At 48.6% G+C, this 277503-nt stretch overlaps 4 protein-coding genes and 3 long non-coding RNA genes across 15 annotated transcripts; 3 read left to right on the top strand and 4 right to left on the bottom strand.

Annotated features, from left to right (window-relative positions):
- Nucleotides 1–29307: 29307 nt before the first annotated feature.
- RAMP1 (receptor activity modifying protein 1) lies at nucleotides 29308–70894 on the bottom strand. Of its 2 annotated transcripts, XM_081262354.1 has the most exons (4): nucleotides 70737–70894; nucleotides 62394–62444; nucleotides 57918–58056; nucleotides 29308–29977 (listed from the first exon to the last, which is right to left on the bottom strand). In XM_081262354.1, the coding sequence occupies exons 1-4, from the start codon at nucleotides 70786–70788 to the stop codon at nucleotides 29722–29724; spliced, it is 498 nt and encodes a 165-aa protein (XP_081118480.1). In that variant the 5' UTR covers nucleotides 70789–70894; the 3' UTR covers nucleotides 29308–29721. The 2 variants fall into 2 exon arrangements, with proteins under 2 accessions (XP_081118480.1, XP_081118481.1); XM_081262355.1 differs by lacking the exon at nucleotides 62394–62444 and having other exon boundaries at nucleotides 70737–70877.
- LOC308631285 lies at nucleotides 31253–34102 on the top strand. Its single transcript, XR_014018160.1, has 3 exons — nucleotides 31253–31707; nucleotides 32781–32935; nucleotides 33945–34102. It is a non-coding gene; the product is annotated as an uncharacterized lncRNA (long non-coding RNA).
- Nucleotides 70895–78071: 7177 nt separating the features above from the next.
- Nucleotides 78072–123157, bottom strand: RBM44 (RNA binding motif protein 44). Its single transcript, XM_081261896.1, has 15 exons — nucleotides 123141–123157; nucleotides 111093–111183; nucleotides 99229–100820; nucleotides 98886–98944; nucleotides 96713–96896; nucleotides 96596–96618; nucleotides 96381–96465; nucleotides 95040–95154; nucleotides 93868–93996; nucleotides 91067–91146; nucleotides 90885–90958; nucleotides 89692–89977; nucleotides 87973–88118; nucleotides 87702–87847; nucleotides 78072–79611 (listed from the first exon to the last, which is right to left on the bottom strand). Exons 2-14 carry the CDS (start codon nucleotides 111166–111168, stop codon nucleotides 87724–87726), a joined length of 2973 nt encoding a protein of 990 aa, XP_081118022.1. The 5' UTR covers nucleotides 111169–111183; nucleotides 123141–123157; the 3' UTR covers nucleotides 78072–79611; nucleotides 87702–87723.
- Nucleotides 123158–125354: 2197 nt separating this feature from the next.
- LRRFIP1 (LRR binding FLII interacting protein 1) lies at nucleotides 125355–258129 on the bottom strand. 7 transcript variants are annotated; one of them, XM_081260828.1, is made up of 26 exons: nucleotides 257963–258128; nucleotides 182218–182304; nucleotides 177598–177615; nucleotides 174383–174430; nucleotides 172930–172974; nucleotides 172348–172398; nucleotides 169843–169881; nucleotides 167005–167064; nucleotides 164709–164771; nucleotides 163029–163106; nucleotides 161440–161484; nucleotides 160290–160355; nucleotides 156816–156893; nucleotides 149527–149562; nucleotides 149004–149129; nucleotides 147337–147408; nucleotides 145587–145757; nucleotides 143829–143921; nucleotides 142476–142568; nucleotides 141350–141442; nucleotides 140007–140148; nucleotides 131141–131190; nucleotides 129406–129523; nucleotides 128708–128787; nucleotides 127644–127748; nucleotides 125355–126180 (listed from the first exon to the last, which is right to left on the bottom strand). In XM_081260828.1, the coding sequence occupies exons 1-26, from the start codon at nucleotides 258056–258058 to the stop codon at nucleotides 126070–126072; spliced, it is 2064 nt and encodes a 687-aa protein (XP_081116954.1). In that variant the 5' UTR covers nucleotides 258059–258128; the 3' UTR covers nucleotides 125355–126069. The 7 variants fall into 7 exon arrangements, with proteins under 7 accessions (XP_081116954.1, XP_081116953.1, XP_081116955.1 ...); XM_081260827.1 differs by lacking the exon at nucleotides 161440–161484 and having other exon boundaries at nucleotides 160290–160371; nucleotides 164662–164771; XM_081260829.1 differs by lacking the exon at nucleotides 161440–161484 and having other exon boundaries at nucleotides 257963–258127.
- On the top strand, nucleotides 198985–199883 carry LOC308630901 (dual specificity protein phosphatase 22-like). Its single transcript, XM_081261696.1, has one exon. The coding sequence runs from the start codon at nucleotides 199139–199141 to the stop codon at nucleotides 199691–199693; it is 555 nt and encodes a 184-aa protein (XP_081117822.1). The 5' UTR covers nucleotides 198985–199138; the 3' UTR covers nucleotides 199694–199883.
- Nucleotides 236873–248319, bottom strand: LOC308630605. Its single transcript, XR_014017969.1, has 2 exons — nucleotides 244166–248319; nucleotides 236873–237277 (listed from the first exon to the last, which is right to left on the bottom strand). It is a non-coding gene; the product is annotated as an uncharacterized lncRNA (long non-coding RNA).
- Nucleotides 258130–258143: 14 nt separating the features above from the next.
- On the top strand, nucleotides 258144–271197 carry LOC308630604. 2 transcript variants are annotated; one of them, XR_014017967.1, is made up of 3 exons: nucleotides 258144–258331; nucleotides 269005–269068; nucleotides 269909–271197. It is a non-coding gene; the product is annotated as an uncharacterized lncRNA (long non-coding RNA). The 2 variants fall into 2 exon arrangements; XR_014017968.1 differs by lacking the exons at nucleotides 269005–269068; nucleotides 269909–271197 and adding exons at nucleotides 259405–259569; nucleotides 262009–262809 and having other exon boundaries at nucleotides 258174–258331.
- The last annotated feature ends 6306 nt before the right edge of the window (nucleotides 271198–277503 follow it).

Below are 277503 nucleotides of genomic sequence, written 5' to 3'. Positions count from 1 at the left end.
CTCCTCTGCGGTGTGGATTAGTGCTGCTGCTGCAGAAGGCCTGCAGGGGAGGTTCTTCTGCTCTTCTGCCCCAAGGGGACACCAAGAAGGCTCTCACCAAGTGCTGGCACCTTGACCTTGGGCTTATTATCAGCCTTCAGAACTGTGAGAAATCTATGTGAAGAATCGTATATAATAAATTTCTCATTTCTTACAGTTCCAGAGGCTGGGCAGTACTAGGCTTGCTTGTTTTTTTTTTTGTTTTTGTTTTTGTTTTTTTCCCAGTGCCGGGGAATAAACTCGGGGCCCTTGTTTGTATGTCCAGGCAGGCACTCTACCACAGAGCTGCAGCCTAAGTTTCTGCTCTTCGTAAATTTCCCAGTCTGTGGTATTCTGTTATAGTAACACAAAATGGGCTGAAACAGTCCCTTGTTTTCAGCCAGGCCAGCCTCTGAGCATAGCCGCAGGGGCTGTCTAAAGTCACTGAGTGCTGCAGCAGCCATGAGAAGCAAATGCACCTTCTCCCCCTCGGCTGTGCACAGTGGTGGCCGGAGGCTGCAGGAGCACCTAGGATCTGTGAGGCTGGCTGGAGGGAGAGGCCAGGCCACTGGCCCAGGCACACTGTGGCACATTTTACAGGGAATTGGGATGCTGAAGCCACTCCTGCAGAGAAAGCCGCTTTGTTTTAGATTTTAGTGTAGTTCCTATAGTTTGCATTGTTCCATCTGAAGTTGTCCACTTCAGCCGGTGCTGAGTGTGAAAAGTCAAAAAACACTTCTTCTCTTAAAGGAACCCTGGCTGAAAATGTGTGTCTGTCAGAGTTGATGGAAACACTTGATAAACAAGACGGGCGCCAGATAGGAGCAATCATCCTGCGTTCTGGGCATTTGTAAAGGTCCAAGATGGTGTCCACAGGAAAGCACCTCAGGCTACAGCCCTGACGTTCTTCCAGGGTCCCTTAAGACAGTTTCACCTCAGGTAGAGCCCCTCCACCTGTAGCCACAGCTCTTGCTGGAGACTGGGGTGAAGAACCAACCCTCTGTGACTACCTCCCAAACTTTCACAGCTGGTGTCCAGCAGGGCTCAGGTGATGGCAGTGCTGCAGGTCCTCTATAATAAAGAGGAGGAGCCACCATTCAGAGTGGACCTGGGCTTCTGCTTGCTGTGTTGGCAGCTAGGTGACCCAGCACAACACCTTAGGAGGTCAATTAAAGTAAAAATAAATAAATAAATAACACCCCTTCTGATCTTTTGACACAGTAACTCCACCCTTGCCTGAGGAAGTAATCCAAAAGCAGAAAAAGCCCTGGCACAAAGATGTCCATTGTATTATGTACAATAGTGAAAACCTGGAATCCCCTCATGTGCAGTGCAAGGGATGGTCAGCTATGTTGCCATCCGATTACTACGGGAAAGTGCAGCTGATCTCATCCCCAGATTATATGGAGCCATGAATACTTATTACGTCCAACAAGCAGCATTCAAACTGTGCACGTACAGTCGTGTGGTGACTGCCACAGGAAGAGACAACTACGTGGGCAGAGCCTAGATGTCAGTAGACAAAGTGAATCTGATTTCTGTGTCAGGGCAGGAAGATTGGCAGTGACTTTTCCTCCCCCCCCCCCCAACTTTGGCTCTTGTTACCTTGATAACAATACAAAGGTTTCTTATGCAAATCACTTGAAGCACGGTCTGGTCCAGGAAGTTCTCCATGCAGCCCTTAGTTTAAAGGAGTGAGTTATGGGGAAACAAGTTAGGGATTCTCTGTACAAAGTTTAAAAACAGGCAACCTGGATCATGCTTCAAAAAGCCTTTCTAAATTCCAAGAACACAGATGAAATCATTTTGAAAATAAATGCCCAGTTTGGATCAAATCCGTGTAGCAATGGAACTGTTTTCATGTGTATATTAAGTCCATTCATGTGTATATTAAGTCCATTCAACGAAATTGTGAAGAGACATTTTCTAAAGGAAATAAGTCTGGCACATGGCAATTTGTGGGCACACACACCGTCTGCATTTCAGAGACCAGGGGATGGCCCTCCAGAGCAGGGGTGAGTATCAAGAACAGAAGATGGAAAAGCCGCGCAGGCGTGCAGCAGTGAGTAGCAGCAGGAGGAAGAAGGATTCAAACATATTGTCTCACCGATGGCACCGGGTACTCAGGAAGTTCAAGTAGAAGACAATGATTAGAAAGGTGAGGCAGGATGAGTGTATAAAGAGATGATGTGATTAGCTATCTAGAAGAGTATTCCAAGAAGCAGTGAAAACTGAAAAAGGGATGAGAGATGAATACACTGGTTTGATTTTTTAAAAATCAGTAGGTATATTTCATCCTCCAATTAGGAGATATTAAGAAACCCTTTCACCTAGGAGAAAAAGAAAGAAATGTAAACTATTCAAATAACCTAATGGCAAACAAGCATGATCTGGACACAGAGTTACAAACCTTTGGGTCTCTCCAGCGTGTGCATCTGTTCACACCTCTCCAGTTGCACACCTGCCATCAGTTCAGGCCTCTCCATTGTACACATCTGGGTCAGGGTAGCATTGAAGGATGGGGGAAATCTGTTCCACATGAAGGATCAGCCAATGACCAGGGAGCAGGAAGATGAAACCTAAGACCCAGGAATGGCCAGTACCTTGGAAGGGCCTGAGCCAGTCTAGGGAGGCTGCCCAGTGGGAAAACAGGTTAGAATTTGTGGTTTTATTTGTTTGTTTTGTTCTGGGATGGAATACAAGACTTTGTACATACTAGCCACTGAACTACATCCCTATTCCCCAAAGGGGCACAGGCTGAAATGTCACCCCATCACTAGATTGTTGTCAGTGGCAACAACCTGGAAGCAACCTAAATAAGCCCTTTTGGGTCCATGTAGCTGCCTCAAAGAGTAAGTAAGGTAAGCATATGCTCCTGCATAGAAGTGTCCATCATACATTGTTAAATGAGTGGACAAATGATGGAATCTATTTATACAAAAGTAGCTTGTTAAGATAGGGATGAGTTTATGAGCTACCAGAAAATCTTCCAAAGCACTTTGCATTAGTATGCTACGGCCACTGGGACCAAGCAGCATGCGCTGAGTGGCTTAAACAAAAGAAGTGCATTGAATGCATTGTCTCCTAGCCAGAAGCCAGAGGCTGAACTCAGGTGCCTGCAGGCTTCTCTGGGGCCAGGGGATGGATCAGTCCAGGCCTCTTTCCTTGGCTTGCAGATGTCCACCTTCTCCCTGCACGAATGTCTGCCTCTAGCTGTCCCCTTTATGTACGTATACCAGTCAGCCTAGCTTAAGGACACTCTAATGACCTAGCTTTAAACTGAGTACCTCTTTTAAGACCCTATTCTTAAATAAGCTTACATTCTGAGATGTGGAATTAGGAGTTCAACCCATAACACATATACACCATTTTTTGTTTGTTTTTTATTTTTTTTGATACTGGGGACTGAACCTAGGGCCTTTCATATGATGGGCAAGCACTCTACCACTAAGCAGCAAACCCAGAATCTCCCTTTTTGTACTAGAGATTGAACCTAGGGGTGCTTAACCACTGATGGGTTATGACAGTGACCATATACACCATTTGTAACAGTTGCTCTGGGCAACAGTGTGGGGTAGAGGTAGGAAGAGTTTTTTTACTTCATAGAAGGCTGACAGTTTTGATTTGCTTGGGAGGATGGCCAAGGGATTATATGTCAAGGACCTTGTTCTAAACACTATCTAGTGCTGACCAAGGTGGGGAGTGGGCTGCACTCAGCAAAAGGACCTCTGAGGCTGCTCCTCACCTCTCCCAGGTAGAGAAGACATTTGGGAGCCCTGGCTTTTAATGGCAGGAGCTGTGGCACCCCCAGCCAGGTGCCCCTGGCCTCAAGAAGGTTGGGAAGCTGCCTGCAGACCGCCCCAGGCTCTTTTGGGCACCTCACAGGAGCCTCTGGAGCGGTCTTGGATGGTAGGGCAGTCCACCCCCAATGTCCTGCGAGTTGTTACCTATCCATCCACAAGGCCACTAGTCATGGCCACCAGGATGCGGGACAGCTGAAAGCACACCAGTTCGGCCCCTCCACTCCAGATCAGTCTGCTGGAGGGGTGGGGTTCTTCCTTGCTGCTTCTGGGGGTGGAAACTGGGATCCCAGCGGGCTCACACACGGAGAGGGAGCATATCACCCCGAGCTCTATCAGACATGGACCATCCCTCTGAGGGTCACCTAGAGGTGCCTGCCCAGCCAGGAGGGAGAGCCTTCCACAAGGGGAGCAGTGGAGGTGAGGTGCCTGCTCACCAAAGCTTCTGGGGGACACAGAGGCACTTTGAGACCCAGGTAGCCTTGAGTACAGGCTGGGCATTGTGGAAGGTGGGTGTAGGGGGCCTCCCTCTTGGCTCTGCCTCTCCACGTTCAGATCAGGCCTTAGATAGGGTGGAACTGAGCCCCCTGCGGGGCCTGCAGGCTCTGCACTGTCCAGAGGGCTGGGTGTCCATGCTGCAGTCTCCCCTTGGAGTGTTACACGGGTAGGGCAGGGGGCAGTGTGACCGGTGTACAGACGCTGAAGGGTTGCCCTCTTGGGCTCCTTCTGGTCTGTAAGCACTGGTGACCTCGCCAAGGACCCACCCATGGCTGCCCCAGGTCGGGCGCCTGGGGCAGGGGAAGTGAGGACCCACTAGGGCAGTTCCCCGCAATTGAGGCTCCAAGAGTGAGCCTGCACGGTCTGGGCAGGGCAGTGTGCCCAGCGCATGTTTCTGTCCCCAGAGCCCTCGAGTCCTAGGAGGGCTATGGCAGTGCTCTCTGCGCCTGGCAGCCGGCAGCCCCGGGCCTCAGAGGAAGCTGAGGGAGCTGGGCAGGGCAGGGCCAGCCTCCAGGGGGCAACTCCAGGACCCAGGGAAGAGCAAAGCAAAGTAAGCAACCCACAGGTGGGCAGAGCTGTCATTACACCCTCTCAAAATGGGCCCAAGGACTCCAGGCCTCACTCCCACTCCGTGGCTCACCATTTCAAAGGAGAGATTACAAAAGGGTTTAAAGGTGAAAGTTAAAGCAGCGAGCTTTCAGAAGAACTCACAGGAGAACAGTGTCATCCAACAAGGCCGGTTCCTCAGACACAAAAATATAAAGGACAAAAAGGCACAGTGAACTACATGAACGTTTAGAGTTTTCTCTCTTTTTTTTTTTTAAAGAGAGAGAGAGAATTTTGAGTATTTATTTTTCAGTTTTTGGCGGACACAACATCTTCGTTTGTATGTGGTGCTGAGGACCAAACCCAGCGCCCCACGCATGCCAGGCGAGCGCGCTACCGCTTGAGCCACCTCCCCAGCCCCTAGAGTTTCTCTTGATCCAACCGAACCGGAACCCTTACGACAATGAAAAGCGGAGCGGAGTGGCAGGAGGTCTTGCAATGGCTACGACAAAAGGATTCAAATCCAGGACTGTGAAGAGTCTAGAACTGGAGAAGAAAAGGCAGAGACCCCCAAAGAAACATCAGCAAAAGTCGTGAACAGGCCCTTCACAGAAGAGGCCCTCCAGCTGTCCCGCAGCGCGAAAGAGGCCCCTCGCTGGTCATCAGCGGAGGAACAGAAGTCAGCAGGGGACGTCGCTTCACACCCCTCCGGATGAAGCTGGGTAACCCAGAGGGGGGCCAGCAGTGGCGAGGACCTGAAGCGACAGCCGCCCCCAGCACAGCAGGCGGGGCAGAGCTTCCCGCTTCCAGGAGCCCTGACCCCTCCAGCAGGGCGGTGCCTGCGCCCCAGTCCCCTGCACCGGGTGCCGTCAGGAGGGCCAGCTCTACCGCAGGAGTCCGGGCCATACGCTGAGGTCTGGGGAGACACCCGAGGGGCGGAGGAGAGGGGCCCGCTCCGCCAAGGGCCTCCACCAGCGCCCACCCTTGCCTTCCGCCGCAGTAGCAAAGCCTTGGTGTCCAGCTGGGCATCCGACTCCACGCTATGTGGCTGGCGCCTCAGCTCGGGCGGGCCTCGGGCAGGGAGGACTCTTGTCCGGCTTGCTGGGCTCTCGGAGGTGGTCTGATCAGTCATGCTCTTCCCCCAGGCCTGCCTGACGGGCGGGGGGCTCGGGGGCTGCGCTGGCGGCGGGGGCACCGGCGCGCTCCCTGCCCGTGTGGCCGCCAGGTCCTGCTGAGCGCGTGGGGGTCACCCCGGCTTGGGCGGGCCTTGGGCATGCACTGAGGGACCCACGCCGCAGCAGACATCTGCGCTGGCGCTGGACCTGCGGGCCACTCCCAGCCGCCCCCACGTCCCGGCCTGAGCTCCTGCCTTCCGCCACCCGGTTCAGCCAAGATCCCAGACTCGGGATCCAAATATCATATATGAGCGCTCCTCATATATGATATATGGACATACGCACATACAGACATACAACACAAAACACAAGTGTGCACACATAACATAAGCACATAAGGCAATAGTAAAGGCCTTGTAGCTTTTCACAGGTGAAATCTCCATTGCAATGTTTAAAAACTCCACAGTCAAAAAATAGAAATGATCAGAAAAACATTAACCTAGGTCTGTATGAGCTCAAAAAACAAAATAGAACTTCATGATGTGGGAAAAGGCAATAATAAAATAGATTGAAAAAGGCATCCTGGTTAGCACCTGGGTTTGACTCTTCTTTGGATATCCCATCCTTCTTCCTGTAACTTGCATAATGGGTCTGAAGGTATTCCCACAAGCAAGCCCCAAGGTTTTTTACATTTGAAATAGGCTTTAATGGTGTTCATTATTCATTAGCTTCCAGGTGTGGGAGAACCACTGTTGCAGATATAAGGATATCAGCTGTTATGGATTTGAGCCAAGTCATCTTCTTTTTGGTCTGTAGAAATCGCTTTGGTTAGTCTCTCTGGAATCCAAATCAGCTGCTGTTCTCCCTGTGGAAATATACAAACACACCCCCGACTCCAGACAATCACTGGGTCAGAACCTTTCCATTGTCCTGTTAGAATATCCTTCCAAAGTACCTTGGGCTTATGACAGTTTTTGGACACATATGCCTTTCCGCAGCACTAAGTCCTGATGAATCCAAATTTAAAAAGTTTAGAGTAAAAAGGGTTATTTTAAGTTTATCTTTGGGGGATATATACCCCTTCCCAATTCCCTCTTTTTGCTTTAATAAGTACATTTTAATATTTTGATGAGCTCTTTCAACTATGCCTTTTCCCCGTGGATTGTATGGGATTCTGTTATATGAGTAATGCCAAATGATGAGCAAAATTGCTTAAAACGGGTAGAAGTATAACCAGGTTCATTATCTGTTTTTAACTGTTTTGGAACGCCCACAGTGGCAAAATTTTGTAAGCAATGAGCTATAATATCTTTAGTTTTTTCTCCGGCATGAAGGGAGCCCATCAAAAATCCGGAAGAAGTATCAACTGTAACATGCAAATATTTTAATTTTCCAAATTATGGCAAGTGTGTGACGTCCATCTGCCAAATATGGTTAGGTATCAGTCCTCTAGGATTGACTCCAAGATTAACTTGTGGTAAAAAGGTCACACAATTTTGACATTGTTTTATTATTTTTCTAGCTTGTTCCTTAGTTATTTTAAAATGCTTTTTTAAAGTATTTGCATTGACATGGAAGGATTTATGAAAATTTGTAGCTTCTTCTAGCATAGAAAAAATATGTATGTCATGTGTAGTTTTATCTGCTAAATCATTGTCCAAACTAAGGGCTCTAGGCAATCCTGTATGTGCCCTGATATGTCCTATAAAGAATGGATCTTTTCTGTCCCAGATTAGACTTAGTATAGTGGAAAACAAAGAGAAAACAGTAAAGGAAGGAGAAATCCTACCAGCATCTTCAAGGGATACTATAGCATTAACTATATACTGATAACTATCAGAAAATAAATTAAATATAGAATCTTTAAACATCACAAAAGCTTGTAATACTGCATTAAGCTCTACCTTTTGAGCTGATTGTTTGGGTACTAAAAATGTAAAAGTTTGATCAGGGGTAACTACTGCTGCTGTACCATTGTTTGACCCATCAGTGAATATATTTGGAGCATTCATGATAGGGGTTTTTCTTGTCATTTTTGGAAAAACTACAGGATGAGAAGACCAAAAAGATAACAAAGGATTAGATGGTAAATGGTTATCAAATGAAACATTAGATTTGCACATGATTATTGCCCAAGTATTTAACTCATTAGCTAACTCATCAATTTGATCCATTGAATATGGAGTAATAATTTTATTGGGAGAAATTCCAAACACTCCCTTTGCTGCTTTTATTCCTTTGAGTATTAATTGCCCTACAGCCTCAGGATACCTAGTAAGAATAGTGTTAGGAGAATAAGATAAATGTATCCACAATAATGGACCTTCTTGCCAAAATACTCCTGTAGGAATATTTTTTGTTGGTAGTACAATAAATAATAAAGGCAAACTTATATCAATTCTATCCAAATGCATATTTTCCATATAAGTTTCAATGACTTTTAATGCCTTTCTTGCTTCAGGCATTAACATGTGGGGTGAATTTGGATCTGATGGACCTTTTAGGATATCAAATAAAGGTCCCAACTCTCCTGTTGGTATGCCTAGATAAGGCCTTATCCAATTTATGTCTCCTAATAACTTTTGAAAGTCATTAAGTGATTTGAGTTGGTCTACTTGTATTTGAATTTTTGGTGGATGGACCATGGTTGAGGATAATAGAACTCCTAAATAATTAATTGGAAGATTTAATTGTACTTTATCTATTGCTATCTCTAGATTATAATTTTTTAATAAGTTTGTAAGTGTGGCATAACATTCTAGCAATGTGTTTTTATCTTTGTGTGCTAATAATACATCGTCCATATAGTGAAATATTTGTAGTTCAGGATTTTGATTTCTAAGTGGCTGGATTGCTTTGTTAACATAGATTTGACACATAGTTGGGCTGTTAGCCATCCCTTGAGGGAGTACTTTCCATTCATATCTCTGATCAGGACCTTCATGATTCAGTGCAGGGATAGTAAATGCAAAACGTGGATTATCCTCAGGATGAATTGGAATTGAAAAAAAAAACAATCTTTAATATCTATAGCTAAAACATACCAGGTTTTTGGCAAAGCAGACAATTGGGGAATCCTTGATTGAGTAGGTCCCATAATAACCATCTCATTATTAATGGCTCTTAAATCTTGCAATAATCTCCATTTACCAGATTTCTTTCTGATGACAAAAATGGGAGTATTATGGGGAGATACAGAAGGTTGTATATGTCCTTCCACTAATTGTTGTTTGACCAGGTCATGGGCTGCTTGTATCTTTTCTTTAGTCAGGGGCCACTGAGGAACCCATACTGGTCTTTCTGATTTCCAAGTAATTTTTATTGTTTCAGTGACCCCTTCTGAAAACCCAATCCATGTCTGTCTGTTCCTTGATCTATTTGAATTGGTGCTGCTATACCTTGTTCTTGTTCTCCTAATCTTTTCCCTTTCCTAAAACCTCGTCTAGCCATAATAGTGGGCACATTTGGATTGATGTTATTTGTTAATGTCAAACCTAATTGATCTAGGACATCTCGTCCCCATAAATTTATAGAAAGATGATCCAATACATATGGCTGTATAGTTCCTTCACATCCTTCAGGATCCTTCCAATCTAATACCATTGCGCTTCTATGGGGATTAGTCGCCACTCCTAGGCCTCAAAGCGTTTGAGTGGCTTGTTGTAATGGCCAATGTTTCGGACATTCTTGACGAGATATGATGCTAAGGTCTGCACCTGTGTCCAGTAGACCATTAAATTCATGTCCTTGAATATTTAGTTTTAGCATTGGGCGAGAATCTAAATTTAAAGACAGCATAGCCCAATCTACACCTGTGGAGCCTAATCCCTTGGAACCTCTTTCTATAGTATGGCTGGAAAATTTATCATGCAGGCTGGGTATTATTAATAACTGTGCTATTCTATCTCCTGGTGAAATTACTGATATACCTCTTGGAGAGCTAGCTATCATTTTTATTTCACCTTCATAATCGGGAAGGGCCACCAAATGCCTCAGTCTGGCTGGGCACAAATAACCGAGCCGGCACGAAGCACTTGTAGGTTCAACAGCAACTCTTTATTTCTGAACTCCACCAGCACACTCCACACACGCTCCCCGGGAATACCTCTCTCCCTCCGCCAGGCTCCGCTCCCGGGAACACCTCTCTCCCTCCGACGGGCTCCGCACACACTCTCTGGGAACCCAGCAAGATCTCAATGGGAACTCCAAAAGTAGCGGTGCCTGAGGCAGCAAGAGCCGCCCTATTGCTGGACAGCAAAGGTCTATATACAACTGAATACACAGCTTAACATAACCATCATCATCTCAATGGCTTGCTGGCTTCACCTCTCAACCACTCCCTTCTGGCAAAATGCCATGCTTCATCCCGACTTGGCTGTGGCCCTCAACAATGCTCTTCACCAGGAACCTGTGTGAACCTTTAACAGGACTCCCCAGAAAGTCTCAGGGTCAGAAAGCTGCAAATAGAAAGCAAAAAGGAACAAACCCACAAAAACACAAATGTAGGGAGTGTTCTGACCCCTGCCCCCGCTCCACCCCAGTCAGCCTTCAACAGGGGAAATGAGTTGTAAGGGAATCACAGTTGTTCAAAATAGAAAATCAGTTTCTTTCTCCATCCCTTAAATGCTTACAAACATAGCGAGTCGTAATTTGAAGAGTGACAGATCCCCCTGAGCCTGGGGAGGAGGAGGGAGAGAGGAAGAGGAAGGAACATGTGGCTTTTCAAAGCGAGTCACGGTGGCAGAGCAGCCTAAAGTGGACCACTGGTGGCCCTGCCTCTCATGTCACCTGTGATCGTGATTCAAGATGTCACCTCATCCTGAGTGGAGGGGCCACACAGGGCTGGTCTCCTACAGAAGCAGCAGGGTTACTACTTACATGCAGGGTTTTCCCCATGATTTCTAACTCTGTTGACTCTTTGGTCCCTTTGCTAATTAAAGGGTTTTTTTTGTGTGTGCTTGTTCTTGTGAGTAAGCAACAACACACTCATGTGGATGTAAAAATACAGCTTTCTATGTCTGAAAATTCAGAATAGGAAAAACAAAAACACCAAAATGAGAAGAAAGTAAGCTCGGCTTGTAAAGGTCCGGCGGAGCGTCGGAGAAAGAGACCACACAAGAGACTGGCTCCATGCAATTGGCAAAAGGGGATTTATTAATTCAGCGCGCTGAGGTTCCAGGCTCACTCAGGAAGATAGAGCAGCCCAGAGCCCAGAGCAGAGGTCAAGCAGAGCTTAAGTACACTTTTTGGAGAGGGCGGGGGGCTTTGCATGCATCAGAACAAATCATCATGAGGCGCGGGAAAATTGAACAACAACTCTGAGACATGATTAGTCCATTCATTGGCGGGAACAGTCTGGGCAGGGGTGATTGGTCACTTCTAAGTGGGGTACACATTTAAACTGATTGGTTTTGGAGCCTAGATGCTTACATGCCATGCTACCTGGAGCCCTTAGCTATTAAACAACCAGGGAATCAATGGAGATATTTACTGGGCAGTTCAGGTATTGTCCTAACAACTACAGAGATTACAGGTTCCGGGGTAGCAGAGGAGTTGTAACAATGCCTTGTCTTTTACTTTTTAGCCCAGGCCTCGCCATTTAGAGACTTTACAATGCCCGGTCTTTTACACTTTAACTCAGACTTTTGCAGCTTAGAATCAGCGTAGAAATTTTACCTTTACAGGCTAGTAATTTGGTAAACCCCCACCCCCGCGCCCCCCCACGTGCTCTCCCTGTGTGGAGGCTGATCTCAGTGAACTTGGCAGCCGCCGCACTGGGCCCATCTTCTTCTTTCTCTCCATGCTGGGGATTGCACCCAGGGCCTTGCACGTGCTGGGAAGCCGCACCGCTGAGCTGCAGCCCAGTGCAGACATGATCTTCTGAAAGGAAGCCTATGTTTGCTAGGCTCTTGATTCACTTAAAAAAATAATTATTATGACGTTGCTTTTCTTCAAAAGAGGGAGAAAGGAAGTATTTTCTAAATAAAATTTAAAGTGTACTGTATTTATTGATTTACTCAAAATATATTTATTGAGCACATACAACACCCAGATTCTGCTCAAGGCTGTGGGGCTCATGAGTAGAAAACAAAGAGACCGAATCCCTCCCCTAGTCATGCTTAGATTCTGTGGAGAAAACCTGTCAATAAGCAAAGAATGAGCTCCTAAGAAGGTATAGGGCAGATGGGCACAGTGACCATGCCTGTCGTCCTGGCCACTCAGGAGGCTGTGATGGGAGGATGGCAAATTTGAGGACAGCCTGGGAAAATTAGTAAGACTCTTTCTCAAAACAAAATAAATAAATAAATAAATAAAAAGGACTGTGGGTGGCATTCAGCGATAGAGCACCCTGGGTTCAATCCCAGTATGGGGTGGGGGTTAGTGGAGGGAGGGAGAAAGAAAGGGCCAAGGCAGAAGGTGGCGGCTGAGGGCTGGGAGCAGGGACTGGTGTTGGAGGGTCAAGAAGGCCGCCCGTTGGCCAGATCTGAAGATGGAGGAGGGAGTGTGAGGGACAGAGGGCTCCAGTGTCCTGGGGCAGGGCGTCCCTGGAGGACCAGCAAGGTGGCAGTGACCATAGCGTGGGAGGGGCAGGTGGTGAAAGGGATGAGGTCACATGGAGGCAGAGGCTGGTCAGGTGGACCTCACAGGCTCAGAGGGGATCTGGGCTTTCCCTCTTAGGGAGGTGGAGAGACAGGGGGCACCTGGGCAGAGGGGCCATGCCTGCTCTGTCTTTGGAGGGCTCTAGTCCAGCAGACTGGAAGGCAGGCAAGCAGGGAGGTGAAGGCCAGTTCCTGGGTCACTGTGTCTCTGGGAATGGGGACTAAGTCGTGGCAGTGGCAGGAAGAGGACCGGATCTCCATGCCTCCTCTGGAGGCTGAGGACCCAGGCTCGGCTGGCGGAGTGGGGAGGGCTCTCAGGAAAGACCCGCTGCCTGTGAGCTGCTTCCCAGTCTGAGCATCTGCAAGAACAGGGATGATGCTCTGGAGCGAGGGAAGACAGGAGAGGTGGCTGGGGGGCCAAACGGCCAGCTTCTGTGACGGTCACTGCCTTAAGCCTTTCCTCCTTTCCCATGTAGGTCTTTGTTACCAATTTACAGTACACCTGTGAAGTCCCTCTGATGCCTGGGGGGCACCCGCCAGCGTCATAGGCTTTAGATACTTTAGTATCTTCTGATTTCATTTTTGATTGGCTCATGGGTTACCTAGAAGTGTGTTATTCACACTTTCCAAATATTTGGGGATCTTTGAGGCCTGTCTGCTTTTGATGTCCAGTGAGCCTGTCGTGGTGGAGAGCACAGTCCGTAAGACTTGGATTCTTTAATCCTGTTGCGCTTGTCTGAGTGGGTTCTGATGCAGTGCGGGGCTCGCTGCTCTGAGTCCATGGTTCAGTGGGATAATCTCGGGCGGTGCCAGAGACATCTGGGGATAACGGTCACTGTTCTGGGTGTGCAGTAACCTGTGATGGAGATGCCACCCTGACGTGCCTCATGGGGCGGGCTGTCCCCACCCACGGGAGACTGTGGAGGTCATTGCTCTGGAGATGGCAATGACCTGAGATTCCAGGGTACTGGGATGCTTCGTTTGTAGTGATCCCCAGCAGTGTGAGAAAATAAGCCAACTCCCAGAGCCCTGAGTGTTGAACTGCTTGGGGTAAAACAGCCCAAAGTCCCAGAGAGATTATTTCAAGCTTTATGGATATGTTCAAGAACTGAAAAGCAGAGGATTATTTGGAAAAGACGGTGTAGTGTAAACTCAGCTGCGTAGACATATGGTTTGTTGGTGGAACTGGAGGCAGACCAGATATTTATCCTCAGTGAGGTGATGCTCTGAAGAAGCCTCGAATCCAAGGTGGGATTCAGAGCTACCATGAGCAGTTGCTCAAGTGTGCAACTGCACAACAAGGGGCCTCCATTAATGCCCCAGCCCATAGTACATGGCAGAAGCCTGGGCCAGGGTGCAGCCTTTGGCCTTAGCCTGTCAGATGACTTTCACTTTCTGAGCCAGCTACTGTGAATCTGAGCGCCCCCCGGGGGGATGGACCCCACAAGATTCCCCTGCTCCTAGCAGTGTAGTTCCCCACAACTCGTGGGGCCCTGCCCATGGTGGCTCAAACATGTCCTTGTAGGAAGGTATGACAGACAGACCCTAGGACAGCCCCCAAGTTCATGCCTGAATAATCCCTTCCCCTGGAGTGGGTGGGCCTGGGACCTGCTTGTAACCAGTAGACTGCAGTTGGCCCTCCAAGCCCATGAGTTCTGCGAGTTCAAACCGACATAGATTGGAAATATCTGAGAAAGAACAACAAGAGAATCACCCAGGGCTGGGAGAGCAGCTCAGTGGTGAGGTGCCGGCCTGGCATGAACGGGGCCCTGGTGCCATCCCAGCACCTCACCCACAGCAGGAGAAGTGAGTCAGGGCTGGGGATGGACCTCGGCGGCCGAGCACTTGCCTGGCAGGTATAGGGTCCTGGGCTCTGTCCCATCGCCACAAAAAACAAAGCAAAACAAGAAATAGCACAAATAAGAATGCACTTGGCCTCACAGCTGTTGGCCCCTCGGTTCCAATGCGTTGGGTCCCGGGAACACAGGCCCTGTGAGGTGCTGGATGCCACGCTGCCTTGTGGGGGGACAGGAGCAGCTCGGGCCAGTGTCGCCTCTCCGTATTCCCCGCACATGCTGGCGTCACACAGGAGTGCTGGCAGGGGCCTCCCGATGGGACCAGCCGGCGCCGGACCTTGTAGCCTGCCAGCCCTGCTGTCCTGGTCCAGTGGCCGGGCCACGCCTAGACTTCTGATCCAACAGGACATGTGTGCTGTGTGTGGTGACGTGTCACACAGCCATGGGAGCTGACACAGAGAGTCTTGGGACACAGCCCAGTTGGAAGAATGAGAGGGAACTTGTCCTCAGGGCGAGTTCTGTGACATGTTTGGGGTGACCGAGGCACTCTGGAGAGCATGGGAACAAGTCCCCGCTGGCCACCCTGGGACTCGGCAGCAAGGACCCACAGCGTGGAGGAGGCAGGCTGGACGTGAGCCCATGAGGAAGGATACATTCTGGAACATTCCAGTATAGTTAATTGCTATGAAAAGGATTGCTGTTATTTTAACTTTTAAATTCAGTTTGGTTAGGTCAGATCTTAAAAATTATAAAGCAATACCTAGAATGTCATTCAGGAAAGTATAATACACAGTTAAAAGTTAAAAGTGCCAGTTTAAGAGGGGACATGTATTTCCTTCCCACCTCAGTTCTCCACCAACGTCCCCCTGAGGCTGCGGGGTTGAGTTTGTACTGTGATCTGCTCGAGAGTTCAGGGGGCAACTGGGACCTTATTTTTATGTTCTTTTTGTTAGGTCGGTTGAGGTGGCTAAGGGACAAGGCACTAGGCAACAACCAATCAGGTGCCAACCGACAAGCAGTGATGACCATCTGCCAATCAGTGGGGTCTCCTGACTGATCCTGGAAAGACATGGAGCTCAGCAAGGTCCCCGACCAACCCCAGGAGGACAAAGGACCCTAAAAACCTCCCTTTCATATCCCAAGCCCTCCCTTCCTGCCCTAAGCCCAATAAAATTCCAGTCCGGCTGAGCCTGGGTACGACTCCCCCGGACGCCCTCTGTTGGACAGAAGGGTCTCTTTCGGGAGTGAATCTCAATAATCTGCCTCCTTTAGGTCACCGGCGCCTGACCTTACACTTTTCACTTAACTATTTTAGTCAGCTTTTTTGCTGCTGTGACAAAAGGACCCTCCAGAACAATTACAGAGGAGGAAAAGTGTATTTGAAGCTCACGACAGTTTCAGGTTGCCCTCCCATAGACAGCAGACTGCATTCTTGGGGCTCGAGGTGAGGCAGACCATCATGGCTGAAGACTGTGGCAGAGGGAAGCGGCTGAGAGAGACAAGTAGACACCCCAAAGCTACACCCCAATTCCCACCTCCTCCAGCCACTCCCACCAGTTGTCACTCAGTTAATCCCCATCAATCAGGGGATTGACTCACTGATTGAGTTAAGACTCTCACAACCCAGTCTTCTCCTCTGAATCTTCTTGCATTTTCTCACACATGAGATTTTGGGGGACACCTCCCATGCACGCCGTAATAGCAGTGTTTGTACTGCTGCTGCCGATCTGTTTCTGTCAGTGGCTGCAGGATCACCCCTGTGCAGTGGACACATGTTCCTTGCCTCACCCTGCCCCAGAAGAACACCTCAGTGGTCCTCCCGGCTAAGGCCAAGATGTCTCCATTGTCTCCTTTGTAAATGATGACTGCGGTGTCCCCCCACACCCACCCACCCCTGGTGGGATAGGTGTAGGTGTGTGCCTGTGCCTGTGCAGCGTCCCCAGGGAGAGCTAGAGAAAGCCCCAGAGCCTTCCTGGTGAGGTCTCTGCTCCTCAAGCCAAGGCTCTGCATGGGAGCCCAGGCCATCCTTCATCTCTGGGCTTTGGAGCAGTCCTCCTGCTCCTTCCCAAGAAGAGCAGAGGGTGGCCTCTAGTGGCCAAGCTGACAAGCTGTCACATCCTGGCAGGTGTGGCCCAAGCAGCCAAGACCTGGGGCTGGTGCCACCTGCCTCTTCCACAGACCCGAGGATAGAGGATTGATGGCTCCGTGTGAGATCCCTCGTTGCAGGGTTGACTTTCCTAAGAAAGAGGATTATTTTTGCAAAACAACCTGCTGGGTTTTCTGCAGGGCCTCCCCGACACCTTTGATATTTAAATCACTCTCTTTGAAGCACCTCCACAGACCTTTGCTCTGTATTTGACATGCCAGTTGGGTACTTTCATTCTGTGACCTGCAGGGACACCGAGTCACAAAGCTGATCGGGGAGGGACAGCCCTGTTCTTACCTCTTTTAAATAATGCCTTTGCCTGAGAATAGTTTCATATTCACAGAACAGTTGCAAAGAGAGTGCAGAGGAGTCCCACATGCCCATGTGGTTAACCCTGTTGTTATATTATATAACAAACTCATGTCCACACACATTATTTTTAACTAAAGCTTATACCTATAGTTCTCCCCTAACACCCCTTTATATAGTCAGGACACTGTCTGGCATTGGGTTGTTACAGTTCCTTGCTCCTGTTGGCTGTGACAGTTTTTCAGACTTTCCCTGTTTTTGATGACCTTGACACTTTGAAGACATAAACGTGATAGAATGTTCTCCGTGTGAACTTGCCTGGCATTTTTCTCACAGTTAGACAGAGGTTATGGAATTTTGGGAGAGGACATGTGTGTTCTCAACACGTCTCAACATAGGAATACGCACCATCCACAGCTCCGATGATGATGTTAACGGAGACCGCTTGGCTGAGCAAGAATTCGCCAGGTTTCTGCACTGAAAATTTACTTTTATTCTCTCATTATCATTTTTTCCAATCTTAAAAATCGTACTGTTGGTACTGTTGCCTGCCGTCTGATTCTGTCAGTGGCTGCAGGATCACCCATGCCATCCACACAAGACAAATCCGGCATTTCAAAGTGTCCCACTTAGTTGCTTTCAGTCAATTTCCCAAGTTGTGCAGGCATGACCACTAGCTGATTCTAGGACATCGGCAGCTCCACCCCAGGAAGGCATAGCTGCCTGTCGGAAACCCACCCACGGCCACCACGGATCCTGTCCCCCACTCTGCCTTTGTCCCTGATGACTGGCCTTTCCTGGAGATCTCCTACTCATGGGGTCCCATGGAAGTGGTCTTTGTGCCTGGCTGCTTCTGTACGGGATCATCCTGCTGTGGACGTGTCAGGACCTCAATCCTCTAGGAGGAATAATGTGATATGGCTTGAATGGGCCTTTTTTTGTTTGTCCCTTCATTAGGTGAGGGGCATTTGAGTGGTTTCCACTTTGGGTTATTATAAATAGGTTGCTTTATGCACAATTTTGTTACTCTAATTAAAAATATAGAAGAATAAAATATAAAGATGAAATTTTTATTTGTAAGAAGCAAACATAAATAATGCTGCTATGATCATTCATGTAAAAACTTTTGCATGGACATGTTGCCATCAGCTCTCTCAAGCATGCCCCTAGCAGTGGAACGGCTGAGTCACCTCGCCAGGTGATTGTATGCTGAACATTTTGAGGAGTACCTGTTCCCTCCCCACAGCTGCCCCATTTTCTATGTTTACCAGCAATGCCTGTAAGTTCCAATTTCTCCACATCCCTGCCAACACTTGCCATTTTCTGTTTTTATTTTTATTATAGCCAGTTTAAGGAGTATGAAGTGGCATTTTTTTGTGATTTATATTTGCATTTCCTTAATAACCAATGATGTTGAGCATCTTTCTTCTTTTATTGGCTGTTTATATACCTTTTAAAAAAATTTTTTTTCATGGCTGGGGATGAAGTCCAGGGCTTTGCACCTGCTAGACAAGTTCTCCACCACTGAGATACAACTCCAGACCCCTAGATATCTTATTTATTTTATTTGTTATTTTCTTGTCTATTTATTTATTTACTGGTACCAGGGATTGAACCCAGGGGCACTTAACAACTGAGCCACATCCCCAGTCCTTCGTATTTTTTATTTTGAGACAGGGTCTTGCTAAGTTGCTTAGGTCCTTGCTTAGTTGCTGAGGCTGTTTGCAAATTTGTGATCCTCCTGCTTTGGCTTCCTTAGCCGCTGGATTTCAGGTGTGCCTCACGATGCCCAGCCTATGTATCTTTTTTAAAGATGTGCTTACTCAAATCCTTTGCTCATTGGAGCATTTGGGTTTTTGTTGTTGAGTTGTAAGAATTCTTTATATATTCTACATACAAATCCCTTATTAGATACATAATTTGCAAATATTTTCTCCTAAGCTATGCATTGCCTTTTGATGGCAAAGCTTTAAACCTCGATGAGGTCAAATTTATCTATTTTTTTCCCTTTCTTTTTTTGGGTGGAGGTACTGGGAATTAAACCACTGGGTTACATCCCCAGCCTTTTTATTTTGAGACATGGACTGGCTAGGTTCCCGAGCTTGGGATCCTCCTGCTTCAGATTCTGAGTTACTGGGATTATAGGTGAGTGCCACTGCACCTGGCTCCTTTTTATTTAATATTTTTCTTTTGTAGTTGGACACAATATCTGTATTTATTTTTATGTGGTGCTGAGGATGGAACCCAGGGCCTCACGCCTACGAGGCAAGTGCTCTACCACTGAGCCACAACCCCAGCTCTCCTTTTCTTGCTTGTGAATTTGGTGTCATATTAAGAAACCATGGCCCGATCCAAGGTCATGACAATGTCAACCTAGGTTTCCTTCCTGAAGTTTTTTTCAAGCCTCTGGTCCACTGTGAGTGATTTTTCCGGGTGGGGTGAGGTAGAGCTCCAGCTCCGTTCTCCGGCATGTGTAGCCAGTTGTCCAAGCAACATTGGTTGAAAGACTGTTATTTCCCCGTGGAATGGTCTGGGCGCCTCGGTTGAAATCAGCTGACTGTTGATCTTGGGGTCTATGTCTGGACTCCCTACTCTATTGATCTGTGTGTACAAGGGGCCCACGTTATGCTGTGAAGGTAGCCCTTGGGGCTCTGTCACTGAACTGATTTTTAAATGGATGTGTTTCTTCCTCCTCTCTCCCCTTTCTCCCCTAATCTCTCTCCCTCCCAGATCTCAGGGGAAGCAGGATCACCCCATCCTAGGCACAGATTTATCTTGTCCTTGAGTACACACCTCCCTCCCCTATAGGAAGGAAGCATTCCAGACTTTGGGGGATGGCACCAAAGACCTCAGGAATGACATCTCCTAAGTCAACTCGAGAATCACGATGGAGAACATCACCTCTGTCAAAGCCCCCTCTTCCTGTCGATGCCCAGAATCACGGACTCTGGGGCAGGAGGCCCGTGTTTCTCCTCTGCCAGCAAAGCAATAAACCTTCTTTTTCCTTTTCCTCAAAACCATGTCCTCGTTATTGGATTGGCACTGGGGATGAGGACCGAGCTTTCTGGCATTGGTGCCCACATACCAGTCCCACACTGCCTGGGTTACTGTAGTTCTCTAGCTACTTTTGAAATCAGGAAGTACGAGTCCTCCAAATTGGGTCTTCCTCTTTCAGGATCATTTTGGCTACTTGAGGTCCCTTCCATACACATCTTAGGGTCAATCTGTCCATTTCTTTCTTTTTTGGCAGTGTCCTGGAGAGCAAACCCAGGGCCTCACCCAGGCAAGGCCTGTTCTCCACTGAGCTCTGTTCCTAACCCTCAGCTTGTCCAGTTCTGGGGGGAAAGGGGGCATTTGGAATTCTGATACTGATTACTTTGAATCAGAGTTCAATCAGGGAAGTATGGCCATCTTGACAATATTAAGTCTTCCCATCCATGGACATGAGCCGACTTTCCATTTTTTCAGGTCTTTAATCTCTTTCAATAATTTTGTTTGTTTTTAGTGTACAAGTGTTAGAAATTTTGGTTACATTTATTCCTAAGTATTTAAAAATGTTTTTTAGTTATAGGTGAACACAGTATCTTTATTTTAATTTTATGTGGTGCTGGGGATCGAACCTAGTGCCTCACACACTCTGAGTGAGCGCTCTACCTCTGAGCCACAACCCCAGCCCCTATTCCTAAGTATTTTATTCTTTGGTAAGCTATTACAAATGGACTTTTAAAAATTTCATTTCTAAATTGTTCATAACTAATGTAGATAAAGTATAACTTTGTCCTTCAACTTTTATGACCTCATTTATCCTAATAGCTTTGTGTCTATGTTCTTTAAAAGTTCCCATGTATGCCATCATGTCATCTCCAAATAGAGATGGCTTTACTTCTGCCTTTCCAGTGTGAACCCGTTATCTAATTTTCTTGTGTAACCACCCCAGCCAGGTCTTACAGTCCAACGCGAGTGACAGTGGTGGGGAGAGATTCCACCTTCACCGCGGAGGGGGTGGAAGCCATGGGAGTTCTGCAGGTTCCCTTTATCAAGGGGAAGATGTTCCTCCCTCCCTGGCTTCCTTCCTGTAGTAGGGATGGAACCCAGGGCTTTGCACGTTGGTGAAGGCGATCCCCCACTCACTGTCTTGACAGGGTCACAGTGAGAAAAAGTGTTGGCAAAGCCGCTCTCCCACTGTCTTGACAGGGTCACAGTGAGGATGAATGCTGGCAAAGCCACACTGGTTGGTGGGTAGCCGAAACCATGAGACCCTTTTTTATGCAATTGGGACTTTGCATTTTCATGCTTATGTTTCTCACAGGAGGCATGAGTATGTTAAATGCCAAACAATTAAATTTCAGCTGGCTAGAACAGAACAGGTAGTTCATGCCTTGGAAGCTGTTCTGCTACCCACCCCTCAGCATATCAAGGACAAAATAAAAGGCTATTCTTCTATCTTAGTACATTGTGGACAAACCTAATAACAGACAACAATCATTCTCTGAAAAACAAACTCTTTGAGAACTAGTACACCTTGACTGAGAAACAAACTCTTTGAGAACTAGCGTACCTTGACTGAGAAACAAATTCTTTGAGAACTAGTGTACCTTGACTGAGAAACAAAAGAAACTCTCTGAGAAAGCAGCTCAACCAGTTTTATGAGAATAAATTTAGGAATTAATTAAAATAGCTTTATAAGACACAGTTTTAGAATAATGTTAAAAATATTATTTAGATTCTTAAGTTTAGAAATTATTAAGTCTTTAGTTATATAGGTTTCTGATATGCTTTAAGGATGATTCATAAACTTTAGGACATTTTAAATATAAGATTTAAAGGGACTTTTTTAGATGGGAATTTTAGATTAAAAATAAAGTGCAGGTGTACTTTAGGTTAATGATTAATTAGGAGACTTAGAGTCTGGTTACGTAGTTTGACATTAGTTAATAAGGAAATAACATCTTGGGAAAAATAGTAAATCTTGGGAAAATCTGAAGGATGTAAATTGGTGACATGTTTTATTGATGAATCTGTACTTTGATGATTGTATGGCTGGGGGTCATATCCTGGAAGAATGTAGATCGGTGTGCTCTCAATCATGGTTAAGGAAATGTCATGTCTTGGCAAAGTTTTAAGTTATATAATCAATGACGTATTGTGAATCTATAATGATGAGAAAAATTGTAATAAAAAGGGGACCCAGAGAAAAGCTGCTTTAGCTCTCTCTCTGAAGATTGCTCAAAGGGAACGACTCCTGTCTCATCATTTCGCCGACGCCACTCCTCCTTCGGGACTCCCTGGACCCCGCCGGGGCTGGCCCCCGGCAGCACGTGCCAGGCAAGTGCTCTCTCACCAATCTACACCCACCCCCCGACCTTTGTGATTTGTATTGACACAGGGTCTCACTAAATTGCTAGGCTGACCTCCAACGTATCATCCTCCTGACTCAGCCTTCTGAGTACTTGGGTTTACAGGTGTGGGGCAGGCATGTGCCACCACATCTGGCTTCCTTTCTATTTCTTTAGTGATAATTGGTGTATAGATTTTTCTTCTCAAGTTTATTTCAGTAAATCACAATTTACACAAAACGAAATTAAGATGGAATGATTTTCCCTAGGGAAAAAAAGGTAGAGTATCCAAATAACCGAGGAAATGTAGAGAACTGAATATATCGATAAACATGAAGAGCTCAAAGAGGAATGCCATTTAAAATAGGTATTCTCCAACATGTTCATGAGTGTGACCCCCAGGTTCCTAGAGTTACGTAATTTTATTCTATTAAATTTTTGATAGAAAGAACACATTTTCACTATGGAGCCTCCATCAGTAAGGCCCCTGGTGCCGGCTGCGGACTGGGCGCTGCCTGTTTCTGCTCTCCGGTTTGATGTTGCCGTTTCTGTGTGTTCTTCTAGGCTGCTCCCATGTGCAAGCATGTCCGCATGGACAGCCATCCCTGAGTAGCTAGGGGGACTAACTTCCACCGATGCTCAAGACCCTTATATAAAATGGTGTGTTTTGTTAAAACCTATGCCCATTCTTCTGTGTGCTTGAAATCATCTCCACATCACTTAGAACACCTAACAGTGTAAATGCTGTGTAAATGGGTGTCCGAATGAGCTTCCAGGGAATAACAACAAGAAAAATAATCTGAACATGTTCAGTACAGATGCAATTTTTCCCAGACATTTTGAATCGGAGTTGGTTGGATTCACAGGTGCAGGGCCCGCAGAAACACAGGACTGACTTCGTCCTTCTGCATGGTCCTGCGGACACTGCCACTTCACGTGGACATCCTCCTACATGAGGGCACACAGAAGGCCTCCTTATGTTTTCTTGGCAATATGCTCCCCTTGTGCAGCTGTGAAGCACTGTTCTCTGTGAAGTGGGTTATTTCCAGTTGTTCTCTATTCCGGTCCATGCTGCAATGAACATCACTCGAGTTTTTCCTCACAATGATTTATTTATGTAGGATAGATTCCCAGAAGGGACAAGGCTGGGTGACAAGGAATGTGGATTGAAAGTCTCCTGGGTTCCGCTCATTTGGCCTCCAGTAGGCTGCTATTCTTTGCGTTTCCATTAATGTCATAGTGGATTTCATCATCCCAAATTTTGCTAACATAATTTACAAGAATCAATATCTCATTATTGTTTTAATGTTCACTTTCCTGATCACCTTGAGGCACAGCATCTTTTCAGGTATTGATCAAGAATTTCTATTTTCCTTCTCTGCATTTCTTATGTGCTGTGAACCATTCCAGAGCATAAAATAAGACGGAAGCTTTTCAGTCCATTGTATCAAAGGACACAAGCTTGAGAACTCGCAAAATCCTTATAAAAAGAGAAATGTTGAAAAAACTACAGGCTCACTTATGACATCCATGGGAAAATACGAAAGAAAGCAGAAGCATTAGAGCGTGAATATGTGTGTGCAGTGGGTATGGCGTCAACTCGCAGGACAGAACATCACTGTGTCCCTGCTTCTCTGCGGACACCTTCCCAGAGCTGAGAGCCGCATTATGTGATGGGCACAGCACTGAGGACTTCTTTTCCTTATGCAAATGTTAGCATTGTTTTCTCTTTTAAAGAGAAGAAATAACACTCAGTACCGGTTCTGGCAAAGGTGTGAATAAGAAGAAACTCTCCTCCATGCTGTTGGTGGGTGGATGCAAATGTGTCATGGATCCTGGCAACTGATACAAAGCTTAAGGATCCCCTGACCCGGGTATTGTCTAAGCACTTAAGAAAAAAGGAGCTGTACACCAGAGCATTATTTATAAATAGAGATAGATAAAACAGACAACACCCTGCCATTAAAAACTTATAAAACCCGTGTAGTCATTAAAAAAAAAAAAAGACTCACTGAGTTGTCCAGGCTGGTCTTAGACTGGCGTACTCTGGCCTCAGCCTCTCCTGACACCAGGATTACAAGCATGCACTATAGCACCTGACCTTCTTCTTCTTTTTTTTTTTTTTTTTAAAGAATAATATTTTTAATGGAAAAATTCTTTAGAAGACAATATGAGCCCGTTTTTGTGTTTTAGGCCATCTCTATGTATGTATGTATCTATTGATGTATCATTTATGTAGCTAAGTATAAAGTTTGGGAGATTTAAAGATTATCTGAGTGGTAGGAAGTAAAACCTTTTGTTTCATGTACCTGTATTTTCTACAATTTATAGGACACTTCTATGATAAAAGAAATTGTTTTTATGCAGCATTTTGAAGGCAACAAGAAATTAAATGTCTGACAAGGCAGGATTCACTGACCAAGTTGTGGGTCTCTGACTTATTAATTACAGCTGATGAATCCAGTAAGTGCTTTTCTGAATCCATACTACGTGCTGAGCACCGTTTTTAAGCAAGAGAAGTTCTTTGGCCATTCTGTGTTGTATCTAAATATGCCTCAGTAAGGAAAAAGAAAAAAGATCGAAGGAAAGAGAAAGGAAAGGGAGAAAGGAAGGCGGGGGAATGCGAGCGCGGAGCGAGGGCGCCCTGGGGCAGCAGAGGGCAGGGCTGCAGCGCAGCTGACCCTCTGCTCCGCACGGTGGCGCCTCCGGCTCGCGTGCGCCCCTAGTGGAAGCCGAGTGCCCTGCGCGGCGTGTCTCCCCTGACCGCACCCACTGTCCTGCAGAGGGGGCTGCACCCCAGTTTTTGTTCTAGGCTCCTCTGAACTCCAGGCCGACGCCCCACCCAGGCCCGGGGAACTGTCTGGGCCAGCCTGGGTCTGATCTGCGTCCTGATCTGGAAAATCATGTCCAGCTGCATGTGACCGGAAAGGACTTGGGAGCTAGAAAGCAGGTCTCCCTAAAACCACGGCCCTTCCAACAGGAAGCCAAGCCTCGCGCCAGGAATTCGTGGTTTCATTTGTATCAGTTTTGAAGTGTGATTTAAATAAATAAATTGGACGGTTGGGGAGATGGAAGGGGATGGAAGGGACGACTGGGTGGGCAGCCTTGGGTCAGGAGAGGGTCTGCAGGAGTGGAAGGCCAGGGGTCTGGGGGCTACTGCAGCCAGCATGGTGTTGGCCTGAGAGGATCCTAGCTGGGGACACCCACAGACCCCGCCCTAAGCTGCCTGTGCTTGTATTCCCCAAGTTCAATCAGGAGTTGTCTTGTTGGCTGCAGGGTCATCCGCCCTCAGGGACTTCCAGCAAGGACAGGCAAGGCTTCTGCACAGGTGTGAGGCTACACAGTGCTCCCTTCTCAGTGAGCTCTGCTGAGAGTGGGGTGAGAAGCAGCAGACTGCCACATTCTTCAGCGCTTCCCCCAGGGGTGGGCACCCCTGGACAGGGTGGCCCCTGGGCAGAGTGGGCACAGCTGCTGTACAGGCCAGCCTGCTTCAACTTACAGTTCCCAGAGTTGCAGACACTGAAGGCACACACAGCAGGAGGCGGCCGGCCTCCCTGCCCTTACTCCATGGTCCTATGCCAGGGAGGCAGCCAGGCTTGGGGGGAGAACTGGGACTCAGGGCTTCAGCTCCGTACTCGGGCCCAGGGACACCTGGAATGTGCTGGTGACTCTCTGTGCCTCAGTCTCCCTGCCTGCAAAACAGACATGGCCTCTGCACCGAGGACAGCTAGGAGAGCAGCAGTGAAGAATGCCACCCTTGGTGGTGGCTCCCTGGTCCTGTGTAGCCTTCTCTTTGCCTAGCCTCTGCGTGTCTGACCAAGGACAGCTCATGCCCTGGGAACAGGCCAGCTGCCGCCTGCCCTCCCGTTCTGCTGCCTGCAGCAGGCTGACCCCACGGGCCCCTCTCACATGCCTGAACAGTCTTCCTCTCTCCCAGGGCTGCCCGGTTCACTCAAGAAAAATACTTTTCTTCCTCTTCCCTCAGCCCTCATTTCTTTGTTCCTTTCTAGGATGGAGGGGGCACTATCCTGTCTGGAGCATGGCATCGGAGAGTTCTCCATTTCCTGGGATGAGCTGAAGAGCGTCTCTGGGCCCTCACCCCCACCCTGGCCCATCAGGCCTCCCACTTCTCAGCCAGAGCGTGGCTGGTGCACTTTGGTGAGAAGCAGGTTTCTACCCCGCTGTGCGGTGTTTCTGGAGCACCTCTGGCCACAGTGCTGTTCTCCACGGCGATTTGGGACTCTCTAGTCCCACAACAGCTTCAGGTGGCTGCAGTTTTGAGCTGGACACTGCCAAAGTAGCCTTGGTGGGTGGGGGAGGCGGGCTGTGTTATGGGCCAAGTCCTCTCTGAATTCATGGGTGAAATCCGAAGCTCTGGTACCGTAGAATTCTTTTTTTTTTTTTTAAATAATTTTTTTTTTTAGTTTTACGTGGACACAATACCTTTATTTTATTTTTTTTGTGGTGCTGAGGATTGAACCCAGGGCCTCAAACGCTTGCAAGGCAAGCTGTCTACCAGTGAGCCCATGTCCCCAGCCCTTTTAAAATTTTTTTTTCTTAATTTTATTTATTTTTATATGGTGCTAAGGATCGAATGCAGGTCTTCACATGTGCTAGGCGAGCACTCTACTGCTGAATCACAACCCCAGCCCCCTTTTTAAATTTTTTGAGACAGGGTCTCACTAAGTTGCTAAGGCTGGCCCCCAACTCACAATCCTCCTGCCTCAGCCTTCCGAGTTGCTGGGATTACAGGTGTGTCCACTGTACCCAGTGGTTCATATTTCTTCTGCTCCTTTATGTTTCTGTCTGAAGCCTTACCTTTCTATCCAACTCCTTGGGCTGCTGTTGGCTGCTTGGGGTTCTTCTTGCCACCCTTGCCACCTGGTACCTGCCGCTGCTTCCTCAGACCATGTTTCTAATCCAGAAATGGAGTTCCTGGCCCTATCCCCTCCTCCTACCCCTTGAAGCGGCCCACGGATGACTCCTAGTCAGGGAGCAAATTTCCCAAGTCTCCTGCCAGTGTGTCTCTCAGGAGGGGCTCAGATGGGTGAGGGAGGGGCACCTGCCTGGCCGTTCCCAGGCCCAGCAAGAAGGGTGAGATGCAAGAAGGGTGAGAGAAGGGTGACTTGCAGGCTGAACGGCAAACAGTTCCTTAGGCTGCTCCTTCCGCATTCCTCTGCCGGGCACATGTGTAACCAGAGCAAAGACCAGCCTCGAGGTGTCCCAGGAAGAAAGACCAAAGTCAGGTCCCAGGTCACCTCCCAGACAGCCTTGGAAAATGCTGACTTGTACGTTTTCCTTACCTTTGTTCTAAGGGGAACCAAAGGGCAATTATGTCCCCCACACAGAGAACAGCACCTACAGCCTCACCTACCAGGGCCCCCGGGCTCTGCTCCCACACCCTCCCCCTACTCCCGCCCAAGCACGTGGCTCCTCTGGCGGTGGCCAGCTCTTGAAGGAGCTTAGACGCCATCCCTGGGGTAGGGTGGACGACCTGGGTGAGGCCACCTCTCCCCATGCACAGGGAGCCAGAGCGATCAAGAGGTTGCTCAAAGTCACAGAGCTGGGAAGGAGCCATCTGTCACCAGAAAGTGACGTCCAGCAATCAGGATGGGGACTAGATCCAGACTGTAGCATGCTGTTACCATTTCTCGGGTCACGTCAGGCAATTCTCCCCCAGGGTGACGTGGCATGGGACTGTGGAACACACAACTCGGAGGCCATCTCACCTCCCTGTTTGGAAATGTCTTTTCCAGTGACCTCTGGACCACAGGGAAATTCCCATGTGCTCCACTTCAGGAAACTGGTCATCTGGAGTTCATCTAAGCAGCTGTCCTCAGCAGGGGCCGAGGATGTCTCCCCACAGATCGGCCCCCCACCCCGTGTCCTTTGCACATCTCTGATCATGTCTTTGGGACGCATTTCTAGAAGGGAAGTGACTGGGCAGAAGCACCGGGAGACTTTTTGGTCCGCATTTCTCTAACTTGTCCTGCAGGACAGCGGTGCAGATTTTCTTTTTTCAAGACGAGAGGCAGGTTCCACAGCTGGGCCCAGTGCTGTTCTGAGAGGAGGGACGTGCTCTGGGTCCCAGCTCCTCTGCAGGCCCAGGCTGTTCCCGGCCCGCCTGGGGACATCTTTTCTTTGAAGATTATCTCAATCCAGGGCTGCTTCTGGCTTCCAGGAAAGCCTGAGCATTCCATCCCCGGAGCTTGTTAATGAGCAGCGCTGGGAGCCACAGCAGAGGCCAGCTTCTGGTTCCAGGCTGAGTCCCTGCTCCCGGCTGCTCTGGGATCTTTAGACTTCCAGCTAACTTTCCCCCTAGGATTTCCATAATGAAGCTGGGGAGAAGGGGCCATTTATTCAGCTTAGGACACAGATAAAGCTAGTCAATCTTATCCTTCAAATTAAAACTCTCATTGCACCGGACACAGAGGCACATGCCTGTAATCCCAGCGGCTCGGGAGACCGAGGCAGGTGGATCACGAGTTCAAAGCCAGCCTCAGCAACAGTGAGACACTAAGCAACTCAGTGAGACCCTGTCTCTAGATAAAATGCAAAATAGGGTGGTGGTCGAGTGCCTCTGAGTTCCTGGGTACCAAAACAAACAAACAAACAAAAAACCCCACAAAAACTCTCATTGCTTTCCCAGGCCTCCCAGTGTGGCCAGGTGAGTGGGGAGTTCAAGGTGAAGTCAGAAGCTGGGGGGGGGGCACCATTTCGGGGCCCATCTTGGCCTTCATCCATCCTGCATGGTGGGGTTTCTTGGGGACTTTTATTTGAGAAAAGGATCCCTTGGGTAAGTCAGGCAACAACTTCAACTCTTCCTCTTCTGTGAAATGGGACGAAGACAAGCCGTCGCCACGGCTGCTCCGAGGAGTTTGTGAACACAGCTCCCTGGCCTGCTCCTGGCTCACGCACACACTATTCTATTCTTGTTGTTGTGTTTATTATTTCCAATGCTAAAAGCAGGGGATGTGGGGTGGTGTCCACATGGCACCGTCACCGCCACTGGAGCCTCAGACACCGTCTCCATGACGAGCCCCTGAAGACCCCACCTGTCAGAGGAGACGCGTCTGCCCAGAGTGACTTCCTCATGCTCTCATCCCAGGGACAGGTCATTTCTGTCCAGAAATAAGGACACTCCTTCGGTTCAGAAGATAGTTTTAATCAGAAGCTACACATGTACACAAACACAGCTAAGGGGGGGACCTGGAATGCAGGTGGGGACATTGTGGGTTGCATGCATGCAAGAGACTCAAGCGTGGCACTTCCCAGGGACAAGTCAGCCCTGTCCCTTCTTCCCTCCCGGAGGCTCGAGGTTAATCACCAGCACGATTACTCTCAAGTCCTGTGGGCACCTCTTTTTTTTTTTTAATCTTAATTTTGTTTATTTACTTTTATGCGGTGCTGAGGGTGGAACCCAGGACCTTGCACGTGCTAGGCCAGCGCTGTACCGCTGAGCTGCCGCCCAGCCCTGTGGGCTCCTCTCGTGCGAGGAGGTCACCCCGAGCCCCCCTCCCTCCCCAGCCCCCCACGCTTGGCAGGCAGCCCAGGCCGCCTACACGATGCCCTCGGTGCGCTTGCTCCTCCAGACCACCAGCGCTGTCATAAGCAGGGTCACCAAGATGGGCAGCACGATGAAGGGACAGAGGATGCCCCTGGCTGGGTCCTGCACGGACCTGCCGGAGATGGCGCAGAGCCTGAAGTAGTGGCGGTGGATCGCCACGAAGAACCTGTCCACCTCCGTGTTGGGCCAGAAGCAGTCCAGGTTCGCGGCCACGGCCTTGGTGCACTCAGTGAGCTCCCCGTAGCTCCTGTGGAGGCAAAAGGAGGCCATCAGGGCACCCAGCTGGGCTCAGTCCCGAAGCCCAGGCTCTGAGTCAGTGGCCCTGGCTTTAGGAGGTGAGGGGGCTGCACCAGCAGGCTGCTGGGCACACCACCAGAGGACACGAGCCGCCCGCCGCACCCGGGGCTGTGGGCTCTGTGCCGTGGTAGGACTCGTTCACACCCTGACATGGCCGCCTGCCAGGTCCCTGCTGAGCCACCCCACGAGTGGCAGTGACGGTGGGTAACTGAGCCAGTTTCTTCCTGTCAGGATCTGGGGTGCCCACAAGGATTCGAGGCCCGTGGTGCAGCGAAGTTAACCCCAGCAGCAGAACCCCAAACCCAGCATGGCTCCAGAGGAGGTGGACTCCCATCCCACACCAGCCCACCAGAAGGGGTGTGCCCATCTCCAGATGCCAGTGACATCTGCCTGTCCCTTCGTTCCACAGGTGGCGCTCAGCCTTCTAGTGGAAGTTACTCAGGGTTTGGTTCAGGAACAAAGAACAACCAACGTGTTACCAAGAGAAAAAAATGATCAACAGAATCAGACTTGGAGGTGACCGGGGGCGAGTGTCAGACAATGCGGCCACTGGCCTGACCCCTAGTGCGGTGGTGTGGGAGACAGAGAGCCTGGCAGGAGGTCCTGAGGTCCTGATGGGCTGTGCTCGGGAGTGAGTGACGTGGTCCTCGCCAGGTGGTGGCCACAGAAGCCTGCTCCCTTCTGGCCAGCCTCCAGCTTCTTGCCTGGGGACGGGATCTCTGGCACCTGGACATGCCCCTGTGGTTGCCATTTGTCATGAGGACCTCGTCAGAGCCCATGCCATGCTATTGGGACTTTTAGCCTCCAAAATGTGGGCTAAATAAACCTGTTTTCTTCATGAGTAGTTTGCTTCAGGTGTTTTGTTATCGTGATGACAACAGATTAATGTAGGCAGGAAATTTAAAATTATTAGTATGATAAAGAGTCTAGCAGAAAGGTAGACAATGTGCGTGAACGGGTGGAGAATTTCAGCAGAGATGGAAACTCTAAGAAAAGTGAAAGAAAATCACTAGAAACAGAAAGCAGCATATCAGAGATGATTCCTTCTTAGGGGCTCATCAGCAGAAGGAGTCAGTGAAATTGAAGATAGATTGGTAGAAATTACCCAAGTGGAAACACAGAGAAGAAGAAGAGGTGGAAACCAAAGCAGAGCATCCAAGAACCTTGGTAACGTAATACCACCGCACATGATGCCAACTCTACGGCAGATCTGTCCCAGAGGGAGGAGCGAATGGAGTACAAGAAATATTTGCTGAGACAACAGCTGAGACTATCCCCCAAATAAGGAAAAACATCACATCATACCCCCAAGAAGTTTAGGGAAGCACAGACAGGCCCGAAAAACAGCACAGCAACACCAAACAACCATACAGACATTATCAAAGTCACATGGCCTATACCAGAGAAAGAAGTCTGGGAGTTGTTGGTGGGGGTCCTCCAAACGGGTCAGAGCCGACTTCTTATCAGAGGCTGGGCAAGCCGGGAGACTTCCTTAAACAGAATCCTATACCCAGCAAAATACCTTCCAAATAGGAGGTTGAAATAAAGACTTTTTCAGAAGAAACTGAGTTTATTGATAGGAATGTTAAAGAAAACCCAGAACTCAGTCAAAAGAATGTACCAGAAAGTTTCAGATTCATTCAAAGAAGTGAAGGGCTCTGGACGTGGCAAACATGGAAGGTAAGTCAAGTCACTTTTTCTGATTTTTAACCTAGAAAAGTTTGTGACTGGAGCAAGGCCGTGCATCAAATACGGGGAGGCCCCAGGAGAGCTTTAGGGGGCCATCTGAGGAAAGTGGGGGCCTCGCAGCATCCTAGCCCCTCTACCCCGCCCATCACGTGGCCTCTGAGCTGCGGGGCTTCTCTCTCACCCCAGTGGCCTCCTGGTGCAACTCCGGAGCACGGGCCTCCTGCAGCCCCTGAGTGGCCACGTGGAGGGAGGGACGAGGCAGACAGTGGGGATTGGTCCCCTCTGCTCGCTGGCATGGGGTGCATGGTCTTTCCCAGAGAGCAAGGACTCATGCTTCAAGTAGAAAACAGAAGTGGAAGAAGCCACAGAAGTTGTGACAGGCCGGGTCTCGTGAGGAAGCAGTGACTCAGTGCGTGCCCAGTGCCTGGACACCACAAGCTCTGGAGTGTAGGTGCTGCTGCTGGAGCCCCAGTCCACCCTGGGAGCTGGCCGTCAGACCGTCGCACACACTGATCTGAATGACTGTCCTCTGTCCCCACCTGGGATCCACAAACCCACAGGCAGTTCCTGGTGACATGACTGAGAACACTGAGCCCGTCCTCTGTGGCCTGAGGAGTGGAGCTGGGATACCTCCACAGGAGGGGGCGCCTCTGGGCTGGCCAACCTGAGCAGGAAGGAGCCCGACTCCGGAAGCCACCTCGCCATGGCTCCACAGCGAGCCACGCTGAGGCTGAGCCTGTGGCAGGCTATTCCGGGACCAGGCGCTCTCTCCTGGATGGGCTGGTGTAGAGTGAAGCCATCTACCGCTAAAAATATCTCCAGTGTGCGGGTGGCTGCCCACTTCATCCTGTTTATTTATACAAAAGTGACAGCTGAGGCTTTCAATACTGTTGTGAGTTCTGTCAGTAAAGATGAGATGAAAGAATTCCACCCCCCCAGGGCGGACATTCTGCTCTAAAGCACACAGCCTGGCTGAAGACCCAAAATAGTCCTGAAAAGTCCTCTGGCTTTGACTCTGCATCTTCAGTTCTCGTGTCACTGATTAATTACCCTTTTTTGGCTAGGATTGTTATTCTGGGCCACAAAGCAAATTCAGCTTGGAATGTTCCTGAATTCTATGTTGGGAGTTTCCCAAGCCTCCAGGTCTCAGCGCAAGGCTCCAAACCATGGTGCATGGCTGCGGACTTGTTGACAAGATGGTACCCACTCACGTCCACAGGTGCGCCACCTGCTCTGGGGAAACCCAAGGCTGCCGCTGTGCCCACAACCCCCCGCTGGCCCTCATACCGGGTGTGTGGGCCTGGGCCCTGCTGCCCACGGCCTAGGTTCAAGTCCCCGCTCCATCTCTCATCCTGAGGGACCCGGGGACCCATCTCACCTGTTCCCACCTTGGTCTGCTTACATTAAGAGACAGGCCTGGGACCCACTTCCAGGTGACCCACTTGAGGATGGCCGAGGAGCCTGTCAGAATGCCAACTAACAGGGGCATTCGGATGGGGAGGGCAAGGAGGGAATTTGGGAAACAGAGTGAGGCCTGTGAGGTGTCTGGCTGGGTCTCTCTCTGGAAATAGAAATGGCTAATAATCATCTGAGAAAATATTTAGCTCTGTTAATAAGAAAAAAATTAAAAAGCAAACATTAGTATGATGCTTCTCTCAAAAACAAGAGGTATGGCTCTTTCTGGGAATTATCCTAAGTGAAACATTTGAAATGTAGACGAAAGTAAAGAAAGAAGGTGCTCTCTGCAGGGGTATGTTATGCAAAACTGCAAACAAGGGAGTGGCCAAGCAGGCTGAGGCTCTCTTGGGTAGCTACCATAGGAGAAATTTCAGATGTGGGCAAATATTTATGTTATGATGCTGAACAAAGCAGCAACTGATTAGCCCAATTACACAAGCCCAGGTGGCCTTGTGGGAGGAGGGGACATGCCCTTCAGGATATCTTGAACCACCAGAATGACAGTGATATATAGGGCTGTGGTTCTCTTACGTACTTTTTTGGATTTTCCAAGTTCTCTACAGTAAGCGTACATGTTTACTGGTGAATCATAGTTGCACATATTGAGGGGATTTGTGTCACCTACTCATATATGCATGCAGTAAGACGGCATCATTTGGCCAATCTCACTCCCCCCACGTCCCCTCTCCTTCCCTCCTCCTGCCCTACTGATTTCCCTTTGATTCTTAGGAGATCCACCCCACTTTTCTTTCCTTTTTTTTCCTCTCTAGCTTTTGCATAAGAGAGAAAACATACGACCCTTGACCTTCTGAGTTTGACTTATTTCACTGAACATGATGGTGTCTAGTTTCATCAGTTTTCCTGCAAACGCCATGATTTCATTTTTCTTACGGCTGAATAAAACTCTACATGTATATAGACCACATTTTCTTTATCCACTTATCTGCTGATGGACACTGGGGCTGAGTCCCCAGTCTGGCTCCTGGGAATCGAGCTGCTACAGACACGGTGTGCGTGTGTCGCTGCATTGTGATCACTGTAGTTCTTCAGGGTAAACACTGAGGAGTGGTCCAGCTGGGTCCCGGGTGGTTCCTTGCCTATTTTGAGGGATCTCCTTGCTGATATCCATGGGGCTGTGGAAAGAGTATTCTTTTCCTCCACGCCCTCTCTAGCATTTAGCATGATTCATATCTTGATGGCTGCCACGCTGACTGGTGTGAGATGAAATCTCAGTGCAGTTTTGATTTGCATCTCCTTAATTGCTAATGAGCACACATTATTTTTTAATATATAATTCTATAAAAGAGCTTATTTTAGGAAGAATGACCACAGAAACTGAATGATGAGGTCACTGGTTTTGCAGCCACATGCTTCATTGCTGTGATAGCAGGAAGCAGTGGTGGCACATAGGCAGCCCCTCCCACTGGGAGGTGGCCACCTCCTTTCCAGAGGTCCTTGAGGTCTCAGTTGCCTCCTGAAAGGAATGGGGTGCCCGCCGTGCCCTGGGCAGGATGCTGTGGGTGAGCTTACCACAGCAAGCCTAGTGCCCCCGCTGTGTCAGGGCCAGGCCACTAGGTGGCGTTACCTCCCTGGGGGCCTCCTCATTCTCCTCCCTGTCCCTCCCTCCTCCTGCTGCCCCAGCTCCCCTTCTCCCTAGGCTCTTGCTCCTGCAGATTCCTTCCCTCTTTGCCCTGGGCTGTGACACCCACCACCAGGGACCCTCACCCCCAGCTGGAGCCTTGGCCCAGCCACTGCAGACCCAGGGAAGCCCCACCCTCCCGACTGTCTCGGCACCCTTTCCCCAGGGCCCCTCCCCTCCTGGGGGCCCCTCCCTGTGCCAGGTGGGCTGTGCTGTGTGGGGGGTTAGTGTAACTCAGTGCCACTTCATCTGCTCTGAGCGGGGAGCTGGCATCTCTGGGCCCCTCTCCCCACAGCAGCAGCCAGTGGCCTTGGGACATGAGGCTGTTTGTGGCCCACTCTGCTCTGCTGGGCTCAGCCCACTCACACTTTTCCACCTGCCTCTCACCCTCAGTGCTCCTGCTGCAGCCCGCCTGTGTGGGACTGAAAACCTCCGTGGCAGAGGGCCTCCCTCTCTCTGGCCACCTTCCACCACAGGGCCCTGGTCCTGTGCGGGGCCTTCGCACATGCTGTTCATCTACTTGGAAGACTCTTAACCTTGTCTCCACCAGGCAACCTCTGCTCCTGCCTCCTACGCGACACTCCTCAAAAACTCCTCAAAAAGGCTTTCCTGAAGTTCCATGGTGTTTGGCTTCCTCTGTAAGGTGGGGTTTTCCCTCCTAGCCGTGTCCTGCTCTGGGCCTGCAATTTATTCACATGCCTTCACTCACTGCTGGTCTCAGCAACCAGACAGTGTGTTCCTGGCAGCCACCTCAAAGGCATAGTGACACCAACGCCAGAGGGGCCCAGCTGGCCAGCCTGACAGAGCCAGCCGGGGCAGGGACAGCTGTCCACCTTGCTGGTAGCCGCACAAGGCAGTACAGGAAGCAGAACGGACACAGGGACACCACCTGAGAAGGTCTCATGACAGCTCTGACATGAGAGTCCCAGGATGGCGTAGAGTCCAGGCTCTGAGGGGGCTTGACACGCCCCCAACGCCAAGAGCAAGCGTCACATAAAATAAACACAGAACATAGGGTGAACAGACCTAGTTAATTCAATGGTGCAGTTCTATTCTGCCGAGAAGAAATCATCATATATGTATATAATCTTATTATCAAATATACCTTCATTAAAGCTGGGAGAAAAATAAAAAGTAAAAGCATATACGTATAGAACAACTAAATCCCTTTTACTTAGAAATAAGTGAAAAAAAAAATGGAGAATCAACAATCTTTTCAAGAAAAGTCTCCAGATCCATGTTTGGCAGCAAAGAGAAAGCCACTATTCCCAAAGCAGAAGTCACAAGGCAATATTCTTTATGATGATGTTAAAAAGTAAAAAATTAGTAAGAAAAGGATAAAAAAAATAGAGCCGGGTGTGGAGGTGCACACCTGTAATCCCAGCAGCTTGGGAGGCTGAGGCAGGAGGATCATAACCTTGTTCAGCCGAGGCTCCCTCCTCCTGGTGGTGAGACTCTCTTGCACCTGGTGCAGGCATGCAAGGTGGTTCATAAAGAACAGGCGTTTTCAGGTGGTTGGGTCTGTTCTCCCCGCTGGTTTCTGCCTTTGGTGTCAGGACTCCCACCCAGGATCCCCAAAACAGTCACAGCAGGACCATAGGGAAGTAGGGAGTCCCTGGCCGCTTGCTGTGTGACTTCTCCTGCTTACAGAACCCACAGAGTCACTGGCTGGATGCGCTGGACAGAGTGGGCCAGGGCCAGCATGTCTGCCCAGGGCCTCACCTCCACTCAGCTGATGAAGCCACATGTGCATAGGAGCCTGGGAGGGAGGAGGAAGGAGGAGCAGGCAGCTTTCCACCTGCCTGATGCTCAGGGATGAGAGAGAAAGCGTAGCTGATCATTGCCTGTGTGCTGGGCAAGCTCTCTCCTCCTGGAGGTCACCCTGAGCAGCTGGGGCTTGCAGCAGGAGTGGGGAAAGACAGACCCTGCAGAATCAGACTCTCCCTACAACCGACGCTCATACAGACATCCAGTCGCACCCGGAAAGTCCAAAGAGAGGCGTGTTAGAAGCCTTCTGCGTCTGTGCCAGCCAGGGGCACCTGGGCCTTCCCCCCACAGTGGCAGGGACAGGCTTTGAACCTGGTATCACTGCTGCACACAAATGAATACTTTAAGGTGAAGTTTTCCAAGGTTCCTAATGACAGCTTTTCTAACACTGCACAGCAAGGACTTCTGACGCCTGGGCGAGGCCGCCTTCCCAGGGAGAGGCCAGCTCCACCTGCAGTCGGGAGGAATGGCGGCAGGCACGGACACACCTCACTGTGGCTCCAGTGATTTTTGTATTAAGGATGTGGGGCGGGGGGGGGGGTGGGTGGCGATAAGGGAAAAAACCCCAAATCTTGTGAGGGTTGTAGGTGACGAGAGGAAGACCAGGGGAAGGGCCGGGTTCTCCACTGCTGGGAGGTGGCAACTCCTCTGTACCTTGCAGCCAGCTCAGGGCCACTAGTAGATGGCAGAGGCTGGTGGGAGGGAGGCTGGGTGAAATGCCCAGCGCTCTGCTCTTGGGAAGATGGACGCAGCCAGGGGACCAGAGACTCCAGGGCCTCATCCCTGCCATCCCCCTCCAGCTGGGCCTCTGGCTGTGGCCCCTCTCCTACCTTCTGCTCTTTGGCTCTCCCAACCTGGCTCTGTGATAAAGAATGGCCCCCAAAGGAAAACTTCAAGACAGGGTTCTGGGTCCAGCAAACTTAGAAAATGCCACCTAGAGGGACACTCTGCACTCACAGCATAGGAAACCAATGCTCGAGAAGGCCCCGCACCTACCCCCAGAACTGACCCCAGCCTGGCCACATGGTGAACCGCTCAGCCTTGACGTCAGTGTTCCCAGGTTGCTCTGCTCCTCACAGGCCGCCTCCTTATGTCTGCCTCCCAAGGCATGGTCGGCATGCGCTGTTCCACGTCTCCTTCCTGGGGAGCAGCCACGGTGCCCCCCCCCCCCCCCCGGGCCTCCTGATCTGACAGCAGGATGGTGGGAGGGGCTGGATGGGCCAGTCCTTGCTCCTTTTCCTCTAGACCCTCCTGCCTGCTGCCCCGCAGGCTCCAATGAGCAGAACCAGCCTGGGGCCTGGGACACACTGCCTCCTTCACCTCAGTTCTTGGGGCCTGACTCTGCTCACTTTGGGGATATATCCACCGGCTCAGTCCTCTGGTCCTCTCAGTGACCCACCCTGTCCCTCTTCACATGAGTGCAGCTGCTTTTGGCTGTCCATCTTACTCCGTGGGTGGTGCCCTTTGAGAAGTCAGGGCAGGCCAGGCTTCTGTGGTCCCTGCTAGACCACAGTCACCCCAATTCCTGCAAGCCTACAGTGAGGCTGGTGATGAGGTTCACGTGCTTGAGACTCCAAGCCTGGGGAGGGAGAGGTGGTGGTCTTGCATGAAGGAGCCCTGGGTACAGGTGGGGTTTCTGCCCGGACACAGGATCTGCAGTGAGGTAACCCAAGGCCCCCAACACATCTCTCAGAAGTACATCCCATGGCCTGTGCATTCAGGTTCCCCACCAGCCCCATACAACCCTGTTCCTAGCATCCCAGGAGGAGGCACACTTTGGGGAAGAAGGAGGGGACACCAGAGGCAGAGCCCTCAACTTGGCAATGGGACCCACCGTGGCCAGCTGCCAGCCAGGCAAACTAGCCCCGTGGAGCGGGGAAGGGTGTGTCTCCCCCAGGCAGGGTGTGTGGCCTGGCCAGCAGAGCAGAATCGGAATGCCAGCCTCCGCCTCAGCTGGGCCTGTACAGGACACTCCCTTCCTAGCCACGGTGTGTCCTGGGTCACAGCATATCCATCTGGGAAGATGGCAACGGGGCCAAGAGGAGACCAACCAGCCAACTGGCTGAGGTGATGGCTCTATCCACCCCCTTTACAGGAGGCACCCTCCCTAGGTGATTGCTACCAACTGAGGGGACACAAGTTTTTTCTTATCTTCTGGATATTGAAACATGGCTTGGTGGACAGTATAGGGCTCTGATGCCACAATGGCTGCTCCTGACCCAGCCTGGTTGCCCTAGGCTGAGCATCAGTTGGGCTCAGTGAGGGCCTGGCTCAAACACTGCTCCCCACCTGGGGGTGGTAAGTCCCTGACAGCACCCCAGACTTCCTCAGCTGGGCCAGCCAGCAGAGAAACCCCCTTGGTGTGGGAGATGTGAGAGGGGTTAAAGGAGTAGCCAGGGGCTTCTCAGGGCTTCAAGGTGGCAGAGATATGGAATGAGGTAGGACCTAGGACCCAGGAGGGAGGCTGAGGCCCAGACGGGCCAGTGAATGTATGCTGGGCTCTGGGGACAGGACAGGACTAGTCTTGGCCACCTGACAGACTGACAGACACCCGATGATAACCGAGGGCATGTAAAATGGGGAGCTCATTCCGTCTGGGGTGGACGCTCCTCCTGCCCCTTTGCTGGCTTGTCCTCCGAGGACCACATTTGCCTCCCAAAGGGCAGGAGAACCGAGACCTGCTGACACTGGTCGGCCCTGTTCCCTACAGACAAGAGAGCCTGGAGAGGTGACCTGGGAGGACCCGGGGGTTAGTGCACAGCAGGACTGGCCCAGGTTTCAGTCCCCCTCCAGCAGGCCACACTTCCCTTGTTCCAGAGAACCCCCTCCCACTGAGGCATCCTGGCACCTGTTCCCCCTTCCCCCGACTCCAGGCCCGGCTTCTGTCACTCCCTCCACCACTCCTGCTTGGACAGCTCCAAGCTGGGAAGGCATCGGGTGCCTCTGCCCAGGAGGGCGGAAGCAGGAGGTTTCTAAGTCCATCCCTGGCTCCACATGCAGCTGGCTCTGGCACAGTCAGGCTCCAGAGCTGCCAAGGCAGGCTCCCTGCGGAGAGGCCCCTGGGAGGGCGGGCACGATGCCACCTCTGAGAACAGGCCCAGGCAGAACCTGGGGCTACAAGATGAAGTGCAGTTTTAAAATTCAGGGGGCATCTGAGCAAAGTCACAGGCTGTCCTGTGCTGGCCCCGCATCCAGGCCCAGGCAGGGGGCTGCTCCATACCCAGTGATCGTGGTCTGAGAACACAGGACTTGGTGGATGATCACTGAGCTGTCTATTGAAGGCCAGGTACATGTGACCCCTGTGCCCTCTGTAACCCCCCAAGAGGTCTCCTGGGGCTCCAGTGGGGATTCCAGGTCTAGGGGTGCAGCCAACCCTGGGCCCAGCTGTAGGGCTGGGTGTGGGGCTGCGACTGTACTCAGGCCTGCCTGGGCCCTGCCTGGGCCCAGGGCTGCTACACTTCTGGGGGCTGACGTGTGCACAAGTCCCAGGATCAGGCCTGACAGCCCGGATGCTATATTTGGACACTATCACCCTGGCGACAATGTCCTTGTGAAGCAACACTGGCAGCTGGAAAGGGCTTTTCCCTCCTGTCTTCCCTCAGGCCCAGCATCCAGCTGGTCATCCCAGAGCTTGGCTCTCTGCTCCCTGCCTCTCTGAAGCTGAGGGACTCACAGCGACCCTTGGCAGGGCTTCTGGAGGCCTTGAGTGACACACCCTACTCTCTGCTAGTTGGGTCCCCTGCACTGGGTTGGCTCCACCACAGGTCTCATCAACTCGCTGTCCCATCTAGGTGGCCCCAGTGCCACCCCTGCCCCTCTGCTCCAATCCAACCTTGTTTGGAGCTGGGACAACACTGAGTACTGGGGGAAGGGAAGGCCTTAGAACATTCTACACACAGAACACCTGGTATCACGGGACTCTGAATCTCTGTGTTTTCATCTTAAATGGGCAGCTGCCTCTGGCTCACGGCCATGGTGTGACGAGAACCCCGGGGCTACCTGCCTCCCCTCCTAGCATATCTTTTTTTTTTTTTAATTTTTTTTAGTTGTAGATGAACACACAGTATCTTTATCTATTTCTATGTGGATCCAACCCAGTGCCTCACACATGCAAAGCAGGTGCTTCACCACTGAGCTACAGCCCCCGCCCCGTCTCCCAGCATATCTTGCTGTTGCTGGTCTTGCCACCGACTCTGGCGGCCTCTGCCTCTGGACGGAAGCCAACATGGCAGCCAATGCTCGGCCTCCCATTTCCCCCCCAGTGGAGAGGCAGAGGCCATTAACATGGGACTCAGCACAGGGTCTGGCCCTGAGTGAGCCGTCAAAGTGGCCCAGGATAGAAATGCTAGAAATGAGCAGGACGCCACACAGACGTGAGGGGCACACAAAGTGGCCTACCTGGCCCTGCTCCAAGGACAGAAACCCAGTCAGGGAGCTGGACTACCCCCCAGGGACAGGGTGTGGGGCAGGAGCTGCCAAAGGCCTGAGGCAGGAACCCACGGGTGCCCACTGCCCTGCTTGCTGAGGAACCCCCTCCTCTTGGCTGAGGCCAGCTGGGGGATTAAGGGCAGAGGGAGAGCTGGGAGAGGCAGGAAGTGACTCAAGGTTAAAGCCACCAGAGGTGGGGGCAGTGGCTGTGGCTTCTTGGTGCCCTGATGGCTTCCTGTCCTGTCCTCACCCCAGGCAGGAGGCCACACCAATAGGCAGGGCAGGCTGACACCAGTTACACCTGGAGAGGCCAATCTCCACCTGCTGCTGCGGTGGGCCCCGAGGAGGTGAGGGGTTCTGCTACGGCATTCGGGAGAGCAGACAGTCCTGTTCTGCTGGGTCCTGGGTGGCCAGCACCACTGGCCATGTCTGCCAAGTTCCCAGCAAGTAACTGCTGAGCTGGATCTTGGTTCTGAAGCCCCAGTGACCTCACTTAACTTGTCAAAGGAGAACCACGGTCATACAGGAGTGGGACAGGCCACCCCTGTTCCCAGGACTGGCAGCACTGTGTCTCACCTCCTGTGAACAAACGTCTATTGGTTCAGACTCTGAATGTGCTGACACAGCAAGGACCCCAACACCCTAGCAAGAGAGAAGCTTCTAGCCAACCTAGGGGCTTCTCCACCATTCCAAGGCCTCCTGGACCTAGGTCTGGGCCACGGCCGTCCCGTGGATGAGGATACGTGGTCATAAATGTGGTGGCATCTACAGGGTCAGGGTGAGGAGGGTTTAGGCACTGGCACTGCCCTCCACTATATTCCCCGGTGGCCTTGGGAGCTGCCCAAGGGCCTTGCACAGGTACTCCCCACCCCACGGGTGCTGGGCTCCATGCCCTGTCCTGCTATTGTCCCTTTTGGGTCCCTGTTTCTGGCCTGGATCTCCTGTGCCCTGGCTGAGGGCCTGTTTCTAGGCGGCAGCTCCCAGTCCTCTCTGGCGCCCTGGGTGGAGCCGGCTGCAGCGCTCCCTCCTCCCAGGCCTGCCAGCCTGGCTCCCAGGCCACTCAGCCACCACACTCATGAAGATCCCTGCCCCAGCCCCCATCCCAACGCTGCCCCTGCATCTCCCACCTTCTCCTGTGTAACCACCCTGGGTTTTAGGAGATCCAGCTTCTTGGGAAAGAGGTTAATGGGTGCATTAGGCTTGGAGTAAAGGAGATGTAATTCACATAGTATGATTAGTGCCAATGCCCGTTGCAACACCCTGACCAGGAAGTGCTTTAGAAAGAGGAGAAGGCCAGGGGCAAAAGTCCGATTATCCAGGGAGTTAAAATACAGACAATGTATCCAGGGAGAGGATGCTCCTTCCAGGTAACAGTGTGGGAAATGTAGAGTCACCTCCCAGCACCTAGGTGGGGAGGGAGGAAGGTTCTGGAGGGACCAGAAGCAGTGTCCTGGGCTGGAGGCATGACGAGAATTTGTGGTCCCACTGAGGACCAAAGCTGGGAACTCCATGCATGCTAAGTCCCCCTGGGTTTACTGGAGCCACCGTGGAATGAGTCATGTGAACATTTTAAACAGAAAACCACACTGGCAAGCATGCCAGAAAGAAAAGGAGGTCACATTTTTAAAAGATTTGTATTTCTATATGAAAACATATGCTCCTGGAATCATTGTGGCATGGTGGAGCTCACCTGTAGCCCCAGCTGTTTGGCCACCGAGGCAGGAAGATCACTTGAGCCCGAGTTTGAGATTAACCTGGGCAACAAAATGAGATATCTCCTCAAAAAGCAAAACCCAGAGACAAGGAAATGCAGGAGCTCCCTGGAGGCTCACCACCCACCCAGCTGTCCCTCGCGTACCAAGGCAGCAGAGCTCACGAGAAATCTGAGCTCCGTGGAGGCACTGATCATGCGGCTTATTTCTAGGACCTACTTCATATAATGGCCTGAATTTAAAAGATTCACGGAAAAGGGAGTGATGATGTTAAAAAGAAATGCGAAAACACGGCTGAGCTCACGACCTATTTGTGAAGACGAGTAAACAAAAGCCCTTTCAGAGCCAGGTGGTCACTGTGAAAGTGTGCAAATAGTGTGGCTTGGAGACACACACACAGCGTGAGAATGAAGCCCAGACTGAAGCGAGGGCAGAGAGAAGAGACAGGCTCTAGGACATTACCCGTAATGGTGAGGAGAGGGCCCTGGAGGGAGCCCAGACCCAGAGACTCCTTCTAGAGGGGCCAGTGCTTGTGGTTTGTCACTGGGGAAAGCCAGGCCTGAGAACACCGCTTGTTCCCACTGCAGCTGGAGGGTGGAAACGGCTCGCCAATATTTCAATCTCGCTTAAAAGAAAAACCACCTCATCGTGTTTCAACAATGGGGAGGAAAAAAATCAGCACAGAAAGAGAAAAATCAAGACAAAAAATGGAGTGGCTAAAGATAACAGAAAATGGACATGTACACTGGAATCTCACTGTTCAAAGGCTCATCGCTCTACAGACGGAAAAAAATCCAGCAAAAACTGCCCGCAAGAGAGATGATGAAAATAAATATCCAGGAACACGAAAAAGAGTCAGCCAACGCCAAGCATTGGAATGCCAGAATCTCAATGTTTGTTGACTCTAAATGCTATAAAAACAGGGCGAAATATGTATGTAAATACCTGCTAGGAAAATAAATGACAAAAAATGGTTAGAATTGAAGACTATCAAATGCAGCCAAAACCTCAGACACATAAAGGAGTTAATAATGGTTGTTTTGGAGGGAATTAAATAGAACAGAGAATGGATTTCATTTTCAAGTATTCATTGTGTTCACAAAAGATCATACTAGGTTATAAAGGATATGTCCACAAAAATACAAAAGCTGAAATTATCTGTTCTGCATTCTTTCCCTTGGTCAGGGGAATAGATTCAGACTGAACCTATGAGAATAAAATATAGCTGCAAAGGGATCAGATGATCCCCAGAAGAAAGACAAGAGCATGGAAAGAAGATTGTTCAGAGAAGTGTGAAAAAAGCTGACATATCAGAATCCACAGAAAATGACGAGATCTTTAGAGAACCCATCACGGCTTTAAATGCTTTTATTACGTGTTCTAAAAAGTGAGGAAAAGCCAGGTGCAGTGGCACAAGCCTGTAATCCCAGTGGCTCCGGAGGCTGAGGCAGGAGGATCCAGAGTTCAAAGTCAGCCTCAGCAATGGCAAGGTGCTGAGCAACTCAGTGAGACCCTGTCTCTAATTAAAATACAAAATAGGGCTGGGGATGTGCTCAGTGGCTGAGAGCCCTGGAGTTTAATCCCTGGTACCAAAAAAAAAAAAAAAAAAGTGACGAAAAATAAACAAAGCATACCATTAAATCTTAGGAAAGAAGGGATTTTTTTAAAGGGAAAAAGAGGGAAGGTCAAATGATAAAAGTAAAAATGAAACATTTTAAAAGACATGGCTATGGAAATCCTAGCCTATTCTCTAAAGACCTTAAAAATGTGCATATTAGGTTAATGAAAGAGTTGGCCTCCTCATTTCCTTTTGATGAATGAGGTCGCATGTAAACAGAGAAAAAAGGGAAAAAAGAAGAAAAACCTGGATAAAACAAAAACCGAAGCATAAACTTGCATATACAGGATATTGAATATTTAAAGGAATACAATGTACCACTGTTTTAGTAAACTAGAAATCTGAAGGCTACAGACCAAATAAACATAGATGAAATACAAACATTAAAACAAGAAACAATCAAAACAAATAGCAGAGAAACAAATGGGAGAAGGAATCTTCAAACCACCTGGATTGGAAGGTTGTAGTGATTAATTCATTCCAATGTCTAAGGAGTAAGTTCTGCCTACACCCCAAGTTGTTTCCCCTGCTGACTCTAGAGCCAAGGTCAGCTAGCATGCATGCTCCATCAGGCCAAAGTGATGCTCATCCTAGAACCTTGTTAAGGAATTTCCCAGGAAGAAAATGCCAGGTACCTTTCCCTGGGAAGGGCAGAGGCCTCTAGAGCGTAAGCAGCGACGGAGCCAGCAGGACTCACGCCCGGGGTCCCACTCGGAACTCCAGGCTTGGCCCACAGCAGTTTTCCTCTCAACTGCTAAAGGCAGTATCTTAGGATAATAATGGGTAACAGAAGAACTGTGAGATGCTTGAACTTTGATTACAAGGGTTAGAGAATGGAGGGCTGTAGAGATGGGGAGGTTCGTCAGCTCTGCCACCTATGGGCTGAGAACAGACTTCACATTCTTGGTTTTCTTTTGGTACCGGGGGGATTGAACCCAGGGGCATTTAACCACTGACCCATATCCCCAGCCTTTTAAAAATATATTTATTTAGAGACAGGGCCTTGCCTAGTTGCTTAGGGCCTCGTTAAATTGCTGAGGCTGGCTTGGAACCTGTGATCCTCCTGCCTGAGCTTCCCAAGTGGCTGGGATTACAGGTGTGTGCTACTGCACCTGGCAAGACATCACACTTTTGAACCCTAATGCAAAGCCCACTAGCATTGGCTCCTCCGGTGGAGGCCACTGCACCTTGCCTGCAAGCCCAAATCCAGAAGCAGCACTCACTCCTGAGGACCACCTTCCCATGCCCAAACTCTCTGCTCGCTCAGCGCTGGCGCTCTTCCTCAGGTTCCATGAGCAGCACTGCTTTCCCTCCCTAAAGGCTCCTTAGAACACGTGCTCGCTCTCAGCTGGTCTCCTGGGTGTCTTCAAGGCCACTCAGCCCTGCTACTGGTAGGTTCGGGAGCTCGTCCCAAGACAGTCTTTCCCTTCTGGTCAGCATCTGCACGGGCTCAATGAACTCCATCATTTAATTTTTTTTATTTTAGTTGTTGATGGATCTTTATTTTAGTTGTATGTGGTGCTGAGGATCGAACCCAGTGCCTCACACGTGGCTAGGCGAGCGCTCTACCACTGAGCCACAGCCCCAGACCAACTCTATCCTTTTAGAGATCTCAATCTCAAAAGTGTTGGGTGCACACAGCTGATCAGTCAAACTAGGCCACGGCCAACTCTCAGGATAATTGGGGGCTCCCTCTGCTTGCAGGGAAAGGATTCTCAAAAATGTGGTGCTTCCCAAATCAACTGCCTGATGACTGGCCATCTCAATGACCTTTCGCAGAATTTGACAAAGCGGAGACATTTTTTAAAAAATCCTATTGTTTAACCAGTAACTTTTTAATTGTGCTGACGGGTCAGAGAAAGAAATGTTTTTAAAAACTTCACTCCAGTCACCCACAGCCAGCTCCGAAGCCTCTGACATCCCCCTTCTCTGGCAAACTGGTTCTTAATTTCTTTGGGGAAAATAGGCAGAAACTATATCAAGGAAAGCCAAACACAATTCAAATATAATGAAAGTGGAACAGCTCAGAGAGGTCTTCTGATCTGTAGAAAATATTATAAAGTCATAGTGACTTAAGTGGTATGGTATGGCCCCAACCATAAGTAAAAATTAATTGAAACAGATTCTAATGTGCAGAGGAAGGTAAAATGCGTTCAACGGAGCACAGCAGAACAATGGACGTGGGAAACACTGTGCATCAAATTACAAGACAATCAAGGGAGGAACAAAATAATATTGACTTCCTTCTCCAGGAATATGCAACAAGAAAACCAGTCAAAGAAATAAACAGAGTCAGGATCCGCAGTGGCATCTTCGTAACAGCAGCAGGAGCAGGCTAAGACAGCCAGGGGCATGTCAACTGGTCACCCTGCTGGGCTGCTGCCCAGTTCCCCAGTGCAGGCAAACTCCTTCCGACCACCCTGAAGGAGCACATTCTTAAGGATGTGGATGCTCCATTTTTTGCCAACACAAGAAGCTGGGAGAAGAGGAGGCTCAGAGAAAAGGCTGTTCCTGAGTGAGCCCCACCAGCACCTTATGCTTCAGTACTGGAAAGACACTGGGGAGAAAGGTGCCCTCAGAATATGCACAGGAATCGGGCTGCTGTGCCGTGCTACCTGGTGACCCTCCCAGGGTGGCCCTCTCACAGTGGACTTAGAACATCTCTGGCCCTGTGTGTGCCCGGACATGTCTACCCATTGAATGATGAGGGGATGGGTCCTAGGGACTCCCATAACCTGGGCGGGGACGGCTGGGTGAAGGTCAGCACCAGGAAGGGACCCTGGCCACCCCTACCCTGCCACACGACACTCACAGCACCCAGCTGATGCACTGAACAGCCTCTTTTCCTCATCTCTCCCACCACGCACCTGCCTCGTCCCCTGCCACGTGGACAGCCCCAGGAGGCTGCTCGGGGCAGGGCTATCTGGACTGGGCTTGGTGAAGGGCAGGGCGAACAAGTTTGGCCTGTCTCCAGGGACTGTCAAGTCCTGTCTGCACAGCCTGGACGGCTCTGGAACTTTCTGGGCCAAGAGGAGGGGGAGGGTGGTTGTCACAGCAGCATATCCAAGGGGGACGGAAGAAGATCTTAAGCCCCCGTCACTGGACATGCTCCACCTGCTTGCCCTTCCGCTCCTGACTGGGATCTGCTTAGTGTCATCCCATGACTGACCTTTAATATCTGACACAGCCTAGTTTCATTCCCAACCTAAGAAAATTCCCAAACAGGGAAGTTCATCGCCTGAGAGAAAGGACGTCATGGCGTGGCGGGCTCTGTGCCCTCGCTGGGGTCTGGAGGGGAGCTGAGGACGGTGCAGGGGCCCTGGGCATGGCGTAGAGGCCAGCAGTCCTCCCCCCAGTCTCTCCCGCCAGGGCCCTTTGCTGATGGCCCCTACAGGTGCACTTCTCTGAGAGCTTTCTGAGAAAGAAGGTGGGATTCTGCTTCTTCTACCCCCAGAGCCCCCCAGTCCAGCAGTTGGGCATCCACAGAGCCTCCAGGGATCCCCATTAGAACCCATCTTGGAGCAGGCATCCAGTATTCAGTGAGGCAACTGTGACCGAAAGGCCACTGTGGCCTGTGAGGATCTCCCACAGCAAGACGTGCCGCCAGCTAGTGGCACACAGCAGGGGGAGGGGTGCCTGCTGGCAGGTGACAAGGCAGCTGGGGGGGACTATGAGCCACACCCTGTCCGCCCAGTCTCCTACAGCCCCTCTTCTCCCCCACATGCCCCTGCAGGCCACACCTGGCAAGTGGTGGGGAAGGTGGGCTCCAGGCCCTCCTCTGCCAGCCCGGACCTGGGCACGGGCAGCTCCCGCGGACCTTCCTTCCTCCTCAGCACACCCTGCCCTCCAAGCTTGGTCCTGTGGCTCCACGATCGGGATCTGGACCCTAGGTCAGCTGCAGCGGAGCTCGGAGGGGACGGTGTTTGGCAACCAGCTGTGCTGCCCTGGCTGAGGGACTGTCACTGTGGACAGGCTCAAGGCTGGTGCAGGAGAGCTGTGGCAGTACCCATGGGCACTTTAGGGACACATTTTTGAGAGGGTGGGGAAAGGATCTCCTGCCCCCCTTTCCACTGCCACAGAGAGGGATGAAGCCTGAAAGACAATGTAGCAGTGGGCAGGTGTGGTCTAGACCCAGGCGCTTGCCTTCAGATCCTTTGACACATGACCATGCTGGGCACCCTTCCATGGAATCTACACACGAGGAGAACAGCCTCCCAACCCTGGCCATGAGGCTGAGCACAAATGTGACCCAAATGTCCATGGCACCTGGAAAGTTCCAGAGCAGATGCCTCCATGGACGGTCTCACTGGGGAAGTGAAGCAGCCCTAGCCCCTGCTTTGAAGACTCCAGGCAGGTGGAAGGGATGCAGGCCAATAGGCATCCTGTGCGAGACCTCTGGCAGAGGGCTGCTTGCTGAGCACCCTGGGATAGGCACCCCGGGACACCTTGGGGAGGTAAGTGAGGCTGGGCAGGAGCACAGGGATTGTGGCATGCCCACCACCCCAGAGCTCTTGTGATCTGCAAAGAAGCCTCCTCTCAGTTCCTGTTGGATTCAAAACAAAAGCAGCTGTTGCAACTTTGCTGCGGAGTTCTGAAGAATTTCCTGACTTGAATCTTTTAACTGGGACACACAAAGGAGGCTCTGTGTTCCAACATCAGAAAGGGGGACGTGGCAAGCCCAGGAGAAGCCCACAGTGGGTTAATGCACCCTGCCCAGGTTGGCAGTCATCTGGATGCTGGGCCTCCTACCTAAACTGACATCCCGAGAAACAGTCGCAGCAGGAACCTAAACCCTTGCCCGGCATCCTCCAGGGAACCTGCTGTGCAGCCAATTGCCTGCTGGGGCCCCAACACCCTTGCCCATAACTGGGCAGCTCTGGGGTCAGGCCAGAGGGCTCTTCATCACCCAGTGTGGGGTCAGTGTAGAGGGATCCTCCGGAGGCAACCTCGGGTCCTCCACCTCTCAGACTCTGGCCAGGGCCATAGAGACCTGGGCCCCTGGATGTAATAAGACACAAACAGAGTGGTCAGTGTTCAGCCATGCAGAAGCTTTAGGGCAGAGGGAGCAGGTGCCTGGTCCTGGGAAGGTGAAGTTGGGCTCTCTGGGTCACAGCAGACAGTGGCCTGTCTCCCAGAGCTCCTGCCTTTGGCATGACACCTTGAACCCTGATGTTGTCCAGAAGGGGAGGAGCCGAGAGGCCCTTTCTGTCATGGCCAATCTAGCATTGCTTGTCTAGGTAGGAAACCTCATGTGGGGTCACTTTAAAACCAACCACTTTTCTAGACATTTGAAGACAGAAGTACCATATGGCCTAGAAACCCCATCTCTGATTTCACCAGAAATGCAACTGGTATGTCAAAGAGATGCCTGCACTCCAAGTTCACTGCAGCACAGTTCACAACAGCCAAGAACGGAAGACACCACAGCCCCCATCGACGACACCTGAATGGGCAAAGGAAATGCGGTGCAGATGCATCACGGGGAGCAGTTCAGCCCCAAAGGAGGAGGAGATGCTGTCCTCTGCCCCAGCGTGGATGGAAGAGCAGATCACATTAAGGGAGATGAGCCCAGCAGAGCCGACCACAGAAAGACAAGTAGAGTCTGCTCTCACTGACGTGTGGAATCTAAGGGTTGGTCTCCCAGAGCCTGGGAGAGCGGGAGGGGAAGATGGAGGGTGATGGGTGGGGACCAAGGTACAGAGAGTAGGAGCAAGAGGTGGGGGGTGTTGCTCTGCAGCATGGTTATAGATGAGGAGTCTGTTCTCACCGTGAATAAAACAGACGTCAGAGATGGAGGTCTGCCCTGATGGAAACACTGCATACTGTATGCACACATCTCAAAACACCACATTGGTTGTCTTCCTGTTATTTTTGTACCTTTTATTCCTTACAGGACCCTGATTGGGTTTTGAATAGAAGCCTTTATTGCAATTAAGATATTTTCTCCTGTTCACCACTCCCATGTTTTTTATTCACCCTCGATCCTTTCTTCCTACAACCCTGTATTTAGTTGCCCCTTGTGAAACCTTATGCCCAGTTTGAGGATTAGACTTTGCTAGGACCTAACTGTAGAATAGGTGTGCAGTTCCATGGATGGATGGTGCACACATGCATATACATGGAAGCAGTTGACCTGTATCTGGGATTCACCTTCATGGGAATATGTGTCCTTGTTCAAGCTTGCATATTTTAAATGAAAACTTAAGTCTCTTGTTAAAAAACAAAAAAACAAAACAAAACAAAAGCACCACATTGTACCCCACGGATATGTACGATTTTTATGTTGTTATGTACCAGTTGAAAATATCTTAAGTTAAAAAACAAAGAAGCCACCCACTTTCTAGTTGAGTCCTGGCATGTTCAAGATTCTTCTACATTGTTTTGCCTTCCCTTCCTTCCAACACCCACACCCAGGTCTCTGGAAATGACAGCTCTTGATGACACATTTTCCCATGTTCTCCCCAATTAGATCATATTCCCAGCAAATACACTAAATTACATTACATTTCTCCTCACAGACGAGGGGTGCAGTTTAATGAGATCCTCCTGCCACTCCCCCTCAAATGACAGCTGCAAGGTGCACAGAGGGGAGCTTGGCCTGTGAGCTCACCAGCTTTGCAGAGACCTGTTTGGTACTGAACCATCTGTCCACACTGGCATCAGTGGCCACAGGCCAAGCCTTAGTTGTTACATACCTGGAACAGGCAGAAGCAGAGCAGCCCACAGTTCCAGGAGGGCCGTCTGAGAAGGTCTGGTGCCGTTTGGCTGGAGGTGGCCTGAGTGTCCCTGTTAGTCCTGGGACTGCACTCAGGCGTTTCTCCCTCTGAGCAGTGGTGCACAGTGGGGCTAAGGCCTCCTAGAACCCTCCAGTGCCTGTGAGGTGGGCCGACGAGGGCCCTCCTTTCTGTCTGCTTTGACACAGGAGGCGGCTGTTAGACTGGGCCTGGGGAGCTGGCTGGGGAGCTGTCCCCACGCTCCCTGTATATTTGCATATATCCCACAGAAGGCCGGCTGCTCACACTCGGCCTCTCTGACGCACACCCAGCGTCTTCTCCCATCTCTGAGTCTGAAGTGTCCTTACATTTCCAGAGCCACCTGCAGGCGCAGCCCAGGCCCCCAGGACAACTAGGACCTCAGGCAGGTAGGGGTGCCTCTGTCCCCAGGGCTTTTGCCTTTAGAGTCCCCTGCCCTCAGTGTCAGCCCGGTCCTAGACACCAGAGCCCACAGCTGCCCTGCTCTGTTTGCCCCAGTGACAAGCCTCAGTTGCACTTGGCCCAGAAAGGGTCCTTTCCCTATGCCTAAGACCCCCACCCAATTACCTGCCTGGCTCAGCCACGGACCCTGCTCAGGACGGGAGAATCTGAGTGTCTGCTGATCGGGCCCTCATCTCAGAGCCCTACTTCCCCCGTGCCACTGCTGCCTGCCGACACCTGCTGACAGCCGGCCCTGGCTTCCTGCCTGCACGGTGTGGCGCCTCTCCTCCTCCCCTCTTCTCCTGCTGGATCCTTTAGACACGCTTGTCTACCCTGGACTCCTCTGCTGAGAAGACCCCAGAAAGGCTGCCTTTAGCCCAAGCACCATGCTTGGTCTCTCTCTCTCTCTTTAATACCTTTACTTTATTTATTTATTTTATGTGGTGCTGAGGGTCGAGCCCAGGGCCTCACACGTGCTAGGCGAGCGCTCTACTGCTGAGCCCCCAGCCCCAGCCCCCAGCTTGGTCTCTTGATGCACATGGACTCCGCCAGGCCTGTTGGACACTGGCAGGAGCTGAGATGGCTGCTAAAGCCCAGTCTTACTCCTCTGTGGTGGAAGGGTATCCCTGCACCTCCTCTGGGGACCAGGAGAGCGCCTTCTGTCACTGGCTGTGTGGCCCTGGGCATACAAAGTGGGGATACAAGGATCCTGTGTCTTGGCAGACCATTGCTTACTTGAATGAGGCAACATGTCGAGTGGCCAGCACAAAGCCTGACGCACAGAGGCGCTCACTGATGCTGGTTGCCATGGTAGGTTCCTGCTCACAACCAGCGAGCAAAGGGATAATGGGGCACACTCAGCATGAGGCAGAGACGTTGGTTCTGGAGGACAGATGGCCAGTACGGACTCAGGCAAATCCACATAAATACAGTCACTTCATACTAGACAAAGGTGCTGGAATTATACATTGGAGAAAAGACAGCCTCTTCAACAAATGGTGCTGGGAAAACTGGAAATCCATATGCAGCAAAATGAAATTAAGCCCCTATCTCTCATCATGCACAAAACTCAACTCAAAGCGGACCAAGGACCTAGGAATTAGACCAGAGACCCTGAGCCTAACAGAAGAAAAAGTAGGCCCAAATCTTCATCATGTTGCATTAGGTCTTATGTCCTTAACAAGACTCCTAAAGTGCAGGAGATAAAATTGAGAATCAATAAATGGGATGGATTCAAACTAAAAAGCTTCTTCTCAGCAAAAGGAACAATCAGTTATGTGAAGAGAGAGCCTACAGAGTGGGAGAAAGTCTTTTCCACATGCACACCAGATAGAGCACTAATCTCCAGGATATATAAAGAACTCAAAAATCTTAACACCAAGAAAACAAATAACCCAATCAATAAATGGGCTAAAGAACAGAACAGACACTTCTCAGAAGAAGATATACAATCGACCAATAAATATATGAAAAAATGTTCAACATCTTTAGTAATTAGAGAAATGCAAATCAAAACTGTTCTAAGATTTCATCTCACCCCAATCAGAATGGTAACCATCAAGAATATAAACAATAAATGTTGGTGAGGATGTGGGGGAAAAAGGCACACTCATACATTGCTGGTGGGTATGCAAATTGGTGCATCCACTCTGGAAAACAGTATGAAAATTCCTTAGAAAACTTGGAATGGAACCACCATTTCACCCAGCTATCCCACTCCTCAGTCTATACCCAAAGGACTAGAAATTTTAGCATACTACAGGGACACAGCCACCTCAATGTTTATAGGAGCTCAATTCACAATAGCTAAACTGTGGAACCAACTTAGATGCCCTTCAACAGATGAATGGATAAAGAGACTGTGGTGTATATACACAATAGAATATTACTCAGCTTTAAAAGAGAATAAAATTATGGCATTTGCAGGTAAATGGGTAGAGGTAGAGAATATCATGCAAAGCAAAGTTAGCCAATCCCAAAAAACCAAAGGCCAAGTATTTTCTCGGATAGTGGATGCTGATCCATAATGGGAAGTGAGGGTTATGGGAAGAATGGAGGAATTTTGGGTAGGGCAAAGGGGAGTATGGGGAGAGTAGGGGACAAGGGGGTAGGAAAGATGGAGGAATGAGACGCACATCATTACCCTAGGTACATGTACAATGGCACGAATGGTGTGATTCTACTTCATGTACAACCAGAGAAGCAAAAGCTATACCCATCTGTGTACAATGAATTGAAATTCATTCTACTGTCATGTATAACTAATTAGAACAAATTTAAAAAAAAGAAGAGGGAGATTTTTTAAAGGGCTCGGCAAAGTGCACTGGATACTCAAGTACATGCCCAAAGTGGCATCTCAAGTCACTGGGCAAAGATGGACATTTTTCTTTTTTTAAATGTGGTGCCAGGGACCAAACCCAGTGCCTCACACATGCTAGGCAAGTGCTCTACCACTGAGCCACACCCTGACCCGTGTTTTTTTTTTTTTTTTGTGTGTGTGTGTGTGTGTGGTGCTGGGGATTGAGCCCAGAGCCTTGTGCATGGGAGGCAAGCACTTTACCAACTGAGCTATGTCCCCAGCCCTGCAAAGATGGGCTTTTTGATGAATGGGACAACTGGGTGGCCCATCCAGAAGAAGAAATTGGTTCATACTTCACACTGCATGCAAGAGTGAACTCCAGACAGACCACGGGTTTGGAAGTAGGCAGAGGAAAGCATGGTGAGCCCGGGAAGGCTCTGCCACACCTGCAGACGTGTGAAGCAGATGCCTCTGACTATGGTGAACACCCTTCACAGCAATGAAAGCAAAGGAGAAAGGCCACAACCAGTTGGGAGACAGAGGCCTCAGGCCTCTCCTCACATACTCAGGGCTCTTTAGAAGGCCCAGAGGGCTGCGGTGAAGCTCAGTGATGGAGCTCTTGCCTAGCACATGTAAGGCCTGAGCTCCACCCCCACATGGCAGAGAAATGAAATGAAATGAAATGAAAAGGACCAGAATATGATAAAAATGGGAAAAGACATGATCAAACCCATCACAAAAGGTACAGGGATGGGCCTTAAACATACGAGTGGTGTTGGGCTCACTCGTAATTAGAGAAGTGTAAAAGAACACACCTCTGAGACATCATTTCTCCCTTATCAGCCAGTGGCAGTCCTCACATGACAACGTGGTGTTGGCAGGCTGTGGGAAGCAGGCAGACCTGGGGCTGCTGGTGGGATGCAAACTGAGGGCAAACAGTAATCCCTAACCACGCTACAAATGCCCTCCCTTTGGACTCATCAGTTCTACTTCCAGGTGTCTGCCTTGAAGGTGCAGTTCCTACGATATGAAAACACACAGGCAGGGCCATCTGTGAGCCCTGTTTGAAGTTGGAAGACACTGAAACCAATTTCATAAGAAAATGGTAGAGAGTCTGCTCTGTGGAGTACTATGCAACCGTGAAAATGAATAGTAAGCTCTCTGCCCTGATAAAGAGGAATTTCCAGGATAAAGTGAAAACAAAACAATTGCAAAGCAACCCAAGTACACCAGAGTACAAGGGGAGATGCTTAGTAGACGACCCTTGATGTAAGAAAGCAGATGTAAGAAAAAGTGTACACATTTGCTTAGATGTGCAAAAGAAATACAGGAAGGAAACACCAGGGACGAATGAGCTGCTTGCCCACAGGAAGTGGTAAGGATAGGAGAAGTGGGAGGGGTAGTAGTGGGGAGGAGGGACAGTTCTCTAAACACTCGCTTCAGTGGAGCTGACCTCAGCCACAATGTGAGGGTCAGTCTTAGAAGTCAACTTGGCCAGGCTCCAGGACCCAGGCACTCAAACACTAGCCGAGGCAGGGCAGTGGGGTCATTTTGAGATGTGGCGAACATCTGCAATCGGGGGACTCAGCCAAGGTTCATGCTCACCCGCCAGCTGAAGGGTCTAGGGCAGGTTTAGGGATTCTGCCTGGAGATGCGGTGTCGGCCTCCTCAGGAGTTCCCACCTGCGCATCTGCTCCACCTGTGGGCCTGCAGAGCCCGCGCCGGGAGGCACCTTGTTCTGCCCAGCCACCTGCCACCCCAGGTGGAAGGGGGTCGCCCCGCTGCCTTCTGCACTTGTAAGTTCCACTAGTTCCACCCAAACTGGCCCCTAAATCCCATTCTCCAATAAAATCGCAGGCTCCTGGAGGAGGGTGTGATTCCAGGGCTGAGGCAGGAAGAGGAAGAGGTCAGCTCAGGACATTTCCTGGTACCAGGAAGAGAGGAAGTGCTCCAAGGAGGCCTGGCTGAAAGGGCACAAAGTCAACGTGAAGGTCCTGAAGTGGCCCAAGCTGGGACCCCTTAAGGGGCCTTTTGATTTCCATGGACCCACCTGGGTAGTCCAGAATAATCTGCCATGTCAGGGTCACCTGACCGACCGGCATCCTTGATTACACTCTGTGGTGTGTGACACGACAGACTCACAGGTCCCAGCATCCAGAGGTGGACATCTCAGAGGGACATCATGATTTGCCACAGGCCCCGGGACTGACAGGGCAGAGCTGACTTGCTGAGGAGCAACTGTGGAGTGGATTTTTGCTGCTTGGTTCCTAAATTGTCTTTATTTTCTTTGCAAATAAAGTAAATTTTGCAATAGCTGTGCCCTCTTTTGTGCCCAGGTATGCACCGCAAGGCTCCAGTGTGGGTGCGCTCTGCTGGCCTGTGTGCGGCTTTTCCCTCTGTGTTCAAGCACCGTCCGAGACCACCTGTGGCAGCCTCTGTGTGCAATGACCTAGCACTGCCACTTCTTACAGGATGATGCTGGCGTCCCCTGCCGTCTCCACGAGGCTCCGGTTTGTAAGCCTGCACAGATCAATGACTGCTGCACACAGCAGGCAGTGTGTGTCTCTCTGGGGCTCCTAGGGGGTCACCCCGGGTAATGATAAATACCATCTTTAACTTAAATACAAAGTACTTGGCTGAGGCAGAAAGCCAACTGGCCAGGAGACAGGCTGTGCTGTTGTTTCTAACCACCTCTCTCCTCTCAGCTTCCAACTCCTAATTCATTCCTCAGCTTAGAAAATGAAACCCAAAGTCTCCAAGGGGCCTGGAGAATGCAGTTTAAGATGAGGTGAGGAGCCCGGCTGCTCTGGCCGCTCTGCGCTGGCGGCAGCACTCTCTATACCTGAGCTCCAGCAGAGGCCTGCAGCGTGCGTCTGCAGCTCTGAGGCCCACGCTGCTCTCCTGTGTCCACCTTGTGCACCCTGACTGCTTTCTTCCCTGCTTCTGAGGTCCAGACTCACTCCAACAGGTGAGAACTGAGTACAGACTCTGCGGGGCTCAGTGAACCCCAGGGGTGAAGGAGACGGCTCTGTCCTTGGACAGCTGGGGGAGGGAAAGACAGGGGCCACTCTGCCTGACTTCATAAGAGAAAGAGGCTGACGGGCTCCATGACAGGGAGAGGCCGGAATCTCAGCTCAGAGGAGCCACACAGCCCCCACCTCCTGGCCTCTGCGGACGGAAGATGCGCCCTGGGTGTTCACCCACTGCTCACTCCAGCCTGTGCCCCCACCCCAGAGGATTGTCAGCTCGGGTGAAGGACTTCCAATCTCCCTGGACTTGCCCGGTGCCCACCAGGAATCCCAGTGTGTCCTGGGTCCTTAGAAACCAACCCCATGTGCTCCTTCTGGATGACACTGGCTCCACCTCCCTTCCACAAAGACTCTCCTGGGCCTCCGCTCTGAGCTTCTGGCCTCAACGGCTGGTCCCCAGCTTCCTGGTTTCTCTCATACCTCAGGGGCTGGAGGAAAGTGTCCATCATCTGAGAGGCCTTGGGAGGCAGCGAGCGAGCGTGTGAGGGCTGGGACGAAGAAGAATCTTTTGGTAGGAGGGCCAGGCCACAAAGAGGAAGAGCTCAGTGAGAGCCGCCCTCTAGTGATGGTCTGACCCAGCCTTCAGGAAAGCTCTGAGCCTGAACAGGATGGTGTCCCAGGGGGTGGGCGGGAAGGACAGACTTGGGCTGATGACAGGGACCGAAGGAACCAGTGGAAGTCCCTGCAACACTCGCTCCTACCACAAGACTCAGTCACTCAGGGCCCAGGCACTGAACCAGGCTCAGCTGTGCCTGGACCCCTGTACTCAGATGGCCACAAGCATCCCCAGCCTGATCTGAACACTGCATCTCCTACTGCCCCAGCACCCGCAGCCTCCCTAGCACCCACAGCCTCTTCCCACCCTCACTGTTCCTGCCCACCCTCCCCCAGTGCCCTCCTTTGTCCTTAATGCCGTCATCCCATATGCTGGGGAGGAACCACTCGCGACTTCTCTCCCAGCCCCTGTGGCCTGTAGAGGAACCTCCCACCAGGTTCTGCAGCAAGAGGGTAGGTACCTGCCCCAGCCACAACTCCAGCACCCGCAGTGCAGGACTCACCGGACGGTCTTGTCCCAGTCGCACCACAGATCCTTCCCGAGGGCCTCCATTTCCTCCTGGAAGCGGGGCAGGCAGCGCTTCTGGATGAGGGCGCTAAAGTTGGCATCCTGGCAGGCGGAGACCAGGATGACCTGGTGCACTGTAACACAGGGAGCCAGGATGTCATGGCCAGCCTCCGGCCTGCCCGCAATAGCCCCTCCCACCACATGCTCACCCCAGGCCACCCGAGCCCGGCCCACCAGTGTGCCCTTGGATGTGGAGTGATCATGCAGAGTGCTCCCTGGAGGGGGTGGCTATGGCTTTCATTGGGTTCTCTCCTCAATTCCTTTGTGTCCCTGCAGAGGCCCTGCCTACTAACAGCATGGCCCCATGATGCCCTCAGTGGCACTTACTGTGCTGGTGACAACTGCCACTTGTCCCAAGAAGGCCACAGTGCTGATGCCAGGCGATGGGTACTGGTGTTTCACACTAGACCATTCCACCCTTAAACCCGTGGAAACTGAGGCAGTGAGAACTCACAGGGACTGGACCCAGGCCTGCTGGCTCATGTGCCACAGCACGGATCTGCAATGCCACCAGGTAGCTCCCCAGGCAGAAGAGGAAGGAGCCAGTCCTGCTCCCTGGAGAGGCCACAGGAGAGCCGACCCTGTCCAGACTGGTGCCTGGGGTCGTGCTGAACTACCCAGCTGAGGCCCTGGACATCCCGTGTCTGCTGTTTGCTGACCGCAGACCACGGGGGCAAACTGAGTGAACTGTGCTTTACCCGCACCTTAGAACATGGCACCCTGTCAAGAGACACTGAATAAAATCAAAACTCACCCGCCTCCCAGAGCTCACCATTGGCTCTGGTGAGCAAGGGGTTTTTCTCTGTGGCCCCCATCTGCCCATCCACCAGGCTGGACATCCATTCTCTTGGCCTCTCTAAGGGGCAGCTGGGTGGGATCCCTGCATTCCCTGTCCGGCATCTGGCTGCTGGAAGGCCGCAGCTGCGAGCTAGAAGGGAGTGCTGATGGGATGGTGAAGCCTGGGCACAGCTGGGTTTGGCGGCAGCTCCCGGGGAGCAGGGCCGAGGGTCTGGAGAGGCCATGTGCCCAGCTGCCTGACAGAAGGGAAGGAGGCCAGCTGGGGAGCTCAGGGCATCCATGTGGGCTGGAAGCCCGCTGGGCACAGTGGTCACAACAGGAAACTGGGAGTGCCATCACTGAAGCCACCCTCACATGCGCTTTGCCTGGCTCCTCGGGGTCTCAGGAGAGGGGTCTGGCAGGGACCAGTGAGCCTGGCCAGTAAAGTGTCACAGTGGCTTTCACAGCAACAAAAAGGAGACCCTGTCTCTGATTAAAAATGAAAACCAACACAAGATGCAAGCCCCACAGAACAGTGTGTGGAGGTGGCGGGAAGCCTGGGTGACCCCGGGCGTGGTCGTGCCAGTCTCTGCTTCGCTGGGACGTCCTCATGGGCATTGAGGTCCAACAGGCCTGGGTGGGGGCAGGACACCCTGGTAGCCTGGTTTCCCTTGGGGGCACTGTTTTAAGGAAGGGTAGGCTGGACAGGTGGGGAGACTGGGTGCCTCAAGAGCAGAGGGCACCCTGGTCAGAAGGAGGGTTGGAGCCGGGAGACTCCAGGGTGGAGCACGGGTGGTACAGACGTCCCAAGGAAAGGCTGGCCTGCACGGCCGAGAAGCTCCTGGAGGAGCTCAGAGGAAAGGCTCCAGTGTCCAGCCCTGGACACCAGGGAGACCTGCCCACTCTCAGCACAAGACCCCCCACCAGAAGGTGGGGTTATGGAAGAAGACTGCCAGGGGGGCCGCTAGCCCCTCACCCCAGGTGGCACCTCCCTACAAAAGCTCAGAGGGCAGAGCAGCCTCTCTCCCGGCTTCTCTGAAAGCCTCTCTACCCACCTAAGCTCAGGCCAGCAGGTATGTCCCCCAGTGTCCGCACCAACACACGGAGCACACCTGGGGACTAGCTGGGCCAGCTGTGAACACACCTCCTATCCTGGGGACTCATGATTATGCCCAGAGTCCGGGCAGACTTGGGGCAGGGGCCGCTTGCCACAGCTGTCCCATCAGGACCCCCTGTGGGCTATAGAGAGGTGAGCACAGGGACAGACAGAGGGCTCAAATAGGGCTCACTGAGGAATTCCATGTCTCCCATCCCATCTCATGCAAGGGTTGAGGCTCCTCCCCATTTGTCCCCCCCCCTGCCTGTGCTGCCACCTAGAACACCTTTCCCTGGTAAACCTTGTGCCCCCATCTGACCTGTCCTCCAGGGCTCCTCTAACTGCCCCCAGTTGCAGGAAGCCACCCTCCCCGTGCCCCAGCCACTTCCTGGGCACTCAGGTGGAGCGTGCAGAGCAGTTTTTCCCTCTGAGAGCCACTTTCACCGCCCTCGCCTCCTACTCCTTTCTGACTCACGCAGACGTCATCCTCCTGGCACCCAGCAGATTGTCAAATGAACCAACAAGTGCCCGCGACAGCCACACCCGGCTGTCAGTGGGTGCTTCGTGGGGCAAAGCCAGGGTGCCAAGTTCAAGGGACAGGCTGGGCACGGGAGGGTCCCAGGTTGCTATGGTCTCCTCTCCTGTTCTGGAAGAGTGGCTGTTGGGACCAGGGAAGGTAAACGTGCCTGGATGATGTGGCCCAGGCAGGGCTCTGGGTGACATGGCAGAAACCAGCATGGGCTGACACTCTCTGTGGAGGACCTGTTTGAGGAATCCTGGTGGTTGCACAAGTGTCCTGCAAAGCCAGTCCCCAGGGGGAGGCGGTGATGCCTCCTCTGTGGGGGAGGGGGTCCCCAGCAGGTAAAGGGAAGGCACATGCTGGGGGACAGGACTGACACTGTCCTCTCAGCCTGGTTGGGATGCATTCTCAGGGGAGTGTCCTCCTTCTGCAATTCTCCCTGTCACAGTGTCCCTCTCTGTCATTTTCAGGTCGTCTCCACTGCTGTCCTCTGGGCTGCAGAGCATGGCCATCTGGCCCCACATCACCCTCTCCTGCAGCCTCCAGGGTGGCACAGCCCGCTCCAGCTCCCACCATGTGTGCAAACCCCACCCTGGTCTGGCTGCAAGGTCAACCCTGCTTCTGCCCTGTCTCCAAGCCATTCTTTGCTTCTCAAGGGTGGGATCTGCAGGGCCCAGCTCCATCCATGCCCCTGCTCTTTGGGAATGGAGACCCCCCCACACACACTGCCCTTTCTTTCCTGTCCTGGGGGAGCCCAGAGCCTTCAACTGGAATGAGGCCTGGGCAGCTACGAAGGCAAATCTGGAAGCAGTTTCAGTTTTCAGGTACCAGGCAACAGCGCTTGGGTTTTTCTTAAAAGTTCCTTTCACTGAAGGGAGGGGCAACATTATGGTTTTAAAGGAGAACAATTTTAAATTAGCTGTTGGGGCTGAATGGGTTCTTTCCTCTTTCTGACTACAAATGTAACCATTCATGATTCACATCCAAAGTCCCTGGTGCTGAGGTTTCCCCAAAGGTGGCCTTCCTCCCCCACAGCACAAGACAGGAAAGTCCTTTAGGTTGTGCATAATTTAGGAAGTGGAGTCTGGCTCTGTCTCTCTGTAGCAGGAAAGTGCTCCTTCAATGAGCACAAATAGCAGCCACACCAACAGGCAGGGGGGATCCCCAAGCACAGCCCAGGAGTGGCAGAGCAGCTGCAATCCCCCACAACTGCCTCAGAACACACGGGAGACATGAGGTGGCAGCTTCAGCATTACAGATCCCCACAGTGGCTCTCAGTCTGTGGCGATCCACGTCTGTACAGGGCCGAGCCTGCAGGAGTTGGGTGAAGCGAGGGTCACTGAGACCCGGATACCTGGAAAGTCATCCTCAGGCTGAGTCATCCCAGGCTCAGAGCCACTGGACACCAGGGGCTGAGGGGGTGAGTAGGTAGGCCACTCCTGCCAAGGAGTCTTGCTTGAAGAACACAGGGCTGCACCCCCCTCTGGCACCAGGCCCTCCAGGGAGCACCTTCTCTCCAGGTTGGTGCAGCCCCAGGCCCACAGCTCCCACTGGAGGCCGTGGTACCCTAAGGCGTCCCTGCCCCTCTCCTAGAGGGCAGGTGTCTCTGCAGTGGGCTGGGCCGCCCGTCTTTTAGAGAAGCTTGTTTGTACACATTTTATAGGCCACAGTGCAGAGGACCAGGTGTGTAATTAATTTATAATAATCAACCTGCTGCCCCAGGAGGAGCAGGTCCAGAGATTTTGCTGGAGGATGCAGGACCCACTGAGCCTGGGGATGACTCTTCCAGGATTAAAGTGCCTAGGGCCCAAAGGGGTTGGTGGAGGGCCCTAGAGCTCCCAGCCCATCTGAGCAGGAAAGTGCCCCCTCCCCCCCCCAAGAGGCTGTTTGTGTGTGTGTATGTGTGCACATGCAATGTGGTGGGTGTGTCTATGGCGTGTGCAGAGGGTTCCTTAGGCCCACGATCTGTCCTCGGTGGCCTCAGGGTCTCTGCACCAGCCCACATCGTAATCACATACCCTGCTGTCCCTCCACCATGTGGCAGCTGGAGTACTCCGGGCCGACGAAACCTGGAATACGTGGGAAGTGCTCAGTCACCCTGGTGCTCCTTGCCAGGCTTCTGCTGTCATGCTTCTTCCACTTGGAATTTAACATCCTCTACAGCAACCCCCCCCCCCAACCTCTGAGCTTCCCTCTCACTGCCTCAGTCTGGTCAGAGCCCTCCCTCTCCAAGAGGGCAGCTGGCCCCGGCCCCCAGGTGTTCTCTTCGGGCAAGAATCTCCTGGGCTGAGACCTTCCACCCACCCTCCAACACACTCTGAGCAGCCTGGGAGGGGCAATGGAGGGAGGAGGGAACAGGCCCTCCTGGGCCCAGGTCCTTTTCTTCCTGTTCTAGTAGCTGCTAGTCCTCAGGATGCCAAGCAGATTCATCTTCTGTCACTTTTTTTAAAAAAAATATTATTTTAGTTGTAGATGGACACAATACCTTTATTTTTAAAATTTCTTATGTGGTGTTGAGGATCAAACCCAGTGCTTCACACATGCGAGGCGAGCGTCTACCACTGAGCCCCAGCCCGTGCCCCTCCTGTCACTGGTTTTGATCCTCTGGTTCCAGCCCACTGTCCCACTGCCACCCTTCCCCACTTAAGTGCCTGCTCTGTGCTGGATGTGGGGTTTCTGTGCACATTTGTTGGCTCTGTGTTATGTCCTTGACCCCCACCCACTCCCGCTGGACTGCACTGGCCCTTCTAAATCCTGTTTGGATTAGCGTGGAGGCCTCTCCTGCTGGCAACCTGGTGACAGCCGCAGCCACACACAAGCCCCGCCCCCTCCTGCTGCCAGCCTTGGTCCTGCCCACAACCACCTCTCACCACATTCTACCCACTCAATAGCTGCTGTTCATCTCTGAATTTGACAAGACAAGAAATAGTCATGTTTAGGGCATAAAACACAAGTTTAACAGACTGTCTACCACAGAGGAACAAGAAAATATAAACCTCAGAAAAAAGACAGAATCCCCCTGGAAGTATTTGAGAACAGAAAATAGAAAAGATGTCAGAATAAACTCCACCAATATTCCTCAAAGCCAGAAGGCCAGTGATCAACCACCAAGTGCCAGCTGTGTGCCAGACTCAGGAATCCCAGGGCTAGGGGATGGCGATCTCAGGCCTCTTCATCCCACAGAGGAGCAGCAGCTGGGAGACAGGGAGTGGCCTGCCCAAGATCACTGGCCCTGAGGGCAGGCACAGGGATGCAGGCAAATGACTTTAATGTGTGCTCTGAATCCTCCAGAAAACCAGAGGTCAGGCTAGGGCAAAGAACCAGGTACTCAGCACAACATACAAAAGGCAGTCAGGGAGACGTCAGACAAACAGGAGACCAAGGACCATAAGGCCCAATATCGTCCCTGACAAAGTTAAATCCCACTACAGAGCAGCTGATGGTACCTCACACTGGTCAGGATGGCTGCTGTGAAAAACAAAAACAAAAAGAAATCCAGAAAATAGCCACTGTTGGACAGGATATGGAGAAACTAGAAGCCTTGTGTGCTGCTGATGGGGATGTCAACAGCTGGCTGTGGTGGAGAACAGTATGGTGGTCCCTCAAAAAATTAAACATAGAACTACCACAAAGCCCAGCAGTCTCACTTCTGGGTAAATACCAGGAAGAACTGAAAGCAGGACACTCCAGTGTCCACTGGCAGACAAACAGTTAAACAAAATGTGGTCTTCCCATACAACAGAATACCATTTGACCTTCAAAAAAGGAAATCCTGACACATGCTACAACATGGATGAATCAAGGACATTACACTAGTGTAATAAGCTAATTGCTGAAGGTCAAATACTGTATGATTCTGCTTGATGAGGTACCAAGTAGCTGAAGGCACAGAGAAGAAAAGGAGAATGGTGGTTGCCAGGGATTGTGGGGGACAGGGAACTACTGTTTAATGGGAACAGTTCCACTTCTGCAAGATGAGAAGAGTTCTGGTGAAGGATGGGTGACTGTGTGACATCAGGAATGGATCTAATACCACTTCACTGTATACTCAAAAATGGCAAGTCTTTGGGATGTGTATACTGGTACAAGTAAATACAAAATGACATTTAAAAAACAATGAGTGGGACAGAGACAGCTACTCTGTAATAAGTCCCATGCAGTTGTGACTGGCAGTGCTTAGTGCATGGGTTCCCCACGTGTCCCCTGCACACAGGGGCACAGCCAAAGGGAAACCAGATTCCAGAGGGAGGAGTCTCAGCATGACTCACAGATCTGGATGAGGAAAGTAAATAGGGTGCAGAGGACCGGAGTCCTCCAATTTAACACAAGGACTGGAACCAACATAGACAAATGCCATCTAGGCCAAAGGAACCCTCAGTACCTGCTGAGCAGTGGTCCTAACCCATGATCTGTTCCCTGACCACAGTGCAATAAACCCAGCAATGATTGCTGGGGTGTGGGGGGATCCCAAAAGCCTGAGCCAATGGGATTTCTAAAAACCCAATACCAAAAAGTCCAGAAACCGCAAACACAGAAATTCCAGAAAATATCCACAATTAGCACAAGACAGACAGACAGACTCAGGGGTTCAGCCAAAATGCCAAGCAAAGGACTGAGCACACTCCCTCCTAGACCAGAAAGCACAGGACGAGGGGAGCAGGGTAAAGCAGAGTAAGTAAACTTAAGAACTTGTTCCTTTGAGGGGAGGAATATTAATGACATTAACCACTGTTCATTCTGATCAAGAAATAACATCAGAATACCAATTTGCAGTACTGGATTAAAAAAACGCATATAGCCACAAAGTAGAGGGAATTAGAAAATAAGGACGTCATCTTGAGAGGCTCCTCAACTTGCAATGGGGCCACATCCTGACGACCTCATCCAAGCTAAAATGACTCCAGGTGGAAAGACACACAACGCTCCTGCCCGTGGAATGGCCTGGCGAAGCCATAAGGCATACGTGATGGTGACAACTGTTCCCACTATTGATCATGAGCTGCCTGAGAGCTGTGCTTGCTGCTGCTGCCCAGCACTGAAGAAGCCGGGGCTGCTCATCTAGACTGGGAAAGGCCCAAATGCAAAATTCGAAGTGTTGTCTAGGAAATGCAGATCACTTTTGCATCATTGTAAAATGGAAAAAATTTAAACCATAAGTCAGGAACCGCCTAGACAATGATATGTTCAATAAAATGGACAAGTTCATAGGCAAGCAAAACATAAAGCAACCTCAATGCATAAGAAGATACAGATATCCTAAGCAGACCTAAGGCCATGAAAGATGGCCATATTCTTTAAATCATCTCTAGATGACTTATTACCTAATGCAGAGTAGATGCCGTGTAAATAATTGTTACACCATACTGATTAGGGAATAATGATGAGAAAAAGCCTGCAAATGTTTGGTACAGATGCAGTTAAAAACATCATGAGGTTAGCTGTGGCAGAAGCAGAGCGAGGATGCGGAGGGCTGTTTATGTGGCGCAGGTTTCACTGGGTGGGCACTGTGGACGTCTGATGCCAATCACCTTGTTGCAGAGCGCTGTCCTGTGCTCTGTAGGGCAGCCTCAAAAGGTTGCTTAGCAGCACCCAGGGCTTCCAGCCTTCCCTGCCATGACACAGTGTAACTACCTGTGCAGTGTGACAGGTGGAAGGTACCAGAAGTTTGGCTCTTTTCCTGTCACTCCCTCCTCCGGCTGCCTAGTCGGCAGCCATTTTCATTCAGCAATGACTCATCATCTGGTAGCAGTGAGACTCACGCCTCACACACCAACCTGGAGCCTTAGTCACCAAATTGCTGTTTAAGGGACTGTGTGTTCTGGGTCTCTTCCCCCACCACTGGGGGCTTTGCTCAGTGAGAACAAGAGCTGCTTTTAATCCTCACAGTACCACAGGCATGATTATGCAAATATGTATCTGGCTGGGTAAATTGCTGACCTCCCCTTTCCAGAATCTGGCTCAGGATAACCCTCCCGACAGTGTGTGTGTGTGTGTGTGTGTGTGTGTGTGTGTGTGTAGGGGACGGGGTCTAGGCCAGCACTGCCCAGGTCAGCTGTACTCCAGTCTCGGAGGGAGGCAGGCAGGCAGGCAGGCAGGCAGCCCCAGGCCATGGCTAGGCTACTCTGCCTCCCTGCCTCACTGGTTTCACAATCTCTCCACCGACTTGCTGACCTGAGAGTCCGGGTGAAGGGGGTTCAGGCTGGCATATGTTGGGGGGCAGTGCCAGTATGGCCTGATGAGGTCTTTGGCAGGTGTGCAGGGGTCAGAGAAGTGGGCTACCCTTTCTAGCTGTGGAGGGTAGGGTAGGGGGAGAGAGGTGCTGTTGGAGCAAAATGAGCAGCCCTGAGATTCCTAATGGGGACTGCACTGACATGATGCTCAGGCTCGCAGGGTCCTGTGTGGTCCTTAATGTGTCTCCCTGGCTCCTGCTCTGGCAAAGTGGCTTAGAAGCTGTGACTTACATGATGGCAAAAGTGACATCTTTTGGATGTCTAAGAAACACTGAAATAAAATCACCGTTAAGAAAAAACCCCTAACCTCTGAAAAAGAAGTTCATTGTGTTAATAAGGTCTTGTTAGGGTCAGTAACCTGAATATGGTTGCTGTGTGGACATGACCTTCACCCAGGGGCAACAGTACCAGCCCTAGTGCATCCTGTCCTGGAGTAGGGAGGGCTGTGACCAGAGCGTCCCTCCAGAGGCTCTTTCTGTGTGTATGTGTGCACATGCAATGTGGTGTGTGTGCCTATGGCGTGTACAGTGTGTGTAGGACACGGGCTGTATGTGTAGTGTGTGGTATATGAGATTGTGAGGTGTGTGATGTGTGCGGTATGTATGTGAGTGAGGTGGTGTATGTGAGATGCGTGTAGATGTGTGTATATGGTGTGGCTGTGTTGTATGGCGAGAGGCATGTGTGTTTTGGCATGTGTGTGCTATGTGTGTTTGGAGGAGGTGAAGGAGACAGTGAGCAGCCCAAGAGCTGCTCTGGATTATGTGCTGGAAACTAGGCAGAGCCCTGTCACCTTCATCCTCTTCACTTGCCACTAAGAGATTGAAGGGCAGGGCTGAGGCACAGCCGGAGTCAGTACAGTGGATGGTCTCCAACAGGTCTCCCCTCCTGCTCTTTCCCTTTGCTAGTCATCTTGGTTGGAATCTCCTTTTTCAGGAGGTCAATCAGAGTCCCTGGTGGGGTAAGAAGCTCTGACAGGGTTCTTCCAGTCCCTCAGGAGTCCCCTGAGCCCTACCATCCACAGGTGCCATTCCTACAAGGGGCAGACACCCAGCTCAAACATGATGGGTTCATGTATACCCCATGGGTTCCATTTAGGGGCTCAAAAGGTGTCAGGAGTGTGATGGAGGTGTTCTCCATGACCTCTAGGTTTGTCTCTGGAAGCCAAATATTTCCAGACAAGAGGAAAAGTTTCACTTTTCCTCATGTGCCAGCAGGAAAGTGACTGTCCATCCTGGGACAATTCTCGTGGCTAGGTCTAGGCCAGGGTTCACTGAGGGCACGGCTCAGAATGCTACATAGAGCCTCAAGAAGAATTGTGCTCTGGGCTGGGTGTGGTGGCACATACCTGTAATCCCCAGTAGCTTGGGAAGCTGAGGCAGGAGGATCTCTAGTTCAAAGCCAGCCTCAGCAACTTAGTAAGGCTTTAAGCAACTCAGTGAGGCCCTGTCTATAAATAAAATAAAAAAAGGGCTGGAGATGTGGTTTAGTGCTTAAAGCACCCCTGAGTTCAATCCCTGGCACCAAAAATAAATACTGTGCTTGGGGCCTCAGGGAGGAGGTGCTGGCAGGCAAGCTCAGGGCTTCACTCCCAGACGCAGCATTTTCATTGAAATTGACACACATGTGGCACCCATGTCACACACTGCCAGATGCCAGTTTTAACTGATCAGAAGTTATGAAATTGGTTCATTATAGGGGGAGAAGGAATCAGAAGAGATTATCCAGTGAGCTCTTTGCCTGCAGTGAGGATTCCACTTGAAACACTTCCCTGTGCCGCTGCATCTTCACCATCCTGGCCTGGACTGACACTATGCATACTGAGTGGCATGCACCCATGGAAGGAAGACAAAACCCCAGGAATTTCTTCCTGCAGCTAACCACACAGTGCTGGTAAACAAACACTGAATTGATCAGCAAGTATGAACCCCGCAGATCTGGATTCTGGGATTAGAACCTTCCAGGTTTAAAGCAGCACCATACCTATTGCTATACATTTCCATGATGTCCCTGTATTTATGTGAAGTTCTATATTTCAACAAATATTCAGCTATTCAAAAGCTCCCCTGGAGTCCTTAGCATGACAGTGCGGAAGGCATGCTTGCTTCCCAGGACTGAGAACTGAGCAGCTTCACTGCGGCAGTGGTGGGCGGCAAACCTAAGTGAATTCTGCAAAAACAGAAGCTTGCAATGCAGTCATCAAAAGAATCATTAAAAAAAAAGTCATTAAAATAATGTCCTTTTTTTTCTGATCAATAAATAGGTTTTTGGTGGTTATACAAGAAATTTAAAAAAATGCATGCAGTGACATATCAGGTTCTTGTATAAAGACAATAGTAGACAGGATTCTCAGAGGAAAAACAACCTATAATGGGACTTTAGTAACTGCAAACAGCAAGTGATCAGGTTGAGTATCTTGCCTGATTGTAGAGCTGTCACAGATAAATTCTTAAACCTGTGGACTAGCATACTTAAAAAAAATTCCATATTGCCATTCTGCATAGCAGACTCAACATCAACATGGAGATCTGGCTGGCACCGAGGCTCAGGAAGAAAACATTGTGTGCTCCGTCATTCTGCTCTTCACAGCTGGTCCCCAAGGACGTCAATTTACTGATAACCTCATGAATTTGTGTTTGTTCTTCCAAAGATATAACATTAGCGAGACCACTCAGAAAATTGTTAGGATTACAGAACTTGGACTTCCCAGCAGAACATGAATCGTTTTCTTGGTAAACAAGGAAGGTCTTTATATGTGACCATGACATGGAGCTTTATTTACACAAGCTTTAGAGGGTGCAGGCTCTGGGCACCATTAAAGAATATTTATTTATTTATTTATGTAAAAAATATTACACAACCCAGCTCTCTGCCTTGCTAACAGAAAAATGTTAGTTTCTTAGGAAACTGAAACAGTAAATTCCATGTCAAATCAAATAGATTCTTAAAACAACAGGAGAGGAGATGATTATAAGATTTTGCTTTTCACATAAATTTGGTCAAGGCACGTTAAGTGGTAAGATTTATCTTCAGATTATATTATGTTGAAGCAGACTCAGATTTCTATACAGATCTGATGCTCCTTGGTAAGATTTACAAATAGAAGCCAGGAATTACACAGCTCCTGGGAAGTCCTGGGTCCCCTCTCCCCACGGTGTCTGAGCAGTCTCCATAGACAGGCCACATTTCCATAAGATGTTTTCCTGGCTATAAAAATGATGCCAATGACCACTCCTTCACCAGTACCAGAATGGAGTGAACATCCTTGTAGCAGGCACTTCTGACCAACACCCAGTTTGAGGAAGGACCACAAGAATCAATAATAATAACTGCAGGAGGCTTCCCAGGGGCACTTGATTCCTCAACCCAAATAATTTAGTTTTCATTAAAAAAAAAAAAGGTGGGTACATCATATACATGAAACAAATCCAATAGCTATAATGGTTCATTTTATGGGAACATCACCAAGGAAGCTGAAATATATAATTTCTTACAGGATTTATTGCAAGTTGCTGTCGCCCCTGGGTTTCAATTGTAATCTGAAAGACAAAAGCCCAGCAAGTTCTGCCATCACACCAATGGTCCCTGCCTCTTTTTGAATTTCTATTCAAGAGCCAAGATAACAAATGTCTTCAAGAAGGAAGAGAGCGGTCCTCATTTCTGCAAAAAAACATCATTTAACAAAGAAGCACCAAGTGCTGTATGTGACAAGAATCAGATTTCCAGTTTCAGTTGATATCCGGGTAAATGGGCTGTCGTTCCAATTCCCGAGTTCGGAACCGCAAGGTGCTTGCTTCTGGAGATGGCCAACGTATTTTGGCCTTGGGAAGCCTGCGCTGGCGCCAACCGGAGCTTGAAGCTCCAGATTGGAGGTGGGGGGCAGTGGACCCTGCATCCTGGGCAACCACCCATCCCTAAAGGTAGGCAGACCCTTGGCATGTAGGGCAAAATTGCCGCGCCTCCGAATCCCTGGCTCCGCCACACCCAAAAGCCGCTCTTCCCCAGCGGACCTGTTTGCCGCATTGCGTCTGCAGCACTGGTACCCGGTGGGCGCGCCGCGTAGAACCCTATAGCCACGGAGCCCATGCCGGAAAGACATGGCCCAGGTTGTGGGCCTCATCGTGCCCTACTCACCAAGGAACAGCCAGAGACAGCACCACGGGAGGCCTCGCAAGCTGGGAGCCATGGTGCGCGGCAAACCAGCCGACCTGCGGATCCCGTTTGCTGCAGACTGCGCCAGCCTGAGAGGCGCGCCACCGCAGGCGGAGGCGGGGGGCGGAGGCGGGGGCGGGAGGACGTTGCGGCTGCGAAGCCCTGCCCACTGCAGCTCCTGGGCTGCTGGGCCAGCACCTGCCGCGCCGGGCCGCCAGGGGACCCTCAGGGTTAGCACGATCAGGCTCCCAGACGGACATCACTAAATGTTAGCACACAAATGCAATTCTTTCACTAGGGAGGGCCTCATAGACTCAAGCATCTTTCCCTCTTCCTTTGCCTGGCTCCTGGCCACTCCTGCTTCTGGGTCTGCGGTAAAAGGCCCGGATTTCATTTCCGCATCTACCTCTTCCCGAGATGCCCACACTGGGAAGCCCCTGGGAACAAAACCAGCCTTGCCTGCCTTTGTGAGGACACAAGGATCATATAAAAAACTGAACAAATGCGGCTGTCTGCAGGATGTAAGAATAGCCCCAGGTCCTGGGACTGGACGGAACTGGGCTCTTTAGATGGTCAGGTGGCCGCTCTGGTGGACTGGCTCCTAGGAGGCTAGGAGGGTATCCTGGCAGGAAGCTACAAGAGCCTCCAACAAAATTCTGACCCTGAACTTAGTGGGGAGGAGTTTCTAAACAGGTGATAGATCTGTATTGGGGCTGCTCACTTTGGCAACTGGAGAACTGGTTATGTTGGCACGTGTGTATATGTGGGCATAAAGGGATGAGAGAAGGGCTGCTGGAGCGACAGAGCTGCTGTGAAACCCAGGGGATGAGCAGATTTCAGAAGGCACAGGCCTGTGCTGCAGGTGGAAACTGGAGTTATCAGCTCAGGGCAGCTGAGTTAGCCTGAGCTTGCAAGGCTTTCCTGGTGTTTGGATTTTACCTTGCAGTAACAGCCTGTTCCAAGAAGTCCTGGTAGTGGAATAGATTTATGTTCATTTTGAGGAATGAACCACTGCCTTTGGAGGGGTACAAACCACTGGCCTGGTACAGTGCCATATCTGTTGTAGCAGAAGCTTCACTCAGTGCGGTGCTCAGCATGAAATATCTCTGGATGGTTAATATTCCTCATATGAAGAGGGGATATAGGGGCTGGGGTTGTGGCTCAGCAGTACAGCACTTGCCTAGCATGTGCAAGGTGCTGGGTTCAATCCTCACAGCAAAAAATAAATAAAATGAAGGTATTGTGTCCAACTACATTACATATATATGAAAATAAAAGGGAACACAGCCAGTGGCAAAGACAACTGCTGCCACCTGCTGGCTATGAGCTCAGAAGTGTCAGTTGCCAGGAAGATGTGGTCATCCATCTTTCTGAACACATGCTGGTAGGACATGGAGAGCTTGCATGCCTTCAACATGGTAGCCTCAAGTGTTCTGTGAGGTGTATGGGTTAGATGATGGGGGAGGGCATTCATTCTCTTGATCTAGCACTTCTTTTTCAACCCCAGGAGGATACACCCTCAAGGGTAGCTTGGTTCCCCATTTATTCATTGAGTCTCTAATATGTGCAAGGCAGTGTTAGGTAAACAGGTCCTGCCCTTCAGTTGGTGACTATAGTGGATGACTTTAAAAACCCTCAAAGGTAACAGGAATTCTATGATGCAGGAACTACAAAAACAAGGGACAAATGCATCAGCTGCAGACTAAGTGTAAAGGAAGATCTTAGACAGCAGTGGGGTATACACATACAGGGGTGAGAGGAAGACACAGGTCTATCAACAATACCCAAACAAAAGAATCATGAAGAAAAGCAAAGGAATATTACAAATTGCTTTTAAATCCAGTAATAAAGAGAAACCCTTAAAAGCAGCCAGAGGGGGAAACAAAACATTATATACTATATGAACACAGATCAGGGTGACAAGCGTTCTCATGAAAAATGCAAACCAGAAAACAAGGGAACATCTTTAAGCGCAGAAAGGAACAAAGCTTCAACTGTTCGACAGTTTTCCATTAGTTGCTGATGCAGAGGAGAAGGCTGACCTAGTGTCCTCACTCTCCATGGGCAACTAAGAGGCCAAACTCCAGCCACCATCAGTCTGAATCAGTGATTCTCAAGCAGTAACACCTTATAAGTTTACAATATAATATAGTTGTTAGAAAAGCATTAGCAAACCAAGCATTATCTTGGAAACACTTAGCTTCATCAAGCATCACATATTCAAATCTCCCAAGGGATTCTTCCTGTTAAAACCAGAATATTGGATACTTGAAAGTAGCTGAGAAGATGTTATATGTCTTCCTATTTCCCCAAAAGATCTCCCCAAATGAGAAACAATTTTCTAAGGAGTGAAAATAAGAAAATTGTGTGCTCACATGGAGAATTTTGGCACTGCAAAATAGCTGAGTAAAAGAGGTTTAGTCACTACCACCAGAGTATAGTTGCACATTCATGCTCTACCCTCAGCCAGCCACACCTTAGTAGAGGGCAAGGGTGGACTGAGACAAAGTTTGGGAGACAGAGAGGGACAAGGGCAGAGAGATTACATTATAACACACTAGAAATGAAAATAGTATTCTAGCACCATCAAGGTGAACAAAAGAAAGTCAACTTTATCTAAAATTACTGCTGAAAACCAGATGAAATTTTACACATATAAACCAGAAGACCCCTGCCCCCAGAGATGCTATCATAAATGTGTAACATAACCACACCAATGGGGACCAGGGATAAGAGACCCAACCTAAGTCAAGGTCAAAAATAACATTTGACTGCGTAATATAGGCTAAAACCAAAAAAGAACTGTTTACAAACACTGTACTCCAGTTAGTAAATCGGTCTCTCATAGGGTTACAATTTAAAAGTTGTAATGTCCATATGTGTATACCAGGAATGGACAAATAAGTAAGTATATTGAGAATAACAGGATCCAGTTTAGTTTTGGTACTAGGGATTCAACCCAGGTCACTTTACCACTGAGCTACATACCCAGTCCTTTTTATTGTATTTTTTTTTTTTTTTTTGAGATGGGGATCTCACTAAATTGTTGCTGAGGCTGGACTTGAATCCTTATGTCTCAGCCTCCCAAGTCACTTGAATTATAGGCATGTGCCACTGTACCTGGCAGTTTTCTCACTATCGGTGAAAGAAGGTAGAAATAAGGAAGGGAATAGAAATTTAAAGCATCAGTATGAACAAATATATATATACCCAATGGACCAAATATAGAAACAAATATAGGTGTGTCTGTGCAAGGCTTAATTTTCTCTCTCTCTCACACACACACACACACACACACACACACTTCTTACCTGTATCAATTGAGCCTGAGACCAACTCCGACAGCAATGAGCACACCTTACTGACAAGATCTTGGTTTCTAAATACCATTCTCCATAAAAGGACAGCTTGTTTAAGTCATTCATTCCCGTGCTGGAGCAGGGAATGTTCAAGATGGGACTAAAATAGTCTGCAGTGCCAGAAAATAAGTACTTGGAAAAGGACAGCATTTTCAAAAGAACACAGAACCCAACCTAAAAATAGCCCCTGTTAGAGCTGCAATGATCTGAGGAGCAAAGTAAGAAATGACAGTATTGTAATGTAACTCACAGAACAAAATAAACATCTATGAGTCCCAACTGCTATAAATAAATAAACAAACAAACAAGGAGGAGGAGGAACAGCTTTTCCTTATAGGAACATTCCACATAATACGTGTAGAATTAACAAGAAACCTGTGAAACCCCTTAACAAACATCACAAGGTAACTATTTCAGGCTAGATCTGTTGATGGATGCTGAAACCAGTGGGCAAAATTTTTTTAGGAAATATATTTGTAAACCTTCAAAGAACTCCCTTAATTACAAAGGAAAGATGATAACTTTAAACACTGGAGAAACTGGCAGAAGCCACTCTAACTTGTTGATCAAGGATAGTATATCCTGCAGAGGATATCCTTGAGTACTCCTATCAAAAATGCATAATCTCAATCTAATCAGGAGAAAACATCAGAAAGGCTCAAGCTAAAGAAGCATTCTGCAAAATAACCAATCAATACGCATCAAATGTCAAGGCCATGAAACTCAAGAAAATGCTGTGGAACTGTCATATGCTGGAGGGGATTTAAAAAAACTCACAATAATCAGATGAAATGTGGGCTACCGGATTGATCCTGGAATAGAAAGAGAAATTCAGGGAGAAAACATGAAACTCAATACTGTCTGTGTTTAATAGTATTGTGTCAATGTTAATTTCCTGGTTTTTGATTATCTTATACTATATAAAATTGTGTTAAGTAAACATTAAAGGAAGCTGGGTGAAAGGCATACATAACCTATCTGCAGCATTTTGGCAACTGTTCTGTAAGCCTAAAATTATTGTCAAATTAAAAAACAGTTGTATACTCAGCACTGAATTAACACTGCTCATGTGCCTATTTCTTAGCAGTTCTTTTAACCACTCCTAATTACTCAGGATGTTGCATGTGCATGTGTGTGAGGAAGAATCCTTTAACTCTGAAACTAATGATAGTTTGTTGAAAGCATTTTAGAGTCAAGCTAGTGACCTTACTGTGAATGTATCTCTAAGTTTTGGATATACATCATATGTTTATGAATACTAATACAGTTACAGTCTGCAAAGTCTTTGTATTATCAAATGAGGGGAAAATGACCCCTAGTTATTTGTTTTTTTCCTAGGAAAATCACCTATCCTGTTTCCTGGCATCCTTTCATTTCAGACATTCACAGAGCATGTAATCTAAGTCTGCTTCATCATGTCTTTCCTGGGGCTTAAATAGTGAGAAAAGGGCACTTTTCCCCTCAGGATTGTTATTTATTTAATTTTGGGTACTGAGGATTGTACTCAGGGGCACTTGACCACTGACCCACATCCCAGCCCTATTTTGTATTTTTTATTTAGAGACAGGGTCTCACTGAGTTGCTTAACACCTTGTTTTTGCTGAGGTTGGCTTTGAGCTTGTGATTCTTCTGCCTCAACCTCCCAAACCTCTGGGATTACAGGTGTGTGCCACTGTGCCTGGCTTCAGGATTGTTATTTTTAAGAACAGAATGATTATACAAATCTAGCTAGAACTGCTGCTGGTAATCTTTGCCCTCATGTGTAGAGAATCTGATACCAATCCAGAAAAAAATCAAAAGCCTCTAGACCCAGCTATACCTGAATTCATTTCTCAAGTTTTCAATTATATAAGTTCATTTTCATTTTTTGTGCTTTGGCTAATGAGTTATGTTTCTACCATTTGTAATCAAGTTATCTCCTGACTTACACACTGATCTATAACCTGCCTTAATACTGAAGCATGTTACAAAGATTCCATAGAAAAAAAGTAAAAATAAATTAAATAAAATGAAGTAATTTAAATCAAAGTGAAGGTATGACCCTAAAAGATGGCAGATGACAGCATTAGCAGCAACAGCACACCTTGACTGAATGCTTTTATGTTGTAACAAATACCGTGGCTAATGCATTACTCTATCTCCCTAGGAAGACAGATACTTATCTCTGTTTTATAGAGTAGGCGACTGAAGTACAGAGAGATTATGAACAAGGCAGGAGCAGAAATCTGAACTTAGAAAATGCTTCAGAGGCTGCATTCTTAAATAGTACACTATTAAAGATGAACCAGTTTGGCTCTCAGTTTTCTGGCAGTAAAAGCAAAAATAATTTATAACAGTCAATGTTCCTAATTCATATGATAAAGATATTCTCTGATCTGTCAATCCCATCTGTCATGTTATTAGGGCAGAAGTTCTATATCCATACTACTAGCTGGGAATTCATACAATATTCATAGATCAGGTATATCCCCCACCCTCAGACTAAAAATTCAGGCAAAGATACATAGAACCTGTATTATTCCTGATAGTTTTCTCGGAACAATTAAAACTATTAGCTTTATAAAGCTCATCTCACATATTACCATAAACTTGGTGGCATAGACAATGCAGATTTATTTTACTTCTGGAGGTCAGAAGTCTGACACTGGCCTCACTGGGCTAAACTCAAAGGCTACAATTCTTCTGGTGGCTGTAGGGGAACATCTGTTTCCTTGATTTTTCCTGCTCCTGGCGGCCAACCACACTCCTTGGCTCCTGGACCCTTCAGTCTTCAAAGTCAGCAGGAATGGGTGAAGTTCTTGCAAATGCCATTTTCTCCAAGTCTCTTTTCTGCCTCTTCTACCACTTTTAAGGACTCATGTAATTAGATGAAGACTACCCAGATAATCTAGGGTAAGCTCCCCAACTCGAGGTGAACTACTGATTAGCAATATTAATTTTTGTCACATAAGACACATTCACAGGTTCTGGGAATGACAACAGGACACTTCAGAAGGCCATTCTTCTGCCCATGTTAGTACTTAAAAGTCAATATAGATAGAATGCTGGCAAAAAAACTATTTCTTTAATAAGAAATTACTTGTATACTAAGCTTTTTAATCACACATTATTTCCCTTGACCAGAAATCAGACTGGCATCAGACAGAGCCATTGTAGAATTTTTAGTCCCACTTTTTTGTATGATACTTATAACATTTCAGAGTTCTAGTTATCTCAAAACATAATTATCTACCTATTCTAGTTGACACAGGTAAATGCTCTTTATTATTCTAATATTATAGTATATGTAAGAAACAATGAACAACAATATAAGTATACTAAAATTTGAAATTCTGCTTGTGAAGATACATGGAAACTTGGGACAATCTGACTGCCTTTTAAAATTCTAAATGAATTTATAAAATTATCTAATATCAAATTAGATTGTAGACCAAAAGATAAACACTGAGGCTCCAAAAGATTCATGAAGAATAATTTTGAGTTTCTGATTTAACTTGGGAAGTGTAGTAATAGTTATCAATTTACTGGTCATGCTGAAAGGCTACAGTTCTTCTGGTGGCTGTAGGGGAACATCTGTTTCCTTGATAATATAAATAACACTTAACAAAAGCTGTTTGATTCTTAACTTTGTTCTCAGAATTATTAATTTAAAAAACCTCAGTTATAATTAAAAATGACCTTTTCTATATCTTCCCCAAATCAAACATAGTAATTTTGTTTCTCTGTATTCTAAGAGAGAATTCCACTTCATCATTCCTTTCAGAAATAACTAACTAGAGGTATTTGTCTTATTCCTACTGTGTTAAAAATAATGTCTATTCCATGTTGCAGAGTGGTCCTGTGCTAACTCTGAATGTAGCATTTTAATATAAACAACTATATCATTATTTAACATTTAGGGAAAAAAATCCCTTAATTTTAGTGTTCTACTAATTTGATAAATGGAAAAAGCCTATTATCCTCAAGTTTCATTTAAGAGGGTCCTTTCAAAATCTTTTTTTAAAAAAAACATTTTGAGGGGCTGGGGATGTGGCTCAAGCGGTAGCGTGCTCGCCTGGCATGCGTGCGGCCCGGGTTCGATCCTCAGCACCACATACAAACAAAGATGTTGTGTCTGCCGAGAACTGAAAAATAAATATTAAAAAAACAAAAATTCTCTCTCTCTCTCTCTCTCTCCCCCTCTCCCCTTTCTTTAAAAAACAAAACAAAACATTTTGAAATTCAGTTCTTGGTAGACATATGGGGTAGATACAGTAATAGCTGGAGATACAATGTAATTTATGAAATAAAACCTTATTCTTAAAACTCTCATAAAGGGCTGGGATTGTGGCTCAGTGGCACAGCACTTGCCTTGCACGTGCGAGGCCCTGGGTTCGAGTCTCAGCACCACATAAAAATAAATAAATAAAATGAAGGTTTTGTGTTCAACTACAACTGAAAAATAAATATTTAAAAAAATCTCATAAAAGAGGAAAAATCCTAAATCTAGCAGTTTAATATTTGGTCTTACCACCCTATGTAGTCCACATAACACTGGGAGGTTAATTCACACTTGGACAATCCCATTGCACTTCCAGAAAGTATTAGATTTACAGTGGAATTATAGATTAGCTGCCTTTATTAAATTTAAGTACATCAAATATAAATGTTAAGTGGGAAATCTGTAATCAAGTAACACCAACTATACACTGGATGCTCTAAACATTTAAACACTTATTATTATTAAACATGTAACTTTAAGAAGTACATATTTGGTACTTTAAAAAAGCAAGCAATTAAAGAAGTTTATATCCTATATTCCTATCAGATAGGGAACCAAATTAGCCTTTGAAAAGTGTTCCACTTTATACACTAATACAAAAGAACTTATCACAGAACAGGTGCAAGCAATATGATAACCATTTAAATTTCAGTACTAGACCAAAGCACACATGGGTCACCCTTCTCTGTGAAAAGAGGAAAACTACAATTGAATGTTTCATACTGAAGTTGGAAATATGCATTAAGTGTATCCCAGCAGTGACTTACTTGTCTTTGAGCTTAAAAATAAATGTGCCAATATTTTCTATTTCTATAAATTCAAACTATCTATTATCTTATGGTCCAATTTAAGGGTCTTTTAGACATTTAAAAACTGCAGCTAATATATGAACTTAAGGTAAATTACAGTTTTTATGTATGGATATCAGTTAATGAACTATGAAACGATATCAATAAACCTTTTCTAGGTCATTTTTTTTAATTGACTTATCAAAGGTTTTTTAAAAATGGACATGACCTTTTTTTCTGATCCAAAATATTCAGTTTTAAGTCTCTAAGTAACAAGTTTGAAATAAAGTTTAAAAAGATTAAAATTATGGAGGGATATGAAGTATAATATTTTAACAGCTAAGGCTAGTTACTGAGGTTACTTAATTGTATCTTGCTATTACCATAACTTTTTTCTAAGTGCTGCAGAACATTCTCTGAAGAAGGGCACTCTGATTTCCATGGAAATCCTATAGGGTTTAGAACAGAAGGGAAAAATCAACAATGAAATATATTGATTTTGCTAAACCTAATATTCTAGGAAAGCATATATTTAGTTGTTAGTATACACTACTACTAAACTAATCAAGACTCACTTATACATGAATATCGTTATGTGTTAATTCACAATTAAATTCTATTACTTGATTTATTATATCAATAAACTCTATTATTAGATTTAAGGATGCCAGATATTATACATAGAAAACTTTTCAGACATTGTTTACAGAAAAAAAGCAATTATTAACAGTGTTTTAACAGAAAATCCAATGCGGTCAGGTGTTGTCTTCTATCATTGTAAAGCACCTAAGCTACCTTAGTAGACATACATCCTGTCCCTCATTATTTTGTAGCCCATGATTCTACTTTGTAGAATGTATCATTATTTGAAAATATATTTTTATTTCCTTTTCCTTTCTAGAATTCAGGTTCTTGGAAGGCAGGAAATTTTATTTCAGCTGACTTCTCAGCATCCAAAAGTCAAAAAAAGGTTAGTAGTGGTATACAGGGTAATAATTGAGAAGGGGCACATAGAAGCCTTCTGGGGTGCTGGAAACCTTATATATCTTGACCTGGTACATAGACTTTTTGCACACATATGTGAAAATATGTACATTTTTGATTGCTTTAAATTTTACAATGATTTTAAGAGTGGAATGGGTCATAAAGAGTAACAAATGTAACAAAATGATTATCTGGGAATTTGGAAATGATCAAGACTAGACTTAACAGATTACTGGAGATAAAAGCAAGATGATAGTTAAGATAGAAAGTAAATATAAAGCACTATTTAAATGTGTGGCTGGAAAGATCAAAGACAAAAGTAGTAGGAAATGGTATTCAGAGAAACAATCTAGATGTTAGTTGTGCTCAATGTCGCTGGGTTCTCATTGGCTTCGGAGTGTTTTCAATAGATAAAACTACAATCAGGTAATTCTGAAATACAGAATCATGACTTAATATTATTTTCAATTCAAGTTTAATAATACAGAAATTTAAATTTAGCTTTTGATTTTTATACCTTTCTTCTTGTATACCAAAGATATCAGTTTCTAACATAATTATGTTTTCTATATAAAGTTCCAATGTGTTGGGGCTGGGGTTGTGGCTCAGCGGTAGAGTACTTGCCTAGCACACGAGAGGCCCTGGGTTCGATCCTCAGCACCACATAAAGATAAATAAATAAAGGTATTGTGTCCAACTACAACTAAAAAATAAATATATTTTTAAAAAGTTCCAAAGTGTTGTTACTATTATGATTTATGATTCTTTACAGCTCTAGTTGTACTTAGAATATGTGATATATCTAGAAGAATAGTTAAAATGTAATAAACATGTAAATGCAATAATTAGGGGCTGGGATTGTGGCTCAGCAGTAGAACGCTCTCCTAGCATGGGCGGGACCCGGGTTCGATCCTCAGCACCACATAAAAATAAAGGCATTGTGTTGTGTCCATCTACACCTAAAAAAATAAATGCAATAATTATTTTCTTTTATATGGTTATACAAGTAGTTTCATTCATTTTAGTTTTGTTTTCATTTAAAATTATTTTCTCTTTCCTTTTATATTAGCAAATGGAAAACATTTAGGTTTCCAAAGCCAAGAATGAATGCATTAGAGACCTTTTGTTTCTATCACTATATCATCCTCTCCCTGCAATCATTTTATCAGGTTTTCCTTCCAGTTTCTTCTCACAAACAAAAGTAAATATGTGTACCTATACTCATACTTCTCCCTTTTAAAACGTAGATTGCATATATTTCTCTTGATTTAGTTACATAAACAAAATTGACAGAAGTTTACTCCATTAGTGTTCAGACCTTTTCTTATTTTTGTCTAACAGTCAATATGTAGATGTTTCTAATCTTCTGCCAAAGAACCTTGTGCATGAGACATTATATCTGCCAATTTATTTCTGACAGAATGGTGAAGTGAGATTTTGAGGTCAAAAAGTAAATACATGTATGACTTTTAAAGGCACTGATGATTTTCCTTTCATTTGCACTGACTGTCCCAACAGCAGAATGTCTACCAATCTGATTGGTGAAAATTTCTTGTCAGATGGAGAAAATCATTTATTAAAAAGACTGTTCTATTCCCTATTATTCTGTGATGCCACCTTCATGCTAATCAAGTGACTACATATTTATGTCATTGTTTTAAAGTTCTCTTTTCTGTTCAGTTGATCTATTTGTCTTTCCTTGCACAAAAATAATATTATCATTTCATAACATCAACATGATAAAACCAGTCCACTTTATTTTTCTCAAAAACCATTTGGCTAGATGGGAGGGGAGGGGAGGGGGGATAGTAGAGGATAGGAAAGGTAGCAGAATACAACAGTCACTAATATGGCAGTATGTAAAAATGTGATGTGTAACCGATGTGATTCTGCAATCTGTATTTGGGGTAAAAATGGGAGTTCATAACCCACTTGATTCTAATGTATGAAATATGATTTGTCAAGAGCTTTGTAATGTTGTGAACATCCAATAAATAAAAAAAAACCATTTGGCTATACTTGACCTTTTGTATTTTCATAATTTTGAGAATCTGCTTGCTACTTAGTTCCACAAAAATACATGATTAGGATTTTATCAGGATAGCACTAAATGCATTGGATAGGATGAAGAGAACAGGTATCTTTACACTATTGAGTCTTCTAATCCAGACAGAAGATACAACCCTCAATTTGTTTAGAATTTCTTTAATTTCTCTGTTTATAGTTTTCAAATAGAGGTCTTGAGTCTTTTGTTAAATACATTCCTGGTAGTTGATAGTTTTAATGGTACTATGATTATCTTTTTTAAAAATCCATTTTTCCAACATTATATGGTATGTGGAATTGCAACTGACTTTTTTGTGTACTGTCTTTGCATCCAGCAATCCTTTTTAATTCTGATAGTCTATGTGTAGAATTCATGGGATTTCCTATGTATAGAATTAGCTGTACATACAGATGATGAGTTTAATTTCTACCTTTCTTATACTTTCTCTTTTTTTCTCCAAATTTTTGAATTGTACACTTTACTCATTAATTTTCAGTTATTTCTTTTATGACATAGGCATTTAAAGCTATCCATTTCAGTTATAGCACAGCTCTGTGTCCCACAAACTTTGATATGGAGCATTTTCATCATCATTCACTAAAACATATAGTCCAGTTTTAATTATGAATTCCTTCATTTATTGGTTAGACATGTATTTCAAAACATGGGGTTTTCCTATTTTTATTCTCATTAATGACTTCTAGGTTATTTGTATTATGGTCAGAAATATACTTTTTTCATTCTTTTAGTATTTTTTGAGACTTATTTTATGGTCTAGTATATAGTCAAATTTTGTAAACATTTCAGGTGACTCGAAGAGACTTTATTTTTTCATTTTAGGGAATACTGTGTTCTAAATATGACCAGTTAAGTCCAGTTATTATTTTTTAGTAGTTCAGATGTTCTGTATCATCACTGATATATTTTTTGCTTGCTTTTTAAAAAATATTTCTTAGTTTTAGGTGGACACAATATCTTTTTTATTTTTATGTGGTGCTGAGGATTGAACCCAGTGCTTCATGCATGCTAGGCGAGCACTCCACCACTAAGCCACAATCCAGCCCATTTTGCTTGCTTCTATAAGAGAAATATGTTAAAAACTTCCTATTATTATCATAGACTTACAATCATTTTTCCTGGCAACTTTGGAAATATTTGTCTTATATATTTTGAAGGTATTTTAAATGTACACAAACTTAGAATTATTATTTATTCCTGGTAAATGGAACATCTCTCTTGATAATTTTATTGCTTTGTTTTTGTGTTAATATAGTTATTTATTTTTCCAGACTCTTACCTTTTCATATCCTAATACTTCTAGGTGGTATCTAGAAATACTATGTATTTGTAGTTGACATTTTAAAATCCAACCTGTTGATCTATCAAGTTTTTTAGTTCATCTGCAATTGTATTTACTGAAATAAATGCATTTTCATCATCTAAGTTCCTCCTATTTATCCTGACTGCTCTGTGTCCTTTTATTCTATTGTTTTTTTTTTAAAAAAAACTACTTTTGTACTATTTTTAATACTTCAAATTCCTCACCCGTATCATCATGGGAGTTATATATTTTTTCTTTTTGTAGTAAAATACACATAAAATTTACTACTTTTAAATGTACAGTTCAGCAGGTTCACACTCATGAAGTATGTTAACACTGCTGTATGGCTATTATCACCATCAATCTCCAGAGCTCTTTCCTCTTCCCGATCTGAAACTCTGTACTCATTTCTTCTATGAACAGTTTTGATCCACTCTGAGTTAATATTTGGATATGGTATAGGTAAAAGACCCAACTCTATATTTGCATGCTTTTAAGATTTGTTCTTTTAAGTGTTACTCCAAAGATTACTGTTGCAGGGCCTAACCTTGGACCTACACAGAGGAATGCTTATCTTGCTCATTATACAGCAGGGAAGTCCTAACATAGAACGCTGTGTTTTGGGGCAAAGTGCTGTCAAAACACTGGCAAGTGCCATTTCCTTGCTCCCCTGACAAGAAGTTATTCCCCTGATGTTGCAAGGCTGGCCTACATGGCCGTTTCTGGACTCTTGGTGTCTTGATTCCCTTAAGAGGTGTGTCACCTCTGGCCTATCATGACTGTTATATGTAAATTGAGACATACCCTCTGTAAAAGCTATTTCTGCTGTGCAATAAAGCAGACACTGTTCTCTGAAACTATCTCCAGAGGGGTTTCTCCACACCCTCAAGTTCCCCAGTCAATACTGGAAGGGCAGGCCCCTCAGCAGAATACAACATGCATTCGCTAGTTTATCAAAGTCTCATATCAAACAGCATGTGTAGAAAAGAGAGTTAACACAGCAAGAGAGACCCAAGAGTGCTGTCTTTAGAAAATTCTACCTACAAGGTAGGCCCTTGGCTAGTGTCTGGAAATCTGGATTTCAAGAGGTTCCTCCCCTTTCCAGAAGTTATGACTGCCTCACTGTGCTGAAACTGTTTATATAAACATCTGTTTATGCTAAACAGCTGCTTTCTTTCTGAGTGTAGACTATGGTATGTAGGCAGAGTACCTACATGACCAATCCCCAATAAAATCCTTGGGCCCTGAGTCATTAATGAGTTTCCCTAGTAGATGGAGAAATCAAACGCACCTTGTGTGGCTCCCTAGAAGTTTGCATCTGGTTTCCTCCAGACTCACACAGGTGTCTTTCCCCTTTGTTGATTTTGCTCTGTATCATGTTATAATGAGTTACAGCTGTGTGTACACCTATACACTGTTTCATGCTGAGTCCTTCTAGCCTGGGGGAATGGTTGGGGACCTAACATAGACATTTTATCCTCTCTTCCCCAACTGCAAGGTGCTTAAAACAGTAAGAACACTTATTTCCCTCTCAACTTGTATATACTAGTATTGTCATATATTTTAATCATATAGACTCTATAAAATACCACTATTCTTGTTTTATACAGTCAGTATGGACATAATTGTTCTTTTTTTTTAAAAGAGTCTCTTTTTTTTAATTTTAATATTTATTTTTTAGTTCTCGGCGGACACAACATCTTTGTATGTGGTGCTGAGGATCAAACCTGGGCCGCACACATGCCAGGCGAGCGCCCTACCACTTGAGCCACATCCCCAGCCCATAACTGTTCTTTTTTGACCTTCTTTCTCCTGCACTTCTGAACCTTCATTTAAAATCACTTTCCTTCTTTCTTGAACACTCTTTAGTATTTTTATTTTTTAAGAGTGTCTCTCCTTCTAAAGCAACAAGTTATTTCAGATTTTTTTTTTTTTTTTGCAGTACTGAGGATTAAACCCAGGATCTTGCACATGCTAGGCAAGTGCTCTGCCATTGAGCTATATCCCTATCCCTTTTTTATTTTTCTTTGAGACAGGGTCTCTATAAGTTCCCCAATCTGGCCTCCAACTTCTGCCTCAGCTTCCTGAGGAGCTGGGATTATAGGCATATGCCAACATGCCCACTATAGTTTTATTTTCATGAAAATATTTTACTGTTATTCTTGATGGTTCTTTTCCTGGATGTACAATCATATGTTTGTAAAATTTTTTGATGGTGTCTCATGAGAATGAGCTGATATTTATTTATTTATTTTGAAGCAGGATGTTGCTAAGTTGCTGAGGCTGGCCTTACTTGAATCATTGGGATAGCAAGCATGAACCATCACTCTCAGCAAGCACGTGTTTTTGTTTTTGCAGTGCTGGGGATTGATCTCAGGGCCTCATACATGCTAGGCAAGTGATCTATCACTAAGCTACATCCCTAGTCCCAGGCATTTTTTTTTTAAAGTGGTTCTGACAAATATCTAGAATCTTTCTGGTTAGTTTCTATTATCTAGTACTTAAGGTAACTTTTTAAAAAAATTTTATGTGTTCTTTTTATAGTTATAAATGACAGTAGAAGGTATTGTGACAAACTATGCATACATGGAGTACAACTTCCCATTCTTGGGATTGTGCATGATGTAGAGTGTTTCACTGGTCATGTATTCATATATGAACATAGGAAAGGTATCCATTCATTCTACTGTCTATCCTATTCCCATCCTTTCTTCCTTCCCTTCATTCCCCTTTGTCTAATCCAATGAACTTTTATTCTTCCCTTCTCCCCCACCTTTATTGGGTGTTAGCATCCGCATATCAGAGAGAACATTCGGCCTTTCGTGTTTTGGGATTGGCTTATTTTACTTAGCATGATAGTCTCCAGATCCTTTCATTTACTGCAAATGCCATAATTTCATTCTTTTTTATGGCTGAATAATATTCTACTATGTATATATACCACATTTTAAAGTTACTTTTCATTCACATGAGCTTATTTCTTTATGATTATTTTTTATCGTACACTCTTATTCACAAAATAAACTATTACATATCAAATTCTGGCATAAATAATTTGAGAACTAAAATGGTATTACTTTATTACAAAGAATTCTTATTTTAATTTCTCTTAGTTATCTGGCAAAAGCAATAACTGTAGATCATTTCAATCCTACCTAGGGAATAAATTCTAAATCTGAGTTACAGCCCCTCTGAGAAACAAATTAATTCTAGTTCACATTTACTCCTAGAGCACAGCCCTTTGGAATCCCAACCCCCTACAAAGTCTACCAAGTCTCTATTCCTCTAGCTGTAACGTTACAAAAAGGGTCCCTTTAGCTGCTCCTTAGCAAATACCAGTGAGAAACTGGTCCCAAACATTGAGCATATTTCTCTGAGAATATCTTTTCTGTACATTAGCCACGTAATTGATCATTATATTGATAGCTCTTCAATGTCTTCAAACAAAAATTTTTTTAAAAAAAAAATATATATATTGAGCTTCTAGCTGTTCTCAGTAGAAAGTTGGCTTGAATTACCTGGATACCTTATGCTGGAAACAAAAGACCTGATCCACTAGTTTGTAAAAGAAATTCTACGTTAATCTGTAGAAATTCAGAAAATATACACAAACTCTTTGTTGCCTTTGTTCAAGAGGTGGAGCTTAATTCTCCTCCCCTTGAGTGTGGATTAGATTTAGTGATCCCCATTTAATAGTGTGGCAAAATGACAGACTGCAACTCCTAAGGGCAGTCCACAAAAGACAATGCTGCTTCCATTGTGCTCTCACTTTCCCAGGGGAAGCCAGCTGCCGCATGTAAGGACATCCAACGAGTCTAATGGAAAGGCAGGTCCATGTGATGAGCAATTGAAGCCTCCCATGTGAATGGACCTCTTAGAAGCTGATCTTTCAGTCTCAGCCAGCCTCTGGATTACCATAGTCAGGTCAACATCTTGAATGCAACATGGTGAGACTCTGAGCTAAAACCACCCAGCTAAGAATCCCAATCTGCAAATTGTGAGATGATAAATGTTTAAGTTAATTAATTTTAAGGTAACTGGCTTTGCATTAATAGTTATTTAATGCAATACTGGTTTTTAAATTTAGTATTTTATGTTACTATTTTAATTTAAAATTATTCTTTTTATTTCTAAAGAATAAAAATACTTTAGTAATACTTAAATATCAAAGAAAATGGTTACTTTACCTCTTTATTGCTTTGTTTATTCCTAACTGGAAGCAGAGTTTTTCAGAACAGATGAAGTCATTTCCACAATAGTACTAATAGATAAGCCATTCAGGAAACCTTTATGATTTACTCTTACTTCTTGAAGAGCATCTATAATATGGTCTCTATGCAAAAAGAAAACATTCATGGGCATTTTTTTCCAAAGTAATGCATTCTGAATATGACTAAGTTATAGAACTTAACTATTTTTTACTTATATTGTCTGTTAAAATATAATTTTAGTTACTACCTGCTGACATCTGGATGCAGTTCAGCCAGTCTCTTCATGATCTTGGTAAAACTACGAAGGTTCAATGTATTTGGAGGTATAAATTGAATAGGTGTCTCAGGTAATAAATGAGCAGATTCAATCTGTTTACAATTCTTCTTAACATCCTAAATTAATGAATAGAATGAATAAATGTTGAAAATATGATAAAAAGCAAAAAGGGCCAAGAAAATGCTTAGAAAGATAAAGAAGAAAAAAACTTATTATAGTCTAACAAAGATGGTAAAAGGAACTTCACTATACACATACTCCTACCCACAGCCAACCCCATGGCCTAGCTCACTGGACCAAGACTGTAGTCTCTCCTGAACTAATGAACACCAAAATCACAGGCTGGGTCAGTGGAATTATCTGTCTAAAAAACATAAAACTGGAACATGAAACAAACAAATTAGTCAAATAATCACAGGTGCCTGAATGAAAATACTGCAGTTAAAATTAAGCAAAACAAAGCCAAGTGGGGAAAAAAAAAAGCAGTCATGAGCAGAGAAAACATCATGCACAGAGAAGGAGAAGGAGCCCAGATGCCCTGGAAAGATATGGACCAAAGGAGAGAGGAGGGCAAGAGCCACAGTCCCAATATAACCCAGGTTTACTTTCCTTCCTGCTATGGATTGAAACTATGTACCCCCAAATCCATCCTAACCAGGAGGTGTGAGATGAAAGGAAAGGTGTTTTATAAAGTGATGACCAGAGGCCAAGTGCTCAAGAAGGCAGATTAGGAAAGATCAGTAAAAAGGTGTTGGTGACAATGGAAAGAACAGTTCAAGTAAAATTTCTGAGATTGGATTTAGAGTATTAGGATAAAGGACATAGGCAATCAAATAAATGGAGGCAAAAAACTACTTCATTGAGAAGTCTAGCAATGAAAACTGCACAAATAAGGGTGGTAAATTCAAAGAGATGCAAAGTCAAGTGAAGATCCTATCAGGATGTGGAAAGAAAAGGTTTCAGTGAAGATGAGAATCGCTCATGGTGTAGAGAAGGGATGGGGTAGTTTTAAGAATCAGGAGAGGACGGAATAAAGGACACAGCTGAGCAAAGCAAGCAAATCAGAAAATGAGTTTGTTTGAATGATGGGAATGTTTGTTATTTTGATTATGGTGGTGGATATTTATTGATATGCATTTGTCTAAAGTCATGGACAAGAAAAAGTGAATTTTACTGTAATTAGGGCACCAGGAATTTTGCTGGGCAGTGGAGAGATGAAAGCGAACAAGCAAACTTTGTCACTTTCCATGTGGTGTTTGAGACCTTGATGAAGTAAAAATGAGGGCATATGATTATAAAATGACTACATTTTATGGTTTTAAGAATTGTAAGATAAGCCTAGCTGTGGGAAAAAAAGGATGATAAAAGTGTAATTAGTTACTTGTAAATTAGTACTATTTAGAAATAGGGAGATAAGATCTGCAAAGGACTGTCCAAGAGCCTAGTTAGAAAGAATGAGTTTTTTCTTTGGTTAGATCTATAAACCACTCCACTCCTGCTCCACCCCCACAGAGCAACTGGAGCTGTATAAAAGCAGGTTAGGTGGAGTCAAGATTTAAAACAATTTAGTTTGATGATGCTCTCCTTCCTACAATTCCAGATTGTCAATACTGTAATTGTTTATTGTACAAAGGTATTTACAGCAATAAGGCATGTATGAGACCATTTGTGGGCCAATTAATAACTAACCTTCTGGTCCGAAGTGGAAAACTCACTGTCTTGCTCAGATCCCAGCTGCCTTGGCCTAGTTCTGGGCAATTTAGAAATGCAGGAGGCATTCATTTCTTTGTTGGTGTTTTTCTCCAAATTATTCAAACCAATTTTATTCCCATTTTTGGAGGCAAGTGGTGATGTATATTCTCCAGGAGTTTTAACAAGCCTCACATTTACTGATTTTCCATTTATTTCCATTCCATTCATTTCTTTCACAGCCATCTTTGCATCACTGTTTTTTTTAAAAGCAAGAGACGCATATCTAAAATATAAAAGTAGAAGATGAAAAAGTTCTTTGTTAATGAATTTACCTCAAACTCAATTCTGTAACTACTGACTCTTAAAAGTAAAAAGGTCATATACTATACCTGGTACAAGAATATTTATTCAGAATAATTAAATATAAAACAAATTAAAAAGAAAAAATAAAAGTAAGGTTTTTATGACTTACCTATTTATTTTATATTAAAATTTAATGTTCTAAATATGCAAAGTTGACACATAAAAGAATTACAGATTCCTGGTTTAAAGGCAACTGAATAGCCACACTAAAAAAATTAAAATTAATTCTTATATATAGGCACAAACTCCAGATGGTTCAAAAGGTGCAAAGCACAATTTAAGGGGAGGCACTAGTGAATACAACAACTGATCAAATTATATTGTTGGATTTTGTGCACATACAAATAGACAACAAATCCCACTATTATGTATATTTATAATACACAACAATGCTATGAAGGTACCATTATTCTCCCTTTACAAAGAGGCTAAAGTACAGCAAAGATAAGTAACTTGCCCAAATTCAAGCATGGAATTACTGATGGAGCTGGGAGATGAATCACAGTCATCTATTTCTAGAGCTCATTCTCTTCAATAATGCACTGTTTCCCCTGGTAAATGGTATGTTCAAGATAAACTACACAAAAATCAAGAACTATTCTGTATACCACAAATGACAAGTTGAAGAGTACACAGAAAGAGCTGATAAAGAATAGCACCATTTAATGACTGCAGCTATTTGTCTATGTATCTCCTTCCACTTCTCTGGGAATCTCCTGTGGGAGTAGCCCTTGATATTCTCAACAATGTGGTTCACATCTAGTTCAGAATCTCTGGTGCATAGTAGACAAATGGTAATGAAAACTCAGTGAATTTGGGAAACACACCTGTAATTAGTAGAAGAATCATAAATTGAAATTTCAAAAACTTGGTACTTCTGGAAATGAGACCTTAAATCAGCCTAAAATAAGAAAAATAAACGTTGTTGAAAGGTAGAGAAACAAAACAATCATAATATGAGTAACTGATAAACTTAAAAATGAAGCCTCAAAGAGAAATCCTGGCATACCTCAGACACCGAAGGGCAGAGACCACCAACATGTATCAGAAAACATTTATCTCTTCGTAAGGGTTCAACATTCTTCATTTCTGCTTATATAAAGACACAATATGCAACAGAAATGACACTGACATTTTAAAATATTTCATGTTCCCCTCCCCAATCACAAAGCTTATTTTAAATTTAGGAGCAAATATCAGCACTAGCTTGAAGACAAGAGCCTTCCTTATGAAGTATAACTTTTAAGATTTCTGGGCCTTAATCACATCATCTTAGAGATTGGATTAACTGATTATGTCCTCTGGAACTCAAAAATGTATCAACTACATCACAACTAAGAAAAATGTCATTTATTTCTTTTTCTTTTTCCCAACATCATTCTGCTCTAGCTGCTTGGTTAATGGCAGTAGCTGCCTGCTAGTAATTTGTTGGTTTATAGCAATTGCAAATTTATGTCTTGATTCACAAGTTACTTCTAGAATATTCCTTTGCTGGAGGGACAGCACACCAAAAATACTTTTATATATCAGGTTAAGTATCAACAGCAGATACTTGTGATAATGGTAAGGGCCCACAAGAAAAGAAAGAAAGAAATAACTTGAGCTACATAGCATGATTGTGGAAATAACAAAACTAGGGTTAAATTTCAGATGTTTTCTTGTTTGATAAAAATACTCCAAATTCTTAGACTATGGTCTCTTGTTAAGAGAATCTGGTTTGAAATAAAAAAGGCCTCCATGAATTCAGATTCAAGTGACTATCAACTCCCAAACCTGGCACACATCATTTCACGTAATTCTCACAATTACCTTGTGAGGTAGCTATTGCTATGTTAATTTTACAGATGAGGATACTGAGGTCTCAAGAGTACTGATCAAAAATCTAATAAGTTGTGGTGTTGAATTCAGGCATAGTTCCTCATCTCTGGGTAATAACCTTTTCTTTAACTTGCTTCTTTTATTAATCTGAGTGTATAACAATGTATTCTAAAGAAAAACAGTGATAACATTTATTTTTATAATTTAGATTTTTGCAGTGGAGTGAGAAAAGTAAAAAGCTATGGCATAATAAAGAAAGTCTGAGCATGAGACTCAGCAGATGTACATTCTACCTACCACCTCACTTTCCACTAGTCCAATAAAAATATTTACTGAAGTTCCTGTGGGTTGAACACTGAATTTTACACTGGAGATAGGCAGTCAGCTAAACAAAAATTCCTGGTATTAGTGAGCTAATAATATGAATACAGAAAGGCAGTTAATATGCCAAAGAACCAAAACATGCAGTATATGATAAATGATAATAGAGAAAAATAATACAAAGACAAAAAATGGTTACAGTAAAACTGAATAATATGATGCCCTTTAAGTTGTAGGTGTGTTAAATATATGTACAATAAGCACATTAAAAAATGGTCACTAAAATATTCAGAGTGGTTATTACAGATTTGAGAAACTCAAGTGAAAGTAACTATTTTGGTACTGGGGATTGAATCCAGAGGCATTCTACCACCAAGACTCTTTTTGAGATAGGTTCTCCCTAAGTTGTCAAAGCCAGCCTTGAACTTGAGATCCTATTGCCTTAGCCTCTCAACTGCTGGAATAAGAAGTGTGTGTACCACCATACCTGGTGAATTTTCTTACACTTTCATATTTTATTAAAAATCTTAGAGCTGGACTATAGCTCAGTGGTGGAGCGCTTGCCTCCCAGGTGAGAGGCCCTGGGTTCCATACTTAGCACCACATAAAAATAAAGATTTTGTGTCCATCTACAACTAAAAAAAGAATATTAAAAAAATCTTAATAAGCATTATTTCTAAAAGTAGGGAAAAAAAACCAATAAAACCATACTGTTATGGAAAAAAAAAAAACACCACAGAAGTAGATAGGAAAAATAAAGGAAGGTAGCATAAACATCATCAGAATGACAGAAGGCAATAATCATGGATACTAAAGAAAAGCCAATTATAAGCAATTAAGGACTATATAAAGATGAAAACATCCCTTAAATAGTTATTATTAAAGTAAGGAAAAGCAATGGTGTTCATCTCTAATTTGATAGACTGGTACTGGTTGACTGATGGAAACTGGGAAGCTGGTTTGATTCACCAGGTATCCTCCCCTGGAAGATACCTGCCAAAGGTTCAGAAGAAAAGGATGCCCTGAAGGAGTACTGATGGGTGGCCTTCAGTAGGAGGGAGCGAATGGAATGGCATACTTCTACCTGCTAACTAAATTCTTGATTTAAACTTTAAGTAGTTCTCTGAAAAAGGAGTGCCCTTTTTTGTTTGGTACTGCGACTGAACCCTTGGGGGCTTCACCACTGAGCCACATTCTAAGCCCTTTCAAAAAAAAAATAGTTTTAGTTGTAGACAAACACAATACCTGTATTTTATTTATTTTTATGTGGTGCTGAGGATTAAACGCAGTGCCTCACACATGCTAGGCAAGCGCTCTACCACTGACCTACAGCCCCAGCCCTCCTAGCCCTTTTTATTTTGAGATAGAGTCTTGTGAAGTTGCTTAGGGCTTTACTAAGTTGCTGAGTCTGGCCTTGAAACAGATAACTCCTGCCTTACCTCCAGAATTGCAGGGATATAGGTGTAAACCATCATGCCTGGCAGAAAGGAACATTTAATACTGATTTAATCTTTTGAAAAAATGATCTCCAACTGGCTACTTTTCTTTTATATAAGGAAAGCCACCAAATGAAACAAAATATTATTTCAGTCTCCCAATAAAACAAAATAGGTAAGCACTATTTTCAAACAAACTAGTTTAGAATTTCTCAGTCAACTATTAAGAACAAACCTTGTGTAAACTTTGGATTCCATTTGTTGTGTTCAATTTGGTTTTCTTGTATTCCTGAGAAGTCAGCTCCTGTCAGGTTCTCTTTAGCATCAAACCAGTCTTCACTGATTTCACGGTAATTTCTGTACTCTTAAGATATTAAATATAATGAACTATGAATTATGAATAATGTTTAACCCTATGAAAAGTTATCTAAAAATATAAATCAGAATGTTGATGATTACCAGTTTTATGTATAAATCCAATGGTTAAAATTAGTAAAATAATTGGGGGCTGGGGATGTGGCTCAAGCGGTAGCACGCTCGCCTGGCATGCGTGCGACCTGGGTTCGATCCTCAGCACCACATACAAACAAAGATGTTGTATCCGCCAATAAATAAATAAATATTAAAAAATTCTCTCTCTCTCTCTCTCTCTCTCTCTCTCTCTCTTTCTCACACACACACACACACACACACACACACACTCTTTCTAAAAAAAAAAAATTAGTAAAATAAGAGAACCAAGCACAAATATTTTGAGAAAGGCTTTCAGCAGTCCTGAATAACATTCTTCTTAATCTGATTTGCTTCCTAAATTTTCTTTAACACTGATTCATAGCTTATTAAAAGCCTTACTTTTTTGAGTTGTCCTTTACTGAAGAAAAGATGATCTTATATAATAGAATGAAAGTAACATCGGGCTGGGGTTGTGGGTCAGTGGTAGAGAGCTCACCTAGCACGTGTGAGGCCCTGGGTTCGATCCTCAGCACCACATACAATAAATAAAATAAAAGTATTGTGTCCAACTACAACTAAAAAATAAATATTAAAAAAGAAACATTTCTAAAGGAAGTAAGCAATGCTGGAGCTCTTTATTTCATTAAAATTAATGATCTTTTTGGAAGATCAAAATCTTTTAGAGAGGGCTGGGGATGTGGCTCAAGCGGTAGCGCGCTCGCCTGGCATGCGTGCGGCCTGGGTTCGATCCTCAGCACCACATACCAACAAAGATGTTGTGTCCGCCAAGAACTAAAAATAAATATTAAAAAAAAAATTCTCTCTCTCTCTCTCTCTCCTCTCTCACTCTCTCTTTAAAAAAAAAAATCTTTTAGAGGAAAAAAGTAATGAATAGTAAGAATATTTTAAACATTATTGTTTTCTGGCAACAAGACAATACATTATTATACTGACCTTTATCATCAAGTTTCAGTTGACTAAAGTCTACATTTATATCACCATTTTTAAAACTGTCTTTCTCAGGTGTTGGATCTTGTGTAGGATGACTACTGTCAGATAATAAAGACATCTGAGGATTAAGATAATAAAAATAATATGGATTAACAATTATAATTCTCTTAGTATACGATAGGCACTCTGCATCAGCATTATTCATCCCTCCCAATAATGAAGGTTACAAGAGAAAAAAGTCATTATCAATCTGACTTACACAAGAGAAAACTGAATCTGAGTTGTTGGTTTATGTCAGACATTTAACAAGAATTAGTATTTGAAGCCAGTCTATGTACAGTGACTATGTGCCAATATGACTATTATTGGACAATGATGGCATACACACACAAGAAGCATTTGACATGATTTTTGAAAAAAATATATATAAATATTTATTATGTTAACTTTATATATTTAATTTAGAGTATGTGCTTATGCATACCTTCCATTTATGAGAAGTAAAATTTCTTTCCCATTATGTAATAGTGAAATTGTTTTTATACTTACTTAAAGAGAGAGTAATCAAAGTAACTAACATAGGTAAAATATGGCTATGGTAAATTGTGAAAATGGTACATTAACAGTTAAAATTTGGAAACAATACACTATACCGGCTTTCACAAATAACCAGTTAAAATGGAATTCCAACTTATAAGACATATTGCTTTAAAATCAAAACCACGATTATAAAAATAATGTTACATATTTTTTTGCATATTGTACTTTTTTTTTTTTTTTTTTTTTGTGCCGTGCTAGGGACTGCTGAATCCTAAAGGGATCATGTTTTTCCTGAGACAGTCTAGGTTTGTATCTATCATCAAACTCAGTTGTTAACATTATTTTCTTTTAACCCCAAAGGTTCCAGGTTTGAAGCCAGGTATAGTGGCAGATGCCTGAAATTCAAGCTACTCAGGACGCAGTTAGATCAAAGTTCAAGACCAGCCCAGGCAATTATACTGTCTCAAAATAAAACAGAAAGGGCTAGGGATGTAGCTCAATGGTAGAGCACTTGTCTAGCAATTGCGAGGCCCTGGGTTCAATCCCCAGTATTGCCTTAAAAAATAAAACCCCAGGTTTGGTAATCACATGGTCACTCTACTCATCATGCTGACATCTTGATCAGGACTGGACCTAAATACAACATTATTTTCCTTCCAATTGGTTATATGACTCAAATGGTAATACACAAAGTAAGCCAGTTGAATAAAAAGTAGAATGTGAGGGTTTCTGAAAGTTACAATTTACTTAGGACATAAAATTAAAATATTTATCTTGATGAACTTTAAATAAAAAAAATCTCACTTGAGAGAGTGTCTTTTTTAGGGCTGGAGAAACATCAACATCAGGTGCACTTTGATTATCTAGTTCCGAATTTGCTCCTGAAAAGCTAAACAGATAGGCATCATTAAAGGATTTATCCATGTTCCAAATGGGGACCAAAACAGAGAAGCCCAAGTTAACTGAATTAAGCAGTTGTAAGATCAAAGAAATTCTAAATTAGATGAATTATAACTTACTCATGTGATTCTTCTTTTACCAACTGGAAACAGGAAAAAGGAGAGAAAAAAATCTTTGTTTAAATGTATTCCGTCTAAATAAAGTATAATTTTTATTCTTAAAACATATATACATACCCTGGAAGCAAAAGTAGAGAAGGCAGACAATAATTTTGATTCTACTGACAGTGGGGGCAGCTCTTCCAGTAGTATGCCCTTGTGTATTTTTTCTTTCAAATTCATATATCTAACTTTTAAGTCTCCCAAAACAGATAGTAGTGCCGACCCTAATTCTTTCTTAGCAGAATTACTTGGCAAATTCCTGTTGAAAGTTAAGTTCACAAAAATAAATTGTTTAGGCCCAAATCATCCATTTAACACTAATATTATTCACTTAGTTCTAACTCTACTAGTTAAAATTTTAAAATTTTAACTGTTGAGTAAAAAAAAATGAACCACAATAGATGTGTTTTTTCTACCAGGGATTAAACCCAGGGGCACCTAACCATAGAGCCACATCCCTAACCCTTTTTATTTTTTGAAAACAGGATGTTGTTAAGTTTCTTAGAGCCTTGCTAAGTTGCAGAGGCTGGCTCTGAACTTGTGATCCTCCTGCCTCAGCCTTCTGAGCTGCTGGGATTACAGGAGTGTACTACCATGCCTGGCTAGACTAGATGTTTTTTTTTTTTTTTTCCTAGGATCAGTACAAGCAACCCTTCCCTTAATAATCTAGAGAATGTGGTAGAATGTCACACAAAACCCTCTCAATGACTGCATCCTTACTTGGAGTTCATAAAGAAAAACTGAACCTATCTTTTCCCTGGATTCCGAATTCCAACAATGTACTTGTTACCCCTCCATAAAACTCATAAGTATTTATTTTAATACCTCATACTGTTTCAATATTATTACCCCAAGACGGCTAATAAACCCAGTTACAATCTACCTCTTATTTTGCCCTTCAAAAATGAAAAATAAATTTTCTAAAATAAATTTAAAGCTAGTGATAAATTTCTAAGAAAATACAGACTTAAAATTAATAAACACCTATTTAATCCTTCTCTATTTTCCATTATAAATTTGTAAATATCACAACAATGGTGATGACACATCTGATAGTGAACATTTAAAAGGTGCATCTCTGCTTTTATGGCTCTCTGCATTATATTCTGACAGCACTTTGATGGCAAATTCTTCTCCATCTCTTTAGAAAGTTGAAATTCCCTTTAAAATAAAAGACAGAATCAGATAAGATTCCATTTCTCTACAGTAATTATATGCCTCTAAAAAAAGATTTAAAATTTCTTACATTTCATTGTCAAGTTTTAGATAATTCCTACTAAAGACAGAGAGGCTACAGGGACAAAAACAAGGACATAAAGAGTCAAAGCTAATCATATTCTAAGAGTCAAGGAAGTACACAATTTGCAAATTTTTACTTTCTTTTACTAAAAAAAGATTCCAACCTAAGACCAGGACTTCACTTATCCAGAATCAATGGACTGCCTCCCCCCTCTCCCAGCTTAAATCAAATTTTGGCCAAGATTTTTTAAAAGTTAATGAGCATTCTGGATTGAAATTGTTCTTAAATATATTACTTTAATAGAAAATAAATACAATGTATATTTTTCTTAGCAATTAAGGATCCTTAATATAAGCAAATTGTCTACTGTGATAGCAAACCAAAAAGTTCCAAGTAACTAAACTACACTTTTTTTCAGACATTTTGTTACTAGTTGCCACTTCCAGCTGTCCTCGAAGCCAATTCTTGTATTTACTTTAGTTGAGATACCAAATTCAACTCATTAGAAGAATGAAAAATTAAATGACTTCAGAGCATAGTAATTAACTTGGCCTTTCTCTCTTTCCCATCCCACTTCCTGGTTCTCCACTGTGTTAAGTAGTAAGTGCGAAGTAATTATATGATGAATTAAGATTAAAATACTTTAGTGAGTGTAGCTATTAACTCCTTTAAATTTATGACATTTGATTCAAAAGGTGCTATTTTGTTTTGGTTTTAGGGGAATAATAAGAAAAACCAGAAAATTAAATCAATGTGGATTTAGTTTGAATAAGGAAACATAAATATGAGTTTTGGAAGGAACTATCAAGACTAAATTCTCATTAAGTAAAGAGTTTTAATACCTCATACTGTTTCAATATTATTCATTAGCAGACAAATGGCTAAGGTAGGTAATTTATTAAAAGTTCCTTTTAGATATAATTCTAGATGGCTAAGTATGATACACAGAAAGCAAATACTACTTTAGACTTTTCATGTTTAAGACTACAAGTTATACATCTGACCTACCTCTCAGGATGTTTCTTTAAGTCTATGATATCCAATGTTTTTCTTACTTCCATGGAATCCTAAAAACATAATTTAAAATTAAATTATAAAGATATGACAAACAAATCATGTTATATCTGGAGTTTCAAACTGATAAAATGTAAAACTAAACTTCAAAAGGTCTTTGTGGCAACAATTACCCCCAAATAACAGGGCTGGAGGCAATTTACCTACTCATTCCCTTCACATTTTTTCACAAAGGCCTCAATATGACATAATGAACCACAAACATTTATATTGGCATGTGCTTTATAAGGTAAAATTTATAAAGTAAAATAAAATTTTATTATCATACTGATTTTACCTTATTTAGGAAATTTCCATCTGGCTTTAAACCATCAACTGAGAGAGATCTTCCTGATCCTTTTGTCAAAACCACCTGTGTGTCTACACAATCTTGACTGCATGACCAGTCTGTATTACAAGCCACACTTGTTTGTTTTCCAGTCTGCCATCCGCCAGGCCTTTGTTTATTCATCATTGTTATCTCTGTGTTGCTTGATGTAGATACTACAGGAGATCTTGCACTTGTTGCCCTGCTGGTTGTGAAACAAGCCCTAAAATCAGTGCTAACATCCACTGTCTGATTAACTGTGACTGTACAACTTGCTGCATCTGACACTGATTTAGGACATGTTACTTTCCTATCAGGAGAGCATATTTTATTTGTAGTACTGTTGCTAACAACTTTTAGGGAACTATCCTTTTCCACTGCCTGATTATCTTTGACTGCAATTCTTGGTAGTGTAACAGAGAAACCCAAGGCTGGGTCAGGGTTGCAAAGGCTTTTATAATGTGAATACCCACAGGCAGAAATGACTGAGTCATCAAAAACAGAGGCCCAGGAAGTCTTGCAACCTTTACAGGATTGGAGTAAAGACTCCAAAGCTTTGTTCTGAGGTAACTTGGTAGGATTTTCAAGATGCTGTGATACTTTGTTTTCAACAATTGTATTTCCACAAAGATCTTTACTTTCAGGTATTTGAGATTTCATTTTCTCAGTATAAATCTTAGTTTTGAGTGTTTTTTGAGGATTCAAGAAACCACTCTTAGGTTGAGATTCTTGGTTTCCAAGAGAATTGTTTCTTTGTATCAGATGATCAAATACCGTGTGGTACATTAAACTAGTCTCTTGTTCCTTCCACTTTTCATGCTTTGATTCATGATTTTCTTTTATCATGACAGAATTCTGAAATTTAGAGACATGAGGCGAATATTCTTGTGCAAAAACATTAAGTGAATCCAAAGAAATAATAGAACTACTTTCCAACTTAACATGATTATCTTCTATATTGCTAACACATTTAACTTCATAACCTGAATTTCTTAATTCAACAACTTCCAGATTAGATATACTTAATGTTTTGGCTTCATCAAAAGATAAATGGTTACTTATATATTCTTGTTCTTCTGCACTGTGATATTCCTGCTGTGAGTCTTCATCTATATCATACTTTTGCATATCTTCAGCAGTTTCTTTATAGTCATCATCTGAAATCTTGGAGATTTTTTCCAAGCCAACAGTCTTCTTACCTTGATGCTCCAAAATATCAAAAAATATCTCTTCTCTTTTTTGCTTTTCAGGATCTAATTCTGAATTTAAAATAGCAAGATTTTCATTTAGCTTTGACTCTGAATAATGTATAGAGTATGTCTCATTCAAAAAAGCATAGTCAATACTGTCTTCAAACTCACTTGACTGGGAGTGAGTACTCCCTACATTGGTATCTTGACTTGCTGAAAAATATGACTCCAATAAATCTGTTTTTTCAATACTGTTGATTTCTTTGTTAGCTCCTTGCTTTAGCGTATTCCACTCATCATCAGGAAGAATAGATTTGACTTTATTACAACCGTTGGAAGAAAATAATAAATTTTCTTTCTTAGAAGATATACCTGTCAAAAAAAGAACAAAATGTAAACATTTTGAATTCAACATTACTGAATCTAAACACTAGAAAAAACCTTAGACATGATGTGGTCCAAGCTCTTCCCAAAGTAGGAATGTTTTATATTATCCATGACAAATAACCCTGTGGTAGTTGATACAAACTGAACTCCAATACCCAATGTGGTGGTATGTTGAAGATGAGACCTTTGGAGGTAACCAGATTTAATCAGTACCCTCATGATAGGATTAATGCCCCTTTAAGAGACAGAGAGTTTACTTCCTCTTTCTTTCATGTGAGAACACACATCATGTGAGGACACCACAACAGTACTGTCTTCAAGCCAGGAAGAGATGCCTCATCAGACCCTGACCATGGTGACACCTTCATTTCAGATTTCTAGCACTCAGAACTATGAGAAAATACATTTCTGTCACACTTCTCAGATTAAAAATTTTTATGATGTTAGGACAATTCAAGCCAACAGAGAAACCACGATTCTCCTTGAATTCTTTAAGGGGCAAGGAGTTTTCTATTTATAGGGCAGCCACTGTTTGTTAAAATGTTTTTCTCATAAATTTATTTAATACATTTTTGGGTACCTCCTGGTGCCAGTCCTGAGCACCTTATTGCTGCAGTCTGGCTGGGCACAAATCACAAGCCATTCAAGCAGGAACAAACTTTATTTCCGAACTCCCGCGAATGCCATGCATGCGGCCTTTTCCTGGGACACACCACACACCAACCGGAAAATCCCTCCTCCGGCACTTCCCCAACTAACTCGAACTCCCCAGGGACCCCCAGGAGAACTCCAAAGTAGAGTGAGTCCAAAGTAGCTGGCACCTGAGGCAGACAGCAGGGGTCTAATATACAATTGAATACACAGCTTAACATAACCATCATCATCTCAATGGCTTGCTGGCGTCACCTCTCAACCACTCCATTCGGCTATGGCTATGGCTCTCAGCATCTCCGCCCTTCTGTTTAATTAAACACCAAGCATGTGGTTAAGGGACCTTGCCTGTTTTAGGTTGTCCAATTCTACATATGGTTCTTACCCGTCATTGGATGAGCTGACCTCAAGGCGTCAGCCTCCTGTCTTAGGTTGGTACCATTGCAATTGGATCTTACCCATCATTGACTATTGGTTCAGCATACAGCCATACTTGTGGATAGGCCTTTGTACCAGTGTGTGGGGGGGTGAGGTTCTTTGCCTCACCTCTGTTGGCCCCCAAATTTGGCCTTGGTGCCAGTGGGGGGGGGTGAGGTTATTTGCCTCACCTCTGTTGGCCCCCAAATTTGGCCTTGGTGCCAGTGGGGGGGTGAGGTTCTTTGCCTCACCTCTGTTGGCCCCCAAATTTGGCCTTGGTGCCAGGGTGGGGGGTGAAGTTCTTTGTCTTGCCTCTGTTGGCCCCCAAATTTTAGCTGAAATGACCATCACAAGCAGAAGGGAGGAGGATACAGAAATGCCACGACACCAAGCCGATTGACGGCTCCTCTGGAAAAATTGTACCACCGGTGACACCATCAGCAAAGATAATCCAGCACTACCACAATTCGCTGCACCAACAGATAGTTCACAATGCATACAAGTGATAGTCCAGGAAAGTTCTGCAAGCAGTTCAAAGCAGAGGAATCTATTAATATGTTAATTTCCTCCCAAAATAAATCCACTCCTTGATTGAGCATCACTTGTTGAGTTACATTATTCATTGATGCATCATTTTCTACAGTTTGTTGTGATAGCTATTGCAGAAGCTGTAGTTTGGTTTTATCTTTGTCTTCACTGGCACTGGGATGAAGATAGGAATTCTGGCAATGATGGCTAAAAAAAAAATTATGTACATTCCAGCAGGCACTAAAAGAAAGCAATTTTCTAAACAATTTAGTATCCTGAATAGAATGAGATATAATGAAAAGGAAAGGTGAAAGTAAACAAACAGATCTGTTAACCTCCTTTTTTGTTCACATATTAAAACAATCCTCAACAGCTGTTTACCCAATTTAAATTAAACCATTTAAATCACATGAATAAAAAAATATTTGGATCCATTTTTTCATGAGCGCTCCTCATATATGATATATGGACATACGCACATACAGACATACAACACAAAACACAAGTGTGCACACATAACATAAGCACATAAGGCAATAGTAAAGGCCTTGTAGCTTTTCACAGGTGAAATCTCCATTGCAATGTCTAAAAACTCCACAGTCAAAAAATAAAACTGATCAGAAGAACATTAACCTAGGTCTGTATGAGCTCAAAAAATAAAATAGAACTTTATGATATGGGAAAGGGCAATAATAAAAAGATATTGAAAAAGACATCCTGGTTACCACCTGGGTTTGACTCTTTTTTGGATATCCCAAAACTTGCATAATGGGTCTGAAGGTATTCCCACAAGCAAGCCCCAAGGTTTTTTACATTTGAAATAGGCTTTAATGGTGTTCATTATCCATTAGCCTCCAGGTGTGGGAGAACCACTGTTGCAGATGTAAGAACAGAAAAGCTGGAGCTCTGGATATCAGCTGTTATGGATTTGAGTCAAATTATCTTCTTTTTGGTCTGTAGAAATCACTTTGGTTAGTCTCTCTGGAATCCAAATTGGCTGCTGTTCTCCATGTGGAAACAACACACAAACAGAACCCCGATTCCAGACAATCACTGGGTCAGGACCTTCCCACTGTCCTGTTAAAATATCCTTCCAAAGTACCTTACGCTTATGTACATTTTTTGGATACATATGCCTTTCTGCAGCACTAAGCCCGGTTGAATCCAAATTTAAAAAGTTTAGAGTAAAAAGGGTGATTTTAAGTTTATCTTTGGGGGATATATACCCCTTTCCAATTCCCTCTTTTTGCTTTAATAAGTACATTTTAAAAGTTTGATGAGGTCTTTCAACTATGCCTTGTCCTTGTGGATTGTATGGGATTACTGTTATATGAGTAATGCCAAATGATGAGCAAAATTGTTTAAAAGAGGTAGAAGTAAAACCAGGACCATTATCTGTTTTTAACTGTTTTGGAACGCCCACAATGGCAAAATTTTGTAAGCAATGAGCTATAATATCTTTGTTTTTTTATTTATTAGATATTTTTATAATATCTTTTAGTTTTTTCTCCAGCATGAAGGGAGCCCATCAAAAATCCGGAAGAAGTATCAACTGTAACATGCAAATATTTTAATTTTCCAAATTCTGGCAAGTGTGTGACATCCATCTGCCAAATATGGTTAGGTATCAGTCCTCTAGGATTGACTCCAAGATTAACTTGTGGTAAAAAGGTCACACAATTTTGACACTGTTTTTGTCTAGCTTGTTCCTTAGTTATTTTAAAATGCTTTTGTAAATTATTAGCATTGACATGGAAACTTTTAGGAAAATTTGTAGCTTCTTCTAGTGTAGAGAAAATATGTATGTCATGTGTAGTTTTATCTGCTAAATCATTGTCCAAACTAAGGGCTCCAGGCAATCCTGTATGTGCCCTGATATGTCCTATAAAGAATGGATCTTTTCTGTCCCAGATTAGACTTTGTATAGTGGAAAACAAAGAGAAAACAGTAGAGGAAGGGGAAATTCTACCAGCATCTTCAAGGGATACTATAGCATTAACTATATACTGACTATCAGAAAATAAATTAAATACAGAATCTTTAAACATCACAAAGCTTGTAATACTGAATTAAGCTCTACTTTTGAGCTGATTGTTTAGGTACTAAAAATGTAAAAGTTTGATCAGGGGTAACTACTGCTGCTGTACCATTATTTGACCCATCAGTGAATATATTTGGAGCATTCATGATAGTTGTTTTTCTTGTCAGTTTTGGAAAAACTACAGGATGCAAAGACCAAAAAGACAATAAAGGGTTAGATGGTAAGTGGTTATCAAAGGAAACATTAGATTTACACATGATTATGGCCCAAGTATTTAACTCATTAGCTAACTCATCAATTTGATCCATAGTATATGGAGTAATAATTTTATTAGGAGAAATTCCAAACACTCCCTTTGCTGCTTTTATTCCTTTGAGTATTAATTGTCCTAGAGCTTCAGGATACCTAGTAAGAATAGTGTTAGGAGAATAAGATAAATGTATCCACAATAATGGACCTTCTTGCCAAAATACTCCTGTAGGAATATTTTTTGTTGGTAGTACAATAAATAATAAAGGCAAACATATCAATTCTATCCAAATGCATATTTTCCGTATATGGTTCAAAAATTTTTAATGCCTTTCTTGCTTCAGGCATTAACATTTGGGGTGAATTTGGATCTGATGGACCTTTTAGGATAACAAATAAAGGTCCCAACTCTCCTGTTGGTATGCCTAGATAAGGCCTTATCCAATTTATGTCTCCTAATAACTTTTGAAAGTCGTTAAGTGATTTGAGTTGATCTACTTGTATTTGAATTTTTGGTGGACGGACCATGGTTGAGGATAATAGAACTCCTAAATAATTAATTGAAAAATTTAATTGTATTTTATCTATTGCTATCTCTAGATTAAAATTTTTTAATAAATTTGTAAGTGTGGCATAACATTCTAGCAATGTGTTTTTATCTTTATGTGCTAATAATACATCATGCATATAGTGAAATATTTGTAGTTCAGGATTTTGATTTCTATGTGGCTGGATTGCTTTGTTAACATAAATTTGACACACAGTTGGGCTGTTAGCCATCCCTTGAGGGAGTACTTTCCATTCATATCTCTGATCAGGACCTTCATGATTCAGTGCAGGGATAGTAAATGCAAAACGTGGACTATCTTCAGGATGAATTAGAATTGAAAAAAACAATTTTTAATATCTATAGCTAAAACATACCAGGATTTTGGCAAAGCAGACAATTGGGGAATCCCCGATTGAGCAGGTCCCATAATAACCATCTCATTATTAATGGCTCTTAAATCTTGCAATAATCTCCATTTACCAGATTTCTTTTTGATGACAAAAATGGGAGTATTATGGGGAGATACGGAAGGTTGTATATGTCCCTCCGCTAACTGTTGTTTGACCAGGTCATGGGCTGCTTGTATCTTTTCTTTAGTCAGGGGCCACTGAGGAACCCATACTGGTCTTTCTGATTTCCAAGTAATTTTTATTGTCTCAGTGACCCCTTCTGAAAACCCAAATCCATGTCTATTTATTCCTTGATCTATTTGAATTGGTGCTGCTATACCTTGTTCTTGTTCTCCTACTTTTTTCTTTCCTAAAACCTTGTCTAGCCCTAATAGTGGGCGCATTTGGATTGATGTCATTTGTTAATGTCAAACCTAATTGATCTAGAACACCTCATCCCCATAAATTTATAGGAAGATCATCCAATACATATGGCTGTATAGTTCCTTCACATCCTTCAGGATCCTTCCAATCTAATACCATTGCACTTCTATGGGGATTAGTTGCTACTCCTAGGCCTCAAAGCGTTTGAGTGGCCTGTTGTTATGGCCAATGTTTCGGACATTCTTGACGAGATATGATGCTAAGGTCTGCACCTGTGTCCAGTAGCCCATTAAATTCATGTCCTTGAATATTTAGTTTTGGCATTGGGCGAGAATCTAAATTTAAAGACAGCATAGCCCAATCTACACCTGTGGAGCCTAATCCCCTGGAACCTCCTTCTACAGTACGACTGGAAAATTTATCATGCAGGCTGGGTATTATTAATAACTGTGCTATTCTATCTCCTGGTGAAATTACTGATGTACCTTTTGGAGAACTAGCGATAATTTTTATTTCACCTTCATAATCGGGATCAATTTCCCCAGGACTTATCAAAAGTCCTTTTAGTGTAGAAGAACTGTGTTCCAATAATAAGCCTACTGTTCCTTGGGGAAGAGATCCTTATACTCCTGTGGGAATGATTTGAACTCCCATCTCTGGAGTTAGTACTGCTCTGGCAGAGGCACAGATGTCCAACCTTGCACTCCCTCTGGTTTGTCTGATGAGGGATCTAATGGATAATGTGTCCTGGGCACTACCCTGATGGTGTTACTGGGTTCCTCCATTACCCCGTATATTTGTGGTTGTAGGCCCTGGAGCATTGGGCCCCCCTGTCCGTTTTTTGGCAATAGAGCTCGATGCTTTTCTCCATGATATCGTGGGTAAACACCTGGTCCTTATCCGTTTTTTGATAATGGAGTACCCTCTATGGTGGTTTGAGAATGGCATTCATTAGTCCAATGTCTACCTCTATGGCATCGTGGGCAAATACCCGGTATTCTACTCCTTTGATACCTAGCTTTGTTAAACCCTCCTCCTATGGGTCAACTCCTTTTAAAATATCCTGTTTGTTCACAAATGTAGCATGTTTTCGGCCTGGCATCTAAAGCCTATTGTACTGCAGCTGCCAAGACTTGCCCTTGTTCATTAATGTCTCTACATAATTTAATATATGTGTTTAAGTCTCCATGTTTCCATGGTCTAATGGCCTCCTTGCAACATCTGTTTGCTTGCTAAAGGCTAGCTGTTTAATTAATGGCATTGCTTCCTCTGTATCCCCCAAAACTCTGGTAGCTGTTTGAATAAGCCTATCTACAAATTCAGCGTAAGTTTAATTAGCTCCTTGTATTACTTTAGATAATTCACCTTGTAAATCTCCATGTCCTTGTAAAGTCTTCCATGCCCTAACTGATTCTGTAGCAATTTGTGAGTATATAGCAGGATCATATGCAATTTTTTGCAGCTGACCCTCATAAGGTCCTTTTCCTAACAACATATCTAGATTTCTCTGAGGATAACCAGCTGCTGCATTTCGCCTAACCATCTCCATGCAAAATTCCTCATTGGCAACCTTCCATAACATGTATTATCCTCCATTTAGCACAGCCTTACACATACTAGTCCAATCTGCTGGCGTCATGTTCAAGTTGGTAATGGATTTGACCAAGCTTACAGTGAAGGGTGCTTGAGGACCATAGGTTGTTACAGCCTCTTTTAGCTGCTTCACTGTTTTGAACTCTAAAACATGGTGAATTCGCTGCCCTCCTGCCTGTTCAAATACAGGGCATGCTAATCTTTGAGGTCCTGTCTCAGGATCCCATCTATCAACTACGCGGGTTGAGGGCCCCATAGGCGGAGCTGTTGGTTGGACACTTACACCCTCTGGTGATAGAAAGATTTTAATAGCAGCCTCCTGTTGTAACTTTTCCCCTGATGGCTTTTTCTGCTCTAAACTTTCTTCCCCTTTCTGACTATCTTGAGAGGCCTCCTCTTTTTCCTGATCTAATATGTCTTCTACCATAATCTGAACTGAAAGCTTTGGACTAGGCATACAAAATCGTATCATCACCCACAATGGCAATGTGCCGACTGGCAGAGTTCCTGGGTTTTTCCTTTCCCTGTCCCTTAAATCTTCACCATGATGGTCCCATTGTGATATATTCAACAACTCCTCCTTAAAAAGCCATGGGCTACATTTGTATTGTATCAACGTATGCCCTGTTTTTGGTTTTACTGGGGTGCCTCCTTCCTCTAACAATTTACTTAACATTCTTTTGGTTTGTTTTTTGCTAATTTCTGACCCCATATTTCTGCTACAAGGATAACGCAACTCAAACAGATAACTCAAAACAAAACCGAAGCAAAATGAAACAAAAACGGAACAAAAAATCATATCAATTTTCCTATTTTTTTGAAATGTATATTCGTGGTCTATCTCTATCTCTTCCTCAGGGCCGAACAACTTCAACCCTTAAGCCAACCATTTTTCCCAGTTTGCCTGAGAAAGTTCTAGGGATAGGCAGCTTGAAACAAAAACAAAACAAATCAAAACAAGAACACATTGTTTTTTGAAATGGTCACCCATTCTCTTGCCTTCCCTCAGGGGCGAGCAATTTCACTTACCTCCGAGCTTCAGGTGTTCCCCGCACGGGCCACCAAAAGCCGCAGTCTGGTTGGGCACAAATCACGAGCCACTCAAGCAGGAACAAACTTTATTTCCAATCTCCCGCGAATGCCATGCATGCGGCCTTCTCCCGGGACACACCACACACCACCGGAAAATCCCTCCTCCGGCACTTCCCCAACCAACCGAACTCCCCAGGAACCCTCAGGAGAACTCCAAAGTAGAGTGAGAACTCCAAAGTAGCTGGCACTTGAGGCGGACAGCAGGGGTCTAATATACAATTGAATACACAGTTTAACATAACCATCATCATCTTAATGGCTTACTGGCATCACCTCTCAACCACTCCATTCTGGCAAAAATGCCATGCTTCATTCCAACTGGGCTATGGCTCCCAGCACCTTATAAAAGGAAAAGCAGATAGAGGTGCTGCCCCTATATTAATGGCTTTCATAAGGGTCACATATAAGCATATAAAAATACAAAAGTTAAAAAGTACAGAGCAGGTACATTTGAGAAGAAAGGATTAGACTTCAGAGGAATCTTTACATTATAAAATTGTTTTGTGTAGGCTGTGGTGGGACATGGCTGTAATCCCAGTGACTGAGGAAGTTGAGAAAAGAAGATCCCAAGTTCAAGACCAGCCTCAGCAATTTGGCAAGGCCTTAGATAACTTAATGAAACCCTGTCTCAAAATAAAAAATAAAAAGGCCAGGGATGTGGCTTGGTTCAATCCCTTGTACCAAAAACAAACAAACAAAAAGTTTTTAAATGATATAGACAAAATAATTTTAGGCATATCCAACAGTGAGTACAGTTTGCTGTGTAAAACAACAGGGAATTTTCAAGAAATTGTAAGCCAACTGGCCTGGATGAAGGAACTCCATGAGAGTTATAGGAACTGTGAACTGAGAATCCTTTTATGCTGTGCTAAATGAATTTTTGGCTTTCGTTCTAAGGCAAAGGAAGACCACTGAAAGTATCTTAAAAGGGTAGTTATGTGACCAGAACAGAGTTGAAGACATCTGCAGCAACAGTCGGAATGAAGCTTAAGGGAGAAGAGGAAAGGCAGGTAGACCAAGGTGTAAAAGTCACTGGTGTAAAAGTCTCACAAGCAACTTGACTTGGTAGCTCATTAGAAGTGGTGGCAAAAAAAAAAAAAAAAGAAGTGGTGGCAAGATGAAGAGAAAGATTAGTGATTTTCTATTTCTTTCTTTTTCACTAAGACAACTGGAAGCACATTTTATATCATGACCTAACACACACACACACACACACACACGCGCGCGCGCGTGCACACACGCACATGCACGTCACACAACAATTTTACAAAAAAATAGTTACTCTGTGTTTAATGCATTCTGGTATTTTCTATTTCCTTTCATTGAAAGGCTATCACAATCAGATATCATGATCACCAATCAATCCACAATGTGCTTCAACATTACTCTAAGATTTATTACTATTATTTTGGTACAACAGTTACAAACTCTTCTAACTGTCTGTTAAGAGTTTCATAGATATTTTTATATCTGTTAGATTGGATTTTCTTAACTTTTATTTTACAACAGTATCATACGATTTTAATTATTCTAGAATCTAGTAGGTTAAGTTTCTTGCTTTATTTATAATATTTCTTTTACATTCTCTTCTCAGATTAAAAATTTTTATGTTCATATTTCTGAAGAATATTTTAAACTGCATGAAATATCCTATTGTATTTATAAGGAAAGAAAGAGAACTGTTATCACATCTAATGACTAGTAGCCTTTCCCTAAGTTTCTAGCATTTAACATATGAATATAAAGGGTATAGTTTGTTCCACTAGCATTCTTGACAAATACTTTCATTTTATAATGTAACTGTCACTTTAAAATGATTCCTTATTTGTTTCTTGTTCTTTCATGTTTTAAATCTTTCTTTTCTAAGTGTGTATTATAAACAATGTACGATGAGATTTTTGTTTTAATTTAGAGTATCACTTCTTGATTTATGTTATATATATTCACAATCACATAAAATTTGGTTATTTCACTTTTTATGCTCTTTCTATTTCTTATTTTCTTTTCTACCATTATATCAGAAAAAGAAATTGCAGGTTTGGTGGGAAGACAAAACATACACAACTTTTTGGGGAGCAGAAGTCAGCTTACCCACTTTCTTTATTTTACTCTCAACCACTTGCAATTTTGAAAGCCTGGATGGACAAAAACCTCTTCCCAGTCACTTTCTCTTCCATAAACCCTTCCATAAAAGGTGCTGCCTAGACTACCCATACCCACCAAAAACTGCATGAGAGAATTTTTCAAGTTAGAGACAGCTTATTGGAGGAAGGCTTAGAAAGCAGCCACACTGGAGGGGGCTATCTGGTACAATCACACTTAACACCCTTCCCACCCAAAAGACAACTGGCTTAGACCCTCACCTTTTTGAAGGCTTCCTCCACTAGTATGGTAGACTTTGCCAGAAGCTGTCTCCATCAGTGCAGTGGCCTGCATCATTCAATGATGTATATTCTAGAAGAAGTATAAATATTAAATTATTATATTACTCATTATAATTTAAAAAACTATTAGATATACAGGAAAAATTTAACAAAGTAGCAGATATAATCAAAGATTCTAATTCAGAGGGTTAACAATGAAACAGATTGACTAATTTCTTTTAAATATGAATTAATAGCTACATAAAAAATAGACAAGACAGTCTCATAAAATTTCCAAGGAACATAATGTTATCCAAAAATCCTAATCAAAAAGTCTTTGACTACAATAACCATAATTTATGTTGAACCTAGATTAAAAATGCTTCCAAAATAAATTGTAAAAAGTTAATGACATGCTTTAGATATTACGTAACCCCCCAAAACTCACATGTACAATGCAAGAAAGCTTAGAGGTGAAATGATTGGGTTATTAGTTTTAACCTAATCAGTGTCATTAATCCCGGGACAGGGATAAACTGGGTGTTAACTACAGGCAGGTAGGGTGTGGCTAGAGGAACTGGGTTGATGGGAACATGCTTTTGGGGTTTATATTTTGTCCCTGGTGAGGGAGGTTCTCTCTGCTTCCTGGTCCCTTGTCCCCAGCTACTTTCTTCTGCCACATACTTCTGCTATGATGTTCTGCCTCACCTCAGGACCCAAGAAATGGAGTCGGACATATATGAACTGAGACATCTAAAACTGTGAGCTCCCAGATAAACTTTCCTTCTCCAAAATTGTTCTTGTCAGGTCTTTTGGTCACAGCAGCAGAAAAGCTAACTAAAACAGTGGTACCTTCACACAACATAATATCTTCCATCAATAAAAATGATCAAACTACCAATACATGCTACTTCATGTATTACTCTAAAATATTAAGCTAAATGAGAGAAGCAGGGCACAAGAGACCACATATTGTATGATTTCATTTAAATAAATGTCCAGAAAAAGCAAATTTAGAGAGACAAAGATTAGTGGCTTCCTTGAGTTGGAGGTGAGGTGGGGACTAACTATAAAAAGGCATAAATGATCTTACTGAAGCAATGAAAATATTCTAAAATTGATTTATGTTATGATTATACTACTCTGTTAAAGATACTAAAAAATCACTGAAATGAGTGAGATATACCTCAATAAAGTTGTTTTTTAAAAAAGTTAATGACAATGACTCTTTGAAGTCAGCTACAAATGAGGAAGCACAAACTGGTCTCTAATAGAAAAACCAAGATACCCAAATGCACACAAATGATCCCAGAGGAGACCAGCAGAATAAATGGCTAGCCAAACCACAAAATCATTTTGAGCTCTGGCTCCCACTTACCTTCACTGTCCATACCCTGTGAAGTTTTTCAACAGAATCCAATAGATCTGGCAGGAAGAACTGATTTTGTTCTAATTAGGAACTATTTTTATGAACTATTTCAATCAATGATCCTGAAAAAAAATCATCTAAGTTCACTCTCTGTGTTCTGCAATAAGAATATAAAGCAGAATATCTCACTCCATAGACAGCTGTCTAACTATGAACCTGACTATGGCAGTTAATAAACAGTATAGATATAGTTGAAGAAAACTGACAATAAGAGTATAGACACCAAAACCCAGAGGACACAGTCAAGGTTATAAGCAAAAAAAAAGTCACAGCTTTAGATATTTATCATTAAATAAAACTGGAAATAAATGAATTAAGAAAAGAGGGGCTGGGATTGTGGCTCAGTGGTAGGGTACAAACCTAGCATATGTGAGGCACTGGGTTTGATCTTCGGCACCACATTAAAATAAATAAATAAATAAGGTATTGTGTTCATCTACAACTAAAAAATGTATTTTAAAAAAGAATTCAGAAAAGAACTAAAGATAAACCAAAAAAGTTGATAATAAAATTATTTAGGAGAAAAACAGAAGCAATCAATTAAACAATAGTCAAAATAACTCAAATCAAGCCCTATTCTCTGAAAAGATGAACAAAAATAGATAAATATCAGAAATCTAAGAACTGAAACAAAAATATTCAATTAAAAAAGAAGCACCTTGCCAGGAATGGTGGCACACACCTGTACTCCCAGTAATTAGGGAATCTGAGGCAGGAGGATCATTTGAGCCCAGGAAGTTGGGTCCACCCTGGCAACACAGTGACAATCCATTTATTTCTTTAAAAACAAAAAAATTTAAACCAAGAAAAGGAGTACCTTAACAAGAGATAAAGAGGTACTTTTTTAAAAAAATTGAGATTGCTGTATACACCTTTGATGGATCATTTTCCAACAATAAAAACAGACACATTACTAAGAAAAGATTTTTAAAAGACTCATAGGTGAACAGAGACCCAACCACAGGAAAATTTTCAAAGGCTGAAGATATAGCCTGTGTCAATTTTTTTCCAAACCATCTTGGACCACAGAGAAATGGTGACAGGCAAACTTCAAACCTAATAGAAGAAATAACAGCAGGGCATGGTGGTGCACACTGGTAATCCCAGAGGCCAGATAGGCTGAGATAGGAGGATTTTGAGTTGAAAGCCAGCCTCAGCAAGGGTGAGGTGCTAAGTAACTCAGTGAGACCCTGTCTCTAAATAAAATACAAAATAGGGTTGGGGATGTGGCTCAGTGGTTGAGAGCCCCTGAGTTCAATCCCCGGTACCAACCCCCACCCCCAAGAAGAAAAAAAAGGAAAGAACATCATCACAGCAGGAACAACAATATCTCTCAGTATCTCTGAATGCCTACCATGTACCAGGCTGAACTAGTAAATAGTGAAATAAATGTTGCCCTATGGCACTCATTCTTAAGGCAGGACACAAGAAATAAAGTAGTAAGTAAAATACACAGTAGGTTAGATGATGAAAATGCAATGGACAAAAGCAAAGTATACAAGGAATGAGGGAATACTGATTTACCTGGGTATACATTTCAAGTGAATGGAGGAGGGGTATGACTTGAAGTACGGTAGCCAAGGAACATTTTTCTGATAAGGTGAGACTTGGAAAAAAACAACTAAAGAAACAGAAGGAAGGAGCCATGCAGACACCTAGCAAGTCAGGAGGCTTCTCTAATAATCTGGGCAAGAGATGATGATGTCTGGGAGCACACTGACTGCAGCAGAGAAGGTTGATTAGATCCTGGTTCTATTAGTTAGGACTGAGAAGATTTGTCTTACTGGAATGGATAGGAATGTGAGAAAACAGAATCAAGAATACCTCCCAAGAGTTTTACACATGCTAATTCTGAGATATTTATTAGACATTCAAATAGAGATAGAGGTCTGGAGATCAGTGAGATCATCTAGAGCTGTACTGACCAGTAGCCTTATATGGTTAATGAGTACTTGAAATGGGCAAATCTAAATTGAAATGTGCTATAAGTATAAAACACATACTAGATTTTGAAGACTTAATATGAAAAGAACAAAATCTCATTAACATATTTTGCCTAAATACACGTTAAAATAATAATAATTTCATATACTTGGTTAAATGAAACACTAAAACTAATTCTACCTATATATTTTTCGTTTGTTAATGTGTACTAAAAAATTAAAAATCACACACATTGTTTGCATTATGTTTCTTCTGGATAACACTGATTTAGTGATCAAAATAAATCTATGAGCCTGAATGTAATCATTATCTAATTGAAAAAGAAACAAAGAAGAGACCCAAGAATTAGGTGCCAAGGCATTCCAAAGTTAAAAAAAAAAAGCTGAAAAGAAGAACAAAGGACACTGAGAAAGACCAGTAAGTATAGTTATGGTATACTGGAAGACAAGTGAAAAGGCTGTTTGAAGAAGGTGGAGATAATTAAAACAATGAGTTGAGGGCTCACTCTGAACTGAACCTGGCAAACTAGAAGTCATTTATAACCTACAAAACTGATTCGGTTAAATGATGGTGATGAATGCCTGTTTGGAGTAAGTAGATTCACAAGAAAAGAACTGGAGAAAATGATTATACATAATTGATCCAATTCTTTTTTCTGTGAAGGAAAAGAAATAATTAAGAAGATGGGGGAGATAAGTAAAGAATTTAAAAATAATTAAAACCATGAACAAAATGAACTGATAAACCAAGGAAAGATAATTTTAAATATACTGCATAAAGTACTCATGCAAATTAAAATATATCCAGAGAAAAACATTCACAAACAGGGACTGAGCAATTATATGACTGTAAGAATCATAGTCATGTGCTGTAAAACAATATCTTGGTCAACAGACAACATCATGGTAATTCCATAAGATATCACCTACTTATGTGCAGATATACACGTACATACACACACATACACACTCAATGATATTTGAATGATGAAGTTGACTAATGACACATTTCTTAGAACATAGTCCTGTCACCAAGAAATGCCTGATGCAGTGGCACAGGCCTGCAATCTGAGATGCTCTAGAAACTGAGGCAGGAGGATTACAAGTCTGAGGTCACCCCAAGGAATTCAGTGAAATGTTGTCTCAAAAAATGTTAAGCAGCACAATTCACGATAGCAAGATTGTGGAACCAACCTAGAAGCCCTTCAATAGATGAATGGATTAAAAAAATATGGCATTTATACACAATGGAGTATTACTCTGCATTAAGAAATGACAAAATCATAGAATTTGGAGGGAAATGGATGGCATTAGAGCAGATTATGCTAAGTGAAGCTAGCCAATCCTTAAAAAACAAATGCTAAATGTCTTCTTTGATATAAGGGGAGTAACCAAGGACAGGGTAGAGACGAAGAGCTGGAGAAGAAGATTAACATTAAACAGGGATGATAGGCGGGAGGGAAAGGGAGAGTTAAGGGAAATTGCATGGAATTGGAAGGTGAGCCTCAGGGTTATACACAATTACATATAAGAGGAAAGGAGGAGTAGGAGAGAAATTATATAAGTGTAAGAAACGATTTACAGTAGAGGGGGTGGAGAGAGAGAGAAGGGGAGGGGAGGGGAGGGGAGGGGAGGGGGGATAGTGGAGAATGGGATAGACAGCAGAATACATCAGTCACTAGAAAGGCAATTTGTAAATCAATGGAAATGTAACTGATGTGACACAGCAATCTGTATACGGGGTAAAAATGGGAGTTCATAACCCACTTGAATCAATCTGTGAAATATGGTATATTAAGAACTATGTAATGTTTTGAACAACCAACAATAAAATAATAATAAAAAAAAATGTTAAGGGCTGGGGATGTAACTTGGTAGAATATCGCTTATCTAGCATGTGCATGGGCCTGAGTTCAATGCCCAGTATAAAAATAAACTGAGGGGCTGGGGTTGTGGCTCAGCAGTAGAGTGCTCATCTAGCATGTGTGAGGGGCTGGGTGCAATCCTCAGCACCACATAAAAATTAATTAATTAATGGTATTGTGTCCAACTACAACTTAAAAAATATTTTAAAAAAACTGAAATGAATTTTAAAAAAATGGCTGGGGATGATGCTTAGCCATAGAGTACTTGTCCAGCATGCTTATGGTCTTGGCTTGATCCCCATTACAGCACAAAACAAAAACAAAAAATGCACAACTACATATTAAAAGATGGATAAGCCGGGCGTGCTAGTGCACGCCTGTAATCCCAGCAGCTCAGGAGGCTTAGGCAAGAGGATTGCAAGTTCAAAGCCAGCCTCGGCAACTCTGCAAGAGGAGGTGGCTCAAGGGTCTTGAGTTCAGTCTGGGGTACCAAGAAACAAACAAACAAAAACAACCACCTTTGTATTATCAGAATGCAAATCGGAATGGGTGAATTTTTGTCTATCAGACTTGCAAAGGCTGACCAAGACGACTGAAATGGGCATTCTCACGCCGGGAGAATTTAGACTGCCCTGCCCTTCTGAAGGGTGCCTTTGCAGTGTCAAGATTTCAGCGCGCGTGTCCTCTGGCCTGGACGAAGCACAGTCTCGCCATGTTCTGGTGGGAGAAGAGCGGGGCAGCTCGGCCAGCAATTCCGCTCCCGGGCGCGCCCACCTCCGCGCCCCTCGGCCAACTCGCCCGGGAACCCCTGTGGCACCACCGGCCCGGGCTCCTTCGGTTCTGCCCGCGGGCGCCCAAGTCCTCCCACCGGCGCCCTTTCCACCTGGCGGTTTCCCGCTCGCCCCGCACACACCGGGCCCGCGTCCGCCTCTATCCTCTAAGGCGCCACCGGCTGAGCCCGTCCCGCCGCCCCGCACGGCGCGCACTCCCGAGGTCCCCCGGCTCGTCCCGCGCCCAGGCCTGTCGCACCTCCGGCGCGGCCGTCGCCGCCACCACGCAGGCGGACCCAGCTCTCGGCTGCGGCCTCAGAGCGATTGACTTCTGGGCGCCGCGGTGCCTGTTGGGTAACGGCCGCCGGCGGCCCGCCCACCGCTTGGCAAAGCGCCCTGCTATTGGTCGGCGCGAACAGGGCAGCGCCGTGATTGGCCCGGCATGCGGGCGCGAAAGAGCGCGAAGGAAACTGCCGACTTGGCTTCCAGCCTCGTGGGGGACCAGGAAGGTCTGGGCCTTTAGCTTTCCTGCCTCGCCGCTCAACACCCTCGTGGGACTGCACGCTCTGTGGGCAGAAGCCAAACTGCCCGGCGACGTCTCTCGCGGTGGCTACACGGCCACGCCTCCCGACCTGGGAGTCCCAGCGCTGGCTTCTAGAAGCCCCATGGGCAGGGTGCAGTCGAGGGCCAGGTGCGGGCCCTGGCCCTGGGTGCATAATTGAACGGGGACACCTCAAACTCAGTGGTCAAAACAGATGACACTTCCCTGCAAGCGTTTGAAAAAGTCAGAGGCAAGGAAACTAAATCTGAGATGAGTAAAACCTCCAAATTGGTGCTCACAATTCTTTCCTGGTCTCTACAATAGCTCCACAGAGCAGTTCCTGATGTTGTCTCTAAACTGGAGTGTTTTGTTCATCGTGGGGGAATATATTTTATTTTTTTGGTACAGGGTATTAAACCCAGAGGCACTCAACCATTGAATCACATCCCCAGCCCTATTTTGCATTTTATTTAGAGACAGGGTCTCACTGAGTTGCTTAGCACCTCCCGGTTGCTGAGGCTGGCTTTGAACTCGCAACCTCCTGCCTCAGCCTCCCAAGCCGCTGGGATTACAGGCGGGCGCCACCGTGCTTTGGCCCGTGGGTGGATTTCTTTGTGCATTACTTTGTTCATTGTGGATTCTTTTTTTTGCATCCCCCTATGCCTGATTTGGTTTTAGCATTTTGAATTTTTTAAAAATAAACAGTTGTATTAAACTATTCTTTGATAGTGAGTTAGAATTTTTAGAAATTTCTTTCCTGTGCTGGCAGAAATATGTCACATGCTCATTCCATTGTTGGTCTACCCTATGAATATAGCGGAAAGAGGCATGTCCTCCTTCCATAGGCCAAAGTTTCAGACTACCGGAGGAAGCCTAGAATTGGTGGTGTGCGGGGACAGGATGTCCTGGTCACCTGGGACAGGGCCCTGGACAGCTGGGCACAGCCCTCACGTTGTATCCTGGGCTGTAGGCAGACGAGCTGAACTGGCGCAAGCGGGAGAGGGGTTGCGGGATCACAGGCAGGAAGACAGAGGCAGGTAGGTGGGTGCACGTGAGACGTTCCCTGTTGCTGCAGGCAGAAGAAACATTCCTACCAGCGACTTCAGCAGCCTTTGTGCAACCCTGGGTTCCAGCACTTTCCACACCCGTAGAGCTAGCTGTTCCTTGGTCTCCTCCCACCCAGGGCTCACTTAAGTCGGGCTGAATCCTGGTGTCTGGGTGTGCCGCCTGCCATCCACCTTTTCCTGCTGGGCTGCTCTGCCCTATTGGACTTTTCTCATTGGTATGGGAGTTTGTGTTTTTGTTTTGTTTTGTTTTGTTTTGTTTTTTTCAGTCCTGGGGATTGAACCCAAGGGTGCTCTACCATTTAGCTAAATCCCCAGCCCTTTTAATTAATTAGTTAATTTTGGTTTTGAGGCAGAGTCTAGCTAAATTGTCCAGGCTGGCCCTGAATTTGCCATCCTCCTGCCCCAGCCTATTGAGTTGCTGGGATTACAGGTGTGTGCCACTTTACTGAGCAGAGTTCATTTTATCTTGATGTGAAGCTTTACACTTTGATGAAGTGTATTAATCTGTGGCCTTTTTTTCCAGTGATTTTACTCCATCCTGAGTTCAGAATAATTATTAGCAGTCATTTTAACTTGCCTTTGCAATTTGATTTTTTACACATTTATTTATTTGGGGGGTGCAGCTTGGTGATAGGGTGCATGCTTTACACACACATTCTGGTTCAATCCCTAGCATTTCCTCACAATTTTTCTTATAACTTTTCAATATTTTAACATTATTGTTTCATGTAGAAATGCAGAAAAATGCGGAAGCCACATCCTGGGAGTCCTCAGGGAACGCAGCAGGAAAATATGGTGAAGCAATACCTCTCTGTGAATAAGGATGGGCATCCCATTGTCCTGTCACTTTGCACCTTTGTAACATGCAGAATAGATGGCGAAGGCTGCTCAATGCCACCACACCAACTTTAATCAGAATTATCTAAGCTAGTTACCATGTTAACTTCCAGATGACAATTAGAATAATTTTGTGTGATTACTCCCAACAATATCTCAAAGTCATTTTAATGAGTGCATTAAATCTATAAACTTGGGAGAAAGCTACATCTTCATAGTACTTATTTTTTTAAAACATCAAATTGTATACTGCTGCGCCCCTCCCCTGACTCGGGCAACGGCAAGGCCCTACTGAGGTGGATGGCGCAAGGCGTCCATCCTCTGGAGGAACGCAGTATGTTTCTGGGAATGGGCTGGTTTATTTCTGTATTCCTTTAATAAGTATAGTTGTGACTTCTCATATGACCATTAAGTTTGAAGGAAAAAACATGACTTTCCCAATTAATGCAACTACTTCTAAAGAATGGATCTGTTTGCTTTAAATGCAATGATTCAGCTGTGGAACGTAAATTGTTAATGTTTAATGAAAAACCCCCTGTAGGAAAAACAGTCAAGGAAGTTTTTGAGAAATTAAATTAAAATCTAGAGAAGAAGAATTAATGTTAAGAAGACAGATTAGTGCTTGGTACTGGGCAACTTGTTCTTGTTCCTGTGCACAATGGTTTGTGCTCTTACTCTTGTTTGATTAAAATTAATAACAAGTTAACCACTTGCCGTAACCATGGCACCAGTTCCAGTCAGTAAGTCAAAAAAGAATAGTCAAGGTATAGGCCAATAGTTGGGACATTTCTAACTATTATTAAAAGTTAACTAAGCAGAAACAGCTCAAAGCAAAACTCGAACTAAAAGTAAAAATGCTTGCTTATGCATAAGCCAAGATACATTCTTCTATTCTAATTGTAGCTATGTAATATTTTGTTTCTTTGAATAATGATTCCTGTTTTGTAACCACAAAGTACTGTGAGCCTGCCAAAATGAAAAGTATATATGATTAACTTCACAAGTAAAGACTGGGATTCAGCACCTTCACTTTGGTGTCTGTGTTTTTCTCCACCCCCTTTCGCCGACTCCTCACCATCCGTTCGTCTCCTGAGACCCCCTGTTGGAGCTGGTCTCCGACAGTATACTTTATTTGTTGATTTTTAGGTGGTGCAGAAAATTGAATCCAGTGCCTCACATGTGCCAGGCGAGCTCTCTGCCACTGAGCCCCGGCCCCAACCCATTGTACTCATTTTTACCATATACATTTCAGTAGTCTTTCATGTAATCTCTCTCAGCCAAACGAAAAATTCTGAAGACTGAAGTCAGTAACTTGCCAAGTATATTCTTCTCATTTTATGAATGATTGAGGATTAGTCTTTCTGCTACTGTCTTTATTTACCTGGATAATTGGCTCCTGAAAGAGGAGCATGTCCAGCTCTGAAGGAGAGGACGATGGTGGAACATGGAAATCTTGGTGAAGAAGAGGGTGAGGCATTTGTGGTTCACTGAATTAAGCCAAGGTGGCCACACTTGAAGACCCTCCTGGGCCAGTCCCTCTAAAGCAGAGATGAATCTCATAGTCCAAATCTGCCACCCCAGGCCCTCTGCAGTGGGATAAGCATGGAACCTTACTCTCTGGACTGGGAGGGGTGGTGATATAGAGGGGCTGGGTGCACTTGGAGGCTGTTTGGGAAGCTCTTACCTCCTGAGTGCCATGTACCAGTACCGCCATCTATCCTCGCTGGTGACCCAATGCTGGGCTCATAAAATCTGACTTTTCCTATAACTCAAAGCATGCAACCACAGAGAAGTACCTTTTCACTGATCCAGGGATGGCTCTTCGACCTTAAGGATCTGTAGAAACAGAGTGAGCCACTGGAATTCTTTATTCTTAAATAGGGGACACAAAGGGGAGGTTCCATGGAACATTCCACCCCAAAAAGGGCAAAGGGGTAGGATTACAAAGGAAGAGGTGAGTGTAACTCGCCCCCTGTGGGTAATACCTACACCTGGAGCCACACCTTGCTATCTGAGCTGGGCCAATGCCCAAGTCACTACAAAAAGTAGTAATTGGCCAGAGCCTCCTGCGTCAGGACCTAAAGGTGTGTTCATGCAGGGCAGCTCCTGCCATGCCAGAACTCTTCTAAGTGCTGAGCCCCTGGTGGCCTCTCAGTGGAGTGGAATGGTTATTAGCAGTAGCCAGAATTGTAATACTCTAGGACCCTCCATTTAGCAGTATGTTTTCTGTTCTTCTGGGTTTTGTTTTTTTTATTTGTTTGTTTATTTTTTTGAGACAGGGTCCCACTGTGTTTCCAGGCTGGCCTTGAACTCCTGTCCTCAAGCATTCTTCACCTCAGTCACAAGTGGTGTACACCTCAGTTTCCTTTTTAAATGGAGGCAGTAAGAGGACCCACAATGGGTTACTGCAAAAATCAAACATAACTACAAATGTAGAGGAGGCAGTGACATAATCAGACTTGTAAAGAGGTTCAGTAAAGTGGGTTGGGAGCGGGAAGAAGATGCCTGGCCTGGTCCAGAGGAGGGGGTGGTATGGATGGAGAAACGATTGGCTTGTGAGGTCTGTCCAAAATGGAACTGGTAGTGCTAAGGGGCAGGAAGGGTCCAAGTAACACCAAGGCTCGGACAAGGGGGTGGCATGGCTGATGGTGTTTGTATTAAGGGGGGTTGGGGAAGAAGGAGTTGGTGGGGGCCCTGGTGGGAAGGAAGCAAGGAGTTCTTGGCTTTGTAAATTGATGGGTTTCCTATGCTTATATTCTGTTACCTTTTTCTTAGTGAGAAATTTTGCTCATCCTCCTTGACACCCTTTGCTGGCACCTTGTCCTCTCCATAACTCTGCTGAAATATTCTCGTCTCCTCCTGTGCCTCTAGTCAGTTACCACCCGCCTCAGGCAAGACCAGCTTCAAGATTTGAAAATGGCATCTCTGTTGGGGGCAGTGGCACAGGCCTGTAATAGCAGCAACTCAAGAGACTGAGGCAGGAGGATCAGTTCAAGGCCAGCCCCAGTAATTTAAAAGACTCTGTCTCAAAGTCAAAAAATAAAAAGGGCTGGAGTGTAGCTCAGTGTTAAAACATCCTGGGTTCAATCTTCAGTACCAATAAAAAAAAAAATCCCCAATTCTTTGATACTCTTCCTTCCAAGAAACAGATAATTTCCTTCCTTTCCACCTTGAAACATGGCTTCCAGTTTGTCTCTGTCTCTTCTAGATCCCTCCCCTGGAGGGACCACGCTGCCAGGTCCTGAGCAACACTGGAGAGGTCCGTGTGCTGACTGACCAAGGCCTCCAGCCAGGGAAGTGAGGCTCAGCAACCACCACATGAATGAGCTCGGAACAGAGTCTTCAGACCCAGGTGGACCTCCGGATGAATCTGCCTGGTTGACTGTTTGCTGAGAGACCCTGAGCTAGACTACTCAACCACATCACTCCCAGATTTCTGACCCACAGAAATCTCCTGAGATAATAAATACATGTTGTTTTAAGCTGCAAAGTTTGGGGTTGGTTTGTCATAGAGCAATAAATAACACACAGTGAATCCACGAGAAGATTGCTCGTGTGAATTTGCATGGACACCAAATAAAACAGACACACTTTACCTTTACACAAGCTTCAGGATGACTTCTCCGCTCTCGGCCTCAGGCTCCCCAAAAGGGAGAGCAAGAGAAAGTCACGAGAGGCTGGCGAGAGAGAGAGAGAGAGAGAGAGAGAGAGAGAGAGAGAGAGAGAGAGAGGGAGGGAGGGAGGGAGGGGGGGGGAGGGAGGGAGGGAGGGGGAGAGGGAGAGAGGGAGACATACAAGGGACAAGTGAGTGAAACTCAACCCCAGGGTGACACCTACACCTGAAGACCTGCCTTACTGTCTGAGCTGGACAACGCCCAAGTCACCATGAGATGTAGCGATTGGTCAGAGACCCCAGCTTCACGACTGGAAGGCGTGGTCATTCAGAGTGGCTCCCCACAGCTGAGGCTGGCTTTGAACTCAAGATCCTCCTGCCTCAGCCTTCCAGACCACTGGAATTACAGGTGTGGGCCACTGTGTGCAATCATTCTTAGTAAAATCATGCAAATACACACCCACACAACTAGATGATGTTTAGTGTAAAATGATCACACACACACACACACACACACACACACACACACACACATAAATACACGTAACTATGCCGGCAATTGCATTTTCCTGACTCAGTGGTCCTGTCCTTGCTGCTGGGAGTCTCTCTTTGAGATAAGACTAGCTGATCTGAATCAGATATTCCCACCTCTCTTTTTTTTTTTTCAAACGTGCCCTTACTGCTGCAATATCAGTGAATTCACTGTTTATTCTCCCACGTTTTACTTTCCTAAATCTCAGCTGTGCTAACTCTTGGTATTCAGGGCAATTTTTCCACCTTATTATTTTTAATATTTAGTATAATAAAAACCAGAGAGTTTCTCTTTTATATTACTTCAAGGTTGCCCAAATTGTTCATGAGAGGAGGGAGTAATATTTTTTTAAATGGTATCTGAAAAAAATTAGATCTAGATTTTAAAAGAGAGTGCATTTGATATTCTTGATATGGAAACATTAAATCACATCACCTAAAACTACACTTGGCAAAATGATGGTGGAAAAGAACTACCACTCTTAGTCCCTGTAAAACTCCATCCTGGCTGAGACTGGCTAAGAAAATTTGAGCAGCCAGTGTGGCAAAGTAGAGCTGAGCTTTCCCTGGGGCCACCAAGCTGGTGGCTGGGGAGAGGAGAGGAGCTCATGTGGGGAGAACTCAGTCCCCGGGCCCAGGGATGTGATTTATTCAGAGCCTGTTAGACAGGGTGCTGTCTTCAGAAGGTGGAGCTTGGTGGGTGCCCACAGGCCCCTGGTGGTGGTGGTGCCCAGAAACCTGGGTGGCATGAACACAGACCTAAAGAAACTCCCCACTGCTGTTGCCTCCCACCCCATGTGCAGCGTAGGAACCTCTGGGATGTGGTCACCGTGGCTGCGAGGCTTCACATGCTTCTAGCTACACCCTCTCTCCAGGTCTGTGGTGCTCTTGTTGCTATGCCACCTAGGGCGGGGGTGCAGTTTTGAAAGGAGCCAGACCCAGCCACCTTGGTGTAACTTCACTCAGGACCGTGGCTCCTGCTGAGCACTCACATAGGAGCCATCCAGAAAGGGTGGTCAGGACTGCTCTGGCTGAGCAAGAAGCCAGTAAGGGGAAGGCAGGGAGCTGGACGTACACAGTCATGCCCCAGGGAGTGGACAGGCAGTGGCATCAGGGAAGTGTGGCCGCAAGCACAGGGCTGGGACAGCTGTGTAGCTCATGAGTGATTAGGAGCTGGTGTCCAGTGAAGTGCTTGGAGGATAGGCCCAGGTGAGGTCCAGCACTGCCCTGGCTGTGTCCCTCACACACCCCCAACTCACACCCTCACTCCAGCTTCCTTCAAGTGTTGATGCTAGGCATGGTTTGGAATGATACTGCCTTGGTTTGCACTTGCTAATATCGTAAAAAGGTGGCCTCTTTAACCAGTCAGTCACATGGGAAATACAACGTGTACAAAGAGTAATTAAAAATCAGCAAGCAGCTGAGTCTGCTCTGCTTTTGCCCTTGATGATATTGTAGCTGTCTTTACTCTGGCTTCCTACTGCTCTCATTTCATTTTTATCCCAGGTGCCCTGATTGTATGAATATATCTATTTTTTTTTTTAAATAAGAAAAAGAGTTGATTTGCTATGCTTATAAAGATTTAAAAAAATGACCATAAATACACAGAATAACAAATATCAGTTAAGGAACTTCTTTCCCAGTGGGAAAAATAAAAACCACATAGTTCAAGTATTTTAACATTTAAATTTTTATTTTTCCAACAGCACATTCTTAAAAAGAAGTTAACAACTTCAATTTCAAATATAAGGATTAAATAATGCAAATGAAAAGCTGTCATTTTCAGTGAAGCTATTGCCTAATTACCCTGGAAAAAAGTATTCTCATGACTGAACTGAAGCAAAAATCCATTAGCAGAGCTTCACCTGACGCTGTGAAGAGTCTCTTAAGGTCACTTATGTCTAGACCATGCCCTTGTCTCCAGCCAGAGTTATGCTTGGTCATGGCTTGTGGTTCCACAGTGTTTTGTGTATGAAAAGCATTGACTAAGAGACACGACTGAAGTCGCTCCAATTGTAGGTTCTGCTGCGGAAGGAAGTCCCAACACTGTAACGTCCCCTTCACCTTCATTCAGAAAGACACATGAAAAGAAAACTCAAGTCCCACCTCCAGCCTGACTCTGATCACCATGTAGTGGCACTGAGGCTGCTGTGCATCAGATCCGAAGCTCCCGAGAGGCCCAGTGTGCTTAGAAGAGACCTGAAGGTTCCACCTGGTGGCCCAGCTTGGGGCAGGTGCCTGTAGACAGAGGCATCTGGTGGCCACTGGGGCTCCTTCTGTCAGAGGCAGGGGAAGAAGCAGCACTTCCAGGCGGCACAGAGAAAAGCCCACGGCGCCACGCTCTCAGTTGCCAGCCAGCAGCTGGCACTCAGAGCTGGTGCTCACTGCTGGGTCAAGAGTGCGCTCCTGTTTGCTTTCATCTTCTCCAGGCGCTTCACCAAGTGGCCGTTGCTCACCTCAAGCTCTTCCGTTTTATCTAAGGCTGAGCGGAGCTGAAAGCAGGGAGAGGCAGTGAGCTCCCAGGAACCGGTTTCCTCCCAACAACGCGGGTCCCCTGTGGCCGGAATTCCAGTCCCATGGAGAACTACAAGTACTGACTGAAATCCTAAAACGCCCAGGTGTCTGTGTGCTTCTTAATCTAGAAGGTGGTTCCAGGCCATGGTTCTGGCATCACGAGTCACCAGGAAACCTCCTCCTCTGAGACTAGACCCCAGACAGGGTACCACTGGGGACCCTGACACTCTCACACCGGGAAGCAAGGCAAAAAAATACGAACCAGAGCGAGCCCGGGGCCTCAGGCGAGGAGGCCCCCATGGCTTGGGGCAGTCAGGAGCAAGGTCTCCATGGCCAGAGACCAAAGCAGGAAGGCAAGAGGCTGGTTGTGGCTCAGAACCTCGGCTGAGCAGAAAGACCAGCAGATGCCCCAGGGAGGGAGCTACAGGGGCATGGAGATGTGGGAGCATCTGCGGCTCTGCTTCTACCCAGAACCCATAAGTAGGGTGGTGGGGCCCTAGGACAGATGAACCTCCTCCACCCATGTCACCAGCAGGGGCAGAAGGGAACGCTGCTGGCGGGAAGTTTCCCCTGGTCAGGCCTGGGGCGTTCCTGCCAATAAAAATGAAGCATAGCTTCATGAACCACCACACGGGAAGGGCAAGGCCACCTGAGGTGAGTGTAGAAGCCACGAATGGCAGCAGAGATGCCCAGAGACTGAGCAGGGTCAGATCAAAGTGGAAAACAGCAAGTTGTGCTTGGGACGTTTAAAGGGATGAGATACAACTTACAACAGTGCTGTGCCCCAATGTACAGACCCACGCTCACCAGGTGCTGTGAACATGGGCTGGGTGAACAGCTTTGCAAAGTGTCTTCAGGAAGGTAAGATACGGGTAGTTCTTTTTTAATACTTATTTTTTAGCTTTAGGTGGACACAGTATTTTATTTTATTTCTATGTGGTGCTAAGGATCGAACCCAGCGCTTCACGCGTGCCAGGTGAGTGCTCCACCACTGAGCCCTAGCCCCAGCCTAAATACACGTAGTTTTTAAAGAAAGCTTGGCAGCACAGCAGATGGCCTGTGCACAATTCAGCCTCTCGGGGCACTTCAGACAGTGCTGGCCGCTGCCCACGTCCAGGTTTGCTCCATGTGACTACGTATGTAGGCATAAGTGGCCTGGCTGCTCCTTGATCTCACTAATCAACTCGACATTTATGGATGGGTCCTGTGGTAGATGCTCATTGGCTGGTTGGACAGTCAGGGCCAGTCAGGGTCCTGGTCCTAGGCTCCTGACTGGCTGCCCTGCCATTGCCTTTGTTAGGACGATAGCACTTGGTGTGGCTGGGGACAGCTGGCCATGCACAGCCTCATGGCAGATTTAACCCAAGTAAATCCTCCCTTGATGGCCCAACCAGAGGAACGGCCACACCACTCTTTCCCTAAGACAGTCTAGAAAATTTACCTCTCTTTGGAGTTTCCGTTTTTCTGCCTTAAGTTCATCTTCTATTTTTTCTGCATTTTCAGCAGCTGATTTATAACGTGACACTTGGCTCTCTAACCTTATTACCTGAAAGGCAGGGAAAAGCCATCTGTATAAGTCAACAGGTCCGTTTTCTTCTTCTAATTGCTTTATTCTTCTCGAGAACATAGGGACTGACTGACTTAATGAAACAGAGAATACACCCTGCGAGTCACAGTGACACAGCCCGTAGGAGAGGACTCAGCGTCTGGCCAAGCAAGGCGTCTGTGCAAACAGTGGCCCGGCTCTGAGCCGGCAAGGGCTTCTCTGCCTCAGCAGTCACAGGTAATCCTCAGGCCTGGTGCCGCTGCCCTGGCGTCTGTCCTGCTGGAGAGCCGTAGGCTGAGGAAGAGCAAAGGTCCTGCCAGCACCTGGCTCCAGGCTGACCTCTCCCAGGAGTGGCAGGTGGGAGGTGGGAAAGGCAGAGCAGGAGTGCAGGCACCTTTGGGTGGCAAAGGCGGTGAATGCCTGCCAGCATGCTTCATTAAGTGGCACACAAAAAAACAAAAACCCACCCTGGGGTGTGATCACAACGGAGGGGGAAAGAGCCTGCTTTGACCTCTTCCTTGGATAGGACACAGATTGTCCTTGGGCCCAGCATCTGGAGGTGGGAATACCCCAAGTTAGATACCAGGGAGAACTGCTCTGGCTAGCAGAGAAAGGCAGAGTGACAGCATGAAGTGTGTTCAATTAGCTAAATTACTTTTAAAGGAGCAAAGTTTTAAAAAATTCCCAAGCCACATTGGCTATCTTTTACAACTGACCAGTATTTCTAAAGGATTGAGAGAACAGCCTAACCCTAATAATCATCTCTCCTTGCACTTGCTCTTTCTCCAAGAAACACCTTGAGAGACTTGCTGCCTTCATTTGCCCATATCAGGACCATTTTTGGTTCTAAAAATCTCTGCTATTTTGTCCCCAGCCTTTCAGGTGCTATTTTTAGCCAACAAAACTTCAGTTAAACATCCGTTTGACTGCCCATGACTGCTTAAGAGGTGCTCACATACATTTTGTTCTAATGCAGTTATCTCTTGCTCAGATTTTGCAAGTTTAAATTTGAGGTCGCTGATCTGTCTGTTGGCATCCCCTAAAGGTTGAAAGAAAAGGAAAAACTGTTAAGCTCTTGGGCTTTGAAAATGTTAAAACAGGAGTTCCTGGGAACCATGTCTTTACTTTATAATCATCTTGCAGATTTCTAAGTGCTGGTCTGTGGCTCCACAATGTATTGGAGCCAAGGATCGGAGAAGGCGTGGTGTGAACCCAGGCTGGGAAAGTGCCTCTGTGATCCCTGCTTGGGAAGGTCAGGAGAGCCCAGGCGAGCGCCACCCCTGAGCCAAGACCATAGACCAAGGATGGAGTTGGGACGGGGAGGAGGGATGGGCGTGTTTGGTCTCCTTTAAACCTGTTTCTAGTTATTGCCTTAAAAAGTGCCTCCCGGTCTTTCCTGCCATCAGCAGATTAAGACTGCAGTGCCCAGCAGAGCACTCGTGGCTCCCCTCAGTGCACACTTGCACCTCTGGGGACGCCTGCTCTACGCCACAGGCCTGGAAAGCAATATCCTTGCTCTGCCCACAAAGAAGTGCCTTTGTGCCTCTGTATCCAGGGTCTCTGGGTGGGGGATGTGAGGGCTGCTGGGCTTTCTGTGCCGTGATGGCTTAAGGACAGCGCGCATTACAGTGTATTCTGCACAAGAATTGACATTTACTCTGTAGATCCACGAGGTGCATGTCTGTCCCGTTTTCCAATGCAGCATCTTCAGGGCGCAGACTGTCTAGCTTGCCATTCTTCTGTCTCCCCTCCAGCTGCCCTTTGAGTTTCTTAATCTGAAACACCCACCAGTAAAATAAGTTAATTTCTCTATTCCAAAGGAAACCGGAAAGCTGAGTTTGTGCCCTATGGGAAGGGAAGCAAACATAAAGTGAAAACCAGCCCCCAGAAGCACAGCAGGCCACGGCCTGAAGCTGAGTGCCCTGTGCCCAGGAGACAGGGATGACATGACTGAGCAGGAGAGGACAAGGCAAAAATTGACAATCTGCCCTGCACTACACCAGCCAGAGGGACTCTCCCTTTAATCAAGACCAACTCCAGTAAGTAAATAAAAACCTTTTCCAATAGGTGCTCTTTTCAGAAAATACTAGACATACAACGAATGGCAAAGGAGCTTTCTTTACAATACCTGGCATGAATTGTTTTGTAACTTGGATGAAAAGTCGTTCTGAAGGTGAAATTCTTTGGGGACTCAGGAGGAGGATGTACATAGAGCCACCCAAAGAACCAGCCAACGGATGGCGAGTTAGTGTGCCATTGACCTTTGCTTTATTCACAAGAAGCCAGACAGGGCCACTTGGTGTCTCCAGGCCTAGCAGTGCAGGAACTAAATCCCCCCAAGCTGTGCCAAGGACCCAGTCACGCTGCAGGTTGTGCAGAGGTGTTTGCCAGTCTTCAGGGAGTGGGTGTCTACACAGCCCTGCTCTCCTGGGCAGGGAGAAACAGGAGGTGGGATCGGCAGCTGCAGAGGAGTGCTGGACACGCAGGTGCCCAGTGGCGAGCCTTGCCCTGCTTTCTAGCTTGCTTCTGACCTCTGTGGCATCCTCTGGGTAGCCATCTCCCTGCACCTCTGACCAAACACAGACCACGGTGCCTGCTGGTTCAAGGACACGGTGCAGAATGACAGTGGATACGTGTTAAAAGTTCACATTGTTTTATTTTTTTGTGGTGCGAGGGATGGATCCCAGGACCTCGAACATGACAGGCCATGGCCTGCCACTGAACCACACCCCAGACCAGATGGTGTTTCTAAAAGAACACAGGATCCCCGAGACTCCTGCCACCACAGATGCTTTATCCAGTCTTGAAAGAGTGTTCAACAGAATTGTAAAAAGTAAGGCAAATGCATTTGGTTAGTAGCTTCTGAGGGAAAGTTAGAGGAACTAGTTTCCTTAGAAGGTGTTGTGGAATGATTTAGTGACCGTCCTGAACACGGCAAGGACAGTATCCAGGATTTCTTGAGGTCAGAGAGAGAATGAAGATAAATCACAGTTAACAATGCTGGTCAACCATTCAAAGAAACGCCTGCCGGAAGGGACTGATCACTGGGCACAAGGCGGATGGGTGGTGACAAGCACCAGTGGGAGGAGAGGTGCTGGCAGCCACCAAGGCCTGGCCTCAGCACTTAGCCTGGGCCTTCCATACTAATGTGCAATTAAAGCGGCGATCCACTAGAACGTACCCAGCTCAGTACAGTGGCCTCAGGTCTCTGAGACCTCCTCCCCAACACTCGCGTGACGTATGATGTTCTGTTTGGACAAAATCAAGCTAAGGTTTGGCTTATGGTTCTTTTCAGGCATGATGTATTTAGGGGTTTTCTGAGTGCACTAGATGTCAGGACGGGAAGGCTTGTGGCTTCACGTGCCCTGCTAAAGTAATCAAAAGATCATTACCTGTTCCAGCAGGCATTCCCGTTCATCAATGAGCTTTTTCAACCTAATATCTGAAGAGAGGAGAGAGACACAGGTTTGGGTGAATGGCACGCGGCGCCCTCCAGCGGTGGCTCGCCAGGGGATGCTGGTTGGGGTTAGTGAGATGAATGATGAAGGCAGAGTTACACACGTACCATGGTGGATGAGGCCAGGCAGGACGGGGAGGTACTCAGCCAGGGGAGGCGCCACCTCCCGACTCACTTCTGGGAGCAGCATCCGGCTCATGCAAACAGGCTAGTCTTCTACTTAGGTTAGCATGCAAGAACGCCAGGCAAACCACACTGCAACACAAGAGCTCACAGGCTTCACGCTTCAGGTTGCCAGGGGCAATACGCACCCCTTATCACGACACAGGAGCACCACGGCAGCCTTCCTCCCTGAGCTGACAGCTCGGGTGTACCTATCTTGTTTCTCTTGTAGACTCACCAGTGACAGTTTTGACTCTGTTTACAAATCCAAGCACGCTGACAATATGCCCTAACCCAGTTACTCTTTGAAGGCAAGCGAAGGGATGGCTGGTGTTTTTACACACCCCCGCCAGGCACCTAAGGATGTGTACAAAATGTGTCTGTAGCCCCAACACCTCTGTGCAGGAGGGTACTACAGCGTTCAGGTTCAGCGGGACCAAGACCTGGGAGTGTTCACATCTGCTTAAAGGCAAAATCTGGAGAACCGAGGCTGACAGGGATGCACCCGCACACACTCCGCAACACAGGCAGGCCCTGTTCTAGCAGCTTCCGTGCATCGGCTTGTATCAGCCCAAGAGCCCGGTGGGTGGGCCATCACTCCCCTCTTTAGAGAAGGGGGAGGCCCAGGGTGGTGGTCCCTGTCCAAGGCCTAGCAGCCCGGCCTCGGGGTGCTCCAGCACTTCCAGTAGTGGTCTCGCATCTCTGGGAGGGATGCGGACCCCTGCCTGAGCTCGGATTCCAAGGGGACCCTGCCCCACATTGCTTAGCTCTAAATTCTCCATCGAGTAAAATATTAATTTTCATTTGCCGTGTGAGAAGAAAATGACCCACATAAAATGTGTCTTTGTTTTCATTTAAAAAACTATCTGGCCACATTCTAATCCAATTTACAGGTTTTGTCTAATTTGTTTTCCAAAAACCCTATTTTGAAAGGCACTATGTAACAAAAGAGGAGAAATTTTTAAGCAGAAGATAAATTCAGGATCCTTTCTGGAAATGCATTTTAAAGGCTAATGGTGTCTTACAGTTACTTCATTTCTTCCCTTTCATAAATGCATCTAACACAGAAATTAATTTTTTCGTGGTCACAAACTTGGTTCTTTTATCCAATATCACTTTCCATCTTATCATACATATTTTTTACTCCTATATACAAAACACTGAATACATCTGAAAATGATCCTGAAGATCATATATCCATTGTATAATTTTACTATCTTTTATTATTTGAGTCTAAGAAGTCTCCAAGAAGACTTTAAACTTTTAGAAAGGTAGTAGGAAATAAATTTTAAAATGTAATCTTAGTGAAAGAAAAAAATATAGGTGATCTGACTTTTAGTCTTATAGTGAGACTATTAGGAACTTTAGGAAGAGAAATTTTAAAGCTGAATAGGAGAACAAAAGGAAAACTAAACAGCTTTCAGAAAACGGAAAAAAGCAAAATAACTTGATATAGAGAAAATAAAAGTACCACTTTTCAAAGCTTTAAAAATCAACAAGTGTAACTTGCTTGGTGAAATGGCACATCAGTGGTAAACTTACCGTTAACACCTAACCAGAATACTAAAGACCCAGGATTACCCTGTATTTATGCAGCAAGTAACCTTGCTGGTCAGAACTACTCCTGCACAGGCAGGTGGAGACTACTCAGCCAGCCCCTGAAGTGTTTAGAAATGAAGCACAGAAAAAGGTCAAGTCCTGATTTTAGGGCTTCCTTCTCTACTGGGAAGCTAAAATCAGAAGACTAGTAAAGGTATTTTAATGATATTGCTAAAGAATTGCATTTTTAAGAAATGTGTTTTAAAAAAAAGAAATGTTTTTTTACATATTAATAATATATTAATGACTCCAGCAAACTTTATGGTACACATTTTAGAGATCCATGAATGGGGAACAAAGAGGGAGAGACTTCTAGAAACTTCCTGGGTAGGCAAACAAGTACTGGGATCCTCAGTCATTCCTTTGGCCTGTGTGTTGTTAGTTCTCCATCCAGGGGCATCACGATTCGACTAACAGCACCTGACAGCCGGCGCAGATCTGATCCTGGCAGGACCAGCACGTGTTCTGAACCTGACACACACGTGTGCTTCCCTCCCCTTCGTTTAGGGGTCTGGGCATTTGGAAGGAATCTTCCTATTGGTTCCCTTGGCTCAGTGGCCATGGTGGCCTGCTGCCCCATGGGGTCTCCTTGGAAGGGACCAGACCAGAGGGACCCCAAGCCCTCTGAACCCCAGGAGTAGCCTTCCAGGGTCCATTGGGTGTTCATTGGGTGTTCTTTTAATCAGAAGTACGAAACATCATAGAAAGTAGTCAGTGCAGTACAGTTCATTCTTAAAAATGATTTAAAAAATGCCACTGCTTTCTAACCTTTGCATAACAAAATTAAAGCCCCAAATCTGTTCTTTCTTATTTTCTATATAGACTCATAACTATAATTTTGAAGGAAGACTTACATTTTAATATCATAGGTATTTTCTGATTTGGGGCTGAAACACAACCAAGGTTTTTAAGATCTTGTTGAATGAACACTTTTCTCTATTCTGTTCAGCCTAAGTTCCTCTGGCTGAGAGATAACTTTGCAATTCTCTTGAGTTTGACACTGAATATGCCTAAGTTAATCACTTCTTGGGGGCTGAAGGGCCCTCCGTAGGACAAGCAGGGGCTGGGCTGGGCTGTGGTGCTGTCACATCCACAGGGCACAGAAGCTGATGTCTGCATAAAGGCACTGGAAGGACCAAGACATGACTCTGCTGCGGCACGCTCCTCCCTTGATTGTCTGCTGCTGATTCTCAGCTTCGGCACCCCACTAGACAGCTGAGCCTGTGCCTGTCCACTGGCCAGTGCCTTCAGCTATTCAGCGACCAGTGTGCTTGTCAGTGAACAAATGAGCAGGTGAGTGACAGAGGCTGGACAGTGAGCTCAAGGACCTGTGGTGTTCCTGATGTCACGTGCTGCTGGAGAACTTGGGGGAAAAGGACGGAGCTCAAGAAGACCAGAGGGTGTTACTCTAGTGTCTGGTTGTGGGGGGCCTCTGAAAGTTGAAACGAGAGCTGCCTTCCCACACACGCTCCAGCTCCAGCACACAAGAGGCTTGGCTGCAGTGACATGGACCAGGGCCCCTTGCATCCTGCAGAGCCCTTGGCTAGAGCCTCCAGCGAGTCCCCCACTTTCGTGCGTTCATGGCACGAGAGGATTCATCATACCCACTGTCCTCTTCTTCCGGGCACTTGAGCAGCACCGATCAAGGTTTACTGGCCACTTTAATCATTCTCCCCAACTACTCTATGTTGGCATGCTTAAACGGAGACCCTCCAGCTGGGCCCCACCTGGGGGGTCCAGAGCATGGCCCTCGACCAGTGCCAGGATGGCCCCAGGGAAGGCACATACCTACTACTGCCAGGTGGTGAGGAATAGAGGCTCAGAGCCCTGTGGGGTCAGCAGCCAGGAGCAGGGTCACTGTGTGAAACAGCAGCCAGGGTCAGAGGTCAAGGAGCCCACAGACTAAACCACAGCCTTGTTAAATTATAAAATGCTTTTATTTTAGTTATGTAACACTTAGGTTCGCCTCCAAATTTACTGAGGTTTTGGTCTTTCTGTACTCAATTATATCTTGTAACAGTTAATACAAATTCCAATAATCTTATAAAGTGTCAATGGCATTCATAATATACATTCCCTTGTGATTTTATACTTTACCATTACTTTTTACTTAATTTATGATTATTTAAAATTTTTTTATATAGAAAAAATATAATTTTCCAGGCAGATCAAAACAAAAAATTCCAGTAAAAATATACTGAGGATAACAAATAAAAATACTTATACCAAAATACCAAAAGTGATTCAACTTTTTAAAATATCCTAGTTTAATCTAATGAGTAGTTTGCACTAGAACAAGTACTGTTTTGTGTTGCTCTTTTGAATAATGACTAAGACATTCAAACAGAAAGAGAAGTAATTTTAAGTTAAAAAATTTTAAAAGACTGCCCTTGTCTAAATACCACAGTAGGAAATGCAATTTCAACATATTTCTTGATAAAAATATTTAAAAAATAATCTTCATATACATTGAATCTGATACTTCATAAGCATGAAGTGAAGTCAAAATCTACAAAATAAACTTGGTCATCTGGACAATGAGATCCAAGGGTATTGGCATGAAATTAAATACATGAGGTAAAGAACAAAAAGACCTCCCTAGTGCTTTCAGATATTTACTTGTTATCCCCAAAATGATCAATTATTGGCCTGAGGTGCGTATCTTATCACTCAGTGACCTACATGCCATTTGGACATTTATTTCAGTTAAATAAAATACTATGCAGGTTATAATGTACATGTTAAAATCAAATATGGAAGTACACAGACCTGAATGAGACGTATTAGTTTAAATATGCACAATATTCATGATGCAGAAATCTAAGAGTGCTATTTGGTCATTTCATTGGATGTTGATATATTTGGTCAACATCGACATGCATAATGGCCTGGGGTCTAGCGAAGTAGTTTTACTTCAGGCTAGAATATAAAAAGAGTACGTATACCTTACTGTTTGCTGCTACTGGAAAGCTCTCCATCAGAACTTACTCTGAAAACAAAGGTCTTTCTTCCTAATATGGGTGACAACCTCAATGATTAAACACGAACCTGTAGGTAACAATGTAGCTAATGCAGTAAGTGAGTCACTGTCATACAGTACATCTAGATCAAGTAGGACGTTCTGCACGGTTGCCAGTGAGGTCGAGGAAGGCGTCTCTGACGCCTGGACTTGCTGTGCGGAGTGGGTCGGGCCTTCTCTGCCACCTTGTCTGGCGCCCGCCGTCTGCCCGTCTGCGGCCCGCCTGCCCTAGGACATGGTGCAGTCTTCTTTGCTCTTGCCCCTCTCGCTTCCTTCTCCTGCTTCTCTTCCACCCTCTGAACTGGAGTCCCCCGTCTCCCCTGCTGCTGCCGACAACTCCCTGCTTTCTTGGCCCAGGCTGTCCTGGGCCTTGTCAGCCACCTGACCTGGGTGTTGGGACGGATCCTGCCTCTGGGCACTTTCTGAGGGGCTGTTTTCCAGCAGGGAGCTGTGGTCCCCTTCTTCCTTCTCTGGTTCTAGAGGACTGCTCTGGGCGCTGCTGGCTGCTTTGGCATCATCATCTTCATCTAATACTTTATCACTAGCACTAGCACCTGACGACTCCACTGTCCCACCTTCAGGATTCAACGTGCCTCCGTGAGACGTTCCCCCTGCCCTGGTCTGCACATCACCGACCTCTTGCTGAAGCTTTTCATTCAACTCCGTTTCACGATTCCCCGGACAATCAACATGCTCCCTGCTTCCTGCCACAATTTTCTGCTCTGGATTTTGGGTCACCTCATTTTGTGATTCCACTATGGGTTTCTTGTCAGAAAACTGCACCTGCTCTTCTTCCTGAATCTCGCCCACCTCTGCGTCCTGATAGCTCAGTTCTTTCTTAACACCCTCAAGGGATTCTGCAGCTGCTGGTGATCTTTTCTTCTTGTTTTTCTTCTTCTTGTTCTTATTCTTCTTCTGGGGTGACTCTGATGCCCCCGCCTGCTGGTCACTCTTCTCTTCCTCTGGTTCCTTGGCAGCAAGCAGCTCACCTTCAGCATCGGCCCTACCTGAGCCTGTTGCTTCCTGATGGCTGCCCTTGGCTGCTGGAGCACCAGGGACGGGCTGGGGTTCTGCGTGGCCTGGCTCCTCCTCCCTCACCTCCGCAGCTCCACCCTTTTCTGCACTGTTCTTCCCATGGGCTTCTGTGCTATGAACTGGGGCCTCTCTCAGCTCAGCTGCCTCCCGGTTGGTGAGCTCCTTCTCTAAGCTCTGCCCTGCACTGGTGCTAAACACACACTGTCCACCTTGAGTCACTGGGTCATTACCAGGCTTCAGAGGACTTGCAGGCACTGTGCCCACTTGCTCCCCAGCTGGCACCCCCCCTGCCTCTACTATACTCCCCAGGTGACCCCCACTTGGCCCTCCAGCATCTGTCCTGTTCATTCTTTCAACTTCGGGTATTGGCACAGGAGCAGATTCCTGGCATGTTTGTGAGCTAACCTCTTCCAAGTCGCTTTTCCAATCCTCCTGCTTTTCTTTTTCCTGCCTTCCTACAGATGGCTCACTTTGGCTTTTGATATCCAAGGCAGTGCAACTGTCCTGCCCACTTGTGGGTACTGGGGCTTCCTTGTCTAAATCCCTCCAATAGCCAGGCTGCTCTAGGGAAGCCCCAGTTTCACCATCTGGCACATCTATGACCCCTCTTGACTCAACCTGCCCTGGACTTTCAAGGAAAGCAGTATTCTCTAGAACTTGGTCGTGAACCTGCTCCTCACAGTTAGCATTTGTTCTGGGTCCTGGGGACGGGGCACTGTCTCCAGAGGTTTTCTGTTCCTCCACATTTTCACCAGGATGTGATACATAATCCTTTACTGTGTCCTCTTTGTGCTGTTCTTGCTCAGTATTCTGCAAGATTGCTCTTTTCCCCATATTCTCCACAATTTCATTTTTCACCTTCACTTCTGTGGCTCTTCCTAAAAGACCATTGAGAGAATTGAAGGGACCCCATGATGCGGTGACCACTCAACATATATTAAAAAGTAAACACAGGTTCTAATACCCACCCAGCCCTGTTCCTAGAGAGAGTGAGTCATCAAAGAATCACATGAAATGGAGGCTTCTGCTATTTCAGTGTGGCAAAGCAGCAACTGCATTAGCAAGAATCTGATCAGTGAGGCCTGGCCACCATCTCCAAGGCAACAGTGTGCTGGTGCCGCCGTGCATGATCTTTTCAAGGTGAATTCACGTTTTAACACAAAGAAACAGCTCTGGATCAGAGAGCCAAACAACCCAAAATGATGGGTTTAAGAATGGACTGCAGGTCCGTTCCCATTTCCAAATGTACATCCTGACACCTCGTGCTTTTCCGGTTATCAAGTGGCTTTGCTGATCAGAGCCCCTAAGTGGCTCTCAAATTGTTGTTTTTAAAGAGTGTTCAGTTGAGTTTCAGAAGCTTAGACTCAAGATCCATCTCAATGAGGATACCTTTAAAATAGCTCCTATAAGGCAAAGAGAAAGCTATGCTCCACTGCCCAAGCATTGTCTTCCTGAAAGAGTGTCCACATCTGTCCTGAATCCTCAGCTCAGCCCAGGAGCCTGTGCATCCCAGCAGGAGGCAAGGCTGGATGCCAGGGGACCACTTAATTAAGACACTGTTTACAAGTAGGAAGCTTGACACTGCTTTGGAACAAACAGTTATACTTGAGATTCTCTAAACAAGCCTGCGCCTATTAGATACCATGTTACTGGAAGCCAAAGCCTGACAATCTTGTAGCCAGTCGTCTCCACACTGGGGCCATGACCCCAGGAAAATAGGGGAGATACTAGCACTACGATTTAGTTTTATTTTACCTTTTAAAAATTTCTATTATTCTATATCTTATGAGGTACTTTCTATATCAATGAAACAGTACACATAAGTACATTAAAAGATAACATGTGTATTGATAAATTCCCACAATCCTTTACTGGCGGGATATGTGAGCTAAAACATTAAAGACCATCGCAAAGCTGGCATTTAAGCAGCTCATGGTGGTTATAAAAGGTATGCAAAACAGCTATTGGACAAGAGCAGCATGGTCAATCCCTACCTGCTCAGCACCCCTTCTAAAGGCATGATGGCAATTCATTAATTCACCTTTTCTTCCCAACAACTTTTTCACAGTTCCAAGTGCTGTCTTTAGGAGTGGTAAAGATAAAAAGGGACTTCCCTGGGAGGTGAGTCCTGAGAAGCTAAAGCCTACAGGTTTCCATATTTGCATAAAGAAAACTAAGTAAGCTGAAAACTTCTAATTTGCAATTAAAAATCATGGGCTCTCTCTTATTCTAGCCTCACTGATAAAAACTTGAAGGCAACTGGTACTAGGGACAGACCAGGCCTTTTTTAGGGGGTGCAGCTTCAGGCTGAGGGCTTATCCCAAAGCCAGACGGTATGATGAATATTAGTGAGTTGCTGCAGGTCGTTGAAAATCATATAAAATATCCCATGATCCACTGGACTCCACCACCTGATCCTCGTGTGGAAGCAAGGGCATGGCATTTGAAGGAGCATGCTCGACCAAGGCGTCCTACACCCTGGCCACACCCACCACCCAGGACTGCCTGCCCCCCACCCAGCTGGGTGGAGACCGACAACCCGTGTGTGCTCCATGTGCCCCTCGTGCCTGCAGGACGCTGAGCAGGGCACAGGCTGTGACAGCATGGCAGGCCCCTGCGGCCACCTAACCTGCTTCGCAGCCTCGGCTACAATGATCTGATAGCTCCATAACGAAGCAGGTTAAAGCCACACTTGGCACAGATTTGAGGAGAGCACGGTCACCCAGTGCTGGTCCCTCCTTACACTCACAGCTTTGAGACGCAGAGGTACGTGGATCGAGCCACTGTGGTAAGCTGGAGGAGGTGCATGCCAGACAACGCGTGTGGGCCCTCACACTGATTGGCAGGAAATTACCATGACGTGACAGAACAAATGGCATGCTGTGTGACTGTTAATTGATCAGTTGCGATTGCTTCAATTCTAAAAATGCATGGAATGTGAGCCAAGGCTGATTGAAAGATGAAGGGATCAGGAACGCATACTTACCCAGAGTCCCGTCCCCGGCCGACTTGAGGGCATTTAACTCCTCTTTAGTGATCTTGGTGGAGCCTTGGTACCCAACATTGTTTAGTGTATCTGAAGTCTCTCCATTGTTGGCTATTTCTGAATTTAGGATGATTCCATGTTTCTGGGAACAAAAACAGGCTCACTGTAATACTCAGAAATATCAGGTTAAAACTTTTTTTTATTAATAATCTTAAAAAAGGAAAGTATTTTTCCTGGAGAGGGAAACTCCAGAAGGACGCAGAGGTGCCTGGGCACCACGCTTGTAAGTGCTCCACCAGCACACAAGTCTGTGGTGGCTTCCTCCACATGCTGCCTCCTTTGGACTCCTATCTGGGACCTAATTTTCTGGTGACAAGATACTTTCAACAGGGATCCTTTAAACCAGGCATAAGAGCCCCTGAGCTGCCACAAGTGGCACTCCAAGCCGTCCCTGGGAAGTGCCCCTCAGCCACACAGCCCCCAGAGAAAGGCGTGCTCAGGTGTTCTGGAAGGAATGAGACTCATGCTGGGGGGATTAAAAGGGGTCCGGAATGCTGCACGCTTTCAAAAGAATGAGCATGTCCACGACACGGAGAGACGCGTGGCAGCCCTGGGGTCCTGACTTGCCGGCCACCCCTGCCTCACAGCTCTTCCCCGACGCTGCGCGCACAGCCTCTGAGGAGCATCCTTGGCCACCTGACTCCAGGCCTGTGCCCTGCGGGTTCATTGCTCTGGCTCTGACCAGGGAATTTAAGAGCAGACATGACATGTCCCCGACACTGAAGGTGTCACCAGGGCCATGCCTTGTTCAACACTCTCTCCGGCAGCACTCCAGAGCCCCCCCAGATGCTGCCCATTGGGCTTCTACTGTCTCAAGCCAGCAGCTGCAGGTCCCTTGACATGGTGTCCAGGATGTGGGTTGTCCTTCTCCCAGGACCAGGAGGTCTCAAGGTCTCAAGCATGGGCCTAACCCCACCACAGAGCCCAGACACTGCTCATCAGGAGAAGTCTATGGGGGGAGGCTTTATTCCAGGGACACAAATACATTTTCCAACCTGGAGGAATATTCTAGAAGGCTTACTAATGAGTATGAGGAAAACTCAAGTAACAAAAACAACAAAAAAACCACCCAGAGCTGAAAACCTGAGGTCCTTCCAAGATCACTTGTGCTTATGAGCACCTAATGACCCCGATCTGCACTGACTTCATGTGATTCCTCAGGGCAGTGAAACTACGCCTTGCGTGCACCAATGTCACAGTACAGACACAGCTGACACAGTCACAGAAGCCCAGAATTGGCTGTTGCCACTGGGGTATTTTTAAACAGGACTTTGACTTCATACCTTCAATTCCTCTTTCAGCTTGACTATTTCTTCTCTAAGATCATCTCGTTCGCTTCTTATGGAATCAAAGAACTCTTTCTGCCTCTCTAAGGCCTGAGTGTGCAGCGGAGCAGAGAGAAAGAAGACAGGCAAGAAGAGCAGTTACTTCAGGAGCAGCAGCGAGAAGGCGGCTCTACTGTCCACACACTAACCAGCCCAGACATGGAAAGATGCTTAAGGAGCAGACAGAACAGGCAGCAAGCATCTGTGCGATGGCCGGGTGCAGGGTGCTAGCTTCTGGAACCTCACGAGCACGCTCATGGAAACCCAGAGGCGGCTTCAGGGCCTCGAGTGCTAGCTTGGCCTGCACTCGCACAGTGTTGAAGTCCCCACGAGCAATGTGTTCACTTAACTGAGGGACAAACAAAGAACCAAGAGGAGTGCTGAAGAGCCCCAAAATGGGAACTCTTCCATCATTTTTACACACAGATTATGAGTGTTTGTTGTCCCTGATAAAAGTAAACCTGTCTGAACACATGCATCTGTGCACAGGCACTCCTAGCTAAGTGCTGCTGGGTGTGTAAAGTGCAGCCAGGGTGCAGTTCACACAGTGGACCTGCAGACACATGGTCACACACCACTAGGCCTTCATCGGGGCTGGGTCATGTGAGTTGCTATGTTTTAGAAGCTCTTTGCGACTATGGCTCTGTGGGGTCCCTGTCTTCCTATCTGTCACTGCTGAACATGGGTGGGCTGCCTCTTTGCAGAGGGAGTGGGTCTCAGGAGGCCACCCTGGGGAGATTTCGATGTAGAACTATGTGGGGTGCAGCTCCTGCTACCCATAGTTTCCTTAAACCCTTCTGAGAAAAAACCCAGGCAAGGCCAAGCAGGGACCTCTGAGAGGTGTGACCTCCAGGCAGTGCCCAGAGGCCTCCCTCACCGTGTCCTGGGCCCCTCACCATGCAGCCAGGGAAAGCAGTCAACTCCAAATCTTAGTTACTATCAATTTGCTAAGTTAGTGCATGAACTCTGTTCCTAATTTTGTGTCACACGGGAGTTGCATGCACCCACACAAGCTTTTGCAAACCAAACATTCTGCAATAACTGTTTGCTAAGCCGCTTGCCCAATTCAACTTGAGAATCCTACCCCTATCTTTTTGTCTTTCCACTCTATCGTTTCCTGAAGATCAGAAATCTCCCTGATATAATTCTCCTGCTTCTGCTGTAGCTGTCGGATTTCCTGAGGAAAGGAACAGATGGAAAGAAAGCAGGTAAAGGGTCAAGCAGGAAGAAGGGCCGGGGCTGGATACCCGGAGAGCTTGGACAGCTGAGTCCACAAGGGGCCGTTTCACCTCATCAGCCCTGAGCTCACCAGTGTCCGAGGCTTTTCCCTTGCTTTACTCTCAGCTCTAGGAAGTACAGGGAGAAAACCTGCCACGGTGAATTCTCACCCCAAAGTCACCAGTTAAAGTGCTGATTCACTTAAAAATTAAAACCCAACCCCATATAGTTGTGCTTTGCTGGACATCGTGGATTCAGTGTGAGAAAGGTATTGTGAGATGACATCTTCACTGTGCGAATACCACAGAGTGGGCTGACACAGAGCAAGATGGCTACAACGACACCAGCTGATATACTGTGGGACCAGGGTTGTACCTGTGGTGCACTGCTGACTGAAATGTCACGTGGTACATGACTGTATTAGTTTCCTCTTGCTGCTGTAACAAATCACCACAAACTAAATGGCTTAAAACAATATCAATTTATTCTCTTACAGTTCTGGAGACTGGAAGTTCAAAGTGAGTCTTATGGGCTAAAATCAAGGTAGGGGCAGGCCTGTGTTCCTTCCTGGGGGCTCCAGGGGGAGATGGTCTTGCTTTTTTCCCCTTCTAGAACCCTTTTAGACATACCTTGGCCTTGGCTATTCCTCACATCACTCCACTCCCTGCTTGGGTCTGACGTCCCCTACTTTGGCCTCTCTTGCAAGGACCCTTGTGATCGTATCAGACCCAGCAGTGGCCCTGGTTAACACCCCAAGTCATTTCTGCACAGTCGCTGCTCTGCTGTGTCAGGCAACACACCTACAACCTCCAGGGATCAGGATGTGGGCCGTCTTTGAGGAGAGGGGCGGGGGGGGGGCACTGTTCTGTCTAACACTTGTCCCAAACAAACACACCACCACCAAGAGAATAAGAATCTTCACCCATGGAGGCACTTCCCTTCAGCATCACCCTGGTACCAAATGAGGTCAGGCAGGTGAGACCCTGATCTGACAGGATGAGTGTCCCCTGCCATGTGAGAACACAGCAAGGAGGCCGCAATGGGAGGCCTCGTCTGGAACTGCCCGTCTCCAGAACTGTGAGAGGGTGAGGCGCAGCTCTGGCCCGAGGGAAGCCCGTCTGAGCCCGTCTGAACCAGTCTGAGCAAGACTGAGCCCGTCTGTGCTAAAACCAACAAAGGTTACAACTCCAAAAGGAAAGGAAAGGAAACTGCCACCTACCTCCAGCATTTCTTCCCTCTGCCTCAGCGCCTCCTTGACCTCAGCAAACTGGAACTGCAGTACGCTGTGGGCATGCTTTTCCCGCTCAAACTCCTGCAGGGAGGAAAGGCCTGTTCTGTCACCCTAGCACGTCCCCACGCATTTCCCTCAGAAGACTGTAAAGTCAACCTGAGGAGTTTCGCAGCTTCCTGGTTCCCCTCTGGGTCCCCAGGGCCATGTGGAGCCGGGATGAGGAGCCCTGCACAGGGCCAGGAAAAATGATGCCCGATTTGAAAAGCAAATCACTGTGGAAATAGGGGATCCGAGCAGCCTCCTTGCCAACTCCACACCAGAGCTGCCACTCCTAAGACAAGGCAGGAGAGGGCGGAGGGGGCAAGCACAGCGCCTGCAGGGCACCCTGCCCCGCGTCCAGCCCCTGCACGAGGCCCAGTCCAGGGACCGGGTCACATGGCTTTTCTGTTCTGCAGCCCACAGGGTGGCACAACCACTACTAACGTCCCTGGATCTGCGTAGGCAGGCTGTTTGGGAAGGGTTCAACCTTGGCAACCCCTGTCCCCATCTTGGGAGCACATTTTAGCACCACCCAGCTTCTGGAGTTAGGCTTGAGGGTTTGCGTTCCATTTCATGGGGCCTGAAGGGTGGTGGTCTAGGGTTTGAACGCTCTACCGTGCCTGCCAGCACTGGGGCCCACAGCACGCCTCTGTTCACCCCCACCATGTCCTCGGGCCTCATGAGACTCTCTCAGAGCTCGGCTGTCAGGAACTGTGTGCAAAATTCCTTTTAGCTTCTAACATGATCCTGTGGCAAAGAAGTAGGCCTTTGAGTTGGTGATGGGACCTTGGTTTTAATACTTGGGATTCTGACCATACAATCAGTTTAAAAGATGACGATGACATTCACATATTAAATTCTCTGTTCATCTGAGAATACTCTCCAAAGAACTGGATGACATTCTAGGGTTTGATAAACCAGCTAATTCCTACAAATAGGAAAAACAAGTATTCCTAGCTGGGTGTGGTGTTGCACACTTATAATCCCAGCTACTCAGGAGGATTCCAAGTTCAAAGTCAGCCTGGGCAACTTAGCTAGAACCTGTCTCAAAAATTAAAAATAAAAATGTCTGGGGATGTAGCTTAGTGATAGAGCATCACTGGGTTCAACCCTGGTACCACTGAAACAAACAGAACCCAAGTATTCCTTCCTCCTGAAGAATGGCTGGGCTCCGCTACCCCAGTAGGTCTACTGTCATTAACTTTAACAGGCTGATGCCAATAACATAAGTTAACAGCAAACCAATCCCAGTGGTTCTTAGTGCAAGTGCAAATGAGACTCTTCTCTGAGCTTAAATAAAGGTATTTAATTCTTAAATGGAGAAACCATGTCTCCCCATCAGCAAAAAATAAAAACGATTTTCTTAACACCTTTGATACCTTTAACTATTTCTCTATGGTATTGAGAAGCAACAGAAAATGTATGCCAATAGGAAAATAGGAATCATCTAACTGTGCCTTTTCCAAGCATGTTGGTCCTTTTGCAAGCATGCTTATCCATGGTTAGGATAGCACCTTCCACACAAAACAACGACCTTCTCTAGTAAAACTGCCTCTGCTTTACGTGTTGAAATGACAGCCAACCTTTCAAGGCACTTGGCAAAGAGCATGGCATGTCTTCAGCTGTTGGAGTTTCCAGGGTCCCTGGCAGCCCGTGCACAACCCCCAGCCCTAGCCAGCGCTGTGCCCTGTACACACCACAGCTTACTTTGCTTTTCTCTTCATACTGCCGCTGAGACTCAGCCAGCTGCTCCTCGAGCTCCAGCAGCGTGTCCTTCAGGTTGTCAACCTGATACATGAAGTTGGTCTTCTCGTTGTCTAGCTGGGCGTTGGAAACCATAGCCTTCTTGTATTTCTCTTCCACTTCTGCTAGTGAGTCCTGCAGAAACCGGAGCATAGTTTTGAAATTGTGATAAGAAAGTCAAAACAAAGATTAATTTGGTATTCTTTAAAAGCAACACCAAAACTCAGCCTTTAGTGTAGATGTCATTTCTTAGGGAAAACGTGTCACAGTGAGAAGCACATGGCAATGCCACACACGGAAATCCCGCTTTTCAAGGTGACCAAGTTCTCATTGTGCAGACGATTTGTTTTTGACTCTCTTTTCATTTGGGCAGGAGGAACATAGTTCCCACCAAGGTGTCCGGGCTGCTCAACAGGTTCCTAAAGTCATCCCTGGAGACATGTGGCTGGAATTTGGGGAAGAGCCAGTGGCTGGGGGAGACTAACCCACCACAAGCAATGCAGTCACCCCAGTTCTGCCTCACGCACCAGGAAATGATTGACAGTAACTCAGATTCTGACCCATCAGGAAACGAAACAAGACAGACACGTCTCACTGGAAAAGTCCTGGAAGGACACAGTTCATTCCCAGCCCAGGGAAAGAGGCCAGCAAGAGGAGCCCCCCCGCACCTGCAGGTCCCAACACATGACTACGGGAAGGTGCTGCCAGAGAGAGGGTGGAGGCACCAGGTGCAAACTGCGCAGGGCTAAAGACAGAGGTGGGGGACACGTGGCCAGGAGCAGAGGGTGCCGGGCGGAGCTGCGTGAGGACCCCGCTGGTGCAGCCCTGCAGGTCAAACCAGGGCAACGCTGTGGGCAGGAACAGTGGTTCCCGTCGCTCGCTCCCATTTTACTTGAGTCAAAAGCCAGAGTCTTGATTTCCTCCCTTTGGAGGAAATAGAGGTGGCAATAAAGAGAACGAGGACTTGTTCATGTGACGTGTGTTGCTTCCTTTGTTTGGTGTCCTCTGACACTGAATTTAGACAATTTTCGGTACTTTCTGAGAGCCAAAAAGGAAGTAACAGATTTGCCAGCTCTTGCTTTATCCTGACTGCCCTGAGCTGCCTGGAGGGTTTGCCTGTCACACTCCTGGATGACGCCTCTATGGAACCTCTCACCTACTGTCAAGGGACAGGGCAACCAAGCCTCCTGAGGCACAGTGAAGTAACTCGCTGTTCTGAAAGGAGCGTGCACACACTCAGACACAGATCTGGCTACTGCTTCACTTGTGACCGCATGGCATGCAAACAGTCCGGATGCTTCAAAGGCATGCGTGTTAGGATGGCCCTGCTGGTGGACGCCAGATGTTCTGAGAAGCAAATCAAGGGAAGCACATTCCCTATGCTTTCAGAAAGCAAAGGGAACCAAGGACATTCCCCACACTCTGCTGTACCAGAGGGAAATGAGAGACGGGATGCAAGTCTGGGGTAGGGTGGTGAGCGCAAGACCACTGGGCTGTGTGGGTGGCCTTCCCACTGGGGCGCTGCACCTTTGACACTGGGTTCAGATGCTGCATTTGGGAGAAGGGGACACATCACGCGGGCATGCCCGCCACTCCAAGCTCATCCACAGCCTGGGCCTCTTCAGTCTGGGCGTGCACCTGGAACTTCTTCTGTGGGATTTTCTGAAGTTAGGGTGGGTTAGTACCGTGAGCCCACCCTTCTGTAAACTGGTACCTTCATCTCTTTCAGTCCTTGCATGTATTTGCCTTCTACATCCTGAATCTGGTCCTTTAACTCATTGAGTTCCTGGGGGAAATGGCACAGTAGGCAAATGACATCAAAGAGAAAAATCAGCAGAGATGACACACACCTCACGCTCAGGCGCCTGAGCAGCGTCTGCTATTCAGGTGGCCTGAGTGTACATTTTCTCTTTGAAGTGTTAAGGGAAAATAAAATAAACATCAATCCTATAAAGATTAACATTTAGGTATGTCTCCTATTTTTACACTATTTTATAAAATTTGGGTGTACCTTTTATGATGTTATAGTTTTAAAAACTGGAACTTCTGGAAATAGCACCAGCACTCTGCCGCCTACTCAGCAATCCATCCAGGAACTGAGAGACCTGGTTCTGTGCAGGACACAGCAAGGTGCTAGGCGCAGGAGTCGGCAGCACTTTCTCTTATGGAGCTCCATGCCTGCCTGCGTGTCTCGTTCACCCCCCAAATCCTGGGGCTTGGGACAGCGTCCAGCATGAGCCAGACTCTCAGCAAGTCTAGCTTGCTGGATGGATGAACGATGCTCACAAACTAAGAGCTGAGACAAAACAGGACTGCACAGAGCTTTACCTCCAGGAGAGAGAGATGGGCACCATGTGCTGAGAGGCTACAGACACCTGTGATCCCAGAGACTTGGGAGGCTGAGGCAGAAGGATTACAAATTCAAGGCTAGCCTCAGCAACGTGACAAGAAACTGTCTCAAAAAAAAAGGGGGGGGGGGGGGTTGGAGATTACCTTAATGGTAAAGTGCCCCTGGGTTCAATCCCAGGGCCCCTACCCTCCAAAGAAAATCAGTTCTGGTTTCAGATACTCATAATACATAGACTTTGGAAGGTAATTTCAAGGTAACCCAGTCCAGCCTCCAGTGGATGCTTAAATCCTTCCTGTCCTCTTGGGCAAACGACATCCAGCTGCTCAGACATCACCAGGGGAGCAGACCCTCCTTTTAACCAGCTTTGACTATTATAAAGTTCTTCCACAGGAGAAGCCAAGCCCAGCTGCCTCAGCTCCGGTGTCTTGGTTCTGTCCTCTGAAGGACACAAAGCTTGCTTACCTGGCCTGCCCTCCTGCAGCCACAATGGCCCTAGGTACTTGAACAAATACCACTAGGTTGTTTCTCTTTTGCTCACAGAGAATTCTACCAAGTGCCTGGCACCGTCCTCGATGCCAGGGATATGTCATATCCACCTTCTAGTGGAAAAAAGTCACTAAGATACAATGAGGCCTGCGAGGGCACATTATAAATAGAACGTAAGGGCACGTTCCAGAGAGAGGGAGGGGACATTCAGAGGCAAGGCTGTGTGCCAGGCTTGGTGAGGTCTGTGAGCAGCAAGCAAGTGTCCAAATACTCCAAAAAACGTAGCAGAACCCAGAGATGAACAACCCCACCAACAGCACGTGGCTGGTAAGAGGGCGTGAGGGTGGGCACACAGTCTGCCCTGGTGGGTGAGATGGGTCAGGAGACACCTTCTGCACTGCCTTTTGCTGTTACGAGATACTGTTTAGGGGAGGCAAAGGAGACAGGACCTCAAAGAAAGATCCAGAGCTTTACAAACATTCCTTTTAGTTGAAGACGGATTTTCACGAAAGGCCCCTCCCTGTCATGGCAGAGCGCCGCCTTACCTTGATCTCCCTGATGGATGCCTCGGTGTCGATGGAGATGGAGGTGTCTCCGCTTCCTCTCCGGGAAGATGTTCCACCCAGGGAGGCCAGCGTGGCTGCAGACAAGCCCGGCATGTTGCGAGACCCCTGCAAAGTGTGAGGTCAACGTGATGCAGACACAACCCACCTTCCCGATGAGCCCAAGGGCGCACAGCCCCACGCTAACTCCACTTCCCGATGGGGGGTCATCTGTGGGCAGCAACAGTGAATGGCAGGTTTGCTCTGAGTGCTCACAGGCACCACGGGCTCTGTCTGGCCTAGCTGTGTGGGGCCTCCACTGTCCAACACACACGGCATGTGAATAGGGACCCCATGGGGATGTGACGCCATGGGGGTGGCCCTCTCTCCTGGCCTTGTCATGCACTGTCCAACGTCTTTACTAAACAACAAGCAACACGCTTTCTTCTCAGTTCCAAAGGGGAGCTCTGGGACCCTCCAGGTTGATGAACAGCGTATGGCAGAGGCTGACACAGAAATTCCATACCTTCTCAGCAAAATCTTTCTCTGGTCTCTCTTCAACCTATAAAAGAAAATGGACACATATCAAATACTTCAAAGCATTAAATAGATATGAACTTAGGGGATAAGATGATAAAACAAAACATTAACTTCCTCTGTAAACTAACAACAGCCAAGAATTTGGCTTTTGCCTTCTTTCCTGTTCGGAGGTGGTCTCCTTGAGGCCCCTCTCCTATTTCCCCATGGGAATCCGGGCGGCAGTGGGGCAGGGAGCATCCTCTGGTGCTACCAGAAGGTGTGCATGGTGTCAAGCCCAGGGCGATGCAGGTCTGCCAGGACCTGCTGAATAGAGGCTGAGGATGGCATTGGGGCTGCTGCTTTCTTTGCTCTCATCCAACAAGAGACCCAGTCCTCTCTGGCCCAGTGAAGCTCCCCTCCCCACCTGCTGGGCCCGCACAGGCTGCACTTATCTGCAGGTGTCCACCTTCTTGCTTTTCCCTCTGAGGTCCTTGGTGCTACCTCTGGTAGCCAGAGCATCAGCCAAAGACGCAAACAGCAAACGCAGGTCACACCCCTGACTTGCCCATCTGGATGGTGGCTAGAGACACTGCAGTCACCTCTGCATTTTACACAATGGACAGTTTGGACTGCAGTTCCAGGAATCTTAACTGAGCTCTGTCCAAGGCTGGGCTTATGAACACAGGCAGCTCAGAATGATGCTGGTGCAGGGACACCAATGTCCCTCTCTGCACAGGTTCTCACAAATGGCACAAGACGGCCTCCTCCAAATGACCACTTCCTATCTGCCCACCATGCATCCTCGCTGGGCCAGAAGACCAGGCCCTCATCATCAGTGCCTAAGAAGAAGGCCCATTGACTGCCACCTTTGTGGCAACTCCTCTCCAAGGGTGAGACACCTGAGACTAAAATAATATGGCAAAGAGTTTTGGTGCATCAGCCAACCTGGAGATCAAGTGGAATCACCTGGAACCCTCCTTTAATGCAAGGGAGGGAAGCTCCGAGGTTGGCTGAGTGCAGGTTGGTGATGCCCAGGGTCTGCTGCTCCACAGACCCAGGCTCACCCGGGGCTGTCCAGAGGCCTCCTGTGGTCTCACCTGCCTTTCCACACTCCTGGATTCAGCGTGAGCTTTGTGCTCATCTGTCTCCTTAGCACCCTAAGAGCAGACAGGCCACCGAGTCTCACTCCCCAGCTTGCTAAAATAAGCCCCTGGGCTGGGGCAGGGGCTTCGTTCCTGGTGGTCCCTCTGCCCAGAGCATCTCTTCCCACTTAGCCATGGCCGCTGTCCTCCAGGGACCAGGCAGAGGCCTGTGTCTCATGATGCTTCCTATGCAGCTTTCCTGATGTCCTTTCAACCCAAGGCTGCGCCATCAGACCTGGTAAAGACAGTGGCTCTGTCATGACAGGCACCGCGTGCCATGGCCGACGCTTGCCCCGTGTGTCTGAAAGCACACTGGAGTCATTACTTTTCAGATGTGCATGCCACATTGGCCTGACCACTTTTGGGGGTGCTGAGGCAGACCTCAAACCAGATGGTTGCACCTCATCATCTCTGGAAGAGCCCAGAGTCTTGAGCTTTGAGGACGATTTCAAGTGTGGTTTTCTGTCCACGTGGGAATGAGAATACTCCTGAAACTTCATCCAAACTAGAATGTCAGCAAACTGTCTAGCACCTACTCTGCGGGGACCTATTTCCTGAGTCTGTGGAACAGAGGACCAAGACAAGGGTGGCCTAGCTCTGGATGGGGCACAAAGGACCAACTCCACGGGCAGCCGTTGCTCTCTGCATCACACCCATTCCTTTTCTACTGTTCCTGGCAATAGAGGGGGACTGTGCACCAAGAACCGTCTCCCGAACTGCGGGTTTCCCTACAGAGGCACCCGTGCCTACAAGGCCCACCCCAGGTGGCTGCTTTTTGCCTTTTTTTTTTTTTTTTAAGAATTTCTTGCAAAAAAAGATGAAGAGGAATGGGTGGCAGACCAATGAAGCTGGCTTTTTGGGGGGCGAGGGGAGGGCCCTTTGTTCTGCATTTTCTCTCTCTGGTATTTGTAAAAAACCAAACAAGGAATTAAAAAGCCCTAAAACCATAGTGGCTCATTCTATAAACAAACAAAAAAGTCTTTGCTCTGAGGTGTGTAATGGACTCAGAATGTGAAAATGGGGGTATTTTTAAAGTGGAGACCATGTAGAAAAAATATTTTAAATTAAGCTCTCAATGAAAGATAGAAAACGCATACTTAACTAATCTTTGTTCAGCACATCACAGCAAATTCCACTTTGTTTTCCAAATTAGAAGGGACACACGGATGTCCCAGTGTTCCTCAACACCAGAAATTAACATAGAGCCCAGGGGGACCCAGTTCAGGCCCAGGGAGCCGTCACACCACCAGCTCCCACTAGGTGGCAGCCTGGGCCAGGTCTGCTGTCATGTGGCTGTGCCCTTCCCATAAAGCCCCTGGCACAAAAGGGTGAGTCAAACAGATGGAGCTCTTTTTGCATAAAACACAACTTTTATCTCTGAAAATTGGAGAATTTTAAAAGCATTCATGGTCGCTGCAGGACCTGGGCTGAGGATGGACCCAGGACCCCTGCAGAACCTTTGCTCTCCCATGGTGTCCGACACTGGAGGTTAGTGTGGAAAGGCACACCAGTAAACAGGGGTGTGTGCACCTTCCATGTCACCGCTGACAGGCGGGGTTGGGGACTACTGGACAGAGCCCCTCCTAAAGAGATCTCAGTGGAAGTTCAGTTCACAGCTGAACTTCCTTTCAAAAACAAGTGCCCTAGAGCAGACACGGCATGATCTAGGAATCCCCTTTGCTCAGCGTCCAGATAAGGCCACTTCACAGGCCTGCCTGGGCATGGCGAGGGCCACAGTGCACCGACGTGCCCACTCACCAGGGTCAGAACAGTTGTGGGCGCCTGTCCTCACACACAGAGACCCCAGCAGAAGGACTAGGCACAGAGGGGACCTTTTCTCACGGTGTCCCACTCTCAGCCAGGCCACACCAACCCCAGGAGGGAAACAGGATCACTGAAGCCATGTCCCTCAAAACAAAGTGACAGCAGCAGACACCACTCAAGAACATTCATTTCAGGGCAATTTGAATGGTGGGGTCTCCCATGGGGCGGGGAGAGTCTGGGTTTTATGTCCAATAGAGTTCACAATATCCTGACCACTCACCCTGAACTCCAGGTCCAGGGCCACCTGTCCCCACCTGAGTCTCACACAGTGATCTTTGTTTTTCTAGTTCAAATGGGCAGAGACCCGAGTTCACCACACGTTTTCTCTGAATAAATGAGGTGACACATGGGTCCAGGCTCCACTGGGGACATTCCTGATGGATGTTTCAGAAGCGAGGAGCTCTGTGGTGCGGAGGTGCTGGCCTCACCAGAGTCCCTCGGCTCGGTGTGGTCCAACCTGGGTCCTGAACACCCAGAGTCCCGCCTCTCCCCTGGCAGCCTGTGCTTTTCATTTGATAGTGTCTGTCTGGCCCAGTCTGTGTGTCCCATGAAGGTAGGGGCAGGTCTTCACTGGCTGACACTCTGGCCCTAGGCCCAGAACATTCCAGGTGCTCAATCAATACCCAAATCACAGCTTCCTCAAGGGCATGCTGGAGAGGCAGAAAACCTGGCACCTGTGCAGAGTGGGACATCGTGGGAGTGAGGAGTGGCAGTCCCTCTGGGATGGGGTGGCTCCTCCCTGCTTCCTCAGGGACCGCAGCCCCCCGCAGCCCCGGGGTACCAGCTTCAGGTCTTGACCCTGGTGGGAGACTCTGGGCACCGAGGCGCTTTCATTTCCTTGAGGTGGGACCAGCATCATCTGCTTCGTTCTATGCCTTCTCTTGTGGTCTGCACTGCCCCCTGGACTCCCACCCTGCCTTCCCGTCTGATGGGTGAGGCAAGCTCACTGGTGCATGTGCACCTTCCAAACCTGAGCGGGGTCCCTGCTGAGCTTCAGGGCTGCCGTGCCCCGACTTCCCAAGAAACACCCTGGACCCACCCTGAGGAAACGAGGCCAGGGATCATTTCCACAGCATGATGGTGTTGCCTGGACACCTCCAGCCAGCAGAAGCAAATCAACCAGGCCTTTCTGGGGTGGCTGTTCCTAAGGGTGTCGTCTACGGCCATACCACCCTGAACGCGCCCGATCCCGTCTGACCTCGGAAGCTAAGCAGGGTCGGGCCTGGTTAGTACTTGGATGGGAGATCCCTAAAGGTGTCACTATGCTTTCCACGTGCAGCTCAAGAAAGTTGATGTGAGGGCTGGGGATGTGGCTCAGTGGTTAAGTGCCCTGGGTTCAATCCCCAGTACCAAAACAAAATAGAAAAGAGACAGAGAGAGAGAGAGAGAGAGAAGAGAAGAGAAGAGAAGAGAAGAGGAGGGGAGGGGGGAAGGAAGGAAGGGCGGGCGGGCAGAAAAAGAAAGCTTATGTGCCTGGCCAGAGTTCCAAGTCAGGAATGAGACTGTGACATCTGAACTGCCCCAGTGCACTTCCAGCTCAGCGTCCCTCCTACAGACCAGGCTGGAGGGCCACTGGCCTTTGCCATGCAGCCTCCCAGGTACCACCCCTGACCTAGGAAGGCCAGGGAGCCTGGGTACAGCCTTCCCGTCTTCTTCTCACTAACAAGGCTGAACACACCCACCAACACTTTCTGTTGGTCTAGTAGCCCCAAATACACACCTGCCCCCTTACAATGGTGTAGCCTCCTCAGGACACAGAAGACAGAAATGGTGCCATTCAATGTGAGGGGAGCAGTCCTGGGCTAGCTTAGTTCTGTCTTCAGATACCAAGGAGATGCTAGTCTCTTGGCCCCACATCCTTGAGATAGACACAGGATACTGTAACTGTGTCCCCTGGGAACTGTCTTCACCATACAGAGGCACCTGTGAGGCTCTGAAAACCACTCACAGGCAGTCCCCTACCAGTAGAGGTGCCAGGATGAGGCCAAGGACAGCCCCTCCCACGCATGCCTTGGGATTCTGATCTTTGCTCACTAAATGAACCAACAGGAGGACTACTGGTTGACCTTTGTGCAATGAGCAATTGACTCACTAAGAAAGAATTGCACTATCTCTATAATGACCTGAAAACCCAGCACCAGAGAGGCTGGAGCTCTCACACCATGTTTTTTTTTTTTCCAACTACAGCACAGCCCCAGCCCCAAGAGAAGGCTGGGGCTCCAGGTCCGGACTCAACTGGGCCCAGTCCTCCTCTGCCCAAGTCACAGAGACTACCCCCCCACCCTCTGTTTATGGCCATCTACTACACCCATTTTTAAAATTTTTTTTAGTTGTTGATGGACCTTTATTTTTATTTATCTGTTGGTGCTGAGAATTGAACCCAGTGCCTCACACATGCTAGGCAAGTGCTCTGCCACTGAGCCCCAGCCCCAGCCCAACTATTACACCCATTTTATGGAGTTAATTTTCCACAAATTTAGAAAGCATGCAACAAAGAAATTTGCATCTGGTTTGTCTTTCTAGTAAAGTGACTATACGGTGCCATCATTTTGAAACTTCATCATGATGCTGGAATAAATCCAAACAAAATTTCTAATGATGTCAAGTAATCAGGATTTATGATTCCACGTGTCACCTGATTACACCAGGTAGGGGGCACGGAAGGTGTTTGGGATTCTTTGAAAGTGAAGCTACTTCCCCCATCAATTGAAAATCTCCTATTTTTTTTTCCCAGAACTGAGTGTTTAAGAGAGTACTCTACATAAGGAGACTGATGCTACATGAAATTTATCGTGGAAAACCTTTGCTCTCTCTGAGATAAGTTCAGGTATGTTTTGCTGCCACAGAGCACGAGACACCCAGTATGACAACCCAAGCTCGCAGGTGGACACCTGCAGGCCGTGGTGAGCAGGGCCGCCCAGCCCCCCAGCAGGCCGTGGTGAGCAGGGCCCCCCAGCATGGCAGCGATCTGCCTGCAGTGCAGCAAGAGGGGACATCTTGTTGATGGCTCTGGGTGAGACTCAGCCAGGAGCGGGGCCTCGAGTTTCTGTGGCACCTGCAGCCACGTGCTCAGTGCACAGGTCTGACTCCTTTGAGCACATGGCTTCTAGGCCGGCAGTGGGTCAGACTCCCCTATGACACCAGGTGGCAGGGTATGTGTGTGTGAGACTCACACGGGGCAGTCCCCGTGTCCACCAGGCACGGGCCTCCACTCTAACACCTGCTCCTCCTGAGCTCTCGTCCTTTCTAGGCCACGAGACGTGGCTGCCTGCCAGTGATGAAGGGCATTCGGCCTCCCACCACGGGAACTGGGCTGTGCAGGGAATTGGGGCTGCTCGACTAGGCTGTGGGGCTCAGAGCTGCCAGGGACCCCACAGGCTCCTCTGACCGAGGGAGCCATCCTGGTGTGAGCCCCACAGCTGTGAAGGTCTGGGCTGCCTCAAAACAAGCCACCAGGCAGCACCACACTGGGAAACATGGACACGGCGAGGGCTGATGATGCCCTCGGGGCCTCAGCTCCAAAGCTACTTTACTACCAGGAGCACGACCTGGGTTTCAGGCACCAACACAGGGCAGTACGGTGCTAAGTGACGAAGTTGAGGGCCACATTAAGCTTCTCTGAGGCTGGTGGTCTGAATGCAAGTGAGAGGGAAAGAGCGGCCTGGCCGTCTGCCCTTCTCCACGGGGCTCGCCAGCCACCAAGGGCCCCTGGCCCTGGGAAGAGGATGATCAAGTAGCCTCAAATGAAGCCTCAGATCTGGTGAGACCCCGGGCAACCCACACTAAGGACACTTAACAAGGGGAGGGCCAGCCACAGGCCCCTGCTTCCTGAAGCCAGGCCGGCTGTGCTGAGCCACAGACAGTGTGCTGTGGAGGACTGACAGGCGGTGAACACCAGGCAGGGGCACCGCAGGTCTGCACTGGCTCCTGAAAACCACTGGTTCCAACAACTGGTAACATTTCCAAGGAAACATGAAGGCAGTCCTTCAAAATTTAAAGGAAAAAAACAGCACACCCCGCACGTGGTTATGTTCTGCCTTCTACTGTCCAGGGTTCCCCTCCGGGACTCCCACGTCTAGACTCGGTCAGCAGTTTCTCACATTTATGGTCCATGAGAAATTCAGCAACACAACCTGATGCCCCTGACAGTAGCCAAATGTGGACCGGTTTCCCTCAATCCTGTTTTTATTGAAGCCTGAAATGAATCATGGAGAGGTCTTCGGCCTTCCTCCCATGCTGGCTCTGAAGACAGGGGTCACTTGTGAAGGACAGAGAAGTGCAGGGCGAGGGCAGGAGGAGACAGGAGGCAAGGGCAGCAGGGGCCACTTACCACAGGGCTGGCCCGCGCCGAGCTGGCCCTGGAGGAGGCGCGGGAGCCGGAGTTGAGGTGGCCACTGTACTCTGAGGGCTAGCCGTCGCCGCAGGACACACAGATAGAGACAAGGAACAGGGTCAGCCACGAAGCAATGAGCATGGAGGCTGCTGGAAGCACACTTGTTAGTCGCAGAGCTGGCCACACGCAGGGCAGAGGAAGAGAGGCTGGTTAGGGAGCAACCGCACTGGGAAAGGAACCGGGCCTGGCCCAGCCCACAGCGCCCACTAATAGGAGGAAGAGATGGCAACATCCCAAGATCACAGAGCCCTCAGGAAGGGGCAGTGACACCGAGTGTCCGCCACGCCTCGCCTGTGCACAGAGCACGGGTGGAGGGAGGGACTGAAGGCCTAAGCCACCTCCCGCAGGACGAGGACGAGGACAGGGCGCTCGGCGCCGACCTAGGGAGGAGTCTGCGTCTCTATTCTCCACATGGAAACAAAGTAAGACTCAGGTTAGTTCAGAGCTGCCCGTGGCGTTCTCAGAGTGCCAGGTTGCTGCCCGGGGCCTGCGTGGGTCTCTGCCTGCCTACCCATCATCTCCAACCCTCTCCTACTCCTGGGAAGGACCGCGCCGGTGACAGCACAGTCTATAGCTGTGGCCTCTCAGCTCTGCCTTGTAGCCGGTCTTAGACACATTCCATGTTTTTCAAAAAAAGTGTTGCCCCTCTCTGCAGAAGGCTGGGCTGGGGAAGGCCGGGCATGGACACCACTTAGGGCTACAAGCACTGAGCAGAGCCTGGCGTGTCATGAGGTAGACCTTCGGGACAGCCCACGGCCCCTCCACTACAGCTCTGGCCACCTCCCCTGTGCCAGGTACTTGACCCTCCTCTCTACTGGGAGGTCCGCAGGAATCGTGCTCATCACAGGCCGGAGGAACCCTAGATCTTCAGTCTCATCTCAAACAGCACCTCTCAGTTTGCCTGTCTCCCCAGCAGGACACACCGGCCCTCCACCCCCGCAGAGTCCGTGTCCAGTCTGTTCACAAATGAACCTCCAGTGAGCAGGTGAGGACTGTCACAGTCAGTACTTGGTGAAGGAATGATTCCAACTGTTGACCATCAAACATTAATTGGAAGAATTAAATCTCTTGCAGGGCTGGGGCCAGCAGGGCCAGGTTCCCCAGACCCGTTTACCCATGCTGACTTCTTTAGGGAAAAACGAGCAACACTGGGCAACACCGCTGTGTGGGCACCGTGTGGGACACACCCTGCACAGCTGGCACAGGGGAGGTTCCCTATGGTGAGGACAGGAGGCTCACTGGCACGGCCGGCTGAGAACTCAACATAACGGAAAACCCTACGTCAGCCCATGAAGGCAGAATTATTTTGCCTCCCAGTTTACAGACACAGACAGACCCTACTACGTTCCGGGCTCTCTGCACCTGGCTTATGGCGCCACAGGTCAGGCGACTGCTCCAGGGCTTACTGCAGGCCCAGTTCCCCAGGCAGAAGGGTTCCTGGGGCAGACGGCCCAACCTGAGCAAGCTACCAGCCTGTCTCCAGGACCTGTGCCCCCCTCATGTGTGAGTCGTGCGACTGGGGGTGGGGCACTAAGTCAGTCAGAAAGCCGAGTGGGAATCATGCCTCTGCCTCTTGTTGCCCATGTGGCTCTCGTCTGTGACAGGACCAGACAGAAGGCCCAGGATGAAAAGGAGGTTGTGTCTGAGCTTGAGCTTGTCTCTGCAGGCTTCCCAGCTCTAGGGTCAGACAAGGCCACTGATGGTGACGTCCCAGGGCTCAGAATGCCTGAGGGAACCCCTCCACACAGAGCCCTCAGCCCAGCTCGGGGCTGCGAGGGGCAATTCCTGAGCTATCCCGGGTGGTGGCAAGTCCTCCCAGGTGGGCCCAGGACTGCCCTGAGCAGGCCTAGGATCCCTGAAGTCATAGCCACTCGGCTGGGGCTGGGTCCTTGCTGGACTCTCCTTGGCTGAAAGACTAGAAGCCTGAGTACCATACTCCCAAGGCGCATCTGCAGCCACGGGCCAGAGATCTCTGTCAAGAATCCCTTCCCGAGGCCCAGCCTGTGGAACCTGGTTAACACCGCGTGCTGAGCTCCCTCCGTGTGAGTGCAGCACCTGGCTGGCACCAGGGTCCCGGGCACCACTGTAAGATGGACTTTTAACTCAGGCTCCTCCACCTCACTGCCACGCCACCTGCACAGGAGGTTGAAATCCCTGCCATGAAAAAGCACTCTGGGGCCATGCTCCATGGGTCGCTACCCCACAGTGTCCCCAAGGCGCTGCTTAATGAGCCGCTGTGGGCTTCACAAGCTCTGCCATGGCTGCCAGAAGACAGCCAGGGCTTGGAAAGGCTTGTCCTCCTGAGAATCAGTCCATGCCCTCTTTTCCGATCAAGACAAGCACTTAGCAGCTCTTCATCCTCACAGGATAGGACAGGGCTCTCCTGCCTTAAGCATGGCCTGTCGGCTCTCTAGTGGCCTACCAAAGGGTTTAAGAACTAGAAAAAACATTTAATGTGTAGGGAGTTACATTAAATGATTTATGCCACACAGAACTCCATCCCTGTTTACATATCAACCAGGACTGGTGCTGTGCCAACTAACAATTGAACTTGATAGTCATAAAAAAACTATAAGGAAAACTATAGGTCACACTGACTTGCTTCAAAAGAATTGACGAACATCTACGATGGTTGGAGAAACAGCTTGATTCATCAAAAACTGGATTTAGCCAATTAAGTAGCTGATTACTTTCAAAAGCAAAATTATAAAGGTGGTTCAGGTATTTCTTAGCAGGCCATTCCCTCCACGGAGGGTCTGAGGAGTGGCCAGCGTAGTGCGTCCTCGCAGGCAGCACAGGTCAGAACAGAGTGTGAGGCCCCACGGGGGGGGGGGGGGGGGCAGCCCTTCCAGTTGGGTCACCCGCTTCCACAGCTCCTACTCATTCCCGTTTTGTCACTATTTCCACTCGTTCACCAGCAAATATTTACTATACAGCTACTACCCCCTTACTGTGACCGCAATTGTCATTTCAGATCCTTTGAAGAGAAGGCAGAAGGACCATGGGTAGAGAACGGAGGTGACACTCATGCCTGTTGGAGTCCTCAGACTCGCTCGACCTCCTCGGCCACTGAGAGGGGAAATGATCTGTGATTCTCCAACGCCCTGGCCTTCTCCTGCGTTAGTGAGGTCACTTTGCTTCTTGTCAGGGTTAGCAAGGGAACAGAGCGGATGAAACTCAACTCAGGCTGGTCTCCCTGTGACCTCAGTATGGACCTACTGGGGACACTGGGCCAACAGCCAGAGAGTCCACAATTCAATTACCCCTGACCCTCATGACAGTGGGAAAATGAGAGGAGACAGCGCTTCCTCCCCGTGACGGTCTGTGCCTCCCACGACTGGAACTGCTCCCGGCAAGTGCTCCCAGGGACATGCAGCAGGCAGGACAGGTGGCAAACAGACAGCGCCTTACAGCACGGGAACCGCAGGCGCCGCCCCGCCGAGCCCCACTGAAGCTGCTCTCATCGAACAGAGACACCTGCAAGCAGAACAGACTGTCAGCACGGCGCCTTCCCGTCCCCAGGTACCCAGAAAACACGGAAAACGTGAGCCAAGGAGGAGTGACACGTGCCAGGGCTCTCCTGGGAAACCCTGTGCAGGGCAGGCTCGAGGCCACCTCGCCAGCCCAGAGCCAGGGTGCAGGGTGAAGAACATGCAGCAACCAGGGGGGACAGTTCTGCTGCCGTCAATGAGCATGCAGCTGAACGCCACAGGTCACTTAGATCGGCTAGCTGGAGAGCATTCCATGCCGAGGAGAAACACGTGACTTCAGAGTTAAAACATCAGATAATTCAGACATCAGGAATTTGGTCAAACATCCTGGATTGTCAATTTTTTTTTATTAAAAAAAGTACTCTATGTGAGGTGATTTTGGAATAAAAGATTAAATTATGTTAATTATAGGTTTAATGTTGAATAGTTCATAACTCTTTAAATGTTGCAGAGTATTCGATTACCTTGAAAATCCTACGTATCAGTCACAGAAACAGGAGCTTACGGTACCACAAGTGGCGGCGTCAAAGCCGCCCAGTGTAAAGGGGCGCTGACCTCTCCTCCTCCCTTAGGACACACTGGCTCGGTATGACATCTTTAATTGATAAGTGTGCAATCTGATGGGAATTCAGGAGGTCACTAACATAGTTACTTTGAATACTGTTTTCCTGCATAGCCTAAGTACCTGTATTTAAAACTGGAAAATTTCATAGTAATAGAGTAACAAGGATCAGCATCAGTTAAGGTTGCCAAGGCACTAAAGACCCATTTTCCTCTCTGCCAGCAGGAAACCTACATGTTGCCGTTGCTCTATTCCTGACCAACAATCCTACCCAACACCAGTCTGACGGCCACTGTCCGCAGTCGGGGAGAGAAAACTCTGATCTGGCCACGGAGCGCTGACAGACACCATGGGGGACTGACGGACACCACGGCACACGTAAGCTCCTGTAAAGGCACAATCCCCCGTGGGGTGGAAAACACCCCATGCACGTGTGTGGGTGGAGGGGCACACGCATTGGGGGGCAAGCAGGTGGGGCGAGGAGGTGCTGCCCAGGGAGCACACGCACCCGGTACCTCCCCGCAGGCCGGGCAGCGCTGGACAGATAGCAGGGCTGGAGGACGAAAGCAAATGGCAGGTGTTTAAAGCCTTGAAAAAGACAGCAAGAGAGGAGTGACAAGGCCACCTAAGGGTTCAGTTATCGTGACAGAAAGCAATGGTCAGAGGGAAGAAGGCCAGGCCGGCATTGGTCTCAGCAGGTCAGAGCGCAGATCTAGGATTCACAGGGAGGGAAAACCCGGGATGCCTCTCAGCCTTGGCCCCCGGAGTCTGCAGCAGGCATTTCCTACTCACTTCTCTTCAGGCAGTTCTGGAAAAAAGGACGGCAATGAGAAGGAACTGCGGCAGGGCGACAGCCCCACCAGGGTGCCACATCACCCTGGGGTCCTGCTGCGGTTGGCCCTGGCACTGAGGGTCACACCTGCCACAGTTCAACCTGCCGAGGACTGAAAACACCTGGAAAAACAACTGTACCTGTCTTGGACACGTACAGAGAGTTTCCTGTCCCTGTTCCCTAAACAGCACAGTGTGACAACATTCACACGGTATTGGGCACCATAAGGAACCACAGGCACTGTGCACAGGTCCTATGCAAGTCACACGGCAGTTTATACCAGGGCCTGAGCATCTGTGGGGGTTGCTATTGGGGGTTCTGGAGCCCCCCAGGTACTGAGGGGTGCCTCTAAGTGACTGCAGTGAGGAGAGCAGCAGAACAGCAGAGGACAGCATTGACAGTCCTCGGCACACTAAAGGGAGCTCTAGGCCAGCCTCCCTGGTCAGGGCTGACATGTCCTGTCAAAGGGGACTCCACACCTGGAACACACATGAGGGGACACTCTGGAGCACAAAGCAGCTCACCAGGGCACACAGATTTAGCTTTAGGGAGTCAGGACTCATTCAGAGGCTCACAGCAGCGGGCATGCTGGACCAGCAGGGGAAAGCCGTCGTGACCGGCCACAGGCCACTGAGCAGCTCATGTCTGCAGACCTGAGGACAATTCAACCTCTGACACACGATGCGCACTTGGACTTCCGACACTGACCTCTGCTTTGGAACAGGACTTGTAAACCTACAGCCAGGAAGGCCAGGGCCCTCCGCTGGCCCTGCCCATGGCCTTGTGAAAACAGGAAACAGGGAGAGAAAGCCAAACAAATGACTCTGCTCTGCCCACCTCTCCAACAAGGAGCCAAATGGTGCACAGACATCTTCCAAATTGCTTCCTGGACACATTTACAAAAGAAAAATATTTTTTAAAAAACAAATTGAAACTCCAAATGGGGGAACAATTGCTGGAAATGGAGGGACCCGAGAGACTAACTTTCTGGACTTGAGTTTTTAAAAATATACATTTCATAGAACTCTGCTTTTCCTGAAGTCCACTTTTCCGTATTAGGTCCTAAATTATTTTAGATGCTTTTTTTTTTTTTTAAGATTGAGAAAAGTCTTAGCAAAATATTGGAGCCAATCAAAACACCCACTGAGATCTGCTCCACAGATTTCGTCTATCAGAGGTTGAAGTATCCACTGAAACAACACTTCAGCAATTTAAGTGCCACACAGAGGAGAGGAGGGAGAAAGTGATGGGAAAGGAGAACAGACCCGGTTTCCATTCTGGGCAGACAGGGGCTTGTGAGCAAGGCCACCAACAGGAAGCCCAAGTTCCGAACAGGAGAGTCCCTGTAATCAGAGAAAGTGGTGGGTACAGGGGGACAGCCTGCACTTGCACTGCATCTCAAAGGTGCTTCGGTGTCAACGACTCAGACAAAATCACCCCCACAGCCAACCCATGCAGGGCAGGTGCCAATGAGGCAGAGCAAAGACGGTCAGGAGGAAGTGGGCGGCTGGGCCAGTGAAAGGAGCCGGCCGCTATGGAGACCAACCTTGGAGTCTACACACAGGAGGAAAAAAAGATGTGATTTTAATTGCTAACAAGACCCAAGAGGATTTAGTCTTTGTAATTTGACTTCTAATTTTTATAGTTTGGTAGGAAAAATTCCAAGCCAGGAATCTGCAAGGCTGGTCTCCCAGCTGACTCCTTTGGTTGGCACTTACATGATGGCATGCACTCAGGACTCACAGAAGATGTGATAAACCAAGTGGCACAATTCAGAGACCACAGGACAGGGGGATGCTACTGCATAAACTAACAGATTCCCCCTAAAAATGATTCACCCAAATCAAAGGGTCGGGGCGGGGGGGACTTAAAAAGTTAGTCCGGGAGTTGTAAATCCTTTGTCCCATGTTGAGACCTATCCATAGTTGAGACATGTCCATTTAAGTAAAATTAACCAAGCTGATGTGTTGGGCAGGAATAGAGGCTTGCATCAGAACAGAATAGCTACCAGGCAGATGGTGGGAGGGTAAAAGCCAGGCGCATCAGGATAGGGACGGACACATGGCCTCTGGAAAGTCCTGATGCACTCTGCATCTGAATGGGTCAGCTCTCATTTTGACCGTTAACCTTCTGGACTTGGATTGCTTGTGTTAAATGAATGTGAGTTGGACACAGGCTGGACTTGGGTGGGTAATTTCACATCTAACTGTTAACTGACGAGTACTATCTTCCATTTTATTTTATTTTTGCTTTTAGTTGAAAAAAAATTTTAATAATTGGTTCTTCCTAGTTATACATGATCATCTTCTATTTTAGAACAAGTACCCCAGCTCATCAAAAAGAAGAAGGAAATAAAGTTTTCTGAATGAATGTAATACTACTTCGGTGTTTACATCTCATCTACTATTCAGTAAAAAAAAATCATAGGAGGCTCAGCAGCTCAGCTCATAGGCTGATCAACAACCAGGAGCTGTGTCTGTCAGGATCAGGGTCAACTTGAGCTCTCGGTGTGCAGCAGGAACTGTTGTGACAATGCCTGGATTGGACCGGATTTTCATTCCAAGTCTAGTCCAGCCCTGAGAAACTGCCACGGAGTGTGTAGGACCCTATAAAATAACATTGCTCAGGAACTGTCAAGGAAAGAAGGCCAAGATATTCCTCTCAAGGAGTTCTAATTAAAAAGTCTACAAAAAAAAAAAAAAAGCATGTTCTTTCATGGTAGTCCATGGAGAACCACAATTCACACTCCAAGGCAAGACAGTTGAGGTGGTCTGAATGAAGTATCTCAGGATAATCCCTCCGCAAAAATTTAACAAAACATCAATCCAAATGAGAATCCATGGCATGTTAGAGAGAAGGAGAGCCGAGTGCGCACACACACAGCGCATGCTATGAAACCTGCAGTCTCTGAAGAAAGGGTGTGAGAGATTTGAATGGAAACCAACCAACTTCTCCTCCCTGCATGATGACAAAGTGGAGAATCTGCCGTCACCGCCAGAGCTGGAATTCTGAGCACCAAAGAAGGAGACATTTTTAAGTGATGAGTACCTGCTTCAAGTCCCGAAGCACAGCCTGGCCCATCCGCAAGGCAGAGATAAAACAGAGCTGGCCCCAGCAGCCCAGGAAGGCTGGCATGGCTGGTGCAGCAGCGGGAGGGTTCATGTTTCAGGAACCTCTCCTCGGAGCCCAGTAGCTGACCTATTACTATGTCGTCACGTGCTAAATCTCCTGCCAGACTGCCTATAACCCCCCAATCTGAACTTTCCTCATCACATCTTCTAAGGTACCTGGAATCCTGCTTATTATAAAATTTTTACTTTCTTCAGCCCAGCACACCTGAGGACAGGTGGAACCTCAGGGGGTGGCTTGTCCCCCTCCAGCTGAGACCTCTGTCCATAGAAGGAAACTGCCCTTATAATGTCTTGAGTGTACATTTAATTATTATTAATTTTTGCAGTGCTGGGAGGGAACTCAGGGCCTCACACGTGCTAGGCAAGTGTTCTACCACCGAGTCACGCTCCAGCCCTTGAGCACATTTTAAAAATATCAGATCCCTCCAGAATGCAGAGAGAGAGGTGACGTGTGCAGTTCTGAATGTGGCTAGGAAGGTGTCAAGGTCAAGCAGTTCTGCTAGGGAGACTTCGGTCCCCTGCAGAGGAAGCGGGTATCATTCCCTCCTGCAGGCGGGGGTGGACGTCGCATTCCCGTCCACTCTTCTCCAAGCTCATGCTTCCGCGGCTCCAGCAGCTCTGCTCTGGGAGCTTCCTAAAGAGTGGCTCAGGGAGGTTATTTTGTTCTTCGAACATTCTACTTTCAGATTATTTTTAAAATCAGTTTTACATCCAATTTCATTCTGTGAGCAGTTTTGTAAACAGATCCTTTTGTATTTGATTTCTACAGGCTTTATCTAAATCTTAATCATGATGCATATTTTTACTTTCTCAAAGGTTAAACTAAGTCATTGTCTGCATAATGTGGAGCTTGATGTCACCCTGTATGGTCATGGGCATGCTGGCTACATTAGGGATGACCCACAGGTCCACCTAACATTGGGAAAAGCTACACTAAAGAACTTCTGAAGTAACTTCTAAGCCCACACTGCGCTTCTCGGTGACCACTTACAGTAAAACAACATATCAGGAGGGAAAGCTACAAACTAGTCTATAAAACTCCACCGAGTAGTGGTCTGGTGGCCACCAGGAAGTACAGTCTGCAAGACTGCGACACTGCAGCCAGTCAGCAAGGTGTCAACATGGCCGCTGTGCAGAGCAGGCAGCTCCTGTCCCGAGCTCTGCACTCCTTTAGAGAAGCGTAAGGCAAGGGCCTCAAGAGGAGCTGTAGGCTGGGAGGGATGCAAAGTCTGCAAGGAGCAGAGCTTAGAGGAAATACAATGAAGACACTTGTAATCCTAAGCAGGCAGGAGAAGGCTAAAGCAACCTGTTCAGCCAGTTTTGGAGAGCTGAGACTGTGTTGGTTTAGTAGGGCGGGGTGGGGGTGGGGGTGCTCTGTGTTACCCACTCGAAGTCTAGAAATATAATTTAAGTGTTTGTAATATCTCAACATAATTTAAAAAACTGACAATAAGAACAGAACATTTTAGATCACTTAACACAAAAGAGCCCTGTGGCAGCTCACGAGGCTTCATTAGCTGTACCCAGCTTACCTTCTGAAATCCCCAGGGACTAAATGTCCCCCAAGCCCCTGCGGCAGCCTGTACTTCTCTCCCCTCAGCAGCCCTCTGCTTCTGCCTCCCACCCTCACCCCCGAGCAGCCAAACACTGCAATTTAGTTCTCTTCCTTTTCCTTTCCAGGGAAACACAGGCTCTCGTGAAAGAAAAACATTAAAACTACAAACAAGAAATGCGAACTGGGAAGACGCTGGACTTAAGTATTGGTGAAAGCCAAATACACCACCACACACACTATACACACGAACCGAGGGCCTCAAGATAATGAAAGAGGGAGACTTTAATTCTAGGTATTGTTAAACTTAAGAGAGTCCTATCAATATCAGCTTCTTACCTACCTCCTACCACATCAGTCATCCCGAGAATATTGAATAATAACATTAAGGGAATGTTTACCAGTTGGAAAACATTATCTTTCTTTCTATCATGTGTTAGAAAAAGAAGAGTCCTGCTATAATATAAAAAGAGGAAAAAAGCTGAATTTAGCAATAAGTCTTAGAAGCTTTGAAGCAACCTGCTTGAATTTCGTGCCATGCAAGTTGGCTGTACTGACCCTGCCAGATCTTCTGCTCAGGGACTGCGATCCATATAATTCTCCATCATAACCATTGGTCTGTGTCAATGAAGAAAAGAGAAAAATTAACATCAGTATATACATGAGGATGTGGCTACTGACAGCAGGGAAAATCAGCCAAGTTTAGACGGAGTTTCCTTAGTGCAGGGGATGGTTGGCAAGTTTGGGGCAGCACAAATCCTGGTGGCCCCCAAATGGCCTCCTTGCAACCCAGAGGAAACAGAGCTCTGAGCTGATCAAGTCATGGGCTTCATGTCACATGTCACTCTGGGTCTTACAGTGTGCAGTGGAGGGAAGCACACATGCTGGGATCCAGTTCTATGTGGGAGCTGTGCAAATCCTAGCTATTGAGAGGGCTGGCTGCCAAGCGGGGGTGGGGGGGCACGGACTCAGTCAGAGATTTCAGGTCTTGGTTCAGGGTAAGTTCTGGAAAATTACAGCTTAGTATGAAATACCTTCATGAGATCCAGAAATTGTTTCTAATCAATCTGCAATTAAATGCAAAAGTTCACCAAAGAAAAACTGTTGCTGGTGGACGACATCTTCTCTACTCCTTCTCCATTCCCAGTCCTCCCACTTCATGTCTCATCTTGAGACTTGAGCACATCCTTAATGATCTCATAATCCGTGCTCCAGGAGTAAAAGAGGACGAGCATGTTAAGCGCCTGCCTTCTCCCCCTCCTCCTTGTCTCCCTGCCCAAGTCCGGAGCAAAAGCAGGGCTATAAGGAAGGGCTCTAATCAATCTAGAAGGAAACTTCTGCTGATTCAAGGTAAGAGCTCAAGCGTCAGAGACATAACCAGCTCCAGAGGGAGAAAGAGGAGGAGCCATCCACACACCTGATGAAGATGAAGGAGGTGGCACTGGGTCATGGACCTGAGTCCCAAACTCCAAACGGAAGCCCTTAAGCAAATGACTTAATCCGCTGTACCTCCACATCCCCAAATCTACAGGGTCTCACTGACCCTGTAGTGAGAAGCAGTCTGACCTTCTTAGAGATCGCCACCACCCTCTCCTCTTGAATGGTGCATTTGGGTGGTGGGGCTACTTTATGGGGCATGATGGTAAGAAAGGTCGACCAGAAGACAATAAAGAGCCCACAGGCAGCATATCAATGCCACCTGACCTCAGGTCTCTAGTTCTGCTCGACAGTCTCTCTCTCCTTCCTGTGTGGCTCTTCACTTCTGCATGCTATTCACTGGTCAAGGCTACGAGAGGGCAGTCTGAAGGCGACCTGTGTCATGGCCACTGGCATAATTCTCAGGGACACAGGCCCTGACCTAGGAAACTGGAATGCTGCAAGGACCCGGGAGCACAGGTTTTATGAGGAGCTTCCAGGTGCAGCAACACAGAGGAACACTGCTGGAGGGAATCCGGAGAGGACGCTCACAGACTAGCACTGTCCGGCAGAGGATGACAATGTTAAAAAGAGATGCACTAGGAAGTGAAAGCCAAAGCACGCTCCTGACCCAGCTCACCTACACACCCGCCCATCAAGGACTGGCTGGAAGCAAAATGCACTGTGAGTCTGAAACACAAAGGGTGGCCAGGAGCCACCTAAAAACAGGTTGCCAAGGGGCTGGGGATGTGCCTCAGTGGTAGAGCGCTCGCTTAGCATGTGCGAGGCCCTGGGTTCGATCCTTAGCACCACATAAAAATAAATAAATAAAGGTATTGTGTCCAACTACAACTAAAAAATAAAATATTAAAAAAAATAAAAGAAACAGGTCACCAATATTTTCAATTCCTTAGAGAACAGAAGGACTGCCACACAAGGGCACTACGGAAGGGCTCTGTAGATAAGTGACAGATGCTCTGTGAGTGACGCTTCCTGAATCTCATCGTGCCTTGTGCTTCCTGCAGGAGCCAGTTGGCCTCAACCTCACCAGGCCAGGATGGCTGGAGTGGCCACAGGAGATGGCCCTCCTCAGCCATCCCTTCCACCCAGAACTGGGGACCCTCGGAGGACCAAACACGCAGGGCAGGTGCACAGCTCTTGTTCCTAACCATTACCTTAAATACAAAAATACGTTCTAAAACAGGAATGTGTCAAATAATTTTTAAATGAAGTAGTAATAGATAAGCACAAAAAGGCTTTGAAATGATGTCTTTAATGTGATTTCCTGTCTAATATGCTAACTTCAGTACCAAATCACCTTTGGCTGAGCTGTGCTTTCTAGTCAGACTGAATTTTTCTTCTTCTAAGAATAAAGTTTACAGGTTTTCAGAAAGCATAAGGCACAGAAACTCTCGGATTTATAAAAATAGCAATTCCAAGTTTAAATCAAAAGCCTCCGTTTTTGTGACTGGAACTGGGGTCTTTCTCAAGGAGTATTTTTTTGCAGAAGAGCCAAATGGTCCATTTAATTTGAATGGCTATAGATCAGAAACAAATGCTTTTTAAAAATTAGGCAAAATGATGTTACATGCAACCTTTTAAAGGAAATTTGAGGCCTGGGGAATCTTTGATTTGATGTGAGTTTCCCGAAGGCGCCCACTGACCCCCTGTCTGGCATGCACAGAGCTGCTCACAGGGCCTGCACCAGACAGTGGCCCTCGAAGACACCTGGTGAGTGAGTGTCTGCGCACAGACATCCAGGTTCCAGGGCCACGTGCAAGGATCAGGAGGCCCCGGGAGATGGATCACAGACCCTGGAGGGGGACCCACCTTCCTAACCTCATCCTCTAAATTGTAGATGCACAAGACACACACAGTGTTTCACAAAGTCACCCCATGAGATTCCAGGAACATCGCGGGTTATTGTCTGTCACAGCACACGGTTAGGATCACACGGCAAAGTCCACACAAGTGTCTTACCCAGGCGTAGGGACCCCCGTACTCCACGTCAGGCTGCAACTGTCCAAACAAGGAAGGAAGAAAAACAATGGCAAGGAGGGGGGAGGTGAGTCAAAAGAGGAGAGAAACATGAAAAATTCATCGCTGAGACCTTAGACTAGGTTGGCTCACGATCTCTAGGACCTCTCTACACCTCTGAAAAAGTTCTGTGAGGAATAGGGCCACACAGAACCCCATTCCCCCAGGACCCAAAGCCCTGGAGGGGGCTGAATGATGGCAGCCACCACGATTCACAGATAGCCTGAGCAGCCCTTTCCCCTCGGGCACCGCACACACCAGGTGAGCGGGGAGAGATGCAAAGCTCATGATATCCAAAGTCTCGCTGTTCCGTGAGGCCATCCACACAGACCCAGGACAGCAAGGCCCCCGGTCCCTCTCAGGGTCAACAGCATTATTGGCTGAATGTGGAAAGCCTGTGTTTGGGGAGGCTGAGAAATAAAAGATATAATCTTACACAAGAAATTACCAAGAAAAGATTTCAGAATATTAAAATGCATGAAACCAGCCTAAGTAGGTCTCATGCAGATATGCGGGAGGTGCAATTCCTCCCAGTTGGGCTGCCCTGCTCAGGGGCACCAACCAGCAGAGGTCAGAGTTCAGGGGCTCTTGGCACATGGCCTGCACCTCCCACCGGGCCCCAGGGGAGGGGAGCTGGGGCTATCACTGAGGGCTGAGACCCTGAGCAGGCCTCTTACACGCACTGTGAACATCAGGGGACGGGCTCTCATCTCTAGGTCCACAGCCTCAGCTTCTGTGGGACTGAAGTTCTGAGGCACTCAGGCGGAGTCCATGAGGGGAAGAGTGCAGCCGCCTGGCTGGGTGACAACCCCCCACTCCCCTCTCCCCCAGACAGCACTCTAACTGTGGACTCCTCATGAGGCTTCCTACCCGGAGACAAATACACCCCATACCTTGGCCAGGAACAGCGTCTGCAGAGAGACTTAGTTCATTCCTGGCAAAGGTGGCTGGAAGCAAAATGAAGGCCGTGTGACACCGCAATGCTCACCAGCACTGCCATCGGTCACACCCTCTGGGGTCAGAGAACCCTCTGAGAGCCTCAGGAAAGTGGAAGTTCTTTTCCCAGAAAAACTAAGTGCGCACAGTGTCTCACGCACTCTCTCAGGATCACGGATCTGAAGACACTGCACTCCAACAGAGGTTTGGATCCGCTACCCCGCCCCCATCTCTCTTATCCCCGTCAGTTCAGCTTTGCTCTCACCACTCAACGGTTCTCTTGGCAGAATCGGGACGCTACACCCATCGTCTCTGATCTGCCCTCAGCAAGCCGCTCCCCTGGCCCTGCAGCTGTGCCTCCCCACCTGGTGTCCGGCCCTGGCCTGCTGGGTCTGCTCAGCAGCTGCCACGTCTGTGTCCTGGCCACAGGCTCGGCTCACAAACTTTGCATCTACGGCATTCTGGTCACACAGATCTTCCTTCTCTACAGTGGACTGTGTCAGAGGCACCATGAGGGACTTACAACTGTTAGCTAGTTCCAAATAGCAAAGGGGCACTTCAACTGCTTCAGAGGGATGCTGTCCAGCAAGGTCACAGGGGACCCGCGTTTGCCACTGAAGAGACAGTGACAGCGACAGCAATGGTGGTTCAACAGCACAAGGCACTGCCTCAAGAGGCTGCTCGGCAAGCACAGACCTGGCCCAGGGGTGGCTTGGTGACATCACTGTCACAGCTTTGAAAAGCAAGGTGTTCCCACTCAGGCAGCTCATCGGCAAAACAGACCTGCTGTCCTGGGACCAGCCCTCCTCACTAGCAGGAGACGCGCCTTCAACCCTGCGGTCCTCCTTGCTAGCGGGAGACACGCCTTCAACCCACGTGAACGGGGGCAAGATGCTCAGGCTGATGTACTAAGCAGAACCGTGGCCCTGCGTGTGTCCCAGAGCGCGCACCGCGTCAGGTGCATCCATGAGGCCTTTGGAAAGTCAAGGAGAAACCACTGTTTTCAGAATCCTAGCTGATGAGAGGAGGGGTCCCGAGGGCCAACCCGGGTCTAGCTCTTCCGCCAGGCACCCCCTGCTGCCACAGGAACAGCACGGAATCAGACGAACTGACACCACTGTGACCAAGGCGGCCACTCCCAGGGGTGTGTGAGTGGGCTCACAGACCTGCCCAAGGACTGCAGATGCCTTCACACTCCTGCTGGTCACCCTGGCAGTGCCCAGACAACACTGAGCGAGGGAAACAACTGAAACCTGGCAGCTGCGCTCCGGGAGCAGCCGGCCCAGGAGCTACCACACCAGCACTCCCCCAGGACAAGTGCGAGACACCCAGCGGAGACACCCCCGCAGCCACCAGACTTGAGCCAGCATCCCCCCCCCCCCCCCCCCCCCCCCCCCCCGGTCAGACACCGACGGTAGGCCACCGTGCGGGAGCAGGAGGCGAGGGCAGGATGTCAAGCCCAGGCTTCAGCCACACACACTGCATGCGGACCCCATTGCTCCGGTTACTGACCCTCAGGCTGCCGCGGCTACCCACGGACATGCGCTCATCTTCATCAGAAGCCTGTTGGAAGAAAGGATGGAAAACCACCGTGAAGTGATAAGACAACTCCCAAAGACAGACACCCCAGGCTCCGAGGGACAAGGCTGAGCCGAGGCCACAGCGGTGGGGTGGGCTGGTCGCCTCCGAAGGGGCTGGGGACTTGAGTCAGGGCTTTGGTGACAGGGGCTGTGCGCACCTCTGCTTGCCCAGGATTGTTATGGATAATATGAACTTAAGTAAATTCCATTAATGTGGTGCTATTTACACCATAGGTCACTAACAGGTAAGTCATAAATACACCTCAGGGTATTATTACTAGGAAAATCATTCATGGATATTTGACAGCAGAAAAAGCCCTTCAGATGCCGTGCACACAAACTTCAGAGCTCTCCTCCTCACTGCGGTATGTCAAAACGCTGCAGGCAGAGTTCCCAGTCTGCTCGGGAACCCTTCCAGCATTATATCAGGACTAGTAAAGTCTTTTCATAAGCAGCGTGGGTACTTCAGTCACTGAAAGAGCAAAGCACAGGTAACGAACAAACTGGTACTAACCGACGTGCTTCTCCGGGATCTGCGAGACTGGCGCTCACTGTCCTCCTACCGCAGCAACGGGGACAGCAGGGAAAGGTTAGAGACAGGCCCAGGAAGCAGAAAGCTCAGACAGTCCCTCTGCAACACGGTACAGACTTTCTGATCTCACTGGCAAATAAACACTTTGTTTGATTTCACTGAAGGGCTTCAGCTAAGCCCTGGGAAGGCTTCCTCCTAGGAGCCGGGCTCCCAAGCCACAAAGGGCACACTTCACTCTGGCTTCAAAGGCAGTGAGCACGGGGCAGAGGTCAAGGCTGAGTTTCCTCTAACCTCGATGCTCGGGTCCTAGGCTTTCCCTGACTTCAGAACCTCACTCTTCTTCAGGAATCATTTCCTCAAAACACCAACCAGTCAACCCCAAACCCCAAGGAGGACGTCACCTCGTCTCTTCTACTCTGTGGAATCTCAGACACGCAGTTTCCATCTTGGACATCTCTGAAGCTGGGGTATGTCTAATAATCAAAGCTGCTCACAGTTACCACAAGCACCTTTTCTTTCTCAGTGGTATTCAAAACACTAACACATCTCTCAGCTGTCTTAAGGTTTGATGAAAATACATCTACCTGTGTGAAATTAGATAACGTGATGGGTGACCCAGGTGGAAGTCAGTCACTTTTTAGAAACAGGAAGGTGTGCTCTTTGCTCAGTTCTCTTTCCTGCCATATGCAGGTGACTAAGGGAGGATGTTGTGCTGCCCTCTGACTGTCTTCATCCATGAGGAACACAGAAGAGGACATTTCCACCCTGGCCAGGTTCTCAATCTCTGGAGCATGTGCAGCATGAGGCCGCCAGCCCCGCAGGCAGGACAGGAGCTAATGATAGGGGCAGAGCCTGGCTCTGGGGCCCACTGAAAGCCCTGGGGTGTGTCCCTCTCCTGCAGAGAGGGCCAGAGGACAGAGCTCACTTTCAACTGACCCAGGAAGGCAGAGGGGCTGTCCTAGGAAATAGACAGAAAAGGTAAAGGACCTCTCTCTCACCAATGTGAGTGGGGTGTGGCCACCTGACCCTGAAGGGCAGCAGCTGGCCACAGTCAAAAAGTCTTAAGCCTCTTCTGGTTCCAACAGGATCATGGCAAAACTTGACGATAATAGGAAGTTCTCGTGTCAAGGACACGTGCCCATCCTGAGTCTCTGGCCCTAGGACATGTGGGGACTGTGGTGAAGGACCCTGCACATGGGTAGCCTGAAGACGGCAGCAGTCAGCTGTACAGACGGATGGGCCCGGCTGGGTGGCCAGGGTGGTGTCTGAGCAGGATGTACATGGAGGTAAACAATCCTAGACCAGATGCAGAAACGCCTGAGTGGAAATCTCTCAGTATCAGATTATGGTGCAGCAGGAATCTATCTGCATAACCTAACTGCATGAGGATTAAATTATAAACCATTTAAGTCTTGAAATTGTATTTGAGGCCTACCATCCACCGCTCGATGTCACCCCATTTTGTATCCAGTCCATAATATTTCTACAGACAGAAGAGAAGGAAAATTAGGCCAGAGGTGAAACAAACGGCCCAGGAGACCGTCCAGACATGCAGGGTGGAGGGAGCATGCCAAGGTGAGGAGGTCAGAGAGGAAGCCGTGGCCACCTGGTGCAGGTGGAGCGTGAAGAGACCCCGCCCACTCCGTCCCTCAGGCCAGGGAGCAAGGACAAAGCACTGCTGGCCGAGGGGCGGCCTTGAGACCGGGGAAGCACTGCAAGCCCCCCTGGAAAGCTGTGCATGCCTTCAGAGCAAACCCGAAGGAGGAAGACACACCGTGGAGGAGAAGCACAGCTGAGAGCCATTCCGTGTTGTGCAGGAGGAAGGAGGCCCCAGAGGAAAGGGGGAGGCCCTGTGCTGGCCCCGGGTCCTAGCCCCTGTGTGCCAGCTGACATCTGTGCTGATGCAGGCCCAGAGGGTCACACACTTTATAGCCTGCTCATGGGAAGGCGCCCAGTGCCTCAGAGGAAGTCCTGGTGCAGGAAGAGAAACACTCAGACCTGCCAGCTACGTCTGGGGCTTGCTGGATGGCGCATGTCTCTACCTTAGAAGAGAAGGTTCAGAAGGGGTGTCACTGTCACTAAATACAGTGACTCCAGAGTCAGGTGGGAACTCAGGTGTTCAAATTTCCACCTCAGATTATGGGGTTTTGCTTTTTTTCTATACTTTCCCCTCAATTTTCAGTAAGGAAATCAAGGAATAGTCTACAGAACCTCTAAGACATATAACAGAAGTGATTTTTCTTTTTACATTATTAAAATCTTATAATCTGAAAAAAAGAATTGGATGTAGAGGTACAAGGTAACTTGTAATGGTTTTCCAGTTGCCCAACACACTGCTGCCGGGTCTGGCGCAGCTGCATCTTGAAGGGTGGCCAGATTGACCTGTGGCTCTCCGACGGTCTTGCTCCTTTCTTAGAGGAGGCACCATGGAGAAAACTGGAAGAGGAGGAACTAGGAGCGGGCACTGAACCATGCCTTTAAAAAGCCACCAGACCGAGCTCTATGCCATCAGCCACATGGCTGCCTCTCTCCGTAAGCTCTCTCCTTAGGCATAAATTTGGAAAAGGAAAAAAGCGAACACTTTCCAAAGTCACGTTTCAACTTCAATTTCAGTGAAGGCACCATCTTAAAGCTGCTTTGCAGCCAGTTCACGTGCGCTCTGCCCTTGCTGTGGACCTGCAGGATGAACAGGTGCCTCCACACCTCTTTTACCTTAATCTCCTCTTCCAATTGTGAAGACAGCAGGAAAATGCATGTTTTTAAAACAGAGAAGTTCACATTAAACTTCACAGGAAGTCTACACTGCCAATTTTTCTATTTCCTTATTTTTCTTTTGTCCCACTCTATACTTACATCAAACATTACACTACACCTAATTCCTTTTTAATGATAAGAGTGAGAACCAGTATTCAAAGTCTTTCACCTAGCTCATAGGTGGCCTTATCGACAGCTGCCTCACTGCAGGTCAGCCTAGACACCCCAGAGCACCCAGTGCCACTGGACGGTAGCCCTGGTGAGGGCAGCAAGTGGCTCACAGCACACCCCAGGGAGTGCAGAGTACTTCGAATGCAAACCTCACCATCAGCCAGTAAGCCATGCAGAGGGAGGCAAAAGACCTTCAGAAAGGGCTCTGGGTCAGGGAGCCATCATGCCCATCAGCCACTGGGCCAGGAGAGACTGTTGACTGTCTCCTTTTCCTCTTCATAACTCTGAGTGACAAGGAACGCCTTCCCTTCCTGGGGACACACTCACTACAGAACTGTGCGTGCTCCTTCCGGGGCCTGCGGGCTCTTAGCTCCTGCCGCACACAATGTCACCTCTGACAGCGTCCTCACCAGCAGTCCTGGTACCCCAGTGATGCAGAGCAGTGAAGGAACAGACCTCAGTGGAGCGACCAGCCAAGCCTCTGGCTGGGTTTGGGGCAGTGACAGTGAGGGCTCCCAGCTTCCCTTGAACCAGTCGAATTCTGATTCAAATGCTGACTTGGAACCTGGGCTTCAATGTCCACTTCAATACTTGGACACTAGAGACCTAACACTGCAAGCAGATTCTGGTGTCTTCAAAGCGGATTTCTCTGTCCTCTGCAGGGCAGCAGACAGGCAGAGCGAGGACCCGGAAGGCACCCAGAACCTGGGCGAGCAGAGGAATCCTGCACGGCAGGCCCGGAAATCACGGCAGTGCCTTTATCAGGCCTGATGCTCTCACCTCTGAAACTCAACGACCTTATTCTGATTTTTTTTAAAAATGTTTTAGTTGTAGATGAACACAATGGCTTTATTTTATTTATTTGTAGTTGTAGATGGACACAATACCTTTATTTATTTATCTTTATGTGGTGCTGAGGATCGAACCCAGGGCCTCACATGGGCTAAGCGAGTGCTCTACCACTGAGCCACAATCCCAGCCCTTTATTGTGATTTTCTTATCTGCTCTAAGAGAAAGATACAGTTATTCTTCTTTAACTAGAGTCAGAAACTATTATAGATGAGGTTCTAAGAAACAGACTCCCCTCTTTCATGGGAAGACTTGCCGTACGCGGATTCCCTGAGCAGGTCGCTCCTCATTCCGCTACTTCTGAACCCTAAATCACGGACAGGGTGTCCTGCCTTTATTTCCTGTCTGGTACCTACTTTAAGACTCAGCTGCTTCCACACCACACCAGGAACGGGGAGGCGAGTCCCCGGGACCCTGACCCCGGGACATGAGGACAGGTCTCTGTTGAGCTGGACGAGGTGGTGCCCGCTTCACTTTCTTTTTCACTCAGATTTTAAAGTCAGGATCTAGTAATCCCTCCACGTGTGGTGACTTGTATGGATATTTAAAGGTTTTCTAATAAAGTTGTCTGGAAAGATAATCCAGGGGATTTCAGAGGTTCCCTCAGATTTTAAAATGTGATTTTGAGTTAGGATTCATGTTTTTCTCTAAGATACAGTTTTCTAATTTCTGGAGGAAAAACGGAGAAGAGAGAAGGGCTCAGTACCCAGAAAAGTGCAAGCATAGCTGTCCACGGTGGACGGGGACCCAAAGCACTCTCACTCCAACGCCAACACACAGCGAGAGCCACGAGGAGCTTCAGGGCAAAGCGTGACCGCTGGCAGGGGAGCAGGCGGGCGGGACACAGCGCATGCCATCAGCCAGGGGACGGCCTACCTTTTGAACCTGATAGATCTACAGAGAGGGACAAAAGAGAGGGAAAGAGACGTAAGTCCCATTAAAGCAGCAGGAACGTCAGAAAGGTGCTGTAAGGAACCAGAAATGTGAATAAAAGCCATCCTGGGAAGAACGAAGGCTGGTAAAATACAAATCAAAAAAGGTTGAAATCTCATTGAAAGAATTAGTCACCTTATCTCTCATTCTACATTGTTTTAGACACACTGGTGAAACCCAGGCTTACCCACGCCAGTCTACTAGACTCCCACCGTTCTTCTTACACGGAAGTGTGTGCAACCTGTTACCATCAATGGGAAAAGTACTTTTTTACCTGTATTGAAATTCTCTTTTGTAGTCATGAAAGTTTAACCAGAAATTGTAAACACTTAATAATAAAATCGACTGGTAAAATTCACAAATAATGAAGAAAGAGGCTTCAATGATTCATGCTAACACACCAAGAACACCAGAAAAATTCCAGCAAAACAGAGTGAGGGTTAGAATGGAATTAGAATATTTAAAAAGAGGTTGCGATCGCCCTCTGGGCTGTCAGTTTGCTCCGGGGCTCCTCCTGACCTTCAGTGACACCAGTGCAGTGTCCTCCGCACTCACTCCACCAGGCACCTGGCGTCTGCCATGGTTCCAGGCATGGCCCAAATTCTGAGGGCACACAGGAGAGCACACCACTGCTGCCCCGAAACAGTCCTCCAACCAGGTGTGAAGGCAGGACCGCGAAGGACACGCCCTGGGCCACCCTTCCACCAGCGCAGGCTCTCCCGTGAGGTTCAAGGTTCACTGCCATCTCCAAGACGGTGTCTTCCTGCTATTCTCCTCTTACACGCCCATTAAAAAAGGAGTTCCTACCTCTGTAAACAGCCCCAAAGCCCAGCTCAGGAGAGTGGCACTGTGAGAAGAGCCAGCGGGCATCCAGAGGAGGGCGCATGCTACCCTGCGCTTTGCTCCTTGCTGCACACTCTGCAAGTCCTCCTGGGTCAGGGCAAGGGCCCCCCCCCTCCTAGGTCTTCCTGCTCCTCCTCTGGGCCTCCTGTGTCCAGCCCCCTTCTCAGAGAGAGCTAACAGCTCAGCAGCAGCAGGGGGCACAAGCAGACAAGGATCATGTTTCTCAAATTTTACACCAAATCAACCCTCCTGGTTAAACACTGGTCTTCCAAAGCATATTCATTTCCCCTTAATCAACAACTTAAAATGCCAGTGCCCCAGGCTATCAGGTGGTATAAGCTCAAATTGTGTTGCTAGTTCTAATAATAGCCAGGCCCCTGGACAGGCCAGGCACAGCAGTCTGCGCAGGTGTCTTCAGTGTCCAGCCCACATGTGCAGGCCTGCTAGCTGCTCCCGTTGTCCCTCCAGATGTGTACACAGCTGGGCACATAAAGACATGTGCACCCTAGAGGGGGGTCAATGAGAAGCAGGCGGATGGACACTGCCGCTTCTCTCTCTGGGCCACTCTAGCTGACACAGGTGTCCACCACATTGTTGGACTGTGCTTGAACCTGGCACCAAGAAGACACCTTTCACTCAGAGCACAAGAGGAGGATGTGGCCCGCTCTGCCCTGCTTTGCAGCGGACACGGGCGTGCTGACAGGCAACTGTACCAAGAACTTTGTAATGTCATCATGCATATATTCAAAACAATTCTGTCCAGCATTAAAGACAGAATATATCCTATCTAGATGTGTGCTTAATTTGGAAGATAGACATGTATACACCACTCTGTAGTTCACTTTCACCTTGACTCTGATAGTTTGCATATGAGCTGTCCCCCAAAAGCTCCTGTGTGAGACAAGGCAAGAGGGCTGAGAGGTGGAATGGCTGGGTTATGAGAGCCTTAACCCAATCAGTGAATTAATCCAGAGTGGGACTACCTGAGTGGTAAGTGCAGGCAGGTGGGGTGTGGCTGCAGGAGGGTTTCTGGAGGCATGCCTTTAGGGTTTATATTTTGTATCTGACCAGCGGGGTCTGCTTCCTGATTGTCATGTCCCAAGCCTCCGCCTTCCACCTCAATCTTCTGCCCAGATGGAGTTGTCCATCTATGAACTAAGACTTTTGAACCCATAGTCCCCAAATAAACTTTTCCTCTTCTAAAACTGTTCTTGTCAGGTCTTTTGGTCATAGCAGCAAAAAAATAAAAAACACTGGCTTTGTAGAATTTCATATTTACACGCTTGGTGGGAGTCACTCAGGAGGACATGATCACATACACTGTGGGGAGCCCACGGGGTCCCACTGCAGCACTGGCTTCTACTTGTGCAGAATCCTTGGTTTGGCTCTAACAATGCAGCTCAGGTGACGACCACAGGCTACAAGCAGTGACAGGTAGGGGACAAGTATGGTCAACTGTCAGAGCAACGGAACATTTTTGGAAATTCTTCTTATAGCTCTTAGATGACCTTAATAAAAAACAGACCAGGGGACCGTGAGAGACCAGGGGAAGCGGTCTAAAACTGGATGAGCCTTGGAGTGGGGGTCCTGGCCACAGTGACAGGGGCTGGCTTCCACAGGGCTCCTGGAGAAGGAAGCTGAAAACTGACTCAGCCCAAGAAAGGGTGGCCCCGCGGGGTACGGTGGCACAGGCACCTGTGATCCCAGGAACTGGGGAGGCTGAGGAGGAGCACTGTGAGATCCAGGCCAGCCATAGCAAGACCCCATCTCAAAAGAAAAATAAAGAGGCCTGGGGATCCAGCTCACTGGTGGAGCACACTGGTCCAATTCCCAGCACCCACCCCCCACCCAGAAAAGAAGAGCAAGGGAACCTGTAGCCCACTGAGACACCTGCCTACAGCCAGCTGCCATGAGCTTCCCAACACCACGGGAGGGACTAGCAGTGTCCCCCACACACGGTGGGCTTATGACCATCTACTGAGCAAGCAAAAATGTTCTGTAGAGACACCAACATGAGGCAGTTAAAAAAATACGTTTTTAAAAACCAGTTCAGAACAAGAGAACTACTTTGGAATGGGCCCAGGGCCTGGGGATCCCGTCTCAGAAGCCTTGTGACAGTGGCTCACAGAGTGGCACGGCCTCTTCCTCTCCTCCCCTTCCCACTCTGAATGCTTCTTCTCTACAGTTTTGTGAGGGCCCTTGGGGAATCCCTCCTGGTCAGGCCCCACCCAGGAGTGCAGGCACCAATCCCCAGGAGACCCAGCGTGGACCTGAGCCTGGCGGGGCTGTCTGTAAGGTCGTAGTTCAATTGTAAAGTTCAAATAATTGAAAATTGAGGACTACCTGTTTTTGATTGTAGAGTGATGAATGATCTGAGGGGAGAGGGATGCTGCGAGTACTCTGCCCTGTGCTGCTGGGAGTGAACCAGGGCAAGAGCCCGAGGAGCTGCACTGCTGAACTCTGACCCCAGCTCAGGACCACAGTTCTCACGCCCACACAGGAAGACTCGGGCCACCCTTGGCCACTGGTCACTCAGGCCCATGTCAGCATAGGGCCAGCACCCCTTGGAATGTGGGTGAGGCGTGGCTACTGCTCCCTGTCCCTGCACAGGACTCCTGGCCTATCTCTGAGGAGCCACATTCTCAGTGTCCCTGCCGCGCCGGACTCCCCTGGGGCCTGCCCTCCCTTCCCGTCTGGGAAGAAACCCCTTGGGCTTGGGCTTCCAGTACTCTGCAACCATTCTCACACTTCCTGGAAGAATTTTCTTCCCCAAATGTGCATCTGGCCACATCCCGCCTCTGCTCACACATGTCCACGGGGAGCGGCAAACTCCGTGGGTGGTGCGGGGGGCGGTGGGCATCCCTCCTCAGGCTGGAGGCCAGGCCAAGAGCAATGTGACCAGCTTGGCCCCTGTTGGGAGGTGGCCAAATCTGCAACAGTCTAAGGAGAACCAGAAATCCCGGCTTCCACTGGAAATCTCAGAGGCCTTGAACACGCTCAAGCATTAGTGCGGCCATGTGAGCCAAACCAGAACCTGGGCACGGAAACCAGCCCAGGCAGGCGGTGGTCACCTGTGTCCAGCACCACGCATTTGGATCTCAACAGGAATAGCCCTTTGGGGTGGGGCCAGAGTGCCTCATCCCCTAGCGTGAGTGATGACCTCACATACGTCAGGAATGACTTCTGACCCTGGCTTGGCAGAGTGCAAACCAGCAGCAAGTGGCAAGACCTGGTGTGTAAACACACCACTGTCCCTGTTCCCAGAGGGCAGTTCTTGCATGGCCACTTTGACCACAATGTTCACTCTGTGCTCTGGACCACTAGGTAACACTGAGAGACCCAGGGGAAAGGCTGCATGGGAACCAAGCTGCCCAGTTAAGCAAAACTGACCTGTCAGAGGATCTAGAGCCTAGTTCAATAGTTAGGCTTTAAAGTTCAGAACCATCTCCTTTTGGCTCCTCTCAGCCAGAAATCAGGGCTGGGAAGACTCTGCAGGCAAGTGACTGGTAAGCTGCTCTCAGGATGCGCCAGGCCCTGTGCTGGCAGCAGGCATGCCAGGCATCCGCGCTATGCACACTCCTTCCTGGACTTGCATAACTGCCTTCCAACCAAGAGCAATGGGAAGGGACAGGTGGTCAGCAGCGACAGGTGCCCTGCATTTACACACTGTGCCTACATTAAAACTACCGTGAAGGAGTCAACCAAGAACCCCCACTTCACCTCCTTCTGCTGCCGCTCCAGCTCCTTCATCCGGATCTCTCGAGCCTCAGCACGGGCCGCACGCTTTGCTGCAAGCCTGGCCTCCGCCTGAAAGAAACCCAGAAACGTTATTAGAGAATAAATCAGTTGACCTTCCAAATACCTGGTTAACGATGAGTCTTGTTCATACAGCAATGAACCACCAACTTACAGGAGGTAAAGAGTCACGGAGAGTGGTAACAATGGTAGTTACAGTACAGTGCACCCCTTTCCCACAGATTCATATTCTGTGTTTTTAGTTTCCTGTGGTTCAGTGAAGTTCAAAAATTCCAGAAATAAATAGTTTATAAGTTTTAAATTGAGCACCATTCTGAGCAGTGTGTGATGAAACCTCACACTATCCTGTTTCATCCTCTCAGTACGTGAGTCATCCCTTTGCCCAGAGTATCCACACTTTAATATTTTTTTTAAAGAGAGAGAGAGAGAGAATTTTAATATTTATGTTTTAGTTATCGGTGGACACAACATCTTTGTTTGTATGTGGTGCTGAGGATTGAACCCGGGCCGCACGCATGCCAGGCGAGCGCGCTACCACTTGAGCCACATCCCCAGCCCAGTATCCACACTTTATACACTACCTGCCAGTTAGTCACTTGGTAGCCATCAGGTTGGGTAATATCACAATGATTGTGTTCAAGTAACCCTTATTTTACTTAGTAAGAGCCCCAAGTCACCAGAGTAGTGATGCTGGCAATTTAAACATGTCAAAGAGAAGCTGTAAAGTGCTCACTATACAAAAAGGTAAAAATTCCCGACTTAAAAAAGAAAAAGAATCATAGGCTGAGGTCGCTGAGATCTATAGTGAGTTACTGTTTTTATAAACTTACTAATTTAGGAATTAAGTTTTATCATAGATACAGAGGAAAAAACCATCCATAGGAGTTGGCACCACCTGTAGTTCCAGGCATCCACTAGGGGGCTTGGCACCTATTTCCCCAGAACAAGTAGAGGGTGACTATGATGGTCACAGCGTCCCTCCACTGACCCTGACTGAGTGCCAGCAGGCACCACTCGGAGCTCCTGCAGGTCCCCTGGCAACTCCCCCTTTACAGAGCAGGAATGGGATCTGGAGAGGCTGCCAGACCCCAGCTAGGGTCCCCCATCTCCAGTGCCGAGAGGTGACCCTATTTGTCACCCGCCTCAGCAGTGTGATGGGCTCACCTTCCCTCACAGCGGCCACGGAGCAGGGTGGAAGGGCTCCAGCTGTTAGTCAGCCCTGCCCCTAAAACAATCCACCCTGTGTCACAATCTTTCAAGCTGTGGTGGTTCTGCCATGTTCCACCTGAGAGCGTAAAACGTGCCTGACCAGTCAGCTGTGGGAGTGGCCGTGACCGTGGCCTCCTGTTTCACAGATCTCATGCTTATGTCTACTTCCTGCAACAGAGCCACCAGGGAGGGAAGGACAGAGTTTCTGGGCTCAAACAAACCCACCTTCCTTCCTCTTGTTCCCTTTCTTTTCTTAGGCACCTGTATCTTCCACCGACATTCTATGGAAGTGTTCAATTGTCCCCTGTTCCCTAGATGACCCTGTCTCTAGACAATCCTGACTGTTCCTAGACAATCTAAAAATCATTCCCTATTGACTCTAAAACTGTCCCCTAGATAATCCTAAATGGCCTTCAGAGATAGCTAGAAGCCCAGCAGTGTGGCCCCAGGGCCACCAGCAGCACAGGAACCAGTGCTTGGCTCCCAGTTCCCCAGCGCCAGACACTCTGGTGAGCCACCGCCCCACCACACACTCATCCTCTCTGAATTCTAAGTCGAACAGGAGCACAGTGAGCCTCTGCAGAGTCAGCTGGCTTGGGTCCTCCTGAGGAACTGACTCTATACGGGGCTCCTTTCAGGTGGTCCCTTGGTCAGTCCAAGCCCAAGCCTTTCTAATCAAGGGGTGCCCCAAATCACAACTGCATCGGAATCTGACACCTCGTCACCACTTTCAATGTTCTAGGTCATGTTACAATTTGTAAATGACCTCTGGGGTCTGTAAAAAGATCCCAAGGCTGAAGCTACAGAAGAGGAGGAGGAGGAAGAGGAGGAGGAAGAGGAGGAAAAGGAGGAGGAGGCAGCTCATTAGGCAGATAACCATTCATACCCACAGCAAAGCGTCAGAGTTCACACCAAGTGTGGCCGCCTCCCTAGGGGAGGCAAGGCCTGCTGGCCATCCCTAAGCTGGCAGAGACCTAGCAAGACTTTTAAAAATCAATGAATTCGTTTCCTGCACTGGGGATGGACCCGAGGCCCTACATGCCGCATGGGAGCGCCACCACTGAGCTGCACCCCCAGCTCTAGGCAAGAGTGTTGGCAGCAGCCTTGGACCCTGGCTGGCGGGGGGAGGAACAGGGAGGGGGTCTATGGAGAGGGAAAGGGGTTGTGGGAAGAAGGGGAACAGAGGAATGAGACTCTAAGAAAGAAGAGAGAGCTGGAAGGACTGGGCCACCAGGCGGGCAGAAGGAATGAGAGGTGCAGGCAGCAGGATTGTGGGGAGTCTCCAAGATGCCTGCTCCCCATGTACATGCCCCGTGGCTGGTGCTATGTTGAAGCTACATTATGTGGCAAACGGAATCACACAGTGATCAGGCTCCTCATCAGTGGACTCTAAGCTGAGCAACTGGGAGGCTGTTTGGTGGGCTTGCCCTAATCAGGTGAGCCCTCTAAAAGAGGTCTAGAGGTCATAGAGTCTCCCACTGGCCTGGAGAAAGCCAGCTGCCTGTGGGGGAGGACAGTGAGGGATGGCAGCTTCCAAGAGTTGAGCAGCCCCCAGGTGACAGCCAGCAAGAACAGGGGACCTCAGTCCTACAACCACAAGGAACTGAGTTCTGCCAAACACCAGGTGAGCTTGGAAGAGGATCCCAAGCTCCAGAAAGACCCAGCTGGGCCAACATGACTGCAGCCCATGAGATCCCCAGCAGAGAATGCTCTGAGGCTGCACCCCTGCCCACAGCCTGTGAGAGGGTGTATGGGTGCTGTGAGTATCTGTTCGACACCAGCAGGTGACCAAGAGGGGTGGGTCGCTGACCATGGCTGCTCTCAGCGTGGACCTGTGGTGAGCAGGGGAGTTGGGGCACCTGCAACCCACAACAGCCTGCCTGCCTGCCTGCCCAAGTCCCTACAGGGGAGCTTGCTTGGGACTGGCCTAGACCTTTGTGGGCTCACCACCTCAGCATACCCGCCCACGGAGGGGCCTCCTCGGGACACCTTTGGCCAATGTCTGCCCTGTCCTTGAGGATAATGGCACTGAGAGGCTAAAGCCCAGCCCCTGTGCTTTAAGGAACATGACCTGGTGTCGATGCGATGAATAAACTCCCGCCATGACACGAGCCAGCCAAGCTCCACAGCAGGTCAATCACGCCGACTGTCCCCTGACTTCAGAATTTAGGAAGACGATCGATTTGTAACTCAATACGATTTCAGGTCGCTGCAGACCCCACCGTAAGATCTCTCCCCACCCCACGACGCCCGTGGAGACGAGGCACTGGAAGCACAGGAACGGGGACTCTGCCTGACTGCAGCCACCACACAGCCCAGCACCACACTGGCACAATCCTGTGCGTGACCCAGGCTTGCCTTCTGGAGCACAGAGCTCAAGCTTGAGAGGCCAGAAAGAAAACCACCCAGAGCTCCAGCCAGACGTCCATCCTGCTCAGACCCTGTCGACAGCAGCAAGACAGCAGGCAGAGCGTGAGGGACACTGATCGCTCTGAATGACCAGGGGGGCGCCTGATGAGGCCAAGTCATCCTGTGAACAATGAATCACGTCAGGCCCACCGAGGCGACACCCGCAGAGTTTGGGGGAAGATGGGGCCTCCTGGGTACGGACTGTCAGGTAGGCCCTCTCAGGGCTCGTGTGCCCCATGCTGGTGCTGGACAAAACCCTCCTGGACTGACTCTTGTATTTAAAAAAAAGAAAGAAAAATTGCACGCTTGAGGTCCCAGTCGTGTCCCATGGCCCTGATGTCAGCCCATGTGTGAGCAACGCAGGGAAGACTGGAGGTGAAGTGATTGGGTTATGAGAGCCTTAACCTAATCAGTGCATTGATCCCCTGTATGGATTCACTGGGGGCTGCAGGCAGGTGGGGTGTGGCTAGAGGAGGGGGGTTGCTGGGGTTGAGTCTTGGGGTAGGTGTTTTTTCCTAGGTGAGTCCAGATCAGTCTCCGTAGGTCTCTCCTCTGCCACACCCTCTGCCTCTGATGCTCTGCCTCACCTCTGGGCACAGAGCAATGGAGTCTGCCATCTATGGACTGAGACCTCGGAAACTGGGCCCCAGATAAACTCTTCCTCCTAAAATTGTTCGTCAGGCCTTCTGACTGCAGCAATGCAAAAGCTGACTGCAGCAGCGCCCAACACGCCGCCTTCCCACCGTCTGTGCTTAGCTTGTGGGGCCCGGGACAGCTTCCTGACCATCACCAGGAGCACGGCCGGGCTGCCAGGGAAGGACTCTCGAGGTGTGACACAGGCAGAGTGACGGCAGTCAGTGCGTAACTGACAGGCATCATGACAGTGTGGCAGGGACTGCTCTGGGGCACAACCTGATGCCCTCCTGGGGCTGAGCAAGGTGTCCCACTGGACAGGAGCCTAACCAAAGCCCAGAGAGAAAAGGGCCAGAGCCAGGGCTGGGACTAGGGTGACAAGCAGCAAGTGGCAAGGCCCAGAAGGCTAGAAGGCCCAGGCGTCATGTCCTGGCTCTCGGCTTCTGCATCTGGATCCTGTCTTAAAGGGCTCCTGGCAAAATTGCAGCAGATCCCACCACGTTTTAGAAACACTGCCCGTGTGAACCCAGGAGCTGGCACCGGGACAGAGAGGGCCGCACAACACCCTCTGTGTCAGCTGGAGTCAGCCTAAGGCTGTGAGGTGCGCAGTGAGGAAAGAGGACCTTGGAGGTCCAGGGAGACCCAGGGGACCCCATGTGGTGCCAGAAGTCAGAGGAGACTGGGGAAGACCCTCCCGGCCACCCACCCAGAGGCTGTGGCACCTGGGGTCACACCCAGCCTGAAGGCTCCCTGTCCCTCCCAGGGGTGTCTGCAGACCTCCCCTGCCCTGGGGGTCTCAGAGATGCCCCCAGGCGGCCCCTCCACGCTCCCTGCTCCCCAGAGTCGGAAGGCCTGGAGGGATGGAGAGAAGGGGGAGAAGCGGGTGGGATTCTGAACGGTTACAGGACTCTGGGATTACAACATGAAGCGTAGCCCACACTGGGCTTTAAAAAAGTAAGTAAAACATAGGTTGGGAGACAAGACTAGCCGGTCAGTGGGTTTTCAGCTCCCAGCTGAGAGGGCTGGTGGACCCTCCCGCGCTGAGGTCGAACGGCTTCACTCGCTGCGGACTTGGGGCCCTGGGTGAGCAACAGCTCAGCCAGCACCTTCCCACGGGGCCCTCGTGGGGCAGACCCTGGCCCGTCCACTCCCTTCCCCAGGAGGTGGTCCAGCTAGCCCTCTGCTCTTCCCAAGGCCAGTGGCCCCATTCGAGGGGTCCTGGCACCCCCAACTCACACCGTACTGGTACCGTCTCTGCTGAGACACTATCCTGAAATACTGAAGGGGGAAATGGTAGGCTCTCCTTGGAGGGTGGGGGCAAGGCTGGGGTGATGGGTGCTGAGGCCAGGTGGTGGGGACAGGGTGCTCCCTAAACCACGGGCTCTCAAATGTGACCCCAGCAGAGCACCAGTCTCCCCTGCGGATCTGTCGAAAGGCAGACTCAGCTGGCCGCAGTCCTGCTGACCTGAGCCTCAGGATCCAGGCCTCTGGCGTCCTAGCCTGGGGGTACCAGTGCTTGTCCATGGGCGGGGACCTCTGCAGTGTATTTAGTCACCACCTCTCGGGTGTTGGCATCTTTCATAAAAAACAGCAAAACATTCAAAAGAAAGGAAGGAAGGAAACGAAGGTGCCCAAACCAAAACCAAGCTGGAGTGCAGCTGCCCCACCCGGCTTCCCGCTCCCGTCATGGGGGGAGGCAGGAACCCCACCCACCGGCAGCCCAGGAACACCCCCAACCAGGGTCCAGACGTGAGCTCACCTCCCCTTCAGGGGTGCAGCCTGGTCCTTCCCCAGCCTCCTGCACCCCCCCCCCCCCCCCCCCCCCCGATCCCAGACACAGTTTCACAGACAGTGCCCTTGGAGGACGAGAGTACATTTACCACCAAGCCTGCCTCGGCTGGGCGGCTCTCCTGTGCGAGTTCCACTCCACGTCCTACTTCACCACACACACCCAACAGCACGCCGACTCTGAGGTGAGGGGACAGCAACCACAGGTCAAGTCTGGCCCCCAGGGCCGCAGGGCCCCCTAGCCACCGGGTCCCCTAGCCACCATCCTCAGTGCCAGCCCTTCAGTCAGGGGGGTCTGAGGCTGTGAGGCACCTCAGGGGTCTGGCTGATGGGCAGCTCACAGGCCAGCTGAAACGCCTGCTCTGGGCTGCAGAGCCCCCAGTGTGATGTCCCCAGGCCAGGCTGGAGAAGACGTCAGAGCTGGGCGAACAAGTCCCAGCCTAGCCACCCTGGCCACGGGGCAGAAGTGGCAGCGAGACAAATGGCCCGACCCTTGCCTGTCCCCAGTGTCCATGATGCTGTGGAAAAGGTGTCCCAAGGTAAGAGCTGCATCTCAGCTGGGGAGGGGACGGAGCCAGGGAGACCCAGAAGTGAAGCCATAGGACGCGAGGAAGCCCTGGGTGGGGATGTAGGCCGGAGACGCGGGCCGGAGCCTCCCCACAGCCTGCCCTGCCTGCCCCCCACTCAGCTTCCTCCCTCCTGGTCCTCACCTGGCCCTGTGACAGGGGTTTTGTGAGTGGCAGGAGATCCAGGAGAGGGTGGGAGCCCCAATTCCAGTGACATCTGGGACCTTAACAGCTGAAGTGGTATCTGCGCCCTTTTGGGGACTCCTGGGCACTACAGGAGGCCTGCTCTGTAGCTTGCTCAAACACCACAGGCTGCCTCCGGCTCTGCTCACGCATGTGCTGGGCTTTGAAGCTTTCCGGGGTAGGAGTCCATCTCCTGGGCCCCCTCGCCCTGCGAGCACGCTCTAGTGACGCTGGGCCCAGCACTCTACAGAGAAGCTGGAGGCGTCTGTGGGCCCTGGTGCTCAGGCAGCTCTTGAGAAACAGGAGGGAGACCTCCTCACATCACTTCCTTCATGCTAGCAGAGGAAGCCCTGGGCCTGGAAAGCCAGCTGCCTGCCCCTCCAGCGGGGACTTCCTGCAGGTGCCTGACTGCAAACCAGCTGCTGCAGTGACCCCTGGGCTGCAGGCTACTGCTCTGGAACAGCTGCCTTGGGAAGCTGTCACCACACGACCAGGGGCACTTCAGGGGCCTGTGGAGGGAGAGAGGAGTGTGGACACACAGAGAGGGGCCCCTGGGATTCTGCCATCTCCCTGGTCTCTTTGCTCAGATGCCAGGTGAAAATGATGCTCCATGGAGCTGCTCCAGGGGAGAAGCAATTTATCCGATGAAAGGCATCCCACAAATAGAAGGAAGTTTGCACATTAATTATGCATTCATTTGAGCTTCCAAAGAAACTGGCACCATGGATGGTAGCTGGGCTCCATGCTGAACCTGGAGTGGTCATTTAACTCCAGGGTATCAGAACCAAGCAGGATTGAAAAAACGGCAGCATTCTTCCCCAGGCCCCAGGGCACATCATGTCTATAATTCATGCACCTTAGGAGAAGCCTGAAGGACCTGTTTAAAGTTCACTCATGAGAATGTAGTGGGAACATTGTGCAGCTGAAGCCTGAAGTGGTGAAAGAACCAGTTTTGTTTAGAGTCAGGCAGGGGCTTTGGCCCTGCAGGATTCACTCCAGAATAAAAAAGGAGTGGAGCTCCTGCGCCCCGTCACAGGACGGCCACACAGTAGTCGGGCCTGGGGAGGAGGCTGCAGAGGCACACAGGATCCCCTTCCAGACCTGCCTCTGCTGCAGGAAGTGGCAACTTTTGTTTCTGCGGAAAACCCCACCCTCACAAGCAGCAGACTCTAAAAACAGCTCACCATTCAATAAACCATGTGGGATGGGTGACAGGCAGGAAAGTACAGGCACAGGCTGGCACCTCCATTAGGGTGGCCGGCTGCAGCCCACTGCTCCACAGACGACCACCTGGGTGTCCCTCGGCTGCCACCGGCATTTCATTTTTCACTATCAAAAAGAAAAGCTGGTCTTCCCCCAAACCCTCCAGTGAGTTCCCCAGTAACGAGGGGCCTAGTCTTTATGGCCATGGCTGTGAGTAGGGGACACACTGGGGTGCCCACTCGCAGGGCACTGGAAATGTTGGGGGAGTCACGCACTGGGGTGGGGGCAGGATCACCAATTATCTGCTTCCAGGCAGACCTGCGCTAGGAAGAGCTCTCTGGCTGGCTACTCAGGCAGACAGAAATACCACTGGGTCATTTTGGGATCTACACACTGATTCCATAAAAACTCAAAATAGTAATATAGTTTGAATGTACACGACTACTCTGCAGACGCAAGCAGCCTGGAAAGTGAGAGAAGACCCCATCCGGCTTTCTCAGAGCTCTCCCAGGAGGCGGTGGCCAGCTCAGAATGCCAGAGTACCAGCAGCCATGGAAAGTATGGTGCTCCACACCAGCCAGCCACCAGGATGTAAGGCACGGTCGGTGCGAGCCTCTGACTACTGTGTTCATGTGTCTGGATACCTGCATTTTTATATCAAATTCATATGGCAGCAAACTAGTTTCCTTAATTTCTTTTTGATATTATAACTAAAATCTCATATTGACTTGAAATTGCATGTGCTGGTTGATTTGATCATTTCGATTCAGATCAGAAATGAGGATATCAAGATACTCATCATGAAAAATGGGTGCTGGGTGGACAGGCCTGAGAACTGCAGCTTAACACGTGGGCCTCCCTCACACTGCCGGCTGGCCTGGGGCCACACCTGTTGGACCACCTCCAGGACTCAGAGCTCAGGTCTGGTGTGGGAGCTACAAGATAAACAAGATCAAGAGCACCTGAACATAAAATTAAAGGCTAAAGTTTAACTTCATTATTTATGGAACTTATTTTTAAAAAGTGTTCCTATCAATACTAGCTTTTATGTATTAAAATTATCAAGACATTTTATAATAAATCAGTGGTCTTCAGTGAAGCTACTGCCTTGTCAGGATGCTCAGGGCTGAGCCCACAGGCCTGGGGGGGCTGCACGCTGTCTTCTGTGCTTGGGGGACCCAGAAGAGGAGTCCAAGAAGCGCCTGGGGCCAAGTGCCTCCCTAGGCGGGGGCTGCACATTCTCAGGAGCCTCCACAAATGGAGTCTTTCCAGAGGGAGGCTGGAGACTCAGCTGACAGCTTGGGCTCTACACAGGCCAGTTATGGGAACTTGGGTGAGTTATTTTCTGAACATTGGCCCCCATTACAGAAGGGGCAGGGGGAATCAGCTATGCAATCTCCAAGGGCTCCTTTCCCTGACACTGCACCTTTAGACCAGAGGTGAACTATGGGTACACTGAGATTGCCACGACTTCTCCCTGTTCTGCTACTGGAAATTCTATGATTTTGCTTTTCAAAATAATAAACTTTGAAGCTCTTCACATATTGAAATAACAAACACATGAATCAGGACAAAATGATGATGTCACTTTATTGGGTGTGAATGTGCGTACTTCAAACTGCCCAACACAAAGGGACTTAGCAGCCTGCCCCCCACTGCCGCTGAGGAATGCAGGCTGTTCCAGTACCTTCCATGCAGAGAGTCCCTGCTCCTCTAGGGTCAACATTCTCATCTCCTTCGACAGCCTCCACGTGATGGAAACACAAACAAGGGCAGCCTGGCCTCCCCAGGTACTTCCTCTCCAGGATGCAGGTTCCCTCCAGCCAGCACGCCCTCACCTGTCTGCTCCAAGGTCACAAACCCCGGCCTATAACTGGGCTGAAGACTCCAGCAGCCCCAGGGGTTCTTCCCTTGGGCACTGAACAACTCCCTCCGACCACCTTTCCTATCACATTCCTGGGAAAGCTCTGAAAGAAACAGAAGCCATTGTCTCTGCCCTCTAAGAACCTGTCTCCTGAGGCAGGGTGGGAGCGAGCTACCCAATCCACAGAAGAGGCTGAGACGGCAGTGGTTCATAGAGGCGTGCTGACTTACCATTATGACGTCAGTATAACGCGGAAAAGAAAATAGAAGTTTCGGCCGCCCTTTCATTTCTACTGTTCTTTTCCTTATTTAGAAAAATAAAAGTTCACTGAACGTTCCCTTGTCTGCAAACCACCAGGTACAGCAGAGTCTGGCTCAATGGAGATTTCTTAAATGCATTCAGGAGCAGGACTTGCGTTCAAGACACCGCCTTGGCAAAAGGAAATCCTACTGCCTAATTAATACGGGGGTGATGAGACCCCAGAGCCAACCAGAGAAGCTGCACATTTGCCCCTGCAAATGTGGCCGGAAGCATATACACAGCGGTGGCAGCTGTCAGCACTGTCCCAAGCCAGCAGCCTGGGTCTGAACTAGCTCCACTGCCTACCAGCTGTGGGGACTTGGAAAGTCCCCTCACCTTCCTGAGCCTCAGTTTCCTCTTTCTCTGTAAAAGGGAGATAACAAAACCATCAATTCCCAGGAGGTCTGGGCTCCTAGCTTCTTCCTAAGCCCCATGGTCTGACTCAGCAGGGGCTCCTGAGGGAGTGGGGAGTGGGTAAGTGCCCAGGGGCAGGCATGGGCAGCTGGGGGAAGCCGTGGGGAACTGGAGGAGGAAGGTGGGTCTTCCCGCTCCACACGCGGCACCCACCCCTGATTCTCCCCTCCTGGGAAAGCTACTCCTGCACTGGCCACGGACAGAAGAGGAGCAAGGGGATCAGAGATGAGGTGCTTAAGTAATCTTCACCATACAAACATGCACGAAAAGTGGGTAACCATAAAAGCAGCTCCTCATTCAGGATAAATTACTTTTCTACGAGGAAGTAGTTAGATTTAGGTACCAGGGAAAACCAACCTGGTTGTCAAGTTATAGTGTCAAGGAGAAACCACATGAAACCCCCGCCTCTCCACAGGGGCCTCAGGACCTGTGTGTGTGTGTGTGTGTGTGTGTGTGTGTGTGTGTGTCTGTGGGGTCTGTGCTGGGGGGTTTGTTTTCGGTTTGGGTTTATTGTTTTGGAATTTGGCTTAGGGTGGGGAACTGAAATAGTGGTATGCAATCATATAGTAATTCTGAATTATTAAATCTTAAATACATTAAAAATAATGCTTTGTTTAACTTGGGAGAAAGAAGCTAATTTATTTCATTTTCTCTAAATATTCTGAATAATGAAAGTTCTAGGTAGTAAACCCATTCCATGAAAATGAGCTTATTTAAAAAATAAGCTGAAATTTAGGTAGCCTCCAATAAAAAACGGTAAGGTAGTGAAAACCCTTCTTCTCTGACCCCACGTCTAGCATGCAGTGAGACGAAGCAGGCCTCTGGACTGGACGCAACTCCATGATGTGAACGTGGTGGCCCCCAGGGCCAGCTCCACGATTAATCTTTTAAATGTGAACAGATAGAAACACTGGCATATGAGTAACCAGGCATAAACAATTCCTTTGCTGAGTCACAGAGCCTGATTTTTCAGGGATAAGAAATTCCTCTTGACCGTGGCCTTTGGAGGCGCAGACATGTCACACTGATGATGTCTCACAACTCTGATGGGAATCAGCAGGAACCTCGCTCTCATCAGGTAACACTCCAATCAGCTTCTCTGAAGAAGTTTTGCAACTATAAATAACCCAATTTCCTGTGCTCAGCCTAAGTGGCGGTTGAGACTGCAGGGTTTTTAAAATTTTGCTAAGGCTTCCGCTATGTCATATTAGTTCAGGCTGAACAGAAACTAGCTCTTAAAGAAAAAGGGAAATTTAGTCTCCATCTTTGCCCCAGGAAGACACTCTTGCTACTACTAGAAAATATCCACCTCGCTGTTTATGTAGTTTAACTGCTTGGAGAAATAACAGTTAAAACAAACCGTGGGGTCTCAGTGCTGAGTGGCAGCAGGCCAGCAGCCTTTACGGGTGCCACACCCTATATCCATCAGTTCCCCCCCACACACACACACACAGACTGTACAAGACCTGGGGGTCTGGTCCAGGTCCTGTAGTGAGAGGAACTGGGTAGACTAGGTGTCCACACTCTATCCAGATGGTCCCTCCTCAGTACTGGACTGTCCTGGCAAATGCCAAGAGCTCACAACATGTGGAAAGAGACCAGAGGTGACACAACCTTACAAACAAGCAGAAGTTACGAAAGTGAAGCCAGTTTCCACACAGTCTCAGAGGGTCCTCTCCTGCAGCCCCAGGGCAGCAAGGACTTCTGCGGAAGCCCAGACTGCCTGCCTCTGCCGGTGAGGTGGGGCGTGCTACACCTACCCAGCGGTCCCTGTCACACCTAGGTGGCCCTAGCTCCTCCTTCCACTGGAGAACCGTTTCCAGTTCCCAGGAGCCAGAGACATAGAATGCAGAAAACAAACGGCACAAGGCAGTCTGATAGGCTCACTGCTAGTCTCCAACTGCACACCCGACCTGTGGCCTAGGGCAGCCCTGGGTGACGCCCCTTATGCCATCTCCTTCGGCCACTTCCTTCCAACCAGACTACTGACCTCATAAACAGGGACCATGTTTTATTTTGTCCTCTGTGTCCCTTTTTAATAGTATTTTTTTGCCATTATTTACTTAACAAACAAAACCAAAAGAAAACCAAAACAAAACAAAAAACACCTTCCACAGGAGGTTCACTGTTTCTTACTGGAAATCACCAGGGCCACTACGTCCCAGAATCTGGCAGTCTGGGTTTTTAAAGGATACAGGGACACATACAGCATACATTCTGTAACAGTCCAGACAAGCAGCCCTTAATCAATACACGAACAAGGCTGCAGAGAAATGTATGGACATTCACACTGGAGAGATTTAAAAACAAAAAAAGACTAAAAATAGCTTCCCCTGGGTCAGGGCAGGCCTCACTGCCAAATGAATTCTACCATAGACTTTCTCTCTCTCTCTCTCTCTCTCTCACTCTCTCTCTCTCTCTCTCTCTCACACACACACACACACACACACATTCTTTCCATTTTCTGAGGTTACTCAATTCTGGGTTGGGGGTGGGGGATGGTGGGCCTGGTACCGATGAGCACCCACCGAATGGGACTCAGCTCCAGGCTTCCCTGCAGGTCCAGGCCCAGGCCTCCTGGGGCTCCCTGTGTTCAGCAGACTCACACCCAGTGTCTAGGAGTGCCTGCGGCAGGTGGGTTCACTGGGCACTTCCTCCAGCACTCCCTGCTTTCCTCACACCCTGTCCCAACGTTCACTCTTCCTTCTCCAAGACTCCAACAGTTGGCTCTTGGTGCAAGGATCGTGCCCAGGGTTAACGTCCACCCAGTCTTGCCTTCTATGGTCTGCCTGGGTTGTTTCTCTGAACACCAGCAGCTCAGGGCATTGCTGTCCCTCCTTCTTTCAAGTCTCTTCCCTGATGGGGATTCCAGGGTCTCCCTGCAGGTTCCCAGGGCCCTAGAAACTCATTAGGAACCTGGTTCCTGGGTTGAAGTGGAAGAACCAGATCCAATAGTCTGGCCTACTGCCTAAACTTTAAAAGAGCTCATAGAAGCACTTTAAATGGACACTTAAAAATCCAAAACACAAAAACCATAAGCACACGTGACAGTCCTCAGCAAGAACTTAATTTTTGAGTGTGCCTTCATCAGAATTTGTGCCTGTACCTCTCCAGCACTTCCTAGTAAGTAGTGGTCTTCCAAGGAGAGCAGCAGTCTACTTCATCCTGAATCTCCATGAACACCTACTGGATGATTAATTCCTACCTGGGAAAGAGCGGCTGTGGTGGGCTCACATTTTTATCTCTGTAGTAATAACTCCATGGAGTATTTCTTTCCCAAAGCATTTTTCCACTCCTTTACTTTTAAATATTTCTATTCACAATCAACCATAAGCTGCACAAAAATGGGTGATCACAAATTTTCCCCACCTTGCCCCTTGCCCAATTTTAAGGCCCAATTACCCTGACATCCTCTTGGGAGTGTGGTGTTGGGTAACGAATTGCCACGTGGAGGATCCTGCCCAGACCTGGAAGACCCCAGGAGACCAGCTTAGATGGGCTTGGGCCTGGGAACCTCTAAGGAGGTGGTCCTAGGTCAGGAGCCCGGGAAATGCTCCACACCATTCCAGCCACTGGTGGTGTCCGCCCACGGTGGAGCGCGGCAGCCTGGAACACCAGCTCCCAGGTGCGGCATTTTGTGAAATACCAAGGTGTGGCAGCTCTGTGGAACTCTAGACCCGCGCGGTCCTCAGACCTCGGCTGGGTCCTAGCCAGAGCCAACCCGAGTGGGAAGAACCTGTCATCAGACATCACCACCCGCAGAGACCACGTTTCTTTTGGTCCTTGGAAGGGGCGCCAGCAGTCAGTGGTGCTTTCCAGCGAGTAACAAGCGGCACGGGACACTCGGCCAACTTACTGGTGGTCAGGGAGCAAAGCCTGCTCTTTCCGGGCATCCGTGCCGGGACATGCGAGGAGGGTCCCGGCCTGGCGGAGCCCACTCCGCCCCTCCCTGGGCACTGACGGCTGCGGCGGAGAGCGCGGGCTGCCCTTGACCTTCGAGCAGTCAAGCGCCAACCCGACGGGGACCGCTCGCAGTCCGGAAACAAAGCCTGGGAAACGCGCCTTCCTCTTACCAGTCTTTGAGCTTCTGGACTCAGACAGTCTATTTCCTTGTTCTGCGACCCCGCAGGGCTGGCCATGATGCCGGAGTGCGGAGCGGACCCAACTTCCCACCCCAGGAGGACTCTCCGCGACCGGCTCCGGCGTTCGCTGGAGGCGAGCTCTCAACGCTGCCGCATCCCCAGCGCTGCGGTCCGCGCCGGCCGGGAACTCGCCGCAGAAACGCGGGCGCCTGGCCAGCCGGACGAGCCCCGGAGCCCACACGCGCGGCTCAGCGGATCCCCAGCTCGGGCGCGGCCCGCGGGGCGGGGCGCAGGTGGCCGCAGGCCTCCGGGGGCGGGGAGAGCGCGTCGAGAGGGGCCCCGGGCCGCCTGCACCCCGCCCCCGGGGGCCCGCCCGGCCCCTCGCCCCGCCCCCGGGGCCCGTCCGCCCCGCGCGCCCCGCCCGCCCTGCCCGAAGGCTCTGCTCTCGCCGGCCTCCCGCCCAGTGCGGCCCCGCCCGCGCTCCAGCTGCGCCGCCATCAATCACCACCCAGTCCCCCCGGCTCACACCGGAAAGGCGGTGCGGAGAGAGACCCAGCGGGCCTCGCCCGACGCCCCGCCCTGGCCGCCCGCTGGTCCTGGCTGAGTCAGCGGGGCCAGCACAGGGAAGCGGGTGTCGGGGGGAGGACGGGCGCGGGGCGGGGCGGCTCGGTGAGGGGCCGGCCGGGGGCGGGGCCGCAGGGGGCGGGGCCGCAGGGGCGGGGCGAAGTTGAACTCCCGGATTCGCCAGCTCTGCCCGAGTTCCGCCGCACCTGCCCGCGCGGTACCCTGCTGGAGCGTCGCCGCCAGGAGGGTGGGTTTCAGGGGTCGGCCCAGGGGCAAGAACGAGCCACGGGAGTGCGAGACGTCCGGCGGATTCGGTGGCCCAGGGCCCGGGCTTTGCGCGGTCCAGGCTTCGGTGGGGAAGACCGTGCCAGGCTCCGCCCGGCGTCGTGTGTAGAAGGGCTGCCCTTCGCACCGTGACCCGACTTCCAGAATGTGCCCCCCTGAGCCGGCGGCCCTCCTACTATAAAAAGGTTCTGCAGGCCAAGCGAGGTGATGGTCCCGAACTGGACAGAAACGACGACGGCAAGGAAGAGGCGCGGATTAGGAAGTCAGCCGTCCCGGCCACGCCTGAGGCCTGCTGCGCCTGAAATGTCCCCGCGCCCTCTACGCCTGTTCTGCGAGGCCCTCTCCAGATCCAGTCCCAGGGACACGTTTTCTCAGACCCTTCTCAGAAAGGTCGTGTCGCGGCTCGGAGCGGGAGACTCAGCAGAATCACCTGGCCTGCTTCTCTACCCAGGCGGCTCCAGAAAGAGGGAGGAGAGACCAGATTCACTTTTAAGCTTTTAAAAGCCCCAGTTTTCTCCCCCAGACCCAACTCTTGTTAACAAGTTAGCGCACACCTGTGTGCACTGGCCTTCCTATGTGGACCCGCGCACCTGCTTGAGGGAAGGGGCTCAGAAGGAGTGGGCAGCAGGGCCGGTGGGTTTTCTGGGGTACAGCATAAGGAAACGGAAGCCTGAGTAAAGGCTAGAAGTCGCTGTGGGAGAAACTCCACAGGTTTAAAGTCAAAGGTGAACAGAATGCCAAGCTTGGTGGATAACATCTCAGGCTCCTAGAAACGACTCTCTAAGGGGATGAAATGCCTAGCTTTTAATAGCTGGCTTCTCAGTGTAACATTGTTTTGAAAAGCTGACATGGTCAGGTGCAGTGGCACGTGCCTGAAATCCAAGCTACTCAAGAGGCTCAGGCAGGAGGATGGCAAACCTGGGCAACTTAGTAAGGGCTGGGGATGTATCTCCATGGTAGACCGCTCCTGTGTTTAATGCCCAGTTCCCCAAAAAAACAATAACAATGTTGGTGTAACAATTCTGGATTCTACCACCCTCACTGAATTGGAGAAGATGATTTTAAGCTACATAAGCAACAGTGGGATTTATGGAATTTATCATAGGGAATGATTATAATTTTCCTAGTAACAACTTCACAGATGAGAATGGCCCTTCTCGCGCTGGGAAGTTCCGGGGTGGCAGAGCGGAAAGCCCTGCCATCCATGCTAGATCCCTAGCGCGGACCGGACGACAGTCATTGCTATTGTTGTTTATACAGCGAGTACTAACTCCCTCCCAAGCGCCTCTGCCCCCGCCCTACCTGCTCCTCCCTCCCGCTGTAATGTGCCATTAGTGAGCCTGCGACCACATTGCCAAGGGTGCTAGAGTTCGCATTCAGCCACCATGGGGAATGGGATGAACAAGATCTCGCCTGGCCTGTACATTGGCAACTTCAAAGATGCAAGAGACGCAGAGCAAATGAGCAAGAACAAGGTGACACATATTCTATCTGTCCACTATAGTGCCCGGCCCATGTTGGAGGGAGTTAAATACCTGTGCATTCCAGCAACAGATTCACCATCTCAAAACCTGACAAGACATTTCAAAGAAAGTATTAAATTCACTCATGAGTGCAGACTCCAAGGTGAGGGCTGTCTGGTGCACTGCTTGGCTGGGGTCTCCAGGAGTGTGACGCTGGTGATTGCTTATATTATGACCGTCACAGACTTTGGCTGGGAGGATGCCCTGCACACTGTGAGTGCAGGGAGATCCTGTGCCAACGCTAATCTGGGCTTCCAGAGGCAGCTCCAGGAGTTTGAGAAACATGAAGTCCACCAGTATTGGCAGTGGCTGAAGGAAGAATATGGGGAGAATACTTTGTGGGATGCAGAAGAAGCCAAAAACATTCTGGCCACTCCAGGAATTCTGAAGTATTGGGCCTTTCGCAGAAGATTGTAATGTACCTGAAGTTTCTGAAATATTGCAAAGTTTAGGCTGGTACTGCCAAAAAGAAAAGCAACATAGAGTTTATTTTTAAGTGTCCAACAGTGGTTTTGTAAACTTGCATACATTGTAATGTTGTAATACGTTGAGAACTGTGAGATTATTTAGCAAAAGAAAATATTTTTACCAAAACTCAAAAAAAAAAGTGTTCCGAGAATAAAGTTTGAATATTTTAATACAGACGGATTTTACATGCCACCTGGAACCCTGTGACCTATCTCCCAGAACAGGACATTGAGACAGTCTTCGTTTGCTCTGTTTTCCCCAAAGGAATGCCTGAAGACGCCTGTATCTGGCCCGGGGAGCATTCTCCCAATCTCAAGGCAGACAGTCACTTGCTAGCCATCAGCTTCTGAAAACCACAGGACTGGGTGGGCAGGGGGGCTTTAGAGCTGAACCACCTGGCCTGTGTCTCAGCTCTGCTGGTCACTGTGGGATCTTGAACAGGTTACTTAGCTAGGGTCTCAAGGGGTCGCAGTAAAATACACCATCGATAATGACATGCCCCATAAAGCAGAGGACCCGAGGGTGAGCCCGGTGTCCAGGAAGTCCCATAAAAATCACACCAACACCCACCTTACTGCTTTATCAGTCCCCTAGCAGGAACCCAGACTCAAGACACCCAGCCTCCTCCACAGCAAGAAGGAAGCGGGTTAAAAGGCTGAGAACTGGAGTAAGCCAGCCAGAGAGACTGGGGACAACTGAAGCAAGAGAATAAAGTATCCTCCACAAAAACTGGGGAGGGTCAAGGAGGTGGACGATGCTGGGACACTGCCAGGAAGTAAGAAGCAAATCACTACAGCAGAACAGGGACAAGTGCACAGAGATGTCAGAGCCACTGGGCAGCAGCACAGTAACACACTTCTGGATGGAGGATGCCCCTTTGTGCTGGGGGTCAGCCCAGGCTACGGCACGGTGGCTGACCTCTGTGCCATGCCTAGTTCTAGGGGAAATGTGAGAGTCTCTGTGGATGCTTGCTACATCTCCTGGTGATGGTATGTAGGTCCCAGGGGCCCAGGAATAAAGTGTAGTGGATCCACATTTGCCTCCATTAATCTTGATACAAATTAATGACCTCTCCTTCAACCCCACTCTTACGCAAATTGGATGGGGGTGGTTGGGTCACTGGAACCTGCAAACCTGGAGCAGGGAAAGCCTGCTAGGAAGCCAGGGTAGGGGGTATGGACTGGAAATGAGGAATGGGAAATGTGGAGGTCTACAGAATTTTCACCCCAATACTCACAGCTCGAAAGGTGGCTTGGCAGAGTAATGTAATGCTGAGAGCCATAGCCAAGTAGGAATGACATATGGCAATTTCCTTGTCAGCCTACCCAATGTTGCTTAGAGGGAGGACTCTTCATTGTGGAAATGGGCTTGCCTTGGACCCAGGTCATTTGCAGTGACATTGCATGAATGTTTGAGAGTTTTGGTTTGAAAGGTGACCCTGCTCAGGAATTAGGGCCGCTCCAGGTTTAGGGTGGATCCTGCTGGATTAGAGTGGCTCCGGGTTTAGGGTGGATCCTGCTGGGAATAGGGCGTATCCTGCTGCCTCAGGCACCCGCTCCTTGAGTTCCCGTTGAGTTCTCGCGGGATTCAGAGGGTATTTGGTACGCAGAGCCCAGTGTATTTTCCCAGAACACGTGTGTAGAGTGCAGGTGAGAGTTCGGGAATAAAGAGTTGCTGTTGGAATCTACAAGGCGTTGTGGTGGCTCGGTTATTTTGTGCCCAGACAGACTGCGGCAATGTAAAATCCTTCACCCTGGGGAAGACACAACTAAACCCACCTAAGGGTATGAAAAAGACAAGAAGCTCAGGTTTCTACCCTCCGGCGGGTTGGCAGAAGAAACCCCAGGGCACCTTTGACAACCTGAGGGGCACAAGGGGCCCCTGTCCATCTGGACTATGGCGCCAGAAAAAGTGTTTATATAAAGAGTTATGAGGTCCATGGTGCAGAGGGCTGCTTTCTCCTTCCTTGGTAAGGGCAGTCAGTGGACAGCCACTTCTAACAAGCCGACTGGATTTCTGGCCCCTTCCTAACCGCCAGCTACTCACTGACCTGTAAAAAACACAGATTTGACCTACTGCACTAATTAAGTCCAGGGTCTCTGTTGAGAGGGCACATTAGGTTTGGGAGAGTCTAACTGTCTACTGTGCTGTGACTCTTCCTTGCCATATGCTCTCAGTGGACGTTATGCATCTGAATTTTCAAAAGCGGTTCTCAGATGCACAAGATCACATGCAGGAACTTCATTGTACAGGGAGGATTCCAGAGAAAAGGACCAAAGGTAATAGCATGGTCTGAATTTGGGGAACCTCAGAATCACAGCTCACTGGCGGAAACCAGAGGACCGAGCCAACTTGGGGCCATGCATGAACTTGGTTTACTTGGTCTCCTTGGTAACCGCCTGTCGCTAGGAGCAATAGCTTTGCCTTCCGCTGTGGCTTGGTGCTACGCGCAGGGCTGGAGACAGATCTTTACAGGAAGACAGCACAAAGCAGAAGGCGGACAGCCAGGGAGAGTGGCTCTCAGCCTCCCCACTAGGTCAGGAAGCCAACCAAGATCACTTTTCTAGATCACAGCCCTAACATATGCTTTCCACAAACATGAATCACCGGCCACATTGATGACTACAGAATAAACATCTCTAAATGACTTGTACACACAATGGATTGACATTTATGTTACTTTGTTTGGATTCTTTTCATGACAATTATCTAAAAATGCTTCACATTATAAATGTGGTTCACAAAATAGTTGCTCAGGATTTGCACAACACCTGTCAGCTTACCAAGTACTGTGTACCCATGCGGAGGCTCACAAGAGTATCAACTTGTCCATGGGCCTCTTGGAAGAGTGAAACCAGGTTTTTGACCCAGGTTGCACTGAAAGCCCTTGAGCAGGCAGTCATGGAAGGCACCTGCCTGCTGCCTGACACAGGTGCTCCCAGACACCCAGGGTCCTCGGGGGGGGGGGGGAGCAGGCATCATCAGGTGGGCCCAGGAAATGCCCTTGGCTCTCCCTGGGCCTAGCCCAGCAATCCCACCTCCTACCCAGGGTCATTGGCAAGATAGTGCACACACCCAGGTCGGGGCCAGGAGCCAGATCTCCCAGGGATACTGGTGGGAGGGGGTATGGCATTGGTAGTGGAATCAAATGGGGGAGTCAGCCCCCACATGCTATCTGTAAAGAAAGTGGCATCCCACAGCCAGCTCAGGCCCAGAGCGAGCCTGACGTACAGGCCAGCATCCTGACTGCCTGATCCTGTGGATAGGAACACAGAAAGCCAGAGAGCTGGAGGCAATGGTGAGCGGCTCTCCAGCAGCCACTGTGTCGGGCTTTACACAGTGGTGTCTCCTCTCAGCTGCCCTGACCCAGGGGCTAACAACCTCCTTCCCTATCCCCACTGGCCTCCAGCCTGTGACGGGCTCTTCTGGAATGGGACTCTTCAGGAATGTTTGGAACACAAATGGGTGGCCACAGCATAAATGCTGGGGAGTAGGTAGGGAGATAGAGGGGAGTTCTGTTAGTAAAACACAGGACTTTGTTAGGTTACCACGAACTCTCATTGATTTGTAGCAATTAGGAATAGACCCACTCTTTTAATAATACATCTTTAGGGTTTTTTCCAATAACTACCTAACACCCAGAATTTGCTACTTTTTCTTTTTTAAATTCTTTTTGACTTTCTGAGTTGGATTTTTGGCTGAACTGAATTTGAAGCCTCAGTGGAGGTGTCTACTAGGCATCTTGGCACAAAAGCACTAACCATTTGAAGGAGATGATAAAAACTGCCCGCAGGCATAAAGAGGAAAAGAGGCTGGAGTGAGGAGTCCGGGGACTCCCACATTCAATGGATGATTCAATGGATAAGGAACAAGCCACGGCAGAGAAGCGTAGTTAGAGAGACAGAAATAGAGGCGTCTCTTGGAAGCCACGGAGCAATGAGAACAAGGTTGAGAAGGCCTTTAATTGGCAAGTAGAAGAACAGTGATTACTGCTTTCTGTTGCTGAAATTCTGGGAGAAAGGCTGGACCACGGGGAGGTCTGAGAGGGAGAGATCGTCATTTGACTCTTTGGGGGTTATTAAGGAGGGAAGGCACTTAAGCCTGTCTGGAGGCTGAAAGGAGAATGAGAAAGGATGGGGTGGGGGTGCCGGGATGTGGCCCCAGAGCAGCCAGTTAAGGGATGGGAGGGGCCAGTGGGACCACCAGGCACTGCACCAAGTACTGACTCAGGGACTGACCTGCCTCAATGGGCGTGAGAGGACCAGAGTGGCCAGGAGTGGCAGGCCAGAAGCAGGATCAGGGACGGTGCAGGGTGGGGTTGAGGGAGAAGGAGAAGCAGGGCCACAGTCAGCAGGGTCCATCACAGAGCTGGACCTGGCCAGCCAGGATCATGCTCTCATGGGTACCTGGACACAGAGGCCTTCCAGGAGTTCCTCCAAGCCTGACTGTGTCACCTCAGGTGAAATCATCTCCCAAAGTGTCCAGGAGTAAGTCCATAGCAATCCCCAATGTGTCTGCTTTCCCAATCCACCTTCAGAATTGGTGATCGTTAGGACCAGGCCAGAGTGGTCACAGAAACATCCCCTGTTCACAGCAACCCCTCCAACAAGTATCCCCCAGGAGATCAATGCTGCTTGTCATGAACAAGGTGCTTTGTAAACACCTTCTGATTCTTTTCTAAAAATGTTGAAAACAAGACCAACAAAATCCATCAGGTCAAATAGGAGCAAACTGAAAAGCCTGCCAAAATCACCTCAGATGTAAAAAAAAGCATCTATCTATATACAGGAACAGAGTAATCCACTTAAGGTGCTTTTGATCAGAATAGATAGCAGTATGGGAAAGCAGGCTTTACTCCCAACCATGATATTCACTAGTGAGCAGAAGACCCCCACGACAAACAATAGATCAAATACTTCAATATACACTAGAATGGAAATGGGAATTTCAAAATAAATGAAAGGAATATAAATAGATAGATAGATGAATGGATAGATAGATACCAATCTATTTGGCATTGTCTCAGTAATCCTGCTTATGAGTTTAACATTCTAGAAAAGACAGGATGTTCCTAACAATCAGAGCCATGGAATAAATGTTCTACTAGCTGAAAAAATCCAAAAGCTGACTAGGCTGTAAATGTGATTGACAAACATCATCCTCAGAAAGGAAGTGTGGGGGTCATAAACAACACCCATCACAAGCAGGGAGGTTCAAGGGTGCTTAGGATGGATTCAAAGGTTCACAGTCCAGGTACTGCTGCCAAAGACCGTGGCTTGCAGATTACCTAAATCAGGAACTGTCCAAACTGACAGGAATAGCGAGAACCTTCCAGGCTAAGGCATAGAAACTTCCTAAGCAGCATCCTTCAAATAAGCTTGCCAAGAAAAGGAATCTCCCTAAAGAAAAACAAAGACTGAACACACTTCAGCAGGCTGCTGAAGTCCATACCCAGGCTTGAACTCCTGTGGCTCCCCTCTGCACTCCAGCCCCTGATGATGGCGCAAACTCAAGTCTCAACAGCTAGACTATAGAAAAGTGCCAGCTCAGGAGCAGCTCCGATCTTGCCTATTCACCTGCAGCATCGTCTTTAGAGAAGATTGTACGGATAGCACAAGAGCCTCACCTCTGGGAAAGGAGGATTGTAGATGAACTTCACGGGGAGTCTAAGGACCAGCAGCTCACAGCAGTCTGGAGAGACATGTTTGGCACAAGAGTGGAAATTCTGGAATAACTGGAGATCAAATAGCTGCTCCTGGCGCGTCACCTTTACACCCCGTTCCTCGTGGGGCAGCGCCTGTGCGTAATGGAAGGGTGGGGCCTGAACTGCCACAGGATTTCCAAATGGAGGTTTTCTTCTGACCACTGGTTTAATTTTAGTTACTCGGATCATACGGAAGTCCCCCCCTCCAGGGGCAGCGCCCTGTTGAAGGTGGTATTAGGCTTCAGGGGGAGAGAGCAGGGTCCCTCACCCTGGCCCTGCTGGCCTTGGGGGTCAGATGCTTCTTTGCTGTGGGAGGCTGTGGGGCGCGTGATGGGCTGTCCAGCAGTGTTCTGGCCTCCACCCACTAAGCACCAGCCTGTGTTCCACCCCAGCAACAGCCCAGACATTGCCCAATGGCTTCCTGATGTAGGGGACACGGCCCGCACCCAGATGAGCCATGCCCCAGTAGACCTGCCGAAAACATGTACAATAATGGTTGGGATGGAGATGTGTAAAGGCACCCCTCGTAGGGCTGGAGGTCAGGAACAAGGAAGTTGGCTTCAGGAACACTGAGAGTGGGAGGGGCGGTGCTCAGAGACATCATCCAGTCCTCCTTGTGGGCCGGAAGAACAGAGGGGTGAGGAGATCAGAGGATTTGGTTTTGCTCTGCAGCACCTCTGAAAAGGCCTGATGGGAGAGCAGAGGTGGCCAGGGAGCATGCACCCCTGCACCCCATGACCCTTGTACCCCACGACCCCTGCACCCCACGACCCCTGCACAGAACACCAGGGATTTGTGGGGAAGATGTCAAACTCCGACGCAGACAGTCAGGTTTGAATTCCTGCTCTGCCACTTACTAGTTTATAGTTTCTAGCGAATCCCACCACCCTTCCAGCTTCCTGCCTAAATCTGGGAGAGGTACTGCCACCAGGCTTGACTGGCCCGAGGTCAGCACAGTAGTGGGAGTGGGCCTGGTCCACACCAGGGCCACAAGGGAGAAGTGGCAGCTCGTGTCATCTGGGACTTTACAGTACATAGATGATTTCCTACAAGGCAAGGGATGCGGATTATAATGTGCATATAGGTTCCAGGCGTCGAGGGTGGAGGCCAGGGTCCCTTGGTCAGCGTGGGTGGAGGCTGGGGTCCCTTGGTCAGTGTGGACTAGGTTTAAGGCCTCCATCTGCATGGCCGAGCACTTAGGGAGCTTCTGCCCTGCCAGGCAGCTGCCACCCTCGAGCCCACAGTGTCGCAGTTGCTCGTCCTTGTTCCCAAAGCCAAGCTCTGGTGCTCTGGGTTTTGAACAAGTCCTTAGGAATGTGACCATGTAAAACATGTTTACATAGAGACCAGGGAAGGAAGTCAAAGTAACAAAGGGCTGCTCTCATCCTCTGGAACCTGGATTGTGCAGCCTTATGGAATCCCTTTAGATACTGTTAGCATGTGTGCTTTTTTCTTAATCCTCGTGTTAAGGAGTTTGAACTTTGTCTGGGACGCAGTCAGTAAAGGACCTACCAAAGGTGTCTGTGTAGGGGAGAGAAGAACCTGGAACGCACAGCTGCAAAACAGTTGGAAATCACCCTCGTTATTCTTTTTCAAAAAGTTCTTGGCTGGGCTCGCAACTTACTCTTCTTCTTTTCTTTTCTTTTTTGGTGGTGCTGGGGATCGAACCCAAGGCCTTGCCCACACGGGCACACACTCTGCCACTGAGCTACACACACCCCGGCCCTCACCATTTATTCTTCTGCATTAACTTCTGAATCTATTTGTTAAACTTTAAAATCAACCCAAACCATCCCCCTAAACTGGATTTTATTTCATGACATTATCTTTATAAATCATCTGGGGACAGATTAACATCTTTTCAACACTGAGTCTTCTCACTCGGGAACAAGGTGTTTCTTGTCCACTTCTCAGTTCCGTGTGTCCCCTGGCAAACTACAGTAGTTTTTCTCATTGCTCCTGCATATTCCTTTATTTCTGTATGCTACTTTGCATGGGATCTTATCTTCTCTCCATTATTAAAAAAAGCTTTGGTAGGACATTGGAGTGTTCTGGAGCTTGTTTATTTTATGACAAACTCTCTTACTGAACTCTCAGTTCTAGGCTGACATTTGTGATTCTAAGCATCCATGATCTATGAACAGTTACAAATGCCATTTGCCCCCTTGGTCAGACCTGCTTTCTTTCCTGGGTCTGAACATCGGAACTCCCACCATCATTACAGCTTTACAGTCTCCTTGATCACAGCCTTTCTTCTTAAAGTGGATACTCTGCAATTAGGGAAATAATGAGGACACGGCTGCTTTGTGAACTAGTGCTCACGCCATAATAATACAGGACAGGGGTGGAGTCTTGTTAGAATTTAAATAGCACTTAAAATGGCCTACCAGGTAAACAGAATAGTGCAGTGAGGCACTGAAAAGAAACAAATTATAAGTCTCCCAACAACACACCTGGCCTGAAGGCTAGAATCTAATTTTGACCAGTAAAAGATAACCAGGCAACCATGGGGAGAAGACTATACTTAGGTCAGTGGAAAGTTTTTATTGTTGTCAATGTTAGAATTCAGCTGTGTTCTGCAGAGACAGCTCCACCGGAGCACAGACCCAGGGCCGCTGCCCTCGGGAGAGCGCTCACCTTTGGGCACGTTGTGTGGCCTGCCTCTGTCCCTCGGTTTCCTCACCTGCAAGAGGGGAGTGATAATGGCACCTGGTTCATAGGGCTTGTAAGGACTAAATGAGGTGTTGATCATAATCATGATTTTGATAAACATAATGCTAACGGGAAGTGAGGTGAGTGCCTGGTCTACACAGGACAAGCTACCAATCAGTTCAGGCAGCAGTCGTCTGAAGGGGATGTGGGAGTTGACACTTGTCACAAACAAACCTGCCTCTCTCTTCCTGCCACACCCCAGCGCACTGCCATCTAGGCCTTCCCTCTGGGGCTCCGAACCCCGAGCCTGCCACGTGCCCCGGTGTCGGGAATTCCACAAGCTGGTGAAACATACAGATCCTCTTAACTGGAATTCCAACTCTTGAGGTTCCAGTGGGGACAATCATATTACTTTTCTAGAATAAGAGGCCTGAACTTTGTTATGGTGATTTTCAATAAGACCTGGAGTACTTCCTTGTTGAGAGTTGTACTTTAGGTCACTGGTCTTGAACTTCACAACCCAGATAAGGAGGGATGTCTCTCCAAAGAATGGGGTTAGGCAAGAGGAGCTGGTGAACTTCTCCCTGAGGGCCCAGAGACCTTCCTACTGTATAGGTTTTAGGAAAGGGAGGACTCATATGCTCACGATGACACAACCATCTGAGTCAAGATGTTGCAGGATTCTGCTCCTCTGAGGTCCCTGTGCTGGGGCTGGAACCCAGGGCCTCACGTGCTCAGCACAGGCTGCACCACTGCTGCCATGCCCCGTCCAGGTCTCTGGAGCAGACCGAGTCACCGAGACAGAAGTCAGAATGGTGGCTGCCAGGGCCTGGAGAGGAGGGATAGGAGCCAGTATTGTGGGGACAGAGTTTCAGTTGTGCAAGATGAAGATATTGTGGAGGTGGATGGTGGTGATGCTGACGACTGATGTGTGCTCCGTCAGGAGGCTAAATATCTTATTATTATGTGAGTTCCAGCAGGCTCCAGATGAGCCTGGACCCAGACCAGGTTAGGAAATCTGTGTGGAGAGAAACCTCTGAGAGTGCAAAAGATTTTAAAACCAGCTTCCTGCCACAAGCCATGGCCATATGAAATTCACAGAAAGCCATCACGACCCTGTAGCGTTTTCAGGCATCACCAGGAAAATAATAATTAGGTCTGGCAAGATGGCAGCTTGTTGACAGTTGCTCATTTAATTTAAAAAGGAGGAAAGGCGGGCAGGCACCATAGTAGGCATATACACTTAAAACATTTACCATGGTCTTTTATTGGAAAAGCAAAGCATGGCTGGAAAAATTTATGACAATCAAGTTTATACAGACAGAAATAGAACCGGCTGCCAGGGGCCAGGGGCAGGGGAGGGTGGGAAGTTAGTGTTCATGAGGACAGAGTTTCTGTTTGGGAAGATAGAAGTTCTGGAGATGGAGGTGGTATGGTAGCATAGCAATGTACTTAATGCCACTGAGTAAAAATATCAGGACGGTCAATTTTGTGTTAAGTCTATTTTACCAGAATGAAAACTCGGTAGGAAGTCTCACATATAGGAACACGGCCAGCTCAGCTTGCTGCTTCCTGACATCCTATCCCACTACTCAACGGTGCTCACCAGGAGCAAGAGACTGCAAAGCGCTGATGGGGAGTCGCAGTGTCTTCTGTGCAGAATAAACTCCATCATAAAACTGAGGCGGTGGTCTACGTCATTATGAGGATTGGACATTCTTTCCCTTCCATCTTCTGATGTTTCCACGAGTGTGTACTACTTTTAATTTTAAAAGAGAGAGGCCACAAAGTTCATTTCCCTCTTTATACGAAGAGAAAGGAGGGAAGAGTGGAAAGCAAGGTGTCCTGGAGGCTTTAGACACTGCAGCGGCCAGGCTGGACGCCACGCTGGGTTCTCCCCTGGTGGGTGGGTGCGTGCGGGACCCCGCGGGCCGGCTGGGGAGCCCACGCCTGTGATCCCAGCAGCTGGGAGGCTGAGGCAGGAGGATTGCGAGCTCAGAGCCAGCCTCAGCAATGGTGAGGCCCTGAACAACTCGGGGAGACCCTGTCTCTACATAAAATGCAAGACAGGGCGCGTGTGGCTCAGTGGTCGGGTCCCCCTGAGCTCAATCCCTGGCACCCCCCTCCAAAAACAAAAAAAAACACAACCCTCCCAACAAGAAACAAACCCCCGGGCTACAAAGGAGCCGCTGCCCCGCACACGCCATCGGAGGACACTCGCGAAGGCGCAGGGGCGCGTCCTCCCCGCCCGTCGGGAGCCCAGCTGAGCCTCTACGGCGCGGGCGCTGCAGGGGCAGCGGGACTGGGCGCCGAGGCCTGGGCGGAGGGGCCGCGGGGCGAGGACCGGCCGCGACGCCGGGAGGACGGAGGCGGAGCCCGCCGCAGCAGCCGGGGAGACCGTCGTCCGGGCGACGCGCGCAGAAACAGGAAGCGGGCGCCGGAGCCCTCGTCCCGCCTCGCACGCGCCCTCTGCCGGGCGCCCCTGGCAGCGCACGGCGGCCGCGAGGAGCTCCGCGCCCCGGGGCAGGGGAGGGCCGGCGGCCGCGCCCGCGCTCCGCTCCGGAACCTGCGCCTCCTCAGTCAGGCTCCCAGCGGCGCAGCAGTGACCAGACCGTCACGCCATCGTTCCCAGCTACCTGCCACAGCGGGCGGGACGCGGGAACGTCGTGGCTCCTCGTGCGGACAGGCCGCGCACACTCCCGTTCCAGCCGCAGCTTCCAGCCCGCCTTCCTCACGCACCGCGAGGCTAGGCTCCAGTTTCAGCCTCTCGGGAATCTACCCCAGGCCCTTGGGTGACTCTGGGACGCCACCTGAAGTACAGTTCTGGGTCTGTCACGGTGTCAATGCAGTTCTTTGGTCTTCCTTGATTTTTTAAAAAATCACATATTGGTTATTAATATGATTTTTTTACATTTTTATTTTTATTTATTGGTTGCTCAAAACATTACAATGGTCTTGACATATAATATTTCATATATTTGATTCAAGTGGGGTGTGTTTTTTTTTTTTTACATTTTGAAAGCCAAAATAATAATGCAAATTAATGTCTTTGTGCACAGGTCCTATTTTACTCACACGGATCACCAAACCTGCCGACAGTAAGCAGTGACTTTTGCATTTTATTCATCATAGTGTACCTACTTCTGAATGCCACAAAGGAGGCCAGCACTGAACTGCACCATGTCCTTGCCCACCCGTCTAAGGGCACTGCAGTGTCCCTAGGGTCTGCAGAGCCCTTTCCTGTAATGTCTTGCTCCCTGGGGCTCTAGTGGCCCTATCGCTTTGCCATGACTTAGATGTTAGGGAGCCCCAATCTGTATTCCTAATCCTGACTTCTCTCCGATTTAGCCCCTGCCCTAAAGTCTCAAAGGCATCTCAACGTGCTACATCTCACAAGTCCACAAGGAGCTCCTGCTGCCCCCCAGGCCTTCCTCCTGCGCTTCATTTCTGGTGGCGGTGCTACCAACTGGCATGGCCCCAGAAGGCTTTACTGAAGTCTGTGTCTCCCTCCTGGCTATCAAGGGAGGGACAGGAAGAGTAGCAGCTTACAGGACTGGTTGTGGGGAGAGGCGACACTTGCAGGTGATGTTTGTGAACAGTGCTCAACAGAGCCCAGACACCCACAGGTGCCAGCTGTTGCGCTTCTCCCCAGACAACCTCCTCCTCCTCCTCACTCCCCACTCTGCTTATCACCCAATCAGCTTCCTCCCTTAATATCACTGCAACACATTCCCGAGGCTACTGTCACACATCAGGCCTCTGCTTGTCTTCGTGGAATGAGTAAAACTGTCCCGAACACCACCCCCTACTGCTGCTAATGTAAACTCATTCATTCATTCAATCAACAAATATGGATGAAGGCCAAGCACGGGTCACCCTGCCTGCCAAGTGTGGTTAAAAGCATAAAAACTTCAGAGGGAAACCTGATGGCGAACAGTCCCACACGTAAGCCACTGATGATAACTGAGATAAGCCGTGACTGGGACTGGATATATCCCCAGTGCAGGCAGGAAGCACGGTGCAAGCCTTCTGGGGAGGGGAAGATAGAGCTGGGGCAAGGTGAAGCCTGGAGCACTGCTCTGAAGGGCATCGCCTGCAGAACGGGTACAGCCCATGTGCACCTAGGCACTCCAGCGATCCCCTGGCTGTGCCAGGCCCTGCCCACCGCCCCCCATCCTGAGTCTACAGACCAGAGACAGAAAGGTCTGCTAAGCCTCCTGGTGACTTCACGCCTTGGGGAGTGAATCCTCACGTTTACTTTTTTACTAAAACAATTTATGAAATCCAGTTGTATTTGTAATATAAGAAAGCCCAACTCTTAGCTGAAGAACTTAGTTAACAACCCCGACGACCGTGTCTGAGATTTACTTACTAGAGAGGTGGGATAGCTCCTTCACTGTTTCATGTGGCAAACGAACAGCAGAATGTGCTAAGTACCTGTGGACAAGTCTACCCTTAGTCCAAAAGGTGTGAGCGCATCCCCTGTATTGTGCAAGAATTGCATCATGTTTTAAAGAGAACTGGAAAACTGCAACTTCTTAAAGACAGTATTTTGTGGCTTATCTATAGCAATGCTCAAAAATCCAAGATGGCTCAAATGGAGACATTATGTTTGGAGCTCAATCTACAAGGGAATATTTTAAAATAGGCTGGGTGTGGTGACACATGCCTGTCATCTCCAGTACTCAGGAGCTGAGGCAGGAGGACTGCAACTTCAAGGCCAGCCTCCACAACTGAGAACCTGCCTGCTGGAGAAACCACACACACACACACACACACACACACACACACACGGTATACCATCTACTTTTAGATATCCCTAAGGTCTGATTTCAGTATATGATAAATAGAGTCTCTTAGAACAATCAGAAGAAAACCAAATTTAAAACACTGTTCAATATTTTGGGGGGACAAGACAAATTTTGTATTACAGGAGTATAGAAAATTCCCTACTATCCATTTTGAATGAACGGTCTAATCAAAATGGAAGCCTAATATTTTTCTTTTATTTAGTCATTTTTTAAAATTTTCAAATATTAAATTCTCATTGAACACAAAGCTCTTAACTCTCCTACACATGAACTACACCCCTATCCTTACTTTAAGAGCCCTCTATTGCTACTGCAGAGCTATGTGATGCTACTGAGTGGGTTACGGAGGAGCCACCCTGAACATGCCAGATGCTGTGCCAACCAGCTCCCTGAAATCATCTGAGGACAGTGCCTTCAGAAGGGAGGTGGCTGGCCTTGCCCTGTGTGCAGCGAGCCAGACAGGTTCTGGGAGGGGCATCTTCCATACCCCTGGCTGGGAAGCATCCTAGACCACCAGGACTGGTCATGGGCTGCAGTGAGCCTGAACAAGCAACCTGAAGTCACCTGCCCTCCAGGAGCTCCTACAGCCCACATGCCTCTGAGTAACAGTGAGAACTCACGCCCCAGGTCGGGAGCCATTTGTCCCACCACACCTCTAGAGATTCATTGGTTCTTTGTCTACAAAGTATGAAAGCTGCAAGATTTGGTCATTTCTTGGACTTCATTCTCTTGTGAATACTGCTTTTCTCTGGTCAGGCAGCTCATGTGTTAAAAGAGCCCACGTAAGAACTCAGGGGAAGAGGGACTCTCTTTCCACCATGCATCTGCTCGTTTTCGCTAGCAGAGCAAGAAATCGGTCCAGAGGCTGAGCACTTCCTGTTCAGAGCATTCTGAAAACCATGAGAAGAGCTGGGGCGGCGGAGGGGCAGGCAGCAGAAAGGCTCTGCGTGGTACACCTGTCAAGGGGAAGGGCCTGGCGAGGGCAGGGCAGAGAGGAGAGCACTGAAGACTCCTCCCAGGCGGAGCCCAGAACTGTGGACATGCACAGAGTGGAGGGGCCAGCCCAGAGTAAACCAGGACTGGATAGACGGGGGGCTAGTGGTGGGCACCCGTCCAAGGCCAGCTCCTTCTGGAGGGACACAGCCCCCCTGAGCCTTGCCACAGCCCTGGCGCCGCCTGCCCTGCACCCTTCCCCTTCCCAAGGGACCCATCCTCCTCATTCTGGGCCTCGACTGCCCGGCACTGTTTGCTTTTGCTGTTGCTTCAATGCAAAAGGCTCAGATGACATGACCCGGGTCATTCTCATGGGTCTGCCTCTGACTCACAAGTGGCCGAGACCTGGGAGCCAGCATGAGGGCATCTGGCTGTGCTTCTGGGCTTCCCACGTGTGACGGGCGGACAAGCTGTGCCTGATCTCCACACAAACGCGCAAAGTGTCTCAGAGCCTCCACGAACAGAGGCCTCCGGCTCTCCGATCTGCTCATAAGGGGCAGCTCAGAACCATCGACCACCTGTGGGATATGTATGCATGTCACACGGTCCCTCAGTCCACCTTTGAATGAGGCCATCAGCAGTAACCGCCACGTGCACCTGGAGGGTTGCTATGGGGTCAACAGACTAGCTCTCCCAGGAGGGTGGAAGGGACCCTGCAAAGGTGAGGCCGGGGCTGCTCCACCCAGCTGATGGCACCATCCTGCCCTTCCAAGCTGGCTGGACTCAGGGGAGACACTCCTTGGGAGGAGGAGGGGGCAAGCCTCTGCTGAGGCTGGCGCCAGCATCATAAATACACCTGACAGCCTGCATGTGCGTGTTCCCCACAACAGCCCTATGGACAGGACAACCCTGCTCTCCAAGGCCCAAGAGCTCTGTGGGAGGTCCTCCCAGAGGCGCAGCGGGGCCTCCGCACACGGACCACGTGGCTGCAGGAGTCCGTCAGACCTTCTCTGGGCACATGCCACACAGCACTCTGGTGGGCACTCCCCGCACCATAGTTCATGCCAGCCCCGACGCACTGGAAAGCCATGTCTCGTCTCCCTGGTGCCACAGTGGAAACAGGCTTGTTGCCGAGCGATGCTCTGGTCGAGAAGGACAGCACAGCTGCTCAGCTCTGTCGGAATCTGTGCCGCCCTGGCCATTTTCTACACCATCCCTGGTTTCCACAGGACAAACACTGTCCCCTCTTTCTTAACATCACAGATGCAAAGGGCCTCTAAACATGACCTGCTGGGGCCACTCCTCCCTGGCAGGCCAATGTCATTATCCCAGTTTTGACAGGTGACTCATGGCCAGCAGACACACTGAGGCTTCCTGATGCAGAACGACCTCTATTTCAACAGCACTGCCTTATGCCCCACCCATGGCGTTACAGAGACAGAAATAGCTTCACTTTGTACATTCAGACGTTTTCCTCCCTGAGAAATCCAATTGACAAATCATCCTAAGAGTATGCATTACTTTTTCCTTTTTAAAATTATAACCATCTGCCACCATCTGTCAATTGTCCAAGGACTCAGGAAACCTCCTCCTCCCAGCTGGTTTTCATTATAGGACTCGGTGTCTAATGTTAGAATCTGTCCAGAGACTGTCCCCAGAAGATGGGAGGTGAGGAACGCATCTCCACACGTGTGGAACCTTCGAGGCCCCGCCCGTCAGCAGCTGTCTCCTAGGGAACGGGGCCACAGAGGGGCAGGATGTGTTTCATAGCCCTGAGCTGTTTGTGTGGGGAGGGGTGACTGAGCAGGGTGGGGCTGCCACTGCTCTGACGTCAGCTTCCAGCTCCTGTTCATTGGCCCGACACACTGCGACATCTCACAAGATACAGCCTGGCAGAAAAATCTATTTTAGGCTATCTAGCACAGGGGTAGCCATATTTCTCCAAGGGAACGAGGAAGATAATCAACTCCTAAACTGAGAAATAATATTTGCAACAGCTATGAAAGGGTTAATCAGTGATCCATAAATCAACAAGAAAATAGATACTGACACTCCAAGACGTGTTTTGACAATTTGCAAAAGAACTTCAGATAACCATAATGAATCAGCGACCAACTTTTAGCTATGGAATTTGCAAAGGCTTAGAATGAGCACAGTACATGATTCTGACCATGTTGCTGCCAGGTAAGTGGATAGACACCTCCCTTCTACACCGAGGTAGAGCCGCTTCTGCCATGAGGCCAGTCCGCGAAACAGACAGACTTGAGGCTCCTGAGGAAACATGAGGCCAGATGCGTCCAGGCGTCCATCGGCAGGGGTCTGGGTGCAGATGCTCAGAGCTTGGGGAGAAGAGGTGTGGTGTTGTCGCTGGGAGTTTCACAGGGGCCAGGGCAGGACCCGGAGGACCCCAGGTGGCGGTGGAGGCCACAGGTGTGGCTGACACTGCACAAAGTACGTGCTGCACCGTGACCAGGGCAAAGCAGTCAGAGCAAAGCCGCAGCACCAGCCTAAGGCGCCCGGAAAGCCGACTGGGGAAACTGCTCAGGCCCTGGGTCAGGTAGGCTGGGTGTCCTGAGGGTGCCATGGCAACCGTAGTGCGCCAGGTGCAGCAAGCCCAGGATCCACAGGTGGCCAGGGCGTGCCTCGTGCTCTCCTCTGCCCCTACGCCGCTCAAGGCCTCCCCTGCCTCCAGGGAGGGACAGAAACACCTGTGCCCAAGAAGAGGGGTTCCAGGAATAAGATGCCTGTCCACAGGGGCGGCTGTCAGTGTAAAGCAGACCTGAGCGCGACCAGCTGCGCGGCCTGCGGGCCTCCCAGGACTGTCAGTGTGTTCATTTCCAAAGGACGGATGTGCCCACTTGGGGAAAGGGGCCATTCCAGAGCCTTCCATGTGCCAGGCACACAGCCGAGGGCTGCACGCAGATCCGCTCTTTTCATTCTTCACGATCCACGAATCAGAGCTGTCTTCCCAGTCAGCACACTGTGGCACGGCAGGAGGAATGCCTGCTCGAGGCCAGTGGCTGCTGGGTGTGGGGCGTCCCCCAGCACCCATGCTTGTGGCAGGGCCCTGGGATGCCTCCTGGATGGTTGGAACATCCCCTCCAACTCAGGCAGAGGGATCACTGGAGCCGAACCGAGTTGCCATGGAAACTCCCAAGCATTACTATTGTGAGACTCCCAGGCTTCCTGAGCAGCCCGTGTCAAGGTGGCACCTGCAGGACCCCCAGCACTGACAGCGTGAGACTCTTCAGAACAGGGGCAGCTGTGCTGGGGGAGGGGCCTCTGTGTTCTGCACAGCGACTCAGCGCCCAAGAACCAGACACCTGCCCACGGCCCAGGCCACTTGGCCCCCTGGCGGGTTTGCATATTGATAGAGTTTATAAGGGCATACATTGGTTTTGTTTTTGTAGTACTTTTTGGCAGTTCCATAGCATGAGGTAAGATACTCAGAATAGAACCTCAAATTTAAATATTGTACTGATAATAAATAAGCCATCAAATTAAGAAATTTTGACTTATTCATACCTCTGAGAACCAACTCATTCTTAGGTAGAGTGGACTCCATCTGGCTGTCTAATTAAAACCTGGGATCCCTATGTTTGTAAATTATGTTGATCATATATGTTTTGTCCAAAATCACAGGCTCATAAATTAAAATTATTTTGATATATGATACAGAAACATCAGAACAATTCATTCCAGTAAGAAAATTAGCATTTCTTTATTTTTTGGAACTAAATTACCACTGTATTTTGTCTTAACATTTGTATGAAATTCTTAGACTTTAATTAACTTTAAAAAGCAAAAGTAAATGGTACACTCCACAATAAGAAATGTTGCTTACTTCACAGTAAAGAGCTTATTTAAATGTTTCATGAATAGATAGACTTGTAAGTATTTTTTAAGAGATGTGAAAAACTCAAAAATTCTTTTGAGTCAGCACAGTGCAGTGGTCTAATGACAATCCTGAAGTAATTTATTAGCTTCCAAAGAAAATTCTGCACTAGTGTTTTTTTTTTTTTTTAACTAAGACATAATATGGATGGAAATTCTTGGCTGCCATTAAATTCTGCAAAGTAATGGAAAATTAAATTAAGGTAGCATGGAAGTCACTGTGCTTCAGGGTCTAACAAACGTCACCTCCTTTGAACCCAGCGACTTCACTTCTAGCAACAGGGATGCGCACAGAGAAGACTGCGAGTGGATGCTTCTCCCAACATATTTTTAAAAATTTTTTTAGTTGTAGATGGACACAATATCTTAAGTTTATGTGGTGCTGAGGCTCAAACCCAGTCCTCACACGTGCTACGCAAGTGCTGCACCACTGAGCCCCAGCCCCAGCCCTCCTCCCAACATTATTACAAGAGAAGCCCAGGGCTTACTTCGGAAAGCCATGGCTCATATTGATAGAACACTAAGCAGCCACTGGGTAGAAAAAGTTCATTTAGAATAATAATAAATAGAGATTTGCTCAATATTTAAAATTTAAACAGAAAAGTTCAAAGAAGGCAGCAAAAATGTGCTTCTAGACCAGACCCTGGCCCCTTCAGAAGGAAGTGCCCTCCCTCTCTGGGCAGCATTCCTTTCTGGAAAGCTCCCTGCCTCCCTGGAGCAATCCCCTCATCCCCTCGTACACAGCACCACTGGTTTCTTCCCAAAGCGACATTCCACCATTTGAACACCTGGCCCCACATGCAGCCCCCCGTGGACGCTGACAGACCACAGTCCAACAGTCCAATCAGTGGTGGACACAAGAATGGAAGAGCAGCAGCCAGCAAAGGCTGCAGGGAGCCCCGCAGCAAGGAGCCCTGTGAACAGACCACACGTCGGGGAAAATGACCAGCCATGGACCCGACCCCTGTGACAGGGACCCTGCTCTCCATTCCCAGCCCAGCTGTGACTCTTCCGCAGCCGCTCTGGCCAAGGCAGAGACCTCCTACGAGGCAAAAGTGACCCTCCCCTCCATACCCACCTGGCCTCTGTGGACTCCTCCTGCCTCCCTACCCCTGTGCCTGCTGCTCCCCCCCAGCCCTTCTGCTCCTCCCCTGCTATCCCTCTGCCCACCCCTTCTTTGTCTGAGGTCCCAAGACTCCAACCTCAGCACTCTGCTCTCCTGGTCTCCTTAGGAGATCCCATGGAACCATGTGGCTCTGACCACTCCTGACCCCCTGGCTCCCCTGGGCCTGATAGTCCAGGCCAACAGGTCTGACCATTTATGGACCTTCCATTGGGGCAGTCATCTGTACTTCAACCATGACATTTCTAGAGCTTAAATTCCCCTGTTCCCCACCCACCACCCAATATATCCCCCAGTCTCTGCAAGCCACACGCTGCACTATCAGGCACCGCCCCCCTCCCCCGCAGCCTGAAGTCGCTCTCTATACCCCTCCGTCTGTTCAGGCTGCTGTAACAGCACCCCAGAACCCCAGCTTACAAATAGTCCTGGAGGCTGGAAGTCCAAGGTCAAGGTGTGGCAGATTCACCGTCCGGTGAGGCCCTTTGTGGTTCACGCCTCTCACGGAGTCCGCTCGTGGTGCAGGGAGGCGAGGGACTTCCCTGAGCCTATTTCACAGGGCTCTAATCCACTCTGAGGGCCCTGCCCACACACCTAAGGAGAAGGGTCCATCTCCTCTTGCTGCCATCTTTTGGGTGAGGGTTCCAACATTTGACTCTGGGAGGACACAGCATTCAGCCTGGAGTGATTCCCTCCTCACCCCACAGGACGCTCACACTCCTTATCAATCAGTTTAAAACCAAAAATTCTAATCATTTTAGTTAAACCAGTTCCAGTTTTTAACGTTGACCAATGCACTGTGATTCAGAGAAAATAGGCTTCACTATAAATAGCCAGGTCAAGAACGGGAGCAGAAAACCGCCCCAGTTCTAGGCGTTTTTAACGGGTTCCACGGCAGAACCAACAAGATTTTCAGGTCAGTTTATGACACATTGTTATACGTCTTCAAAGCCCAAGAGAAAGGGAAAAAATACTTTTGAATAGATGGAGTCCCAAATGTCTTCCTCATCTCGTCAAAGGGGTTGACAGCAGAGACGCATTGCATGCCACCCCTGAAGGGCAATGCCACACGTGTCACGAAAGTCAAGTCCTCCAGAAATCCATGCCCACCCAGAACCGTGAATGTGGCACTGTGGCCCATGTGCCCCTGGTGTGTGCCCGCTGGAAGCTGGTCCCAGGGTGGTGGGACCCACAGGGGTAGGACCCATGAAAGGTGTCCAGTCATGGGGGTGCCACTCTTGGAAGGGACAAATGTAGTTCTCTTGGGACCCAGTTAGTTTCCAGGAGATAGAGTTGTTATGAAAAGAGCTGACTGGCCCCTGAATCTCTGGCTTCTCGTCTACCATGACATCCTTCTCTCTCACCAGCTCCCACCATGATGATGCACACCATGTCGTGATGTAGCCCAAGACCCTCACCAGAGCTGAGCAGAAGTCAGCACCATGCTTTTGGACCTCCAGAACCGTGATAAACAAACCTTTTTTTCTTTACAAATGACTCAGCTTTGGGTATTTTGTTACAGCATCATGAAACCAACAGATACAATGACCTAAATTGGACATAGTCTCCTTACAGATGAGATCAAGTTCAGATGCGGCCATACTGGATTAGGGTGGGCCCTCATTCAATGACTTCCTCATAGAAAAAGAGGGATGTGGGCACAGAGATGCAGACACATAGGAGAAGGCCAGGTAAAGATGGAAGCAGAGATTGTAGTGTTGCACCTACAAGCTAAGGACACCAAGGGGTGATGGCAGCCACCAGAATCTGGAGAGAGGCCAGAACAGAGTCTCCTAGAGACTCAGTAGGAACCAACCCTGATGACACGTGCCTTAGGTCTGGTGGCCTCAGAACTGCGAGGGAATAAATTTCTTAAGTTTCCAAGTTTTTTGCAATCTGTTATGGTGTCCCTAGAAAATACCTGGCATGGCTGGCTGTGAGGTGTCCTCCAGAACTCTCCTGTTAACAGGAATGTTTGGAAGTGGAATTGTTCAACTGTGAGAGCTGCAACCTAACCAGCCCATCCTAGTTGGAAGGACTGCCTGGGTGGTAACTGTGGGCGGTGGATGTGGCTAGAGGAGGGTCAGTGTGGCTGCCCTGGAAGGGGGCACCTTCCCTGCAGGCCCGTCCCACGTCCTCTCCCTGTCTTGGCTTCCTGACCCCGCTGTGAGCTGAGCAGCTTCCCCGCTGGGCCCTGCTGCCACCAGATGCTGCCTCACTTGGGCCCAGAGCAGTGGAGTCGCTGTCTGTGGGCTGAGACCTCTGAACCCGGGAGCCTCATGTAAACTGTCCTCGGCTCAGCTGCTTGTGTGGGGTGTCTGAGTCACAGTCAGGTCACCCTAGGCACACGCGGACAAGGTCTGCAGCCAGGTCTTACACTCAGCCCAGAGGAGCCTGGGCAACTCCTGTTCTGGGGCCACTGGGCTCCTGGCTCAGGAGGGCCTCTGTTGTGGCAGGCCCCCAGAGTGGAAATGGAAGAGCGCTGCCATCCTTCCGGGGCTGTTCTGGGCACGGTGCTGTGGGCGTGGCCTGTGCCCGCTGCACCTGTGGCACAGGCTTCATCCTGGAACACTCTTTCTCAATTTGCCCGGCTCCATAGCAGATGCTCTCATTCTAAGATTCCACCCACAGGGCTGGGGCCTGGGCTCAGTGGGAGAGCGCTTGCCTCACACGTGTGAAGCACTGGGTTCGATCCCCAGCACCACATAAAAAAAATAAAATAAAGGTATTTGTATCCATCTACAACTAAAAAAATTTAAAAAAAAATTCCACCCACAGTGAGGAGGAGGATGGTCCCAGGGTCAGGGCAGAGCTGTTTGCCCTAGGTAGGGGCAGCGGGCGGGCCAGCGGATGGGAGCGAGTCCTGGCCTGGCTCGGGTGGGCAGGGAGGAGGAGTTCTGGGGAAGGCAGTGTTGTCTCCCGGAGGGCCTGGGGAGCCCCAGAGAGCTGTGCTCCACGGGGAGGAGCTGGGGAGGCCCGGGGACACACACAGTCCAGGTGCCACTGTGAAGCCTGGCCTATCCAGTTCCCCAGAATTAGTGACAGCTGGGGAGAGCTGGGCTCCTGAGGCAGACGGGAGAATCACTGCTGTCCCCTTCAGGGACTTCTGTCCAGTGTCCTGTGAGGGCCCTCAGTTGGCCCAGACATCTTTTCTTTTGGTTTCCCAGGCCTCTCCTGGGAGCCCACGCCGGGAGCCCATGGGACAGAGGTCAGCCAGGTTCTGGGGCACAGGGGCTGCCACCTCTGGAGCAAGGCTGGGGTCCAGTTTCACATTTGTCACAAGAGACAGTTGAGGAGGTGAGGGCCCCCCTCCTTTCAGACTGCTCTTCCCTACAGAATCAGGATGGCCGCGGCCTCTTCTTGGGAGTTGTTTGCACAGATGAGGCCAGACTCCCCAGGAGGCCTGTGTAAATGTCACCATGAGCAGCATCCAATGCAAGGGGCTCGTCACTCGTGGGAGAGGCCATAAGCCACAGCTCCACCATGGTAGAGTGCCACACCAGGGACACACGGACCTCAGAAGGGACCATGGTGGGGGGCTCTGGAGCCCAGACCCAGCCCCTCTCCTTGGATCCCACCCCATTTCCACCCTCTGCTTCTCAGCAGAGGAAGCCCGGCACCCACTCCACAGTGTCCTTCAACAGGAAGGTCCTGAGCAACATGTGCTGCCCTGGCACTGCCCTTGGGCCCTACAGGCAGAGGCTGGCCTGGCCTGGCAGGGTCCCCTTCCAGGTGCCATCTGCCCACCACAGCGGCATGCCTCCCCCTCCCACCAAGCTCCCCCTCCCCCTCAGCAGTCGCCACCTGTGCTGCGGAGCTGGGAGCCTCAGGGCCCAACGCCCACAACTCCGCAGAGTGTCTCCCTCCCTGCCTGTCCGTCCCAGCCGGAGTCCCTACTCTAGTCAGTGCCAGTGTCCTGTGCGTCCTCACTGCCCCCAGGTCCGCCTTGCTCTGCTGGTTGATCTGGAGGACATCTGTGGTCTGCTATAAGGTACCCGAGTCTGCCCAGAGCTGCTCCTCAGGGCTCCCAGATCCCACAGGGACCCTGCCCTGGAGGCACTTCTGGACCTGTGTTCATAAGAGGCAGACTCTCCTTACATCAGGGCCTGCGCAATGCCTGGGGTGCACCAAGGGCTTTGTAGAAAAGGCCAATCTGACAGTCAGAGGTGGGAGCCTGGCTCTGAGGAATGCTGCAGATGGGCTTCTCCCCTGGGAGGGGCTTCACTTGGTTCTCCCTTGTATTGAACATCAGAACCAATGACACAAGGGTTAAGAATGGCCCAAATTAGGGCTCATTAACAATCCATTGAGCAAGGCTATCTACTAATGGGCCCTTAGTTCAACTCCTGATCAACTGTCATTGAAATGGACCCAGGGCCGATTCCTGCATCCATGACATTTGAACAACGTTTGGCATTTACCTAAGAGGTCAATGGATCAGCTGTCCTCATGTAAAGCTAGTGGTCTTCTGCTGTTATCGATCAGCATGAAAGGCTGCAACCTGCTTTGCCAACCCCCTTCTATGGATACAGCATAGGACACGGGCTGCTTCTGGGTCCCCAGCAGCCAAGAGTAGAGCGGGGTGCATAAGTAAGCAGGGAATACCCATGACACCCATGATGTCCTTGCTAGACACCATCCTTCTCCATGACGCTTGTGCAAACCGCGAGTGAGCAAAATAAACCCACGGGGAGTGCTTCCGGGGGAGGGAAGAGCCGCAGCTGCTCCAGGATCCAGCTGGGAAGGGCGCTGCCCGGAGGGGTGATGCAAGCCCCCACAGCCTGAGAGCTCTTCCCAATAAAGGACAATCACCAGGAACGGAAATAGGAACTAGCCGTGGGCAAGTGTCAATCCTCATTCCTCGAAGATTCCTTAAAGTGCACTTGAGCCACTTAACCCCACTGGACCAAGAGTTCTGTCTGCACAGGAGCAGGTAAGGAGGTGGTGGCCAGAGCCTGAGAAGGTCTGCCAGGCAAGAGGCCAGCACAGCCCGAGAGATGGCTCCTGAGCTCCCTCCTCACTCTCCCAGGGTGGCAGTGCGTCCTGGAGGTGGACAGGTGTCCTGACACTGCCCCGGGGAAGGCTGTGCATGAAACGCCACACTTTCCCTCTCTTTCCTTCACAGACAGGCTCTGCCTCGCTTTCCCACTGATCTTCCACGGTGGAGCTTTTCTTATTAAACCATTCAGCTCAGCGATCATCTTGCTCCATCCATAGGAGCTCCTGGCACCCGGTGCATGCACAGGGCACTTGACAGTATGGCTGCCCATGAGTTGCTTGACTATCCTCCTGGACGGGCAAGCTGGTCATTTCCAAACCTGTGCTGTGACAAGCAGAACCTGGAGCTTCGTTCCATGGAGAGCAGGCGCAGGGTTCCCGGGGTGGGACCTCTGTGCTGCAGGGCAGGTGCTTTTTAATGGGACAGACGCTGGCCAGCTGCACCCCCACAGTGGTGCTGCAGTGCAGTCTCACGCCTGCATGGTGGGGATTCCTGAGCCACACACCTTGGCTAAGCAATAAGTTGTCAAATCATCTCCCAAACTGCTGGTCTACTGGGGGGTAAGGGTGGAGACAAAATACCTGAGAAAAACAGCTTAAAGCAGAAAAGATTTATTTTGGCTCAGTTTCAGAGGCCCATTGTTCTGGCCTGCAGTGAGGCAGAACATCATGGCAAAGGGTGCGGGAAAGGAAAGCCTCTCACCTCATGGCATCCAGGAAGCAGGTAAGACAATGAAAGGAACTGGGGACAGATACAGTCCCCAAGACAAGACCCCAAGGGATCATTTTTTTCAAGTGGGTCCCTTCTCATATAGTTCCCACCATCTGAGCTATGAATCCATCAATGGATCAGTCCATCAATGAGATAAGTGACCTCATGATCCAATCACTTCCCCAAAGCTTCTCTTGAACATTCTGCATTGGAGACCAAGCTTTCTACATGTCTTTGGGGGACATTTCATATCCAAACTATAACATTACATGCCTGGCCCCCACCGGCTCATGTCCACCCCATAATGCAAAATGCACTCAGTCCATCTCCAATAGGCCCCAAAGTTCCAACAGTTCCAGCAATGCTCAAAAGTCCAAGTCCAAAGTCCCCTCTGAGACTCAAGACAACTCTCAGCTGTGAATTCCTGTTAAAATAAAAGAGCAAGCTACATACTCCCAATATACAATTGTAGGGCAGACACAGCATCAACATTCCTATTCCAAAAGGGAGGAATGGGGTCATAGAAAGGAGGGATGGGACCCAGGAAAGACTGAAGCCCAGCGGATATAGCTCAGTTGGTAGAGTGCTTGCCTAGCAAGCACAAGGCCCTGGCTTCAATCCCCAGCACCACCACCACCACTCATAAATAAATAAATAAATAAATAAATAAATAAACAAACAAACAAACAAACAAACAAACAAACAAATAAATAAAAGAAGAAGACTGAAACCCAGTAGGATGAGACGTTAAATCCTGTAGCTCTACGTCAGGCATTCAGGGCACGTGCTGGTGGGATATGAGTTCCAAAGGGCTGAACAGCCGTGCCCCTAAGGCCTTGGAAGCCATAGTCCACAGGACCACTCTCTTGGGTTGACTCTGCCTGTTGCCTGCAGTGTCCCTTAGCAGGGACACATTCCTGACATCTCCTACTCCTGGGGTCTCCATTGCGGCTTCAGCTTTACTCTCACAGCTTCAAGCATCACCCTTTCAGGATTACCTACAGGGATTTCAACCCTGGGACACACTGCCTGGCCTTGGGACCCACTGCCTGGCCTTGGGACACAGTGCCTGGCCTTGGGACCCAGTGCCTGGCCTTGGGACCCAGTGCCTGGCCTTGGGACACAGTGCCTGGCCTTGGGACACAGTGCCTGGCCTTGGGACACACTGCCTGGCCTTGGGACACTCTGCCTGGCCTTGGGACACACTGCCTGGCCTTGGGACACTCTGCCTGGCCTTGGGACACACTGCCTGGCCTTGGGACACTCTGCCTGGCCTTGGGACACACTGCCTGGCCCTGCAGTCTCCCCTTTGGAATCTGGCTGGAAGCCTCTGTGATCATATAACTCTTGCATTCTGTATGCTTGCAAAATCTCATCATGTGAGTGATGCTCAGATGTGCCATCAGCAGTAGCTGGGCCCCAAGGGCCTCTAAGTCCTAGACGTCTGAACCTAGTGATTTGAATCCTGGATAAACAACTTCTTAGGCCCTGTGAGAGCAGGATGTCCAGGTGTTGTCTTCTCAAAGCACTGCCTTTCAGATTAGTTCATATCTCTACACCTGTGAGCCTGTGATGGGTGGAATCTAACCAATTCCAGAGATGCCCTCTCCTTTGGATCAGGTATAGAGTACTCGGCTTCTTTTCAATGGTGTTAATCTCTTTAGCAACCACACCTTTCTTGACTCCGATTTTACATGCTTTTTTCTGGCCAAATTGAAAGTTTAAAAAAATCTTTATGCTGTGCTTCCTGCTCCCAATTCTCACTGTAAATTTGACTAAAAGCATCTAGCTATGCCCATGCCATTGCCTGAACGCTATGCTCTCTTGAAATTTCCTCCACCAGATTAATTAATCTGTGACCTTTAAATTCAGCCTCACATAAAGTTTCAGAGCATGGGGAAAATGTAGATAAACTCTGTGCCAGAATGTAACAGGGATGTCCTGTTTCTTTTCCCAATAGAATCCTCATTTTCATCTGAAACCTCATGAGCACTGTCTTTACTGTCTGCATTCTCATCAGCATTGGGGTGTTCTGCACGCCCACTAAAACTGCCCATTAAGCTCTGATTACAACATTCCAGGGCTTCTCTAGCTCGCATCTCCAAACCTTTCCAAGCTCTTCCCACAAACCAGTTCCAAATTCCTCTGAATCACATAATCAGGTATAGTCACAGCAACAATCCCCCATTTTAGTACCAATTTTTCTGTGTTAGTCAGTTTTACTTCACTGAGACAAAATACCTGAGAAAAATAACTTAAAGAAGGAAAGATGTACTTTGGTTCATGGTTTTGAAGGTTTCAGTCGAAGGTCAGCTGGTTCCATTGCTATGGACCTGTGTGAGGCAGAGCAGCATGGTGCAGAGGGTGTGGCAGAGCAGGGCTCTGCCCTCCTTTCTTGTAAGTAATTTAGTATAAAACATTAACTGACTTTGTCTTCTTACATACAATTTGCCACCTGTCCCCAAATATTTATTAACTAATTTTTCCCCACTGGCTTGCTAGTCCCTTTTGTCATATATAAAATTTTTTTGCTTATTTGGATCTACTTCTGCATTTTGTTTTATGTCACTGACTGGCTGGTTTATGAGATGTGCTGGCACCATACACTTATTAATCATAGATTTATAATATGTCTTAATACCTTCAGGGTAATCCCCCTCTAGTCTTTTTTTTTCAATTCCTGGTCATTATTGCTTGTCAGTTTTTCTATATAAATTTTAGAATCAGGTTGTCTGATACCAAAACGAATCCCATCGCTGTGTTTACAGGGACTTGTGTTTGTAGATCGACCTGGTGGGGTCTTATACTTTTAGTGTTAAGTCACCCATCCAAGAACACGGCAGGCTGCTCTGCTGCTGAGACCTCTGGCATTGCTCTGCAGCAGTTTAGAGACCCCTCTGCATATGTTGTACTCATGTTAGCCTGACTCACTGGAATCTCAAGCCTCTCATAGTAACCCATCTCATAGTTACTTCTGGGTTTTTCTGAGCACATGGAGGCCCCTGGTTTTTTGCAGTAGCTCATGCTGGAACCCTTATATTGGGACATTTCCCAGGCTGTCCTCTTGGGTTTCAGCACCTGCCATAGTTGTCCCTGTCTTCATTTTACAGTTAAATAAATGCACTGCTCATGATCATTTCTTTGGTGTAGTTCTTTCACTCATCTCTTGTTTACCTTGGTTCTCAAACTGGAGACTTCAAGAAACAGGGAGGACTTCATGTCACCACTAGAGCTTTTGATCTAGTCGGTGTGGCTGTGGGCAGGGCCTGGGGTGACACCACTCAGCAAGGTTAGATGGAAAACATTGTCTTCAGGGCTCAGGGCGGGGCTGGGGCTGGGGCTCAGTGGTACAGTGCTTCCCTAGCATGTGTGAGGCACTGGGTTCAAATCTCAGCATGGCTTATAAATAAATAAAAATAAAGGTCCATTGACAACTAAGAATTTTTTTTAAAGAAGTGCTTATGGGAATGATAGTCTGGAATTCTTGCATTTTGATAAGATAAATGGAATTGATTTCTTATGTATCCTTCCAGAGAGGTTCTCTGCATGTATAAACAAATACATTTCTTCCTTTTGCAGGTTTGAACTGCAGTTGGAAAGGCATACAATTCTCATCCCACTCCTCCTCCTTGAGGCTCTGCAGCTTTGCCCCAGCCATCTTCCAGTGGGCACAGCATGAAGTCCCAGGCCAGTGTGGACATTGCCTCTCAATCTTGGCCTCCTCTGCCCACCTCCCCAAGGAACGCTTCCCCGTGGCCACGTGGAAACTGCACTAGGCTGTGTTCACCAGGGCACTGTCTCTGGTTTCGGGGACACAGAGATTTGGCTTCTTCCTGGATTTTATTTCTTTCATGTATATTTGAAATCTTCACCCTGCCCCATCATTTTGGCTCCTTCTTTGAGACTCCACTTTTACTGGTGCTGGACCGCCTTTGCCGCCTTCCTGACCTTCTGCTCTTGCCTCCCCTCTTTCTTTCTCTCTGCCTGTGTCCTCTCTCCTGCTCGGCACAGCTGCCTCCCACAGCTGCCTCCCACAGCTGCCTGGCCTCTGGGATTCTTCCCTCAGCCCAGCTCCACTGGAACTGGAACCATGTGAAGAGGGGACTTCCTAGGGGGACCCCGGCCACCCTTTCTTCCTCACCCTTTCTTGCCCCTTCACGGACAAGTATGTTTTGGTGAAAATGAGAGCGCTGGAATAGTGTTCTACTTACAAATGTTTAAAGAGTAAAAGGATGACCTAGTGTGGGCATATTTAACTTATTCTACAGGTCTAGGTCTCAGGGTAAAATGCGTGATCTTCTAGCTGTATTTTGGCTTTCTCTTTTAAAATTTCTGTTCTTTTTTTAAAAATCTTTATCTTTATTTTTATGTGGTGCTGAGGATCAAACCCAGTGTCTCACACATGCTAGGCAAGTGCTCTACCCAGCCTCAATTTCTGTTCTTTTCTTTTTTCTTTCGGTACTGGGGTTTGAACTCAGGGGCATTTGACCACTGGGCCCCATCCCCAGCCCTATTTTGTATTTATTTACAGACAGGGTCTCACTGAGTTGCTCAGTGCCTCACCATTGCTGAGGCTGGATTTGAACTCGCGATCCTCCTGCCTCAGCCTCCCTCGCCGCTGGGCTTACAGGCAGGCACCACTGTGCCTGGCAAAATTTCTGTTCTTATTTGTATTGTGCAGTGAACTTTTGTTGTGGTAGTTAGTACATGTACACATTATAAACAGGTAGTCAGAGTGAGTGGATGGCTGTCCACCAAACCCTCTGCTCTGTCCTAGATAAGCTTGGTGCTTGGTGTGGACACAGGAATCTCGGGCACCATGTCCTTGAGAGGTCTCAGGCCCACAGCCCGGATCACTGCTTTAGAACCTGAGTCAATATCTTGTCTAAATAGATGCCTGGAAAATGGCAGTCCATTTATGGACCTCGGGAGGTATTTTAACAGATAAATACACAATACATTACACAATTTGGCAGAAACAAAGGCATACATATGATTTGAGTAAATCTAAAACAAATATCTTAAAATCTATGCCCAACCCCTGCCCAGTATAATTGCTCTTGACTTTCGAATTTTTAATTTTCACTCTAATTCAAATACCAATTCTTTAAAAACAAACATTTCAAGCTACATATGTAATGCCTACTGGCTGTCCCTACCTCCCATTCCCAAATCTTTTATGTACAAATTACAGGCTCAGGGTGTTAAGGCCAAAATCTACACAACACAGAACAACACCTAAACAACCAAACTGACCACCTACTGCACGAGTGGATTTCACACGGTATTTCCATTTCAGAACAGAAGAGACCAAAGAGACAGGTCCACCCAATTTTCCTTGTGGAATTAGGAGTCTTGTCCATTAGTAACCCAAGAAGAAGAAAAACAGTGGTATCTCTCTTGCTTTGCCTTTTATTATTTCAACAGAGGGTTAATACCACTGGATGTTTTTCCTTTTGTTTGTAGGACTGGGCTTCACAACACTGACCTGTTGCATTGTTTTCTACAGCAAATACGTAGAACTGTTTTTGGTTATATGATCTATATGAGACAGGGCTGGACTCCAGCCGGTCTCAATCCTCCTGCCTCAGCCTCACAGGAAGCTGGGACTACAGACACACACCACCACACCTGGCAGGGATATCATTTTAGAGATTCAAAGGACGTCCTACATGCATGCAGTCACAAAGCAAGCAAGAAAATCAGCTTCGGTGGATTTACAAGACTGCCAGTCTGTGCGGTGTGCTTCCTCACTCATTTCAAAATGTCATATTTCAGATAACTTGGGACTCAACGGGAATATCATTCAACATCCAACGGTGTGATATTTTAGTCATCTGTGTTGCCATCATGAACTCAGTTTCTTAGAAAAACTGCAGATGCCAATCATTCATTTAAATACAAACCCTCTCACTTGGGAGTCTGAGGCAAGAGGATCATAAGTTCAAGGCCAGCCTCAGCAAGTTGGCCAGACAGTCTCAAAATAAAAACAGGTTAGGGTACAGCTCAGTGGTGGTGCACCCTGGGCTAAATGTCCAGTGTTGCAAACCAACAGACAAACATAAGCCCTCTCCCTTGGGAGGTGGGTGTCTGCGGAGGCACAAGGCTCACCTGGAGTCTGTTAAGGGAAAAGCACACTGAAAGGGCTGTCCGCTCTTGCTGCACAGGGATTCTGAAACACTCTTTTTGACTGCCATGCCCTGGGTAGTCATCATTAAGTCTGCACAGAACACACTGTTCAGGGACCAGGCTCCAAGCCCCACTCAAAGCAGGAAGTCCAAAGGAGGGGGGGGTGGAGGTCCTGGGCGTCCCTGCTGAGTCCCCCAGAGGAGAGGGCGGGCCTCACAGACAGGGCTTTCTAAATTAGTGACTCACATCTTAAAACAGTGACTAACACTTAAAATGCGTTGAATGTGTCAGACACCCTGAACAGTTTTCAAAAAGTTCCTTATAAACAGTGAAAACCAACGGAATGCCTTGGACATTAGACCTGTTGGGGGACACACCAGCCCACTATCGAGGCCAGTACAGCCCAATCCCAGCCCGTGGCATTCCAGATTAAGGTGCACTTCCGCTGAGTCAAAGTCACCCTAAAACGGTCAGGTTGCTTCTACTGGGAATGCACCAACTCTCCCTCAACAGCAGAGCCTTGCTGAAGGTGAAAGCAGGGGAACTGCAAGACCCCCGCGGGCGCTGCCCGGCGGAGCAGAGCGGCCGCCCTGGCACCTGCGAATCGCCTTTTTCAAGTGAAGGAGACCCGGAGAGCAGCGATGATCAAGATGCACTGAGCGATGGGGTCCTGCAGGTGACAGCTGCCCTCCATCCAGCCCAGCGCCTGGGCCCTGCAGTCCGCACCGCGGGACGGCCGCTGCCACGTCTGCCCCGGCCAGTGACCACCCCGCACGCCCTGCCCGTGGCCCCCAGGCCCAGGGACAAAGTCCAGACCCTGGCCCAGGCCAGGCCCCTCTGCTGCCACACGCCACGGCCACCTCCAGGCCCAGGCCCAGTGCAGGGGTGGGAGCAGGGAGGGCAGGGGGAGAGGGCAGCAGGAGCCGGGGTGCCCGTGGGCCAGTGCCTGAGGACAGCGGCCGAGGGACAGTTCCTACACCAGAAAATTGACCCACTTCAAGCGTGTAATTCAAGACTTGTAGCGAATTCACAGAGAAGCTACACAAGCCCATGTCGGGCACTTTCATCACCCCACAGAATCTGTTTTTATCAGCCAAATCCTACCGTTACTCGGAGTGCATGTAGGAATGTGTGACACCAGGTGCCACCACTACAGACGGCTCTACCTACCAAGAAAAACGTGGAGAAGGAGGCTGTGTGCCGTCATCTGTTCCGCATGGCCTGCTGCATGGTTTCAGCACATAGATCTTCTGGTCATGGTCAACTTATTCCTAAGTATTTTATGATTTTCTGTAGCTTTCTGAAGTGGATTGTTTTGTTGATTTCTTTCTCAGTAGCTTGTTGGTGTCTGTGCTGCTGTGAATGCTGGGGTACAGACAGCCCTTTGAGTCCCTGCTTTCCATCTTTTGGATATATATACCCGGACATGGAGTTGCTGGGTCACATGGTGACTCTATTTTCAGCCTTTTGAGGACCCCGTTCTCTCAAACCTGCTCCACACAGGTGCTCTCCCTCGTCACCCCACAGAGCCAGCCCTTGCCTAGGTGCTCCACATCCCGCGGGCACTTCTCACCCTGACCTTCCCTGACCCCCTGGGTGTTAGATGTCACAGCTGAGCCCTCCCTGCTTCAAATACATTCCTCACCTGGCCTCGGGGACAGTGCCCAGTGCCTCTGCTGGCTCTTTAGGTCACTGTCGGCCTGTTCTCTCAGTGACCTTATCCAGCCCATAGCATCAGTAAATTCTCTCTCTGGCCCAATCTCACTCCTGAGATCCAGGCGCAGATCCTGCTGCCCGTCGACTCTCCCCTCGGATGTCAAGAAGGATTTCAAGCCCCACTTGTGCCGAGTGGAACCCCAGGTCCCTCATCTTCTGCTTTCCCACCTCAGAAAGTAGGGGCTCCGCGGCTCCCCTGGAGGGGTCTGCTGTCCCCATGTGCACAGAAATGATTCCACTAGAGGTGGGCTACCGAGCCTCCCAGGGGACATGACAGGATACAGCCTGTGCCCCTACCAGGGAGAGGCGCACTAGAGCCTGGCGGGGTGGCTCAGCGGCACTGCCCCTGCACTTGTGGCTCCCGAGCATGGGGGCAGCCACAGTGACACATGGCCTTTGTACAAACTCCCAATTCCTAGAGCTTAGTACCAGGGAAACAATGTAAAATGTCTCATTAATAGTTCTCATGTTGTTTACATGTAAAACGATGCTGTTTTGATACATTGTGCTACATAAAATTTGACCTATTTTTACCTTTTAAAAATGTGGCTAATATATAATAATATAATAAAAAAAATTGCATCTGGGGCTCACATTCCATTTCCGATGGACACACAGTTTAAGAGCTAACTTGCTCTTACAGGAAATGCAGTGAGGAGGAGGACAGTGAAATGGCCCCAAGAGAGAGCTGACGGCTACCTCTAGTCAGCGGCAGATGCAGAGGCAGAATCCCCCCTGGAACGTGTGGACTGCGTGCAGACCCCGGTTCAAGAAGACTAACGGAGAAGCATTTTTGAGGTAATTAGGAACTTTTTATTTGTTTTAGGTATCAGATGATACCAAGGAATTCAACCCGTTTTGTTAAGGATGAAAGCACTGTGCTTATGTAAGAAAACGGTCTGTTTTAGACAAGCAGATGGTAAAGTGATGTGACCCCTGGAATTTGCTCTAGAATATTAGGGGCAAAGAAAAAAGGGAACGTGAGCTAGATGAAAAAATATGGCAAGCCCCTGCGGAGTCTGGGCGAGGGCTCCGTGGGCACTCTTGGCACAGCCTCCTTACTGGCCAAGTTTCACAGGAAAAGGCCTCCCAACCTAGAGCGTGAAATGTGTCATATAATCTTTTATTTTTATTTTGTTTTAGCTGTAGTTGGACATAGTACCTTTGTTTTATTTTCATGTGGTGCTGAGGATGGAACCCAGCGCCGTGCTCGTGCCAGGCGAGCGCTCTGCCCCTGAGCCCCAGCCCCTGTCATATGATCATCTTAACGCCCACTTAGGAACAGGGAGCTAGTCTCTGGAGCTCACCAATCACAAGTCCACGCCTGGGAGCAGATCCAGGTGAGCACTTCAAGGGGGATGTGGGGACAGAGAGCAGATCTGTAGGCAGGGGTAGCAGGGCTCCCCAAACCCAGCTTGACTCCGTCACCCAGACTGGCGAGGCCAGACCTCAACATCTCTTCATGGGTCCTTCAGGCAAAGCCCTGGTCATCTGTGACGTCTCTCTGCATCCCACCTCGGGTCCGTCGGCAAGCCCCGTGGCTCTGCCAGCAGAAGACGTGTCAGGAGTGACTTCCAGCCGCCCCACCCTGGTGTGTGGGGTGCTCCTTCCCAGGGGCACTGGCCTCCTGTTGTTGACCTGCTCAGTCAGGTGACAGCCATTCACACAGGGGTCAGTTTGGAAGGTAGACCTGGGCTCCTGTGGTGCACCACCTTGCTGGTGGCCTGTGGTGGCCCGTGGTAGCTGAGAGGTTCCACAGCCTCCCAAGGCTATGGAGGAGGACATGCTCAGACCTTAGAGCTGCCTAGAGCGCCCCAGGGGCTCTGGCCCCACAACCTCTCCACCCTCATTTCTCCCTCTCCCTGGGGTCACTCCCCTCAGTCACAGGGCCTCCCTGCTGGGACTCAGGGAGAGTGTCCCCCTGTGGCCTTTGCGCCTGCTGTTTCCCTGTCCAGGGGCCACCTTCTCTGGGAGTCCTCCCCAGCACCTGACAGACAGCAGCAACCTCCCTGGCGCCCTCCGACCCCACCTGCCCTCGCGGCCCTGGCCGTCTGTGCGGTGGCTTGTCTTTAGGTTACAGGGGTTGGTCTGCTTGTGCACTGCAGAGCCCTCCATGCCTGGGGAAGTCCCAGAGCGGGGCAGCTCAGTGGGGGTGTGCATGGTGGAGGGACGGACACGGGCAGCGAGGTGCTGGGGCGAGGGCCTCTCACCTCTCCAGCACCATTGTGTCGGCCTCGGTTGGGGCCGGGCAGGGAGGACCAGTGAATGCGGGAACCACCTAAACACTGCTGGGCCCGAGTGGTGCACGGAGGGCTGGGGCGGCCAGGGCAGCATCACCTGCGATGTCCCAACCGTGGCAGGGAGAGAGGACAACCCAAAATGCAAAACAGGCCCGACTTGCATGGCCTGCCGTGGCGGCAGCCTGAAGAAAGTCGCCTTCTTTTTGGAAAAACAAAACCAAAATGGAAACCTGTGCGTGTGACCCAGGGTCCACCTCTACTCGCCCACAGGCAGGGCTTGCCGCTGGGTGTTGCCACCCACCCCACTCACTCTGGGCGAGGGGAGAGGCCTGGCCTGGCTGGGCCCTAGCTGGGCCAGCTCTGAGCTAAGCAGGGTCTGATGCTGGGACCGGGCGCTTCCAAACCAAACCCCAGCCTTCCTCCCGCTCCAGAGGTCCACAGAGACCCGGGCAGCTGCTGCGCTGACCACAGATGTGAGGCAACCCGCAGTCAGGCCGGCCCCAACATCTGCCCTCTCAGGGCAGAACAACTGAACTGACCAGTCCTGCTGCTCACACCAGAAAGAAGAAGGGAAAATCCTGAACAGGTGAGGGACTTTCAGGGACCCCAGGAGCCGTGAGGGGCCGCGGACCACAGCGTGCTTCTCCTGCCTCCCTGCACATCCTGCTTCCAGGGGACCTTCTGCCCAGGGACACAGGCTCCACTTTCCTCCCAGGTAGGAAGGCTCCTGCTGGGATGGAGGTGGGGAGGAGTCCCAGGAATGACCCAGTGGCTGGTCACAGGAAGGGAAGAGAGACAAAGAAAAGTCGAGGCTGCCCGACCTGCCCAGCGCAGGGGGCGGATATCCCGACGGGCGGCGTCCATCACACCAGGGGACGGCAGACACTTGTAAAACAACGTGCCTTTGATGTGCTGCCACACGATTCTTAAAAATCCCTAGAATCAAGAGAGAGCAGCCTGAGGGTGTAGAGAAAGAACAGCCGTTGCCAGGAGAACACGGGCAGCCGGCGGGCGGCTATTTCCAGTCCCCAGCATTCCTGAACCACGTGGGCGCACTGGGCATCCAGGACGGGTGGGGCTCCGGCTGGCCTCCATCTGCTGCCAGCAGAGAAGACTTAGGTCACTCAAATACAGCTTGAACATGGGAATAAAACGAATGTTGCATTAGGACCCAAATAAAGAAAGCCAAACACAGAGACCAGAGCTCTTACGGCCTGACATGGGTTCAGGGTCAGAGGCGGCCACAGTTAGAAGCTGTCCTTGGCACTTCTGATTTCAGAACGTCAAAGAAAAGGCAGCTCTTCCCAGAGACCTGGAGAGATCAGCAGGCAGATGTGGCTCCCCCTGCAGGAGCTCAGTCCCACCAGCCCCGGCTGCATGAAGACACATGTGAAGGCACCGGGAAGGGACAGCCGGCACCTCTGTCCACTGCCAGACCTGGGAGAACACCAGGCTAAGGCAGAGCCACTGTGGGGACCTCGGGACCATGAGACCGCTGTGGCTTCCCCTGTGGCTGGCCCTGGTGCTGCTAGGTGAACTGGAGTGTGCTCAGAACCAGGGCCGCCATGGTGGGTGTGCAGCATCCTGCATGGGTCATGGACAGAACAGCGCTGCTCCCAGCCCAGCCATGCACCCACCAGAGGGAGGGCAGCCTCTCCTTCCCAGGCCTGTGATGGTGGGCGGGCCCCCCTTTCTGCTTTGCAAAAGCTCACACGGGCTAGAGGAGTCCCCCTCTCTCCCTGCCCTCTGCACTGGGAAAGGACGTGCCAGGTCTGGGTAGAAGTGCCAAGGGCCAGGCATGGGCAGCAGGGGCTGTGGGAGTGAATCCCAGGGGGCAGGACCCAGGGAGTGTGGAGAGCACAGCCCCATGGCGGACAGCTGGTGTGGGCAGCGCTAGGCTTCTGAGGTTTGGAGTCTGTTACTGCACTCTAACCTAAAAGACTGTGGAAGATGGACCTGGAGAAAGGAAATTCAGAGGAAAAATAGCAGCAAGGGAAAGGAGGCCAGGAGAGACCAGCACGGGGTAGGTTCACAATGAAATCACCACTGTCAGGGAGTTGTGCGGACTCCATACATCAGACGGGTGGCCAAAGCTCGAGCAGCAAAGGGAAATCAGCACGGCCGGCGACTGTCTTTCTACGACTCAGTTTCCTCACTTACGTGGGGATGATGGTAGCCACCTGTCTTAGCTCAAGCTGCTTCAATAAAATGCCGCAGACTGGCAGCTCATACAGAGACATTTATTTTCTTCAGTTTTGGGAAGTTCACGATCAAGGGGCCAGCAGACCTGTCCTGCAGACGGCTGCCTTCTTCCTGTGTGTCTGTGAGCTCTTCTTCACGCACAAGCAGAGCCAGGGAGAGCTCGCAGGTGTCTCCCCACACAGGACAGTGATCTCCCTCATCCCCGCGCCACCCTTATGACCTCGTTTAACCCTAATTTCTTTCTTAGGACCCCATTTTCCACTGCAGGAGGGTTGGGACTTCCACATAGAGATCTAGGGCAGGAGGCGCCTCCTCCCCGTACCATGTGAAGATCTAGCTGAGGGTCCAAGGGCAGAGCGCAGGGCACACACTCACCCAGGGCACAGGTGAGCGGCTGCCGCTGCCAGTCTTACTGCAGGTTCCTACAGCAAGTGACAGAGTGAAGTTAGAGCAGAGGGGGCACTGGTTCCCTCAGGAGGGAGGACAAGGGCAGGGCGAGGGGGCGAGACCCCCAGGGCTCCCGGGACCCAGAGGACATGCCCGGCTGCGATTCTCCTCGACCAGGGCTGTACCTGAGCAGTCGCTACAGCTGCTTTCCCTTCCTCACACCTTTGGCTCAAGGTCACTTAGGATGTCACTAAAAGATGCTGTATTTCCCTTCCTTCCACCAAACACCCTGTCTTTGCTCATCTTGGTAGCAGAAATCAGAAAAGACCTAGCAAACAATGGGTCCCCCCCCCCCCAAGAAGTGGTTTTCTGGGGGTAATGGGCCAAACGTGCTCTGGCAAAGGCGCCTGCTGGATGCTGTTGGATTTCTTATCAATGCCACCCTTCAAAAGCACCCCAGGCCTGGGGAACAGGCTCAGGGGAGCTCACAGCCCATCGGCAGGAGGCCCTGGGCTTGATTCCGGGCGTGGCGGTTCATAATAAATAAAATAGAGACTGCGGCGGAGGAGATAACTTCATTGAAACCTGCGGGTACAGGTGTGTAATTCCCTAGCCTTCCCTCTCCACACATCGGGGAAACCTTAAGGGCCCCTCCCAGCTCTCCCGTGAGTGCGACAGCCAGCCCAAGGGAATCAGATGTGGCGCGGGACCGCAGGGCAGAACTACCGCTCCCACCAGGGCTGACTGCTGAGGTCTCTTGCACCAGCTACCGGGGGAGTGGCTACCGGAGGGCAAGTAAAATTCGCTGAGGATTCTCAGCCCCAAGCTCTACAAACTTAGGGTCTGAGGGAAGGGCAAACTGGAAGAGTGTGCCCAGTCGTTCATGAAAACAGGGCTCCCGGGAGCAGCAGACCTGGCGTGTAGCCAGTATTGTGGTGAAAGGGGCCTGGCTAGAGGAAAAGTGGGGAAGTGACTAGACACAAGAGGAGGCCCTAGGCACTCAGGATTGGAGACTCGCCCAGTCTGGGAGGAGCTGCTGCACAGTGATTGGTTCCCGCAAATTGACAGGAGAAACTTGACCTGGTGGGCACAGCGCCACCTACTGGAAGAGAAGTTAATCAAACTCTAGGACTGCATTTATTAGTTTTTTTTTTCCCTTTTTTTCTTTTCTCTCTCTCTTTTTTTTATTTGGGTTTTTCTTTCATTTTCATTTTTCTTTCTTGTTGTTTTTTTAATTTTTTTTTACAATTTTTTTAAAATTTTTTTTCTTCTAATTTTAATTTTTTTATTATTATTTTAAATTTTTTTTCTTTTTTTATTTCCTATTTTTTTCTTCTTTTGTCTTTTCATTTTTCTTATCCCCCTTCCTTGAATTCTACCTGCTTACTCTCATTCTCTTTAGTGACTTCTTCCCTTCCCTTCTAATACCTTTCCTCCCAAGCATCTAATAAATTTATAGGAGTAAACAGTAACCCAGCAGTCAAACAGAACAAGAAGTAACATGAGCAGCTTCAAAAAGCAAGGAAGAAAAGGAGTACAAACAATGCAGGACAGCCTAAATATTCAGGAGGACCTAGAGTCATCAGAAAAATGGTCATATAAAGAACTCAAGGAACACCTTAGACAGGTGGAATGGAACCTTAAAGAGGATACAAGACAGCAAATTCAAGCAGCGAAAGAACACATTGAGAATGAATTACATAAACAGATAAAAGAAGAAGTTAAGCATCTTTATCAGGAGATAGAGATTATAAAAAATAATCAAACAATAATTCTAGAAATGAAGGACACGATAAACCAAATTAAAAACTCAATTGAGAGTATCACTAACAGAGTGGAGCAAGTAGAAGCCAGAATGTCAGATAATGAAGACAAAATATATCATCTTGAAAAGAGTCTAGCTAACTCAGAAAGGCTGGTAAAAAATCACGAGAAAAACACCCAAACTTACGAGTCATCGGGATAGAAGAAGGTACAGAGATTCAAACCAAGGGGATGAGTAACCTGCTGAATGAAATAATTACAGAAAACTTTCCAGAAATAAAAAAGGAAACAGATATACAAATTGAAGATGCATACAGGACACTGAGCACACAAAATCACAGTAGACCAACACCAAGACACATTGTTATGAAGATATCCAATATACAGAACAAAGAGAAAATATTAAAAGCTACAAGAGAAAGGAGACAGATTACATTCAGGGGTAAACCAATAAGGTTGACAACGGATTTTTCATCACAGACACTGAAAGCAAGAAGGTCATGGAACAATGTATTTCAAACACTGAAAGACAATGGATGCCAACCAAGAATTCTGTATCCAGCAAAATTAAGCTTCAGGTATGACAACGAAATAAAAATCTTTCATGATAAACAAAAGTTAAAAGAATTTTCAGCCAGAAAACCAGCATTGCAAAGCATTTTGAGCAAAACACTACACGAGGAAGAAATGAAAAACAATAACCAAAACCATCAGTGGGAAGTGCCTCAGTAAAGACAGAGGGCGAGGGGAAAGATAATCATGGAGAAACAAACTAAATTTTTTTAAAAAAGGATAAACAATCAAACATGGATGGAAGTACAAACCATATATCAATAGTAACTCTGAATGTTAATGGCTTAAACTCTCCAATAAAGCGACATAGGCTGGTGTCATGGATTAAAAAAACAAATCCAACAATATGCTGCCTCCAGGAGACACATCTGATTGGAAAAGACATACACAGGCTGAAGGTGAAAGGATGGGAAAAAATATACCATGCACACGGTCCTCGTAAGCAAGCAGGGGTGGCCATCCTCATATCGAATAAAATCGACTTCAAGACTAAGTTAATCAAAAGGGATAAAGAAGGTCATTATATACTGTTAAAAGGAACCATTCACCAACAAGACATAACAATTATCAATATTTATGCACCGAATAATGGTGCTGCGACATTCATAAAACAAATTCTCCTCAAGTTCAAGAATCAAATAGACCACAACACAATAATTATGGGTGACTTCAACACACCTCTCTCACCATTGGACAGATCCTCCAAACAAAAGTTGAATAAAGAAACTATAGAACTCAATATCACAATCAATAACCTAGACTTAACTGACATATATAGAATATATCAACCAGCATCAAATGGATATACTTTTTTCTCAGCAGCACATGGATCCTTCTCAAAAATAGACCATATATTATGCCATAGGGCAACCCTCAGTAAATATAAAGGGGTGGAGATAATACCATGCATTTTATCTGATCATAATGGAATGAAACTGGAAATCAATGATAAAAGAAGGAAGGAAAAATCCTACATCACATGGAAAATGAACAATATGTTACTGAATGATCAATGGGTTACAGAAGACATAAAGGAGGAAATCAAAAAATTCTTAGAGATAAATGAAAATACAGACACAACATATCGGAATCTATGGGACACAATGAAAGCAGTTTTAAGAGGAAAATTCATCGCCTGGTGGTCATTCCTCAAAAAAAGAAAAAACCAACAAATAAATGAGCTCACATTTCATCTCAAAGCCCTAGAAAAGGAAGAGCAAAACAACAGCAAATGTAGCAGAAGGCAAGAAATAATCAAAATCAGAGCGGAAATCAATGAAATTGAAACAAAAGAAACTATTGAAAAAATTAACAAAACTAAAAGTTGGTTCTTCGAAAAAATAAATAAGATCGACAGACCTTTAGCCATGCTAACGAAGAGAAGAAGAGAGAGAGCTCAAATTACTAACATATGGGATGAAAAAGGCAATATCACAACAGATGCTACAGAAATACAGAAGACAATTAGAAATTATTTTGAAACCCTATATTCCAATAAAATAGAAGATAGTGAAGACATCGATAAATTTCTTAAGTCATATGATTTTCCCAGACTGAGTCAGGAGGATACACACAATTTGAACAGACCAATATCAATGGATGAAATTGAAGAAGCCATCAAAAGACTACCAACCAAGAAAAGCCCAGGACCAGATGGGTATACAGCGGAGTTTTACAAAACCTTTAAAGAAGAATTAATACCAATACTTTTCAAGTTATTTCAGGAAATAGAAAAAGAGGGAGCTCTTCCAAATTCATTCTATGAGGCCAACATCACCCTGATTCCGAAACCAGACAAAGACACCTCAAAGAAAGAAAACTACAGACCAATATCTCTAATGAACCTAGATGCAAAAATCCTCAAAAAAATTCTGGCGAATCGAATACAAAAACACATCCAAAAAATTGTGCACCATGATCAAGTAGGATTCATCCCTGGGATGCAAGGATGGTTCAACATACGGAAATCAATAAATGCTATTCACCACATCAACAGACTTAAAGATAAGAACCATATGATCATCTCGATAGATGCAGAGAAAGCATTCGACAAAGTACAGCATCCCTTTATGTTCAAAACATTAGAAAAACTAGGGATAACAGGAACTTACCTTGACATTGTAAAAGCTATCTATGCTAAGCCTCAGGCTAGCATCATTCTGAATGGACAAAAGTTGAAGGCATTCCCTCTAAAATCCGGAACAAGACAGGGATGCCCTCTATCACCACTTCTATTCAATATAGTTCTCGAAACACTGGCCAGAGCAATTAGACAGACGAAAGAAATTAAAGGCATAAAAATAGGAAAATAAGAACTTAAATTATCACTATTTGCAGATGACATGATTCTATACCTAGAAGACCCAAAAGGGTCTACAAAGAAACTACTAGAACTAATAAATGAATTCAGCAAAGTGGCAGGGTATAAAATCAACACACATAAATCAAAGGCATTTCTGTATATCAGCGACAAAACTTCTGAAACGGAAATGAGGAAAAACACTCCATTCACAATATCCTCAAAAAAAATAAAATACTTGGGAATCAACCTAACAAAAGAGGTGAAAGATTTATACAATGAAAACTACAGAACCCTAAAGAGAGAAGTAGAAGAAGATCTTAGAAGATGGAAAAATATACCCTGTTCATGGATAGGCAGAACTAACATCATCAAAATGGTGATATTACCAAAAGTTCTCTATAGGTTTAATGCGATGCCAATCAAAATCCCAACGGCATTTCTTGTAGAAATAGATAAAGCAATCATGAAATTCATATGGAAAAATAAAAGACCCAGAATAGCAAAAGCAATTCTAAGCAGGAAGTGTGAATCAGGCGGTATAGCGATACCAGATTTCAAACTATATTACAGAGCAATAGTGACAAAAACAGCATGGTACTGGTACCAAAACAGGCGGGTGGACCAATGGTATAGAATAGAGGACACAGAGACTAATCCACAAAGTTACAACTATCTTATATTTGATAAAGGGGCTAAAAGCATGCAATGGAGGAAGGATAGCATCTTCAACAAATGGTGTTGGGAAAACTGGAAATCCATATGCAACAAAATGAAACTGAATCCCTTTCTCTCGCCATGCACAAAAGTTAACTCAAAATGGATCAAGGAGCTTGATATCAAATCAGAGACTCTGCATCTGATAGAAGAAAAAGTTGGCTCAGATCTACATATTGTGGGGTCGGGCTCCAAATTCCTTAATAGGACACCCATAGCACAAGAGTTAATAACAAGAATCAACAAATGGGACTTACTTAAACTGAAAAGTTTTTTCTCAGCAAGAGAAACGATAAGAGAGGTAAATAGGGAGCCTACATCCTGGGAACAAATTTTTACTCCTCACACTTCAGATAGAGCCCTAATATCCAGAGTATACAAAGAACTCAAAAAATTAGACAATAAGATAACAAACAACCCAATCAACAAATGGGCCAAGGACCTGAACAGACACTTCTCAGAGGAGGACATACAATCAATCAACAAGTACATGAAAAAATGCTCACCATCTCTAGCAGTCAGAGAAATGCAAATCAAAACCACCCTAAGATACCATCTCACTCCAGTAAGATTGGCAGCCACTATGAAGTCAAACAACAACAAGTGCTGGCGAGGATGTGGAGAAAAGGGTACACTTGTACATTGCTGGTGGGACTGCAAATTGGTGCGGCCAATTTGGAAAGCAGTTTGGAGATTCCTGGGAAAGCTGGGAATGGAACCACCATTTGACCCTGCTATTGCCCTTCTCGGACTATTCCCTGAAGACCTTAAAAGAGCATGCTACAGGGATACTGCCACATCGATGTTCATAGCAGCACAATTCACAATAGCTAGACTGTGGAACCAACCCAGATGCCCTTCAATAGATGAATGGATAAAAAAATGTGGCATCTATACACAATGGAGTACTATGCAGCAATAAAAAATGACAAAATCATAGAATTTGCAGGGAAATGGATGGCACTAGAGCAGATTATGCTTAGTGAAGCTAGCCAATCCCTAAAAAACAAATACCAAATGTCTTCTTTGATATAATGAGAGCAAGTATGAACAGAGCAGGGAGGAAGAGTAGGAAGAAAAGAGTAACATTAAACAGAGACATGAGATGGGAGGGAAAGGGAGAGAAAAGGGAAATTGCATGGAAATGAAGGGAGAAAAAAATAAATAAATAAAATAATGGAGAGTGAAGCTTCATCTCAGGTTGAGGGAACGCATACGCTAAGGTGAAGAAGGCCATTGTCCTTGGCCCATCCTGTAAGTGCCTGATTAAAACAATAACATTCCCAGCGTTCAGCCATCACCACCCTCACCCCAAACAAAGATGACATTAGCAGAGTGCCCTCCCAAGTCTTCTGGTTTCCATGGCAGCAGGAGCCAGAGCGCCCCTCTCCGGGCTGCAGAAAGGGGAGCCTCAGCTCAGAGCCGCTGGGAACAGCACCATCCTTCTCGTCACTGACCTGGTGTGGAGGGGAGAAGTGGGGACAGTGTGGGGTGGGAAGGGGAGGGGAGCAGAGCACTTAAAGCACTTAGCAAAGGGGCTGGGGCTGTAGCTCGGGGGCAGAGCACTTGCCTTGCAGGTGTGAGGCCCTGGGTTCCAGCCTCGGCACCACAGAAAAATAAATAAATAGAGATATTGTGTCCATCTACAATTTAAAAAAAAAATTTTAAAAAAGGTGTCAGTGAGGCCCAGAGAACCAGTGGGTCTCAGCAGAGAGGAGTGAGGAGAAACAGCCCAGGCCAGTGGTCGGGGCCAGGAAGTGGCCATATCAGGGGCCACAGTGGCACGAGGGCCTCCCAAGGCCTGCTCCCTGCTTTTGACACTCACACTAGAAGGGAGTACAGTCCCACCCAAAGGCTTTAGGTGGTGCAGGGTGTGGGCACAGGTCCAAGCAGCTCTCCCCAAGTTCACTGAGCCCATAGATGGCTTAGCCCTGGGACAGAATTCTGTGATGCTCCTTCCTCCAGGTCATGGCTGCTGGGAAACTAGCCTGACAGTGGGGAGACCCGCAGCCATGTCCTCAGCCACGTGGCCAAGGTCAGCATCCCTAGGAAGTCACGCTTCAGGTGCCCCTGGTACTTCACTCAGTTCAGTTGGAAAAATCTCAATCGAGGAACACTCCACAAAATACTCGACTGCTATTCTTCAAAAGTTCCAGGTCAAGAAAGGCAAGAAAGGCCCAGACATTCTCTTGGATTGAGGAGCCGAAGGCCACGTGAAAATGAAACGCAAGGTGAGCTCCTGGGATGGACCCCAGCGCAGAAGTGAGGCTTCTGTGGAGCAAGGGCAGTGTGTGCGAAGCCCACGGGCAGAACAGTGGTGTGGGTCTGCAGTCAGTGGAGGGCTGGGTGTGGCTCCGGGGGAGAGTCCTTCCCAGTACGCAGAGGCTCTGGGCTCCATCTCCAGCATTGGGGGGAGAAAGGTCAGTGTGGCCGAGCTTTCTGGTTTCCCAGAACACCTCTGACCTTTCCTGGTTGTTACTAGAGACCTGTTTCTGGCCCCTGAGCACCAGCACCCTCCTCCAATGGCTCCAGTTGCTCTGGGGGCGCGCAAGGCTCTTTAGAAGCCAGGCACTCGTGTGAGGTTAAGGTCAGGCAAAGGCAGCTATTTATTGCACCTGGCAGGGTCTATTAATACACCTGAATTCCTCCAGTTCAAACGCTTTGCCCCAACAGGGAAGCCACACTGGAGAATGTTCTGCAAACTGTCCAAGTGACTTCAGCCCCTGGGTGAGTGCCACCAACCCTAGCAGAGCTTTCCTGGACACAGGGAATACCTTTTTAGGGAGTGCCAGCTCACAGCACTGGTGATGTGCATGGCAACCGATCGCATTGCCACAGGACGCCCAGTGAGGTCACGTCCCACCACGAGGATCACTGGAAAGATTGTCCCCATACATTACTAAGAAGCCCCTGGAGGGAGGCCCGGAGCAGCAGGAGGCGCAGTGCTGGGCGGGGAGGAGCAGGAAGAGGGCTGAGTTTTCTGGCTTCAGCTCTCCTCTGTATCCAGTTACAGGGATGAGGCCGCACACCTTCCTCCAAAGTGAGGCGGCATCAAATGGCCTGCTCCAGAGAATCAGCACCTTCCCACTGGAGCCCGCCAGCCACGGGGGCTTCTAGTCAGTCTTCATCTGCCCAAGTGACCGGGAACAACCCTTGACAGCTCTCTCTAGTTCCAGAGAATCAGAACTTTCAGATGTTACTGTAGGGGGCTGAGCCCACGCACCCACTCACCGTGACTCTGGAGCCCAGTGACCTCCAGCTCACCCACAGGGCTGGGCCCTGGCCAGGCTGGACCCGGGGGTCAGGGGCCTGCAGCCCTGGTAACAGTGAAGGCCTGGTGAGACGCAGGAAGCAGCTGTGCTCTTCACAGTGAGGTCACCAGTCTCTGTGACCTGGCTCTGCCTCTGCCAGCAGACCCTGTGGAGCAGCAGGGCTTCCCAAGGCAGCCTGGCCCTGGAGGGTCTCAGCGCACACTGGACTGGAACTGAGGAGCCTGGAATCCATTCTGCTCAGTGTTTGCAAAGTGTAGCCTTCAGGTAGCAGATGGGCACATCAGGAACCTGTTGGACACTCTGGCATCATGATGATGGTGACTCTAGTCCACTTCTCCAGCCCCCACAGGGACCTGAGTGGAACTGGGCAAAGGCTCCTTTGCCCTCCACTCCCACCCGCCTGAGGGTCACAGGAGCCTGCACCTGGCTCCTCCTCCTGCTGCAGAAGAAAGCAACAGTCCCGCCCAGAGGGACTGGCATGTGCCTGAGCACTGGGCCCACAAGCACACCACTCCCCGTTCAGAAGCAGCCACAGAGGAGCCCTGAACATCTGGGCCTCCAGCACTGACCTCAGACTCTTCCGATGGAACAGTGCCACCATCTTACATTGCAGTGCCCCCGAGGGATGGTGGGCACCACTCCAGAGGAGCGCCCAGGAGGGAGCCCAGCAGTGTTGTCCACCTTGTAGATCAAACGGTGACTGATGTCCAGGAGGACTTGTCCCACCACCTCCAGGACTGTATCTGAGGTCATTCAAAATTTTAAAATGCAGCATAAAAACCACACGCACACAACATAACCATATGCCATGATTTTACCCTGCCATAATTTTTAACCTACTATGCTATTAAAAGATCATATTTTAAATGAGGTACTGTGGCACACAGCTGGATCCCAGCTATTCAGAAGTCTGAGGCAGGAGGATCACAAGTTTCAGACCAGCCCGTATAACATACTAAGACCCTATCTCAAAAAAGAAAAAAAATAAAAATAAAAGGGCTGGGGATACAGCTCAGTATCCCCAGTGGTAGAGCACCCCTGGGTTCAATCCCCAGTACTGCAAAACAAAAAGAAAAAACAAACACCTAAACCAAAACCAAAAGGTTCCTGTTTTGAAAGCAAGCGCCTGACAGGATGGAGCTGAGGGTAGCCCTCCCACGCGCACTCTACCAGTATAACTGATTGACTATGACATCCTAAGTAAGGAAAGTTGGAAATGATAGTTAAGAAGTAAAAATAGATTAAACCAGCAGCAATATTCACAAAAACAAATATCCAAGTAAAAAAGAGTGATTAAACCTTAAACCAGGGACTGGGTTGTGGCTCAGCAGTAGAGCGCCCGCCTAGTGCATGTGAGGCTCTGGGTTCCATCCTCAGCACCACATATGAACAGATAAAAAATAAAGGTATTGTGTCCATCTGCAACTAAAAAAATATTTTTTTTAAAAAAAGCCTTGAACCAAAAGGAACATTAATGCCAAATTTTCATTTAGAGAGAAGAATATCACGTGTGCATTTTCCCTGGTAAACCACACAGAAAACCAGAAGCAAGTAGAAGGCGCAGAGGTAGGTTCCCTGAGCCTTATGTGGCCCTCCTCCTTCCTGCCCCACAGGTTGAGGGAACAGAGGGGCCAGGATGAGGCTCTGGACTCCTTGGCTGGCTGGGTCGGTTCTGGGTGGGCGAGACATGTGCCCCAGGCAACTGCATACAGTGATCCGGCCTCTGATTAAGGAGCTCAGCGACTGCCTTTAGTAGGAGATGTGGGGACAGTTTTAACCTGTGGAAACAGGCTATCTGTGCCCTTCTCATCTGGGGGGACCCCAGGGTTGATCTACAGCCCACCCTCACAGGTGGGACTGAAGTGGGGCGTGTTTCCTGCAGCCACACCTGGACCTCCAGTGAGCAGATGATGCAGACCAAGGGTGCACACTGAATCCTCCCTGACCCTGGACTTCAGCCCTGGAACTGAGCAGGAAGAGTCTGTAACAACCACCCAGTCTGTAGCATCTTGTTGTAGCAGCCCCACCCTGATGTCCACCCAGCACCCTTCTCAAATGCAGCCAAGTGTAGTCAGGCTTGCACTTATTGCCTCGATTTCCTGAGTCTGCCACTGGTTTCCACAACTGCTCCGCCAGCGATGTGGAGTGAGGGTCCCTGTGTGCCCATTTCCAGGAGGGGTGAGTGGGGAAGCCCACTGACTGGCTGGTCAGTGCTTCCTGCCCCTCCTGGAAGAGTCGCAGCCACCCCAAGAGTGGAAGTAGAGCATCTAGGCTCCTGTGGCTGAGGCCAGAGGTTCAGAGCTCCAGGTACAAACCTGGCAAGGTGGGAGGAAAACCCAGGGGCACAGGACGATGTCTAGACACATCTTATATTGTCACAGTGGTGGGGGGGGGAGTTACTGGCATCACCAGGGCAGAAACAAGGAGGATGAGAATTTCCTATAAAGCACAGGGCAGGGCTGGGGATGTGGCTCAAGTGGTGGCGCGCTTGCCTGGCATGCGTGCGGCCCGGGTTCGATCCTCAGCACCACATATCAACAGGGATGTTGTGTCTGCCGAGAACTAAAAAATGAATATTAAAAATTCTCTCTCTCTCTCTCTCTCTCCCCTCTCTCACTCTCTCTTTAAAAAAAAAAAAGCACAGGGCAGGCGCCCCCCAACAGAAAACTATCTAGCCACAAATATCAATAGTGCCCAGGTTGGGAAACCGGACCTACAGCCAAAGTAAGAGAAAAAACCCTCAGAAACCAAAGAGTTGGAAGACCACGGCTCTTCACCCCATCTCGACTCCTGCAGCAAGTACTCTGGCTGGCTCTGGGCACAGGTTAAAAATAGGCAGGTGATTGAGTAGCTTCTAAGAGGTCAGATAAGCCCAAAGATAAACAGTGCAGGACAAGCGGGGACCGCAGTGGCCCATTCTCTCCAGGAGGCCAACCTAATAGTGGGCACCCACGGGCACCTGGAAACCAAGCACCTGGAAATTTCTGGTGGCATCTCACTGCTGACTCTCAGGTTCAGGACCAAGAAGCAGAAATCATGCTGAACGCAGAGGGTCCTCTCCTGTCTCGTTGCCAAGAATGATCCCTGTTCTAAATTCCGCCAAGACAACGGGGATGCCAAGCTCATTCAGCCAGCCCCAGGCCCTCTGCACGTTCCTCTCACAGAGGGAGGAGCCTTCCTGGTATCTCCCACTCCTTTCCCCTCACCTCTCTCACCCCTGTCCCAGCCCTTCCCTTAAAAAGGAAGAGTTTCACCCTGGCCCTGGCCCTGGATCCTGGGGTACACCCTGACCAGCCACAAAGCACTGCCACCTCCTGCTAGCATGAGCACCTGAGCCCCATGCAGTGCCACATGGCGTGTCCTACCTCATGGCCTTACCACCCTGGAAACCACTCCTCCTTCACAGGCAAGAAGGAGACTTGCAGGGTGCCCGCCCGTGGCCACACCGCTGAGGTACAAGGGCTGGCCATGCTCCTTCCACTGCACATGTTTCCCATACTGGCCTCAGGCCACAGCTCCAGCCTGGGTCCAGCCTGCACAGGTCAGCCCTGACCACGGTGTCACCACGTCACTCTTCTACACTCAGTCATGAGAGAGAGATGGCCCCATGGGACTCAATGAAGATTCCAAATTATAGAACATACCTCTGTTACAACACATTTCCACAGAGAAAAGCCATTGCTCCAGAGCTTCACCATGCAACCTGGTGGCCTTGGCCATAAGCAGTGACTCAAGTTTAAATTGGTTTCAAGGAGAGATAATTGAAAATGCAGTCCTGCCACTGGACTTAACCACTTTTGAGTACCCCCTGGTGATGCAGGGATGGTGGCCCCTACAGTTCCCTGCAGAGACCAGAGGTGAGCCCCTTGGAGTGGAGTTCCCTAGACTGCACTGCTCTGGGTGGGTGAGATGCGGGCCCCAGGCAACTGGGGGCAGGATCTTGGGGCACCCAGAGTGAGGTCATGCTAGCTCTTCAGTCTGTGGAGTGCCAGCTAGGAGAGCCGGCCTGAGACCCCAGGCTTCCCCAGACACCTGAGAGATGCCATTAAAGAAGGAGAATCATGAAAAGGACAAAGGAGCGAGTGGGCAGCGGCAGAGGTAGAGCACAAGGAGCGGCCACATCTGCAGGAGCTGTCAAACAGGATCACGGCTGCCAAGGAGTGGGTGGGGACAGTGTGAGGTAATACACCAGAGGGACAACGGACACCGCTGGCTCCCACACTCCTGCTGATCCCAGAGTGCACCCGGCCAGGCCCTATCACATTCTGCCTACCCAACCCTCCAGGCATTTGTTCTAGGAAGAGTCTGTCTCAGGTCTCGGAGCACTGGCCAAGCAAAAAAGTGGACTGATTCCTCTCAATGCCTGAAGCTCTGAAAACCTTGTATTTTACCGCTTTCTCTGCGGCTCAACTGATGTGGCACTTTATTCCACCCTCCATAAAGGACCCAGTCAGTGGCCCCTGACTTGGGCCCCGTGGGCACCAGCGGCATGCACCTCGTAACTTCCAACTGTCTGCCCACTCCCCGGCACCCCTTAGTCGAAACAGAGCTGTGTCTACAGGCATCAGGCTGGAGAAAGTGTGATAGGCGGAAGCAACGTTTCCTCCACTGCTGCCCTGGTGGTCAAGGCACTGGCCTTGAAGGCAGGAGGCTTGGGCTCAGAGCCAGCTGTGTGCTGCCCTGAGGAGCCACCCAGGGTCAGGTGCCGCTGTGCTCTGTGTGCTGTCCTCTCTCACAGCAACATCCCCTCCTGGTGTGTGCTTACATCGCTGTGTCTTACTGGTAGCTGTGAGGGGACAGGCAAGGGTCACCATGCAGTGGGCCAGGCTCCAGGATGAAAGAGAGTCCAAAACAGAAAGGAAAAGAAGAAATGGGAAGCAGGAGACCAAATGTAGAAACAGAAGAAAACCTGGAACACCAACTGAATGTCCCCCCAGTGATGAGGAGGGTCCTGAGAGGGAATAGAGAAAGATTAAGAAAGGGTGCTACAGAAAAGGGACAGAAATGACTGCCACTGAGCAAGGGAGGGGGAGGGGGAGGGGAGGAGGAGAGGAGGGGGAGGGGAGGAGAAGAGGAGGGGGAAGGGGAGAGGGAGGGGAGGGGGAAGGGGAGAGGGAGGGGAGGGGGAAGGGGAGAGGGAGGGGAGGGGAGGGGGAGAGGGAGGGGAGGGGAGGGGGAGAGGGAGGGGAGGGGAGGGGGAGAGGGAGGGGAGGGGAGGGGGAGAGGGAGGGGAAGGGGAGGGGGAGAGGGAGGGGAGGAGGAGAGGGAGAGGGAGGGGAGGGGGAGAGGGAGGGGAGGGGGAGAAGGAGGGGAGGGGGAGAGGGAGGGGAGGGGGAGGGGAGAGGGAAGGGGAGAGGGAGGGGAGGGGGAGAGGGAGGGGAGGGGAGGGGGAGAAGGAGGGGAAGGGAGGGGGAGGGGAAGGGGAGAGGGAGGGGAGGGGAGAGGGAGGGGAGAGGGAGGGGAAGGGAGGGGGAGGGGAAGGGGAGGGGGAGAGGGAGGGGAGGGGAGAGGGAGGGGAGGGGGAAGGGGAGAGGGAGGGGAGGGGAGGGGGAGAGGGAGGGGAAGGGGAGGGGGAGAGGGAGGGGAGGGGGAGAGGGAGAGGGAGGGGAGGGGGAGAGGGAGGGGAGGGGGAGAGGGAGGGGAGGGGAAGGGGAGAGGGAAGAGGAGAGGGAGGGGAGGGGGAGAGGGAGGGGAGGGGAGGGGGAGAGGGAGGGGAAGGGAGGGGGAGGGGAAGGGGAGAGGGAGGGGAGGGGAGAGGGAGGGGGAGAGGGAGGGGAAGGGAGGGGGAGGGGAAGGGGAGAGGGAGGGGAGGGGAGAGGGAGGGGAGGGGAGAGGGAGGGGAGAGGGAGGGGAAGGGAGGGGGAGGGGAAGGGGAGAGGGAGGGGAGGGGGAGAGGGAGGGGGAGGGGGAGAGGGGGGGAGGGGGAGGGGGAGAGGGAGGGGAGGGGGAGAGGGAGGGGAGGGGGAGAGGGAGGGGAAAGGAGGGGGAGGGGGAGGGGGAGAGGGAGGGGAGGGGAGGGGGAAGGGGAGGAGATGGGAGAGGGGAGGCAGGGAGGATATTCTGGAAAGTAAATGTACACCAGGTAAACTTAGTAGAAGGGGTGAAAAGATAGTTGAATGATCTCCCATAAAGTCTAATCACCCTTAAAAAATAAGAGTCAGAAGGCAGTTCAACTCCATAGGAGCTCCTGTAAGATAGAACAGAGAAAATGGTGGGACGGAAAAAATCAAGAAAATCCCCCAGAGTCTGAGGACACAAGTTTCCAGATTGAACGAACTCAGGAAATAGGGCAGGGGAAAATCCAGAACATGAGAAAAGGGATCCTAACAGCTTCTGGAGACCCAAAGTAGACCCTATCTCAAAATAAAATAAAAATATTGAACAAGACTAAACCCTCACTAGACTTGGGCTGGATGGTGCCACCCAGTGTCACCATTAGCTATGGTCCCTGGGGGGCGAGGTGGAAAGTCTCAAGGGGCACTGAGTGTCCAGCATGGAGGGCTGTCCTACCCTCAGGTTCTCACAGCTGCCACAGGGTAACGAGGACCCTTGCTTGGCAGATCCTTATGACAGGCACCTTGGATCACCTGTGAGTCACTGGGATGTGACCAGACACTGTCCCTGTGCCTGTGACCTTGGGCTGTTTATGTGATTTCTGGAAGGTGCTTCCAATTGGAGACAGTCAGAATCTCAGCTGTGGACAGCCTGCTGGGCTCTGGAGCCGGGGCCCCACCCCACAGCTATTTCTATCACTCCAGCTGTCTCCCCCTCCCACTCTGGCTCAGTGCTTAGGCTTGGGATTTGTATATGGAGGACTGAGGGGTCTGTGGTGTGATGGAAATCGGGAGACCTGGATTCTAGGTTCCTGTGAACCATGTCAAGGTGTGGGGCAAGAAAGGAGAGAAGCAGGGGCAGAGGCTGCTCCTAAGGTCCACAGGGTGCTGGGTGCTGGGTGCTCTCAGAAGTGCCTTCCCTTAGACATACTGAATCCTGTCGGAAAAGTCTGGACTCTGTTGACATAGGGGAGGAGGCTTGGACACACCAAGGGCTTGCCCTGTCATCCAGTCCTGAGAGGTGCTGGTGAATCACCCAGGTTTCCTGTATCAGTTCCTTGGCTCTACCGAGACCCGGCTCCAGGTGAGGTTCTGCAGTCAGGCCGACTTGTCCCCATCCCCGGGACTGTTGTCCCCAGCTGACCCGTGAGCCATCGGGCATATCATTTCATGAGAGTCTCATATTCTTTGCCTTACTATGTCTCTCATCTTCCTTTCCCTTCTTTCTTCTTTAAAAACCTAATTTTGTTTCATCGAAATAATGTTTTTACCTTTGCCCCATGTTCTCAGGTCACTCTCCGGACCACACCCGGGTGGTCCTTTTCAAATGTGTGTGATTGAGTCAGCTCATGTCACTTCTCTGCTTAAACTCTCCTGCGGCTTCTCATTTCACCTAGTGAAAGCCAAATCCCTCAGGAGCCACAAGACCCTGAGGGACCTGCTCATCTTCTGCACTTGTATGAATAACACGCATGTGTGGCACCTGCAGGTGTATCCGTTTTGGATGCTGTGTGTTGGCTTCCCACTGGAGGAAGGACGAGCCGGTTTGCACAGGCCTGGGCCAGCCCTCTCCCGCTTTCCTTTGCCTTCACCGCTACATTACAGCCACACTGTCATTTAGGTTAGTTAACATGTCCCCTGGCAGCACGGCAGGCTGGTTGAGCAGTTCCAGTCCTAATTCTGTCCCTTATTTCATGACCTAAGAGACTGTCTAACCACTTGTGCCTCGGTTTCCCCATAAGGATGGTGGGGAGATATGTGAGTACACTCCTCACAAATGAGATGCTTCCTGAAAAGACCTCAAAACAATGACAGGCACACAGCAGGTTGGGGAGGTTCCAGTGGCGAGGTGTTGCAGACCAGGTAAAGGTGCTGTCTGCAGAGCCGGAGGGTCCTCCCTCCCTCACACAACCTGCTTTTCCTGGAGTTACTCCTTCCTTGTTTTTCCATCGCCGTCACGTCTAATTCTTTGTGCGCTTTTCAGCAGAACCCTTCACAGTACTATTTCTACATGAGCAAACAAATCAGGTCATGTGTTGAGTCCACCTAGTTTCTTCTAGAAGTCTCCTCATAGACCTCGGTCCTGCAGACTGAGTCTGGGGCTCAGGGTTACCAGCCCTGCCGTCTTGTTGCCACCATTCTGAGAATTCCCGGTGCCCCCTATTTTGGTTGGAGTCCTGTTTTGTGAACTGGATATGGTCTTCTTTCTTGGATTGCTATCTTATCTTGCCAGAATCTGTCCTTCGAAGCTTTCTGAGGGAGAATGCCTTTTCTAAGTATTTGCATGTCTAAAAATGTTTTATTCTACCCTCCTGCTTGATTGACAGCATGGCTGTGTATAGTTATAGATTAAAAGTAATTTGCCAAAGAATGACAAATTTCTATGTATTCTTTCAACTGGTTTCCAGTATGTACTGTTAATTGAAAAGAGCAATGTGCGAAAAACAAAAATAGCCAGCTGTCCTTTGTGTGAGAAAGGTTGTAATTTGTTGGCATTTGCTTAAAGAACAGCAGAACCACAGTTAAAGTGGTGTGGGTAGTAGGTGGCAGCAGGCTTGCCAAATGTGACTTTCACACTCTTTTGATATTTGACCCACACGAATTACCTATTTAGGAAGTAAGCTAATAAATATCAAATTGTAAATTTCATTTTTCTTGGTACTGGACACTGAATCCAGGGCTCTCACTAAGTTTCTCAGGCTGGCCTTGAACTTGCGATCCTCCTGCCTCAGCACACACCCTGACCCCCAGTTTCTGGGATATAGGTGTGCACCACCATGTTGGCACCAGTTGGTTGTTCTCAGCTGCCCAGACCCACAACAAACTCAGCCAGGTTTCTTCCCACGGGTTCTCAGGCTGCTCTAGGGGTGCCAGGGGTTTCTTCCTCCACAAGGCAGCGTCCATGTGGTCACAGCACTTCTCCACCAAAGGGAGGGTGGGCCATGGCCCTGATCATCCCAAACTCCCAGGTCAGGGAGTCCAGAGAGGCCAGTACACTACAGGGGACCCAAGCAGGGCACCAGTGCACCCACCAAGGCAACCTGTGCCCGAGGGACACAGTTATAGACAAGAGGCTCCAAGCACAGTTATGGGCCAGAGGCCCGCCTGCTCAGCACAGAAGGGACTGCTCAAGCGGGCCACAGAGGGAATCATGGACTCCACATGTGGGTGAGGTGCCCACAGCCAGTCACCAGCACAGCCTGCACGAGGCTTTGGTGTGGAGGAGAGCATGCTTCATCTGAGAGGACACTCTGAGTTGCCTTGGTGTCATAGGGCAATGTCATTTTATTCAGTGGCAGAATGTTAAAAGAGAAATTGGGGCTACTTCCCAGGTCCCTAGCAGAACATCAGCTGTGGCAGGAGAGGCCATTCTGCGTGCTGTGGAAGCACCTCTCCCCAGGCCTTAGAAGCAGCACTTGGTCTCTCCAAGAGCTGACCCGCCCAACCCCCCATCTTGTTAGAATCCACCCTGACCAGAGGCTGGAGACCTATGTGCTCGGGCACCCTCAGCTTTCAAAAACAACTCAGTTTGCTGTAAAATCACTGAGCGTTTGAACCACACCTAACTGTGGAGGCTCTGCTCCACCCTGGGACGTGTGGACCCCTAGGATTGGGGCTGGGGAGCTCACCTAGGGGTCCACATGTCCCAGGAGCTCACCTAGGAGTCCCTGACCTCTGTCATGCAACCCTTCCAGGGTCTTCCCTGACCTCCTGGCTCCCCAGGACAGGGATCTGGACACCAAGACACATGTCTATTGAATCAGTGTGTGAATCAGAGAGTAAGTACTGAACTTCAGGCAATTGTGTTAACTTCCATAAGAACTCTTTAAGAACTCAGTGCCCTGTGAATGGGGATTTTAATTTTCACAGTTGAAACAGAATTCAGGGCTGGGGATGTGGCTCAAGTGGTAGCGCGCTCGCCTGGCATGCGTGCGGCCCGGGTTCGATCCTCAGCACCACATACAAAGAAAGATGTTGTGTCCGCCGAGAACTAAAAAATAAATATTAAAAAAAAAAATTCTCTCTCTCTCCCTCTCTCTCCCTCTCTCTTTAAAAAAAAAAAAAACAGAATTCAGTTGTAGGAAAGTAGAAAAACACACAATGTTGCACCTGCTCCCTCCAATCTCAGTGAGTGCCACTCAGTCTGGCAAAGGCGGGTCTGCGCCTGCTATTATAGAGAGGAGTGCCCGTGGGGGTTGCTCAGCCTTCCCCCGCAGACACTTTGCCTGAAACCACTGCTGTAGCCCTGAAGTGGGAGGGAGTTCTTTGGAAGATGAGAACAGGCTCGGAGGCGGCTGGGGAAGTCCGTTCCCGGGCACCACACAGCTCCTGAAGAGCAGTGTGGCCTGGAAGCCCAGTCTGACTCCCAAGTCTATCTTTGTACTGCCAGCCGCATCTGTCTGGACGGAAGGCAGGACCTCAGGGCTGTCAACCAGGAGCATTCTTCTGCCTTGCCTTTCAATCTATTTTTATAAAAACCAGCAGATAAGCAGCAGACGTTGGGGACTCTCATTCTTCTCATTCCTTTGTCCCATTACCACTGTAGCCACCAGTAGCAAGACAAGGCCCACGATTCACGGGTCACCTCTGTCATGGCCAAATACACACAACATCTTCACAGGGGAATTGTATTCAAGTTACATTTAGCAAATGTCTAAAGTTAGCCCAAGGTCCTGCAAGTGCCTGGTTCTTCCTTTGTTTATTAATTAATGCATCAGACACAGATGGGCACTGACCACATGCCTGGCTCTGTGTTGAGCTCTTGGGATAAAAAGCAAGACCTTGACTGCCTGGGTGTCACCTTCTACAGGTGAGCAGCCTACCAGGTGTGAGAGTGAGGGGCGCCAAGTGGAGGCAGGGAGACAGTCCTGGGAAGCTAGTGGGAGGTCTTCCAGAGGACAGACATCCACACCAGGCTGCAAGCAATGGAGAGGAGTTTTCTGGAAAGCCTTTTTCCATCGCGAACAGAGAACATGTCTTTATTCAAAGTTTAACAAACATTGATTGACATGCATGTCCCTAAATGCAAAATAAGGTATTTATAACTGTAAACACCTTAAGAAACTGTTATAATCCCCATTAAGTATCTGGCTGGTGCAACTGGGCACCACAGTCTAAATCGCGGAAAGCTCCTCCCTGTGGGAATGATGCTAAGTAGGATAACTCTCACCACACCAGAGGAAAGAGAACCTGTGAGGAAGGCTGTGTGTGTGTACACGACGCATCTGCATCTGCATCTGCATCTGCAAAGACTTGTTTAGTCAACACACAGTGAAAAATTGAGCCTCAACCAAGGGACCCCCTTCTCTAAAGCCTCCGCTACCATCTGATGTCAGGTACATGTATTATCCCGCCTCAAGGCTGAATCCTGGGGGAGAAAACAAGGCAACTCCCACTTTTCCTGATAGGATGTCAGGCACATGGTAGGTGCCCATCGGTCGGTATCTGTTACATTAATTAATAAGCAAAAGAAGTACAAGGCACTTATAGGACGTCTGTGCCTTTGGTTTGCCTCGCTGAGGTTCATTCCCAACGCCATCTGGGTTGTAATAAACGGCCCAGGAAACTTGGATGAGACCTTTCAGCGCGCACAGACCCACTCAGGCTCCGTCCACAAACAGGACTCATCATCACCCTCAAGTTCATCTGCAACTTCGGACACACGGCCACTGACCATTTCAGCAGGGCCACGTGGCCTCTGGAACTCGCCACTGGCCTCCAGGGTCGCCTAACCCCCTCCTCCCCAAGGTGGCACAGCACAGCGGGGTGCTCGCCCCCCACCGCGGCACTCGGGTCACCCCAGCCTCTGGCGGCGCCGGCGCTGTGCTCTGTGGTCAGCCGGGTCAGCGGCCGACGAGGGCCAGGCGCTGGGGGCGGGCAGTGCCACCCGCCCGTCGCGGGCCGGGGACGGGCCCTGGGTCCCAGCAGCGCAGCTCGCAGCCCCGTCCTGCCGCCGCGCTGCGCGTCCCGGGCGGCTGGCCATCGCCGGAGCCCACAGCCCGCGGCCCCGCGGCCGCCCGCGTAACGGGCCTCGGCGCTCACCTCGCGCGCGATCTGGTTCAGCGCGTCGTCCTCCGCCGTCAGCCGCTCCCGGGTGGGGAGCCGCCTGCGCCCCGAGCCCTGCGTGCCCATGTCCATCGGCCGCGTCGCCAGCTGCTGCCGACCGGTCGCTCGCGCCCCTCGCTGGCCGCGGCCGCTCGCCCCTCCCTCCGCCGCGGCGTCATGGCGTCAGCGGGCGCGGGCCGGCACGCGGGGACGCGGGGCCGAGGCCGGGGACAGCGCGGACGCCGGGAGGCCTGGGGCTGCGACCGCGGGGAGGCCCGGGGACAGGACGGGGGAGACCAGGGGCGCTGGGAGGACGGGGCCGAGGACAGGTGCTGAAGGTGGCTGGGACCCGCGAAGAACTCCCGGGTAGGGGACGGGCTGAGGATGCCAGGGTGGTGGACCCGCGGGGCCCTAGACACCCGGGGCGCAGGACCTCGCAGGGCGGAACTGGGGAGCAGGGATCCAGGCCAGAGCAGAGGAGCACAGTCCCCTTGGGAATTGTTTGGCTGCAGGTGCTGGTGAAATGACCTCCGGGTCGCCAGGTACAGATGAGCGGGCACCTCAGGGGAGGCAGTGGCAGGCTTGGCGGGCTCTGGGGGGCTGCGAGGGGTTTGCACAGACGGATGGGCACAGGACGTGGTTCAGACTGAGTCTCACCACCATGATGAGGCGAGATTTGAGTCCACGCCAGAGCGGGCAAGAGCGAGGCTCTGGGGTCAGTATGTCAGATGGCCAGCCCTCCTGGGCGCGTTCCTCGCACTGCTCTCGGAATCAGTGTAGATGTCTGTGTTTCTGCACCCTCCGACCGACCTGTGTGCTGGCATCTACCCTGTGGGCCGGCTGTGAGCCGGGACCTGACTCGTCACCTGTGTGTTCCCAGCTTCCAGGAAGCATCCTCTGCTCTCAGTGCACTTGATGGAAACTTGAGTGAATGGAGCTCTTGAAACGCACGGTCCACACCCTCCACAGAAGTGGATTTAAGAATACATTGCAGGATTAGATGAGGTTCACAGAGCCCTCACTTTCTTACCCAGTGTGTTAGCTGTCATCTTGAGTTGATGAGTAACCACTGGCAGCGGCTTGAGGTGGAAAGCCACTGGGGTGTTTGAGGTTTGGGGAGAACTTCAAGGTGGCTGGGCCTGGTTGCTCCCATCAGTTCACTTCTTCTTCCACACCTGGTACATGCTAGGTGCTGGGCTGGAGGCTGAGGCATGACCTTAAAGGAGATAAACCTGGCAGCTGTCCCCTTGGGGATACTGGAGATGCCAGAGACCCCTATCCAAAGCCATGTCCAAGATCCAACTGTTCCCTTGGGAGGGAGTCTCCCTGACTCCCCAAGACCTACCCCTTCTTTCCCTGGTAGTCAGCTTTTCGTGGCTGTGGCCAAAACGCCCAACAAGAACAATTTAGAGAGTGAAAAGCTTCTTTTGGGCTCTCAGTTTCCGAGTGTCAGTGGCTGGTGGCTGACTCCCTGGCTCTGTCCGGGAGGTGAGGCAGCACATCATAGCTGAGGCATAGTGGAGGAAGGCTGCTCAGCTCAGTGTGTAGCAGCCAGGAAGGTACGAGAGAAGGAGAAGCCAATGAAAGAAGCTGCCTGGGACAAGGTATATAATCCCGCGAGAGCATGCCCCCGTAGCCTACTTCATACGCCCACACCCCTCCTGCCTACAGTACCACCCAGGAGTCCCTTCAAGTTATGAATCCATCAAATGGACTGATCCACTGAGGTTACAACATCCGCAATCCAGTCTTTTCACCTCTGAATATTCAGGAAGTACCCCATATCCAAACCGTCACATGCCTTTCCCCTCATCAGAGCTTCGTGTCACTTTTTATTCTAACTTTAATTCTCTCATCACTTTTGGAGAGGGTGCCTGGGTCATACTCATTCTTCATCCTCACTGAGCATCCTCACTGGGCACCTGCTGCCTGGTGAGAACGTCAGTGCTGAACAAGGGCAGGGAGTCCAGTCCCTCCCCTTCTCACTCTCCCCAGAGTGCTGTTGTCCAGAGACAGGGGCCTGAGCACCTCGCCTTTGGAGGTGTGTCTGGCAGTCCCGACTCCACAGAGTTCTCAGACCCCAACCCTTGCCCAGCCAGAGAGCCCTTCTGGGGATCCACACACAACACTGCAGACCCTCAGGGGTCCTAGGGCATCACGACCTCTCCTCTGGCCACCCTTTCCCAGTCCAGATGGCTCTCAAGTTAGAATTGGCTCTCAGCTCCATTTATTTACGTGTATGGTGCTGGGGATGGAACCCAGGGCCTCTCAGATGCTAGGCAAGTGCTCCACCACTAAGCTACAGCCCCAGCACCCTCAATTCTCACCTTTTAAAAAAATTATTTATTTATCCTTATTATGTATATATGACAGAAGAATGCATTTTGATTCATGTACAAAAATTCAGCATGAGTTTTCATTTCTCTGGTTGTACACGATGTAGCATTGCATCATATGAACAATCATACATGTGCCTAAGTAGTGATGTCCATCTCCTTCTACCATCTTCCCTGCCCCCATGTCCCCTCCCCTCCCCTCCCTTCCCTTTGCCCAAAGTTCCTTCATTCTTCCCATGCCTGCTCCCTATTATGGATCAGCATCCACTAATCAGAGAGAACATTTGGTCTTTGTTTTTTTGGGATTGGCTTACTTTGATTAGCATGATATTCTCTGACTCCATCCATTTACCTGCAAATGCCATGATTTTATTCTCTTTTATTGCTGAGTATTATTCCATTGTGTATATGTACCACAGTTTCTTTATCCATTCATCTATTGAAGGGCATCTAGGTTGGTTCCACAGTTTAGCTATTGTGAATTGAGCTGCTATGAACATTGATGTGGCTGTGTCACTATAGTGTGATGATTTTAAGTCCTTTGGATATAGACCAAAGAGTGGGATAGCTGGGTCAAATGGTGGTTCCATGCCAAGTATTCTAAGGAATCCCCATACTGCTTTTCAGATTGGTTGCACCAAATTGCAGTCCCACCAGCAATGGATGAGTGTGCCTTTTCACCACATCCTCGTCAACACTTATTATTGCTTGTATTCTTGATAATTGCCATTCGGACTGGAAGGAGATGAAATCTTAGAGTAGTTTTGATTTGCATTTTACTTGTCAGCAAAGGAAACAATCAATGACGTGAAGAGAGAGCCCACAGAGTGGGAAAACATCTTTACCACATGCACATCAGATAGAGCACTATTTTCCAGGATATATAAAGAACTCAAAAAATGTATCATTTCTCACCTCTAAATGGCAATATTAATACATACTATTATTCATATTGGGATGCTGCAACAAAATATATTAGGTTGAAAATTTGTAAACAACAGAAATTGCCAGGCATAGGGGTACATGCCTATAATCCTAGCTACTCAGAAGGCTGAAGCAGGAGAATCATAAATTCAAGGCCAGCCCAGGCAACATCAAGAGATCCTGTCTCACAATTAAAATTAAAGGGCTGAGTTTAATCCCTAGTGCTACCCCAATCCCACACACTCCACTAAAACTACAGAAACCCATTTTTCATAGTTCTGGAGTCTGGGAGGTTCGAGATCAAGGTGCTAGCAGACTCTGTGGGGAGGCTCATTCCTCATCAATAGGATCTTCTCTGGGTTCTCACAGGGAGAAGGGACACAACATGACAAAGACACGACAAATGTGTTTCCTGCTCCAGGTAGCAGTGCAAATGCTCTTCACTGGCTCCAGCAGAAGGTTGTCAAATGTGATGTGAGTTGATTAGTCATTAGCAAACTATTGGAAACATAAATTTGTACTTCCTAATATTTATTATCCCATCTCCAAGTGGATATTGTTACATTAATTAATGATGATAGATTATGAGCACCATTTGCACATGAATAAAGATGCAAATACTTGTGGGGTTTTAAAACACATATTCACTCCTTGTGTCCACGATCAAAAATGTTTTTGTTCTAAACCAGGGATTCTCAGATTTGGGGGGACTGTGCATTCCTTTAAGACTCTTATAAGAGTGGGGAAAGGGCATCTGATTGTGAAATTTGGGTCCTATTTTAGAGGGACACACTTTGAAGTCCAACGTCTGTGGCCATCTGAACTCCCATCTGGGTGTCTGCACTGGATCCACTCTGAAGCCAGAAGAATCTCCTAAAATGCCCTTCCACGTGGGGTCCACTCAGAACCCCCAAACGCCCCTCTGTGGCTGAGGCAGCAGTTCTGGAGGGTTCTGAAAGGTGTGAACTTGTCACTACTAATGTTGAGTGGTGACCATTACATGCTGAAGTCTGTGACATTATTTGCTTTGAATTTCCCTCTCACTGAGTGCTACCTAGTGGCAGGAATTTTGCACAAATAAGGAGCCTGGGTAGGAGGATATCGTCCCTGAGTGATTATGTCCAGGAGAATAGCTGAGGGTGGCTGGTGTCCAGCACATAGAACCAGTTCCCCAGCAGCCCCTTAGGATACTATGGTTTTCTTTTGGGAGCTGGGGATTGAACCCATGAGCTCCCCACCCTTCAAACACCTTTCTATGGGCTGCTTTCTATGGGCTTCTTGATACTGAGACCAAGATTGCCCTTTTGTCCCCCAGAGAGCCTTGTCCAGGGTTATGGACCCATGAATGCTTAGGAAACTTTATTTGTTTTTGGAACGTGGGATTTACCCAGGGTACTGTACCGTGGAACTACACTCCCAACAGCCCCCCCCCTTTTTTATTCTGAGTCGGGGTCTCACTAGTTGCCCAGGCTGGCCTTGAACTTGTCTTCCTGCCTTGGCCTCCCCAGGCACTGTGCTTAGAAGTGTGCACCACCACTCCTGGCTAGGACATGTTTATGGTTGGATTGAATAAAGATCTCTTTTATAAGGTGCTATCTAAAATAGAATGTGAAAACCAATTTTCTTTGTACTTGTGGAAGAGAAATGCTACAAATAGTTATTGACTAGCAATAGAATCAATTTTCTCCAGCATGGGATTTATTAACTATTAAATCAACTGGTTTTAAAGAAGCAGTTGCCAGAGAACTTTCAGCTCCTAACAAGGGAGATGAGACTATTTCAAAATAATCTTTGCCAACGACAATGCTAAGCCTCCAAGTGTAGAAAACAGGCATGGGGAGGCCCAGGGTCATCCATTGTGGATGGAGGCTGACATGGCACAACCTTTGAAGTTGTTTCCTTCCCCATCTTCCAGGCGCCCCAGGACTAGGGCTCAGGCTCCCTGGGCCGAGGAGTTAGATGTCAGGGTCTGGAACAAGAAATGCAGCTGCCAGTTCAGCAGGGAATCCTGGAACAGGTGGGCCCACGGAGGACTGAGGTCCAAGCCACCAACTTGTCCAGATCCATGGCTGAGCACTGAACTCTGCACATGTGGGCCGAGGCTGCTAGAAAGCCACAGCTGGAGGCCTCACAGAGCTGACCAGAGACCAGTCATGCCTAATGCTGGGGAGACAATACTAGAAATTCAGGCCCCAGCAAGCTGGAGGAGTCTGGCACTATGGTTTGGAAATGTCCCCCACAGGCCCAGGTACTGAAGGCTTGGTCACCAGCCTGTGGCACTGTGGGGAGCTGGTGGAGCCTTTTGGAAGTGGAGCCTAAGGGAAGGAAGTTAAGTCTCTGGGGATACTGGAACCCCACCCCTTTCAGTCTCTTTCTTTGCTTCCTGGCCATCACCACATAAGCAGCTTTGCTCCACCATGTGGCCCTGCCTTGCCACAGAGCCCAAAGCAGTGATGCCAAGAGACATGAGCCAAAATAAATCTTTCCTCCTTATGAGTTGATTATGTTAGGTATGTTGTCACAGTGACAGAAAGCTGACCAACCCATGTAAACACACCGAGGCTTTCAGTGAAACTCCAGAAGGACTGCCTCTGAATTAAGACCACATTCCAGGACTAAGCACTATGATAGGAAAACTCAGACAGAAATACTGTAACTTAGCCTAGAACCAATTCCAAGGTCAAGGTGATGTGCAGAACTGAGGTATATTAATTACCTGCTAGAACTAAATTTGAGACTCTTAAGAAGAGTTAACAGAATCCAGAGTTTCTTGCAAAGTCTTGCCTACCATGCCCAGCCTAGATAAAGAATGAGTAGACAGAAGAACCCAGAAAATGAGACCCACGGTCAAGAGGAAAAATGGCCTATTGTGAAGCTTCATGGATTCATGGGTAACACAGATGTTAGGATTGGCAAGCAAGTTGTGCAAAATAGCTATGAGGGAGATGTGTCACAGATGCAGACAGAGGGGATTTCAGCACAGATTCGGGAGTCCCATCACCTAACCTGGCTGCTCTGGCACACACCTGTAGTCCTAGCTACTCAGGAGCTAAGGCAGGAGGATGAAGTTCCAGGTCAGCCCGAGCAACTAGCAAGACCCTATCTCAAAATAAAAAATAAAAAGGGCTGGTAGAGCACCCCTGGGTTCAACACCCAGTGCATAGAAGTAGAAAAGAAAGAAAAAGAGAAAGGAAATCAAGCTCCACAGTGCCAAACTGATTTTCAACAGGCACCAAAATAATTCACTGAAGAAAATAATGTTGCCAGGCATGAGGAGCACACCTGTAATCCCAGCAGACCAGGAGGCTGAGGCAGGGGGATCATGAGTTCAAAGCCAGCTGCAGCAACTTAGTGAGGCCCTAAGCAATTCAGTGAGACCCTGTCTCTAAAATACAGAAAAGAGCTGGGGATGTGGCTCAGTGGTTAAGTGCCCCTAAGTGCAATCCTTTGTATCTCCCCCCCCCCAAAGAAAAAGAGGAAGAGAGAGAGAGAGAGAGAGAGAGAGAGAGAGAGAGAGAGAGAGAGAGAGAGAGAGAATATAACGTCTTTTTCTACTGAGGGAAAACCCAAACAAACCTTCCTGCCTCACCTGCTCAGTTGACTTAAAACCCCCTGGTTTTGGAGGTCACGAAGCTGGGCACGGCTGGTCTCCCCCCAGCTCTGCAGTAGATGGCACCTCTGACTCGTGGCTTCTGTGATAGCGTTGCCCAGTCACTCTTCAGGGACCTGAAGCAGCTTTTGCTGAAAACACTGATCCTTCTCTTAGGTCCCTGGATGCCTCGTGGGGGACTGGACCTGGATGAAAGTCTTGGCCTCTGTCCTCATGCTGTGTCTGTCCCCTTGGTGGCCTTCACCTTGGGTCAGATTCCGCTCAGCCCTGCATCAGGTCTGTGGGACATTTGTGAGATGTTTTATAGGGTTAGCTTGACCTGGACTTGCCTCGTCTCCCCACCCCACCCCCTCAGCCACCATGACCAGAAACACCAGACCACAGAGGAGTGAGGGGAGGCGACCCGGCTCCAGGAAGATCTCCGTCTATCCCCAGGAGAGGTGTGAGTGTTTCCTCCCTTATCAGCCTGGCCCTCTCGCTCATCACTCCTATCCTGGATCTATAACCCCTTTCCTGGGGCCGAGAAGCTGGTTTGTGAACAAAGCTCCCTCCTCTTATTCTTTGGCCACTAATGAAGGGTTTCTTTATTCAACACATGGAAAGCACAAATCATGAAATAAAAAATGACAAATTCTACCAACATTTTAAAATTCTGCTAATTTAAAAACTTCATTGTAAAAATAAAAGCACAAGCCACAGACTGGGAGGAAATTTCCATGACACACAGATGTGACAATGTACTTGTACCCAAAATATGTGAAGAATTCCTAAAGATCAATCAGGAAAATTTGAGTCACTTAGATAATGGGCAAAAGACCTGAAGACTTGAACGGACCCTCTCATATAAGAAAATGAACAAGCTGAATGAGATTCCATACCTGTCATCCCCATGCTAAGGAGATGAGGCAGGAGGACCTCAAGTTCAAGGCCAGCAGGGCAACTTAGTGAGACTCAGTCTCAAAATAAAATTTTAAAAGGCCTGGGGATGTGTCTTGATGGTAGAGGGCTTGCTGAGCATGTATGAGACCCTGGGTTCCAGCCTCGGTACCACACGTGCGCACACACACACACGCTCACACACACTCACACATACATGACTACAGATGGCTAAAAGATACATGAAAAGATGATCAACATCTTTATAATCAGGGATATGTAAAATAAACCCACGATAAGAAAGCGCTCTGCAGTAGGGAGATTCCTTGGAAAACTGGGAATTGAATCACATTTTGACCCAGCTATCCCTCTCCTCGGTGTATACCCAAAGGACTTAAAATCAGCATACTACAGGGACACAGCCACATCAATGTTTATAGCAGCACAATTCACAAAAACTAAACTGTGGAACCAACCTAGACACCCTTCAGTTGATGAATGGATAAAGAAACTGTGGCATATATACACAATGGAATATTACTCAGGAATAGCAGAGAATAAAATCATGGCATTTGCAGGTAAATGGATAGAGTTGGGGAATATTATGCTAAGTGAAGTTAGGCAATCCTAAAACACAAAATGCCAAATGTTTTCTCTGATATAATGAGGCTGATTCACAGTGGGGTTGGGAGGGGGAGCATGGGAGGATTAGATGAACTCTAGATAGGGCAGAGGGGTTGGAGGGGAAGGGAGGGGGCAGGGGGGTACAAAATGTGGTGGAATGAGATGGACACCATCACCCTAAGTACAAGTTTGAAGACACAAATAGTGTGAATATACTTTTTACAACCAGAGATATGAAGAAGTGTGCTCTATATGTGTAATATGAACTGTAATGCATTCTGCTGTCATGTATAACAAATTAGAAATAAAAAAAAAGAAAGAAAGAAAGCGTTCTGTACCTATTAGAATGTCTACAATTTAAAAGACCCATGAGACCAAGTGTGGCGAGGATGTTAAGCGACCAAAGTCCCACACATTGCTGGCGGGAGTGTGAAATTACACAGCCACCTCGGATGCCATTTAGGAGTCTCTTGGAAATATAACCCACTGTATGATCCAGTTGTTCTAGTCCTGGGTATTTACCCTACAGAAACCAAAACTTCCACAAAAAGACCTGTACAGAATGTTCACGGGTGTTGGATTGGTAAGCATCAGAAGGTGAAAACAACCCAGTGACTATTAACAGGTGAATTGTTAACATATTTTATTATAGAAGAAATGCTTCTCAGTAATGAAGGAGACAATGTGAATGAATCCAAGCACATGGTCAGAGAAAGAAGCCAGACTCCCAAATGTGCATACTGCACGATCCCACCTGCAGGGAATCCAACAGGAAAAACTGACCTCTGATTGTAGAAACCAGAGATTGCTTGTCTTTGAAGGCTGAGGGGTCGCCTGCAAGGAATGTGAGGTGATGCAAGTGGTTTCATATCTGCATGAGGAGGTGGTCTCTTGGGTGACCACCCGCTGCCAAGTGGACCTGGGAACAAGGGGCCTCTCCAGCTGTGGGCTTTCCGTTTTAGAAGTGGGATGAGTTGTTTGCCTTGTGTTATGGGCATGTGTACATTTGCCAAAGCTTGTAGAATGTTTTTATTTATTTATTAGTTCTAATCAGTTACACATGACAGTGAGTGGAAAGCTCTGCAGTTCATTATACACAAAGAGAACACAATTTTTTTTTGCATCTCTGGTTGTACACGAAGTAGGGTCGTGTGCAATCATGTGCAATCCTACATGTACCTAGGGTAGGGATGTCCATCTCATCCCACCATCTTTCCCATCCCCGTTCCCCCTCCCCGCCCTCCCCTTTGCCCAATCAAAGCTCCTCCACTCATCCCATGCGCCCCTCCCCCATTATGGATTAGCATTCACTCATCAGAGAAAATATTCTGCCTTTGTGTTTTGGGGATTGGCTTACTTTGCTTAGCATGCTATTCTGCCATAATCTTATTCTCTTTTAATCCCGAGTAATATTCCATTGTGTATATATACCACAGTTTCTTTATCCATTCATCTATTGAAGGGCATCTAGGTTGGTTCCACAGTTTAGCTATTGTGAACTGTGCTGCTATAAACATGGATGTGACTGTGTCACTATAGTATGTTGATTTTAAGTCCTTTGGGTGTAGACCAGGGATTGGGATAGCTGGGTCAAATGTGGTTCCATTCCAAGTTTTCTGAAGAATCTCCATACTGCTTTCCAGAGTGGTTGCACCAATTTGCAGTGCCACCAGCAGGGTATGAGTGTGCCTTTTCCCCTTGTCCTGGCCAACACTTACTGTAGTTTGCATTCTTGATAACTGCCATTCTGACTGGAGTGAGATGAAATCTTAGAACAGTTTTGATTTGCATTTCTCTAATTACTAAAGATGTTGAACATTTTTTCATATATTTATTGGTCGATTGTATATCTTTTTCTGAGAAGTGTCTGTTCAGTTTCTTAGCCCATTCATCGATTGGGTTGTTTATTTTTTGGTGTTAAGTTTTTTGAGTTATTTAAATATCCCGGAGATTAGTGCTCTACCTGACATGTGTGTGCAAAAATTTGCTCCCCAAATTTAGGCTTTCTCTTTACCTCATTGATTGTTTCTTTTGCTGAGAAGAAGCTTTTTAATTTGAATCCATTCCATTTATTATTGATTCTGGCTTTTATGTCTTGTGCTTTAGGAGTCTTGTTAAGGAAATTTGAGTTTAATCCAGCATGATGGAGATTTGGGCCTACTTTTTCTTCTATTAGGCTCAGGGTCTCTGGTCTAATTCCTAGGTCCTTGATCCACTTTGAGTTGAGTTTTGAGCATGGTGAGAGACAAGGGTTTAGTTTCACTTTGCTGCATATGGATTTCCAGTTTTCCCAGCACCATTTATTGAAGAGGCTATCTTTTCTCCAACATGTGTTTTGGTGCCTTTGTCTGGTATGAGATAACTGTATTTATGTGGGTTTGTCTCTGCGTCCTCTATTCTGTACCATTGGACTACATGTCTATTTTGGTCCAATACCATGATGTTTTTGTTACTATAAGCTTGTAGAACTTTTACACATATGTGTACTTACATGTGAAAGTTCATGAGCACTTAAAATCTGTGCAACTTATTATATGTAAACCTACTTCAATTTTTTTTAAAAAAGAGAATTTTAAAATGATGATGTGAAGGCAAATTAATGAGAACAATCAGTAGGGGAACATTTGCCTTTCAAGTGTGGATTTAAACCTGTGATTTTATTGCAATAGGTTTTGGAAGGACTGTGACTCAGGAGCTGTATAACACCACTTACTCCAGGTGTGGGGACACCAGGTGAGCAGACACTGGATTGGTTGATGCTGGGAAGGGGTGTTTGGTGTTCTGGGTATTGACGCCCACTTTCCTGGGAGAGTCTAGGAGGTAGCTGCCTCTCCTTGGCCCCTTCCCTTGCTGTGGCACTCTGTACCATTAGGATGTCTACAATTAAACAGACGGACAAGCTGGGGTGGTGGCTCAGTGGTAGAGTGCTTGGCCAGCACGGGTGAGGCTCTGGGTTCAATTCTCAGCACCACATAATAAATAAATAGATAAATAAATAAAGTCATTAAAAAATCCGATGGAGAATTAGATTAAAAAAAAAAAAAGACGGACAGACCCCGTGTTGGAGAGGATGCCGAGTTCAGGCTGGAAGCCTCCTGCTTGCTGGCGGGAGTGTGAAACTGTACAGCCACTCTGAAATGTGGCTCAAGGGCACCAAGTTTTTTATTTTGCTGAATAATTCTCAGATGCCCAGAGCACATGGTTTTCCTCCAGAAGAACCACAGGCAACATTGGCACCTGAAGGTTGGGTGCCTCCCCCTGACCCCTGGCTGGCTTGTTGTTCATTTGTAAAAGGAACCTTGAAGCTCACTGCCCACCCCCTCCCCACCATTAACTGTGATCAGTAAATCCAGTGTCTTTGCTCCCTGAGGTTTTGATGCCCTTGATGGTTGGTGGAGGGTCTGCACCTTCAGGACAGAGCCTGGTGTTGCAGACTGCTCACATTTTGTTGCTGTTTCCCATGAGATATTGCACAGGGGATTCTGGTTGAGGGCTGGTTCCTCTGCAGCCTTTGAGAGTTCACGCACAGCTGCTCTTCTGAGAATGAAATAACTTGTTCTCTCTGATTTCCAGGTACTGATTAGCTGACCAAGTTTTCCTTGGAGGAATCACTGTAATTATGGGCAAAGCTCAATCCTTATCAATCTCCCAACCACCTCCTCCAAAGTGGAAATTGAACACAGATGTTCCAGATCCCTTTCCTAGTTCTGGAAGATGCTTGCCGTATTTTTGGCAGTGGCTTTTAAATGCACGCTGTGTCCTTGATTTAGCTATTTTAAAATAGCACAAACATTTCATCAAATTTTTTGTTCTGCTGAATACTGCTCTGAGGACTTTTTCATGAGAAAAATCACCAGAAGTTTCTCCACATTAAGATAGTGCTGAACCACCGCAAACATCCTCAGGGGCCCTGGCTTTGCCTGGTTTTGGTCTTAGGATAGCCCTGCTCCGGAGGAGGGGCCACGGAGGCATTGTCTGCCAGCAGCCAATCTATTTTAGGAACATAATAGAAACATAGTTGGGCGCTTCTCATTTGCATGGTGTGTTGAGCTGAGTTCTGTATATCAGCAAAGTGAGCTCTTCATACCCAGACAAAGCACAGTTTATGAAATTTGCCACGGTTTATAGAATTCAAATTGGCCTCAGGCAGAACCAAGGGTGCGCTGAGTTTTCCTGCCGCTGAGTCTCCTTGCTTTAAAGTAGGACAGGACACCATGCAAGATGGGGGTCACTGGAGGGTCAGAGGAGAACACCCCCTGCAAAGTCCACCACACAGAGTCCAGTGCACGGAAATGCACTGTAGAGTACCTACTGTGTGCAGGTGTGGAAGGGAGAGTCCGGGAGGAGCCAGACACCATCCTGCTTTCAGTGGGTCTCCAGGCGGGGAAGGAGTGGAGTGTGGGAGACCAGCCGGCCCTCCTGGCCCATCTTGGTGGGAAAGGCAGGAAGGAGCATGCCGCAGTAGGATGATGCAGCTGCTTCCCCTGGGGGTGCAGGGGAGGAAGAGCTCAGGAGGAGCCGGGGGAGCTGGGGCTGCAGGCTCCTGCCTCTGGGTGCCCTTCTAGTCCCTGTGTTCTCTGGGAGGACTCCCTCTGGTCACTCTAAGGGACTCCGAAACCTTGCTCAGAATAAGACCTCAGCCATTGACCAAAGCAGCTGGCTGCCCTGACAGCCCAGAGATCAGACGCCCCTCCTGGAAAGGGGAGAGGCTGGCCTGGGGGTGTTGGGAGGAGGGCAGCCCTCCAGAACAGGCCGGTCCACGCCTGGCTCCACGGGGAAGACAGAGGCTGTTGGGCTGCGGGAGAGCGAGTGCTTGTGTGAGGGAGGGGCGTGTGCGGCACCGACTGTGCACCCCGAGCTCTGCGTCCGTCTGCCTCTGGGCAAGAGCAAGTCCATTCACTCACTCTCGCTGCGGTCAGTGCCGGGCGGGCCACAGTCGGGGTCTTCATGTGCCGTCGTTCTCGCATTCACCCAGGAAGTCAGCAGCATTTACTGAGTGTCCCTGGGAACAAGACCAGCGGCTCCGCTTCCCTTGGCCGAGGTCAGGGTGAAGCAGGGCCTTCCCCACATTCTGGAGGGATCCCCCTCTTCTCCCCTGCTCTGTTTCTCGGGGGTGACCACAGCTTCTGCTCCCAGTTCCGCCTCCTGGGAGGCAGCTTCCGCTGACCTGCTGTGTCCTGGAGGTTAACCTGGGGGAGAAGGAGCCTTCCAGCACACCTGGCGGGAAGCGAGGTCAGTGGAGCAGGCCAGGGCTGTCCTTCCCCGCCGCCTGAGGGTGGTGCCCGTGCTTCTGAGGCTCTGACTGCCCCTCACCCTGGGCCCCCCACGCTTCATCACATTTATCCTTTTACTGATGGATAATTTGAGTTTTTGTATTATAACTTGACTTGTGAGGTTTTGTAAGCCCCCGAGGGCAGGGACCGAGCTCCCCTTTCTGTGTGGCCCCTGGTCTCTGCTCAGTCCTAGGGTTTGGGAAGGTTTGGTGAATCATGCAGGTGAGCTTTGAGAGCTACCAGCCAGAGGCTGGCGGGCGCCTGTTCTGTATGCGTCAGACTCCTTGTGAGGGTTGGTTTTCTTTGAATAAATTTAAGGGGGACAGACACGGAGAGGGTGCATCAAGAGGAACTGGGGGAAGCGGGAGCTTGCCGGGGCTGGGCAGAGCCGCTGTCCTCTAAGAAGCTGCCTCTTCACGAAGCCTGGCAGGGGGGTGGACCTTGGCTGAGAGCAGCAGGGTGATGGTGGAGACAGGAAATGCTGCAGCTCAGGGTCTGGGGCTGTCTCAGGCCCTTCAGAGACAGCCTTTCCCTGTGGTTTTGTACCTGACCTAAGATCCTCGGGACTGTCCGTCCATGAGGCTTAGCAGACCTTGGGCCTTCACCGGCCCGAGGCTGAGAATGCGGGGCCACCTGATGCTTGTGGGAAGATCATCTTCCCGCCTAGCTGTGGCCCCTCTAGCCACTGCCCCCACCAAGGTATGCTTGAATTATTGATTTATAATGTTCTTTGTTCTTTGCTGTAGAAGTTCTCATAGCCTCTTTCATGGCAGAATGCCTCATTCAGGGAACTTGATGTTCACCCCAGGCTCGGCCACCTGTGTTTGGCTCGAAGTAACGAATTTCATTACTCCCTCCCCCTCCTCCTCCTCCCCTCTTATCCTTATGTGGCCCTGGGGATTGGACCAGGGGAGCTTCACCACTGAACACCTCCAGCCCTTTTTATTTGTTATTTTGAGACAGGGTCTCATGGAAGCGCCCAGGCGGGCCTCAAGCTTGCGGTCCTGCCCAGTCCCTAGCAGCTGGGATTCCAGGTTGCACCCCTGTCCCTGGCTAGGAGGAAGCAGGTTGTCATTGTACGTCAGCACCCACTAGGACTGGAGCAGGGCAGGAGGCAGGTGCAAGCCCGCTGTGCCAAGCACACTGCTCTCAGACTAGCCCCGGGTGGCACGGGGTGGCCTGGGTGGCCTGGGTGGCCTGGGGTGATCTGGCAGGCATGGGCCTCTCAGGACTCGCTGGCTGTGGTGCCTGTCTGGACCACTGGTACCTGGGCTTGATAACAGGCAGGAGCCTATGAAATACACTCCTCAGGCCCCAGTAAACTCGGGAAACGCTGCATTGAACAGGGGCGAACAGGTGTCCCCCAGCGAGTCGGCTGAAGGCCTTCTGTGCACAGACATTCAAGAGGGCAGTGCAGGGACGGGAAGCACATTACACACTCTGTTCCCTCCACAGAGCCCACCTTGGCGGGAACAGAGGAAAAGGTCTGTGTGACAGGTGACAGGACATCAGCCAGGGCTCTTCCTATTGGGAGACTGCAGCAGGGGGACTGAGCCGGGTGCCCTCCTGGAGCCTTCTGACCTGGCACCTTTCCACCCCGGAAACGCCTTCTGGACATATTCAACCCAGTGACTTCAACAACACAAGCCCAGGTTGGTGGTCACTCGTGGGATCTGTGGCAGTTAGGACTAAAGCAGTGACCATGACTGTGCAGTCTCTGCCTGGTTCCTGAGGAGCCCCTCTGCTCAGAGCTGCCTGCTTCCACCGGGTCTGTTCACGCACCTTCCTGCCCCGGCCACCCACCTTCTCTGTGCTTCACCAACAGGTGATGGATGGGCCCTGGTGGCCGAATGTGAATTTGGAATGGGGCCGGGGTGACCAACAGCAAGGTAGGGCAGATCCTTTGTGGACATCTGAGCCATGGGCTGCTGTGAGCACAGAGAAGCAGAGAAGCTGGACCGGAGACACAGCAGTGCCAGGAGAGCCCCCAGGGGGCAGCTCTCCATGACCTGGTTCCAGGCCTGGCTGCCCTCCACGTTCACCTCCAGGGGGTTCAGTGAAATCTCCTTACTCCAGTTGGCTCCAGTTGCCTTGGTCAAAACACCTTGGCTCGGGCCACCATGGGGCTTCAGCTGGATTTCCTGCAAGTCTTCACACTTATTCTCCTACAGCTTTACAGACAGAGGAACTGAGACTCAGAGGGATGGAGTGACCTTCCCCGGGTCACACAACCAGGGCTAGAGCTGAAGCCGGTCAGATGTCAAGAGCAAGCTCTGAGCCTCTGTGCTCCTCAGGGTAGGCAGGGCTAGGCGGAGGCCAGCTGGGCCCTGAACTGGCCTCTGCAGGAAGCAGAAGCTGGAGTTCCCGCTGCAGGTTAGCAGTGAGGCTGGGTGTTGCCCTGAGGGCTTCCCGACCCTGTCCTTCAGCACAGTTGGGAGGCCAGATGGTGGGCAGCTGATCTCTAGGTGGGGCCTCTGGCTGGAGCCAGGTGCTGGTTGTCCAGAGTTTGCAGAGCCATCTCTTTCTCCTGCCCCACTGCAGCCCTGCCCATCTCTGCCCAGCCTGCAGGGGCCAGGTGGCCAGCTGTGGCTGTTTCAGCTGTGAGAAGTGGGGGGTTTGTGCCGGGGCATTCTGTCCATGCAGTAGGTCTCCTGGGCCGGGCTGAGGTGATTCAGTTCTAGCTGCCACATTATGATATTCCACTCTTCCAGATGTCACCCCACTGCCACACTGCCTGGTTCCATCAGAGCCTGAGTGGTGGTTGTTCTTGGGGCCAAGGGCTTAGTCAGAGAACACGTTGGTCCCGTTAGTCACAGGGAGTGAGCATGCGTGCTGACTGTTCTCTGTTGGGTAAAGTTGGAGGCCAGCACACATATCCTGGGTTCTAACGCATGTCACCTGTGCAGTAACAGGTGCTCAGAAGGACCCTGGGCTTCGTCTCATGTTCGGTGTTGGGGGGTGACCTCCCAAAGGTCACAGTGTAAGTTAAGTTCTGTATAAACCTGGGGCTGCCACAAGAAATTAACACAGAGTGGCTTAAAATATCAGAAACGTGTTGTCTCACAGTCCTAGAGGCCAGGTGTCTGAAACCAAGGTGTCATGGGTTACTTCTTCCTGGAGGCTTGGGGGGCCACCCGTCCATCCCTCTCTCCAGCTTCCGCAGCCCCAGCAAGCCTCGGGGCAGAGCCACAGGCTCCCGTCTCTGCCTCCCCCCACCTCTCCACTCCCTGTGTGCTTCTCTGTCTCACAAGGAAAGGCGCCCTTGGATGTAGAGCTCACCCTAACCAGTACGCCCTCTCCTGAACTCTGCAAAATTCCTATTTCCAAGAATAAGGGCATATTTTGAGGTTCCAAGTGGACACATTCTTCAACCCAGCACAAATTCCTAGAGTCTAACAGCTTCCTCTGTGGCATGGCAATCCCCAAAAGACAGGACGTGGGGCAAATGTACACAAAAGCCCCACCTTTCTTGAGGATGTATGACACCCGCCATGAACACTGACTGTGTCCCTACAGATGTCACATGTTGAATCCTAAGCCCTGTGCCTCAGGGTGGGGCCTGGCCTGGAGATGGGGGCTTCTTAAGAGGTAATCAAGTTGGGAGGTCACTGGGGTAGGCCCTAATCCAACAGGACTTGTGTCATTATAAAGTGAAATTCAGGGAGAAGCCCTGTGAAGATGAAGACGGAGACCTGGGGGGGAGTCTCCCACAAGCCCAGGAACCCTAGGACGGTTGACAGGGCACCAGAAGCTGAAGGGAGCCCAGAGCGATGCTCCTTGGAGTTCATGGGAACCCACCTGCTGACACCTTGCTCTGGGCTCCTGGCCTCCTGGATTGGGAGATGGTACATTTCACTGTTGGAGGCCCTGGTGGTGGCACTGTGCCCCAGCGGCCCTGGGTAGACACAGCATTGCTGCTCTGCTTTTCTGGGCGATGGCGTCTATTGGTGCAGAGCTCCCCAGCCCTGCCTGGCTCCCCGCAAGCATTTGGCTGGAGAACCACCTCAGAGTCACGTCGATCCTAACACTGGGCCTCCATAAGTGTGAGTGCAGCAGCCGTGGCCTCTGCTGTTGGCCACGCCGTGCTGGGCTACTCAGGAGTGGACGGGCTGCCTCCACTGAGCCTCTTCTCTCCAGGGCCTGCTTCTTAGGTCACCCAGGAAATCTCGGGGAAAGGTGGTGGCCGTGAAAAGGCAGAAGGAAGGAAACCCGACCACTGGGGCTCAGGGAGCCCTCGGGTCTGCACACCCGGGGCCGAAGGTTCATCTAAACTGGGCTGGACACCAGCGGCTCCCAGCTCCTGCGGCTTCCAGCTTTGCCTGGGGAGGGGTTCTCATTGTGTGTGGTTTGGCTGGGCAGGAGGGTGAGGAATGCCACCGTCAGCATGAAGCTAGCTAAAAGCGACAGATGAACCAAAGGACTGAGTCATTTCCTGTACTCCGCCCTCTGGGTCCCAGATGCCATGGGCATGTGACCACTGTTCTGAGTTTCCTCTCTCCTTGTGGATGTGGGATTGCTGTGGAGCCCACTGGGGGCTTCCCAGCACCTGCTCGGAAAACCACAGCCCTCTCAGCGTTAGTAGGGGAGCACGAGGCTCTGGCTCTCCTGCCAGCCCCTGCCCTGCCCATGATGGACCCAGCCTAATGCCATCTTAAGACGGGAATCCATCTCGCCACAAAGTCATGAAAAGTTCATTTCTGTTTAACTGTGAAATACTAAGATTTCTATTTGGCCTGACCGTACTTGGATGTTTAAAAAAAAAAAAAAAACTTGCTTGGGATTCTTGCCTGTGCTTTGAGCTGTGCCCGGCTCTCCTTGACCAGATAACAACCCTCCCTGAAATCCCAGCTGCTCCTCATTAACTTTGATGTTGGGATCTGTTTGCTCCCTACCTGGAGATGTTAAACATTGTAGACCATAAACCTGCTAGCTGCCTCGTATTACGCTTGCCAGAACCCTGTGTTAGCTCCCTGTTAGTTCCCAAGACATCCGCCTTTGTAACTTTTTGTGCTATAAAAACCTTTGTCCCCAGAGAGCTGTGGCTGTCCTCTGGCCCTGATTTTCCAGGTGAGGCAGCCGCTGGCCAGCTCTCTTTTGTGTATACAATATAAGCTTTAATCTAACTTAAATCAGAGTCGTGTTTCCACACGCAGCCTGCCGGGCACCTCTTCCTGGAGTTGCCGAGAGGACGGACGGTTTTGCTCGGGCTTTCTGCACATCTGTGATTAAGTTAAGGGAATCGTCTGGTTGTGCCTTTGTCTGGCTTTCACTGGTTTACAAATGAGAGGTTTTTAGATGATGTACATGTTGCTGTTATTGCCTAAGTTTGGGGCATGTATTTGTATTCCTGTGCTTACTCTTGATTGGCATATGTCATTATTTCCCCTTAGGGTTTTTTTGTTTTTGTACCAAGGATTGAACCCAGGGGTGCTTAACCACTGAGCCACATCCCCAGCCTTTTAAAAATATTTTATTTAGAGACAGGGTCTCACTGAATTGCTCAGGGTCTCACTAGGTTGCTGAGGCTGGCTTTGAACTCACGATCCCCCTGCCTCATCCTCCAGAGCTGCTGGGATTACAGGTATCTGCCACCATGCCCAGCGCCCCTTAGATTTCAGCCCTTGACTATGTGCACTAGTGGTTAACAAAGATGTGGGTTCCAATCCCGGTTCAACATCTGCGTCGCAGTAGGGAGGCTCACCTCATGATTGCACAGTACTGAGCTGGGCGCTGAGTCACCTGGTTGACACCTTTCCCTGGTGATGCTAAGTCAGCAAACACAACTGCCACTCATCAGGCACTATTTAGGTATCCTGAGAAACTCCAGATTTCAAAGCACAGGTCCTGCTCGTGAAGGAAATTGAAGAAGATAGGTAACTTGTCTGGGGAGCTCCA

The sequence above is a fragment of the Spermophilus citellus genome, assembly GCF_964194105.1.
Source record: "Spermophilus citellus genome assembly, chromosome: 11".
Lineage (NCBI taxonomy): Eukaryota > Metazoa > Chordata > Mammalia > Rodentia > Sciuridae > Spermophilus > Spermophilus citellus.
The sequence above is the reverse complement of the archived record's forward strand: the minus strand, read 5'-3'. Positions and strand labels throughout refer to the sequence as shown.

Bases quoted from the DNA above. Each gene is read 5' to 3' on its own strand.
- LOC308630901 (XM_081261696.1), top strand. From the start codon at position 199,139: ATGGGGAATGGGATGAACAAGATCTCGCCTGGCCTGTACATTGGCAAC.
- RAMP1 (XM_081262354.1), bottom strand. From the start codon at position 70,788: ATGGCTCCCAGCTTGCGAGGCCTCCCGTGGTGCTGTCTCTGGCTGTTC. The intron at 62,445-70,736 runs GTGAGTAGGGCA...CACGTATTCCAG, and splicing joins CTGTCTCTGGCTGTTCCTTG to GTTTCGTCGGCCCGGAGTAC. The intron at 58,057-62,393 runs GTATGTGATTAC...CCTGTGTTACAG, and splicing joins CATGGTGGAGGGACAGCAGG to TGCACCAGGTCATCCTGGTC.
- LRRFIP1 (XM_081260827.1), bottom strand. From the start codon at position 258,058: ATGGACATGGGCACGCAGGGCTCGGGGCGCAGGCGGCTCCCCACCCGG. The intron at 160,372-163,028 runs GTCTGTTCTCCT...CCGTGCTGACAG, and splicing joins CTGCCCAGAATGGAAACCGG to TCTGTTCTGCTTGCAGGTGT. The intron at 149,563-156,815 runs GTAAGTGGCCCC...TTTCTTTTATAG, and splicing joins CGGCGCGGGCCAGCCCTGTG to GTTGAAGAGAGACCAGAGAA.
- RBM44 (XM_081261896.1), bottom strand. From the start codon at position 111,168: ATGATGCAGGCCACTGCACTGATGGAGACAGCTTCTGGCAAAGTCTAC. The intron at 98,945-99,228 runs GTAAAATCAGTA...TTATGTTTTTAG, and splicing joins ATGGAAATTTCCTAAATAAG to GATTCCATGGAAGTAAGAAA. The intron at 96,619-96,712 runs GTATGTATATAT...TCCTGTTTCCAG, and splicing joins TCTCTACTTTTGCTTCCAGG to TTGGTAAAAGAAGAATCACA.